The sequence below is a fragment of the Anomalospiza imberbis genome, chromosome 1 (genome assembly GCF_031753505.1).
Source record: "Anomalospiza imberbis isolate Cuckoo-Finch-1a 21T00152 chromosome 1, ASM3175350v1, whole genome shotgun sequence".
Classification (NCBI taxonomy): Eukaryota; Metazoa; Chordata; class Aves; order Passeriformes; family Viduidae; genus Anomalospiza; species Anomalospiza imberbis.
This window is the reverse complement of record NC_089681.1, coordinates 96,894,270-97,174,096: the sequence shown is the minus strand read 5'-3', so window position 1 is coordinate 97,174,096 and position 279,827 is coordinate 96,894,270. Positions and strand designations below refer to the sequence as shown.

At 39.4% G+C, this 279,827-nt stretch overlaps 2 protein-coding genes across 9 annotated transcripts; both read right to left on the bottom strand.

Moving 5' to 3' along the window:
* Window positions 1-81,785: 81,785 nt before the first annotated feature.
* LOC137480146 (solute carrier family 12 member 7-like) lies at window positions 81,786-147,899 on the bottom strand. 4 transcript variants are annotated; one of them, XM_068201142.1, is made up of 25 exons: window positions 147,659-147,899; window positions 135,033-135,127; window positions 132,837-132,959; window positions 131,070-131,216; window positions 130,281-130,335; window positions 127,968-128,098; window positions 125,615-125,856; window positions 123,672-123,883; window positions 118,181-118,279; window positions 117,352-117,519; window positions 115,860-115,958; window positions 115,127-115,184; window positions 111,774-111,948; window positions 109,817-109,935; window positions 109,043-109,141; window positions 107,057-107,176; window positions 105,306-105,410; window positions 104,263-104,431; window positions 101,470-101,665; window positions 96,916-97,085; window positions 96,634-96,765; window positions 94,396-94,503; window positions 86,581-86,762; window positions 83,189-83,322; window positions 81,786-82,752 (listed from the first exon to the last, which is right to left on the bottom strand). In XM_068201142.1, exons 1-25 carry the CDS (start codon window positions 147,768-147,770, stop codon window positions 82,661-82,663), a joined length of 3,342 nt encoding a protein of 1,113 aa, XP_068057243.1. In that variant the 5' UTR covers window positions 147,771-147,899; the 3' UTR covers window positions 81,786-82,660. The 4 variants fall into 4 exon arrangements, with proteins under 4 accessions (XP_068057243.1, XP_068057262.1, XP_068057253.1 ...); XM_068201161.1 differs by lacking the exon at window positions 118,181-118,279 and adding an exon at window positions 88,793-88,909; XM_068201152.1 differs by lacking the exon at window positions 118,181-118,279 and having other exon boundaries at window positions 147,659-147,897.
* On the bottom strand, window positions 135,032-255,997 carry NFX1 (nuclear transcription factor, X-box binding 1). Of its 5 annotated transcripts, XM_068201104.1 has the most exons (24): window positions 255,856-255,996; window positions 245,047-246,099; window positions 241,102-241,263; window positions 230,081-230,158; window positions 227,713-227,818; window positions 218,854-218,925; window positions 217,044-217,183; window positions 215,742-215,841; window positions 215,388-215,605; window positions 214,576-214,673; window positions 213,187-213,217; window positions 211,933-212,015; window positions 211,300-211,408; window positions 206,550-206,669; window positions 205,813-205,892; window positions 205,252-205,482; window positions 204,900-204,973; window positions 202,263-202,364; window positions 195,677-195,718; window positions 195,207-195,305; window positions 191,137-191,203; window positions 183,754-183,899; window positions 177,153-177,254; window positions 171,810-175,655 (listed from the first exon to the last, which is right to left on the bottom strand). In XM_068201104.1, the coding sequence occupies exons 1-24, from the start codon at window positions 255,878-255,880 to the stop codon at window positions 175,580-175,582; spliced, it is 3,414 nt and encodes a 1,137-aa protein (XP_068057205.1). In that variant the 5' UTR covers window positions 255,881-255,996; the 3' UTR covers window positions 171,810-175,579. The 5 variants fall into 5 exon arrangements, 3 of the variants coding, with proteins under 3 accessions (XP_068057205.1, XP_068057214.1, XP_068057224.1); XR_011002718.1 differs by lacking the exon at window positions 183,754-183,899 and having other exon boundaries at window positions 255,856-255,997; XM_068201113.1 differs by lacking the exons at window positions 171,810-175,655; window positions 177,153-177,254 and adding an exon at window positions 182,278-183,336.
* Window positions 255,998-279,827: the final 23,830 nt, after the last annotated feature.

Here is a 279,827-nt window from a genome sequence, read left to right as displayed (position 1 = left end):
CACAACTTGATTTTTAGTTAAGGAGAAATCCATCAGCTACTGAAGTGATTCTCTGTGAGTACTGCTAACAGCTTCCTCCAGACCCAACAAACCAATCAGCTGGCTAGTTTTGAATATTTACACCCTCTTAAACCACTTAAGAAAGCTGAACACGCCGCTGTGAAATCACATTTTTAAACTAACAAACCCCGGGAAAAACGCTCTTGCTTTTGGACAGGTAACTGGGAGCCTGCGTGGCCCGGCAAGGCCAGACTGGACCCTAACCTGCTTCAGCGCCTGCCGGGCCGGGCCGGGCCGGACCCCGCTTCGCCTGGCCAGGTCGGCCCACGGCGTGGCGTGGCGCGGCTCGGCTTTGCTGAGATTCTGCCGCCATCGAATTCCAATCACGGCCGGCGCGCCAGGCCGGCTCCGCTTGGCTTCGGGTGGAGCCGAGCCGGGCCCCGCTCCGGCCATGAGCTGCCGAGCCATCCCGCTGGCACAGCGAGAGATCATGCGGCTAAGAACAGAGGCAGTCTTGCAGCCCCGCGCAGAAAGCAGCGCCGCGGCTGGAATCGAACGCGGCAGGGACCGGAAAACAGCCATGCAGCCAGAGCAGCCACCGCCCTGCAGAGATCACATCACCATCCGAAGAAGTCCAAGCGAGATATTAACTCTTTTAGTGCAGAGATTAAACTAGTAGACATCAATCCTCTCCTGAGGCAGAGGACAGGAAAAAAGTGAAGGCACATGAGGAGAACAACACAGAGACACCAAAGTCAGTGAAGAAGAAAAAGCTGAAGTCCAGAGGGAGGAGAAAGAGATTCTTCAAACTTAAGAGCTGAAATTCTTTTGTAAGGCCGTTGTGATAGACTATGATGCATTAGAAAATATATGTAATTCATTAAAAGCATGGGGGGATGGAGCGTTCAAACTGTAGACATGAGCAAAGGCATCTGTGCTAAAGCAAGCAGATATTGAAGTAGCTGTGATCCAGTAAGAAGCTTGAGCAGAGATAAGTGATGAAGACCTTTGCCCCCAGGGAAGATGAGGTCTTCCTCAGATGAGATGAGACCTTCCTTCCTTCAAGGTCTTCACATCTCTGTTCCCAGAAATGAAGAAGATCTTAGAGATAGATGAAGAGAACCTTTGTTTTTGAACAACTCATCCTTAAAAGTGTACCACATTAGCCAAAGATTGATCCCTCAAAAACAATTGTGGAGAAAGCTGTAAGCTGAGGGGAGGGACTTTCACATGGTGAACAGATTTCCATCTCCAGGGCACCTGATTTGCTGTGATGTTGAAGACATGAGAAAATGGTTTCTTGTGGAGAAGTTTCCATGGCATGGCAAGAGAGTCTCTTCTCCCTAAATGAACTGAAGAAAGACTATTTTAGAGGTGGTAAACTGACTGAAAGTCCCAGGTTTTGTCTCTTTATGTTGTCAGCGGGAAAGAAAAGAGGAGTTGGGGGGGAGGAGAAGTGTTCTGAAGGTTTATTCTGATTCTTATAATTCTTCTTTTAGTTCTGTTAATAAAGCTCTCTTTATACCCTTTAAAGTTTTGAGACTGCTTTTGCCCTTCTTTCAATCCTCACTGCAGAAAATGAGTAAATAATTTTAGTTGATGCACTGGCATTTGACCAGCACTCAATCCACTACACTATTGAAATATTAAAAAAGTACAACTTTCTTTTTTTCCCAGGGGAGTTTTAAGTACCAGATACTTATACTGATACTCAGTGTCATAGTAATGATTGTGGCTTGCTTCCTTTTTCCTCATTGGATAGGGAAAACATTGCTAGTGTAGCAACATCTAATCTTTCTTTCACCAAACCTTCACGAGTGTTCTACTGTTTTCATTTCTGTCTGGGTGAATGCACCACTTGTCAGGAAATATAATTTCAGAGCTCTGTGTTTAGTCCAAGGCTAGGCTGCTTCTTCCATCAACAGAGAAAAAAAACCTCTTTGTGTGTCTTCTTCCTAATGTGGATGAACTCTTTTACTGACCATAAAAGGAAATGGAAAGATTGGTTGGGAGAAAGCATGCTAACTTACTGGTATATTCTAATCTTCAGTGAACCAGTAATGAGCTTTCAGAATTACAGCTAGGCAGACATGGACAGTCTTCAAACAACTCTGTTGATCTGTAGTTTAACAAAAAAAAAAAAAAAAAAAAAAAAAAAAAAAAAAAAAAAAAAAAAAAAAAAACCCCAAAACAGAGTAACTTTGTAAATTTATATTCCACATGTCAAAATTAGGTCTCTAAAGACTTGAGAGTAAAGATTTGTGGCTGTTGCAATCTTTCCATGTCTTTTCATTGTGCTAATGAGAGTTGCAGCATTGAATCCAGGAGGCAATAATGTAATGAAGCCACCTCCCACTTTATCTTAGCCATGCTGCAGATCAGCCCTTCCCTCCCTCCTCTGTAATGTATCCTTAAACTAATAGTCTCAGCGGCTTTGGTTGAACCTGCAGGGAACAACATTTTTTCAGCAACAACTTAAATATCTGCGGACCATGTTTGTTTATCTTTGAGTTAAAAAACTGAAAAGAAAGGTGGGAGAGCTGGGATCCATTTCTGGCTCTGCTGAAGGATAATCCTCCCTCTACACAAGAGTGGACAGTCTCCACAATTCAAGCTATGCAGGAACTGTGTATTGGGATGCATTCATGAAGAATAAGAAATTATTGTTTTCAATTTTCATTAGGACAGCTAGATACTTCCAGAATATTTACAGCTGCATATAATAAAGTAATGCTTTGCAATTTTATTTTGCTTTCCAAATTTAGTTATTAAAAGCCCTCAGACCACTAATGGAAATTACTAGACTCTTCTCCCAGTATTTCCTATGCCTTCCAAGATTGACCAAAAATTAAGTCATACAGTGGGGTGGTTGTGATAAGATAATTTTATGGTGGTCTTCCTGAGAGCTCTACTTTTGTTTTTAGAGGACTATATAGAAAAAAAAAAATATCCATCACTGGTTGCATTCTTGTGTTCTGTAAGTTTGTGTTACTTCATTATATAATTATGCATCTTTTTTCTCCGGTAAGAAATATAGCATCTTCAGTATTGAAGATTCTGGTAGGAAAATTGTGACCCCTGAAAATTCATAACAAAATGTTCTACTTTGGCCAATTTGAACCAAAGATTGAGCTTTTTATTTTGTTGAACTACATCAAAATGCTTTTTACACAACTATTTGTTCTGAAATGACCTGTCTTGCTTATGACACAGTCCCTCATGAGAAATGTGTCTCAATGCTCCATTAATTTCCAGGCTATTATTTGAAAGATAGAATTTCCCATCATGTGTCTCAATCTCTTTCTGATCAAATAGCCTGCTTTGTCATGGTAATTTCACAAGGCTGTGTGCCCCAGGGTAGATGTAGCACACTGTACAAGAATGATTTATAGCACAAACTGTGGTTACACATACTGTAGCTAATCCCATAGGCAAAGTACCACTACAGAGAAATATAGTTTAACCTTAAACTTACTTAAAATTAATTGTATTTTGATCACCAAAATTGAGATTTTTAAAATTTTTGTCCAACTTTGGCATAAAAACAAAGCCTGAAAGACTGTATTTCCCAGGAATTCTTCAGTATGACTTCATGTATTCCCTGCTTTTAAAGTGTAAAAAAAAGAACATATGCAGACTTAGGAATGATATTTGGAAGTGAGATGAGAAGCAAAAAAAAAATAGCAGTTGCCTTATATTACAGTCATGGCAACATTTTTCAGTGTTAGTGTAAGACCAAGTCATCCACATTCATAGAAAGGAGAGCTAGCTATTATTGCAGGTCATTACTAATTACCATATCACTATGCAAACATGGAACAGCTGAGAGCTATCATACAGCTTCCTCTTAAGCAATACACTGAAAAGTCTTTTACTTCCATTCTACTTACTCCTGGCCCAGACAAGCTGATTTAATTAGGTTCTTAATAACATTTAAGTTCAGAAATGGCAGACTTTAACTCATGCAGAATGCTAAAGTTTTATGTTTTGCTTTAAGCATAAACTCAAGATTTGACTCTAAATACTTAAGAGAAGTCAATATATATTGAGGGGAAAGTAGGTGATACATACAGGAATCATGAACCTATGGCTCTGTTTTTCCACAAATCATCCCCATCGATGGTTTGACCTATGTTGAATGACCTGTCTTGTGCCTACCCCTTGGACTGCCTTCCTGACCTTGTCTCTCCTTGGGACAGCGCAGATGTTCTTTTGGGGCTTTTTTTTTCCTTCAGTCTACCAACAAGGGGGAATAAGTTGTGAGGCCAAGAGTAGAAAGGTACAATAGAACATCAGAACACCATTCTTCATTTCTAATAAGGACTACTTAATGATAAAATATCAAGCACCACAGATCTTGGTCTGGGCTGGAGGGGAGTTATTGGGAGAATGTGATACCATGGATAAGATGTATATTTTTTTCTCTCATAAGGCCTTCAGCCAAAAAGCCCCAGGTTCACCTTCTTCACTGGCATGATTTCATTTTCTTCTGCTGAAGGAGTAGAGGTTTCTAGGATGTTTTTGCAATGTACTCTGGAAGTTATGGTATGATATTATTAGGTGACTGTAATTCTGCTTGACCTAAATACAAAACTTCTCACTTGTTCTCACCTGCTTTCCTCACCTGTTGAATACAGGGAATTCAGAGAATTTTTTTTAATAGGAAAAGAATCAGAAGCTCAAGTCACCTCACAGCTCTTCATGTCCACAGAAGAATATTTTTGAGGCCCAAAATATTATTTATCAGTCTTTCTATATCTACACTTTCTGTTTATTGAACAGAAGATGCAGTTCAACAGTTTGTGATTTAATCTTGTCTTCTGTTAGTAAGAGATTACTAAGGCTAAAATGTCCTATCTTTCCCCAAGTATATGAGGCCACATTTAGGTTGGCAAAAGTATACTTAGATGTTCAGTGAAGAGTCACATTTAGCACCACAGTTGGTCTAAAAAGCATTTTTTTTTGTTTATGTTCGTTAGGTTTTCTGACAGATTTCTAAAGGGCATTATTTCCCCCGAAGTATGTTCCAGTTTGGTAATCAGATTCAGTGTTTCTAGTGTTGGGAAAAAAATACATAGATCAGGAAATATAAATACTGTGCCCTCCCCATTACAGTTTCTGTGATGTCTTGAATATGGAGAAAACAAACTCTAAAAAATGTCAACCTCTCTAATGAGAAGCTCGTAAAGAGAGTCTTCCCATTAGGAAAAAAGCTTGAGATTAACCATAAGTGAAATTACCTGTGTTGCCTTACCCAGAGATGCAAACTTTGTCCAGGTCATAAGGTGGACATGGGGTCCTAAGCAGTTTATTACCACTTAACAGATTGGATTTCTTAGTCATGGTTGCAGTATGTTGGTATGCTCTTGCCCCACAGAAATACAAGACAACTTTGGCCTAAACCAGAAGCTAGTTAAGGTGTCACAGCCTGTGTTTGCCTCATTTTAGAGTACAGCCACACCAGCTACTGCCTCTTACCCAACTTGAGATAACCTATCATGTTCTGCCCATTTGATTTTTTTCTTGCTACTGCCTATATTGGCTGTAAACACAGCATCATTAAAATCATCATTATGTACTTTACTTAACATCCTAGCTAGTGTTTCACAGTGCTAGGTTTTTATTTTGCAGCATTTGTGTTTGCTGAGTCCTAGCAATGTGAGATAGTGAGGAAACCACATCAGCAGTCAGTTTGTGGTATAATGTTCTCTTACAGAGAGGAGTATGTATGTGCTGCTAGGGAAAAGTTGTATTAATTCTCACTTTCTAATATTATTTTTTACATTTTCTAGGATTTTATAGTGAATTTACAGCTTCTGTTGGTATATGAGTAGGAAATAGTATACAATTAGCAGTTAATTGTAATTCAAAACATGCTCAGTTTGCTGCTAGAAAGTCTGTTTTATGTTACTGCACAAATTACAGGATGTCAGTAACCTTTATGTTCTCAATTTGGATGGATATCCTTTTACTGAATAAGCCAGAAGAAACTCGTTAGAATTTACAAGCAGAAGAATAATCCTCTGAAAGGATGTTTTCTCCTTCTTTGCTGAGACATTTTTTTTAAGTAGAAGAGAAAACTTTTAAAGTTCTTCTTCTCTATTTATTTTTATAGATAAAAAAAGCCCATAGCATTTATCTTATGTAATTCAGGTATCTTCTGCTGTTCGTAGGCAAATGTTACCCTAGCTTTCTAATCAGCCAAGTGTGATATTTCAGTGTTAGAAGAGGAAGTTACAACTACAGGCATTGTATATTTTCATGTAATTTATTCCTATCTCATCCTCATTAAATGATCAACTTACAGCTCACAGTTATAGCACACTTGGAGTCCACTAAAGAGTGTCTTAAGTTCTTGGACATATATTTCCTCGTCCAGAAACTCTTGCAAGTATTCAGCATCTGTCACTACTCTCAAACATATTTAGTGTATGATGCTAAGCCCAGAGAAATCAATATTTACAAATATTCATAAAATTTTGAATATACTTGTAAAACTATTATGTACCAAAAAGTCATACCTGTATATGTTGGAATGAGAATATAAAGCAATATATTACAATTGTGGTTTTTTTTATTAAAAAAAACAGGGATTGAAATTTATTTTAATCAAATTTGCTCTATATATATCTTCAATGGTTCTGCAGCACATGGTGGAACCCAATTAATAGTGCTTACTTTTAAATGCAGGGGCTTAAGAGTGTACTGCTGTGGATTCATGAAAGATAAAGGTACTTATTTTCCTTTTCTTATTGACGTGTATTACATTATTCTATGACTAAACTACATTTTGAGCTCCCCATAGTGATATTGTTTGTTTGAACTTTGTCACTCAGGCTAAAATTTTTCCTTATTTCAGTAAATCAGTCTTTTGGTCTTTTCTCTAGCTAGACAGATTTCTGTTGTGAGGGAAAAATTTAAGAAAAATAAATAATTTTTTGTTTTTCTTTGCAGTTTCCTTCTATCAAACTTACATCAACTGTGTAAATTCAAAAATCTGCATATCCCTCTAGGCCTGTTTAATATGTGAGCTGATGGATAACCTGCAATGGTAAAAAAAATTATCAGTGCAATGCTTCTACTCTATATAAACATTTGCTACTGATCTTAATAGGTGTGTGTAAAGTGAAGTTCACTTTGGGCATGATAAAACCTGTTGGCAAAGACTACCATGGTGTGGGATATTCCTTTTACAGTGTGAGGGCTCTGAAAAGCAGTTATTTCTCTACAGATTAGTAAATACAGACACAATAAAGTGCAGAACAGAATAATTCTCAGCTGCCACTCCTGCTGCTGCAACTCATTATGCCTTGTATCTCCAAAGCTTTGTTATGAGCAATTATATCTTTTGAAGTAGGTAGCTAGAGAAACCATACTCCCTAAAGGTTCCGCAAAAGTTCACCTCCTGTCAAAAGTGAGCCACTGTGCCACCTTTATGATTAACTGGTACCTTACACCTACATTCTCACACCTACTGTAACACACTGCTCTTGAAAAGTGTATAGCGTCACTCATATCAACTCTTCTTCTAAGACATTGCTATTATGTATCATAATAAACCAAGACAAAATGCAAATAATTATGACACCCCAGAGCAGTATGTAAGTAAACATATTTCATGATTGCTTTTTTTACCAACTAGGTCCCTGCTAGAGTTTTCAGAAAGTCCAGTTATGTCATGCTGCAAGAATCTCAGCTTTTCCCACATGCTCAGGCTCACTGGTCCACCCCAGAGGTTAGTTATATCCATATATTACCAGAGAGGAATACAAGTTATTAGCCTATCCAGAGATCAACAAATATGAGTACAATTTTCAATAAGCAGTCAAGGTCCTAATTTGTAAAAGACATTATTTGAACAAGATCAAACTGATCTCAAGCAAATTTCTAAAAAATCAAAGCCTACCTGAAGTTACAGTGGGCTTTGGATCCTCTGGAAGGTAAAAGGCTGTGAGGCCTTATGGCAGCTGCAGCATGCCTTGTCTGTATTGTGTCTAGAGCAAAGGGAGCCTGCAGAGCTGTGAACCTACATCTTTTATTAATGTTCTACTTGCTAAGCTAGCTAAGCTATCCAGATGTAATGCCACCAGATTTTTCTGGGGAAAGGAACTTATATTAACCTTTTAGCAACATGACCCAAAATGCAATGTGACTACTTCCACTTCAGCAATGGTCCCCACAAGAGAGGAAAAGAAGGGAAGATAATTATTAAAAACAAGACCATATAATAGCTACTGCAAGATAAAAGTGGTACCGAGACAGTGATGTAAATAATCTTGATGTTTTCACCACAGCATCACTGAATGGCTAGTGTTCTGGGAAAAAGATCCAGTGGAGATTCTGCTTAATTTGGGGTTTGGTGCAGAAGAACCTGATGTCCGCACAAAAATCCCTCCTCGCTTCCTCAGTGGTGTTTCTGTGGCAAAAGGATTTGACGTCCAAGCCTTTTTGGAAGCTCAGAAGAAGTAGATGGACATTGAGAGGCCAAATCTACACGGTAAGGAGAAACATTTTGGCAAAAGGAGAAGCTTTAGCCATAAATAGTGTGGGAACTGAGAGGGTAGAGAAGAAGAGGCTTATGAAAGAAAATTCATGAAAAAGAGACATATTTAGGAGACATTGAGGAGCTCTTTGTGACAATGATGCTTCCTGATATGATTGAAGTACTGTTTAGATCTACTCAGCTATGGACTCTGATTTATGTGCTGAAGCTACCAGCTTGTGGCATTTTAAAACAAAACTGCATGTCGTCTGTGAGACCTACCCCACAATCAGAGACAGTCCTTGGTGTTGCAGAGGCTGCAGAATTAAATGTGTCCATTGTCTCATCCACTTCACCAGCAGTACATTAATATGTACTGACCATCACTGGTGATGTAAGTCAATAGACAATATTGGAACAAAACATATGAAACTCCATTTTCTTCATGCAGGAAAAGCCCTTCTTTATTCACATAACTCATTTTTATACAGTTTTACAGACCTTGTGTATGACTCCAATTGGTTAGTAGCTTTCTTGCCAATTACTCTATTGGTTCGTAAAAGGTATTTTACTTGTCCCATCAAATCTCTCTATTCTTAAATTGTTTGCATATTTTCTTTACTGATTCTCATGGGATAGATTTAATGTTTATGCAGGTGCTAGTTGTTTTTCACCTAGGAATAGATTGTTATGTTAACAAACTATTCATACTAGGACTGTTTTCACAAGGGAACTTGCAAAGTACTAGCTTTGCTTATAAGAAATGACAGGCCAGCATCGATCTACCAGAGCAGGCCTGATTTTATGAGGCCTTTCTTTTATAATTTTTCTACCTGACTGCAACAGAGAACATATGGAATTCAGCCAGGCCAGATGTGGGCCTACATTCCCTTTTACCCTTGGTGCATTCCTCTCACAGGACAATGTTCACAGCAGTTAATAAGATATTCACTTCCCATGACTAGAGGTGCCAGAGCTTGTGCATTAGCCCCTAACTAGAACCTAACAGTTTTGTGGTTCAAATATGCATTAAGGGTAGATGAGGCTCATATTTTAAGTACAACAAATTCCGTGTTCAAAATGGCACTATTTCAAGCACTCCGTCTTGAGTTTTATTAATTTAGATGCTTTTAATTCTTGTTTTGTGTATTTTGCTGTTGAGAAATGAATACAAGGTCTTCACCCTGAAGATATTTCTGCATTAAAATGACATTGTAAGTCCGCTGGTATATCATACATCCGAGAAGTCCCTTTTTGACATCATATTCCCGCAAGTTGTGGCACAGGATAGCCAGATGGCTCTTGAAGTCTTCTGTTTACTGAAGATGCTCAGTGAAGCAGGATCTCTCACACAGCCCATGTATTGTTGTATAAAAATGCACCAAGCAAGAAGTAAGGCTGGAATAAGAATTTAAAGTGATATGACAAAGCATTGTGAAAATTGTGCTCCCCCCCAGTCCCTCTCCTTTTATAGCAAGACCTGTGCACACATTTCAATATTTACAGCAAATCGATACATAAAATAGGTTTCTCAGCTCTCACTTTATTTCTCTTCTTAAAGAGAGGGAAGAGAGGGATCTGAGCTATTGGGTATGAGTGGATGGAAATGTATTTGATGAGAGGACTCTTAAATGGATAAGAAATTGGTTTGATGGATGTAGTAGTAGTAGTCAATGGCTCAGAGGGTAGTAGTCAATGGCTCAGAGTCCCGATGGACTCTGGGGTCCAGTGCACCTTCAGCAAATTTGCAGATGACACCAAGCTGGGTGGTACAGTTGACACACCTGAAGAACATGATGTCATCCAGGGGAACCTGGACAAACTCAAGAAGTGGTCCTATGGGAATCTCAAGGAGTTTAATAAAACCAAGTGCAAAATGCTGCCTCTGGCTCAGGCTGGGGGATGAACAGATTGGGAGCAGTCCTGCCAAGAAAGAACAGGGGATGAGTTGATGGATGAGAGTCTGGACAGGACCCAAGAATGAGTGCTTGCAGCCCAGAGAGCCAAATGTGTCTTTGGCTGCATCAAATCAAGCACAGCCAGCAGGCTGAGGAAGGTGATTCTGCCCCTCTGCTTTGTTCTATTGAGATCCCATCTGGAGGGCTGCATCCAGCTCTGGGGTTCCCAAGCCAGAAAGGACCTGTTAGAGCAAGTTGAAAGGAAGGTTACCAAGATGATCAGAGGGATGGAGCTTTTAGGAAGAAAAGAGAAAATGCTATGATGAAAAGCTAAGAGAGTTGGGATTATTCAACCTGAAGAAGAGAGGGCTTCAGAATGACCTAGTTGCTGCCTTCCCTTCAGTACCTGAAGGTAGTGACAAGAAGGCTGATGAGGGACTTTTTTATAAGAGCATGTAGTGATGGGATTTGGGAGAATGGCTTCAAACTGAAAGAGAATAGGTTTAGATTCAGTGTTAGGAAGAAATCCTTTACTGTGGTGTTGGTGAGGCACTGGAACAAGTTGCCCAGGGAAGTTGTGGATGCCCCATCCCTGGAAGAGTTCCAGGCCAGGTTAGATGGAGCTCTGAGCAACCTGCTGTGCTGCACTGAAAGTTGTCCCTGCCTGTCCAGGGCAGGAGAGTTGGAATTAGATAGTCTTTAAGGTTTCTTCCAATCCAAGGCATTCTATGATCCTGTTATGGTGGATGGAAACTAGGAAGGTAGAGAATTAGATGGGAAGGAAAACAGAGGAAAAATCCTTTGAGGGAAGGAGTCTGCATAGTGTAAGTAGACAGTCAGTAACCAAGGTGTAATTTCATTACTTGTTGTATTTGCTTTGGTTTAGGGCAAATTTGGGAGAAAATTTTAAAGGGTTTTTTTTAGAAAATAGATTCAAGTGGCTTTTTTCTTAATTGGTTTGGGAAAAGATTTTTCTGGAGAAAAGTGGGGAAATTTTGTTTATTTAATAGCCAAAATATTTTTTAGTATAAAAAATTAATATTGTTGAACAATAAAATCTTTCATTGCTCTAAAAGAGATGATAAGTTTAGAAAGTTTTCTTTGTAGGTTGTAGTCTGTCTTATTCAGTCTTTTATTAGTCTTTTTGGTGTTGTGGTTCAGCCTTGATTTGGTGGGCTACAGGTGTAATCTGTTGGTGCTTTTTTAAGTGTTTAATATAGAGTAGGTTTAAATAGTTCTAAGAAAAAGAGAAACTTTAGTTTAGGGAATTATTTTTGCTTTAGTTAGCTAAAAACTAATTATAAGCAATGGGGAGTTCTGTCTCATTTGTATTGTTGCAGATAACATAGTTTAGGAGTAGGAATGTGGAGGAGTTAGTGTAATTTTTGAAAATAAACTTTGTGCTTTTATTTTTTCCTCTTTTTTGCTCTTAGAATTAGTTTTAAGGGTGCAAAACATATTTTTGGGCTAAATAGATTAATGGGAATATAAGTATTATAAAGTTACTTTAGAACATTCTACTCTTTATTTTCATATTGTCAGCTTCCTACTAAAACTAATATATATTTAACTCTATAAACACATACATTATTTATATAGAGTATATACATTATTTATATATAGTATATAGCTATATATAGATAATGGTAATAACATTTAGTAAATAGTGACATTTATACATAATTTTTGCTTAATAATTAGATTTTTTGGAGTTGTTTGATATTGTGTTGCTTTATTTTTTGTATTATTTATTATGTGTAACTTGGTTTTTGAGTGAAGACTATTTTATGAATGGGTTTGTTGGTATTTGAGGCAGATTTAATTTAATTTTTTTAATAAACTTTTGACATTATTGGGTATTGGTATTATTGGGTTTTTGTTTTTGTCAATTGTATGTAGGGGTTTAGATTGGGTATGGCTTAATCAATTGGTGGAGCTTTGGGTGTTAACTAACTAACTAGGTGGCTTTTGTTAGATGGTGTTTTTAATCTTTGAAATTTTTTTACTTAATGCTTTTAAGGTGGTTTTTAATAGTTTCTTGGGTTTTTTTTTTTTTTTTTTTGCAGCTGGTGCACGGTAGGAGATATAGTACACCTACTTAATGTTATGTTCTTCAGACTACATTTAATAAGGTTGTTTTTGAAATGAGTCTCATTGTTTGACTTAATTTTTAAATTATTAATTATATTATTTTTATAATTTATTATACTATATTATATTATTTATTGTATTATTTAGTGTTATAATATACTGATTATTTTAGTATTATATATTATATATTATATATTATATATTATATATTATATTATTTATTATGTTATCGCATTTATTGTATTATAGTATTATTTTATTTATTATATTATTTTTATTAATTTATTATATTAAGCGTATTATGTTTTTAAAGGACTTGCTTTTTAAGGCTTAGGATGGTGTTATGGGCTGTACTGTGAAGTACAGGGTACATCTCTAGCTATCTAGTGGTAGTTTTTACTATTGTGAGCACGTAACATTTACTTTGGCATGTTTAGGGTAGTGTGATGTAGTTAATTTGCTAGGCTTCTTTAAATTTGGACTTTTGCTTTATATATTATAGGGGTTTTAATTGCTTGGCTTGCTTGATTGTAGCAGTTGTTTTACAATTATGGATAACTTGAGAAATATAGTTTATGGTTAAATTAGTTTTTTTGGTTTTGTGTCTATTTATAAGTGGCATTTGTACTTGGATGACTTTAGGCATTATGAGCTTATTTAGCTAGGAACAACTTTTTTTTGTGTCATTAATTTAAGTCTATCTTTGGCATTTCTATCTTTGTAGCTTGATTGATTTTCTTGTTGTTTTGGTGCTTTTTATTAATTTTATTTTTGGAAATATGGGTATTTATATGGTGGACTTTTACAGGTAGTTTCTTTACTTTGGTAGTGATACCTTTTTATTCTTTAGCAGCTTAAATTGGGGGTTTTTATGACGACAATTACCTTTTTCTACATTTTAAACTATTCTTGTAAAGCATTGGCTACAATTTATGAATTAGTGTAGAGGTGGAGCTTTGGCTACTTAGTTTTTTTGTAATGTTTGGGGCTAATTGAATTGCTTTGAGTGAGTTGGCTTGATTTACTTTTTCTTTTAGTAGCTTTTGTAACTTGTGTGGGGCTTTATATGGCTGGGTTTTACTTTCATTTTATTTTTCTAATGTGACAAGTACTACTAGTAAAAAGAGTGCAGTGTGGTTTTTTGTTGCCAGTTGGTTGTATGGTGGAGCTTTTTTAGCATGTGTTACTTGTTCTTTTTTGTTTATGAGAATAAATTTTTTACTTTTCGGTTAATTTGTAATTATTTTTAAAACCTTAGGGCAATTTACTTTTTTAATACATGTACACTGTGTGATGAGGGCAATTTACTTTCTTCATGTGGCATTGGTGGCATGGTGGATAGAGAGAATTTTTGTTTTGAATATTTACTCTAGTATTGGTAGTTGGGATGCTAGGAGGAGTTGTGCTTTAGTGTTGATTACTTCTGAGGCGGTTTGAACTGTTTTTTGGGTTGCTAATTTTTTTTTTTTTTTTTTTTTGTTGTAGTGTAGTTGGCTTTAGACTTTTTGTAATTTTGGCTCTAGAATTGGTGGTTGACTTTGAGTTTTGCTAGGCACTTTTTGTTAAAGGTTCTAGGATAGACTCTGGTTCTCGGCTGTAGAGTAGAGCATGTTTTTTATATTTGGTTTTGTTTTGACTGAGCTAAGGGCTATTGTATGAGCAGTCTTTACCTTAATTTGGGTAAAGGCTTGTTGTTGTTTAGGCCCCCACTGGAAAGTGGTGTTTTGTGGGTGATTATTAAATAGAGAGGGCTTATAATTTGGTCGTATTCAGGAATGTGTATTTTCAAAAAGCTTATGGTGCTTAGGAAAGCTTGTATTTCTTTTTTCTTGGTTGGTGGAGACATTGTCACTTTGCCACAACAATGTTGATGACATTGGTGGGAATTTGACGTTGTCTGTTTTGTCACTTTACTTTTAGGAATTGGATCTCTTGAGTAGGTCCTTCAACTTTGCTTTTTTTGATGGCAAAATTGGCTTTTAGGAGAATTCTGATTATTTTTTTCTGAAACACTTTTATTGCTGTGTTCTTCTATACAATGATGTTATTGATGTATTGTAGATGTTTTGGAGCTTTAAATTTTTCTAGTCAAGTTTGGATTAATTTATGGTAGTTGGTAGGATTGTGCTTCTAGCTCTGGGGCAGTTGATTCTAGGTGTATTCCATGCCTCTCGATGTGAAGGCATATCGAGGCTTCCATTTTGCTGCTAAGGGAATGGAGAAAAATGCATTGGCAATGTTAATAGTGGCATACTATGTTGTTGCTTTGGATTTTAGCTTGTGTTGGAGTTTTTATATGTTTGGTATAGTAGTGCTTTACTACTACTGTAGTTACTTTATTTAAGGCACAATAGTCTATAGTTAATCTCTATTCTCTTTTAGATTTGCATATAGGCTAAATGGGGTTTTTGAAGGGTGAGTAGATTTTGTTGACTATCTTTTGAGTCTCTAGCTCATGGATCATCTTATGGATGGAGATCACTGCATTTTGAGTTTTTTTGTATTGTTGGTGGGGCATTGTTGAAGTGGCAATTGGTATTTGTTGCTTTTCTACTTTTAGGAGTCTTATTGTAGATGGGATCTTTGATCGTTTAGGCAAGGTGTTTAATTGCTTTAACGTCTTTTGTCTTTATAGCTGTTATCTTAAATGTCATAGCTGTTATCTTAAATATCCATCTGAGTCTTTTTGCATCTTTGAAATATTTATTTTGGAGGAAGTCTATGCTTAAAATGCATGGGGCTTTTGGGCTAGTTACAATAGGGTGTTTCTTTTACTTATTTTTAGTCAGGCTCATATTAGCTTCTACTAAAGTAAAATCTTGTGATTTTCCTGTCACACTAGCAATAGAAATAGATTCTGCCCCCACTTGTTTTGATGGGATTAATGTGCATTACTCACTAGTGTCAACTAAGGCTTTATATTTTTGTGGTTTTGATGTGCTAGGCTAATGAATCTATACTGTCCAAAAACCATGTTTTTTTCTAGTCTCTACCTGGCTAGAGGCAGGACCCCTCTAAGCTTGGTTATCTTTTTTGGGGGGAGCATATGTTTTGGAGGTTCTTTCAAGGGGATTGGACATGTCGTCATCATTGTTATTCTTGGCAGTTCTATGGCCCATAGGAGTTGCTTCTTTTTTGGTGGAACTTCCTTTCTGAGTCTTGTTGTTTTCTAATTCAAGCACCCATTGTGTTAGAGCAGCAATAGAGTTCTATCTTATTTTTTCATGTTTTTTTTATAATTACACAGGAAGAACCACACCTCAGCTTGTGGGGTGTACCTTTTTTCTCCATCTTAGGGATGTTTGCATTTAGTACAAGAATTTTTGATTTGTATTGCCGAGATTTGGAGAAAGCCCTCTTTCATCTCTTCTTTGAGTTTTTTGCGATTATCTTCTAATTTTTGTAGACATGTTTTTATAGGTGTGATTTTTGCATGTGTTGGGCCATGCAAAGCATTTGCATATGTTTGGAGCTTCTTTGCCATATCAAGTACAGTCTCTTCCCTGTTATTTTGCTTTATTGTTAAAGCAGAGTGTATTCTTGTGGTCAAAGTTGTACCAAGTCTGGATTTAGAGTGTCCAGGTCATCTGGTACATGGTACAAGTCTGGATTTATAATGTCTACATCATCTGAGAAGACACTCTCTGCCATTGCCATTTCTCTCAAGCATTGAATCCCTTGTTCTATGGTCTTCTACTGGGTTTGTTGCATATAGAAATCTCTGTTCTACACTTCTCAGGACCTGTGCCCAGAGATTGTGAGGGCCAGCCCCCCTCCTAATTCTTTGGTCAATAATTAGATTATGTAACAGGGATCTCAAATGCCTTGCTTCAGTACTGTTTAGAATTGTAGCTTTTCTTGTAGCATTCTAAAGATGGACTAACTAACTATAGATTTATTAGGTCACCGAGTGCAATCTTTTCTTAGGCTATGAAGATTTTATAGGGAAAAGGACTTAATAGTGACATCTGATTTTGTGTCAGTTTTTGGCTTTGAGGGTTCTTCCCCCAGATCATCATTATTGTCTATTGATCAGTTTTGGTTGTGTGTTTTCCACCTCTCATGGCAGGAGCAAAAGCCATTGGTCGAGGCTCACTGTCCTGTTTAGCTATGGGCTTACGCTTACTGTTTGCTTTAGCTACAACTTGAGTATCTGGGGTGATGGCTGCAGCCTGAGTGATTGGGGTAGCTGTTGATTTATCTCCCTGCCCCCCTGCTTCTGTCTGCTGCCTGGAGTGGTTTCAGTTTGTTAATTACCACTGGACTAGCGGTGAGATGTTAGAAATCACAGCTATGGCCCAGCCTGGCCAGGTGTACTCCCTCTCCTGCCCGGTAGTCGATGAGGGGTGGGCAGACACCCCAGGGGAAGGGGCCCAGCCCCATGGCTGGGGCCGCCTAGCCTGGCCTGGTCAAGACAGGGGGATGGGATGTGTTACTTTTTTGTTGGTTGGAAGAGAAAGAGAGCTTTCCCAGGATTTTTCGTCTTTAACGTGTTTTTTCACAGAGCTGTGTACAGCTTCTCAGTGGTTTTACAGACTGTTAGTTACAAAGAAGCTTTTGTATCACTTCTGTAGATGTTTCTCATGTAAAACTATCACACTGCCCTACAGTATCTAGCAGTGTGTGATGAGTATAGGCCAGGGCCTAGCTTATTGAAATGATCTTTTTTTCTTTAGAGTCCTTATTACACTTTTCTTTTAGGTATTTCTCCACCTCAGCTGGGTTCTGTATTTGTTCACATGGAAAGTCTCAGGCTATAGGGTTAGAAAATTATTTTAAAGTTTGGCCCATATTTTTCCATTCTCTATACTACCTCGGATTTTTCATGCCTGGGTCTACTTTTGGCTCAGGCTCCTCAGACATCTCAGCCTTTATTCTAGACAAATTGCAGACTATATAAAGGAAGTTTACTGGATTAAATACTAGGGCCGTGGTATCTTCAACATTTAGGGGAAATCAGACATTTTCACCAAGTGACTTAACAGATTCAAAGGAGAAGAAGGAAAGGAAAGGCTGAAAAGCGTCATGTCCTGCTCCTCTTCTAACAAATTGGGTGCAATTACTAATAAACTCCTAAAACATGCTATTGGAACTAGGATGTAGGGTAGAATGAAGAAACCATCAACTATACTTATTTTGAACAGTCTCTTTGGTGCTGGAAAATCTGCTGCCCAGGCCCAGCCCAGTAGGCCACAGGTGCTAGCTGTTGGTGCTTTTCTGAGTGTTCAGTCTGGAGCAGGTTTAAACAGTTCTAAGAAAAAGAGAAACTACAGTCTAGGGAATTCCTCTGCCTCAGCTAGCTAAAACCTAACTAAAAGCAAAGGAGAGCTCTGTCTCACCGTCTGTATGTGCTGCAGACAACACAGTCTAAGAGCAGTAATGTGGAGGAGTGAGTGGAGTTTCTGAAAACAAACTCTGTGCTTCTTCTCGCCCTCCTTTTTGCTCTCAGAACCAGTCTTAAAGTTGCAACACATATTTTTGGGTGAAATAGACAAATGGGGATACAAGCATCATAAAGTCACTCCAGGACACTTGTCCTGTAGTCATTTTCAGTGTACAGAATTGTAAAATTGTAAATATTCTGTACAGTCTTCTACAGTCCCTGTAATGTCAATGAGAAGAATAGGTGCAATAGATACCGTTCTCTGTAAATTAAGTAGGTTGTGCTGGTTTTGCATTAATTGATTTGTGGTGAAGTGGTAAAAAGTCACCCACATAAGTGATTCTCTGTGAGGAGCAGCTAGCAGCTTCCTCCATGCCTGGAAAAACCAGTTGCTGACTGGCTCTGAGAATTAGCACACTGCTAAGCCGATTAGAAGAAAGCTGATAATGCCTCTATTATAACATATTTAAGAATGAAAAACTGCAGGAAGCTCTCTTGCTTTCTGCTCTCAAAAGTGGGGCAGGGGGGCCTGCTGGGCCCCCTTCCCAGAAGTGGCTGCTGGAGCCCCTTGTGGTGCAGCCACCAGGCCATGCTGCTGGGGGCCATCCCGACACTGCGAGCAACCATGCAGCTGGGATGGCAATGCACAGCCATGGTTGTCTCAGCAGGGCTCACAATGGACTTTATTTACTTAGCTGTTTTAACCAGCCATGCTGCAGACGGAAAGGCAAGAGCAGCAGCAGAAGTTTTTCTTTTTTTGCATCCTGCCTGAGGAGTGGAGCCAGCAGCCTTGCACAGCTTGTGCGGTGCTGGCGGAGACCACATGACCAAGAGAGAGAGAAGCACAGCGAGCAATTCCCTGATTGCGGAGCCTGGACAAGATTAACCTTTCAGTGCTGCAGAGCTCTATAAAAACTGTTTTATATATAAAAACTGATAGAACTTGAGAACAAATGAACCTATGAGCACCAATTCTCTCCCGAGTCAGAGAAAAGGAAAAAGTGAAGACATGTGAGGAGAAAATTTGACAGCACTAAAGTCAGTGTAAAAGAAGGAGGTAAAGGAGGAAGTGCTCTGAGCATCCGAGCTGAGGTTCTTCTGCAAGGTGTGGTGAGGACTACAGTAAAAGTTTCCCTGTGATTCATGAAGTGCATGGGGGGATGCAGCATTCACCCACAGCCCATGAGAAAAAGGCCCTCATGCTGGAGCATGTGGATGCTGAAAAGCTGCAATCAGGTGAGAGGCTTGAACAGAAAGAAAGAAAATCCTTGCTCTCAGAAGTAGAGGAAGAAGACCCTTGCTTTCATACTAGAACAGCTCATCCTTAAAAACTGTACCCCATAAGCTAAATGGCTGATGAAAAACAGTTCTGGGAAGACTGCAAGTTGTAGGAAGGACTTCACATTGCAAGCAGGTTCCAGGCGGTCTGTTAGGAATGAAAATTAAAACCATGTTAGAAGTTCACAGAGAACTGTTTCTTGTAGGAAAGACACCATGGCATAGCAAAAGAGACTCCTCTCCCTGAGTGAACTGAAGAAAGATTTTAGATGTGACAAACTGACTAAAAATGCTATGTTTGTTTCCCTGAGCTGTTGGTGGGAAAGAAAGAAGGGCGTGGGGGAGAGTGGGAGGGGGAAAGGTGTTCTAACAGTTTATTTTTAGTTCTCATTATCCTCTTTTAATTCTGTCAATAAATTTTCTTTATACCTTTTGAAGTTTGAAGCCTGTTTTGCCCTTAAAGTTTTTTTCTCCTAATCCTTATCTTACCCCATGAATTTTCTTTCCTGCTCCTCTGCTTAAGTATAGCAGAGGAAAATTAATAATTTTTTTTCATGGGTACACTGGTATTTGGCCAGCATCAACCCATCACAAAGGTTCAGGTCTAGAGTTGTTCCACAGCATTTACCTCTCCACGAACAATTTAGTGAATTCCAGACTTCTTACTGTTGGAGAATACTAGAAGAAGTATCAGAATAAGGTAGACCATATGCACTTCTGGACATTTAAGACTGTATTGAAACACTGATTCCAGAGATAGTGGTGTTGGATGAATTCAGTTATTGTTACCCTGTTTGGTTTACTATCACTGAGCCATTTCAATGAGAAAGCACTTTAATTCCCTCTCATTTTCCTTGAGGAAGAAAAGGAAGAAATTGCTTAACATGAGTTTGAGAATACTTTAGAGGTTTTCTCATTGTTGGTTTACTTATTCATATTCTCTGAGTCAGCAGAGAAAGTTAGTTGATTTACTATGATATGTATTGCTCTGGAAAGGGAAGAGATAAGGAGAAAAGTTATAGGTAAAATATGGAAGACGAGAAACCTGGAGGAAAAAGGGAGACAGAGGTGAGAGAGACCAAGGACTTCCATAGTGAAGTGATGCCTCTCCATTTTCATATTTCATTCATTTCCTAATCCAGTCCTTTTCTGTTTCTGTCTGGCTCTTTCAGGAAAATAGTTTTCTAGGCCTTCTTCACTGCTGATTAGATCTTTTAAAATAAGCATGGATAACTATAGAGTTATTAATTTTACCCACACTCACTGCTGTTTCCTCTGCATTGTCAGAGTTTTCAAGAGGTTCAGTTCACAAAAAAAAAAAAAAAAAAGGTGTATTTTCAGAAACACCAGTCACCCTTTTAATTTCTCAGCCAGATCCAAAAAGAAAAGCTTATCCCCATCATTTGACATTGGTAAAAATTTTACTGACCTCATAAGAAGGGATATTAGTGACTTCCTAACTGAAGAAAATAGTCACTTAACAGTCAGAAATTTTAAGTGAAAAATGACTATATTTCTGAATATGTTGATCCCCAAACTCTTTGAAAACTTCAAGTTTCTGAACATCTCAGTTCAGAAATGTTGAAGTGTTTCAATCTGATGCTTAATAATAAAAAAAACCCCACAATATTTTAGTATCACCTGTCTATAATGCCCTATCTAAATTTACTTGGGGTGTTGTGTCTTGTTTCTGTGGATTTTTCTCACTCATTTTTGTCTGTCTTGGCTGCTGCAAGCCCCTTGCTGGAACAGTTCAAGTCTCACTACTCTCTGTGAAATAAGTTTATTAGGTATCAATTCCTCATGATACATTGCTGTCCTGTCACTACCACAGGTTAGTTAGAACAGAGGAAATACATGTCATCCACTTCTAAAGGTGGAAGGAAATATAAATTGCTAAATGCAGTCTCTGAAGCACAGTATTGCCAAGACTTGAATTGAAACAATCTAGAGAAACCAATATATTTTAATATATGACAAAGTAGACAATGCTGAAATTTCATTTTTACTTCTCCTGAGAAAACTTGAGCAATTTCAGATGTCTTGATTTTCCCACTGAAAAGAATAGAATCTTTTTTTTTAATTCTGCCATTTCCTGTGAAAAATTTTGTTGATTTAAAATTTTCTGCTGGCTCTGGAAATGTTGTCTTTCTTCAATTCATTGTGGGCCTACTGAAGACTTTCCAAATCTTTCACACGGATAATTACATCAGCCTGTGTAATACCAGATCTAAGGAAGGATGAACAAAACAAAGTTTCCCCTACTAAATTATAAAATGGTTGATAATAAAGTCATTAGAAACCCTATAAAATATACAGATTCTATTGAAGATTGATTGATCCTATTTACAGCATGACCATTTGCTTTTTTGACTGAAGTTTCTAGTAAAAATTAATCCATGTTTATGTCAATAAATACATTATCTGTGTTACCATTTGTCCTGGGGTGACAGGACATTTTCATGCTTTGTATCCCAATCATGTATTCCTGTTCCCGTGCTCTCAGTTTGTTTTGTCTATAGTCGTGTCCCTCCCCCGGCTGCTTGCTCTGGCTTGCTGCTGCTAGCTTTAGGTCCGCTTCGCTTGCTCTGCTCTCTTGCTTCTTTTTTTTTTTTTTCCTTTGCTTGCCTTATTTTGCCATTTTTCTATTTTTGTTTTTCCCTTCCTTCCTTCCTCCCCTTCCCTGAAGACATCGGACCTGCTTCGGACCTTGATTCGGGAACGTCAAGGAACTCCTCCGGAGTCTGCATTACAGAGAAGCTCAGCACCCTCCTCAGCAGACTGCCCAAGCCGTTCAGCCTCTCTTGGACTGGTGAAAACGTTTGTTGTCATCTCGGGCTGCTTTTCTTGTGTTGGGGAGTGTTTTTTGTTCTTGCTTAATAAACAAGTTTTTTCCACTTTTCCTCCGAGGAAATTCCTCCCGAACCCGGTGGTAGGGAGGGGGGAGGAGTTGTGGAGGTTTGTTTCCTTTAAGGGGCTCCTTTGGAGATTTTCCCCTAATTTGTCCTAAACCAGGACACCATTTTAGACTAATTCTTAGGGATTAAGGAGACGTTTTTAGCCTCTTGCTCATTTGAGATGCAATACTTGGAGAACATACCTAGACATGGAAGGAACTGCTTGCTTGGTGAGAAATAGTCCATGAAACAAGGCTATCCTGACATAATTTCTTCATGACCTGAGTATTTACTACATTGCATATGAGTGAGATGTTTATTTTTTCTTGTTTATTTACAATTTATCTTGTTCAGTTTGCTCTTTAGGTGTCTCAAGCTCTTTGAAATAATTAAAAAATATAAGCAGTGGGTAGAAAAAACTCAAATCACAGGAAGTTTTGTTCTGGTTCAAATCAAGGCATGACTGGACTGTTGTGCCACTGTTAGCCAAAGGAGATTAGCACTTGACATGTTTATGGTGTGATATGTAGTGGAACCCAGATAAAATACTGAGGATAAAATATTATTTATATGGAGAGTAATACAATGGATGTACAAAACAAAAAATATTTACTCTGAGACCCTAACACAAATGGAAAGTATACAACAGTGTATAACATGTAGTGTTGATCAGATCAGATAGACCAGATAACTCTGTTAAACAGTATCAAGTGAAACCCTTTTTTAAAAGTGGCCAAGTTTTTCTCCAGTTAAAATATAAGCAGGGGCAAAGACAGAAAGAAGTATTCTTGAAATATAGTAACTATCAGGGATAACATGTAATGGTGTTTGTCCTCAGTGGACCAACCCACATTCTTGTTAAATATCCCCCCATTGACTAATTGTCAATGAAGCAGCTTTACCAACAGCTTGCATGCCAACTGTATAGAGAAAATGTGTCTGCTCTCTAAGTGAAACAACAGCCAAGAAATTTAGCATTTTGCCATCTACTGTCCTCATTGAATCTCTCAATGAAGGAGGAGCTCTGGTGACATATTTTTTGCCTCAGGAGGTAGGTACTAACACAACATGCAAGCAAATGTGTTGTGTTTGACTGTATAAATAACTTCCTAGTAATGTAGTGATGGAGATCTCCAAGATACCTTAGATAAAATGTTATTGGCCTATCTATCTATCTATCTATCTATCTATCTATCTATCTATGTTGTATCATGGGGAAAATGCCCCAGAAATTACAGGAGGTTAGTACAATGAAAAATATTTGGGAACTTCTATGCAACATCAGCTATGAGTTTCTGGGAGATAAGTGTTTTGCTTTGTGCTCCTATAAAAATGAGAACATAGCTTTTGTCGTCAGTTTTCATCAGTTAATGACTAATACATTTTACAGCTATCCTGGACAGCTGGCAGCTGTAAATTTTTGAGGTCAGACTTAAATAACTTTCTTCACATGATTTTTAATATTTCCTGAAATATGGGATCCATGTCTGGCCAAGCCAACTGGAGAATTTCAGGCTGGATTCTGTAATCTTTTTTTACAGAGAACAGTATTTAGCTGCACTTGACGCAATGAATTCAACACTGCATGATTTCCTAATATAAAGAACTACACACTGATGTCTCTATGTAATCTGAACTGTTCTGTGGAAGCAAAAGGAAAAATGTCGCCATTTTTTAATGAAGTAATTAATATGTGTCTCAGTAATGACAAGTTTGAATAATCATTGTACCTGCTTATTTAAAGTTATGAGTTTTAATAACCATATTGCCTCCCATTCTGCCAAACTTATGAACATTTAGGTCAGCTGGAAGTACTTGACCATGTAGTCAGTGCCCTCTCATCTTTGCTGACCTATGTCAATACCCAACAGACCAAAGCACAGGACACTGGCAGGGGTGACACTGCTTCATGCTGCAAAACTCAGACCTGAAATCACACAATTGAAGTGGAAGAGAATAAGTCAGCTCCTGTAAAGGTCTTCTCAGCAACCAATGCTACTGCCTCATTTAAAAGACAGATGTCTGCTAAGAAAGGCGGGAACTTTCCTGGAATGGAAAGATGACCCCCCATCCCTCCAAATTATTATTATTTCAAAATTATGTGGCTTCCAGGCAAAAATACAGGAAAAATTATAACAGGTCTTTACTAGACTATATATATATATATATATATATATATATATATAACAAGACAAACAACAATAACAACAGCAACAGCAAGTAAAAGAAAACCCAATAACAACCTTTTCCTGCCCATTTAGCAATTTCCTTTTTGGTGTAGTTACAAGAACTGTCAGGGGACACCATTGGCTCGCATTGAGGCAGAGAGACTGTAGTACCTCCCTGACAGCTTCAGGGGGTACTCCAATGCAGGAGCGGGACCTCGCTGGTGGTGATGATAGCTCAGATGAGGGAGATGGAAGAAGGGTCAACTTCCCCAGGCACCCACACAGACTGTGCTGGTCTCTCCCAGCACTGGCAGATGGTGAAGTCTGTGTCAGTGGAGTAGCTGGGACTTTCTTTTTCTCTTGCAATCAATGGGCATGCAAGCCCTCAGCAGGCAGAACTCTGTGTCGAAAATGGCTGCACAGGAGAGATCCAAAGTGAAGAAAAAACCACAAAACTGTCTCTGCTCCCGGGGAGGGGGGGGAGGGGGGGGGAAACATTGATGACCCCTCAGCTAAGAAATTGCCAAAACCACTTCACTTCTCCCTATCCCCCAGAATTCATTCCAACGGTTAGCCAAAGCACTCAGCCACATTTTCCATCTCTTAATTGCCCACCATTCATTCCCTCCTGGTCGTCAACTGTGCCTTCCTCACAACATCCTCCTTTTCAGGTAACAAATGGGAGAAAATCCACCAGAAAAGTAAAACCCACATCAGCTACTGAAACAGGGCTCACTAGTGCTTGGGTGAGCCAACTTACCCATATTCTCCAGAATAAAGCAACCCTGTTCTTGTGCAGATGTTGCTGGCAGGGGGACAGTCCAGGCACACATTTTGCATGTATTAATTGGGCTGTCTGACACACCAAATTCCTGGAAACAAATGTGCCTTAGCATATCCTACATCCTAGTGCCCACCAATGCCATCAAAGTGTGGGCTTCATTGCACCTAGCTGCAGAACATCCCCACCGTTCTCCTGCATGCAAGGTGCCTGCTATAAACAGGCCAAGAAAAGAGTCTCCATTTCTGGTGGCCCACATGCTTTAAAAAGTGGCTGACCTGACCTTCAAGGTGCCAGATTCTTTTGAAATCTAAGAGGTAACCTGGATTTTGTACTTTATCTCCATTCTATTTACAGTATAAGTTTGGATTCCCTTTTTCAGGATGGAAGCTAAAGTAAATATTTTCAACATACAGTATGCAACAGCATTATGGGGAAAATTATTAGAACTCACACTATTAATTGTGAGTTTGATAATTTTAAATTGTCTTTGTGTTAGGATATTGTCAAAGAAGTTACCACTGAAGTTACTGAGATAGGATTCATTCAACCAGTATGATAGTGTAAGATGCCAATGTTTTTATGCAGCTCTAGTTGTTGGGTTTTTTAATAGAAGTAAGTTGCAGGGACACTGATACTTATGGTAAATAATCTTATAGATCCATTCATTGACCAGGGTTGATCCTTTTTTCCTATCTTTCTTTTTTCCCCCAAGCTAATTCCTAGTGTGCTTTTTCAGAAGTTTGCATGGCAAAATTAGCTTTACTTTATAGCAGTGCTTGAAATAATCTATCACTCTGTAAACTGAGCATACTATAACCTAAATAAAGCTTTGCAAAAGTTTAGGCTGAGGTGGTAGCATCCTTCTCGAGGAAAAGATATTTATCTTTTCAAGTCCTTCCAAAAGTGTATTTTTCTGTTATTATGTTGGTGCAACTTTTCTCTCAGTAGAGCTTGTTCAAGAGTTGGAGGATGGACCTAATTATCAGCCTCAGTTGGAAATAAGAATGTCTTTTACAGATCTACAGCACTGCAAATTTATAGTCCTGGAGCAACCTCTATGTCTTTCTAAGGCACTTAGCATGCTGAACTTGCAGCTCCATGACTAGAAGGTCACACAAAAGTGAGGGCACTGACAAGGCAGTAAACACAGGTGATTGTAAACTCCCCAGATAGATGTCTAAGATAATTTGGTAAATGCTGTATTCTCAAATTAGATAGGGTATATATTGTTTAACTTCTGAGTATTCTCTACCACATCATTAAATTAAGACCATGTACTTTTTGAAACCATGTGATCCTTCTCTTTTATTCTAGCCTTTGAAAATGAGAATTAGAGACCCCTTAATGTGCAGACTGCATGGAGAACACACCCAACATCAATGTTTCTATGCTACTTGTATCTAATAGGTCCCCTCCTCTCTGAATTTTTTTTGAAGGAGTGTATGCAGCACTATGACATGATATACTCATTGCTATTATGAAAAAGTCAAATGGGTCTAAAGTAAAAAAATCTGACCTTACATATATTCTTTGGCAAAAATATTTTCTTGGATTTCTTCTGCTAAGTAATTTCTTTTTCTTAGAGATATTTCTCTGAATTTGTTCAAACCAAATTATTAGTGTATTATAACCTTTATGAATTTATTACTTTGACCTAGGCTCAGAAAGGTTCAGAGACCATTTTAAAGAGAAGGCTACAAAAAGAGAACCATCTGAAAGATGTTATGTTTTCACCTTGAAACAGCCAGAACTTTTGTTTGTTTGTTTTTTACTTTTGCTCATAACTTCCCCAACAATAAAAATCATTACCAACAGTAAGAATTCTTCCTCCTTTCTTTTCAGATTCAGATTTTGAGGATCAAACTCTATGTGGAAATGCTCCTGACACCCCTACAGCTGAGTGTTAAGAAATAATTTGGTTGGTTTTACTTTTAAAAATAAAAAATATCATCCCATCCAGCTGCTTTTATAGTTTAGATGAACAATAAATTTTTCCTCTCTGCTCTCATCATCTCTGGCGTTTGAATGCATCTTTCTAGACATAGTAGTCTAGATGATATGACTTGCTCAATCTTAGGGCTGTAAAATATACTTAGCTTGCCAAGGAGACTCAAGGAGCACACATGAAAAGGGTATATCTAACATGCACAGCTTTGAGCATGTAGGGTCCCAGTCTCATGCTTTAAGCAGACCTCTCTACTCTTCTGTTATAAATGAGTAATGTGATGGTTGTCTCCCACAATTAAGAGATAGATATTACGTGTATGTTAAGAGAAGTTTTGTAGATGTATAGTGATGCTATTGTAATATGTCCTCCCATAGTCCTCTTTCCCCTCCCCCTTGTAATAGCCTTGGTAGTCAGAGCATTTGGGGAGGGCTGGCTTGTTACTAGGAGGCACAGCATAACAACACCTGACCTCCAATCAAGATGTAAGAAAATAATCTCCACCAATGGACAGCAGAGAAGGAGTTGACTGACAAAACTTTGGGAGGAGCTAAGGCTATAAAAGGCAGCGCATCCATTTTCTAAACGAGCACATGGCTGCTGGTCCGGGAGACTCCCAGCACTGTATTTTTTCCTTATTCAGTCGTTTGTTATGTATTTTTGTTAAGGTTTAATAAGCCTTTTAAATTTTAAAAGTGGGTGTCATTTCTCACAAATGCGAGCTTGGTCTGGGTCTTGTCTCCGTGACCCTGGGAGATTTCGAGAGGGAGATGTTCCCCACTGAGTTTGGTGGCTCAACTGATTTCTCTTTGGGTTACTGGGGATTAGCAGGCTAACACCCTTAAGACAGCAAAAGACTGAATAACAAAAAAGAAGAGGGGGAAGATGAGTACCATCCTCATGATTGTTTTGGCCAGATTGATTGTCCGTAATCTGAGTGTACAAATGTCAGCTTCAGGCAAGTAGTACACAGGAACCGTCCTGGTCTGTTGGAGCTTCAGGATGTTGGACGTATAAGGCGGAATGTGTAGGGGAGGAAAGGCGGAACCCCGTGGCCAGTGGGACACATGTAGAGGAGAGACAGAGAAGCTGCAGGCATGATGGATGGAAGAGGAAAGCAGAGACCCCATGGCCGGTGGGACACATGTGATGGAGGGATATTAGCTTTAAAGGGACCCTAGAGCACCTGGAAATGCCAGATAGAAGGTCACCTGTCGGAACCCAGAATGTCCCTTGGACAATCTTGGATGTTCTGGGCCCAGGTCAGAAGCATTTGAGACCCTGGAATGCAGCCACAGACCGCTGTGGCTTTGAACTTGATCCATGGAACAATTAACCAACCTTGCACGAAGAACAAGAGATCACAAAAGTTTAGATATTATAGTGGAAGTAGTCACAAAGTGAAAGGAAGAATTTTTGAGTGCTGTACAGGGAGGTTTTAGGCCTTGTACAGAGGGGTCTGAGTTTTGTACATGGGGGTCAGAAGTTCTAAGATGGAGGGATTTGGGTGTGCCCTGTCCTCTTTCTTTCTTCTTCCTAAATCCATGTTCTTGGGGATGTTGGCATTCACAGATTGGTTTAGAGTAGAAAGTCACTATTCAATATAGGTGATGGGCATTGGGGAAAAACTATAAACATCTAACATGCAATGTATGATATAAAAGAAGGCACCAGCCCCCTGGGAGTCAGAGTGTGCCTTTGCCTGACTGCTGAACTGACGGCAGCAGTTCAGGGAGAAAATCTTTTAGATAATATACAATAAACTACCTTGAGACCGGACGACTGAAGACTACTGAGTCTTTCTTTGGAGGCATGGGTTGGAGGAGAGACTTTTCCACCTGTCTGGGTCACCCCAACCAGGGGGTGAGGCCCGACAGTCACCAGGTTTAGAGGGTATTGGAGTAACAGTGAGAATTGCCTATCAGTGGACACTGCACTTGTGTCAGGGCGAGGAGTCACAGCAGATTTTCCAATCCACCGGCACAAAGGGAGATCGGGAGCTGCTTCACGTGGAGTGGCAGCACACGCAGCACTCAACACGGCAGGCTTCTGGTGCGCACTCAGTGTGATAACTTCCAGAGCTTGCCAACCCAAGCTAAGAGAGGGTATCGCTGCTGCTAGCAGCAACTGGGGGATGCCAAGCATGAGGGTGTCCAGCACTGGCACAGCGGTGCGGGGTTTCCTAGGTGGGGGCACGAGCAGACAGGGTTTCAGGGGCAGGGGCCTGCAAACAAAGGGCTGTACAGGGTTTTCCGGCCAAGGGATGCAGAGAAAAAGGGAGGAAAGAGACCCATGGCTGGTGGGATACAAATGAAAGAGGGGTAGGAAAAAGTCATTGCCAGGGTCAGCAGTGGTGGGAACCACAAGTGGAGGCAGATTTGTGTAAACAGTGTTCAGTAATGCTAAGCACAGTACAGCTCCGACGCCGCAGGCTCGCTTGCCTGCGGCGACTCAGGGACACTGAGCAGTGGAGCCCAGCGGGGCTGACCCAGTAGGGTACCCAGTTCTGCAGAGCCAGCACCAGTGGCAGGGAAAACCGCCTCTTAGAGGGAGCCGCATGTATTGTAGGTTGTGCAGAGCCAGTGCCAGTGGTGGCAAAACTGCTGCTTGGAGAGTGCCGTGTATTTGGGGTTTTCCCACTTGCATGGGGTCGGTGCTGGCAGCAGGAAAGCCACTCAGAGAGAACCGTGAGCAGGGTTTTTGAAGTGAGGACAGCGGACAAAGAGGTTGTAAAGGGTTTCCCAAGCTGGAACCCCAAGCGGGGGCTAGTCTGTGTGAGTAACAGCCAGCAGGGACCCAGCATGGTGGCTCCCGGCACTTGCTAGCCCAGCAGAGGTGGCAGCAGTGCCAGGTGAGGTTCACCAGGTGCAGCACTGCCAAGAGTCAGGGACGGGCTTGATTTTGTGGGGTCTCAGAGGCTTTGAGCAGGAGCCCACATGTGTGATGGCTGGAGGGGACCCAGCACAGCAGGTCTCAGTGCCCCCTGACCCGGCGGGAGCAGTGACAGCAGTGGTGGAGCTGGGCAGGGTTCATGTGTGACACCGCTGAGGATCGAGGGCTGACTCAGTGTCAGGGTTTCCAGACTGGGGCACCAACGCCCAGCACTGTGGTCCCTGGCACCACTGGCTCTGCAGGAAGGTGGCAGCGACTTGGGGCGTGAGGCACGGTTGCGCACTATGTGACCAGTGATTGGTGCCTCTTGGCAGGGGCCCTGGCACCGTGGGCTCACCTGTGCGAGTCTGCCTGTGGCAACTTGGGGGTGCCAAGAGCAGTGGTGCCCAACAGGGCTGGCCCAAAGTGCCAAGCTGCAGAGATTTCTCTGCAGTGTCTGCTGGCACATGGAGCCATGGGGCCAGGGTGCTGGACCGTGGAGGCTTCTCAGCAATCTGCCAGTGTGGAGCTGCATGAGTGTGGGGGACCATGGGCGCTGCTCGGTAATTACGTGCACTAGTGTGCCGAGAAGAGAGACCAGGGCATGGAGGCTTCCCCTCAACCTGTTGGCAGAAAGACGCGCAAGCATAGTACTGCATGCAGCTGCTTCCACTGGTGTACTGAGGGTGCCAAAGTGCCAAGCCAAAGCAAGAGAGGAGCGGCAGAACCAACCCAGTGGTATAGGGCTGCCTGGACCATAAGCAGGTTGTTTATTTGCTTTTGTTTTCTGAGAAGAAGGTAAAGTTTCTTTCTTTCTCCCTTTTCCTTTTCTTTCTTTTTTCCCTCTTCTAGCTAATCAAGGCTCTCTGTTGGGAGAGCCTGTGGTTGGTCTACTGGGGATGCAGGTTCTGTCTTGAGAGCCTGTGGTTAGACTGATTAGGATAGGACTAGGAGCAAGTAGGAAGTCCCCAAGGAGAGAAAGAGGAAGTACTGAAATGTCAACAGGTATACCCCCCAATAATCCACTAAGAAAACATCTTAGTAGGGGTCATCTGGTAGAGATGTGACCCCAACACCAAAAGTATGCAATATTATGTAATAGAACAGACTAAGAAAGAGATTGAATATATGTACTAGCCATGGTGTGAGTCAAAAGAGTAGATGTATCAAGTTGTAACTACTCTACACACCACTCCACCCAAACAAAATTCTAAACTTGAGAAAAACACTAGGTTAGAGTGTGCTTTGTTTTCCTCCTCCCTTTTACCACCTCCTGCCTTCTTGTATCTTTCTCTGTGAATACTAATTTTCAATCAAGTGTGACACAAAACAGTTGTTTTGCACTCAAATTTAATACTAACAGATGCTACTTCTCTTTCAAGTTAAGAGAAGAGCTTGAGTGTCAAAAGCTTAGATACTTTTCCATGCATAACACAGATACCTTTTCCTCTTTCAGTCTGAGATGAAATCTTGATAAAAAATATTGTTTCAAAGTCACTGTCACCCCTGCAGATAGGCCTGGAGCTTTCCTTCCCATATCCCCAGGGCACTGTCAGCTACCTTCCACAGTAGTAGAGACCGCAAGTACCTGCCCTCAATTAAGAAGTAAAAAGCGCCCCTTGACAAAACACAGGCTTCTAGAGCAGTGGGGTAAGGCTGTTGTTAATTCCTACCCCAGCATCCCATGATAATGTAAGGGGTGAAAAATGCCAGGTGTGCTATGCACTGGCAGTGATCCTCAATAAATCCTTCTAATCCTCTCCTTCGTGTTGGTTAGGCTCCTGGGGAAGACAGGACAGCAAAAAGTGCCCAGTTTTGCCCTTGCAGAGTGAGAAGAAGGAAGCAAGAATCCAGCGTGGTCTCTCTATTATCTTTCCTTTAGGACATGCCTGTCTGTTCCTACCCCAAAGGCACAGAGGGTGCTCTTTAAACTGTGCCACAATGTCCAACCCATACTCCCCTCTCCTGTCCCCATCCCCATCCCCATCCCCATTCCCATCCCCATCCACATCCCCACTGTGTCATGGTCCAATGAGGAGAGACTCACAGGGTCATCAGGGCCAGGCGAGCTCTGGGAGAGTGCTGTGCACGTGTGTGCCAGTGTTCACGGCTCTGTGTGCACATGTGTTTTCTAGTGTGCCCAGATGTGAGCGTGCATGTCCTGCTTTGCACACTGTACATATGTCCTGGTGTGCACAGCACTGTTCACATGGATGTGCTGATGTATACATGTAATGTGTGCACTGCTGTTTACACGTGTGTTAAATTGCACGCTCTCAGGTGTGAGTGGGTCTGTGCACAGCTCTGTGCTTGTGAGTGTGCACAAGTTCTGCAGAGGTGAGCATGGCTCTGTGTGGGACATGTCTATATTAATGTGTATGACACTGCACACATTGGTGTGCACAGGCTGTATGTGCCAGCAGGTCTCATGCTTGTGAGCCCATGTGCATTGGTAGAGACTGTACATAGGCGAGTGTCTGTGAAGCACGTGTGGTGGTGTGGCAGGTTGGGTGTACACAAGTGTGTGCTGCTAGCAAGTACTGTAGTGCACAGGAGCTCTGTGCAGGTGAGCAGGTACCTGTGTGTATGTGCACTAGCTCTGCACAGGTCCCTGTGCGCACACACAGGTTGGGCACACCCAGGGACATGGCCCTGTGCATTCAGCTTCTGTCCAACCGGGGAAAACAGACATGCATGTATATATGTGTTTCTGTGTGTGTCACAACCTAGCTCTGCTGGCTGCAGTGGCCCCTAGCTCTCTGTGTACACTCTGTTCTTGTAGGGAGAGGAATTTGCCTCTATGTATAAGTTTCCTAAAAGGTTTATGTAAAGTTGTGTACAGTGATTTTCATCAAATGTAATAGTCTTTAAGTTTCCATTAAATCCCTGTGAACATTAAATCCCTATCTGCAATCACTGTGATCCACTGCTGTTCTAACCCACAGTTTCCCTGGAAAACTGCTGCCATCAAAACGGGATGCTAGGCCAAATGCTAAACCTCTCTGTGATTTTAATACTTCCTAGGCCGTGCAGTTCCCTTGTGTCAGCAGTGGTGGGTAACTACTTTAAGATTCAATTACCCTTTCAAGTAATGAAACATATAATGCAGTGCTATGTGCATTGCCTTCAATTTAACCCCTTAGTGAGGAGATCCCTTTCAGGTACTACTAACCACTGAATCAGCTGTGCAAACCACAAAGTGAGTGTGGACTCATGTCAACAGAATTAAAGGCCTGGTGAAAGAACCCAAAGAATAGACTATAACTCCAGACTGGATGAGAGATAACCAAAGAAGCTCAAAGATGTCTGAAAAGTAGAGTTGAGCTTCCACCAGCTAGCTCGAAGACTGTTTTAACTAACACTTTGGGTGGGGAGTTTGAACTGTATTAGTTATTGATGTAATTGTCCTGTTTTAATAAATGGGAATTACAAGCATCTGTTGAGGGGAAGTACACAAGGAACCATAAGAGGTATTGGGGTGGTTTCCTTAGGAACCAACAAGTAGAGTAAGACAAGAAATAGAGGGCAAGACTGGGTTGGCCCCTGTGTTCACCACTGAGAAGATTATAGCCCTGCTGCAGGCAGCAACCCCTTAGGCATGGTAAGGTGGGGGCAAGAAAGCCATACCAGACCTCTATCATTCCTCAAATGTCTTTTAATACAAGAGGGCCTATAGGGCAAGACCAAGTTGGCCTCTGTACTCACCACTAAGATACACCTGCTATGGGTAGCAACCCCATGCATACAGTAGATGGGGGTAAAAAAGCCATAGCAGACCTCTGTGATCCCATTTTGTCCATTCCAAATAAGTATATCTAAGGAAAACCTAATTTTTTTCTTCTGCTCCCACTGTCCTTGCCCACATCAACAGATGCTAGTATAATTCATTAATTTTTTTCCTTTTTTTTTTTTTTTGAAAAGTAAAAGTAGATTATTGGAATTGAAAATTAGTTAATTGTTCAAGCCAAATGACTTATGGAAAAAGGAAAAGGGGGGTTTGTTATAAATGAGTAATGTGATGACTGGCTCTCACAATTAAGAGATAGATATTACGTGTATGTTAAGAGAAGTTTTGTAGATGTATAGTGATGCTATTGTAATATGTCCTCCCATAGTCCTCTTTCCCCTCCCCCTTGTAATAGCCTTGGTAGTCAGAGCATTTGGGGAGGGCTGGCTTGTTACTAGGAGGCACAGCATAACAACACCTGACCTCCAATCAAGATGTAAGAAAATAATCTCCACCAATGGACAGCAGAGAAGGAGTTGACTGACAAAACTTTGGGAGGAGCTAAGGCTATAAAAGGCAGCGCATCCTTTTTCTAAACGAGCACATGGCTGCTGGTCCGGGAGACTCCCAGCACTGTATTTTTTCCTTATTCAGTCATTTGTTATGTATTTTTGTTAAGGTTTAATAATCCTTTTAAATTTTAAAAGTGAGCACCATTTCTCACATCTTCCAAGCAACACTAAAGCTGTGCTTTTGCTTGGTGAAATATTTGTCAGACTCAGATGATGCTTAATACACCAACTCTCAGATCCTTATAAGTATAGGAGGCTGAAGACTACAGCTATTCTGTATTCTACTTAAACAGGACCATTCAACCAGAACTCTCTGGTAGCAGCATGGCCTCTACCCCATGATCTGGGTCTACTATTTACATGGACTATCATCACATGAGCTGACATGTAGTGAATCATGTATTAGAAAATAAGTTATTTGAGGAGCCTATGAAAGGATCAAAAGCAATGCTGTTGGACCAGATGTTACACTATCATTTGGGTTAATCCGGGTTCAGATCCTGAGAAGTGTTTGAGGTCAGGGATGGTGGTATCGGGGAAACAGCTGTTCAGTCTCCAAAGCAGGAAAGTCATTACTTTCTAGAGACCCTTCCTATTCAGTGTTTAGAGAAAGACTAGTAGATCTTAGTGTTTTTTAAAATGGGATATAAATGTAATGAAAAAACTAGTAACTAGCAAGGGACAAAAGTAACATTATATTACTTTTGTGGAGCCTGCACAAATAATATAGCAATCCAAGTTCCTACACAGGTATCTGTCCTAATTTAAAAGACAGATATCTGCCAAGGAAGGTGGGAACCTTCTCAGAATGGCAAATATTATCTCCTCCCTCCAAATTATTGTAACTTTGAACTTATGGGGCTTTCCAGCAAAGTTATGAGAAAAGGAGTTCTTTACTAGAATATATATACACACACATATATGCATATATATATGTGTGTGCACGTGTACATCTATGAAAAACAAGACAGGCAAACAACAACAGCAACAACAACAACCAAAAACAAACAAAAAAAAAAAAACCCACCAAACCAAACCAACCAAAAAAAAAAAAAAAAAACCCCACCAAAAACAAACAAACAAACAAAAACCTGAAAAGCCTGGTAACAAACAGCCTTTTTCTGCCTGTCAAGCAATTTCCTCTTTGGTATAATTACAACCACAACCATCTCCCCCCCAAGCCAGGCAAAGACTGAACCACTCCCAGCTAAGAAACTGCCAAAACCATACCCCTTCCCCCCTCAGCAAACCAGTGTCCAACCCACACCCACCCTCCCTGGAAGCTTTTCAGTGGAATGCAAGGGTCATTGGATTGTTCTTTTGTATTTTAATTGCCCATCATTCATTCCCCACACCCCACCCTGCTTCAGCTTCAACTGCCCTTTCTTTGCAGAGGCCTCTTTTTCAGGTAATAAATGGGAGAAAGTTCACTGGGAAAACCAAACCCACAACAGTATATAAAAAAAATTCCAATATCCACTGGTGCTGGGCATTCACAGGTGCCATTCACAGCTATGTTTGCAGGAGTGAAATCATGAGCCTGTTGAAGTCAGTGTCCTACAGCAGGGCCAATGTTTTTATCAAAATATGTGGGGTTTTCTTGATTATTGCTAGAGCTCAGGAAAGGTGATGGTAAGGAATTATTATTTATTCAGTTCTGAAGTGTTTATTTGTGTTTTCAAATTATCTGTAAACATATTTGCTGTTTTCCTGAGGGGTTGGTGGTAGTGGTTTGATGTTTATCTGTATACAGGATTGCATACCTATGGCATTCAATTGCTCTTGCCACATCTTTTGTCTTTTTGTATGTGTCCAGTTTGTCAACATGCGGTTTCATCAACCTTCAAGGCTCAATGTCAAGTCATTGCTATTCAGATTTGTCATGTAACCTGAGTTACATGAGGTTACTTCGGTTTTGTTTTCTGATGAATGTTTAGATGTTCATGAACAAAGATGTGAACCCATACCAGTAGTCTTTCTTATAGAAGTATCTGCAGAAATAATAGCAATTCCCTAGGGCTGGTGAAATGAAAAAAAGCATTTGGATAAACCTTCAGTGATAAACTAAAATCGAGAATGTGGACATACATAGCCCAATGGGTAAAAAAATTCAAAATGTAACAATACATATACAAATGCTTTTTTGCGTTTTTGTCCATCTCTAAAAAATGACTGTGCTATTTAATTAAAGGATTTAGCAGGTAGTATAGGTATAGTAATTGTTATGAACAAAGTTTCCAGGTGTTCCCCAGAGAGGAGGGCAGGGCCTTCCTAGTTCCCATGGCAACACTGGAATGACTGCTGGCTACCGATATTGAAATGTTAATTAGTTAATTGCTCTGGTTGTTTTCTCTAAACTACCCAAAGGTAACTTGCCTTCCCCCCCCCCACCATACTGACATTCTGGGACTAATATGCAAATAAGAAAACCCCCTGGGATCATGGGAGCATTTTTTGGGGGTAAAGACTCCTAAATAAAAAACTAAACAGTAGAGGGGGGTAGACAAATGCCCTAGCCGAGGAAGAAGGAAACACAACCCGTGATCAAACTTTTGTCTGTCACCATAACCTGAAAACGACGAGACTGGGGTGGGCTGGGGCAAGTGAAGACGGAAGAGCAGAGAGCCCTGGTGCTGCTGCCAGGGAAGGAACGGGGACAGCTGCTGCTCTGGACTTCAGCAACAGACTCTGCACTCCTCACCCTTTGGCCACCGGTTGTGCCACAGGGTAGGAGGGACAGCTGCTACTCTGGACTTCAGTGACAGACCCTGCACACCTCCTTCCTTTCGGCCACCTGGAAGAGCTACAACAAAGGGGGCGAGCCCAGCTGATCTTTTTAATAAAAGAGCTGAACATTAATAAAGGCATAAGCCCTGTTCATTTCAGTTGGGGGCTCGTCTGGATAGCCACGCCTGAAGATGACCCCTGGACAGCTAGACCACCTGCTTCGAGGGACCCTCGGGAGTTGCTGGCTACCTCCGGACTCTAGGATCACATGCGGAGGAGCGTACCGCGTTTCACCTGAGACAAGCAATGCGGAGGGGCGTACCGTCCTGCGAAGGGGCCGGCCGGGAATGGGGGAAGTGAGTGGAAGGGAATGTCACCAGCAGGACAGGTGGCATGTCCCTGGCATGTACAGCGGGATGTCCTAGCAGGCAGGAGCAGCAAGTCCCGCCTGGCAGGCAGGACAGAACACCAGCGCAGGTGGGATGTCCCTGGCATGGACGGCGGGATGTCCTAGCAGGCAGGAGTGGCAAGTCCCGCAGGCAGGCAGGCAGGACAGAACACCAGGGCAGGTGGGATGTCCTTGGCAGGTAGAGCAGGATGCCCTAGCAGGCAGGAGCAACAAGTCCCGCCAGGCAGAGGGCATGTCCCCGGCAGGCAGGACTGGATAACAGGGCAGGTGGGATGTCCCTGGCAGGCAGGGCTGGAGGTCCCCGGCAGAGCAGGTAGAGGAATGTTCCTGGAAGGAAGGGCAGGATGTCCCCAGCAGAGCAGACATGAACCCCAGTAAGCAGAAAGGCAGGAGGGTAAGCAAGATAAGCCGAGTAGGAGAGTCAGGCAAGGGAGCTTTGCCGGAGTTCAAGTGTAAGGTTCGGCAGGACGTTTGACCATACCTCGGCAGGGAGACCAAGCTTCCCAAGCCTAGTAAGAAGGTTGGGCAGAAGACCAAGTAAGTTTTAGGCAAGACTTAGCTGGGGTCCAAGCATAAAAACTCCAGGAGGAAGTCCAGAACATAGACCAAAGAGCAAGATAACAAAAGACAATATATGTGAGTGTGACTAGTGATTGTCCTAGCCAAGAGACAATGCAAAGTGTCAAGAGGGTAGTACCAAGAGTGGGAGTTTAGTTATAAAGTTTGGTCAAGAGATTCAAAATACTATGTTGTGGGAAGGGACCAGATGAGCTTTAATTGCCTGTCTGTATATTCCATTTTAAATAGAGGCACCATTTAAAGTAAGAATTTGAGTTCCTAGTCAACACAGGGGCAGATAAATCCAGTATAAACAAGCTACCAGTAGGAGTCACCATTGGGAAGAAGGTCTGTGAGGTTCTAGGGGCAGAGGGAAGACCATTTAAGACATCTATAGTTGAGAATATAGAAATCACGGGGAATTCAAGACAATGTTTGGCAGACATTATCTATCTGCCAAATTTAGGAAGTAACCTCTTGAGAAGAGACTTGCAAGTTCAACTGGGGGTAGGGATCATCCCAAGAGATGGGAGGATGGTAGTCCAGGTCATGAGGCTGACCCAGAGAGGCATAGAGGAAATAGACCCCAAAGTATGGGCAGAAGAAAGTAAGTGTGGATACTTGAACATCACGCCAATAAAAATAGAAATGCAAAAAAATTCACCCCCTATCCAAGTCAAGCAATACCCAGTATCCCCTGAAGGCAGAAGAGGATTAGTCCCAGTGATCAAACGACTATTAGAGCAAGGTATTCCAGAATCATGCATGTCCCCCCATAACACCCCTATAATAGCTGTAAGAAAAGCAGAAGGGAAATACAGGCTAGTTCAAGATTTAAGGGAAGTAAACAAGAAAACTGTTACCAGACACCCTGTGGTATCCAACTCCTATACCCTTTTAAGCCAAATTCCAAGGGAGCATGCCTGGTTCACAGTTATAGATTTAAAAGATGCCTTCTGGGCATGCCTGCTGGCAGAAGAATGTCGTGACTGGTTTACATTTGAGTGGGAAGATCCTGACAGAAGGAGAAAGCAACAGCTAAGGTGGACACGCCTCCCACAGGGATTTACAGAATCCCCAAACCTCTTTGGGCAAGCACTAGAGGAACTATTAGGGCAGTTCATTCCTGAGGAAAACATTCAGATCTTACAGTACGTAGATGACTTATTAGTAACTGGGGAAGAGCGAGACTGGGTCAAAACCACCAGTGTTTGACTCCTAAACTTCCTGGGAGAAAACAGCCTAAAAGTATCCCAAGAAAAACTACAATTTGTAGAATCTGAAGTGACCTACCTAGGTCACACAATTGGAGAAAGGTATAAGAAACTTAAGTCCTGAGAGAATCTCAGGTATCCTGTCTATCCCAGCTCCCAAGACCAAGAGAGACGTAAGGAAGCTACTAGGCCTGTTTGGCTATTGTAAGCTGTGGTTAGATCAATACACCAAAAGCGTAAAGTTCCTTTATGATAAATTAGTAGATAGACTCTCAGCCTGTAAAGTGGACAGGAGAATGAGGAACAGCTACGAGGTTTGAAAGATAAACTATCCTCAGCACCTGTTCTAAGCCTGCCTGACCTTAAAGAGTTTAACCTGTTCATGAGCACAGAAGGGGGAATTGCATATGGGGTATTAACTCAGGAATGGGGAAGACATAAAAAGCCAATAGCCTACCTCTCAAAACTACTAGACCCAGTAGCCAGAGGATGGCCAACTTGCCTGCAAGTAATCGCAGCAGCAGCCATCCTGATAGAAGAAGCCCAAAAGTTGACCCTGCAAGGGAAAATTAAAGCCCACACCCCCCACGATCTCAAAATAGTACTAAGCCAAAAGGCTAAGCAGTGGTTGACTGACTCTAGAATATTGAGGTATGAGATCATCTTAATGAACACAAGTGACTTAGAGTTAGTCACCTCCAAATATCTAAGCCCTGCACAATTTCTTGCCGGAGGACTCCTGGCTGATCTAGAACATGATTGTTCTAAATCATAAATCTACAGACCAAAGTGAGATAGGATTTAGAAGATGTACCCTTGCCATACGGGAGATCCCTTTCTATAGATGGGTCCTCAAGAATAGTAGGAGGGAAAAGAGCCTCAGGATATGCTGTCATAGACGGGGAAACAATGAAAGTCACAGAAAAAGGGAAACTGCCCTCAAACTGTTCAGCCCAGCGTTGTGAAGTCTATGCTTTGAAAAGAGGATTAGATCTTTTAGAGGGAGACCAAGGAACTATTTACACAGACTCGCAATATGCGTTTGGGATCATCCATACCTTCAGAAAAAAATATGGGAGGAGCGTGGCTACCTAAACTCCAAAAGGAAGAACTTGGTACATAGGAAACTGATAAAACTAGTATTAGAATCCTTACAAAAGCCCACAGAGATAGCTGTGGTGTATATAAAGGGACATCAGAAAGGACACACCCATGAAGGAAAGGGAAACCGATTAGCAGATCAGATAGCTAAGGAAGCAGCCTTAGACACAAGAAATCCAGTAAAAGCTTTTTAAAATAGAAGTAGGACCAAGTAGAGAAAGAAAAGAAGAGTCAAGGTTCAGTGAAAGAGAATTTAAAATAATAAAGGAACTAGGAGAATGGTTAACTCCTGATGGGCATAAGTTCCTAAATAAAGCCCTAGCTTGAAGAGTGCTAGTAGAGCTACATGAATTGACCCACTGGGGAATCCAAGGTTTGTGCGACCACTTTTTATGGGAAAATTTATGTCTTGGAGTATATGATCTGGCAAAGACAGTCACAAGAGGGTGTGTGATTTGCCTGAAAACTGACCAAAAGGTAATGAGAAAAACAGCACATGGGGGAGGAAAATTTGCTTTGAGACCTTTCTAAAACATACAAGTAGATTTCACTGAAATGCCCTCTGTGCAGAGGTACAAACATTTACTAGTGATCGTAGATCATCTCACTCATTGGGTGGAGGCTTTCCCAACCAGAAAAGAGACCGCATAGGAAGTTGCAAAAATAATCTTATAATCTTAGAAAACATCATACCACGATACGGGCTAGTCAATAACATTGACTCAGACCGAGGTCCACATTTTGTCACTCAAACTTTACATCAAGTAACAAAATCCCTGGGGATAAGGTGGAGATTGCACACCCCATGGCATCCTCAAAGCTCTGGAAGAGTGGAGAGGATGAATAGGACTCTTAAAAATGTGTTAACTAAATTAATTGAAGAGACAAAGATGAATTGGCTCAGGTGTTTACCTCTCGCTCTCTTGCGCATCAGAACCAGACCTCGGTCCGACACAGGGGTCTCTCCCTATGAAATGATTGAAATGATGTTTGGGCTCCCTTTTTTTTTTTTTTTTTTTTAATTACCCCTTTCAGTACAGCAGATTATCTGGAAGGGGAGGCAGCAACTCAGAAATACTTAGAGGTCATAGGAAAATCCCTGGAAGGCCTCAGAAAGAAGGGGTACCTCCCCCAGACTTCCCCTCTGGACACCAATGCCCACAACATCAGTACCAGGGATTGGTTGTTGATAAAATCCTGGAACACCACCACTCCATTAACCCCCAAATTCTAAGGACCTTTCCAGGTACTACTCACCACACACACTGCGGTGCGAACCCAAGAAAAAGGCTGGACCCATGTCACCAGAGTCAAAGGACCACCAGGGCTACCCCCGGACAACGCCGGACCAGACCTAACAGTGCCACCCGCCTCCTCTTGCACATGGACAGCAATTAAGACACCAGAGGACTTAAAATTAACTTTAAAAAGACTTGCTAGAGACTGATATACAGTAAGGTGTTAAAAAGTGTTTCTGAGTTAAAGTGCCATAGAAAAGGTTTAAGTACTTTGTAATTGTTCAATAAGTGTCCTTAAGCCAAAGGAGATAACTGAAGAATTTTTTATTAGAATATTATTAAGTATTACTTAGTTTCTAAAGAATAGGAAAATTATCATCAGGCATAAGTAAAAGCATACAAATGCCAAAAGAAGTTAGCCCTCAAAAGCCAAAGACTGTAAGCTGATGCGGGCTTAAGCCCGATCAAACAAATAGAGGAGGGATTTGTTATGAACAAAGTTTCCAGGTGTTCCCCAGAGAGGCGGGCAGGGCCTTCTTAGTTCCCATGGCAACATTGGAATGACTGCTGGCTACCGATATTGAAATGTTAATTAGTTAATTGCTCTGTTTTTTTTCTAAACTACCCAAAGGTAACTTGCCTTCCTCCCCACCAAGGTGATCCAAGGAACACTCAAGCAATGAATACGTGATAAATATCTAAGATTGAGATAGCCGGAGCCATCAGAGAGATACATCTCAATGCCAGATTCCAGGAACTCAATCATGACGTACATCACTCCCCGGACATGGTTTTGTTCAGTTCATGTGGAGAAAAGAAGCCACATGAATATGTGGGACTCTGCCTCAGGCAGAATAAAATGTATAAATACTGTTCAGATGGGATGGTCGGTGGGAACATAGGAGACCCTATGCTGTGTCTCACCCAGCAGCGATACCCAGGCTTGGCACTGACCTTTTTGATTTGATTGCGGCTATCTTGGACTGAATCTCGGTTGTGAAATAAAAATTTACTTTTATTAAAAATTAAATTTGGCTCGATTAATTTTTACCTATAACATGAATGTAATATTGTTAGTGAATAATACCTAGCTTTTAAGAAAGTTCCCATTAAATTCAGTAGGATGTGGCTCAGACACATAAGAGGGGTCCTCAAAATAGGAGCAAGTGGGAAATAGAGTTCAGGAGGACCCTACACAAAGAAAATCTCAGCTCCCACAAGCACATGCCAGAATTTATATTTGGCCTCCAAGTCCCCTAAGGCACAGGCTGCCTATTTTTCAAGTCTCATGGAGTGCCTGATACCATAAGGGTCCCCTCTTATTTGCCTGTGGGATCTCTTGGAACAGGTATGAGTAATGACGATGTGAGAGCCTGACATGACCCTACTGAAATGAGAGCTTACTTTAGTGAAAGAGTGAAGTGACTAGCATGAGAAGAAATAGAGATAGACAGGAACAGACTGCTTTGCCTAGAATAAGCATATTAGAGAAGACTGTTAGAAGTACTTGTCCCAGTGGTATTATTGCTTGGCTTTGTAGCCTGGCCTTAATTTTAGTCCAATTGCTTAATTTTCTACATTCTCTATGAAAGCCAATTCCCTAACTGCAGTATGTCTTCTTTATATTTCTCTGTAATGTAGAGTCTGGCTGTTTAACTGCAGTAGACTTTATGACAAGGCTTTCCCCCCCTCTTTTTTGGCAGAATACCTAGACTTAATTTTAAAAGACACTCAAACATTTTAACACCCCTGAATGACTTACAGGAAAAACAGAGTGTTTACTAGCTCTGTTTTTAAAAATATGACAGTTTTTTTTATTAGGCAATTTTATTATTGTTATAAATAAGTAATTGTACTGGGAGAAGGGATAATCCTTATTTAATTAAATTCATCTATACTCCCAGGTTGGCAGCAACCACACATATGTGAGACTAATACCCACAGCCTGCCAGTATGCATGTGCAATTAAAAATTCACTCTACAGTAGCACTGGCAGTTTAGTGTTGCTTTTGGCATTTACAAATTCTTTTATTTTGTGACTTTTTTTTACCATACACATATGTTGGAGCAGATGTTGCTTATTTGTTGTTTATTCAAATCTGTAGGCTCTGGCAGCTAACTCCAGAAGTCATTGTTCTGTAATGAAGCTTTATTTGCTGTCCTGTATTAGGACCCAGCAAATGCATGATGGGCAGAGTTAGCTCTCAGCAGGAGCTACAGTTACTGTCCTTACTTATTGGTTGTTTATAAGCTAAAGCTCACAGTTAAGAAAGCTGGCTGGGCAGGATATGGGGCTAGATGCTATTCGCAGGGAAGAAATACTTGACTCCATTCACTGTATCTTTGCCCTGTTGAGGTGCAGGCTTGCATGTAAACTCAACTGTTGCAAAGGTTCTGCATTCATCACCTGAAAAATAGAGATGTTCTCCCCTTCTACACCCTCTCTGTCCTTGTTCTCCACCTTCCACGCCTGCTGCTCCTTCCTTTTTTCAATTACCCTTTGTAAAGTACTGAGTATAACTAAAAGATGTTTCAGTGTTGCTCACCCCATTAACTCCATGTGTGCCTGAAAATTCATTAACAGCAGCTCCTATCAGGGAGCCATAGGAAGTCCTTGTTGTGTAAGTATTGTAGTCACCCACACCCTCTTGTTCCTTGCTTACTTGCCTCTCAATCTGCTGGGTGGCCATGCACCAGAAAGGCATCAATTCCTGTACAGTGCTGACCCAAGGGGACACATTACTCCCAGGCACTCCAGTGCCAATAGAAACTCATTAGCTTGCTGGAAGAGCTCTTGGTAGCCCAAGAGGTAATCAATCATGCAAGTAACCGAATCCATTTGGCTCACTGTGACATGGTATCTTGTGATATATCTTGTCCCAACTAGTGGTGCTGGGGATCACATACAGTTTTTGCAGCAGCTGGGAATGTCCCAGCTTCCCCACATGCTGAGCTAAAACGTTGGCTCCTGTGACCTATCAAGCAGCAATTTTTTCAATTATCACACCTTCACTCTTCTTACTTGCCAGCTCCTCTGATGGTTTGGCACCATTGCAATACTTGCAGAATTCAATTGGTATTTATTTGAATTGACTGAGTAACAAGAATTTGAATTCTATTTATTAAGCATTATCCATTGTAAATTCTGCCTGTAGTTGAAGGAACAATGTCTTCAAAAGTACAAGAAAAAATAGTATGTATATTTCCTATGCTTTAAAGAATACAGGATTTTCCATGTGCTTTTGTCTAGTTTCAATATTAAGAAGTGAACAGCTGTTTCATATTTGCTGTAGTGCCAACATAACACTACTGATCTTCATGTATAACACAGTGACTTTTAGTGTTAAGTGTATATTAAAGAAAAGGGAAAGGCAAAGAGACAGACAACAGGAAGACTTGCTAAATCTGCAGTCAAAATTTGGGAGCCTTAACTTTAAAATGCTTTACAACTAATATTGTGTTGATACCACCTGACATTTATGTTAAATTTTGTCATTGGTTAATAAAAACAGTCTCCAAATATAAATTCTCCCTTCATAAAACATGATGAATAATAGATTCATAATACATAAATCCCTCTTTGCAGCACTTTTATCTCCTGCAGGTGGCCTGGCACAAAGGAGGCATACACCTTCTTTAGATGCTTTGTGTTGCCTCCACTTGTTTTATGATGCCACAGCCTGTATTTTTCCCTTTTATATCCATGAAGCATGTAAAGGTCTTCTTCTTCTTTTCTGTTTCTTATGTAATGTATCTGTAAATGGGACTAAGAGGAAGTTGCTGCATTTTAATACATTTTATGTACTGAATAAGTCTGGAGGGGAAGTCCTGTGGTCCCAGAAAGAAGCAGAGAGAAAAGAGGAAAGTTGTGAAATGAGGAGTCTTCAAACTTTCCTGTATTTTTTCCCCTCCAAGAACATCTTGAGTTGCCTGTTTTCCCCAGTTGCTGGAAAAACAATTTACTTTTGCAGCTCTTGGTAATACCGTGCTTGCTTCACTTTACTATGGACCTCCTTGATGTATCTCACTTCTATATGCCTAAGTCCAGCAATGGATATAAAATGGAAACTCAGGATGTGGTGATGTCACCTTCACCAGTATAGAAACTAGATGGGCAGCAAAGAAAGGAAGATTACTAGCTTTTTAAAATAGTTTCTGTAAGGTTATGCTGCCCAACAGTGGTGCAAGGATACTCTGTCTTCAGTCCTTGAGTATATCAGCATCCCAAGGCCTTTAGAAGGTTGTACAAATTTTAGTGAGAGCATTCCTTAAATGTTCCTTAAATTTATGTCATCTTGTTGCATATGTGTGTCATATTTTAGGTTCTACTTCAGCAGGCTGATTCATCCTCATGGAAAAGTATATACACACAGTGCATACTAAAGGCAGATGGCCCAGTGAAGCTTATAGAACCTGCTATTGTTTAAATCATAGGGGGAAAAAATCATAAAATATCTTAGGTATCCAAGAGGACAACCAAATACTTAAAAAAGGAGAGATTGGTTTAGATCAAGTGATAGCCTTTAACACAAGAAAACTTCTGAAATGAAATCTAGCTGTTTTGAAGTTGTACTGATTCCTTGAAAAGCCTTTTCTAATATTTCCATCTCTGCCTTTTTTTTTCCACACCCTCAACAGCACAGGAGTATCAGAGACTGTGCAGTCACGAACCTCTATGTTGCTATACTAATTGTTCCAGTTGACATCTGATCTTTTGAAACTTGCTGCAAAATTCAAAACCTGACCTCCACATTTAGCTCAGGCTTTGAGACAGCTTTTTGAGAACATACATACTTTTTCTGATGGCACCACATTGCTTTGAGAGAATTGGTTCACCTTACTGTTGAGGTGAAGAGGACCTCAGTGTTGGTGACACCTCTGAGAAGAGGACCTTGTTATCCTGAATGTATTTTTATGCTCTGGAAAACTCTACATAATTCCACTTCTATAGGTCTTGTACATACTTGTTGTAGTCTTCACCTACTTGTTAAAACTTAGCATTTTCCCTTGGGAAAATATCACTGGTAAGAGAGAGGCAACCTTACTAAGCTGGACAATCTTAAACTCCCTGAACAGAGTTTAATGGCTATTATCATTGAAATAGAGCTATTGTAATTGATTTTTGATCTCTAGAAAGTAATACCCAAAAATCAGTACCTGTTCTAGCTTTTCAATTGCTTTGGACACTGCTGACCAGAAGTAGCAGGATCTAGCAGAAATATACAGATTTGTTCTGATTCTGGCCAGGATAGGGCTAATTTTTTCAGCAGCCAGGAGGGACACAGTCAGGACCCTGGATTTATTTGGATACCACCTCAAGAAATGTGCAGAGGGCATGGAGAGGACTAAGGTTTCTCCAGCGTTGTTAGGGTGTGCAGGGTGTGCAGTTGGATGACAGCAAGATCCACAGTTCTGCATGGTGAGCAGTTGCATGTGAATCTTTTGCCCATTTTATACATTCTGTGTGCTGGTTTGAAGGTAAACTGGGGGAGGAATTAACTCGACACAAATGCCTTGTGAGAGATTTCAAGATGGAGTTACAATTTACTAGGAAAGTCACAATGAAGACAATAGTACAGAAACACTGGCTTAAACCAAAAAGTCAGAGTAACCCTGTTGGTCAGGGTGGTGGTAGCAGTCAAACTAAATGGTGGTTGCTGTCCTGTTGAAGTGATGGATGCGGTCTTGTCAAAAATGGTAGTCCTGTGGAAAGGCCAGGTCCTTCTCTGGCGGTCCAGTGGTGGTGGTGGAGAATTCTTGTCCTCTGAGTGTCCAGTGGTGGTGGTGGTGTCCAAGTCCCAGATTATACACAGGCAGGAATGTCTGGAACCTCCCACAGGACAGGGAATTTCACAATGGATGATGTAATTCCATGAGTCATTCTGGGGAGTCCTTGGTGGTCCATTAGCAGCGATGACCCCCTTCCCGCAAGTTGAGTGGTGCTGCTACTTCCCCAGAGAGAATTATCACAGTTGAGTCATGGTAAAGATAAAGAAACATTGCTCCACCGATCTTAACAGTTCATCAGAAAGTACTGTAGATGGTGGTACACCCCATATTGTAACCCAGGACACTCTACTATTAGTAGTATTGCTGTTGTTACTGATGGTTTTCTTATTTCATTTCTATTTCTAGCAAATTGTTCTTTATCTCAACCCATGATCTTTACCTTTCTGTGCCTCCAATTCTCCTCTCCATCCAGCCACAAGAGATCTGGGGGTAAATGAGTGAGTAGCATGTGGTCTGGGATGTTTCAGTGGGAACATGAAATTGGGGAATATTATTCCTAAACCACAATAGGATCTTTCACTCATTTTGTCAAATGAGTAAATGCTGCTGGAAGCGATCCTCCCTTTTTTGAGGTGATTTCAGTTGCAGAGAGACCTATGAGGCTCCCTGTGATCGCTTATTTTTTATTCATTATCTCTGTGCAGGTGCTACTGGAAGCAGTTGTGATGTAAAGTGATCTGCAGTGTAGGATTATGACATTCAGCTCTACCTCTCATTTTCATCAGACACAGATACAACCATCACACAACTCCCAAATGCAGTGGTACAAATTTGCATTAAAGACTGTTGGCTGAAGCTCAGTAGAAATAAGATGGAAGTGATACTGACTCTCAAGGCAAAGTAGGAGGAGAACCTAGCAAAGTTTGAGGCTGTTTCATTAACTGAGGGAAGATAAAAGACTATCAAAATTACTGCAGTTCAAGGTTTTGACTAAATTCCTCACTTCTCCCAACCTTCCAGACTGCAGAAACATGGTTTATTGACGCAGGGACCAAACATAAAAAGGTGAGCTGGACAGGAACAAACGCAGATCCAAACCAATATGGTTAATCCGACGTTCTCCCTTTATTGTTTACAGACAGTAGTTTTTATACACTTCTAGATAGTTTACAATCGTGAGCACACTCTTATTGGCAAGCAAACATTGTTTGTTCCTGTCTTAAGGTGGCTAAAGTTTCACACTGCAGACCTATACTAAATCACACCTAGATAGCTCAGTACTTTCTGTTATACCTTAACATAATTTCTGACTGCGCCACAAACTTATTCTTAACTGCGCCACAGGCTTCAAGACCTCGCCCAGGCCCACATCTGAGGCCTAGGCTGGGGTAGCTCAACCTTCACTTTAAACATATAAATCACGCACATCCAGATCATGACCCAGTTCTCTCAGAAATTGCCCTACAGTTTATCACATAGAACTGACTACAGTGTTCTCTCTTTTCCTTTCTAATTCAGAACATAGATTAGTCATTGTCTTGGTTTGAAAGACAGGTGCCTGCCAAGGAAGGAGGAAGCCTCCCTTGGAATGGAAAATATAACCCCCTACCCTCCAAATCATTATAACTTTGAAATTATGGGGCTTTCAGGCAAAGACATGGGAAAACTAATAACAGTTCTTTACTAGAATATATATATATATAAAACAAGGCAAACAAACAACAACAATGTCAGCAACAACAAACAAGAGACCTAGAAACCCTTTAATAGGCTTCTCTCGGCCACCCAGCCTTTCCCCCTTTTTATAGTAATGGCCACAGACGGAAGCGGCACTGTTGGCTCCCAGCCAGATAGGGCAGGTGTGATGATTCCCCTGTGGCTGCAGGGGGTGCTGTGGTTCAAGCTCACCCCCACTCCACTGGTTAATGCCAGTGCCGTGAAGGGAAGAGATAGAAAAGGGATTTCCTTTACAAATTCACAGGAAGCAGAAAGTCTCAGTGCATATCCGGGTTGTGAAATGGACCATTGCAGGAATTGTGGAACAGCAGGCTGGTACAGCAGGAGCAAGCACACCCCATGGAGGTGAGGCTGGTGCCAAGGAGAAAAGTGTGGAGGGAGCAATGTTGGGGCAGCGCTGCACTGGCCTTGGCAGGCATTGGTGAAACCCTGCAGAGTAGGGTAACTAAGGGAGTATACACTTTAAACCATTTAACAGTACCTGCAAATTTTCAGAATCCTGTCACTTTAAATAATTTTCTATTGTTACAATCTTCTAGTGACATTCAGTCACCCAAGCCTAAGGTATTGGCTTACCAATAAATGGGAAAGTCCCTGGGACCTTGTTACTTGGGGATGCAGGTACACCTGTATTTTCATGGACGTTGGCATCTGATGGGTGCCTGCTTAGTATATGCGTCCTGCTCTACAGCCTGCTTGGGATCACATCCAACAACTGATCTCCCTGACAGCCCCGCAGCAGATGTTGTGGAGCAGTAATGAGAACACCACTGTATGAAGATATGGGACCTGTGGAATGACAGTCTACCCCTACCTGTAACTTTACTCAGTTTCAAGAAGACAGACACTTTGGGAACAGGACTAAGCACATGCATTTGTACCTTTTAGTAGAAACAAAACAGCATAACCCATAATAGTTTGTAAGGTTTAACAGTCTGTGAATGAGTTAGGTGTTTGTTGTAGTTGTGAATAGTTTGCAGCATACCACCTTGCAAAGCTGTTCCTGATGGTTCCCAGACTCTGTCATCATGATTGTTCCACACATTGTGCTGTGTTCATCATCATGCAAGGGCCCTGCAGAGGATAACAAGCACTGCCTTTGTATTTAAAAACAAAAAGGAGGAACTGTAGTGGCTAACAGCTGGCCTGGAGACCTTACAGTTATAATTAATCCTAATTATAATTTTATAACTGAAATGCAACTAATTATATAACTACATCAGTTATATAAGTTGACTGGTCTGGGCAGTCAGGGAACAGGTCTAGGCAGTTAGGGACACAGGCAGACATTGGCCAGTTAGCTGGGTGGTAACAAATTTAGCCAATCAGAATTAACTGCACGTAGTTTCAAAGCTATTTAAAGAGAACAGCTCTTAATAAAATTTGGCTACTGCTTCATGCACATGGAGTGTTGTTTCGTAGCTTCAGTCTTGACTGCAATACCCAAGTGTTTTAGGCGCAGACTAGAGATGGCCCATGTGAGATCAAGGCTGGACAGAGCAGTCTGTCCTGGCCACTTTTGTGCACCAGCTATTTTTGAATGTACTTGTCACTTGCCTTGCTTTGGCAACCCAACAGTTTCCTTGCCTTGCCCTGCTGATCCTCCATTGCTTTTCATTCCCTTGCATAAGCATGCCCCACCCATGACCTGCTGACTTGCTTTACTCCAGGGACTTGCCCATTTTCTGTTGCTGCCTGGCCTAACCATTACTGGACATAATTTCTTATGCCCTGCCTTTCCTTTAATTTCTGTGACTTCTCTCACGAACCACTCCATTTGCTTTCCCTTCAAGGCTCCAGCCTTGCCAACCTCTCCCTTGACTCACCTACAATTGCCTGCACTTGCATTGCATTGCCTTACCTGCATGGAAGGCAAGACAAAGAGCAATAGGCAAGGCAAAGCAAAGTATGGAAACTGTTTGTAGGGCCAAGCAAGGCAGACATAGGCAAGGCAAACAAAACAAGGGTAGGCTAGGAAAACTAGGCACAGTACTGAAGGCAAGGCAAGGCCAGGTGACTCGGGGTGCCATTCCTTGGGAAGTTAAAAATACAGCAGCAATATTGATAAAGCAGATGTTAAGGTACCATAGGGAGGTATAGTCCTGCAAGACATTTCTGTCCTGGCCTCTTCTGTGTAGGAGCCATTGTTGGACATTGTCAGTAGTGGACGTGGTATGCAACTTTTGCTTGGTAACTTCTTGAAGGAGAATAGCAATGGTTTCTCATGGGAAGGAAAGCATGTGGCCCCAGTGTTTCATGTGCAGATAAGAGCCTGCATCATGCAGCTCAAGAGCAGCAGCATCTTTCTATCCTGGAATATTTGGTTTAGAAGCACTGACACAATCCCGGCAACCATGGACTTGGTATCCATCTTTGGAAGATAATCTCCCTCCTGAAAGATTCAATTTGGCATGTGCTTTCCACTTCTCAGAGGTAGCCTTCTTGAAATTCTGCCAGCACATTTCTTTTGAACAAAGTAAGCAGCTACGCTGAGTCTTGGTATGCAGCTGATCTAGTCCCCCAAGCAGGTAATGTCCAGTACCAGTGTTCTGACACCTTTGTATAAGATCAGTCCCTGCATGTTTTGTATTTTGGAGGAGGGGATGCCATTTCTTTTGAAACAGGCTTCTAGTTCCACTCTTTGGCAAAGAAAGGATGTTGTAGTTTGGGTTGGTTTAGTTACAAAAGCACATTTGGAGGAGCACTTTGGGTGGTCTCAGTGAATTTAAAGGCTTTTCCCAATAGGCAGTTCTCTGGGTTAGAGCTTTTTAACTGTCAGCGGGAATGCAGATGCCAAGCTGTGGAGTTTTTGTCCTTGTAGCTTTAGTGTGTGAGCCGTTCCTGGTGCCATTCCATTTGGATCCTGACTCTGTGAGACTGAAGGCTTAGAATGATACCTAGAGCTGAGAAGGAAAGTGTCGATAGCAGGGTGTGTGTTTGTAGTTTGATGGGTGCAGTTGAAATAGTAGGCAGCAAAGAGCTTTCTCCACTGACACTTTTGTAAGCTCTGTATTTGGCAGATGTTTTCAAGTTTGTTACTGGACTCTACAAGAGTGAAAAAGTTTCTTAGGGCAGAGGAGTTCGTGTTGCCCTTTGAGTGTGGTGCAAAGAAGAGTATCCACTTGGAAGGGGAAAATCAGCAAAATCTTTTTGTCCTGATACAGCTGATTAGAGAGCAGGGACGTTTCCGACTTGGCTGTGTCCTGGGGGTGGTTTCGAGCTGGATTTGGTGCGTATCCTTCTTTTGTGAGTCGACATTGCCATCGTGTGGTTCTTTTCGTGAGCGCTGACAGTGCCCAGGAGAAAGCCAAGCGCTTCTCTGGCCCAGCCCCATTCGTGTGGGAACAGTGTGGGTAAGAGGTTCACTGTGGATCCTGGCTCTTGGGCACTGACAGAATGTGACCCTGCAGGTAGCAGAGAAGGAAGAGGAATCATTTCATTGTTGGCTGTGCAGTTTGTAGCACGGTCTCTTCCCTTTAGAACCTTTTCTGGGGCATCAACTGCTCAACATGCAACTCGTACCCACTGAACTGCATCCAGCTCCCTAGATACACTTTCCCTCAAGGTCTATGTACCATCTTGCACTCTAACTCTCCCAGATCCCAAACCCCTTCAAAACATCCAGCAGCTGCTCACAAAGATAAAACCTACAACAAAAAGCTAGTGCTGGCTATAATAGTCCCATTGTAGATGAAACACTCTTATGTGTCACATGTTCCTTCTCAACTATATATATAGCATATGCAGATTCTCTCAAAGTGGCAGAGTCTATCATTACACCAAAGAGTTTCCAGCTGCAGTTCTTACAGAGAGATGTGCCAGGACAGAAGTCATTTACCTACCTAACCTCTTCTTTGTGCAATCTGATATTAGCAGCATAATAATTTTCACACATGTTCATTGTTGCTGTGTCCAAGCAGCTAGAGATCACACAGATGGAAATGTCAAGACAGAAAATGTTCTAAAAATACTCCCTTCTCTTAATAGCACATAACACATTGCTGCTTTGTATCTTCTTTCCCAGATAGAAAGAATAAACACTGCCATCACTTTTTTCACTCTCACATCTTTGATGCAAACATCCAGCAGATACTGTCATAGAAAAAGGTGCAAGTAGAAAAAGCCAGTGCAGGGCTGCACCTTCCGGCGTGCCCCAAACTCACCCATCCACTCTGTCCTTCTCTGTTGCATCTACCATTGAGTTCTCTGGATAGTGGAGCCCGAAGGTAGGGGCAATTGTTTCTGCGGAGGGGATGGAAAAGGATAAAGTAGTAGCAAAAGTAGCCCTCATTGGACTTTAATCCTTACAACTGCCAGTGTGAATTTGTTTCACTGGCCAGTGGAAGCCATGCTCTTTTACCGCCAGTACGCTGTGCCCACCAGCCCGCTGCTGTGAGGCTTTGTTCTCTGCCTCTCGCAAGCTCTTGCGCTTTTACTCTCCTAGAAGCAAATAGATGTCTGGCTTCTTGCTATGAACACTTTGCCGGTAGCATAGTGCTCTAGCGTGCTTCTTCTGCCATAAGATGCTTGGGCAACACACTTACCTTCTCAGTGCTACATAGCCCTGTATTCTGCATTTCTTGTCATCTGAATCATACCAGAAAGCTTTTCAGCTATGTCTTGCACAGAGAAAATGTGCCAGGACAACAAGCTTGCCAAGAGTGTACCCGCAAATCATATTGATACTTGTATTTGCATCACATTCAAGAGGCAGTCTTCTTTCCTATACAATGTGCAAACGGCTGTCAGACCATGCTACTCCCTCCACACTCCATCCCAGCTCTAAGTACCAGCACACACATTACAGTCTTGCAAGGACTGAAAATCCTAGAATAGATTACAGTGGATGCATGCAGCATCCACGCAGAAAAGCAGCAAAGCCATTGTCTGGCTTCACATCTGTGTAGATCACAGAAGGCAAAAATTGAAGCAGCAGAGCACTGGGCTTCTGTGCACAGTGCACCAAACTGAAAACCTTCAGCAAAACCTCATCCACAATCGTAGTAAGCAGAGAATACGTTTGCTGCTCGGAAAAGTAGCGCTCTACCCTTAGAATTCAACTCAAAATGTGATGACAAGCATTTTCCACCAAAAGCTGGAATAAAAATAGGTAGAAGCACAAGAAAGTCAAGAAAATTGTCCATGAACTTCCTCCAAACGAATGCTAATGTGAATTTGGTAGGCAGGTGGCTGGCAGCCACGCTTCTCTAACAATCAAGCCAGGTGCTTTGCAACTTCGTTCTTCACCTCTTCTTAACTGTCACATGTTCATTCTTCCAGAGGGAACTTGTCATCTACTTCTTGCGCAAAACACTGTGTTGACTACGAAGTGCTCTGGCACACAACTTCTGCTGAAAGACTCCAAGACCATGCACAACATTCTCAGCATTATGTATCCCTACAATCTGCCTCTCTTGAAATCGAAATCTAGATGGAAGGCATTTTGGCTGTGTCTCACAGAGAAAATGTGCCACAACAACACACTTGTTCAGAGCTTTCCCCTGGAACTTGTGGCAACTTGTATTTGCACCACATTCAAGCGGCAGTCCTCTTTCCTATACAATCTGCAAAGCATCATAAGATCATTGTGCTCTTTGCCCAGTCCTTCTCAGTTCAAAATAGGAGAGCACACATTACAGCCCCGCAAGGACAAAACATCCCGAGAGATGTCACAGTGCAGGTGTGCAGTATCAGATGCTGAAAAGCAGCAAAACTGAATGCATTCGCTGAGCTTCAGTCCTCTGCAGATCACAGAAAGCGAAGAATGAAGTGGCAGAGCAGAGGGTGTAAGAGGCCATCTGAAGCCCCCACATTTGCCTACCGATTGCCACAAGGAGAAACCCCTTCCCCCACTGCAGTTCCGGCTTGGAGAGAGCAGCAGTGCAGGTGCAGCTGCTGTACCGTTACGTTAGCTGTTCCGAACAAGGCCTGGCAAGGACTTGGCAAGGGGTTGGCAAGAACTTGGCAAGGAACCGGCAAGGACCTGGCATGCACCCAGCAAGGAACAGCCTACTGCATCTTTGCCCACTCTCCTCCTTTAAGCCGAATGAACTTTTGGGGTGACTCCCGTGGTCCTTCATTGAAGACCCCTCATCTGCCTTGTTACCACCATGACAGATGGACAAAGATTGAGAACCCTCCTCCCACGGACTGAGACTGAGACCCCTACTACAGGAAGGGGGGGGGAAAAAGGTGGTCTGAGCACTAATGACATGACCTGCTTCCCTTCAGTAATTTCAATGGACTTATTCTTCATTGTGTTCGCCTTGCTTTGATGGTTTCAGTGGACTCACCTGTTCCCCCACAGAAATCACAATGGACTCTCATTGTCCTGCATGTTCCCCCCTCTTTCCTCTGTGGACTATAACTGGACCCCTGAATTGACCAGAACTTTGAAGACTTCCCCAACACAACAAGACGGATCCCCATTGTCCGGACCACTGAGGATCTCGCCTGTGTTGGTAGCTATTCCCATCCCCCTCTTCTCTCTCTCTCTCTCTCTCTATCCTTTTATCTCCTTTCTGATCCCCACTATCGCATTTACTGTTTTGGCCCCTAATAAATGTGCATTTGTTATGATTCACTGATAGTCCCTTGTTGTTTGCCTTTTTGCACTTTTGGGGTCGGTGAAAAGAACCACCACGACACCCCGCAACAAGCGGATCGTGACAGAGGGCTTGCGTGAACAGTGTACCAAATTGCAGAAGTCCAGCATGTTCACAATCCGAGTCAGCTGAGAATATGCTTGCACCTGTGGGAAGTCATCCCAAAATGTGGAGATAAGCACATTCTTACACCTTCAGAGCTGCAGACTTTTGCAGAACACAAGGTGTTCTTAAAGTCGTCCTTCTCCAAAGAGCTTTGAAATAGCTCACAACACTCAGTGACCCTGTGAGCTGCACAAAACTGACTCTCAGTGAAGGCATTCCACTTTATGGCTTTTCAGTGTGTGTGCTGTATGATCTCAGGATCTTTTGTCACTGCGAGGCTCTAATGTGCATGCTGGTACTTCGGGCTGGGAAGGAGCGTGCAGAGAGCATGGCGATGTGACAGCACTTTGCAGGTTTTATAAGAAAGAAGATTCTCCTGGAATGTGGTGTACATACAAGTTGCCAGGGCAAGCTCCGGGCAAGTGGGTCTTTTCGTGGCACCATTTGTCCTTGCGAGATGGAGTCAAAAAGCTTTTCACTAAGATTCAGGCAACAAGAGATGCAGAATATGGGGCTACATAGTGCTGAAAAGGTAAGTGCATGGCCCGAGCGTCTTTTGGCATAAGCAGTGCACCAGAGCACTTTGCTGCTGCCACAGTGATCTGTGCCAGAAGCAGGCACCTATTCACCTCTAGGAGAATGAAGGGTAACAGCTTCCAAGAGGCAAAAATCCAAGCAGCATTCAGACTGCTAGAGGAGCATGGCTGCCACTCACCTGCTTGCCGAATTCACATCAGCAGTCGTATGGAAGAAGTTCACTCACATCTTTCTCGTGCTGCTGCCTATTCCTACCTATGTGCTATGTGCTATGTGGAAACTCTTGCATTTCCTTTTAGACTCCCAAATCCAGAGAACCCTATGATAGATGCAGCAGAGTAAGGTAATACAAAGTGCAAGCAGCTGCTGAAAGTCGGCACAGGAGTTGTGAGAGTGAAAAATGGGATGGCATGTGGAGCTGAGAAGGAGAGTGCAGCACCACAGTGTGTTCTGCACAATTTCAGGGCTGCTTCGAAAAGGGGTACTTCAAGAATGCCTTTTGTTTTTCCCCATAATACCTGCAAAATGTTGTCAGATTGTGGTGCTCTCTGCACAGTCTGTCTCAGTTCCAAGTACAACTGTGCTCATTAGAGCTTCACAAGGACTAAAGATCCCGAAAGATGTCACCATGGATGCATGCAGAATCCATGTGGAAAAATGGCAAAGCTGAGTGTCGTCACCTGGTTTCTATATTGTACAGATAACAGATGGCAAAAAATGAAGCAGCAGAGCCCTGGGCTTGTGTGCGCAGTGCACTGAACTGCAAACATTTAGCCAAAGCCCATCCATAATCAGTCAGCGGAAATGTAACTTGCTGCTTGGAAGAGTAACACGCTGCCCTTAGACTTTATCTCAAAACATGGACTTAAGCATTTTCCACTGAGAGCTGTAATAGGAATAGGTAAAAGCACAAGAAAGTTGTCCATGAATGGTAATGTGAATTTGGCAGGCAGGTGGCTGACAGCCACGCTCCTCCAGCAATCTGAATGCTGGGCTCACAAAGCTCTATGTTTCACAGCTTTGTTCTTTGCCTCTTGTAATCTGTTGAGCTTTCATTCTCGTGGAGGCACTTCGTCATCTACTTCTTGCGCAGAACACTGTGTCAGCTGCAAAGCGCTCCAGAGCACAGCTTCTGCTGAAAGACTCCTAGACCATGTACAAACATTCTCAGCATTATGTATCCCCACAATCTGCCTCTCTTGAAATCGAAATCTAGACAAAAAGCATGTCAATGACCTCTTGCCTGGAGAAAATGTACCACGACAACACACTTGTGCAGAGCTTTTCCCTGGAACTTGTGGCAACTTGTATTTGCACCACATTCAAGTGGCAGTCCTCTTTCCTATGCAATCTGCAAAGCATTGTAAGATCATTGTGCTCTCTGTCCAGTCCTTCTCAGTTCAAAATAGGAGAGCACACATTACAACCCCACAAGGACAAAACATCCCGAGAGATGTCACAGTGCAGGTGTGCAGTACCAGATGCTGAAAAGCAGCAAAACTGAATGCATTCGCTGAGCTTCAGTCCTCTGCAGATCACAGAAGGCGAAGAATGAAGTGGCAGAGCAGAGTGCTTGTGTGAACAGTGTACCAAATTGCAGAAGTCCAGCAACAGCACATTCACAATCCAAGTCAGCTGAGAATATGCTTGCACCTGTGGGAAGTCATCCCAAAATGTGGAGATAAGCACATTTTTACACCTTCAGAGCTGCAGACTTTTGTGGAACACAAGGTGTCCTTGAAATCGTTCTTCCTTTTTCTGTGGGAGCAGCTGTTGAATGCCGGCAAGGGAGTTGTGAGAGTGAAAAATGGGATGGCACATGTATTTGCAAAAGAGTACAGTGCTGCAGTGTCTTTATTGCAGTTTCAAGGCTCCTTGAAGGAATGGCATATCAAGAACTCCTTCTCTTTTGTCACATGCTGCTCTGTGATCTCCAGATGCAAGGGCTTTGTAACAGTGAAGGTAAAAGAAAATCCTTTTCTCCACATTTTGGGATGAAGTCCAATGGCAACGCTTTACTTTTCTGAGTAGTAAGCATATTCTCTGCTGACCCTGACTGTTGGCAAGCTTTTGCTGGAGCTTTGCAATTCCATACATTGTGTGGACCAGCCCAGTGCTCTGATGCTTCATGTTTTGCCTTTCGTCATCTGCACAGTATGGAAGCCAGGCAATGACTTTGCCGGTTTTCCACATGGATGCTGCACACACGCACTGTGACGGCTTTTGGGTCTTTTGTCCTTGCAAGGCTGTAACGTGCACACTGGTACTTTGAGCTGAGAAGAACCATGCAGAGAGTGCCATGGTCTGACAGCTGTTTGCATGTTATACAGGAAAGAGGACTTCCCCTTGACTGTGGTGCAAATACCACTATTGACAAGATTCAGGGGCACATTCTGCACAAGCTTTTTGTCCTGGTACTTTTCTCTGAGCAAGACGTAGCCGAAAAGCTTTTCCATATGATTCAGATGAGAAGAGGTGCAGAATATGGGACTATGCAATGCTGCAAAGGTAAGTGCATTCCCCAAGCATCTTTCGTCAGAAGCAGCCTGCTGGGGCACTTCACTACCAACAGAATGTTCATAGTGAGAAGCAGATGTCGATTCACCTTCAGGATAGTAAAAGTGTGACAGCTTACAAGAGGGGAAGAACTAAGCCACACAGCAGCAGGATGGTGGGTGCAGTGTACTGGCTGTAAACAAGTGTGGCTGGCACTAACCTGCTGAAAAAAATTCACTCTCTAGTCGTAAGGATTAAAGTTCAGTGAGAGCTACTTCTGCTGCTACTTTATACTTTTCCAGCCCCTCTGTGGAAATAATTGTGCCTACCATCCAGAGAACACAATGGTAGATGAAGCAGAGAAGGGAAGGACAGAGTGTACCGGTGAGTTTGACGTGGCTTACGTGGGGCATGTAGAAGGTGCAGCCCTGCACTGACTTTTACTTCTAGACTCTTTTTCTATGAGAATAGCTGCTGGACATTTCCAACGAAGATGTGAGAGTAAAAAAAGTGATGGCAGGTCTATCTGAGAAAAGATACAGAGCATTACGTGCAATTTAAAACCTGTTAAGAAGAGGAGGTACTTTAAGATCATCTGTCTTGACATTTCCATCTGAGTGATCTCTAGCTGCTTGGACACAGCAACAATGAACATGTGTGAAAATTATTATGCTGCTAATATCAGATTGCACAAAGAAGAGGTTAGGTAGGTAAATGACTTCTGTCCTGGCACATCTCTCTGTAAGAACTGCAGCTGGAAACTCTTTGGTGTAATGATAGACTCTGCCACTTTGAGAGCATGTGTTGATGCAATATATATATAGTTGAGAAGGAACATGTGAATCATTAGTGGGTTTTGTTAATTTACAGACTGCAAAGGGACTATAAAGGCCAGCACTGCCATTTGTTATAGGACTTTTTATTTGCGAGCAGCTGCTGGATGTTTTGAAGGGGTTTGGGATCTGGGAGAGTTAGAGTGCAAGATGGTACATAGACCTTGAGGGAAAGTGTATCTAGGGAGCTGGATGCAGTTCAGTGGGTACGAGTTGCATGTTGAGCAGTTGATGCCCCAGAAAAGGTTCTAAAGGGAAGAGACCGTGCTACAAACTGCACAGCCAACAATGAAATGATTCCTCTTCCTTCTCTGCTACCTGCAGGGTCACATTCTGTCAGTGCCCAAGAGCCAGGATCCACAGTGAACCTCTTACCCACACTGTTCCCACACGAATGGGGCTGGGCCAGAGAAGCGCTTGGCTTTCTCCTGGGCACTGTCAGCGCTCACGAAAAGAACCACACGATGGCAATGTCGACTCACAAAAGAAGGATACGCACCAAATCCAGCTCGAAACCACCCCCAGGACACAGCCAAGTCGGAAACGTCCCTGCTCTCTAATCAGCTGTATCAGGACAAAAAGATTTTGCTGATTTTCCCCTTCCAAGTGGATACTCTTCTTTGCACCACACTCAAAGGGCAACACGAACTCCTCTGCCCTAAGAAACTTTTTCACTCTTGTAGAGTCCAGTAACAAACTTGAAAACATCTGCCAAATACAGAGCTTACAAAAGTGTCAGTGGAGAAAGCTCTTTGCTGCCTACTATTTCAACTGCACCCATCAAACTACAAACACACACCCTGCTATCGACACTTTCCTTCTCAGCTCTAGGTATCATTCTAAGCCTTCAGTCTCACAGAGTCAGGATCCAAATGGAATGGCACCAGGAACGGCTCACACACTAAAGCTACAAGGACAAAAACTCCACAGCTTGGCATCTGCATTCCCGCTGACAGTTAAAAAGCTCTAACCCAGAGAACTGCCTATTGGGAAAAGCCTTTAAATTCACTGAGACCACCCAAAGTGCTCCTCCAAATGTGCTTTCTTTGCCAAAGAGTGGAACTAGAAGCCTGTTTCAAAAGAAATGGCATCCCCTCCTCCAAAATACAAAACATGCAGGGACTGATCTTATACAAAGGTGTCAGAACACTGGTACTGGACATTACATGCTTGGGGGACTAGATCAGCTGCATACCAAGACTCAGCGTAGCTGCTTACCTTGTTCAAAAGAAATGTGCTGGCAGAATTTCAAGAAGGCTACCTCTGAGAAGTGGAAAGCACATGCCAAATTGAATCTTTCAGGAGGGAGATTATCTTCCAAAGATGGATACCAAGTCCATGGTTGCCGGGATTGTGTCAGTGCTTCTAAACCAAATATTCCAGGATAGAAAGATGCTGCTGCTCTTGAGCTGCATGATGCAGGCTCTTATCTGCACATGAAACACTGGGGCCACATGCTTTCCTTCCCATGAGAAACCATTGCTATTCTCCTTCAAGAAGTTACCAAGCAAAAGTTGCATACCACGTCCACTACTGACAATGTCCAACAATGGCTCCTACACAGAAGAGGCCAGGACAGAAATGTCTTGCAGGACTATACCTCCCTATGGTACCTTAACATCTGCTTTATCAATATTGCTGCTGTATTTTTAACTTCCCAAGGAATGGCACCCCGAGTCACCTGGCCTTGCCTTGCCTTCAGTACTGTGCCTGGTTTTCCTAGCCTACCCTTGTTTTGTTTGCCTTGCCTATGTCTGCCTTGCCTGGTCCTCTGGAGGCTCTAAGTTCAGTTGAAGAGAAAACATGTTGGGGAAGATGAAATAGGAAAACCTTATAAATATGATTGCCTGGCAAAAGATTTGGAAAATACAGACATTGAAATGAGAACTAGATTTGAGATAACAAACCTTGATTACTGAATAACTAGAAAACAATAATATATCCAGATTGAAAGCAATGCCCCCTTCTGATTAAACAATGCCCTTTACCTACAGATAGGTCCAAAGGTCAAATGGAATGCTCTGTCTCACCCCCCAATGTATGGTTCATCCCACACCTGTAACCCTCCCCTGAAGTATCAGATATCTGTAACCCCACTGGCCCAAGTCCTGTTCCAGCCCACTTTGAAGCCCCTTGATAAGGTGTCCCCAAGGGACCAGACGCTCTCTTGGATCTTCCCCCTGGGACCTTCACCTGGAACCCTCACTCCCTCTCTCCCTCTCTCTCCCTCTCTCTCTGGGCCTGCCACGAGTTGCAGCTGGCAACTCCAAGCAGGGCCTTTCACCTTTTTAATAAACCACATCTTCTAAGACCTGACTTCAGAGATCTCTCATCCATACAAACTGTCCTGGAGTCCTGCGCTTCCTACAAGAACAGAATGAATTCTCTCAGGCTTTGGCCTGGGAAAGTTAGGAGAAAGAATTCAAACAATTATTATCTCTCTTTCTGTTCATGCTGTTTATAGATATGTTCTACCACAGTGTGCTATTCATAGTGCACCAATAGTGTGAAAGGTTTTTGCTTTGAGACCAATCATATTTTACCTTAGCGAGTCCCACTATAAAAGGGACGCGCTACTTTCATTAAACGTTCTTTAAGCCTTCTGAACCTTGGAGTCTTTTTGTCTGTCCCTGTTGTGGTTTGACACGGAAGTGAAGTTTCTCAGGAAGCTGGGATCAAACCAATCAGTGGTCAGGTTTTGGTTCACCTGTTCTCTTTAAAGGGAGGCAAAGTCTTCATATATCTCTTGAAAGCTACTTTTTCATGAGCAAAATAAACAATGAGGAAGCCTCTGCATTGGTGTATGCTTAGGTTGTGGCCATTCATGTTTGTGGAGGTTGATGGTAAAGTTTTGGCAGTGATACAGCTACATTAGCACTACTTGAAGTTGGGATATTAGCTCGAGGAAGAGAAGCCTGGACAAGTGTCCTGGTTTGACAAGGAAGTGAGTTTTCTCAAGAAGTTGGGGTCAAACCAATCAGTGGTCAGATTTGGGTATTGATGCCTGGAGTGACCACTGAAGGCATTGAAAACACCTCTGAGAACACAGGGGGTTAGAAACAGAGAACTCCCATGGGAACTTTCTCTCTTTGGTTCCGGTCAGTGAAGAGTTCAGACCTCCCCTGCCCAGCCACAGGCTGGGTGGGGGAGGGGAAGCCTAGTGGCCTGGGAAAGGTAGGCCAGGGTGTGAAGGGACTGGAACTAGGCAGGCCCCCTGCGGATGGAAGGTTGGAGAGAAACAGAGATGCCTTTGTTCCCCCCCACCGAGGGAGAAAGAGACAGAGAGCCTGCTGGCACCTGGAATTTGCCAGCAGAGGAGAAGTGGAGGGGGAAGGTGCCCAGCCATGGGAGTTGGAGTGCTGGGCAGAGATGTCAGCCATCTGGGGAGTCTGAGACTTTTAACCCTTTCCTGGGAAATGAAAGCTTTGTGAAATATTTCTCCTCCCTGATTTGAAAGAGAAGAGAGACAGTTTGGGACCTGAGATGTTCGAAGAAGAAATTCTGGGTGGGAGGAGATGATGGAGTGGCTTTTGGCTGGACTTTTCTTGTATAGCCATTGACTGAACCAATTTCTCCTGCAACAGAGACTGCACTTTTAGGGGGATGCAATGGTGAGCCAAGAGACCTGCTTCAGTGACTACCAGCACAGGAATGGAGTGAACAGAGAAAAGTTGAGGAGGGTGTGGTGATGCCCTCTGTCCTCAGGAAGAAGGAGATCTTTGTTCTTGAGATCTCTGGCCCCAGGGGAGGAAGAAAATGGGGGGGACTCTGGTCCCAAAAATGAGAAACTGAACTGTTGTTTCTTTTGGTCCGTGGCAAAGCATCCTTAAAGGAGCCCTATGAGCAGTCTGTCCATGCATGGTGGTGAGAGCATTGTGACATGGAAAGGAGAGTGTCACACAGGCAGATTTTCTCCAGGCATGGAGACATGGAAACACAAGAGGTGGCAATTGTGTTTCCTGGGTGTCTATGTTGCAAGAGACTCCTCTGTCCCTTGAGGAACTGAGTACTGATTATCTGAAGGGTGATGACTTGATTGAGGGTCCAAGTTGTGTCTCACTGTGGTTTGTTGGAGTTTGGGTGGGGGGAGGAGGAATGTTTTGGAGGGTTTTTCATTCTGGATTCAGTGTGTGTCTTTTATCATAGTAGTAGCTTAATAAAGTTCTTTCTCCTTTATTTCTAAGCTTGGGCCTGCTCTGCTCTGTTCCTGATCGCATCTCACAGCATTTATTTGGGGAAGGTGCATTTTCATGGGGGCACTGGCATTGCGCCAGCATCAAACCATGACAGTCCCTGACTCAACAGCGACATGACCCTACAAACAATTTCCATGCTTTGCTTTGTCTTTACTACCACTCTTTGCCTTGCCTTCCATACATGCAAGGCAATGCAAAGCAAGTGTAGACAGTTGTGGGCAAGTCAAGGAATCAGTTGGCAAGGCTAGAGCCATGACGGGAAAGCAAATGGAGTGATTGGTGGGAGAAAGCCCACAAGTTAGAGGCAAGGCTGGGCATAAGAAAGTAAGTCCAGTAATGGCTAAGCCAGGCAGAAACAGGAAGGGCTAGGCAAAACAAGGCCCTGGAGGAAAGCAATAGGCAGGTCAAGTGTGGACATGGGCATGCAAGTGAATGCAAGGCTTGGGAGGCTTAGCAGGGCAAGGAAACTGTTAGGTCGCCAAGGCAGGGCAAGGCAGATGAGAGGTAGACTGAAGGATTGCTGGTACTCAAAAGTGATGAAGACAAACTGCTCTGTCCAGCTTTGATCTCATGTGGGCAGTCTCTAATCTGCACCTAAAACTCTTGGGCTACCTGCTTTCCTTCTCACACAAATGAACTGTCCTTCTAGAACCAGAGCCCTGGGGTGAGATGTGAATTGCCTGTCTAAAATTCAAGCCATGCAAGGATTGGTGCCAGAACAAAGATGCCCAGAGAGATGAGTGTGGCAGTATGCATCCTCCCCTGGGCTGCCTCTCACATGCTCCTGAAACACTGCGGATACATGAGAGCTTTGAGAGTCGTAAGAGGAGCAACAGGGCAGGGCAAGGCCAGGAAATGTCACTAAAAAGGCATCTTGAATTCCAGGTGGGGGAGGGGTGACAAAGGTAATGCAAGGCGAGGAGGCTTCAAGGGCAACACAAGGCAATGCAAGTGCTCGAAGGAGAAGGAAAGGCTAGGCTGGACCTAGAGAAATGGGTAAGGAAGTAAAGGCAGGGGATGTATGAACAAGACAATGAAAGGCAGTGAAGACAAGGAGGCAGCGTGTGCATGTGTGTCTGTGGGGGGGGGGGGGGTGGATGGAGGGACATGTGCTGGGGTGTGCGAGGTACGTGTACATGTGTGTGCAAGGGTCGGGGGATGTGTATGCAGGCCTTGTGTGTGGGGTGCAGTGCCAGTGGGAGCTACCTCACCACCAAGAATGTGTGGAGGTAAAGGAGTAAGATGAATGTGTCTTTGCAAAGAGACCATATGAATCTACTTGCAGACAAGGCTAGTGTGAGAAATGATACTCACTTTCAAAAATTTAAAAGGTTTATTAAAACCTTATCAAAATACAAGACTGAATAAAGAAAATAATACAGCGCTGGGAGCCAAGGAATTAACCACCATGTGCTAATCTACAAAATGGATGCTTTGCCTTTTATACCTCTCAAAGTCTTGTCAATCAAATTCTTCTTCACTGTCCAGTGGTGGAAGTCACTTTCTTACATCTTGATTGGAAGTCAGGTGCTGCCATAGTAACAAGCCAACCCTTCCAAAGGCCCTGACTACTAAGGCTATCCCATGATAACAAAGCAAGGGAGAAGGAAAACATAATTATACATCTACAAAACTTCTCTTAACATATACATAATATTCTCCCCTTAATTGTGAGAGTCAACCATCGCATTACTCATCTATAACACTAGGAACTTATGGCTAATGAAGTAATAGAAGAAACTCTTAGTTCTAGAAATTGTTAGTAATCAATACAGACTGTTGCTCAGCCAAGGTTGTGTTGAATTCCTGAACCCAGAGCAAGAGAACTGAAACTTCATAGAATTAGGAAGAGTTTATTTTTCTTTCTTTTATATAACAAAAGGGGGAGTGCGTATTAGAGTGGGGCATAGAGTAGGGGATTTGAGAAGTCTGTACCCTCCGATTACCTCAGCCAATGGGGGAAGGAAGAGGGTGGTGCAGTAGGGAACTTAGGATATAAAGGGAGCTGCATCCCCCAACCACTTGAGAGACCCCATGCCACATGGCCTTTCCCTTTATTCAAACAAAGTTACAGCACTCCTCTGTTTCTTTTCGGGACATAAACCTCTGGCATCAGAGAGCAATTTTCCTAAGAAAATGGGCACTCATCCGGGATTCTTCCACCATCACATGGCAGTGAGGAGAGCTGAAGGCGCCCCTCACCCAGTTTTGGTGATCAGTTCCCTTCAGTGGCAGCTGGCACTGGGCAATTGGTTGAGTACCTGATAGTGCCCACTTGACACAGACGAGTAGTGGACTAGAGGGTCCATGAAGAGTCCACAGGGAAGGACCACTGAAAATGTCACCAATCAATGGGATTTTTGGGGAGTAAACCTGAGTGGACACTCATAGAGGGCAGCACAGGTAAAGCCAGCAACGGGTCCTGGCAAAAGGGATGATGATCCAGAAAGATCTATGAAGAATCTCTTGGCAGAATGTTGAGGCCATTCGCACATTCTCCCAGAGGTAATTAAGGACAATCCATGCCTGGGGGCAATAAGGGCAGTTGAGAAGGGGTCTTGGCAACAGGGGACAGATGTTTGTCTGTATGTTGGAAAAGGATTGGTTGAAGTGGGATGTGGAGGAATATGGTTAAGGCAGGTAGCAGCAGAAGGCATTTATCATCAAAATTTGCCAGCTGATCCAGCTACAGGTCCTTTGTATCCCCAGCTTCCAGGAAAGGGAAAACAAGGAAGCCGGACTTTTGAGGTGTTTCTTTATGATGGGAAGCGGCAGGACCAGGCATGGAAGTATAGGACTGCCAGCACGGGTTTGGGGCTTGTGGGGAGGTGTGGGACTGGGCTGGGGTAGTGGGGCAGCTGGGGCTTAGCATCATGCAGTGGCTGGCAGGGGCAGCAGTAGCCCCCAGGCCCCATGAGACTGCTGGACGTCCTGGCCCCCATGAGGCTGTAGGACACCCCAGCCACCTGTGGTGCCGCTGGATGTGCCCGCTGGGTGTGCCAGGGCGTTTGGACACTGTGGCAGGACGGGGACTGGCTCTAGTGTACGGTGTAAGGCAAAGAGGGTGAGCCCAAAGAGGAGGAGAAAAGAGTATGTGGGAAATGCAAATTATATGTGGTAGGATTAGGATTTTCTTTTATGGATTTTTTTTTGGGTCACTGGAGAAACAAATGATTTTGAGCTGTGCAAGAATGAGCACTCACAGGCAGTAGCAAGGGTGGGGGCTACAAGAAGGGGGCTAAAATAAAGCTCCTGGAGAAACTGGTTCAAAAACTAGAGCAAGTGTATGTAAGAAGGGATGAGGAAAAGGTGAAGGCAAAGGTGATGGCAGAGTCCTTACTGCCATGGAGGGATAAACTGTGGGGCCCAAGGGGTCCCCCAGGACAGAAAGGAAGGGATTGGCCACAAGGACGTGGCAGAAGTATTCCCCCTGAGTATGGGAGAGCCCACCTAAACAGAAGTTGGGAAGGAAACAGGGTACTATCTGCAGGGACACCTGGAAGCAAGATTATCCACAGAAACAACTGGATCCTCAGGAGGAGGAAGTCCAGTGATTAATGGAGATGGATTGATAGGGGTGGCAGGGCTTCCCATTATGCCAGGGATCCACTACACTGGAGCCCTTGATAACATTTATGGTGGGTTTGGACAGGGAGGAGGTGTTTCCTGATAGACACAGGGGCCTCTCAATCCACTTTGAATTTCATCCTGAAAAGGAAGAATTGTCAAGAAGTTCTTTAATTAATCAGGGGATAAGTGGAAAAATTGAGTGAATGTGTTTTATTCAACCACAATTAGTATGTGGGTGTTAGGTTTGAAATGCATGCATTTCTATTTGTTCCTAATTGAAATTATAATTCACTGGGAAGGGATTTGCTGGCTACATTGGGAATGCAAAATAACATTGTATTTTTTCAATCACTTTTTTGATACAGCAGCTAACCCTATTGTAACTTTCTGTCAAATGTCTGAGAAGGCCTATGGTCCAGTAAACCCACAAGTGTGGGCAGTCCTAGGGAAATATGGAAAATTAGCTATGGAGCCTCTCCAAACTACTTTGAAGCAAACAGGACAAGTGTGATACGTTTTCTCCTTGAGTCAGGTCTTATGAGCTCTCAGAGAACCTATCACACCTGAGATAGTCCATCGACCTCAAATGGCATAAAATTAACAGGATGGCTTCTGAGGTAGTGTTGGTAACAAAAAAGTTTTAATAAAAGGTAAAATAACAAAGCTCTTACAGAGAAAAACCCAAGCCAGGAGCACGAGGTTCTTGCTCCTGCTAAAAACACCCCACAATAGCAATTATTTCTTTTGTTTTCTTCTTTTTCTAGTGAATTACCTAGGCAAGACCTTTTGGCCTCTGTCCAATTGGCAGCCCTAGGTTTGAGGTGAAGTTCCAAAGGTCCTATGAGGTGTCTTTTTACCGAACTGAGGAGAGAAACTTCTGGGTTTTTTTCCTTTTTAAGGAGACAAAGGATAATTTGGCCTCTCTATCAACAGGGGGTACATTCATACACAAGTGGTGTCTAAAAAACAATACCCTCTTTCCAAGGCAGAGAAAGAAGGGGTTACAGCCTGTTACTGAGTCCCTGTTATAGGTTGGTCTTTTGGAGCCATGCACATCTGCCTAGAATACTCCTGTCCTGCCAGTTAAGAAACTACATGAATGGACACCAGAAGGAATGCAGAATTTTAAAGTGTTAGGGGAAAAAAAAGCAGATTAACTGAAGCTTGTGCCCTAGCCTTTCCCGACAGGAAAAAGAATTTGAATTCTATGTGAATGATAAACACAACCATACTAAAATAATTCTTGTATGGGAACCCAGGGTTACACAGCAGCCTGTTGCCTACTTTTCTAAGACGTTAGTATTCAGAGGCCTGGAGGCTGGCCTCATTGTCTGCAGAATTGTGCAGCCATGGCTTTAATGGTAGCCAAAGCCCAAAAACTGATGACAGGAGAATGTTTTATGAGACTTATGAAAGTCTCACATCAAATTAAAGCTTTTTAAACTGAAAAAGCCTCTAAGTGGATGTCCAGTGCTTGCTTATTACAGTCTAAAATTTGTTTAATGGAACAGAAAGATGTAGGATTGAGAAGTGGGGAAAGCTTTAACCCAGACTCCTGTTTGAACAGTCCTGGAGAGGGGGCCCAGGAAGAAACCCATGACTGCATTCAAGTGATAGATCTCCAGACCCGGACTAGGGAAAATTTACGAAACACTCCCTGGCCTAAGGGAGAAAATGTGTTCATTAATGTGCCTTCAAGGGTAGTAGAAGGGAAGCAAGTTACAGGAGACACTTTTATTAAGGGAAGGGAAATAGAAGAGAGTATGTTACTGCCCACATGGTCAGCTCAGACAGCGGAGCTGAATGTGCCTGTAAGAGCCTGTGAATTAACATTCGTACTGATTCTAAGCATGCACGTGGAGTGGTACATGTTTAGAAATCTGTGGGAGGAAAGAGGTTTATTAATGTGCAGGGGAAAAACATTAGTGCATGAGAGCTTAATTACTCTTCTCTTGGAGGTGGTGAATTTACCAAAAAGGGGGGCAAAGATGTACATTAGGGGACACCAGGCAGGGACCTTGGAGGAGGCAATAGGCAATCAACTGGTGGATGAAGAAACTCAGAAAGGAACACTTTTGCCAGAACTCTCGAAGACCCTCCCTTTTCTCCCAGTGACTCAATCACTGCCAGAGAAACTGTCTTTTCTGTGGTAGTCTGTTATTTTACAGTTTGTTCTTCTGTACTTGGTTTTAATATTCCTTGTTAGAAGTTTGTAGTGGTTCAGTCTCTCTATCCCATTTGGCTTCCCTAATGGTTCAGTCCTGAGTTGTTTACCACAGTTTTCCCTGACAAAAAGTATGTCAATCCACATGTCAATCCACATGTCAATCCACCTGTATACCTCCCGTGTTCCCTTGTCTCACCCCTGTCTGTCAAAGATAGCAAACTCCTTTGGTTCTGGAGAGTTCCCTGTCCCTCATTCTTCAGGGCAGAATTGGGTTGTAAGGTTTTCTCCCTCCCCATGTTGGCTTCTATTGGGGAGCCCTTACCCTGTACCCCTCCCCTAATGACTTCCTATTGGTCAAAGGTTGTGTCCTCCCCATGTTCCCCCCATCCCTATAAAGGTAGCCCCTTCAGGTTCAGATTGAGTTCACTTGCTCTGCCCTGACTTTGACATTAAATGTTTGGAGATTCAGACAAGTGTCCCTCCCTTATTCCTTTGCCTTGGTTTCCTTGTGCCCTGTGCCTCTGCTGTGCTACCCACGCCGCAGCAATCACCGCCACCCGCAACAGTCTCAGCAGATACTTGGGGGCAGCCACGCGTGTGTCTGCCCTGCAGCCACAAGCGGGACAGCGAGCCGGCAAACCTCCATTCCGTGGCCACCAAGAGCCAGGCGCATTTTCTACCAGAGGAGCTGTAGATAATTAAAAATAGCAGGGCAGAAGAAAAAAAGGGAATAATTGGTTTACAAGGGATGGCAAACAATGGAGACCAGAAGCTTTGGCCATACGAGTATTAGAACAACTCCACGAAGGGAGTCATTGGCGTTCTTGATGATTTGGCAGAAGCCTTCCTCAAGATGCATGTTGTCGTGTGTATTTTTAGTTTGGCAAAACGAGTTGTTGAATGTTGCTTGATTTGTGCTAAAGCAAATAACAGGGTTACAGAGAAAACTGCCAGGAGAGGGAGGCCTTGGGTTGTATGTCCCTTCCAAAGATGCCAAGTGGATTTTACTAAGGTGCCCCAAATGGGAAGGCTTAATATCTTCTGGTAATAGTGCATCAGCTAACAAGGTGGCCCAGAAGCATTCCCAACTGCTTCAGCAACTACAGCATCACTTATTAAGCTATTTTTGGAACAAATTATTCCAAGATACAGGATTGTAGAAGCAACAGACTCAGACAGGGGAACGCCTTTTACAGGAAAGATCCTTCAAGTGGTTATGGCTGCTTTAGGAAAACAATGGATCCTCCATACCCCATGGCAGCACCAGACCTTGTATCAGGTAGAAAAAAGAGGAAGAGCGAAATAAGGAAACACATTTTGAAGCTGGTAATAGCAACCAAGATGCCATAGGCAGGGCTTTTGCCATTGGCATTGGCAAGAATGAGGGCCAGACCCAGAAGAGAGAATCAGTTCTCTTCCTTTGAATTACTGTTTGAAATTCCTTACCCAGGTAATTCTCAACCTAGTAGGGTGTGGAGATAAGTGATGTATATTTAAAACAATGTGTGTCCAGGATACTGTCTCTTGTGAAATTCCTTCAACAGGAAGCTCAGCTGGCACAGCCCCTGCTTCTGGACTTAGCTGTTCATAACATCAAATCAGGGAATTTAGTCCTGCTTAAGAAGTGGAAAGAAGTACCCCTGGTAGTGAAGTGGCATGGACCTTTCCAAGTGTTACTGACCACAGAAACAGCTGTCAAGACAGCTGAACACAGGTGGACCCATCACGCTCCAGTCAAGTTTGGACAGCTCAGCTGGAACAGGATGGCAGGCTGTGCCTGACACTCTGCAGGAGTGGACTGGAGCAGCAGCCAGTGCGTTGACGTCATGGGAAGCCATGTGTGCCTACCCACACGGTGTCTGCTGAAATAGTCTGTATGGGCATCCCTCTTTTAGAATCTCCACTCACTGGGGGGCTACTACTTGCTGTCATTGTTTTCTTTATGTTAAGTGGTTTCTGTGCCTTCACCCACCATAGGTAGTGCGGAAGACAAGGTGAAAATTATACTAGGTCATTAGAATACACTATTCGAATATTTTCATTACTAATTCTACTTTTCTATTTTCAGCTAAGTTTAGGCCAGGAGTGGAAGAATCAATTTGCAGCCTTAAGAAAAGAAGTAGCCAAAGTTTCTAACCTTAGCTATTGTTGGGTCTGCAGAGGGCCAGAAGGATCTGAAGAGTGGCCATGGGTGACTAGGCCAGTTGAATGTAAACGGTGGGTCAATTCCCTAAGTGAGGTCCATAATAGGATGGGATTTGGGGACAAAGAAGGAAGTCCATTGCGACTTCATTCTTCTGAAACAGGCACTTATTGCCTAAATAGGACAGGGGGTGTCTACATAGGAAAAGCATTTGTGATTTGACTTTATCTTTGGGTTTAAACAACTGGGTCTGGACTCCCAATTACAGTTGTTCCAAACATCAAGCAAATGCAATCAAATGCCTGTGAAGCTCACTAATGGTAGCTGGCTGAGGCATTCCTACTATAATTACCAAAAAGATTTTGAAGGCTGTAAAGCACTGGGGAGGGACAAGGGGGTTTTTGACCACCTATTTTTAAGCTGTCCCTGAGAAAATTCCATAAGTAGAAAACACGTTGTTGGTGATTATCAGTGGAAATGGCAACACCAGAATGGAACTTAAGCCCTTTTTAGTGAGTTCTTCTCCAAATCCAACCAAACAGCTTGCAGACATTAATGTAGCTGGGAACCCTGCATAGGAGCTTGGAAATGCAAATACTGTGACTCTTAGGGTGGGGCAACTACTGTTGGAGGACTGCTAGGGCCAGGAAATGAGCTGTATATTTGTCATCAGTTGATGACAAAGGGTGGGAAGACCCCTTTGCTAAAGGAACATGGGCTTTGAAAAGACATCATTGGCTTTGTGGCCAACATGCTGATCGCAGGTTACCTCCAAACTGCTCAGGGATATTATATGAGGCATATTAGATTGTTGTTTCTTTTCCTACCACAAGTTCAGGGAAACCAGTTAAGAATCAAAATCTATGATGATTTAATTAGAGAAAAGAAATCAATTGATGCAGCCCTGGCAGGAGGGAGCATCCAAAAAATGGGGAAAGGTGAATGGCCACCAGAAAAAAATATACTGCACTATGGACCAGCTGCTTGTGTTGTATTGTGTTTTTATATCTTTGTAACAGCTCTGTAATGGTTTTCCCCTTCACCCCCCATTTTCTCCCAATGGTTCCACCCTGAGCTTTCCCACCCCTCCTCCAATGCCACCCCTCCCTGGTGCCTTGTCCATCACACAGCTCCTAATCCCACCCTCCCGAAATCTTCCACCTTGGGCATCAAGTGAGTGGACGACGGCCAGGGGTCCCTCCCTTAACCTTCCCCCATTGGTTTGTGTTTCTGTCTGTCGTCCCACCTCCTACTCCCCCGAATTCCCCCATTGGGTGGTGGGCATCCTTCCCCCTTGTCTCCGCCCTAGTACTTAAGGTGATTGCAAAAGCCTCGAGGCCACTTTCGGCCACCAGGACATGGAATTCAGAGCTTCCTGGAGCTTGCATTAAACCTGAGACTTTTCCCCCGGCCATAAGTTGACTCCCTCATTACCTCCTAGGACGCCACCTCTCCTCCACACAAGGCAGATAGTGAAGCGCTCGGTCTTAGCCACTCCCTGAATCTGCCACGAGAAACAGGGGAATGTCCCCCGCTGCTGACCGTGCCTCTGCCGGGAAGGCGAAACCAGGGGACTTCAGGGTGAGCACAGTGGCATGCTTGGAATCCTTATGAATTATTATGAAGTGCCAGAGAACACATTTATAATTTGAATGGGATATTTAGGTTACAAGCTGTCTTTAAAATAATAACCAACCAGCCAGCTACAGCTCTTTACCTTCTTGCCAACCAATCCACTCAAATGAGGAATGCAATATCTCAGCATTGGATGGCATAAGATTATCTATTAGCAGAAGAAGGAGGAGCTTGTGGGAAATTAAATCTTTCAAACTGCTGTTTGCAAAGAGATGGCGACAGAAAAGTAGTCAAATGTGGCAGCAGCTCTCTCGCCACAGAGAGCAGGCACAGACTTTCCCAGGCATTTTCCTGGGGAAGGCTGTGAGAAAATCAGAGAAAATAATGAAAAAAAATCTTATCACCACTTGTTGTACCTGCTGTTGTCCACATGTGGAATGTGTCATGGAGATTTGTTTACCAAAGGGTGATTTCTTAATTGGACACTGGATGGTGTTTGGATTGATTGACCAATTAGGTCAAAGCTGTATTGGACTGGCTGTAAGGGTTACTGAGTTTCTTACTTAGTATAATAGAGTATAAGATGATATAATAAAGCAATTGATCAGCCTTCTGCAATCATGGAGTCAATGCTAATTATTACCTGGCTGGGGGACTACAGCAACAGTCAAATGATAACAAAGGAAATCAAGTTAGCTCATGTACCAGTCCAAACATGGAAAGGATGGGAATGAGACATGTTGTCATGGCTATCTGACCATCTATGGGTTAAACGAATACTATTTCTTCTCTTCTGTGCTATAGCAACTCTAATCTTTTTACCATGCATGCCACCTTGCTGAGTGTAACTCTTTCAGAAGGTGATCAAGGGGACACAGGTAGTAGCCATGCCTACTGATGCAGAAATGACTACAAATGGACAGAAAATGATGTCACTGCAAATAATTGCAAAACTGAAGAAGACCCAGGAAGTAAAAACTTAAATCAATGGTAATTAATATCTGTAAGGACAATTAAGGAGAAAATAAGAAGAGTAGGGATTTAAAAAAATAAGATGAATGTGTCTTTACAAAGAGATGGCATGAATTTCCTTGTTCCTAGACAAGGTTAGGAACTTCTGGCTAGTGAACCAACAGAAGAAACTCTTAGTTCTGGAAACTGTTACTAATCAGCACAGACTGTTGCTCAGCCAAAGCTGTGTTAAATTTCTGAACACAGAGTGTTATAAATGAAAGCTCTGATTTAATAATTAAAGAAATTTATTAAATGGTCAAAGTATAAATTTGGAAAAAAAAAGAAAAAAAAAGAACCACGAGCGATTCCACTCTGAGCCAGGTGATCAGTGTTGGGGAGACTTAGGACGTGGCCTCTATTGCACCAAAGTCCCGGTGGGTCTTCGCGGGTCAGTTCTAAGGGGTCCATTTTTATACACTCTCTCAGGCTTTGGAAGGGGGTCTTCTTTAGCATATTATCCCATTTTCCCGGAACCGATAGAAAATTGCTGGAATCCTGTGAAAATTTCCAGGATAAGCTTCTAATGATGCTTATCAGAATGCCTCCTGCTGGGGTCTAGTCAGAGAAGAGAAATCCCTTGGAATAGACATTTCTGGAGGCAGTGTCTTCTTGGTGTTTAAATCTTTATCACTTAGTCTGGTGCTGCTGCTGCTGCTGCTGCTGTCTATCAAAAATGCCTCCAACTGGGGTCTTGTCAGACAAAAAATCCCATGGAATATACATCTCTGGCGACAGTGTCTTCCTGGCATTTGAATTTCTATCACTTAGCTTGCTTGTTGCCCGACACTGGTTTTAGTACACAAAATGCTGTGGGTTTTGATTTCATTTAGCATGAATTATTTTATAACATATATTACATATTACAATTCCTCCCCTTTTATATTAATTTATTAATTCATGCTTGTTATGACAAGTTTCACCTAGTTTGTTCATTGCATTTTCAAAATTCATTTCCAACATCTATAAAATCTAACAACTACATTTATTAAATAAACAATCTTTGATGCAATAGATTATTCTAATTTTCATCATTTTAAATTTCTATTACTACGTGTATCTTAGGATGTTAGTTTTATTACGAGGTAGCTTACGGTTTACAATGGCTCCTTCCTAAGCAAAATACTGGTAAAAGACTCCACTTGTTTTCGATGTCTGCTAAAACTCATCCTTGTAGCTATCCCATGGCAACTGTGTTTTGTATATTTCATAATGATCTCTAAGTTGACTCATCTGGCCTTCAAACCTAGATAAAGTTTTTGTGGCTCTACTTTTCCTATCTTCTTCTCCTAGCTTCATTATTCTAGACATCTTTTTTTTAACTGTAAATGTACCAGGTAAGGCAATAAGATCACTTTTTTCAGGATAATTCATAGAATTGTACACGCTGGAAGCTACTTAAAAATAGCTTATTTCACAAAACTGTCTGGAAAGCTCAGCTTGAAGTAGTTAACTCAGTTACTGTTCAATTTACAGGTACAGAAAATAAATGCACTCAGCCTTTTAACAGTAATAACTTACCATTGTTATGTTAGCTCAATTTAGGAAAATCTGGTCTCGCTTTGTGATTCTTCTGCCCTCATGTGAGATTCACTGAAGTAGCATTAGAAAAAGTAAGAATACATAATCAGGGACAAAGTTTGTATTACAGAAGTAAAACAAATTTCTGAGATGACAGCTGTTGGAACTAACAAATAAATTAGCCATACTGAAGCATATTCTTCATAAATAGAACACCTGAGTAAAAAGGCTACCTAGCAACTAAAAAGCATTCTTCTACTCGGTACACAAACATACAGATTCAACTTCTAAATCTTGGAAATTTCTTGAATACCAATGATACTCAAAATACATTTTCAATAGCAACATGACTTACCAAGGTGATAAATACTCTTCAAGTCTGCTACCATTTAAATCTTTGCCTAAACTTTAAGGAAGTGTCAAAAGCAAACAAACTACTAGAAAATTCAACACACAACCCATGCAAAATAAAGACTACAAATTAGGAAGCTGATTACACATATAAATAATGCAAAAGGTACTCTATGACATGGCTGAACAGATTTCCCTCTGTAATTTATGTTCAAAGCACAAACTATGCAGCTATCAAGTATTCAAAAAAGGTAAGTCCACCTTTTTTATAGGTCTGACACAATCACTTTCCTCAGCAAATAAAGCATTAAATAGCATAATGAGGCAGAAGTAATACTTACAATTGTGTAACATCTTCTAACACCACATCTGAAAATCCAGTTTCAAGGAAAATAAGGCCCACTTTAAAGTTCAGACATTTAGTTATTTTAATTTTACATTGCACTGTGAATTTTTCCATAGAATAAAAATATCAGATAATCACAACTGTCAGGAAAATTAATCCACAAACATCAGAGGTTTATGTCCAAAAAGGAGACAGATGAGTCCTTTTACTTTATTTGAATAAAAGGAGAGGCCATGGGGCATTCCCCTGAGGTCTCAAATTTTTGGAGGACGAAGCCTCCTTTTTATCCTAATTTCCCGGCCACATTTCCCTTCTCTCTTTTCCCATTGGCCGAGGTACTTGACAGGTACAGACTTCCTGAAATGTCTGATACCAAAGATTTTCCTCTAATGTATAACCCTCCCTTTTAATTTTTAATTCTCATGGAATTTAGGGTTTTTCCCCATTGTTTCTTTCATCTTTCAATGCCCAATTTCAATTATCATCAAACCTAAAGTTTATTTGTAAAAGCAAGTATCGTTTTCCATTCATCAATCAGTGTAATCCTTCCCATTGTTTCTTTTATCTCTCAGTGCTAGTTTTATCTACCAGCAGACCCACAGCTTGTTTGTAAAGACACATTCCTCATTCCTCTCACAACTAAACCATACAAAAATGTTCTAGGTAGTAAACTCAAATATCTCAAAGGCAGTTAATGACTTGAGCCAAAGCATAAAGTGGATGACCTTAACTGTTTCCATCAAAGGATACTGACAGAGTCATCAAATCCTAGAAATATTCCAACAATATTTTAATCATTCTTCATTACAGTATGACTGTCTGAACCTATGCATTTGTCCACAATCTCTGTAAACAAAACCAAGAGACTTTTTATAGAGTTTACACGTTTCTAGAACAAACCCCTTAACATTGTGATGGCAAAAAGTAACGGCCACAGTTACTGGTAAACAAAAAAACAAAAAAAAAAAAAGACACAAAAAGATAAATGTTAAGGAAGTTTCTTTGCACACTCTACTGCTTCTAGTACATAGACAAATTTCTTGGGCAATAATTTGAACATGACAGGAACACATACACTTCAGAGAGCACTTACTGTCACCAGTTTGTGGCTAATGATCACCTGGCCAAGTACCAGCGCTCAGCCCCAATCACGGTCAGACCCATCTTCCCGTGATGAGGAACCTCCCACCGAGTTTCGGCGCTGTTCGCACCACCCACAGGTATGCCCACTTGCTATACGAGTGAATGACATAAAGCCTAAATGAATTTTGTCAGAATTTGCTCATTTAAATTGTGAGATACAGCTATTTTGTTATAGAAATGAGAACAATTTTTGCTATTTTATGTCGCTGCAGGCCCCCAACTGGGTAATAATTAGCATTGACTCCATGATTGCAGAAGGCTGATCAATTGCTTTATTATATCATCTTATACTCTATTATACTATACTTAGTAAGAAACTCAGTAACCCTTACAGCCAGTCCAATACAGCTTTGACCTAATTGGTCAATCAATCCAAACACCATCCAGTGTCCAATTAAGAAATCACCCTTTGGTAAACAAATCTCCATGATACATTCCACAGCAGGTGCAACAAGTGGAGAAAATAATTGTTTCTCATTCTTTTCTCTGATCTTCTCACAGCCTTCCCCAGGAAAATGCCTGGGAAAGTCTGTGCCTGCTCTCTGTGGCGAGAGAGCTGCTGCCACAATTTTATTCTTTATAAGTAGTTGTTCTGGTTTGAAAGTAAAACCAGTGAAAGACTCCAAGTCAGAAATACAATTTATTAGGAAAAGGGAAAAGAAACAAAATACATGCAATAATACAAAAGAAGAACCAGTAACAGAGTCAGAATACAACTTGACACCCCTTTGGCTACCGTGTTGGTAGCAGTCCAAATTGGAGTGGCTGCATTCCTCCTGGAGTAGCTGATGTGGTTCTGTTGGAGCAGTGTTCCTGTAGAAGGGTATAGTCTTCCTCTGAAGGTCCAGTGGAAAACCCCAGCTGTTCCTCTTGGAAACCTGTGGAAAGACTGACTCTGATGTCCCCAATACCCAGATTATATCCAGTTAGGAATGCTTGGCTCCTCCCTCTGGGCAGAGCATCTCACATGGGATATTTTTTATCAGTCACGCAGTGACATTCAATAGCCTACTATCAGCAGATGTCTCCCCTGAGAGAGGATTGGTTGTGAAAGAGATAAGGAAAACTTCTCACTTAACAGAAGACAAATGCTGCACAGATGGCAATAGAATACATCTTGCTTCTCAATCTGGGACAGTAGTACTAAAGAATGAGTAACAATTTCATATTATGACTGCTATCAGTTGTGAGCTGTTTAATGGCTTTTTTTTTTTTAGTACTATTTGGCTAAAGATAAATTACAAAGCCAGCTGATTTATAAACCTTCACATACTGTTATATAGCTATTTATAAGACATGTATTATTTTGAATAACTTTTCTAACTACTATTACTTAGAGGTTTTTAAAATATATTAAAGTGACTCTTCCAGTTAAAGCCTGGACCCTGGCCAAGTCCTAGCCTTAACTAGTAGGGAAATATACCAATAAACCCAAGTGTTTTCTACACCAAAACTATACTCAAGTAATTTTGACTTGCCAAATTTAGACCTATAATAGCTAAACCTCCTTTTGAAGTGAACTTGGAAATCTTACCCAGGAATGGTTTTCCAAGCCCTCACTTTAAAAGGAAGCTTGCCAATTACTACAGACTCTAAGTAACAGTACAATATTAAAGAAATTGATAATGCATTGTTTTGAATCGCCATTCTATTTTTCATGTACTACTAATTGTATATATTATCTAATTTATTTTTACTTAGTATAAGTTTATTGGTTTTATTGTTTTGCTTTTATGTTGCCTTCATATTCATAACAAGAAACACATGTTATTAAAAAACAAAAAAAAAAACAGGGGGGAATATAGCTCCTCCAGAACTTTACACTGATATTGACACTAAAAATTTTGAAAGCAAATCAAATCAAATCAAATTTGGCCCTTTGCCCTCCTGAAACACCCTCAGAACCCCAAGAATTAGAGCCCCTGTGTTCTGTGAAATTGGATTTTTGTATTAATTTTAAATACACAGGAAGAAATAATTCTAAAGCTTGGATGTTTCTCCCTATCACCCTGTATATAAGAATCAAACCTTTTGGTGCATTTATACTTCTGGCAGCCTTTCTAAATCCAGTAATGCTCCCCCTGCTGCTGTCATTGGGAATGTTTTTAAAGATCAAGCCTGAGCCTTTAGTGGCCAAGGTTTTTAGCTAAAAGATTCTTTTTTTAAGATGGGTATGTGATGATTTTTGATAATAGTTGTATTAATCATGTTACCTTGCTTGTTTCAATGCATGCAGACATTAAATAATAAGACCATTAAAGGAGTGGTTTTGGTTGAAAAGAGGGAGTTATTGGGACACAGAAGACAGATGATGGACTTTGGACCTGGTTAGCATAAGAGATTTGATAATCACATTTCCTTGGCAAGAACAAACATCTTTGAAGATTGCAAGAAGATTAAATCAGACTCACTTTTTGGAAAAGAAAATGACATCAAGACTTCTGCAAGCAAGAGATGTTGTAAAATGTATAAGTTTGTTTATGTGATGATTAACCCAATCATTGTAGTAAAACATTACTAGTCTTCCTAAACTAGTACATAAACAATATAGTCCACAAGAAATTTGGATTCTTTTGACCATCTCAGTCTCTCCGTCTCTCTCATCATCCCTGATAGTATCCGTGATCTATGTTTACTGCCATAAGTTAATGGATTCTTACCTCACTTCTTGACATACTTAAAGGTTGCAGGAGACAGATTTACAGGTGAGAATAGGTGCAAAATTGTCCTACAGCTCTTTCTTGTGAGATCATTAGGAAATATAACAAACTATCACCAGAAATAAGGCCTCAATGGCATTTTGCCCTGACTAGTCTTGCATGTGACTATCCCACCTATCCACCGCTTTAAATCATAGTGTTTGATAACTCATAGCCCGTAATTCTTAATACTGTATGCCTGCAAGCAAATATCAAAAAAATTGAAACCGGCATGTGTCTATACATCCTCCTCTATCACAGCATGGGTGTTCCACAAGCACATATAAGAGTCTCAGAAGCCTATCTGCTGTCGGTTCTTCAAAGGCTTCCTGTCTAAGTTGATGTTTTGTACTTTCCAGCTTGACGGTTTGGTCTCTACCACTTCCACAAGCTTATCAAATGCCTTCTGGTATGCCCACAGAAACCTCTGGTCAGTCTTGCCTTGCATCTAATGGAACTCATAGAACTTTTGGTAGATCCCAGATGCTCTGAAAGCCTATCTCTAAACTAAACTTCTACTATGAAGTTGTAGAAGTTGTCTGTTGTCACATTGCAGCTGATCTGAAGCTGCCCTCTAAACTCAACCAACCTAGAAGAAAACAAGTCCCTGGATAAGGGGATAGGTTGGATTCAAACCCAAGCAAAGACCTCAGCCAACAGTGTTCTAGCTTAGATGCTGACACACCGCTAGCCAGAGAGCTGGGCAGAGAGAGGTCATCCAATAAACTATCTGAGCCCAGGAAATCCAAAGCTGCTATAAAAGGGGCAGACATATTAAACTCATTGCTGTTTGCTGATGACCTACCGGTGTTGTGTCGTGTGTCTGTCTCCAACCCACAACCCCATGTATCAGTTCTATAAATGCCTGCTGATGGCCCTGCACCACAGCCCATGGAGTGCCTTTTAATATGTCCCATGAAAAGCTTAGAGCCATATGGAGTGCAGTAGGGGCATCTGCTGATGTTTTTCTTCTCACTGGCCTGAGAATGTTTTTTAATTCAATTGATACACTGTGCAAATCTAGAACCTTCACATGCCTTCTGATCTGTCCACAGGACCTTCATGTGCCTTTCATTGTGCCTGAGAGCCTGTGGAGTGTCTGGTGTGCCCCCAAGGTACCTCTGAGTGCCTATGCATAAACCTATTCTTAAACCACAGCATACAGCTGCAGGCACACCCAGTGGTATATACGGGGACATTCTTGTGTGCAGCATGCTTTTCCAAGTGCCTTTTGAAGTATCCCAGCAGTGCTTTTGACTCATCAGGAGTTCACTGGGCCACCCTCTGTTCCTGTGTATCAAACCACAGGGACAGGTAATGGCTGCTTTCAGCTTTTGCTGTTTAGAGCTTTGTCTTACTTCACCTGAGTGTTACGATAAAAACACTGGCCTTGAGCCTAGCCAGGGACTTGGGCACTGCATCACTCTTGTTCTAGTCTGAGCAACAGACATCTTGATTGCATTACAAAGGAATAAAAAAAAAGAAAAAAAAATAAAATAGTGGTTTGTATGTTTAAACAGACCTATTCTTTTTAGAGCAGAACAATGTTCTGATACACTTTAGGTCTTAAACAACATTTACAAAACCAAAGACTGCCTAAAAAGGAGCAAAAGGTTTCTATTGAGCACCTAAACTAAACTACTCAACAATTTCAAATGAAAAACACTTAGGAGCTCGTTCAGTTCAGAAAAGCAGATTTTATTTCAAACAGCAGAATATACATACATTTTCAAAATATACAGATTTGAAAACAAGAGACTGCATTTCATTAACCACCTTGTTGTGGTTTATCAACTGTTGAATTATATTTGGAACCAGGTGGAGTTCCTGCACCATAGCCTTCATGTAAGTTGGATGCTCTCATGTTTCATTGTTGGTATAATAATGCAAAATAACGGTAACTGCCAGTACCTCATAGAAAAGAACTCACACAGCTTGTCTGTTTACTATCATCTGGAGGTTTCATCTACCTCAGTATTTTAAATACAGAAATTATATTTTTAACAGGTATGGCAAATAACAAACTTCTGGGAAACACTTAATGCACATCATAAACAAATTTGACTGGCTGTATACATCTCTGAAGGAAGGCTCCTGAACCACAACTAATTCCCAAAGAAGCAACATAGCAGCATTTTGGTAAGAAAAAAAGACAACCTTTTCTAAAACCCTTCCCTTTTATTTAGATGCAGAACAAATATTAAAATAATCAAAACTTGCTGACCTTTCTATATCTTTAAAAATATGATTGCTTTACCACTTTTTTTTTGTTTTACCACAGCTTAAGAAATGTCAGAATATGCTACATATAAATATCCTAAGCCATCCACCATTTATTAATTCACCATTTATTAATTTTCTACATAAATCTGCTTAAAATATTATTTAAATAGAACATCTTGCTAGGAAAAAAAGAACACATCATCAGAAGACTCAGCTTGCAGCTAATTTTCAATGCACTAGAAGACAAAGAAGCTGCTCAAATTATGGCAAAAACCCTTTGTTTTCTTATGGTGGGGGTGTGTTGTGTTTGAAAAACACATGCAAACAGATTAAGAATAAATGGTGATCACTTCACGTCCACTGCCTCGGACTAGGAGAACTCTATCTAGACCTTCTGTCAGAACTTCCAGAAATTCCATGTCTGAAATACCATTTGGTCAAGGAATTTATTCAGAAGAGGAAAAATACATCTAGTAATCTCTCAAAAAGTCTGACATGTAATGCAAAAATAGAGTTCAACAATTTAATCAAAGAGTTTTTCTGTGCCACCCTTTACTGTCCTGTTACCCGGTTATTCAAGTGGAAGTAAGGCCTAATTTGGGGGAAATTCCTAGTTTTGCCCTACTCACCTAAAAAAAGATAAGAATAGGAAATTTTAAAATTAGTTCAAAGTTAAGGAAACCACCCCCCAATCAAGATTTTTTATCTTTTATTTTTTAACTCTCTTTATGTAATTTTCTTATAGGCAGACTTATGCTTACCATACGTAGTAATGGTTATCCCAACAGGTAATGGCAGAATCACAAAAATGAAATTTTCAGTTTCAAGAAATATGTAATCAATACAGTAGAGGATACAGTTTTCATCCCCTTTTCTGTTTTTAGGAGGTCCAGGCATATTCAGGAGAACTAGCTGAGCATGTTGTGATTTATTAAGCACTACTCCATTGAGCTTCACAGCAGTGTGCATTCTTCTCACATTTGACTGATTCCTAGCATGCAAAGAAATATTTTTCAGCATTGTTATAACACTTACATAATTGAATCATACAATATTTATTTGAAATTATAAGTATGTAAAACAAGCTATTTTCATGGATACTAGTATTTGTACATATTAAAAAAAATAAAATGCAATACCTTTGACAAGAACATTTAATGCTGAAATTCAAGCAGTTCTAAGTAAATTGTCAAAACGCACAAATCTTCCAGTTTTCAATTATCTTTTACTAAGATGAATCAAAAACTTGATTTCAATAGATATTACAGGTCAGACAAGAACAACTAAGAATCTCATTTATTGACTTACATTAAAAAGTAACTGGATTTACACAAGAATTTCCAAACAATGAAATTCCAGGAATGCAATGGAAAGATCACAGTATTTATGTTGTACAGTAAAAGATTTTACTCATGCTTCTTTGGAAACTTTACAAAATTTACAAGCTGGTGAAGAAAATTCAGAAACACCATAGAATTTTGAAAAAATTGCTGACTTCTTATGTTGTAACAGTACGGCAGTAAGCAGTGAACTGAAATTGAGCTTATCCCTTTACATTATCAACATTACCTAATATTTTCCTTGTTTCATCTACAAAGATAATTGTTGTAGATCTGTGCACAAGAAGAAAAAACTGCTAGGATTTTTTAAATGTCCTTTTTTTACTATCTCTTTTGTATGGTTCAGTGGTTTTTCAGAACAAAAGAACAGTTTCCTTACAGTTCCTGAGAAACAGCTGTGTGTAGAGTTAGCTAAGGCTGGAAATGGGTCATATACTACAGTGTGACCAAAATATTCAAACTCTACCTTAGTCCATTTATCTAAAAGATCTGCTGCCTAAAAGTAGGGGTTGTTTTTGTTTTGGTTTGGTTTTCTTTTTTTAATAAATAGTTAAAAGGCATTTGGCCTGAAATTTAGTGGCTAGTGGAAACCAGCCCTATCAATTAAATTGATTCTTCATGCTCTGCCACCTCCCATCTTCCCCCTATAAGAAAATCATATTTCTAAAACTGAGTTTATTAGTCCCTCCTGGGAGACCTTCTATCATGGTGGCCACCTATCCTAAGAACCAACTGTACAAAAACTATATATGGAAAAAAGGAAAGCTTGAAGTTCCATTTTTTGGAAGCAGAATTGCATTTTGAGAAGACCAAAAAGAACTATGAAGAGAGGCAAGATTGTATAACTGAGATGCATAAATATTGAAACTAAAACATTGCCAAACCAAAAATAAAATGCAGGGTGTAACTTTGTGACAGAGTGGGCAAAAATTCAGCACTGAAATAAAGGCTGGTGGTGTACAAAATGTGAAGTGAGGCTAACATCACTTATCCTTCAAGCACCGGTAGAACTGAAATCACACATAGTAGCCAAAGTTAACATCCAAAATTTTTACAAGAAGCTCAATTTGTTAAGCAGATAAAATTAGGAAAATGCTGAACTCTGAAAAAAACCAGAGCAGTCAGGTGAGTTCCACTCAAGAGATGTAATATTCCAATTTTGTGTGCTGTCATACCCAATGTATGTCTGAACTTATGTTATTTCTATAAATGCATGGGTTGGTAGAAGGCAGGCAAGAACTGACTTTTGATGAAACATGAAAGTTCCCTTTGTGAACAAATATTCCTTATTGTCCAAGTAGTTATAGCACAATGGGAAGCTATTCTTCCAGACAAAAAAATATTCATTTTTTAATGTAATTAATTAGAACTCTCAGAGAAGTACTGTCAAGTTTTATATTCTTACAGAAACTATAAAACATGTTTTTTGACTTACCTTGAAAAGAAAGTTGATCATATTTAAGAGAACATTAACAAGTCACAATGACATTTTTTCAGTGACTAAATCACAGTATATTAAACAAGGAACAAAAGAATACATGCATTGCAAATTACAATTTAGAAGCATGCATACAATGTACAAGATCACAAGAACCAGAGAACCCAGCATTTGTTGTTTAGGTGAAGTGAAATTTAGACTTACAGATTTTCCCATTCTCTATGTGAAAGGGAAGCAAATGCATAGAAAAAAAAATTATGCCATCAGGGACATTTTAAAGTCAACAATATTAATATACTGTACAGGCACCCCAAGTCTGAACTGTAATTTCTACCCAACTCCACATAGTAGTCTTAAAATAATAATATCTGAAATCAGTGTTTTGCACAATTCTAAAGTAGTAATAAGAAATGTTTCAAATATATAGATTTAAAAAAACCCTAATGATTAGAGTATAATGCAACCTAGGACAATGCTTTAGAGCATGAGCACAATAATTTTTGGAATGTGCAGAAGGCAAGCTGTTTCTAAAGAGCTCAAAGCAAATCCAGGACTTAGGACTTTAAAGTACTAATTTGAAATATGCTTTCTAACTGCATTGCCTACAAGTCCTAGATTTAAAATGTGTTTCATTTAGATATTAAGATTTCCCTTGACATCAACAGTTTTGGTTTGGTCATGTGCAGAAAATAATTTAAGCTATGCTTCTAATTGCAGTCTTCCAGAACTAAGAAAAGATGTGAGTGCTTAAAATCACAACATGAGGAAACAAACAAGCTGATTTCTCTCTGTCATTGTTTTTGTGTCTACTACATTGGTTTGATGCAGGGAGTAGCTCTTGTCTAAGAAAAAGACATTAAGAAATATTTAAACAGGAAATACTTAATATAGCAATACATATATATTTGCACAAGTTTTATATTTCTTTAATTTACAGGATGAGGGTTGAATGTCCATTAAAACAAACACCCCACCCCCCTCTCTTCCCAACAAAAGACCCCCCCCCACATCCAAAATCACACACCTAAACTCAAAAACATAAGCTAAATGTCTTGAAAGACTATCTGCTTCTTTGGAACTCCCTCTAATACCAAACACAATAAAAATACAGGGACATATACACTGATTTTTCACCCACAGGAAAAAATAAATAGTTATCATTAAGCTTTTTAACACATATGCTTTCTGGTACAATCCAGAAGTTGAGTTAACAGCTTAAAGGCTGTCATATTTAAACTTCATTCACAACATTCTTGTGAATGTCTCCACAGTCATTCCACCCAAGTCTATGCTGTTTTTATAAGGATGCCATTTAAGTGCATGAAAAGCTCAATTTTTGTATTCAATTTCAAATAAAGCAGAATCTCTTAAAAAAACAGATAAAACAACAATCTAGAACACCCCCCCCCCCCCCCCCAGTTAAACTACACACAATGAAATAAAAAGCTCCAAATACCACATGCATACTTACGGCTTCATGTTGAAAATATCTTTAAAGCCAGACACATTGGTATCCTTGTTTTTATGCTTTTCCGCTACAAATTTTTCTTTAGTCCAGGTCATTTGCACTTTCTCTGGCACAGCAGCAGCCACACTTGCTTCAACTGCTGGAGCAGAGCGTGAGGCAGTGTTTTTATCATGGATCAGCTGAGCCTGGTCACAAAACAAATAATCACCCTAAAATTCAGCCAAAACCAGCATTTGTAAATTACATGTTATTACAGTTTTGAAAAGGAGGTTCACAGCAGTAGACCCAAAGAAGCTGAAGAAAAATGCACCTTTACTTTGTGTACAAATATGAGACTATTGTGACTTGAGCATGAAGTGAAATTGCTTGTAAAAATGTTCTTATTTGTTTATATTTGCAAGACTATATCTTACATGGAGCATTACTTTTGTAATGAACTAAAGTGAGGTTGAATTCCACCAGAGAGTACTTTATTAACATCAGGGTGTTTTGCCAATGAAAAATTTTCATTGTTCACAAGTTACATTATTTTCTCAGATACCGTTGTAAACATTGTCCATTTCGCAAGCCTTTAGCTGAACTACAACACGAATCTCTGATGCCAGTATGGGGCAGGCTGAATTGAAGTCTAGTTATAAATTTAGATTATTGAATTAGACTATTTATGCCTACAACAGCATATTACATAACAAATCCAACCAATCTAGCCATGAAGGGGTCTTCTCTTCCCTTTTAACAGTAGAAACTCTAATCAACTTCAAGAATAAAAAAGCACATATGCATGTGGGAAGAATATTCTGTTTTCTATTTTCCATTCTCCTTGCTTCTTTGGAGGAAAAGAAGATTAAATATTTAACACACTATTTACTTTCTTTCCCTTGTAATACTTTGTCCATAGGCTTCTCTATTTCCATCAAATACAACACAAATACAGTACCTTAGTCTCTAAAAATTGTAAGTGAATTGGTAATTGGGGGCAGGATTCTTTTTGTGCTTTGAAATTTTCTATTTTGGAGGTGGTATTTCTTTTATCCTGTTTGCTTTTTGTTTGAGATATTTAACAGGTCTGAAAGTTATTCAGAGACTTGTTAAATCATGAGTTGAAGCCCCTGTTCCATTTGGGAACCTCAACTATTCACATGTTAGACATAGTCATGGTCCCTCTACATACCTGGTAATTAAGAATTTCGTGCAGGTCAATAAAAAACATTAATAAAATCCAAGCAGATGAGAATTCTACTTTCGTTCTCAGAAAAGCAATTCCTCTAGTGGTTCACAAACTGAATTGCAGGTGGTTTTAAATGCTTTTGAGCTTCAGTATATTCCCTAAATTATTTCCTAGTCCCTGTCCTTCAGGATTCCCAAATTCTGGAGTTCAGTTGTGAGGTTCACATAAATATCTCTTAGTATGATGGTCTTCCTATATTCACAGATGATTAAATGATGAGTCAAGACCACAAATCAGAAGTTCCTGTGAATACAGTTCTATCACGAGAATCAAAAAAGCTAACAAATACATGCCAATATTGTAAATACAATGCAGCAGTATCCAATGAACTAAAATTTCATTGTAAGGAAATTTTGTATTTGTAAGATGAGTTCAGTACAACTATGCTTCAATGGAAGAAAATTTGCCATTTTTAGAAAGACAGTGAGACCAAGAGAAATTCTGGACCTAGAATACATGTTTATAAAAATGCAAACACAACAAAAGCACATTTTTGTTAGTGCTATTTTGATACTAAATTCAATTAATGAAACACAACATGTTGCTCTCTCACTCCATGACAAAAGGGAAATACAAAGGTATACAGCACTTCTACAAACTAGGCTACACATTTTACATATGAGCAACACTTCAAGTGAACACTAAACTCATTGATTACATCAGTCCATTTCCTTTCAATGTCAGCCCACAGAATACAGTAATGACATATATGGGTTAATAATGGCTTGCAAATAAAAATGGCTTGCGCTCCTTGAAAGACCTAGTATATCAATACAGTCTCTGAGAATCTTCAGTACTTCAATAGAGGAACTATAAAGGAAGTCAATGGTTTGTGAAAGCATGAAATATGTTTATTAATGTAACACCCTGCTTCTGGCTCTTAAGAAAACAGGCAGTTTCAGAAATGTGCAGTTCAGTTTGCAATAGTGGTACTTGAAGTGTTGCAATGGAAAATATGTCTAGTCATGGTCAGCACTGTCCAACTACCTCTTCCTCTTGATAATCATTAGTCAGCAGTGCCTGAGCATCTTGGACAATGGACAATGGACTAGAGTAGCTTTTTCTTCTAACTGAGCCTTGAGATTCATCTGTGATGCTCTGAATCTGGGACAAAAATGTTACCAATGACAAAAAAAAAAGTCTACAGAAAAAAGCAGATATCATATTATTCTTCATTTAAATGTATGAGATGTGGTATCAACTCATAAGGCTCTTCTTCACAGAATTCACAGAATGACTAGTTTGGAAGAGACCTTCAAGATCAATCGACCATGCCCTAACACCTTAACTAAACCATGGCATCAAGTGCCATATCCAGTCTTTTTTTAAACACATCCAGGGATGGTGACTCCACCACCTCTGTGGGCAGGCCATTCCAGAGCTTTATCACTCTTTCAGTGAAAAACTTTTTCCTAATATCCAACCTCTATTTCCCTTGATGCAGCTTGAGACTGTGTCCTCTCATTCTGTTAGTTGTTGCCTGGTGAAAGAGACCAACCCCCACCTGACTACAACCACCTTTCAGGAGGTTGTAGAGAGTGATAAGGTCACCTCTGAGTCTCCTTTTCTCCAGGCTAAACAACAACCCCAGCTCCCTCAGTTGTTCCTCAGAGGGCTACACAAGCCCTCCAAGCCCCTCCCCAACCTAGCTGCCCTTCTCTGGATGCGCTCAAGCATCTCAACGTCCTTCCTAAACTGAGGGGCCCAGAACTGGATACAGCACTCAAGGTGTGGCCTCATCAATGATGAGTACAGGGGAAGGATGACCTCCCTGATCCTGCTGGCCATACTATTCCCGATACAGGCCAGGATGCCATTGGCCTTCTTGGCCACCAGGGCACACTGCTGGCTCACGTTCAGCCAGCTGTCAACCAGTACCCCCAGGTCCCTTTCTGCCTAGGAACTGTCCAGCCACACCGCCCCCAACCTATAACGTTGCAGGGGGTTATTTGCAGGGGCCAAAATGCAGGTCTCGGCACTTGGATTTATTAAACTTCATCCTGTTAGACTCTGCCCATCCATTCAACCATTCCAAGTCTCTTTGCAGAGCCCTCCTACCTTCCAACAGATTGACGCACACTCCCAGTTTAGTGTCATCTGCAAATTTACTAATGAAAGACTCAATCCCCTCATCCATGTCATCAATAAAGATATTGAACAGAACTGGCCCCAGCACAGACCCCTGAGGGACAGCACTGGTGACTGGCCACCAGCTGGATGCAGCACCATTCACCACCACTCTCTGGGCCTGGCCATCCAGCCAGTTCCTAACCTATCAAACAGTGCTCCTGTCCAAGCCGTGGGCTGCCAGCTTTTCCAAGAGTATGCTGTGGGAGACATTGTCAAAGGCTTTGTTGAAGTCCAGGTACACACCGTCAACAGCCTTTCCTGCATCTACCAGGCAGGTCACTTGGTCATAAAAGGAGATCAGGTTGGTCAAACATGACCTACCCCTCCTAAACCCATGCTGGCTGGGTCTGATGCAAGTTCTGGCCATTCTGTACATTCTGTGCGATGACATTCAATATAAACAGTTCCATAACTTTACCGGGTACTGAGGTCAGGTTAACTGGCCTATAATTAACAGGATCCTCCTTCCCACCCTCTTTATGAATGGGTGTCACATTAGCTAGCTTCCAGTCATCTGGAACCTTGCCAGTGAGCCAGGACTGTTGGTAAATGATGAAGAGCAGCTTTGCAAGCTCATCTGCCAACTCCCTCATCACCCTGGGATGGATCCCATCTGGTCCCATGGATTTATGAATATCCAAGCGTCTCAGCAGTTTTCTGACTGCCTCCTCCTGGATAATGGGGGGACCATTTTTAAATGTTTAGTAGTTACTTATGAAGTCCCTTTACAGACATTTGTGAAAATTCTTCCATCTCTATGGGAAGCTCAAATATTCACTTGTTTTTGAGGGTCATATCCTTTCATATATGTATATATTCAGGTGAAATTTTTGACTCAATTACAATCAAAAGCATGAAAAAAATTAAAGCATGTGAGAAAGCTACTTTTCAACTGTAAAAACCTAAAAACCTAAAAACCTAATAATTCACAAACTATAATTGTGCTACTCACCCGCATGCACCCAAATTTCTGCCAGTCTTACCTAACAACACAACCCAAGAGACAATTTATTGGTGCAAAGTATTATTACCTTCTCACAGGTCCCATTATCACTGCTTTGCCCAAGAGTCCTTAGTGAGGATTAACCAGAGAAAGAAGCCAACAACCAGCAAAAATGAAAGCAAGAAAGGGAATGAGGCTCTACATTTTCTTTCCCCTTTGTAGCACTATTGACTAAGTCAAATAAATAAATGTTTACCAGTTACACCTAAGTTGCCTATGTTATACTTTGCAGGCATATATTATATTTATACCCAAATAGAAGCAAATTGATCAAGTTTTCCAAAAAAGTAAACAAAGATCTGGTGAATCCTCTATCCCCAGTTCTACTAGAAAACGCAGAGGCAAGATCAAATCAATTCTCTTTTTAAAAAGTGACAGGAGAAGGGAGGATGAGGGTGATTGCTCAGGGGTAAAAGCATGCTTATAACCAAAACAGCAAATAAACACTGTACAAAAGAAAAGTCTCCGCTTTGGGAAGGTCTAAGCCTCATTTGAAGGTATACATGCACAAAAGTGAGGTTAAAGTACTAATCTTGGTGGTAACAGGAAACCAAATTACACTCACCATTCAAAACTGAAATACCAGGTTATATTTGAATGCCTGGAGATAGATATTAAAAAGAAAAGCAATGCTAATTTGAACTAGCGATACTAATAAAATAAATGTTTTGGATGTCAGCAAAAAATTGAAAATAATGGCTCAGCTAATTTAAAAAAAATATGATCAGAGTAAGAATGGGCTGGGCATTCTGCATGCATATACTAATCTTGTAGCTCCAGAGGAAGTGAAGACATAAATAAACTGTTGTGGCTCAAATTTATTTTATTGATTCCTTGTTAAGTGGTTTGTTATGTTGTACCCCCATGTTCTCCCCGAGTTGGTTTACCCCAGGGTTTTACCCTCCCTCAAAGCTGTCCCTCGTGCCATTCCCCACCCCTTGTTCCAGCTCTTTCCCTGCCTGTCAAGGCAACCCAGCCCTTGATTCCCAAACCTTCTCTGCCACTTAAGCCTCGGGCCAATCCCTGTCTACAACACCCCTTTGGAATTCCCCTACTCCTCAAAGCCCCATTGGCCTATGTGCCCCATCCTCTCCACTCTCCTACCCCAATTGGCCCCAGACACGTGATGCAATCCCCTCACTCCTCCCCTGAGGATTCCCTATTGGTTAGCTGTTTGTGTATAACCCCTGACTTGTATCTGAACAAAACCCCTTGCACAATAGAGCTAGAAGCTTTTTGTCCTGCTCCTTCACCTGGAATAAAAACTGTTCCTTGTGGAACCTCAAGACAGAGAGCCTCCTCCTTTCTCCTCTGCCTGGTCCCTGTCGTGGCTTGTGTCTCGCACCTTAGAGCAAGTGGTTCTAAAGGTTCTGCCTCTGGTAAATCCCCATACTGAGGCACTTGTAGCATGGCGCCAGAGTTCTAAGAGTTAGCCCAGGTTCAGGCAGTCACTTCAATAAACCACATTTTCTTATGAAAATACAAAAGAACAAGGTAGATTTATATATCCTAATCAGAAACAATAGATGGAGATGACTTATTTTTGGATAAGGCAATTAGAGTACTAGTAGGTTCCCAGTACTAGAGGCTTCTGGAGTTATCAAGGGTTTTACTTCAGACCCTGAAATAAATTCAGTGGTTATTTTGAATGTCTCAGATTTTACCCTGCCTGATAAGAAGGAAGAAACTGATGTTATAATGGTGATGGCAAAGTTCAGATAAAAGTGAGTAATAAAGAAAAAAATTATATGGAGGGAATAGAAAGAAATAAAAACTTCCAAGCAAACAATACTCTGAAGTATAGTCCAGATGCCAACCAGCTCAGAGCTGAGAAGAAATTCTTCCATATCCTCTGCAATTTATGTGCTGTAGAATATGGAGCACTAGCTCCTACTAATCATGTGGAAGTTAAATCCTTCAAAATCTACAACAGATAAATTACTCAAACTCCACTGGAAAAATACTACTGTTCAGTAAAGAAACAATAAGACTGAATGAGTTATACAGAAAAATTTGGTTTTTTTACTGGAGGATATTAGGCAGGCTCAAATTGAAAGAAAACTAGCATGACATGAATAAGAAAGACGTTTTACAGCAATAAACTGTAACAATAGCAGGCATCTTTAGGAGCCTTAAAAAAGTCCTGTGAGGTGGAAAAATGAATAGAGGGAAGAGGAGAAATAAAAGGAAAAAACAGAAACTCTCCAAACTGCTTGGACTTGTATGATTAACACCAAAAAAGAAAAGCCACAAGGAAAAAAATCTAGCTGTTTTACTAATGAGCAATTAAACACAGTAGAGTTCTCTTGTTTGCTATGGGATGGAAATAATTTATGTGACGGCAAAGCCAGAGCATTCACTATCTTCTACATCATTAAAAAGTCTTGATAATACTGATAGAGTTAGCAGAATAGATGAGGGGGTAGAAGCACAAGCCAAAAGGAAAGGACTTATAAGTTACAAATATTCATAAAAATACAGCTGAATGAAGCTTGTTGCTCAATATGCAAAATAGTAAGGATAGGGGAGCAGCAAAACCAGCACTTCTATCTTGATATTATAGGATTATAGTTTGTTTGGCTAATTTTGGTTCCAAAAAAAAAAAAAAAAGAGTTGATTCATGAAACATTCAAACCAATACAGAAACAAAAGCACAGTCAGTATGATTTGAACAAATTTGTATTATATTGCGTAATATGGTGTATTTGTAAGTCATATGAGGAGTGGCTGAAGGAGGTAGGGTTTTCTAGCATGGAGAAAAGGAGGCTCAGGAAGGACTTTCTCACTCTATTCAACTACCTGGAAGACAGCTGTAGTGACGTGGGGGTTGGTCTCTTTTCCCCACTAATAAATGACAGGACAAGACGAAATGGCCTTAAGTAGTACCAGAGGATGTTTAGATTGAACATTAGGAAAAATTTCTTCATGGATAGGGTTATCAAGCATTTGAATGGGCTGTCCAGGGAGATGGCTGAAGTTGAGTCTCCAGAGGTATTTAAACAGCACGTAGATATGGCACTTAGGGACATGGTTTAGTGGTGGACTTGGCAGCATTAAGTTAGTGGTCAGACTTGACTTAAAGGTCTTTTTCAACGTAAATGATTCCATGATCCTAAGACCAAATCACAATAAAAGATAATCAGTCCAACTGCGTAATGATGAATCTTAGCTACTGATGTCAAGTTTGGAAAGGCGCTGAATTATTCCACACTGATGCTCAAATGTTTTGCTAATCAACACTTGCACTCAACAAAACCAGGAAAACTCTTAAAATCTATTTAAATAAAAAGTTATTTCTTTCCCCACATAACTTTAACCTTGTAAGTAAAACTGGTTGTAGAGAAACACAATGCAGTTATGAAAGATTTTGACTAGTTAGACACTGATTAGAAGCTACAGCTAGAAGATCGTTCTTTCAGATTTTTTATGGAACATCCTGTCAAGTCGAAGTTCCTACCTCCCTTTCTCTTTCATTCTTTGATAGCTGCATCTGTTTTAGCATCTGAGATCGCTGTTCCATCATAAGTGTCTTCTCATATGTGAACGCAGAAATATCATTTTCAAACTGCAAAATAAATTGGCATTAGAAACACCAAAAGAACTGTTTAGAAGAACAACATTTAGATCATGTATCTCTCACATCTGTATTCATTAGGTGGATGTATTTATGGCATTAGAGTAATCCTAAGCACATAATTGATTGACCACTTCCATCCTTATTCTTAAAACCTAATCTTTGAACAACAATTTCATACAGTGAACTATCCTACTGTAACAATGTTATTGTGATTTTATCTACATTTTAGGTACTTGGAACAGACTTTCCACTATTCTGTTCCAACTAGGTTGCAGAAGTGAGAGTCGAAAGCACTTATTTAAACTGGGTCTGCATTGGTGCTACCTGAGCATATGTGGACACTTGTTTCCTTAAAAACTATAACTGTTAGGCACAAATAACACTTTATCCTTTCATTAGTGAGAAATGTTCACAAACAAAACCATTTCTTGCCATAGCAAGAAATTCTGGCATATATTCTTGTACTGCCTGAAAACTAAAATGCAACATAAAAATCTATAGGAGTCACCTGTGTTGTCACTGACTTGTAACATATCTCTTATCCTCTGGAAGATTCTCAGAATTAAATATTACCCACAGAAGAAAAGAATAAATTGTATTTCTGTACTGGTTTAACCCCAGCCAGCAACCAAGACCCATGCAGACTCTAACTCACTCACAAGTGGATTTGGGAGAGAATCAGAAGGATAAAAACTAGAGAACTCATAGGTTAAGATAAAGACAGTTTAATAGGAAAAGCAAAAAATTGTACACACAAGCAAGCAAAACAAGGTATTAATTCACTGCTTCCCATGGGCAGGTCCCTATCATGCATAATGGTTACTTGAGAAGACGAACACCATCACTCCAACCATTCCCCCCTTCTTCCCTCTTCTCCTCAGCTTATATACTGAGCATGATGTCATATGGTCTGGAATATCCCTTTGGTCAGTTTGGGACATGTGTCCCAACTGTGTATCTTCCCAAACTCCCCCAACTTCCTTGCCAGTGCGGCAGTAAGAAAAGCAGAAAAGATCTTGATTCTGTGTAAGCCCTGCTTCACAATAACAACAATATCATGATATGCTCAGCACATATCCAAAACACAGCCCCATACCAGCTGCCACGAAGAAAATTAACTCTACCCCAGCTGAAACAAGCACAACTTTCTATACTGTCTTCTGCTCAAAATTCAGCCAAGGCTGAGCAATTTCATGGCACTCTGTGTTCTTTCAACTGTACGTGCCACAGCATTTGAGATTTTCATATTTAATACTCTAAGAAAAGAACAGTAAATTTTTTCACAAGTAATTTTTTTCCTAAGTAATTAAAACAATTCTTAAAATTGTTTTATGATTGATTAGTATGGTAAACCTTTTAATAAGTTCTGGTGATTCTAGAAACTTGTGGTGGTAGAAGTTTTCAACCAGTTTACTCATCTTCATCCCACTTCAGAATGAGTAAAAGTTTTGGTTGGGTTTTTTTTCCCCAATGAGTCTTACTTTGGACATTATGCTAGTCACCTTTCAGTGCTAGAAATTACATCCTTAGTTTCCAAAAAAAGTGGGCCTAGACAGAGTATAGCTTTTATCCTTTCTCCTAAAGAGTTAATGACCCATATTTAAAAAAGGAAAAAAAGTTACAAAACTCATTTTGTCACTACCTTGACTTGTGAAACTGTAGCTATACTGTCCTGCTTTCAGTACTGGCTGAGGCTGGTGATGCCAAGAACAACTCTAATTTGAGCCTAGGGATTCCTTATTCCAGAGAGGTATTCTTACAGCAGTTGGAGACATAGACAAGTCCATCCTGTCTCATACCATGTCATAGCTTATTAGATCAAGCACATTCAGCCTTCCATTTCACTGCTTGCTAAAAATTCAAGCTTTTCCTTCTGAATGAACAAGCTCTATGGACTAGTCGTCATAAATAAACTCTACTTGATAAACCCATTAAACTCACCACCACATACAGCAGCATTATAACATGGTAAGATAACGATGCTTAACTTCTTGTTCTTTGTGGCACTGCAATTTTTCAATTTCTCTATTTGGGCTAATATCCCTTTCTTTGAAAAAAGCTAAATCTGTTTTCCCAAGTTTAGTCCCAGTTGCACCTTAAAAATATGAAGTAACAAACCATTTCAACAACTTCCACTTGAGCATTTAGTCTAAGGTGGTATAAGAACATCTGAAGATCCTTCTTCATCTGAATGCTATTATCATCCATTTGAGCAACGGTGAAGATACGCATTTTACATTTTCTCCAAACCTACCAAAAAGATAGACAATAACAGTTTGCAACACTGTGATTGCTATTACCATGCATAATTTGAACAAGGTGAAGGAGTATTTAATTAGACATGCTTAAAACCATTTAGTGCTAGAAAATGAAATCCCAGCCATTTTCTGTTGTCCTTGCCTTGTGCTGTCGAAGGAGAAAAGGCAGCAACATCAGCATACCACCATCATGAACAATCCACCACACATCGATATTTCCTTCAGTAAAACGTTCTTGATTTGTTGGAAATAAGTCAATGTTTTTAGCCACCAAAAGTGCTTGTTGAGCTGCAGTCGTTTCTCGTACAGTATCTGTAAGGGAAAATAAGACATTTAATCAAGAACTCCTAGTTTTCATACAAAGATTTTGCTTTTGTTTGAAATTCAAAATATTAAACCCTCTCAGATTCTGCTGAGGCAAAAAAGGAATATCCCAGGTGTCTTGCCAAAAGAGGAATATCCTGGGTGTCTTGGCTCCAGCTGGGACAAGGTTAATTGTTGCAATAGCAAAGAGGGGTGCGGCTAGGACCCAGAGGTTACTCTACGCCACTTAATGCTGCTGAAAGCAGGAGGGAGTATCTTCCAAAGAGAATAGGTTCCTTCTGGTCCAATAAGCATAGTGCTGAGCTGGAGGGAGTGCTTGGGTGGTACCAGTTCCAAGAGAGGGAGATGTTGAGGTGACACAGCTGTGATCAGGTGGAGCTTCATGGTGAGCATTTTTGCATATGCATCATTCTCTCTTTTGTACACTTTTTGCTGTTAACATTGTTGCTGTTTCCAGTAAATTGTTCTTAACCTGTGATCTTTATCATTTACACCTCCAATTCTCCTCTCCAACCAGCCTCAGGGGAAAAGTGAGTGAGCAGCAGCATGATTTGGAGTGTGTCAGTGGGAACACTAAATTAAGGAGTACTACTCCTAAGCCACAACAATCTTTATTTGGTGTCTGAGGTGAGGCACAATGCGTTAAGATAACAACAGACTGGCCAGAGCAGGTCAGAAACAAATTTGATCTAGGCATTTTTTGGTTTAGGTATGGAGCCACTGGTTGCAATGTTGCTTGGTCTGTTCAAGTATAATCCTGTATATATTTCTGTATGTGCTCCTCATGATATTTTTCAGAGTAGGAAGAGAGATCAGGATTTCTTTGCTGATATACTGAGGGATGTCAGTTTATGACATCATAATGTCAAAGACGATGATCATAATGTCAAAGATGATGACTGACTGTTGCTGTCCTACTCTTACCTCGGGTACTGCCTTTGCATGTTTACTAATCATACACATTCTGTGGGGAGAACGGGGGAGGATAATTTTCCCCAGCTTTTCATCCCTTTTTCCTGGCCTTTTAAACCCCCTTCAGCCTGTTACATTCAGAGAATTATGAATTCCATTTGGATGTTAAGGAAATCATATTCTTGGTGCTAAGCCTACCAGGTCTCCTTAGTCTACACCATGTTTAGAGTGACAGACTTTTCTTAGGATGTTACTCAAAGATCTGTCCCAAGGGTGTATAGTCATGAGTAACATGGAAATAGGAGAAAATGGGCCAGCTTTTGAAGGATTATTCTGCTCCAGTGGTTTGGAACTTCACTCCTGAACTACAGGATCATGGTAAAGTAACAGAATACTTGACAGAAAAATGCTGCGGCAATTCCAGGGAGGTGTGAAGTTTTGCAACATGCTGGGCCTTGGCTACTATTTATTGGACACTCCCCAATACTAGACAGCAGTCTCAGGGGGAAGAAGAGGAAGGCAGACTGACAGGCACTGTGGCCACTCAAACTGCAGCTGAACCAGAGGAACAACTCGTGCCAGTAGCAGTCACCCCTATATAGAAAAAAGAAATCAAAGACAAAATCAGTTCACTTAGTGAAGGATGAAAAGGAAGGAGAGCCCTCACAACAGGAGGAACAGGCAGGGCCAGAGATAATCACCTAATCCCTATTTCCAGGTGAGCTGTGAGATATACAAAAAAAAATTTCAGCCATCAGTCGGTTGAGCCCCTAGTGACTTAGCTGCTCTGATGCTGGAATATTGCTGCCCGTGATATGAAACTATGCTTTGGCTGTTCGAGACTGCAGATAGATTTGAAAAGCTCAAGCAAGTTAGAGAGATGTCCCATGCCCTGCTAGTATATGGAACAGAGTCGCTGCTATAAGAAGCAAGGCTGCACTGGAAAAAGGTGAGTCTCCAGAACACTTGGAATACATTGATTACATCATCTTGTGGGGCAACGCAGCAGATGTTTTTGAGAAAGGGGAGAAGAAAACCCAAATCATCTTGGAGGCCGGTTTTGCCATAAGGCAAAGTAAGGTCAAGGGACCTGCCCAGGAAACTCAGATTTTAGGAATCAAATGGTAACATGGACATCATCAAATTGCCATGGATGTGGTCAACAAAACAGCAACTACATTTGCCTCACCAACCAGCAAAAAGGAAGCACAGGCTTTCCTAGGCAAGTGTGGGTTTTTGAAAGATGCATATTCCAGAACACAGTCAAATCATAAGTTCTCTTTATCATATGACTCGGAAGAAGAATGATTTTAAATGCAGTCGTGAACAACAAAAGGCTTTTGAACAAATGAAACAGAAGACTGTTCATGCAGTAGCCCTTGGCAAGTCAGGACAGGACAAGATGCGAAAAATATGCTCTATACTGCAGCTGGGGAGATTAGTTCTTCCTGGAGTTTCTGGCAAACAGTACCTGGGGAGACTCAACAATGATTCCTAGGGTTCAGGAATCTAGCATACAAAGGATCTGATGCCTGTTATACCCCTACTGAAAAAGGGCTACTGGCATTATAACTGGATGTTATAAAGGGGTTCAAGCATCTTCTGAAGTGATTAGCACCAAATCACAGCTCCTCCTGGTATACCGATGGCCATTGCTGGGCTGGATGTTCAAAGGGAAAATCCCTTCCACACATCATACCACTGATGTTATGTGGAGTAAATGGATCGTGCTGATCACACAGTGAGCTTGAACAGGAAACCCCAATTACACAGGCATCTTGGAAGTCATGACAAACTAGACCAAAATAGAAAATTTTGTACTAAAATTAGAGGAAAAGGTGATACATGCTGATATATAATCAGCTACCTGAAAAAGCGTTATGCTGTCTTTACTGATAGTTCCTGTCATATTCTAGGGTTACATGGAAAATGGAAGGCTGCTGTATGGATTCCTATGTGGTGAGTCACAGAAGCTATTGAGGGACAAGGTGAATCAAATCAGGTTGCAGAGCTGAATGGCATCCAGCTGGCTTTAAGTATCACTGAACAAAACAAATGGCCAACATTCTAGCTGTACACTGACTCATAGATGGTAGTAAATGCTCTTCTGGGGATGGCTAGAACTACTGAAAAAGACCTATTGGTAGCACAGAGGTAAAGCCACCTGGGCTGCTGAACTGTGGCAAGACATTGCTGCTTGGGTAGAGAAGTTGGCTGTAAAAGCATGCCATGTAGATGCACACATACCCAAAGGCAGGCTATTGAAGTACATTGCAACAATGGACAAGTGCATTAGGCAGCCAAGAATGAAGTCTCTCAGGTGGCAATACAGGCTAAATTATTTCTGGCTCAGTGGGCCAATGATACCTTAGGTCATTGGAAAAGAGATGCAACATAGCGATGGCCTTGCGATGGAGAAGTGGACATAACCATGGACAATGAGCAATGGACTATGACAGATGCACCAGTTTTGACCTCCTGATGCAGCTTGCAACCAGCCCTCCTGCTCTGGAAAACAATTAGAACCTGCAGTCATGGACTAAATGGACTCAAGAGACATCTTGAAGGAATGGATATCGACTGTGGAAATTATACTTGTTTGTGTGTATATATATATATATATATATATACATTCATATACATACATACATATATACATATATATATATATATATGTAAGTTGGAAGGTGTAGGATCTGGGCACAACATAAATGGTATAAAATATGGGGTGGATAATGTTTTACTTCTGGCCAGGACAGGGTTAATTTTTGCAACAGCCAAGAGGGAGCATGGCTAGGACCCAGAGGTTATTCTATACCACCTCAGGTCATTGCCAGGGGCAGGGGTAAGGCAGTCTCTTCCAAGGAGAAGGGGTTTCTTCTGGTAGAATAAGCATGGGCCCATTCAAAGAAGGAATGTGGAGTGGCACCAGTTCTGAGCTGGAAGGAGTGGTTGGGGGGGTATGGCTGTGGTTGGGTAAAGGTCGTGGTGGACGTTTTTGCATGAAAATCACTCTCTTTTGTATACTCTCTGTTAATAACACTGTTATTCTTACTGCTCATTTTCTTATCTCATTGCTGTTTCCAGTAAATTGTTCTTATCTCAATCTGTGATCTTTACCTTTTATGCCTCCAATTTTTCTCTCCAACCCAGCACAAGGGGGGTGGGGGAAGAAAAGAGGGGCAAGCAAGCAGCAGAGTGATTTGGAAAGTCTCACTGGGAGCACTAAATTGCAGAGCAGCATTCCTAAACCATGACACTGATTTTAGTGACCAACCTACTTAAAAGAAGAAAAAGCAAACCTGTGGTTGAAGAGGGCTGAGAAAGCTCACTCCAGATTAAATCAGATACAGATTCAATTGTTCACCAGATGTTCAGTAGAACATTTCATCCACACAGCAAATAAATTAGTCACACAGTTGAATTACAAATGCAAATGAGAAAGTCAATAAACACATACCAACAAAATTTTTCCATGAGAAATGATTTTCTGTCTGCTTCCATGACTGTGGCCATGCCATCAGGACCGTGTTGTGCTTCATCCCTCCTAGACCAGCTGACTGAATCAAATAGGATATTCCATCTCTGAAGTTAGGAGACACCACAATCTGGCAAAATCCTTTAGTCTTTTCTACACCCATTAAGGCCTTAACATTCTGCAATAGGAAAATTACACATAGGGAAATACAAACCATCAACACTGATAATTAACACCAGAAGGAGTAACAGCATTAAACAACAGCAAAACTTTATCAACAATGTATAATCAACATGAAGAAATCACTAATTCCAAAAGAGTGAACATGATTCTGTGAAAACTAGAGCCCAAATTGCTATCACCCCAAAAGACACCACACACAGTTTTTTCATTATTTTAATTATTCAGCCTTTTACTTCCAAAGAAGAATGATCAAAACATGAGTAAAAACACATAAAGATAAATGAAGTAACACTGCTTCAGGTAAAGTCAAAACCAGTGGATGACAAAGCAACATATGGTTGGAATGATCAGTCGTTTCTTTTGGAATTGGAAGAGTTTGGAAGTGTGATGCCAAATACTTTAGAAGAAGATGCTACGAAAGTTCCTTAAATACTTTTGACATTAAGAGGCTGATTATTTATCAGCTCCCAACATGGAAAAACCGATGTGCAGGAGAAAATTGGAAGCACTGTCCAAATAATGACAAGATAAACAGACCAGATTAAATATCCCACACCCCTTTAATTTCAGAATAGCTCTCCTCCATTTAAACACTGACAAACATGAAGACGCATAACCAGGTAATTTAAAAGAAGCATTAAAAGAACCAGTATCAAGCTTGACCAGGGAACACGAGCTTTGGCATTTATTATTTTCTGATTAAATAACTTTAAAATCCCCCATAATCATCAGTGACTTGTGAAGGAGATCAACATGTTTCAGAAGGAAGAACTAATACATAAATATTTTGAATTTTACAAAAAAACAAAATTTGTCAAAAATCATCAGGAACAGATCAAATCACAGAGTGCCAGGCACTGCCTCAGTGTGGCTTCACATCAGAAACTCCATTTAACAGAGAAAAAAGTCTTCAGAGAATTTGCTAGCAAAGATAACAAGTATGTCTGTACAAATAGTATCTGTGAGGGTTTATCAGTTTAAATACATGGGTTTTTTTTAAAGATAGAGAGAAGAAAATCTTTATTTCCTACAGGTCTTCTAGAAACACTTTCTAGTTTAATTTCTCCAGAACCAATGAGGCCTCCAGATGCCAAAACTTTTACAATTCATCTTCATTTCCATTTTAAAAGCAATAGTTTCCTAAATCTTAACATCAGGTCTGACTTTACAGAAAACCCAAGGATTAGGCCTCCCTTAAACTCATTCATTTCCCATCTCTCAAAAAACAGCTCAGTTAGGCTGTCTACAAATAACATTTCAAATTTTAGTGAAAGTTTCTGTTAAAGGGTTTTTTCTGTTTTATTTCATAGGCCCGATTTTGTATTCCTCATCTTGTTTTCTACTCATACACGCTGATAGCAACAGCTTAGTAATAACTACTTCCACAATATAGCATGGTTGGACTTTTCAACTGGTTTCAAGTTAATTGGTCTCTTAGAACCTTTTCATGTGATATCAAATAGGTAATCTATCTTTATACTTTGTTATTTTAAAAACCACTATGGATAAGCCTGAATAGCAAGAGGAAGAAAAAGGAAAACGGTGAGGAAATAGGCAGTTAGCTATGTTAGCTAGTCCATTCAAGATTTTAAATGCTCATCTATTTAAGAGATACCAGGTCTGAAAAAATCACAGAGGTTTTTACACAGCTTTGAAGGCTACTTGGATCAAAATAGTAGACATATCAACTGGTACTCCTTTGAGCAACACTGCAGAAATTAACCAATATGGAAGATATAATAGAAATAAAAACCTACTTTTGCACATTGCAATAAAGTAATAAAGAAACATGATACTTTCTCCAAATGTGTCCCCACTCTATAAAGATAGGAGTAGAAGAGTTTGCATAGGCAAGTAAATACAAGTATTATTATTAAAGAAATTGAATTGAAACTAAATTTTCTTGTGTTTGTAGGCATAGTTGGATGTAATTTTAAATTATATGACAACTTACTATTTTTTCCTACCTATCCTACTTTCTCTGGAGAGATGGTATAAATAGAAAAATAAAATAAAGGATCTCAAGAAGGATCCTGTTTACAGTTTTCCATCAAAGAGTACTCCTAATCCTAATTCTCATATGTATTTCTAGAAGGATGTAGAAAATCACATCATGAGGATGATATTATGCCAAAAATTTGCATTTGTTAGTTAAACATTAATTTTTTGTTAAATATATGCTGTTTTCTTTATAAGGTAATTTGTTAAAGCTTGGTGGGTTTTGGTGGGGTTTTTCTTGTTGTTTTGGGGTTTTTTTTTGGTGTGGGTTTTTTTGCTTTTTTAATTTTTTTTGAGGGGGGTGTTTAATTTGTTTTTTAATGTAATTTGATTGTAAGCCCAGGACTCTCAATATTAAAGAAAAAGCTAGGAAGTATCAGTATTGTCTCATCCTATTAGAAAATTTTATAGATCATTTTGCTACATACACCAATACATTCTTTTTATATAACCACTGATGGTGCTGAAAGCAAAAATAGATGTTTTATTCAATATTATACAACAGTCTGTTCTCATTTAATGTATGAGCTATCCAGATTCAACATTTAAATACTAATGTAAATTACATGTATTTGCCAGCTCTCTTTTACATACCTCTTCAGCTTTCTGAGTTTTGGTACATTTATCTAAGTAGATTCCCTGAAGCACAGAACCCACAATAGTCAGTCCTTTACCAGCCTTCAACTGAGAGGTAAAAGAAAGCAATCTAGGGTGTTTGACTAACTGCTCATTATCCAAGTTTAACAAGACCAAAAGTTGAGGTCTGCCAAACAAAGGGAAAAAAAGTTTAGTGCACACACATACATTCATCATGAAGAACGGGAAAATTAAAATTAATAATTAATAAAATGCAGATTAATTGCGTAATTCAATGGAAAACAGCCAACTTATAAGTAGGTAAGCCATAATGTGCAATAGCAACAACAGTTCAGGTACGGAATACATAAACCATCACAATGTCATTTTGAAAAGCTCTCTCAAAGACCAGTTTCACCAAGAAAATTATAAAATCACTCTTCCAATGTCATCTGGTGCAACCTGCTGCTTGAAATGACTAAATACTGAACAATGTTTACTGCTTTATTCAGTTGGATCTGGAAAACCTCTGGAAAGAGAACTCTGGGTCACCTCTTCAGTGCTTAATTATTTTATCACATTCTCTTATTCTCCTATCCTAATCTGCTGTAAGAAATCTGACTACATCTTCTTAGTAATCTTCTTTTAGGTTTTGCATGTTTATAAGTTAGTTATAACTTATTATAAATTATAATTCCACTTATGGAATTGCAGTGTTTCTTCGGTAGAGACTGTCAGATTCAAGGGTAACTGTTTCTTTGAATCTGAAAAATCCATAAATAATCAAATATTACAATTCTTCTGTACTTTTGAAAACCATGTCAACACTATATGGATTTAAGTTCAAGTTAGCTTGCCATATAGTTGATTAGATACTGACAAGTCACATTCCTTTTCAGTAAAATGGTAGAATTGCAATGACATCATTGCCGTGCCCAAGTTAAAACATTATTTTAAAGGTGAATCTCGCTTTTTTTTTTACTTCACTACTTTACCAGCAGTACTCCAATATATTTACATATTTCAAGAAATAAGTGACCCCAAAAAACATAGGGCTCTACCTCCAGTTCTTGGTGTGAGGAGGACCGTCTTCAACACGAAGCAAAGCATAGCGAGCTGCATTCAGAGACAGTCCTCGGATTCCATCGCCCCATTCTTTTTCCGCTCTTCAGGATACAAAAGAGATTCAATTAACATGGTCCCATTTATTTATACAAATCAAGTACTTTTTCTCATGTGGGGGATAATGGATGTAAAAAATGATCACTTTCTTTTTGCATGAATGCACAAAAAAACCTTGTCTTGTAGACTTAAATCAAGATTGAAGACTAACCAAGGTGAAGCAGTTCCACACCCCTTCAAGGTAATTTTTCCATATTTATAAATATTTACTATGGTCTAGTTTATTCATACTTCAGAAGCATTTTTGTAATGGTAAGAGCTACTTAAGTTGCTTTTTAGCACTAGAATGAATAAGTGAAGGATACTTAAAAGGAATTTTTTAAAGAAGGAAAATTAGTAAGTGAAACTTGACTTCACATCAACACCACCACTACAGCCTTCTCCACTTTCTTTCCTTCCCAGCTTCCCTCCCAGAAAGCCTAAACCTCCATCCATTCTCCTGACCATTTTCAGTCTCCCTACATTTTCCAGTCATTTTAATTCCAATATAGAATATTGGTGATTGAAAGTGGTCAGGAGAATGGATTCTATAATGGCAAGGGGTCCATCTCCCTTGCCCACCATCCCTCCCTCTGATTTTCACTCATGGATTTTCTCTGAACTTAGCTAGCTCTAGTAAAGCATCTCCCTCAACAAGGTAAATGTCCTGGTATGTGCCAACATTTGTAGAACTTATATATAAATTTGGAATTATGCATAATTTTATGTATGAACTGAGATATATATATACACACACACACACACACATGCATGAGAACTGTTACCATCTGATCTGAATTCCTCACTAAAATCAGGAAATTAATTTCCTTATCATTAGCCCAGTAAAAGGAGATGTTATAATCCACAAAAGCATCTAATCTGGAAATGGAGATATTAAAAGATGGAGAATCCACAGGGTGGAACAGTTTATACCAGCTGAACCACTTAAGAGCTGTTTATAATCACTGATCAAAACAGTGGCCTACCTTCAATTTCCTGCTCCAAGATATTACTATTTTCTTTCAGCATAGGGTATCTATCCTTAGAAAGGGACAGCATGCATCTTTACTGATCATAATACCTGTACTGTTTCTATATGTTGTTTAGTTAGGGTCTTTGCTGGTTTCATTTTCTGGAGTTTTTTTATGAACACAGCATGCACTTTAAGACTTGTAGTTGCTCAGCATGTCCGACAGGTATGACTATCTCTTGACAAATGCATACAGTGCAAAGTATGTTGCAATTTAAAGATTAATTCTAGAAAGTAATCAAGTCCACATACACAAAAATGTAGAGTTTGAGTTTCTGCACAAGGTAATAATAATTTACACTTTTGTAATAGCTGCTGCTTGATATTGAGAGGTAATGTTCCTGAAGTACCAAAAGTTTACACCATCATCTCTGCTCCAATGAGTTTCCCAGACTTATTGATTCTTATTTCTGTCAGTTCTTGCTGTTGAAAAGTATGTAACAGAGCTTCCAGAGAAACTGAAATTGGAAAACTTACAACCCTTAACAGAGATCAGATTTTACCTTGTTTCAAAGAATACTCTGAACTTTTTTACTTCAGTTCTATCTATTTTATACAAAAGAGTTTTTTGCTGAATTGTAAAGATATTAAATATAGAATAAATAAGATATATGGTCTTACCCTCTATATTCTATGTATTTGTATATACATCCTGCGATTAGCATGGCAATCAAAGCATAGTACCAAGAGCAAATGAACATCAAGGCAAGACATAAACTCATCCCCAGGAATGAAAGAGTCCTAAAAGAAACCATTTTTTTCCATTTTTTAAATAGGCATGCAAATGTTCTACAAAGTTAATTTCTTATTTAAGTTAACTTCCAGAAAGGCCTTTCTCCTGCAAAGGCTATTTTTTAGCTATTATAAAATAAAAAAAACCAACATTGTCCCAATTTTAGCTTATATGAAAAAATGCATTCAGAACCTTTGTGTGACATAAATAATGCATCTAAATTAGATATAACAATAGTTTTACTACATTTGTCAGTATTGAAACTTCAATACCTCCAAGTAAGCTCAGTTTCAAAACATATTATCACTTATTACTGTTGCTTTGAATTTAAGCTAAAAAATTCAAACAGTAAAAAACAACTTTGTTACTTCCAGCAAAAATAGTTGATTAGTTTAAATTCAATTTGACTCATCAATTCTATTCTTCACTTCTGTTGTGGTCTGTCTCTTGGCCAATAACACAAGTCAGTGACAGAAAACAATCTTCTAAAGGTTACAAAGAAGAATGAATGTAAGCTAAAAAATTACAAAAGCATTTCCAAACTTAAGTCTATATGCCTGGTTTGCCCATATTTATTAAATTTAGATGTAAATCATCTCAAAATGGACAGTTTTTTGTATATTTTTAGTCATATACAACCTCCCAAATTAGTTTTCACCCAATTTCCAAATTAGAGCTAACTTTGACTATATTGAGGGGGTGTCAATATAGTTAACTTTGGTTTGGTACCTTTAGTTTGGTACTTTAGTGCACTGAGTTCGATTTTAAACTAAGGGAATGCTTTCGACAAGTTCTGAGGACATCAGTCTTGTAGTTTGTATAAAAGAACAACAGCTGCTCTTTCATGCCTGAATTAATCTATGACTCTACTTTCACTCAGAATAGAAAATGCCATCCCAATTCCTGCTGAACATTCCAACAACTGCTTTGTCTAGAAGTAGTCATACAGTGAGTCAGTTGCCTCACTGATGTCTCTGAGAAAAATATAAAAATGAATTGTTGCCAAATGTATGTATTTGGAGGGTTAGGTGTCAAACTAGTATGTAACTACACAGCAGATTCAACAAGTTTTTTCAAAGCTAATACTGCAACATTTCATTTTCACTCAACTCCTTAAAAGGAAAAATCGTAAGTAATTCTTACATCCTAGAATCATGCCAGTTTATCTACTAAATGCTCTAGTATTTAAGGTCATTTCAGCAATAAAATTTCTCAACAGAATTATTTTAAATTATGTACTTTTCACATACAGTTAGAAATAAATCAAGAAGCTTAGTTTAAGATGTCTGAACTCTTAACCATTAAAAAAAGATTAAACAAAAAAACACACTTTCACCTTTTGTATTCTTGACCTTTACTGACTTTTTAAAGGGTTTACTTCAGTTATCAAATGCAATGTCCAAAGCATATTTTAAAACCAGTCATCACATCATCAATGAGCCAGCTGATGTATATAGAATGAGACTTCTTTCTGTAGAAGTTTTAGGTTTGTGTATTTTTTGCATAACCAAAATGAAAATCATCCTAACCTTCCTGAACACTTTTACCAGTTCTCCTTAAGTATATATACAAGGCAGATTTTATGGTTTTTCATCCTCTTTTCCCACAGAAGATCTCTTGGCTTTTAAGCAGAATACAATGTCATCCTGTAACCCCTTTCCAAACCATTTTTCTTAGCCACACATTTTCATGATCACTGTTATTACTATAGCGCTATTCTAAAAACATGAAAACAAGTGATGTTCTTATTGAGTGCATGAATCATAACTCATTTAAGTCAGAAAGGAGATTTTGTTTTATTATTGCAGTAAAATCAACAATTTAGGGCTGTATAGTTAGTTTTTAACTCTTCTGAATGAAGAAATATTCCCTACCAGTGGTAATACTTGAAACGAGGTCTCCAGTTGGGAGTTCTCAAAAGTGTCTGAACTGCACAAGCCAGATTTACAAACATATAACACATAAGGAAAAACCTGTTAAGAAACGAAGAGCATTTTCTAATGAGAAAGGTGCTAGACAGATGTGCATTAAAATATAAACACAATCCAAAAAAGGGAAGGAAGGTATACATTTTTCTGTATACTATGTCTGCAGTGACCAAGAGAACACAAGACACACATTAAGATTGCTTATAGAATATTAGGCCTCAAAATATAGTATTACCATAAAATAGAGCCTCAAACACATATTTTGGAGACAAACGTGGCAAATAACTGACAATCATGGTGTATCATTTTTGGCTGGGACAGAGTTAATTTTTTTTTTCTATAGAAGTTCAGATGGTATCATGTTCTGGACAAAGTAAAAAAAAATTCTCTTCATATTCTAAAAGACTGAATTTTGTTTGTCTCTGTTAGATGCCCTAAAATAGCAGTAATTATTATTTTAAAATCCATGTTTTTAAAAAGTTGAACATATTTTTATTAGCATTCCAGACCTCTGTCATGGAAAAGCGTCTTTGTGCCTAGAAATTAGTTCAGCCAAAATATTTTGTTGTTTCATATTATCTCCAGGATCAAACAGGAATATAATTTGATAGAAAACAAAGTCTAATATGTATTATTTATAAAAGAGAAATAATTACCTAGTTAATTTTTAAAGAGAATACTATTTAACTCAAGAACACAAAACACCACACTCATACTTACATTGAAAGAATTGGTGCTACACTGTCCAACGAGGCTATCAAAATTCCTATTTCACAAATACCAACAGTGAGGAGCAGAGCCCAAGTTGGTTCTCCATTTGCTTTTCCATGACCAAATATCTAGTTCAATTCAAGTTTACAGTAAGATTAGGGAAAGCTGTTCATTATACAGTAATAAATTATGGTGCAAATCATGAACTAACTTATTTAGTTCTAATTCAAACTAAAAGCAGTTATTAGTTACAAAGGAAAATGATGCAATCTATACTATGAAAAGCCAAAATTAAAATTGCAAACCACACATTTCCAATATGAAATATGCTTACTAAAGTAAGCAAACACTACATAACATTGAAGTCCTATGGCAGCTCTTATTGAAATATTCTTAAGAAAATTAAATACCATATGCATAACAGATTTATGCCTCGTAAAAAGCTAATATAGTTTAGGCCAGTACTTTTTGTAACATAGAAATTAGGTATCAATTCAGTACTAATCAACATAATAATGACCCTTTACGAGAAATTAGACAAGACTATGATCCTGCACAGAGCCCTACCAAAATAGATTTTGCATGTGGTAATTTCCTTTGTGGAGAATTCTATACAGCCATACTGGTGACAGATGGCAAAATGCCTGATGTTCCCATGGCATTTATTCTCCTCCATAATCCTCCATTCAATTAAAGAAATTAAGACCTCATTCATTCTCCATGCTGTCCTCATCTTTTAGCTTCCTGTCCTCCATCAATTTTCCTACTATTATATTTAAATCCCCTTTTTTCTACTCAAGTTTCAAGTAATTTGGGGTTTTTTTCTTAAGTATGTCACAGTCTTGCTTCTGTAATAATCTCCTTGCATTTCCTTGATTGTCCATGCAGTAGCCATCACTCCAAAACACCAACTGCATCCTCAAGTGTCAAATCCCTCTCTAAATATCCTGCTTCTCTTCAATTCCCTTTCTCTCACTTCCCGAACCACAAATCTTTCCTTTTGATTCTTCATTCCTTTCAAGTCTAACTCTCAGTATGTATAATTATAATGTCACCTTCTCTCTACCAAATTTTTGCTTCAGGCAAAAGTAAATTTTTCTTGTTTCTCTTTCTCTATACTACCCAGAACTTAAAACTTACTGCATTACAGCCCCTTTCCATTGACAAGTCAAACTCCACCACTACTCAGTCCCTCCACCTTAGCATACTTAGTGTATTTATTTCCTGTTACAGATAGTCTTGCAGGTCTTGAGGTAAGCTTTCAAACTCCAAACAGATCACAGCTTTGCTCTCCAGACACTATTATCTTTTGGAGTTTTATTTACTTATTTTTAACACAAGTGTAGTTGTCTAGGTTTTGTGGAAGCAGCCCAACAAGAATTCTCTCATCATCTTCTGTTTGCCAGCTCCCTTATTTTGAGAAAAATCTGATTTATTTCTTCTTAAAATTATGCACAGAGATGTTGGAACAAATCTTCATATTTGGAGTCATGGGAGAGAATTTTATTGTTACATCTTTACTAATTTAATTTACCTTACAAAAATGAATAAAAATTAGAATTTAATCTCTGTAATATGAGAAATGTTATGCACTTCCATAGTGAGATTAAATAACTCTGTTCACAAATGCAAGCAGTAAACACAGCCTAGAGTCTAGAAGTTCAGTTATGAGTTGCTTCTTAGTTCATTTATTTCCATTTATACAATACTATATTCTCAGTTTGGAACCACTAACTTTTATGTGTAAAATCAAATATAATTAAATTGCACTGCACAAAAATATTGAAGCTCAAACTTTGTCCTGCAATAGCCTGATCTGTTATTGCACACAAATAGAACTGAGCTCCAAACGTTTTCTTCACATTCTACAGGAACAGCAGAAATAATGCATCAATTTTTTTTTCAAAATAAAAGCTACATTGGCAATACTGTAACAACATGAACAACAACAAAAAAAAAATCTCACTTGAATAAATGGTACAATGCCATCTCTTGCAATGGCCTGCAATAGCCGGGGTGCACCAGTGAGACTCTGGAGACCAGCACCACATGTTGAAAAGAATGAACCAATCACAATAACCCACGGAGAAGGCCAGGCCAGTGTACCAACCACCAGATTTCCATTAACTGCTTCTCCAAACCTTAGGAAAGAACAGGGGAAACAAAAATAACTAAAACAAAACAAATAAGAATCAGTAAGCATTAAAATAACTTTTACCATAGCTTCAACACCCACATTTCAATCTTTCTGGACATCAGCACTTTTTAACAATAAACGCTGTGTTACAGTACGCACTATAGGACTTCCAACCAAGCAATCTCTCTTTATTGTGCTGTTTTAAAGAAGACATTATAATCACTTCACATTAAGTGCTGCCTCTAAGCAGATATGCAGCAATTATCAAATATCTTGGCAAACTTTTCAGAATTAAAACAATAGCAGGAGTAGGTACATTTGTATCTTACAGATACTTGTGAGAGCTAGGAACTAGTTTGCAGAAATCTGTTCCACTATATATTCAAGTATACCCTGGGGCACAAGCAGGCATTTCACGAAAAGTATTAGTCTTTCCTTTAAAAAGTGTGACATTGACATACAATAAGTAAATAGAGAAATTACTAGACACAACCATTTTGAGTTTTCCACATCTTCTGGCTGTTGTGCAACCTGATGCAATTTTTAATCTACTAGAGCAAATAAGTGGATAGAAGTCAGGAAGAGATGCTTTCGTTGCAGTCCTGAGTGTCCCATCCAATACTACCTCCACTTTTTTTTTTTAGATACCTAACTTTATGTTAATTTAGGCATGACTTGAATAAACTACAAAAAGGTTATTCCTCCCTCCCCCCTCCTTTGAACATGCAGTTTTGTTTTAAAAGCAAATATGGTTCTTAGAGTTCATCTTACTGTTGTTAGTAATCAGCCAAAATTAATTTTAAGGCTATCTCTACTGTAATACCACCATTATTTTTTCCTAATATGTTCCATTTTTTCCAAATAAAAGGAAAAGTCTACAGAAATAAAAGAGAAAAACTAAGGAAAATTAAATGCTTTTTGTCTTTTCAGACCTGCTTTTAAAATAGGGTCAAGAAACACAGCGATGAAGTGAATATAATATGCCAGTGTTCAAATTCTTATGCCCACGTTCGGATGCACAAATACATACTATTTTCAGCAGATGAAAAAAAAGAAAAGCTAAATCACACTCCTCAAAATTATAGGATAAAATCTATATTGTCCTTCTATAACAAGATTTCTATAACTGTATATTTATTCTTAGTTCAAATTCTAATGCCTATTTTTCAACTAAACACAGAATAGGAATAACTTCAAGAGACATAAGAAACAGAAAATTTGTACAACTTATTTTTCCCATTGCAGATACAACAATCATAATGAAAAAAGCCTCAGAACCCAGTTTTTAGACCAGACTGAAAATCCACACACTTTACTGTTCAGCTGAATTTCAGCCAAATAAGAAATGGCAGCAATGTAAATAAAAATTCATGGGCTCAGGTCCATCTTCTTAGCACCCCTCATTTAGTTACTTAAATACATTGATGAGGTCTCCTCTTAGCTGTCTCTTCTTAAGGCTGAACAGGCCCAGTTCCCTCAGCCTTTCCTCACAAGAGGGATGCTCCAATCCCTTTATCATCTTCATAGCCTTTCACTGGACCTCCAGAGGCTCCATGTCTCTCATGTACTGAGGAGCCCAGAAATGGACACAGCAGTCCAAATGTAGTCTCATCAGGGCTGAGTAGGGGGGCAGAATGATCTCCTTTGACCTGCTGGCAATGCTCTTCCTCCTAACACAAACTAGGATTATGCTGCAGTAAGGTAGAAAAATTATTAAAAGAAAGGCCTCATAAGATCAGGCCTGCTCTCCTGGAATTAGTGGCTGGCCTTGTCAAGCTAGCACTTTATAAATTCCTATGTGAAAGCAATCCTGGTGTGAGCAGTTTGTTAACATAACAACCTGGGTGAAAAACAACTAGCACCTGTATAAACTGTTTTTACACAGTTAGAAAAATGAAATCTCTCACAAGCAACTTTTCCTGCATATACACACCAGGGGTTTCAGTGACCAATCAATACAGGATAACAACTTGCCACTAACCAATACAGTAATTGGCAAGAAAGCAACTAACCAATTGGAATCACACACAAGGTCTGTAACACTATAAAAAGGAGTTATGTGAATAAAGAAATGGCTTTTTCCACCATGAAGAAAATGGAGTCTGCACAATTTAATCCCATAGTATTACACTGGTCTTCTTGGCCACAAGGGCATACCACTGGTCCAATACAGAACCCTGGGGGACACCACTAGTTACAGGTGTCCAACTAGACTATGCCACTGATCATAACCCTCTGGGATTTGCCAGTCAGCCACTTCTCAATCCACCTCACTGTCCACAGTTCTTGAGTTTGCCTATGAGGATGCTGTGAGAGAGTGTCAAAAGCCTTTCATGGATCCCCTGCTGCTTCTTGTATTAGTTTGATTACAATCCAGCTTTTAATTTATGGCTTTCCTTCTAGACTTATGAAATAAGCTGTCTCAGCATCAACTTCACCACCTTTTAAACAATACCCCAATGACACTATTTTATCACCATAAAAGCAAATGTGGCCCTCAGTAGAAAAAAGAACCAGACACCAGCAAGAAAACAATTGTAAAACCTGACAACAGTTTCATATTAATCAACTTCTCCTAATGGAGAAATTGATCAAAATCTGGAGATTCTCTTCATACTCGTGTCCATCACATTTATTCTCTTCATTCTTCATATTATGACTTAAATTCTTCAGGCAATTACATGGTTGAAAATAGACATGACTCCTGATGTACTTACTGAGATTTTAAAACAAAAAATAGTCATAAGTTTAGTGGAAATCATAGGCCTGATGGCACACTGCAGTCTTCTTACAAACTCCCCTTGTCATGTAAGTGTCAAATTTTAAAATTTGTTCCTCAAAAACCTACTACTTCTCCCAAAGTAATATCACCTTATCCTCATCCATTAGTTCTGCAAATATAAATTATGATTTTCTTCATCAAGAACATTTTATTAGGCTGGTTCAACTTCAAACATTTATCTTAAATTCTGTTTCTGCTTCTTGAAGGCATACAATCTAATAACCTGACCAGTTTTTGCAGCCATCTCAGTTTAACAGACACACTTTCCCTCCAGTTTTAAACTAAGCAAAATAAATATATACCACATAGATATTTCACAAAAGAGTCATTAATAAGTCCTATTAATATAACTTATGATTACATATACTCCATGTAATATTAGAAGTTGAATATTACTTACTTATCTCTTAATATTACTCCTTCTATACAGGCACCAAACAACACTATACAGGAGAGATCTGTTAATGAGACTGAAGGAAGATTGCTCTCTAAAAAATCACGCAGAGGAAACCCCACCTTTTTTCACCAAGGTATGAAATGAAAATGTCCATGACAATGAAGTATGTGTGTGTGTTTCCTGGCTGCTTTTTTGATTGGTTTTTTTTTTTAGCTCTTCCCTACTACGATTTTTTAGTTTATGTTCTTCATGATTGTATTTCACAATGACTTGTGAAGGATTGGAAGTAGCCAGCTCCTATAACATGCAATAGAACAGGCATTTTCTCATACAAATAAGCAAATACTTGTGTAGTGTAGGTTTTGGAGGACCGACAACTTCTATTACTGGTTGTTTGGTTTAAGATCTGGTTATACTGAGTATGACAACAATATGCCAACTGAAGCCTAATGCTAAAAACCTTCAGATCACTTGACTAAAACCATCAATTACATCTTGGAATTTGAAGCACTAGTAGAATATATATATATATATATTTGTTAATAAAATTTGACATATTTTAATAATGTTTATAAATAATACTGATATTTTAGACAAATATAAAGTATTTCTTTTCAGTTTAGATTTCATTCATTGTATACTCAGGAAACTCTAAAGATTTTCCAGTGAAAAATCTGTTATACCTACAGAATCTACAGAATGTAGACTAAGAAAAAGGTCACAGTATAAAGGATACAAATAAAAGATGTAGTTGAAATAGCCAAAATTGTACCAGTAGGAATAGATTTTTGAGCATCCTTTAGATCTCCAGATCTATTTGAACCTGCCATAATACCTTAAAAAGAGACAAAATTTATGTAATAAAAACAATCAATAATAACTCCATGATAATAACTAAGAGACTAAGAACATCTAATTTTAAGCCAAATTTAACTCAAATATTACAAATGGAGCAGGCTACAGAAGTATATTATAATCCCACACAGATCCTCAATTTATACTTTCATTTTATTCAGAAATCTGTGTTACTACCCACTTGAGTAAGCAAATCCTATAAAGGTCAGTAAAAAGACAGATTAAAAATAAATTTCAAGCATTACCTCAGAATCATTCTTGAAATGAAGAAATACAAGGAGTAGCAGTTTTTTTACTGGGGATGGATGTTATAAATTAATAGGGACTTAGCAATTTTAGCCAGTGTGACCTAATGCACTAACTTTCTACTAAACAGACCATCATAATAACAAGCAAATCTAAGCAAGCAAATGAATAAACTAACAAAACCTTAGAAGCAAAAAAGAAAGGAGCAGGCAAGAAAAAGAATGGTTAGAAAAATCACATGTATGCATGTGTGCGAATATAAAGAGAACAAAATTATTTTGTAGCACATACAGTGACAGGAAGGAAAGAAACCTATACAATAACTAATTCTGCCATCTCTCCTAGAATTTACCTGACCACTGGAAGCAAAAACATAGAAGCTAATGTCAAGATGTTCCAGTGCAAAAACATTGTCAAACTCCATAGAGTAAAACAGTAACCATGGATTCAGACATGATGAATGTTGGTAAGAGTCTGAAGTAAAGAAATGGGAGCAGTGGGGTTCAAACACTGAATACAAAGGGATGATTCCACTTCATAATAAACTAGCAAACAGTGCTGCAACTTCTTAGTGGAGTTCTGTTACTTGATATTACAATTACTTCAGCTGGGACTTTTGAAGAAAAACATGTCTGTTTTTTTCAGTCAAGCGTGAGCTGAGGAAAATGAAATACAACTAGTCTAGGCTTGACAAAAAAGTCTACACAGTTAATGTGGCAAAATATTGGACATGTAAACAAATCCCAGGCAGTTAACCAGGCAGCTTGGACAATGGAAGAATAATTTTAATATTAAACTGTTCTCTCAAGCCTTGGAAGATTAAAGTGTTACAAAGGCACCTTATTTTGATTAAACATTTAGTAACACATGAGAGTTCTGCTTTTTTTGCAGACATGGAAATGGCCCTTAAACAGATTTCTTCTTTAATTCCTGTAACCTCCAAAAGTCATCAGCCATGACCTATGTCTCCCTAGCACCAGAACGTTTTAGGTACATAACCTCAGACACAGAAACTTGCAACAGCATGAGTCACCTATAAGAATGGTGAAAATGAAAAAATTTCACATGAAAATATTTTTTCTAGATATAAGTACATATCCTCAGGCAATAAAAATTGTTGTGTCTACCTGTCACAGATGGAAAATAAATCCCTACAAGCATTGTGAAGTAGGTCATGATGTCTGTAAAAACATAAGGAAGTCCACCCATTTTTGATTCTTCTGATCCAGCAACTGATGGGTGATCTTTTTTCTCAACTATTGATCCTTTTTCTGAATAGACACTCCAGAGATTATCTATAAGGTGGGGGGAAAAACAAAATCAGTGTCACCTCACTGTTTCAGGATATCACCTAGTGAGAATGCAATAATCCTACGAATCAGATGCCTTTTTCTTACACAAAAATCATGACATTTCCCAGTATGATTAATACCAATTGTAATAGGTGGGCACTCCACTCCATGACAGTAGAAATGCAGTAGTGTGAGATGTGTCCTGCAAAATTTTCTCTTCGTTTAAAGCAAAATATAGTTATAGAATTAAATTATAACATATTTTTAGAATGTATACTTACATTGCACAGGCACACAGATGTACTGTTGTGAAAAAAATAAGGAAACTTATCTCCAGGTTCAAGGAATCTTAGTATATACTAATATTTCTTGTTCTTGTATTTTGAAGAGCAGTATGAAAAGAAATGCTACTTAACTGTAATTTGAGTTCTTTGAGACCTCCTGTACAGAATAATCCTGCATAGCAGTTCAGGATTCAGCTGTTAATGTTAAAAAAATTCCATATGGTGACAAAAGCAGGGTAACCAGACTCCAGATAAGCAAAAAATACCCCAGCAGAATATGGCTCAAATTCCCGAGCAAACTAAGCACATTTGTTTGAAGAGTGATAGGTCAAAGAGTAAATTTTGAGAACTTAAATTTGTGGAAAACACTGGTTGTGTACCTTGATAAGATTGTGAGAACAGACCACACTGATTTTTATTTGAAAATGAGGCAAGTTGTCCTATCATATGTGAGAAAACTAAGTAGGTACTCTTCTGGCCTGTCAAGAAGGCAAAGGATTTTACAGCAAGGAAATAAACAATTCCCATGGACTGCCAGGATGATCAAATAGCCGATTTTCAGACATCCTGAACTCTAGGGAATTTAAGTAACTGTATTCTAACCCTTTATAATAGCAAAAAGTAACCTTGAGCACAGTAGAAGCTGGACTTTGAACCATAAGTGGCCAAAGAGAGGGTACTCATACCCAGATTTTTAACAAAAATCTTACAATCATTAAGCATATATGGGAGTATGCATGAGAAGCAGAAGAGAAAGCAGAGCAAAGATTAAAAATAAGTATTATTTCCTAAGGTGTTGGGGAAGATGAAATGGGAAAGCCTTGTAAATATGATTGCCTGGCAAAGGACTTGGAAAATACAGAGACTGTGGGCAAGAATAAGATGAGAACGAGCTTTGAGATGTCAGACCTTGTTTGCTGAGCAACTGGAGAACAGTGGTGTAACCAATTGAAGGCAACACCCCTTTTGACCTACAGACAGATCCAAGGGCTAGATAGAATGTTCTGTCTCATCCCTCAAAAATGCATAGTTTATCCCACATTTGTAACCCTCCCCTGAAGCACCAGGTATCTGTAATCCCATTGGCCCAAGTCTTATTCCGCACCCACTCTGAAGCCCCCTGATAAGGTGTACCCGGAGGACCAGAGGCCCTCTTGGAATGCTCTCTTGGACCTTCTCTTGGAATCTCTTGGACCCTCTCATGGAACCCTCTCTTAGCATCCTCTCCCGCCCCTGCTACCTCTCTCTCACTATCTCTCCCTGCCCCCACTGCTTGGGGCCTGCTCAAAGCTGTGGCTGGCAGCTCCAAGCAGGGCCCCCACACCCATGCCCTTTGCAATAAGCCGTATATTCTAAGACCTGACTTCAGAGATCTCTCGTCTCTATCTGTCCTGACCGTCCAGGACACCAGCCTTCCTTACACTAAGGAATGCTATGTGTATTACTGCAATCAAATGAAGAGGAGTAACTGACTGATCTAGAGATAAGACTGAAGCCATAAGAAGAGTCAATAAAATAAGAGAATTTTAAATTTCAGGAATTTTAGCAGAGATTTGATGAGTGATGTAAAATAAGATGATCTCCAAATTAGCATCTATCTACCCCCTGTGAAACATAAGAAAATCCAAAAATCAGCTTAAATTGCCAAACAAAACCACTTAATTCTTAATAAGCACTCAACAGCTTGTGTCCTTTATTCAGCATGACACAGGAATGACAATGACCTGAGCTCTGCAACGCATGAAACTTAATTGTGGAACTGTGCATGCCAGCCCAAGTGGGTAAAATTGGCTTAGATACTTTGTTGAATAGAAATCACTTTCCCATTTCATAACATGTCACAGAGAGTTTTCCTATGCTTATTTTCCCATGATAATCCAAGTGGACTTGAAAGTTAGGTTGAGAAACAAGAATAATTTTCCAGAAAAGTCCAGACATTTGGCCCTTCTAGGACCATTCCTTGATTGCTAAGGCTCCCCTAGCAGCTAGCATTTAGGGTACATACACAAGAACAGGTACAATGTATCAGACCAACATGCTACTAACATCAGACAAATGTTGATAAAGGTAGTTGCAGAACTGTATAATTTCTGTTAGGTTTATAGGCCTATTTAGTCAGCCATCTGCAGAAGAATTTATTATTGTTAAGACAACACTCACAGAAAGGTATATGAGAGATGAATACTTACTCTATGTAAGTGTCCAATAAATGGTGTGAGGACTTAGCACACTTCCTGAGACACTCAGTGGCATCTGAATATTCCCAGTCACAGCTCAAGAAACTTTAATATGCAGAGCCTGCAGCTCCAAAGTCTTCACACAATGCAGAACATTCATCAAGTGGAAGAAAACTCTCCTTGAGAAATCTCTGCCACGAGAGCTCAAGCTTATGCTCGGTATCAGAATCTATGCTCACACTCAGCAAGTAAGACACCTAGTTTTAGCATTAGGTATAATTAGGTGTCGTGGTTTGACATGGAAGTGAATTTTTTTAAGAAGCTGGGTTAAACTAATCAGTGGTTAGGTTTGGATATTGGCACCTGGAGTGACCACTGAAGGTATGGACACGCCTCTGGGAACACAGAGAGTTAAAACTAAGAACTCCCAGGGGAACTGTCTCTTTGGTTCCGGTTAGAGTGCTGTGCAGACCTCCCCTGCTCAGCCTCGGGCTGTGTGGGGGAGGGGAAGCCTGGTCGAAGTGAGCTGAGAGAGATGAAGGACTGGAACTAAGCTAGCTCCTGTGGACTGAAGGGTGGAGAGAAGCAGAGATGCTTTTGTCCCCGTTTTACTAGAGGGAAGAGACAGAGAGTCTGGACAGCACTTGTAAATTTGCTGGCAGAAGAGAAGGAGAAGGAGGGGGGGAGGTGCCTAGCCTTGGCCTTGGGAACTGGCTTCTGGGCAGAGATTTTTGCCATCCGGGGAGTTTGAACTTTTAACCTTTTCCTGGGAAATGAAGGCTTTGTAAAATATTACTCTTGTTCAATTTGAAGTATAAGAGAGACAGTCTGGGATCTGAGATGTTGGAAGAAGAAATTTTTAGGTAAAAAGAGATGATGGAGTGGCTTGTGGCTGGACTTTTCTTGTTAGCCATAGACTGAACCAAATTCTCCTGCAACAGACACTGCATTTTAGGGGGATGCAGTGGTGGGCCAAGAGACCTGTTTCAGTGACTACCAACAGAGGAATGGAGAGAACAGAGAAAAGCTGAGGAGGGAACGGTGATGCCCTCTGTCTTCAGGAAGGAGACAATCTCTGTTCTTGAGACCCTTGGCTCCAGGGGAGGAAGAAAATAGGGGGACTGTAGTCCCAAAGTAAGAAGCTGAACTGTTGTCTCTTTTAGTCCGTGGCAAAGCATCCTTAAAAGAGCCCTATGAGCAGTCTGTCCATGCACGGTGGTGAGAGCACTGTGACATGGAAAGGAGAGTGTCACACTGGCAGATTTTCTCCAGGTGGTTGCCATGTGTGACATAGAAACACAAGGGTGGCAATTGTGTTTCCTGAGGGAGTCTGTGGTGCAAGAGAGACTTCTCTTTCATTTGAGAAACTGAGTATTGATTATCTGAAGGGTGGCAACTTGATCAAAAATCCCGGGTGGTGTCTCACTGTAGTTTTGTTTAGAAATCGAGTAAGAGGAGGAGTGTTTTAGAGGGTCTTCATCCTAGATTTAGTGTCTATGTTTTTTATAGTAGTAGTAATTTAATAAAGTTTTTTTTCTTTGTTATTAAGCTTAAGCCTGCTCTGCTGTGTTCCTGATCACATCTCACAACATTTAAGAAAGTACATTTTCATGGGGGCGCTGGCATTGCACCAGTGTCAAACCATAACACTAAGATAGTGAAACGCATTGTTATGGAGTAGTTCTTGTTTAGAGAAATGTTAATCAGTGAACAGAAGCAGAGTGCATATTTTCAAAAGCAGGAAAAGCAGTACTCAGCCTGAAATCTCCAAGAACACTGAAATACCTGAGGTTGATGTGAAGCAGTATTTATACCCAAGGAAAAATGGAAGGCCATTTCTTTCATTTAAGAGTGTTTCAGGGAGACACAGAAACTAAGGACTCATGAGTAGCATTTCTACAGGAACAGTCAACAGCAACAATAAGAGTTGATAGAGGCAATAAACATGGAAGTTATTTTTTATTTCTGACAAAACTTAGTAGTTATTCACAGTTTTTCTTGAGTTTTGAAAAACTGGGGAAGCCTCAACTCAGCTTTTGTATAAGAAAATTGTCAGAAGTATTCAAATTCCTTAAGGGAAACATAAATGAAGACAATCCACTTGGATCAGTCCATCTGTATTGCCCATGTTTTTAAAATATTCCTCACCCAAGGAATCTACACGAGACAGTGGATAAGAGGAAATCTCCTATGGATTTAAAAAAACAGTTCAAAGACAGACAACAACAGGTAAAAGTAAATGGAAATACAGCTTTGTAATACAGAAGAGCCACCAGTAAACTTCTACAAGAATGACCATCAGGATGTAACCAGTGCTATCCAGTATACTCAAACAGCCCAAAAATAGGAGCTAGCACCAAGATGAGAGCCTGCTGGCAATTCTCAGTTAATTCAAAGTTGCAGAAGGAAAAACAGCTGCAAGGAACTTAAAAAAAAAAAAAAAAAAAAAAAAAAAAAAAAAAAAAAAAAAAAAACCAAAAAAAAACACCATGATGAAATTCAGTAGAGGTAGGGAAAGAGCAGTGAATACTGGAAAGCGTGTCGCTTCTCACCCTGAGCTTTCAGCAGACTCCTGGTCTTTAGAGATCTTAGCATTATGTGAGAATAAATTAGCAAAATATACTTTAATACAGGATTGCTTGTTCACTGAAACATTAAATAGTGAATGGAACAAGAGAAAAAAATAGTACTCAGCCTGAAACCTCCAAAAAGTAAAAGAACAATTTAATTCTTACAAGGTAGCAAAAAATTATAACACACAGCTAACTTGTGAGCTGGGACAGGAAGTGCAAAATTATTCATGAAAATTGTAGATAAGCATATGGTAAATCATAAAACTCAGAGAACAAACTCTAAGCTACATTTCTTGTAGCAAGCAAATAATTTCATTTTTTGTTGAGAAAATTATTTTTTTAAAATCCACAAATTTAGATTCAGAGAAGTCTGTTTCATTTAGTACCTTTTAATGTATTTGTACACTTTATATGTGATATTTTAAACTGGAGTACTATGGCAGCAGTGACTGTCTAGTGTCCCTATGTAGCATATTTATATAAATCAAACTTTATTTTAAAGGAACACAAAGGAGAGGTATCAGAGTATCCATTTCATTCCCAGAAATACTATTTGTGTGTGTACAATACAAATTATTACACATTTAAGATGAATCCTATGACTTGATGCAATTTGAATTCCAAGCTGCCACAAGCATACAGATCTGTAAAGAGAAGAAAATCTATATACTTTGTAGACTACTTTTCTCTAATTCAATCACTAACTTGCACACATTGGACAATCCACAGAACTTCATTCTCATTGCACCACCTGTGAACTGGAAACAAGTTCTCCCTCAGGAGAGTTTTAAAATATATTAATGAGTAGATATTGAAATGTGTGTTTGGCATACACATTTTTTAAAAAAGCTGTGATGAGCACTTAATCACCTTTTTGATTGAACAATGGCTTTTGAAAGTGTACCTATAAAACTCCAATTACCCCCAAATTAAAGCACTTGATACTAAGATTCTAAAGCCAGATGAAAATTTTATAGGAAGAAGCATGCTCAAGGTAGCAATCTTTCACACAGACATGGGGAAAAGAAATAGTGACAGACTAGACCACTATATTACTGACCAGCCATTGGTCAAATTAAGAATGTCCAAAAACTTTTAAATCACTGTGATTTCCAACTTACCAGTTAGAACTCCACTCATTATTCCTGGAATTCCTTGAATTTCTGTTACATTATTGAGACTGAAGTAGTCATCACATGTAGCATTAAGCAAAGAACTATCACAGAACAGGCGCCACAAAGATGTAGTCTTTGTTTCATTATTGCTTTCAGTAAATTTGGCACAGACATCAAAGCTGCGTTTTGACAATGTACGGTTTCCAAGGAGACAGATACTATAAACAAGAAAAATAAAATCAGTGTTCCTTCAATACAAGGCTGTGAATTAAGCCTTTTTTTTTTGGCCACCAGACTTCTTCAGAAACCTGTTATTTACACTATCTACCTTAAGGCCTATACTACATCTACTAAAACAGTATATAGTTTCTACATCTAAAACTATCATCAATAGCCTTTAAAAGATGGATCAAATATTTCTGGTATTGGCAGCTATTTTGCCTTCTGATTTGTTCTTCAGAAAGTACAATCAATTTAAGCAGCTTGACTACTAAATAACAACAATTATGATGCATTCAGTCCTACAAGAAAGAAGAAAAATTAAGTAATACTTTATAAACTTAATTAAAAGATGAGTCTGATGAAGAAAATATAAAATTAAGATTAAGCAAGTAAACCATGCTCATCCTTTTCTAGCAACTAAAAACTTTAAATGATCCTCAAAAACATTACAATCCAAAAGCTGTTTTGTTTGGATTTTTTTAACGACCACCATCAGATCAGTCTTACCATTACATAAAATGGCACATGAGTTTCTCCTTTTGGGGCAGACTCTAAATGTAAACCATTATATTTAGTGGAAAATAAACTCTTTTTATATTTTTCTCCCCAATACAATAATATTACAGTAATAGCCACATATAAAGTTTCCAGGAAATTGGTAATGAGTCTGACCTATGCTACATATCCACATAAACTCTCTTTTACCTATACAGGTGACAAAAAGATATTACTATTTCCCCCTTGGAAGTTACTGTAAGAAATACAAGTTTTATTCAGAAATATGTCAACATTTTACATATTGCATGTAAAATAATGTTACAGAACAGTCCACAAGTACTGCTCTAATGGTCAATTTGAAATGTAATTACCAATGCTTCAAAGTAGTATTGAAGTTGTAACATATGCAACATAATTTGTAACATACATAACATCATTTGTAATTGAATCATACAGCCAAGGATAACTCTAGTTATGAAGTGCCATGCAAGATTGAAGTTATCAGCCTATTCTGATCATGTCTTAAGCAATATAATTTTGTTTCCTCTTTCAACAGAAAAATATGCACAAAAATGCAACTTATAAAACTGGGTAAAGTAAAATGCAACTAAAAAGTGGAGTAAAGTAGTAACTCCTATTCAGCTAAGAATTAAGCACATCAAGGACCTTGAGAAGCAATGTGTCATGCATAACAACAATACCATTTTATTTTATTAATGGGAAAGCCTTCACAAACACAAGTGAATTTAAACACTTCAATGTTTCAATTTTAAGTAGAGAGAAATGAAGGTTTCTAAAATTTATTCATAACACAGAAAGTTTAAAATTATGGCTCTTATTACTATGATTAATAGCTACAATGGTTTATTGATCTTTTTACTTTATTCTATAGGTTTTAGTTTTAATCTTTAAGTAAAGCAGTCACATTTACTGTCAGCAAAACCCACCTTCTTGCTCCTTGGGTGTGGATGAAATAACAGCCAAATTTTAAGCACCAAAGAACATTTTCTAGAGTTACCATATCTTATGAAAAATTAGAGAAATATTCAGATATGTAACTCAAAATAACAAATGACCACATCGGTATTTAAACTACAGAAACCTACCACTGAAACCAATGTGTTTGCATTTTGAAATTTAGCTTAAAACATGAAATGGTTACAGTAGCTATTCCCTCCCCACACTTTTTTTCTTTTAAATAACCCACACAACTCTGATATTGCACTTACGGAAAGTCAGGTGGGTCAAAAGCAGTCTTAATAACTCCAGCGTATATGGCAATGATGGAAAGAATCACACAGGCAAGGAAGACCAGTGCAAGTTTGTTGACATACTTTACTCCCACAAAAACTACTATGGCCATCAGAATGACAATACATGTTCCATAGACTCTCATATTGTTCAGCATAGCCTCTGTTTCTTCACCAACATCTGCCACTTTAAATATAGCAGCACTTGGAGAAATATAGGTCTGCAAGAGATACGGTGAACTATCATACATGTAATAATGAAAATTTTATTAAATCATTTGCTTGAACTATAAAATCTAACCTTCTATACCAGTTTTGCTTTCACAAATGAGTTTAGTGATATAATTTGGGCATCAAGAAACTGTAAAGATAAAGGAAGGAAAAGGGTGATGGTGAAGAAAAACAAGGTTTAAGAATAGGATACAACTTTTGCTCCAGCTTCTTATCTCCTGCTAAAGAGCTTCCATTCCTCAAATTCATGTGTCTGCCAAATGGGAAAAACCGCTAAGGAATGTGGGAGGGGAAGGAAGTAGCACACGTAAAAAGGAAAAAACCCAAACCATAAACAGGACTTCAACTGACTGAAACAAAATATGAAGAATCAAACAAAAGTATAATAAGCTAAAAATGTTTTCAGTACTACACACCCTATATAATACTTAATAAAACTTTAATCTAAAGTTGCAACAGCACAATTCAAGATCAGTGTGAAGAAGCTTAGTCATGTGCTAAACCAGACATTTCAAACTACTGCAATTTCAAACAAGATTCTCTTACAGATCTCTCTTTCTTAAATTTTGGTATGTTCTACCTGAAAGAAGATGGAAACTGTTTATAGCACTTATACCGATAAAATACACGTGAGAAGACAAATTGATCTGTAGTTCTGAGACCTTGGTGTACTACACTACACAACAATATCTATATTCCTTCTTCTAGCACCCCTAAAAACACTCTTCTCAGCTACCAGGGCTTGAGGCAACTCCAATCCTTCAAAAAAAACTGCTCAAATGACTATTTTTCAATAATATAATTTCTAAAGGCAGGGAGAAACTTTGAACAGGAGGCTACCATGATACATTCATAAGCAAAATCCAAGAAATAGATGTAGACAATTATTTACCAGAATTTTCTTAGATTAATTTAAGTTTAGCAAATTAGTATTTACTAGAATGCTGAAAGATATGAAAATTGTCACATCATCATGGAAGAAAAAGAAAGCTAACTAAAAAAATTATTACAGATAAAGTATATATTGTTAGAAAACTCTACATGGTGACATTGCAGAAGTTTCAGGACCCTACATGGTGACATTGCAGAAGTTTCAGGCTCTGTATGGAGGTAATCCAGAAGATTTTCTTGTGTATTTTGTTGCCCTGCTGTTCAAAGCCTTTGCCAGGGAAAACCACAGGCAGATGACTGTTTTCTGTTTCTCCAAATAATACATGCCCCAGTGAAGGAAAAAAAAAGTAATACTCATGCCTTGTGGCTATGTCAGGTGTCTATTCTGAGGTCTTTGACAGATATTCTGGGCAGCATTTTACTTCAAATTGTGTAGCTGGATCCCATACATTTTTATGAGCAACACAAACCCAGCACAACTCTCCCTCTAGGGAGAACAGTGCACCAAATTCAATCTACAATTCAAAATGTGCTCGTGTTACTACTATAGATCAGACAACAAGCCAGATCAGATCACACAAGCAAGCATTAGTGAATACTATCTCTAATTTAAATGTAAAAAAGCCTGGATTTGCTTACATGGATCATAGTAAGCAGCAAGAAAGAATTATGAAGTATCTCCTGTGCATATCTTCAGTTTCTGATATGATGACCAATTATTGGCCCCTCCTGGATGATGCAAAGCCATAGTAGCTGGGCCACTGCCACACAGACAGCCTTCCACAGCATCTTTGCAAATATATGAAAATTCAAAGCCAGTAGTTCGGAAATGAGAAAGTGTGATAGATTATTGCCTCATCAGAGATATGCCCTTCATGTTCTCCACAACTTTTCATTGGGCAGCAGCGAGTTATCCTGGCAATGCTTGACGACTATTATTTGAAAAGAGAAGATTTCTGCTTGGTTCCCACATTATGTAGAATAAATATACATCAAATAGCATTTAATTTATTTTTGTATTAGTGATAAGAATTTAACTTCCTCAAACAGTCACAAGTAGAGTAAGAATAAATATCAACATCCTGAAAATGTAGTAACAAAATATTAATAATCATCAAACTAGAATGCATTTTAGACCATTAAGAACATTCATCAGCAATATCCCAAAACAGCCCAAATACATTTAGTCTTAATAGAAACTAGTACTTACCAATAAAATTTCAATGGTACCAAGAATGTACATTGCTCCTGCAAAGGTTGTGCCCAAGTAGAAACAAAGTCCCACTGCTCCACCAAACTCTGGCCCTAAAGATCTTGAAATCATGTAGTAAGAGCCTCCAGCTGTGAATTTAAGAAAACAAAACAAAAACAAAAACAAACAAAAAAACTCCTCCAGGCCTCAGATTTAGGATGGCAGTAGAACAAAAATTTGAATCATTTAATCAACATAATCATGATAACTACTGCATGTGTCTCCACTGACATGCTCATGACAAGACTGTAATCAATGTCTGTACCATCTAGGTAGTTAGAATGCACATTTCAAGATTAATATTCCCATGTGCATTGTCTGTGGAACAGGAAGTGAAGACCAAAGCAAGAAGAGGAAAAATTCCACAAGCTAAACAGAAGTAAATTAGAAAAGCCTATACAGGTATAAATAGATGTGAATGAATTTTTAGTTTCTAATGTTAAGCTGTTCCCCATCAAACAATAAATTTCAAAAAAATTGCTTTATGAGACAAGAACAAAAGAGAATATTTTCTTCTGATTCTTTCTATTTTCTGTACACAAAACCATTGCCACTCTAACTACAGATCACAGTTTTTTATTACTGTTTAAAGGTGTTGGGTAGGGATTGCTTTTTCTTGTCTACTTATATACTATTCACTTTGACCCTGAGTTCTTTAATTCTTCTCGCTCTCATTTCCCATACATATGCATCATCTTTCTTTAAGTCATAAACTACACCACCACCACCCTATTTCCACCACACTATTTGCCTTTTAATAAGGCTCTAAATTTCAAGCTCATCTCTTTCTTATAGAATGTCAACCAACTCCCTCAAGGCAAACTCTTCTCTCTGGTTCCCTCTCCATCTACTCTTAAATTCATGTTTTTTTTCCTGCTTGTGGGAAGGAGACAGAGAAAAGATGTGTGTAATTTTAAATAACATACATCAATGTGCAGAGTCTGAAGCTGTTTTTCATAGACTTATTAAGATTGGAAAAGACCTCCAAGATCATTAAGTCCCAATCACTGACCTAACACTACCAGGTTCACCACTACACCCTGTCCCTAAGCATCACACCTCCTTGTTTTTTGAACACTTCCAAGGATGGTGATTCCACCATTTGCCTGGGCAGCCTGTTTGCAGACTTCAATGTTTTCAATATGAATGAATGAGAAACTAAGAAAGATATTATGATGCATCACCAATCCTTTTACTAAATATAATGCTCTTGCATATAAAGGCAAAAGCAAGGATCCTGCTGCTCAGGTCTCCTTCAATCCTAGGTTCATATCTGTGCTTTCTGCCTTCTCCATACATTCCAGGACAAGCATCATTTCTGTAAGAAACTGGCACCAACAACAAAAAAGTGGAAATTAAGACCTGTCTCATGTAAGAACTGCAGGTTTCAATGTCTGTGAGAGATGCTAAACAAAATCATTAAGATGAATATTAAAAATATGAGGGAGAATAGAGCAGAACATTTTAGTTACGTGCACACTGACTTGAATAACTCCATTTTATTATAAAACACAAGTATTTTAAACAAAATTGTCTATTGTTTCTTTATTTCATATATGGTACTGTATCCCTGAAATACAATTATAATACAATTATTCTACATCCTACACAAATTATAGCTTTTACTTTTGCCCAACAACTTCAGTTTAAGTTCATTAGCTAAATTGTTCAGAGTTCTTACCAATATCTGAATACCAGAACTATCAATTATTGTGCTGAGAAACTGAAAAGGGTAAGAGCCTCAAGAGCTAACTAATTTTGCAACTAAAAAAAAAATAATCCAATTACTTTATGAAGCCGAATCAATTTATCAATCAGTCCTGAACATTTAAGGAGATGGGCAGAACCTAGAATGTTTATACCAAAAAATATTTTTGCCATGAGACTAGTTACTATTCTTGAAGAAAACAAGATACCTAACTCCAGTGTTTAGCTGGAAGGTAGGAAAATTCAGGAGACAGAAAAGTAGTAGCCTTATTTGTAAAGAAATTTGCTTTGTATGAAGACTACTCTCCATTAATTCAATTTATAACGTCTTATCTTTGACTAAAACAGGATCAAATGACTGATGACAAAGATGTGCTGCAGACTGCAATTCCCAGAAGACCCAGTTAAAGACTGCAAATCACATTAAAAATTTATTTATAAAATCAATTAAAAGAAAAAAGGCATTTGACACAAAAGCATTATTTCTGATATTTGAGAATTATAAGAATTTCTTATCCCAGTATTATTTGAGAATTTGCCATGTAAGATAAAATTCTTCATTACCTGGAACTACACCATTTGTTGCTATAGCACTCATTGAAATTGCAGTTAGCATAGTCTGTGGAAAGATAAAAGAGAGGAAATTTAAAATACCAGAGTTTTGGAGGGGTTTTTTTGAAAGACTGGGCAAAACAGTAATCAAATTGAACTAGATTTTTTTCCCCCAATATGCTTAATTTGGGATATCTATGCAACTCAAGTACTCAACTTTTCAGCAGAAGATTCAGTTAACTTATACTTGACACAGTCTTTAAAAAAGAACTGGAAGAATACAGACCATTGCATATACTTAAAATAGTATGTTCATTATTCCAATTAAAAAGTAGTGAAAACTAATTGTAACATTATTATGACAATATCTAGTAGTGGTTTCATATTCTAAAAAAATACTTTATGGACGCAATGCGGTGGGGTTTGATTTGTAGTTTATTATTCAGTTTGTTCTGAAGTTGAAAAAAGCAGAACAGTTCATATCTCAACGTAAATAATGAAATATTTGCTAAAGGCTGATTTAATAAAACTCATATAATATTTCAAACAAAAGCTTACTTTGATCAACTCAAAAGAATGTCTATACAGGTTAGACTGACACGTGACACTCACTGCTTAAATATATAACCCATTTCATTACCCTCAATTCAACCATATTGGTTAAATATCAGTACAATTTTACCAATATGATTACATACAGTTATTTTTCCCCTGATACTCATATATTAGAAGGTATCAGCACTCTTCCAACAGAGGATTTGGACAAGAGTTTAAAAAATAAGTAAAATAAGGGTAACTTACACAAGCGCAACACATGAACACAATAATGAAAGACTCAAGAACTCCAGCTGTTCCCACAATCCATGTTAAACGCAAGAAAAGGATAACTCCCAAGATGTTTTGCAAACAGGGAAGATATACACCAATAAAAGTGCCCATTCGTGGACCCTGGAAACAAAGTGAGAACATCAATTCCCTCACACTAAAAAATTTACTTCCATAAACACTTTATTCCACAAACACTTATCACGAACACTCCATGAACAAATGCCAAGTGAAACTGAATGGTAGCTTCAGAGTGTCCAGCTTTGCAAATATTCACGTGCTATTTATGAAGAAAAGTTCCTGAAAAGAGAGAAAACTATTTGTGAGAACTCTCTTGTTCCACAGGAATTAGGATGAAACCTTGATAGGGATAGGATGGCCCTTTATCTGTTGATTATAACACTTTACAAACTTTTTCTGAAATACCAGTTACAGGCTAAAGTTACAGTTTAAGATAAATTATTGTCATAATCAAAATATCATTTATATTCTGCAAAACGTTGATCACAAATTGCCACACAGCTGGCAGAAAAAATTATATTCAATAGTAATTTCAATTTTAAAAAAAGACAGACAAGGTATTAAGACAGAGCATGAAGTAAAGCAGAGCTGACTACATTTTTTTTTTCAAAAATTTTAAAACCTGCCACAACATAGCATATGTGTACTTTTTATTTGCTAATGATCATCATAGGTCAAGACACACAAAAACATTCAGGCTTCATCACTAAAGTTTCAGTCTTCTACACTTATGAAGAGAAACCAGGCTTTGAAATACTGTAGTTAGAATCAACAGTTATACACAGTAGCTTTCCAGTTACACAAGATGGTCTTAAATCACAACTTGGGCTGTGAAAAATGGCAATCAATTTAAATAAATAAGCAAGCATTGATGTTTAGAAGTTATCAAAATTATTAAGAAAACACTAAATTTTCAAGTATTTATAAGAAACCATAGAATGACATTTAGACTATATTTTTTATTTTTAGCATCTTGGGCAATATCCATGTGCAGCATCAACACCACTGTCTCAATCACACCATTAAAAATGCTACTCTGACAGTCTACTACTTAACTATCACAATTTCAGAAATGAAATTAAGACACATACATAAAAATTGTGTTATCAGGCCACCACATGGAGCACAAACAAGATCAAGTGCAAGTGAGGACATGAAGTTAATTTGTTCATAGTCAGCTCCAGAGGGAGTAATAAGGTGCTGCATTGACAAAAACCTCTACACAGCAGCTGAAGAGACAACAGGGTACACACTAAGGAAAGTGTGCGAAGATCAGTGTTACTTTTCTCAGATCTGAAGTTTATCTTCAGATGAGATGAAACAAATATAGATCAAGCACAACTAGACAAACAGAAAGAAAACACACTCATAAACAAATGCAGGATAAGCAAAAAGTTAAACAAACAGTTGAACATTATCCCTGACCCTTGCCCACTATCCTGGTACCAACTTCCACTCAAAATCTCCCTTCCAGTCAAATGAACTGCTGTTCTAAGCTTATTTTCAAACGTATTTTCATCTGTCTTTTCTGCTCTGTGCTCATTTTCCTTTTTCTCATTCTCACGTACTTCTCCTCTTTTCTTCATAGCTCAGCTTCAGTTCTCAACATGGTATTATAAACCTCACTCCCATTTTTAGGTGTCCACATATTCTCTTTACAGGTTGAAAAATACATCTCTTATAGCTAGCTTTATCTCAATAAATTATTAGAATTTGAAGTACCTTGACTTCCTTTCGTTTGCTGTCTTCATCTGCTTCATGTTCCACCACTCCTTGAGTCAGATTAGTGTAGTTTGCTAGTTTATTCAGAAGAGATGACACCATGGGGTTACTATCCATTTCTTCCTGTTGGGTTTTGAAGAATACTGCATTTATTAAATAATTTTTTTAAAGTCAACACTTTATGATACTACTTCAAACAGATACTCAACAGGTCAGCCCTGATTCAGCCAAATAAAAAAATTAGCATGACAGAATACCAGTCACCTTTCAACCAACAAGAAAGTTCTATTATTTCTAGAAGTTTAACTCTACATGGCTATGTTGCACCATTTCTTTCATATTTTTACACTACCTTACAATATGCAGCTCTGATATGAGGAAAACCTAGATAAAGACCACTGTAATTTTAAAAGTCTATTTTTATTACAACAAAGTCTTTAGTGGATTGTACTGGTACGGTTGAGTCATTAGGGTGTTTTTCCAGCATCTTGCTTGTGTTTAGAAAGTGACTTGAAATGATTTCTCAAGCACTAAATTACTTAAGTACCTCTCTGAAGTCTAGTGCTGCAGGCTTACATATTTTATCTTACACCAGGCATACTACTTCCAAAGTGTTAACTTGTTGAAAATACCCATACATATGCATATCACATATGTTATAGCACCTGACACAGAAATCAGCCCATCTTTCTTTACTGCTACAAAACAAAAACATGCTAAAACAAATAATACAATCCAGAAGAATATACAACACAAGAATTCCAAGAAAAACAGATCCAAGAGATTTCAATTAAATACAAAAAATTGAATACTGGAAAGAAGACAAGAGATCAGGATGACAAACACAGACAAGAAGTAAAGTATCTCTGCCTGGAAGATTAGGTAATGATAATGGTCATAATAGTCAAACTTCTTTTTAACTGTTTATACAACTCTAACATCTGAAAACATAAGAAAAACAAGATTGTAGGAAACTTACTCTGAAACATACATATTATCAAAAAATTTCACAACACCAGCAGTGATGAAGTCACTAGAAGGCTTTCAATGCAATACAGTTAACAACAATATCTATAACTTGAGATACATGGTTTTATAAGAGCTGATTTAATGTAAGCCATGTTTCAAAATAACAGCCTCAAGACAAAAAGCAGCTATGGCCAAATTATCATCACTGAGGAATACAGCAACTAATTTGAACCACATAAAGTTTTTGAAATGGCTTTATGGAGTAGAGCTTGAAGGAGAAAAATTCAATGACAGGACTTTAATACCATCATTCCTGTAAAAAAATACTAAGGTATTGCATACATGACAAAAAGACAATTAATGATCAACATTACTTTGATCCTTAGCAAAATTTTCTCTAAAACAGTGAAGAATAGTAAATATACATTATTTGGGTCATACACAGGTGAGATGAAAGACCTTGTCCTCTGTGCAAAGATATTTGAAAGGAAGAAGAGAGAAATGTAAGAGAACAACAAGAAAACATTGAGAAGAATGCAACAGTAAGGTGGCTAAACGATGTTGGAAGCACCTTGTTTTTGTTAACAGCAAGCATCAGAGCAAGACTAGTTGATGCTGCTAGAGCAGAGCAACTAAGGTTTTTACTAGAAATACTACTTAATTGCAAAAGTGGCCCTTAAAAGTACTCAATTAATATACTTTTTTCAGTAATTTGATTGTAATAATTCAGTTGATTAAAAAGGTATGAAACATCCATTATGAAGTAGATGTTTACATTAGAAATTGCTATGGTGTGCTCTACACTGTAGTCGGACACTACAACTAAGTCATGGTTTGAAAGTTTATTTTATATCTTTGCTGCTTAACAAAAAGTCTGTAATTCCCCTGTTGAATACATTATTTTGCTAATCCTTTTAAAACTGAATACTGCTTTCTTTTAAAAAGATTTAACTTCCAGTAGTTTTCTCTAACAATGTCTAGATCCTAGCCCAAAAAATGTAAATGCACAAAGACTTATTTCATATCTTCACTTTAATGCACACCGATATTTACTGTTCTTGCCTATATACCATTCAAATCCACTGAAATGGAATGTTAGCAGGAACCAAACTATGAAAAAGTTATTAAACTTCATTTTCTCCCCCATTAAATTTTAAGACAGAAAGAAAAGAGGTGATTGCTCATCTCCATTAAAGGTAAAATATATTTTTGGAGTATTTAACTTACCTCAAAGAGAGCCATATTCTTTCCTTCATACATGTTTCCTCTGCCCAATTCTGCACAGTTAATAAATGGACTACTTTCCCTGGCAATCCCATCCCCTAGTGGAAAAGTAACACAATTAAAAACAAGAGGGGAAAAAAAAGATACATTATACTATAAAAGGAATAATCAGAAGTCTCTGGTTTAAGAATTGGATCTAAATAACACCGTAGGTTGCTACAAATCCAGTTTTTATCTCAGACATATGGATGTTAAAAATTTAAGGAAATTTAGTTTAACAGTCTAATCTTGGTATAGTGTTCCATCTCTTAACTATTTAACACACATACTGATTTCTCCCCTACCCTTTCTAGTTTCCCTAAAAACACCTGATAATTGCACTTCATATAAAGGTTTTGAGTATAGAATAAAATAACCCTCCAGCTAACCTTTTTTATTACTTTACTGACTCCTGCAAAAAATCTCCAGTAGTTGAGGCACGAATTTATGAAATACAATGCAAAAGGAATTACTTTGTAAAGGTTGTGGGGACCCTTCCATGACATGTTATATTTAACACATTCCTTATTGAAATATAAATTGCATTAACTTGTAGCTCTACTGACCTGCTCTGGCACACCTCTCAAAAAATACAGCATTACTTTCATTGCCTTTCAGCCCACAAACTACAAAAACTATTACATGCTGATACTGTCACAACACTGGCATTTCCAAATAATCTCAAATCCTTGCCTGAACCACTTTGCCTGTGTGACCTTTTGGCCTTATACTCCCAGATTAATAGCACCTACAGTCTCTTAACTACAGAATTAAAGAACAGTTGGAGAACAAGCTGTATTCTTTTCCTCTGTCTCCTCCCTCTGCTCCCTACATGAAATGCCAGAAGAAAACTCTGGCAAATGTGTACACTAGTCTCAACACAACATATTATCTGGGTTGTAAACCAGACAGAAATATATCTCAGTCCCTCAAAGATGAGGTACTATGGATTTCCCACCGATTTCCTACCACTCTCCACAGTATCACTATACTTATTGGTATCATGACATAGAAACCACATACTGTCATAAGAGACACAGAAGATAACAACTGTCCTAAATATTAGCGCTCTAAAATTAGTTCTTCAGTCCAGAGAAGAAATGGTGATGAATTCACACATCCAATATATCTCCTTCTATCCACATCCTCCAACTTTCATTTTTCTGTTTCTCTACAATTTATATTTGGTCTCCTGCTACTTCAAGTCCTACAGCCGGGTTAGGTGCCCCTCTTCTAACCAAGGTTAATGCAAGGCCAGCAGAAGGAACACTGTCAACACAAAAGAATCTCCCTCATGAACTAACACCTTGAGATGTTCACAGTATATGGAACGTGCTGGTTTCGCACAAGATTATCTGAGAAATTAGCATTTATGGGCTCCACTTTAATGGGCACCACTGTACTTAGAGAAAGGTTCAATTAGCTTTATCACCGACAACACAAAAGCAACTCTGCCTTCAAACAAATACATCCCGATTCCTCTTATCATTTTGCTAAAGCATATGAGCACTAGGATTTCTTGCTTAAGACACTGCATTTTCTTCGCAAGATTTTTGGAACATTGTTTTTCATTTAGTTCCACTCCTGAAATCACCTCATTATCTCTGCTGAAGTTTTTATAAGCCATTCATTAAAAGGTACATTCCCAAGTTAAAATAAAAATAAGGTTGCTTGATTTCAGTCTTGCCAAGACCACACTTCTATTGACTTACTCACCAACTGACATCTGGCACCTGTAATTATTAACTAAATATTAGTAGTCCTTTCAAGGTACTTCCAATCCCTTCAGCAAGTATTACTCTTCAAAAAGAGAGCTGGGACATTTCAGTTATTGTTTTGCATTCATACAGAGGATAATGTCACTGGAGTTACTGGAGTGGGTATCATTACACTAATCTAAACACCAAAAGGCTAGAAAAAAATGTTAATCAGTATTCATAATTCCGAAGTTAAAGAATATAGTTTTGGCTGACCAGTTCTGGACAGGCTTCAAACGGAAAAATGCAGAACTTAGGATCTGAAGAACACAAAACCTATTTCAGTGCTTACAACCAATATTCTGCCTATTTCAAAGCTTTCTAATGATAGTCTTCAAAATAGTCTGGTAGTGACAGACTGCAATAAAGTCCTGTTTCTCTAATACAGTTCTCTTTTTGTATTTGTGTATGTTTGGCACAGCAATTTGATAGGTAATGCTGATCATGTAAAATATTATTTTAGCTTCACTTGAAAGAGAATCAATGCTGAAAAGTTGACCACAAAAGCAAACTGACAAGTACTTTGTCATCTGCAGTTTGTTGACTTCTTCTGCAATTATCATGAAGTCATTAGAACCACAGAATTATAAAAACATTAAGGTTGGAAAAGAACCCTAAGATCAGGTCCAAACTTTTACTGAATACTACCACGCCAACTTAACATAGCACTAAGTGCAACATGCAGTCATTTCTTGAACACCCCCAAGGATGGTGGCTCTATCACTTCCCCAGGCAGTCCAATCCAATGTTTAACCACCTTTTCAATAAAAAAAATTCTTCATCATGTCCAACCTGAGCCTCTCCTGGTGCAGTTTGAGTCTATTTCCTCTAGCCATATTGCCAGTTGCCTGGGAGTAGAGGCCAACCCCTACCTTCCTACAACTCCTTCCAGGTAGTTATAGAGGGTGATAAGGTACCGCCAGATCTTCCTTTTCCTCAGGCTGAATGACACCAGCTCCCTCAGCCACTTGTCATCAGACTTATGCTCCAGACCTTTCACCAGTTTCATTGCCCTTCTCTGGACACGCTCAATATCTTTCTTGAAGACAGGGGCCCAAAACTGGACACAAAACTTGAGGTGTGGCCTTAACAGTGCCAAGTACAGAGCAACAATCACTTCCCTAATCCTGCTGGCCATGCTATTTTCAATAGAAGCCAGGATGCCATTGGCCTTCTTGTCCACCTGGGCACATCACTGGCTCATATTCAACCAGCTGTTGACCTGCACTCTGAGGTCCTATTTTGATGAGCCACTTTCAAGCCACTCTTCTCCCAGCCTGCAAAGTTGCATGGGGTTGTTGTGCATGAGCTGGTGCTTTGCCTTACTGAACTTCATACATGTACCACAGTGGCTAACCTCCAGTTGTTGTTTGTCTGGAACCTCCCCAGTTTATCAGGACTAACAATAATGATAGAGAACGGCTTGGCAAGTTCTTCTGCCAGCTCCCCCTGTACACTCTAGTGGGTTCCATCCAGCCCTATACACTTGTGAAGTGGCTCAATGGATCACTGACTACTTTTTCTAGATTACAGGGGGTCAGTTCTGCTCCCCATCTCTTTCTACCAGCTCCAAGGGCTGGTTACCGTGAGGATAACTGGTCTTTCTGTTGAAGACTGAGGCAAAAAAGGCACCTCAGACTTCCTCATCCTTTGTTACAATGTTACCCTTCGCATCCAAAAAAGGACAGATTTTCCTTAGTCCTCTTTTTTGTTAATATAGTCATAAAAACACCTATGAACACCTTTGAGTTTTCATCACTGCTGTCAACAAAATCACCTTTATTTTAATTTAAAAACACCACCTTTTGAAGTATGCTTACTTAAAATGTTTAGATATACAGTGAATCTTATTAACATGTAAGTCAAATTGACATGTATTATACCATTCAGTAGAAAGAACTAGTTTCAAAATCTCAAAACAAAGACAATATCTATGGTGAAATTAACCTAACAAACTATTTCAATCTTTAGCTCATCCTTTCTTCAAAAGAAGATTCAATAGAAAAGAAATTATTCATTAGAAAACCAGAACTAAATTAAGACAGGATTAACACTTTTCACAAATGCTGTAAATCTTGCTCCTCATGCATCAAATGGACAATAGAAAAAGCTATTTCAGTTACCTCTACTGAGGTAACATGGAACACAATAGGAATAAGTACTTCATTTCACTAGTAAGTCTTAAGCCGTCTATGGTTTATCTTAACCCTATCCCCTTGAATTCTATGAGGAAGCTTTAAGATAGTCAAATCACAGAATCATGTAGGTTGGAAAAGAGCCTTGAGCCTTACCACGCACTTAACACTGCCAAAATCACCACTAAACAATGTCCCTACGCACCACACCTATACATACTTTAAACACCACCAACGGTGACTCAGCCACTTCCTTGGGCAGCCCATTCCAGTGCTTGACAAGCAAATCACCTTTTCCTTAGGTCTCTTTGAAATTGTGTCTGTTTAAACACTTCTCAAGTGTGAGCTGAGTGAAACATAAAATAAAAATTAGAACTTCCAATGTAGTTTCAGACGTATCTTTAAGCTGCATTTCTTCTGAAATCCAGTTTCTGCAACTAAAGTGCTCCAAAAATCTCTACTTTCAGTTGTTTGATTTTTGAAAGTAACTCAGTTTATGAGGGTTTATAGGCAATAATCTTAAATCTAGACTAGTATTTGATTTTGGACCACAAAAAAGGCAAAATAGAATAACCAAAAAGAAAACCCTTCTTTGGGTTTGTTTATAGCATGTTTCAGCTGTTTTCTGACACACAAAAAAAATTTGCCTGTTGATGTCATACTCCATGTCACTCAACTTAAGTTATCAAAGCCTAAGTTTTAAAAATTATGTTTCTACCCTCATACCTACTTTAAAAACTATTATTACAATTTTTAATCTGATAAATAATGTCCATATAACCTAGCACAACTTTGTGCTTACTGCTGGACCAGTAGACAAACTAAAGCCATAACTGTTGTACCTTTCCTAAAAGCCTATGTTGTATTTGCTGTATTGATAGGACATGCAAAAAACCCTACTCTTGATTTCTATAGATACTCAAGCACTGTGATGAGTGGTTATATCTGCACGGAAATTAGCTGCAATGACATTTTCTTTCATAAATAAGACATACAGCTACAAGAAGAGAAGGTAAGAGATATGTCTCAAGATAATATTCAGTGTCTTGACACAGATCATCACAATGTGCACGCCTATACACACCAGTCCCCCAAATGCCAACGCAGTGTAACTCACACAAATTATCACAAACTATACCAGAGCTGTGCTGATCTTAAATTTTCTGATAATGTCATCAGATGATTTTTTATTAACATTTCCACACATCAAACAAAACTTAGATAAAATTTTTTGTGTGTCACAATTCAGTGCTGGTCACAGACACAAAAGGCAGTACGGTATCCAAATTCATATTCTTCAGAAGTTGCAGAGTAGTGATCCTCACAAACACCAAAAGGTAGATTACTTTTAAGGTATGTAAACAGTTAAAAATTTCTAAGCTGATCCAAACTGGCCCATTTTATACAGTGTAAACCGGAAGCCAACAGTATAGCTTAAACATGCAGACACTACCTTCGCCAATAAGGTGGCCCTCTTATCAAGGGGTTGGACTACATGAACTCCAGAAATCCCTTTAAACCGTAACAATTTTGCAATTCCCCTCTCACACTTACTACTCACCCCTCTGCATCCCCATATCATACTGTTCCTCACAGGAATTGAACTATTAAACATAAATGCACATGCTGTCACCAGAGACAATGAGCTTTGGAATGAGCAATTACTCAAATAGAAACAACTTCCTCAGCATTCATGACAATTCCACCTCTGCTTCCTTCCCCACACCTGATTCACAAGTGGTAGAGTATGAAAAATATATGTTATAGCTGTCTTGTTATAGAGAAAGTGTCAGAGAAAGGCTAGAGGTAGACAAGGAAATGATCATTTAAGTGATCCTAAACTTGCACTGTGATGCTTTTTCAAGATATTAGAACAAAAATATTTTACTATCTAATTTCCCATCTTTCTACAGGCTCAGGAATTTCATTTGATCATTAAGCTCTATAACTTTAAAAAAATCATATTGAAATTTAAGCAGTGCATCTCTTGATGTTTTCAGAACTGAAATAAGAAAAAAACCTATTAATTTATGTAAAGCTTAAGGGTTTTTTTAATACTGAAAAAATCTCAAATTGTTCCATATTTCTATTTAAATTTGGTTCTTTCAGACTTCTAGCTATAACATCCTAGTAACTGCTTCCAAATTTAACCACTCAAAGTATTTTTTCTCTGTGAAGGTAACTATACTTATTCAAATCATCTCAACCTCTCTTGAAAAATCGAAAATGTTCCTAAGCATTTTTCTAACTTTTAAATTATTTTGTGGAAACATTCTATACAGGTTTTAAGTTACACAAAACCAAAAAAAAAATCAAATTCTGAAAATCAAATACAGCGTTCTAACACCAGTCTCAGTCAATGCTATTTACAGAAGTATAATCATGACCTCTCTACTCCAAGGATCAGGCTAGCCCTCTTTACCACAGCATTAAACCAAGCTCATGATATTCTATTCCAGTCTGACCCCTAAATCCTTTCCAGATTCACTGCTTCCTCACTGTCCCAGACTATGTCTGCCGTCATTATTCATATCCAAGTAATGTTCCTGATGCTCCTATTTACTTTTGTATTCAAACATGTTTTGTCCAAAAAAGCAAGCACCTTTTTCTCCTGACATGATGTAAGAGTTTAACATCTATCTGAAAAATAAAAGTAGATAGCTTTCATGTGGCAAAAAAAAATACAGGTGTTGTTCAAAGGAGTGAGAATTATATAAACTTTTGAATAACATGACCTCAAATAAGGCAGCTCAGCTATGATAATGTATAACTGTTTTCCAAACAAGTACATGTGTTAAACTAGAAGAGCTTTGATTCCCACTAGAAAATGCTAATTTTATATGTTGTTATCTAAAGCAGAACTGCAGCTGGGGAATAACCCTTAACAGAAAAGTCGTAATTCTTCATAATTTGCAAAGGGCAACTCTTAATCACAGTCCATGTACCTTGAGGTAGGTTCTGATTAGCCATTTACAGGTGAAATGTAACACTTTTAAATAAAAACAATGGTAACATTTTCATTCAGATAGTATTTGGTCACATTAAGAACAAGCCACTGCAAACTGAGAATATGAAAATGAGATCCTGTTTGCACAAGAGACAACAAACATTTAATGTTAATGTAACAAAACTTTTAAAGGTAAAAATACATAAAGTTTAAAAGTCAATAAAACTGATGCATACGACCATCGCATCAAGAAAGCTGCCTGTGGCAAAACCTGTAATTCTATCTTCTCTATCATGCATATTTCCTTCCTGTAGGTTCAAGTTTTTGATTGGCAGGCAACTAAAGAAAAGTCATAGAAACTTATAAATTAAATGTTTTAACACTTCTAATCTAAATCCACACATTGGAGCACTCCTTAGAGCTCTAAAACATGGTCAAGTTTTTAAAAGCCACCTTGGAGTTCTAAAATACAGTCAAGTTTTTAAAAGCCACTATCTTGCTATAGTGCAAATTATGAAAAAGGCATCCATAAACTTGTTTGAACACATTTTGCCTCAATTTTTGTGCCACATTGGTTTAAGAATTCAGTGCAACCTAACTCAAAGTTTCATGATATTGGGTTCTTTTTAGTAATTTAATGTCTAAATATATTTACTACATCACAAATTTCTTGTAGTATTTTTATTAATGATTAGCACAATTTATATGTTATAGTGATATGCAGAACAAAGTGTATTTAAACCCCATGTAAATAAACCTCTTTATAATGGATAATATCATAATGGATGATTCTAAAGTTATATCCATCACCTATGTAACATTGCTAAATCTTAGATTTTCTTTACTTAGGCTACTCTTATAATCATGCACAGCTTACTTCTAATGAAAACACTGCAAAGGCTCTTTATAAATTCTTTAAAATATGGCTGGAAGTACAGGAACCTCCTATTTCAGTAAGAAAGATATTAGAACCACACCATTGTCTTGTAAAGATACTCACTTGGATTTGGCCCGTTTTCTTCATAATCTTGCTCACTCATTATTAAGGAAAATTAAGTCAGTCTCCTCTGATGATTTTTCAGGTATCAAGAACTGAAACAGGAAACTGACAGTTCCTTCCTCCCAGCTTAGTGTAAGACCTCAAATCCTGTTTCTTACTAGCAATGGATTAATCCTGAAACAAGTTATTAAGGCTTCAGGCAGCATGAGGCATGAACATGACACAAACTACATGACAGTCACAGAACTCTCTGAAGAGAATTAAGCTGAAGGATTTCTGTCAGCAATAAACACCCTGCTTAGTGATATGGGAAGGATGAAGTCACTGAAACATCCCATGTCTCCATTAAATAAGTACTTTAAAAGTTTTATTTCTATCAAATAAATTTCCTTTAAAATATATCCACTGAAACATCCCATGTCTCCATTAAATAAGTACTTTAAAAGTTTTATTTCTATCAAATAAATTTCCTTTAAAATATATCCACTAAAAAGATCAGAAGAGATTAGCAACAAGTAGTATAAACTTATTTCAAAGACCTATCTACTATTAAAAAAACCTTCTTTTACACACCAAGTACATATTAGCAGACTTTAAGCAACTCAGTTAGTTTTTAAACATTGATTTTATGTAGAAATAGTTGGGACTTATTCTACTTAAGATGTAGCTGATAAACACTTAAAATATAGTTCTAGTAATTTTGTAAGCTCTTTTTAAAAACAAATATTTTTAAATTATAAAGACTTTTTTTTAAGACTGGCAGCATAATTTGTTCATTCTCTTTCGAACTAAATATGTCATTGTTTTCTAGTTTATGTATCAATGTATTACACAATTTATACTAGCCTTAAAATCTAAAAAGTGTTTCAATTCTGTTAACTGGATGCCAGTGATAGAAACAGACTCGTTTCCGGGATCAAATCTTTGAATAACATCTAAAATCTACTTTTCTCTGATCATAACATCTATGCTGAGAGAATGGCCAGCTGTGGCTGTTAAGGTTGAAGGGTTGACTGAAAATACATTAGACTTCCCAGTAAGATTAATCTATCTTCCTCCATTGCACATATATATATACACACAAACACACATGTAACTATGTTTCCCTAGTTTTCCTGTGTTTTCCTGACTATTCCCTAGTTTCCCAATAAATAACATTTATTCCCAATAAATAACATTTTGCAGAAATTCACAGCATCCATGCTTCATTAGTTATATGATGGCTTCTTCATAGATGATCAGGTTTGTTATTGCTATTCCTTGTATTTGAGGGTCTTCAATTTTAAAAGATTTTGCAGGAGTTAGTTCTCACATTAGTTTCTAAATAAGAAACTGTTGTGGCAAGATAAATACTACAATGGGATGCTAAAAATACTAGCATTGCCTTGAAATACCTGATACATAGAGCTACTAAGGAACAAAAAGCTGATCAACTTTACAAAATTTTTACAGGTCTATCTAGACAGTCACTACAACTATGTGTGAAGAAAACAAACAGAACACCCAACACAAATCAAGCTCAAAATTTCTTATAAAACTTCATACCTTACTGTCTACAGACTCATATTTCCTTCTCCAACCATTTACTATCTCCTGACTACCCTTTCTTTGTAGTATATTATAAACACATTAAAAGACACAGGCACCTCTTCTTTCTGCTACTTTGTTAATATTTAAGTCAGCAGGCTACACTCTTAACCATGTTAACTTCAAGTATTCTGCCTCTTCTGAAGTACTACTGCGACTAGTGCTACAGTCCAGCCCCATAGGCAGTCACAAATGTCTTCCCCTCCTTTCATATACATCAAAGTATCATAGAGTCAGAAAATACAAAGATATGGAATTTCAGATTATTAAGAAGAAATGCAGATCATAGAGCAAGAACATCCCAGGTTACTCCTTTACCACACAGATGATTACCAGGTAAGAATGTGTGAAAGGGGATAAATGCACAAAATTGTGAACAAATTGCTAAGTGCCCTGCTAATAAGAATCAAAACTACTTTACTGTTGATGTAATGACTAGACAGCATAGCTGATTCCCTCAAAAAAATTAGCATTGAGTTTGATGGGACAGGTTTATCATGTTTTTGTGTGTTTGGTAGGTTGGGTTTTTTTTAAAAAACGGTACTAGTGCAGTCAAGGAAAAACTACTTGTTTTTTAAGACAGACAATTCAATCAAAACTGATAACATGCTGGATTTCTAAACAACTGGAACAAAATAACATGCTGAGCTATATAGGCTAAGGATAAGTCAAATGGGAAGTTCCCATTCTTCTCTTTTTTATGTTCATCTCTGCTTTCAGCTTTACCCACCTCTCACCTTGACACAACCCTAGCCATTCTCACTTTTTGCAGAACTCACCTCAACTCAAAAACATGGGAAGCATGATTTTTACTTCTGCAGTTTAGTTTACACACAGTTTAGCATGCTGAACCAGACCAGTGAAGCGTCTGATGGTCAAGCGCAGGAAAAAGGAAGCCAACCCAGACACAGAGGAGGATAGGGAAAGAAATCATTTACTTCTTAGCCTTTTTCTCAAGGCTGAAGTAGTGAGAAGGGCAAGGAGTCCTTCTCTGAGCAGCAGGCAAAAGTTTAACTACAGCAGCTTTTAGCAGCACTAACATTTCAGAGTTCTTTAGCTTTCAGAAGAATAACTCAAGAGCAATTATTTGATTATACAGCATTAACTTAACAATTCCATACAATACCCAAAGCAACAGTAAGTAGTACATCTTTCACATCCCAAAACTCTCTGTCAGAGGGTAGTATTTACTCTCTTCATGAAGTCAGAGCTCTTTGCCTATAATTTATATACAAATCAATGCCTTCCCTTTTCAGTGTTTTCCTCTGTACTTCCAAGTTTACAAACACACAGGAAGAGTCATACATAAATTCATCCACTTGACTGATACAGATCCATAACAGTATTTAAATATATCTTGCAACTGTAACTACTAGTCCCCAAAACACCACCTAATCACATCAAGATTTTTTTTACCTCTGGCCTTTAGTTGGAACACTATGAAAGTAGCAGTTCCACTGTTCTTCTCACCTTCCCAGGATTTAAAAATGTTCCAAGCCTTTCAGATACTTCATATATACATGCAATCTAACAAATCCTGTCTAACTATGCCTGAATATATATTCAGTATTTTGACATGACATCTGAGTAAACACCATACACCATGCCTCTCTGACTAGCTCTTCTACCAAAAGAAAATTTGACCAGATTAATGCTGTACTACTAGTCATCCATCCAGTACAAACAGATGCCACAAAAACAAACTGTTGTTTGTTGCTAGAAACAAACTGTTGTCACAGCTTATATTGTTTTGGTTTTTCTATTGCATTTAGTTTGGAAAAAGAAGAAACAGTTATTAGAACACCTAGTCATCATTTGAATTTACTAAGGGAAAGGCAACTATATGTATTATATATCTTTAATAGGTAAATAAGATTTAAGAGTAGAAAGCTTTGGAAGAAAATAACTGTCAGCTTGGTGTTTTACTGTATTAGCTTCCTAAAATAATGTAAATATATTAAGTGTGTCAAATATCTATTTTTATGTTTTTACATTCATATCCCACATCACACAGAATTAGCCTTATTTATCTGTCATCTGTACCAAAAAATAAGATGCCTTTTACAAACCCCCATCTATTCACCTGTTACCATCTAACAAAGTTAATCCCCCACCCAAACCTTTACAGAAGTATCGATTCAAATAAAAAAAAAAGTATCAGAGCAAAGATTGTCCAAAATAAAGTGCAAGATGCGAACTAGCTCTCGAAGTGCTAGCAGTGATTCACACACCATACTTGGTATTGCTGCTACAACACGCTTCGGAAAAAGGAAGTCTTAAGAGCCGCAAGAATTACTGCTTTCCCAGCAGTGCCTTGTCATGCAAGTGAAGAATCACTCATTTCCCCAGCAACGCTGGCAGAGAAATACTACTGCCCCTGCATAAGGGGCTGCTGTCCTGAGCAGACCCTCACTCATGATGCCCGAGCTCCACCTCCGGTTTGATTCTACTGCCCCAGGAGGCCTAGCAAGAAGCAAGGCTCCGAACGCGACGGCATCTCGTAGCAAACACCTACTTAACCCTAGAGGTTATATCTCATGCAAAAGCACATGGCTGGACAAACACTTGGAACAAGGCAGGTAAAGTTATGCTCTTCTCCACAGTCTGAATCTTGCCTCTTAGCCTTCTCTCTAGTGTGCTCCAACAGCAGTTAGCTTTTAAGACAGCCTAATGGTTGGATTTGATGATCTGATCTTCAAGGTCTCTTCCAACCTAAACAATTGATTCTACGTATTTTCCCCGTTTGTTAAACCGCCGTGGGCGGCGCTTCTTCCGCCCGCTCCCCGTCGCAGGCGGGAGGTAGACTGACCGCCCCACACCGCCCCAGGCAGGCGCCGCGCCCGACCGCGGGCTGCTCCGCTCCCCCGGTTGGAGCCGCCCATGAGTACTTCCTCCTTTCGGCCAGCGGCGCTGACTAATGGAAACAAAGAGAAACAAGCTCTCAGCCACCCCAGGCGCCGGACTTTCGCCCTTTCCCGAAGCGCACTTCTACACCTGGACAGGTAGCCCCGTTCCCATCGTTCGCTGCGGAGAGGCGATGCGGCCCCTCCACAGTATTCGGGGGCTCTCCGCCGGCCGACCGGCCCGCCACAGACCCGCTCCTCTGCATGCAAAGAGCCGACGCTCTCTTCACGCGTTGACCCCCGGCGCTTCCCCACTCTCACCAGCGCCCCGGTCCCTCTCGTCGCCTTCATCTTCCTCCTCTCGCAGCTGCCCATCCCGCTGCCGCTCCTCGCCCTGCGCCTCCACCGGCACCACGGTGAAGCTCGTCGGCATGCTGCAGACGGCCCCAGACCCGCTGGCTCCTCCTCTGAGGGCAGCGGGCAGGGTGAGCCGTCGCTGCCGCCTCCCTCACGTGAGAGCCATTTCCTCACGCAGCGGGGGGCGGTGGCCGGCACCGCGCCACTTCCCCCTCACCGCTGATGGCTCTGCGGCCGTAGCTCCGAAGGGAGGGGCACGGGCCCTGGAGCATCCACTCTGCCTCAAACCTTGGCTTACAGTTATCATTGCAGCGCTAAGACCACCAGGCTGCTGCCCACCAGACAGAAACTGCCTTCCAAACAAAACCAGAGCCAGGCTGTAGGACCTTAATCCTCCAGATCACTGAAGGGATCATAGTATTCAGAAGGCCCAAGCAGGAGATTTATGATCACCTCTTGGACAAGTGGAGCAAGTTCACTGTGTGCCTTTGGACTACCAGGACATAAAGATGGCTCCCAGAAATCTGCCCTCCTATGCAGCATCCATGGTTTGCAGTAGACAGAGGAAGATCCTGGGATTCAGGCCAGAGTCAGCATTTAAACTCTGACCAGCAGTGAAGCAGATTCAAAGAGTCAGTGGATGAGCAGTGTATCAAATTAAATATTAATGATGTAGCACTAGTGATGAGATATAGCTCTTGGTTACCTCCTACTTCCATCTCAAAGGAGGTTGTAACATCTCCACTCCAAAAGTAGAGAAAACAGATTTAGAAGCTCAGGGCATTTTTCTTGTCTCCTGTTCTTCTAGCAAAGTGCTAGAATAAATCAGAAAGACTATTCATGTCAGTCTATAACTGTCTTTTGGAAGAGGACTGGTGGTTTTGTGGCTCCCATACTTCATTGGGATGGAAGATGTATATATAACACTACCGTCTGTTCCACAGCATAAAGGCCTTCAGAGAAGGGGTAGGCAAAGTGATTCTGGCCATCAAAGGTGGCAGTGAGCTGGCAAATGTGGAGATGATTGGTGTGAAAAACAGAATTCACTGAAAAACAGAATTCACAATCCCTCCTCTTTGTTTTTCTTACTGTATTTGGCTTGAGCTACAACTTTTGCACTTCTGAACTTTTGGCATACTGATACTTCTCATAGATCTTAAATGCCTTGTTTTCATAATCTTTTTCTTTTCTCAATACCATAATTTTCTGCTTTCATCCTATGGTTCCCGACTTTGGATTGGTGGGTACTGTCATTTGCATGTTTTGGACTTCATAAGTGATTAATTGAATAAAGCATGGGATCAAACATGGAAGAAATATTAGACCTGTTATTCTGCATAGCACTACAAATCTGGCCCTCTTCCACCAGGATATTCCCAAAAAATCTTCTAACTATCCTTTATTCATTATAGATTCCCATTTTTGGACTGGCACATGGGCTATTTTCCTGATGTTTCTGGCTATATCCAAAACTGCATCCTCATTATCATCAATTTGTAGACAGCAATCAGATGTGTTAAACTTTATGCAAACCCCTCCCTATTCTGCTAACAAATAGTCTAGTGATAACTGATTTTGATACACTGCAACTCTGGTTTGCCTTTGCTGTTTGACTATTAATTCCATGGCCCCTGCTGTTTCATTAGATATTATTTCTACAACTGCTTGGAGTCTTATGATGTGATTCAATATATTAATTGGGGTTCGATATCTCCAACTCCCATCTTGTGCCCAGGTAGCTGGACCATATGTATGTATTATCTGTTCAGGTGGCCACTCTTCATTGCCCCACTTTTCGTATCCCCCAATTTCTCCAATTAGTTCTTTCTTATTTCTTTTTAAGGTATTGTACACCAGTATTCCCAGATCATCTCCATCTTGGCTTGGCAACAGGAAAAATCCTGGTTGTATAATTCCCAGAGTGCAACTTCTTTTCCATAGGGGAGGAAGTTCTGGATAAGCCCTTTTCCCACACACCCAAAATAAGCCATCAGGTGCTTTCCAGTATTCATTCCTTTGAATATTAATATTTTCCCAAAATTTAGATTGGGATCCCATAATAGGGATTTTTCCCAGGGTCATTGCACCAGAAAAGTTTAGTTTCCTTTTCATATTTACAATTCTTTTTCCTCTCCTGGGTGCAATATTGTATGGGTTTTTCAGGGATCCACCATGTGAAAGTTCCATTATAAACTTCATATATTTGACAAGAGGTCTGTCCTACCTCATCTGAAAATTCTCTTCCCATAGGCCAGAGGCACTCCTCTCCAATTATTTCTGAACTTAATATCCACCCCTCTAGCCGATTTTCCCCTTTCATTTTGGTTCTCTTCCATTTGAGATGTTCAGCTGGGCCTAGGCTACTATCCTTCCATGGCCATTCTTCAAACATTAAAGCTCCCCCACAAACCCAGCAGCTGGTAACATTTAGCTCCTTGCTGATCCTTTCTCCCAGGTCTACAAAGAAGTTTTCCCCTGACTTTGGTATTTCTATTTCATTTTCCAGTTGTTGTCTGAGTTTTGCATATAAACCCCCACGTGGAGTTGGCTTCGGAATGGTGGGTTGCTGTGCCTGTTTTCTTTGTTTGCTTATCATTATTCATTCCCATATTAAATCTTGTATCAAATCTCGTTCCTTTTTCCATTCTTGGGTTTGACTTGTGGAGACAGTCATTTGTCTCCACATGGGCACCTCTGTTTTGACCCTACAGTTTTGGTAACTTTATACATTTGGTCATTTTGTATGGAGGAACTCCTGAGAGGAATTATAGCAGTGGCTAATGAAGGTATGAAAGCTAAAGTTAGAACCTTGGGTTTTGCCATGGTATAGTGGTCTGTAGCATTTGTGGCAGGGATCATCTGGATTCTCAAAGGTGACATGACTAATGAGGAGTAACAGAAGCCCAGTATAATGTGTACCCCCACCTTCCATGCCTGATGGGTTTGCTGCCCAGCATGCAGATGTGAGTGGTGGCGAGTATAGTGGTTAATCTGGTCTTGCCTTCTGGTTTCCTTATCCCAAAATTACTTATGTCACCTGCTTTTCTTATACTGTGATTCTCTATAGTTCCTTAAATAGTCAGCCCTTATTAAGTTCACTCTCGGAATAGGGTTTTATTATCTCCCCATCATATGGAGTAGTTGCCTGCATTCAAAAGATAGTCTCTGTTTTTGATTTACTACAGCCTCCCACTCAGGTTCTAATAGCTCGTGAATATCAGGGATCATCCACTCAACTCCACAACAAAGTGTCAGAATTAATGCCTGCCCTCAATTAGTGTTGGAACTTTTCCCTTTATCTCAACAAATTTTGCAACACACTACCTGGGCAAGCTACAGCGCCAGAGCTGGCCACAGTTTTCACACTGACATTGTGCCCAACTTGAGTATCTCGTTGCAGGGTGCTTTAAGCAGGGTATGTGATCAGGAATAAATCTGGAAGGTTGTCGTGGTTTGATGCTGGTGCAATGCCAGTGCCCCCATGAAAATGCACCTTCCCAAATAAGTGCTGTGAGATGCGATCAGGAACAGAGCAGAGCAGGCCCAAGCTTAATAACAAAGGGAAAACAATTTATTAAACTACTACTACTATAAAAGTAGTAGTTTACTGGATTTACACACTAAATCCAGGACGAAAACCTTCCATAACATTCCTCCTCCTGTCACCCAATTCCAACAAACCACAGTGAGACACAGCTCAGACCCTCAATCAGGTTCCCACCCTTCAGATAATTTTATGTCTTCTTGTGTCTCTATCCTGCTGTTTCACATCCTCTCATAAGGATTTTGTATGTCCTTCTTAAATTTAACATGGTATTCTCTAATTGTCCTCTGGTGCTGTGGTTTGTGTCACAGTTATCACTTGGACAGGTTGGTCAGTGGATAGCCTTACATTGTTTTTAGTTACACAAAAGCCTTCTTTTTATATCTTATGTTTTACTAAGGTCTAAACACAATACATTCATCACACTATTATTTCAATAAGTGATACATAGATATTATATTCATTACACTACTATTTCTATGAGCAACACAGTGCATACTTAAGTTGATCGGTTATATTATATTAACAAGCAGCTAAAAAGAGTTATAATTGATACTATTTCTAAATACTTATAATCACTAACAACATGCATAAGCTAATACATAAATGTGAAAGCCAATATTATCTGGTCATTTTTCACAGCTGGGCAGCAAGAAAAGGACACGAAGAGATGCATGATAACATTTTGATATTTGGTAATGGGCTTCTCATTCAAATCATGGTGTCACTGCAGTAACAAGAATAGCGGCTGTAGGAAAAAAAGAGTTTCTTCATTCTCCCTCAGCCTTTTTCCAAGCCTAAAAAAGCAACTGGAATAGTTTCATTGCTAATGATAGCCGATCTCCAATATTAATGTTATCTGCAGAGGTAGGGATGTTTTGGGGCACTTTTAAAGTTCATTTTAACTGAAAACACAGAGCTCTGCACCATCAACATCTTTCTGTTTGGAAAGATAGGAATGCAGCAGGACAGCACCAATTCAAACAGAAATATCCAGATGGACCTATAGAAGTCATTTCACTTTTTAACAAAAATGGATTTTTATGAATATTCTACAATACGCCCCAAAAAGAAGCTAAAAACTGGAACACATGAAGATCTGTATAGGAAACTAGTTTATATATCAAGAATAGTAAAAGGATAAAATTAATGCTAATAATAAGGTTGTGATTTAAAACAAGACATCTGTCTAAGGAAGTTAATGATGTCACTAAGATACCAATACCTTAAAAACCTGTACTGTCTTTGATGTTATCAAGATATTAGAAGTAAATCACTAGAAAGAAAAAAATATATTTATTGTCACAGATAAATGTAAAATCAGAAATAGCAAAGTAGGAAAGAAGAATGCTTAACAGTCTATGTGAGTGAAAAAAATCACTAATATTACAAATTTTCACGTCATCAGGACTAATGCAGTTTAGGCATGTGAAACTGAAAATAAACTAGCCATTGAGTTCTTGGTCTCAGGAATGTTGCATTTTTAGAAACCTTGAAGTCTTTAGAAATCTTGAAAAATAGGGAAAATTCCAAGAGAGGAAATGACTGTCCTTGTCAATACTGCGTCATCAATACTTAAAAAGAAGAAAAAGAGTGGCTGAGGAAAGTTGAGCTAACTGGCTTAATGATAATTTTGTTTTGAGGAAAGATGATCATGATCTGTATATTCTGGGGGACAAGATAATGTGTCTGAACAGTTAAAGTGTTATAGTCCACATAAGAAATAGCCAAGGCATTTGATTTGGTACCATCGGAAAATTGGTTGAAAATTTCTATGGAATTAACTGCATATACTTCCCATGTATTTCAAAACTGCTTTCTGAAAGATCTCAAGCTGTTAGCAGAAGCAGAAAGAAAATAAAAAACAGGGAGCAAGGAAGATTAGGATTAGGATTTCCTCAGAGCTGTTTTTCATCAGCCATTTAGATTTTCTAGTAAAATCTGTGGGTCACAATGATTGCAGTAAGTAATGGCAGAAAATGTTTGTAATATGAATTGAAGAAATAAAGGCTTTATAATGTGGTCATAAATACTCCTGAGGTTCAGGACTACAGGAGGTGAAAATTCATCCTGGGATGCAGTAACTCCAAAAAGGATACAGTGTAACCCAAAATGAGTCTGACACCTTTCAGTCTGACCTTTGCCAGATCTTCCTGACTCCTCAGGAATTACTGTTTTTTACTGTGATGAAAATGCAAGCCAGCTGCATTGTGCTTTTTATTTCTTGTCTAACAAGTTTTTCAGAGTCCCATGCACCATGACAAGTGATACTGTTTTAAGACTTAGTTTGTTACCTACTTGTGCCTCCTCAATGAGAAAAGAGAGGCATCAAAACCTCCCATTACTGGATTCCTTACAGTCTGTTATTTCTGTCTTCTAGAACACAGTTCATCTTAACACATTGCAGTGGACTAACTTTGTGAGAGCTAGAGAATGTCAGTTGCCCAAGTGTTCATGCCTAGGGCATGCAGAGATGCTGTAGCGCCTTTTCATATCTATGGTGATTAAGACACACCTGAAACAAAGTATCAGATTGCATGTCTGTCTTACATTCAGAGCATGTGGAAATAGGAAATGAAAACCTGATGAAATCAGTCATTGCCAACCCAGTCAATTCAAGTAGTGATGCCACTTTTTTAGGCAGGTTGAACATGACCATAGTAGTATATTCACATTGTTTTATGAATATGGAATACTTAGCAGCAGCTCCAGAAACACTATAACCTCTCCATTATTAAAGAAATTGGTTCCGTCTTCCAGGATTAGAGCATGCTGTTAGACAAGCACGTCCTTCTCTGTCTTAGTGATATGTTCTCAAAGACCCTGAATACACTAATTGGCCAAAGTTGCACTGACCAGCCTCACCTGAGACACTTCTACCTTCACATTCTCTGTCCCTGGATCTAGGAACTCCCTTTAAATTTAGGCCAGGGCTTTCTGTCTCTGTGTGATCTATGGTATGGATGTATTTGCCTTAAGTTCCATCACAGCTCTGCTTCATCATGAGCTTTGTTATCCAGAGGCTGGCCTGCTTGTCTCACTTGGGCACTGTGGAACTAGTGAGTGGAGAATCTCCAGCTGTACTAGCTTTTGTTATTGTGGTTTGGCTCCTCTCCCAAAGGGAGCAGACAGGCCTGAGTGTTCCTTGATGTTCTTCTGAATGAGACTCTACCTTTGAAGTTCGCCCTTAGTTTAAGAGCCTACACTAAATGACCTCCAAAGGTTCTTCACACACTACTTCTTTCTGATTTTGTAAAAATGCAACCACTAGCCCACACCAACTAGGTGCAACAGAATTTACTTTTCAACAAAGAAGAAAAATAGAAGGAAACTAGAAAGCTTGGTAAAGTATCTGTTGCCTCCAGCCTCTACTTCTGCTCTGTCTTTTCTACATTTGCCTCACTGTGTCAATATGGTGTGGCACCATGAAGCCTAGCTCCTGTAGTTTGCCATGCAATATAGGAAACACTAATAGAATATTAATAAAAACAGGTTCTATCTTTCCTGGTGATAAAACAATTATAGTAATCTCTCGCTATGAAAAGGCTAAGCCTGTGTTATGGTGCTTGTAACAGCACTGCTGTCTTAGAACTCTGTGAGCACTAATTTCTGTTCATTCTTGTTGCATTGTTCAACATCACTTGCAGAATTAATTTTTCTATCCTTTCCCTCTCTGTCCACTTGACATACCATGTCACTTACAGTCCTGGGTTGATAAGGAAGTGAGTTTTCTTGGGAAGTTATAGTCAAACCAATCAGTGGTCAGATTTGAATGTTGACACCTGGTATGACCACTGAAAACATTGGACACGCCTCTGAGAACACAGGGGGTTAAAAGCAGAGAACGCCCAAGGGAACTCTCTCTTTGGTTCCGGTCAGAGAAGAGTTTATACCTCTCCTGCCCAGCCACAGGCTGGGCGGGGGAGGAGAAGCCATGCAGCCTGGGAGAGGTAGGCCAGGGTGCGAAGGGACCGGAACCGGGCCAGCCCCTGCAGGACAGAAGGGTGGAGAAAACCTGAGATGTTTTTGTCCCCCCCACAGAGGGAGAGAGAGAGACAGAGCCTGTGCCACCTGGAAATTTGATATCATGTGCCAGCAGTGTGCTGGCAGAGGAGAAAGATAAGTGGGAGGAAAGGTGCTCAGCCATGGGATTTGTGGGAGTTCTGGGCAGCCTGCTGCAAGATTTCAGTCATCCTGGAGCCTGAGACTTTTAACCCTTTCTTAGGCAAAGAAACCTTTGTGAAACCCTACTCCTCCTCAATTTGAAAGAGAAGAGAGACAGTCTGGTACCTGAGATGTCAGAAGAACATGAAAAAGAAATCCTAGGTGGGAGGAGATGATGGAGTGGCCTTTGGCTGGACTTTTCTTGTATAACCATTGACTGAACCAATTCTCCCCAACACAGAGACTGCATTTAGGGGGATGCAATGGCTTGAGCCAAGAGAGTGCAGGAGTGAGAGTGGCCTGTTTCAGTGAGGGATGTCATGTGCAGGAGTGAGAGTGAACAGAGAAAAGTTGAGAAGGGTGTGGTGGTGCCCTCTGTCTTTAGGGAAGAAAAAGATCTTTGTTCTCGAGACCCTTGGCCCCAGGGAAGGAGAAAAAGGGGGGGCACTGTTGGCCCAAAATGATAAACTGTTGTTATGTGGTACTTGGTGAAGCATCCATAAAGGAACCCTATGAGCAGTTTCGGACCATGAACAGTGGTGAGATCACTGTACATGGAAGGAGGATGTCATGATGGCAGACTTTCTCCAGGTGGTGGTATGTGTGACATGGAAACATCAGAGGTTTCAACTGTGTTTCCTGTGGAAGACTGGTGCAAGAAAGACTCCTCTCTCCCCTGATGGACTGAGAATTGATTATCTGAGGGGTGGTAACTTGATTGCGGTTCCAAGGTTTTGTCTCACTGTGTTTTGGTGGAAATTGGGTGGGGGGAGGAGAAATGTTTTGGAAGGTTTTCATTCTGAATTCTGTGTGTTCCTTTTATTATAGTTGTAGGTTAATAAAGTTTTTTCTTTATTTCTAAGCTCAAGCCTGCTCTGCTCTGTCTCACAGCACTCATTTGAGAAAAATATATTTGCATGGGCACACTGGCATTGTGCCAGCACCAACCCATGACACTTACTCCATGAGCTGAGAGGTTGTTGTGTGGAAAAGATGCCAAAACTGTGGAGATGCACCCTTAGAATATGCATACTTGTGCTCTCTGTGCCAGCTGGAGCAAATTTTATTAGTTACAGAAGCAAAAAAGTAAACCATTTTTACTGACTAAAAAAGACTGCAGTGCAAACCTCTCTACAGGCTGAAGTAGAAAAAAAATTTGCTTACATGAACATGACTTTGACATACACCTGTTCCTCTTCATCGTTTCTGAACCACTACTCTGACAGAGGGAAAACTGAGGGAGGGAAAACATAATGAAAGTATTTAAAACACCAGTATCTCTTTAAGTTGTTCTCTGACAAAATGAATGCCCTCTCCATCCCCCCAATGGCATCCGCTAGCATACACAGTTGAGCTGACTTGCAACATAAGTACTGTAAGTTAATCATTGCCAAGATTTAAATGAATTGTGAAACTAGTTTCATAAAGCCAAATAAGTGAGGAGAACATAGAATCATAATAAAAAATGTAAAGAGTTGCTTAAAGAACAATAGTTTGTCATATGAGTGGCAGGTAAAAACACTAAGATGATACAATTAATATTATTTTTGCTTTAACTGTGTTTTATTATTTTGCTGACATAGAGTACTTGGCAGAAAAACACCTGCATAATCCAATTACATTTCTTTTCTTCCAAAGGGAAAATATGCTCAACTCAATGCTAGGAGTCCCTCTGCCCGGTGAGAGCCCTCACCACTGAGCAGCAACACTGATATGCACTCCTTGGAAGAGTGAATTCTCTGCTGGACAGTATTATGTTTTCAGTAGAAAGGGTGGGGTGTAGTTTATTGAATACTCATTAAGGATGTTATTTTGGGACAAGGCAAATAGCATAGTTGAATCCCTTTAGGCAATAAATACTTAGAATCTTCCCAGGAGTACTCCAAATAGCATTTTATTATACTAAAACTAGGTGCTTCACCTTCTCTTTTTAATTAACTGACTGGTGACTGTTAAATTGCGTATTCTTTAATACGTCTGCTGAATGAGGACCTTCAGAGGACATGGGCAAAATTAGGACCTTCTTTGCTTTGTCTGAAGTGAAGTGAGTCTACACAAACAAGTTGATTCTGACCAATTATTTCTCAATAAAGAGAGCAAATATCTTTTATATGTATCAGGGAAGCTAGCCAACATAATGATCTTGCAAATCAATAGAAAACTGCTAATCTTTCTGTAAACTATAATAGCTACAGTTACAGCTTCAAATTTGAACATTGACTAAAATTATGATACACCTTGTCATGCTGAAATACTAACGAGCAAAACTTTATTCTCTTTGTAGGATGTTTTCAACTAAATAAGTGTAAAAACTCATATTTACTGTTTATTAAAAATCATAATTTTCACAATATTTGGGAAAACGTAATCTCTGTGGATTTTTTTTTAAATCATGCCTCAGTATCATGGCCTGGGGCTCCAGGGGTCCGTCTGGCTCTCCGGGCAGCTGCCGCAGTAGGTGTCCCGGATAGCGCTGTGCTGGTGAGGCACAACCTCTCTGTGTCCCTTGGGCAAGCTCCCAGCCACAAGCAATCTAAGCGAGCACTCTTGAGTGATTCCAGCTCTGTGAGTTCAGCTCTTAGTGATTCCAGCTCTGTGCTCGCAAAGGTGCCTCGGCAGACGCAGGGATTGAGAGAGGAGAAGTCTGTGTAGAGTTCCGCAGCGGTGTCTTTATTGGCAGCTCCTGCAAAGGGTTCCAGTGACAGCTCTTCCGCTGAACTGGGCAGAGATGGGGGTTTATGTAGGCTACTGGGGTGTTGGAAATTGTCCAATGGCCAGGGTTGAGGAGAATACAACCTATAGCCTTACAGAGAGATAACAAGGGTCCGAAGACGGAAGAGGGGCTGCTTTGGTCCACTCACCATGACTCTGCATTTCTTGTCATAGGAGGGTAACCACCAGGGAGGCCTTGCAGGGCCTCTGACTGCTACACCTCAGTGTCTCCATACTGTTGAATACTGTCACTCAGTGCAATATAGTTGGACAGTACCTCTCAGAATTGCCTGAGGAAGTAAAGCACACATAAAATAGCACCTTTCCAACTATGAACCAAGGGAAACTTTTCACCCAGGTTTGACGCAGAGAAGCAACTAGTGGGGAAATGGCATCTTTTGGTGACGACAAAACCTAGGAACAAGCGCCAGGCTTTATAAGATTGTTTTTTTAAATTTAACTGTTGTTCAGTGACACATACTACTGTGGTGGATCCCAGGAAAACAGGTTAGTTTGTGTCTGCTATATGGACTTTGATCATACTTATCTAGAGACTGTGTGCTGCAAGCTAACTGACTAAGAAATGCTGACTGATTTTAGAAAAACTGTCTACATCTGTACAACAACCTGTTCTCTCAGCTTTTCTTTAGAGATAAGCTCTTAACATCAGCCAGTTTTGCTTTATAGGAATAAAGCTGATGCTGTAATGCAAAAGAAAAGTCCTAATTTGAGTTGTAACATCCTTTAAAGCATTACACTTTGAGCTGTCTTCTAAATGGAAATTTGGGAAACTGTATGAGAAGGCTATGGGCTGAGAAAAGCCTTGTAACTCTTCATGAAATATGACCTGGTTTGGAGCCAAGAAAATGGCCCCAGTCAAGGAAATTATGCATAATTTTGAACTAGGATGTGCTAACTTTCAGCTCATCACTCTGCTACATAAAAGACATATATCTGGAGAGAAAAAATGTCTTAAGTCACTCCCACTCTAGACATTTTGTTGCCTGTAAGAATACATTTTTCCTTTAAATATTAAGGGCTTAAATATACAAAATTACTGTTACTGTAGACTTCATCACCTGATGTATATGTATATAATTTATAATGTATGAAGTGTGTAAAGTGTGTATAAACACAACATGATACATTAATCTAGTTATAATTCCTGTAGGATTTGAATAAAGAGACTGAAATACCTCTTTAGTCAGAGTTGATTGTTCATCTTGTCAAACCCAGGGAAACAGGCAAGCATATCAGAAAAAGGAGTCAGAAATTGCACAATTAGCTCAGAAACCACTGCAAGGTCCCTATTAAACACAAACGTCGTGCAGACATAGCCTCACAAGGGGATAAAAGAGCATAGGTGAAATAAACTGTCCACAAGAAAGATTACATAGATTTAGACTGAGAGGAATCAATTGTCATAATTATATAGCATGTATTTGGGCTTGCATGGACAGAAATGAGTGACTTTTTCTCTAGCTGAGAGAGTGGGAAACCTGGAAAAGCCAGGGAATGGATGCAGCATTGATTCAAGTGAGGGTAGGGAAGAAAGGGAGAAGGGTTGCCTTTCCTCTGGTATTCCTGAAATATGTAGATTCCATCTTTTTTTTTTTTTTTTTTTTTTTTTTTTTTTTTTTTTTTTGTGACACTACAACAGCAGTTGCAAAACCGCTGTCTACAGATTTTACACTTAAATTAGTGCAATATTAGCGGTAATAATAGAAGTCCAGAAGGTAGTTCCCCTAACCTTAAAAACATATAGGTATAGTACCAAGTCAGAACATGCAAAAGGACTATGCCTCAGTCTTAGAAGGCCACCAAGAAATCCCCAAGTGTCGTGGTTTGACAGGGAAGTGAATTTTCTTAGGAAGTTGGGGTCAAACCAATCAGTGGTCAGGTTTAGATACTGACACCTGGAGTGACCACTGAAGGCATTGGACATGCCTCTGAGAACACAGGGGGTTAAAAGCAGAGAACGCCCAAGGGAACTCTCTCTTTGGTTCCGGTCAGAGTGTAGTGTAGACCTCCCCTGCCCAGCCACCGGCTGGGTCGGGGAGGGGAAGCCATGCAGCCTGGGAGAGGTAGGCCCAGTGTGTGAAGGGACTGGAACCGGGTCAGCCCCTGCGGACGGAAGGGTGGAGAAGAACTGAGATACCTTTGTTCCCCCCACCCAGAGGGAGAAAGAGACAGAGAGCCTGAAGGTACCTGGAAGTTTGCCGGCAGAGGAGAAAGTGAAGCGGAGTGCGGGGGAGGAAGGTGCCCAGCCGTGGGAGTTGGAGTTCTGGGTAGCTGAGATTTCAGCTGTCCTGGGAGCCCGAGATTTTTAACCCCTTCTTGGACAGTGAAAGCTTTGCAAAATGCTACTCCTCCTCTATTTGAAAAAGAAGAGAGACAGTCTGGGACCTGAGATGTTAGAAGAAGAAATCCTAAGTGGGAGGAGATGATGGAGTGGCTTTTGGAGGGACTTTTCTTGTATAGCCATAGACTGAACCAATTGCTCCTGCAGCAGAGACTGCATTTTTAGGGGGATGCAATGGTTGGAGTCAAGAGAGTGACCTGTTGCAGTGATGAGGGTGTGGTGGTGCCCTCTGTCTCAAGGAAGAAGAAGATCTCAGTCCTTGAGACCCTTGGCCCCAGGGGAGGAGAAAATGGTGGGGGACTGTTGTCCTGAAAATAAGAAACTGAACTGTTGTTCTTTTGGTCCTTGGCAAAGCATCCTTAAAGGAGTCCTATGAGTAGTCTTGGTCCATGCATGCTGGTGAGAACATTGTGACATGGAAAGGAGGGTGTCACACAGGCAGATTTTCTCCAGGCAGTGCCATGTGTGACATGGAAACACAGGAGGTCGCAACTGCATTTCCTGGGGGGGGTCTATGGTGCGAGAGAGACTCCTCTCTCCCTTGATGGACTGAGTATTGATGATCTGAAGGGTGGTAACTTGATTGAGGGTCCAAGTTGTGTCTCACTGTGGTTTGCTGGAGTTTGGGTGGGGGGAGGAGGAATGTTTTGGAAAGTTTTCATTCTGGATTCAGTGTGTGTCTTTTATCATAGTAGTAGCTTAATAAAGTTCTTTCCTTTGTTTTTAAGCTTGAGCCTGCTCCGCTCTATTCCTGTTTGCATCTCACAGCACTCATTTGGGGAAGGTGTATTTTCATGGGGACACTGGCATTGCACCAGTGTCAAACCATGACACCAAGCTAGCTCTGCCCCATGCAAAGAGTGCCCCTGTGAGTCTGATCAAGAGACCCTGTGTACCCTGACCCAAGATGCCAGGATGATCATGGCAGTTCCCGGGGCAGCAAGATACAGGCCACATTGCACAATAAAATGGAAAAACAAAAGAAAAATGCCCACTATGGGAGAATGTATAGGTGGTGACCATGGGCATTTTGGTGCTGGCTAAGAAGTTTGCAAGTTTCCTAGCAGACTAGAAACTGTGGTAGAGAGGGGTGGAGGCAGGGCAGACAGCATCCTGCTGTGGTCCTGTTGCTAACTCCATTGAAAGACTATAATTTGGAACATAAATCCCACTTCTCTGCATACACTTTATATCACTACAAACATAGCACTTTCCTGTCTCTAATTTCTTTTGACATGAGTATGAAAGCACATGTCTTGTGTGCTGCTTTGACAGGGACAGACTTAACTTTATTCACAGTGTCTGGTATTGGACTATGTTTTAGATTTATGCTGAATACAGTGATGATAATAGAGATGTTTTTGTTATTGCTTAGCAGTGCTTACACAGAGCCAAGTCCTTTTCTGCTTTTTGTACTGACATGCTGGCAAGGAAGTTGGAAGTGCATGGGAAATTGGAAGGAGACATAGCCAGAACAGGTGACCCAAACTGACCAAAGGGATATTCCAGACCATATGACATACTGCTTATTATATAAAGTAGGGGAAGAAGGAGGAGAGGGGGATGTTTAGAGTGATGATGTTTGTATTTCCATAACTGTTATGCATGATAGGACCTTGCTTACATGGAGATGGCTGAACACCTGCCTGCCCTTGGGAAGCAGTGAATTAATTACTTGTTTTGTTTTGCTTGTGTACGTGGCTTTTGCTTTCCCTATTAAACTGTCTTTATGTCAACCCATGAGTTTTCTAGCTTTTACCTGTCCAGTTCTCTCCCTGATGCCACTGGCAGGGAAGTGAACGAGCGGCTGTGTGGGGCTTGGCTGCTGGCTGGGGTTAAGCCATGATGGTCCTTTTTGGCACCCAATGTGAGGCACAATGTCTTTAAGATAAAGACAGATTTGATTGGGATGTGCTAAATTTAATTTATAGCTATTAGTGCTGTTTAGCTGGTAATCAGCAGGCTCCTGTGCTTGCCATGGGGCTCCCTTCCATGACTGTATATTCGTCTAGTGCTCATTAGTGGTTGTTTTTTGCTTTTGCTGCTTGCTGTATTGCTGTACTGCTTATCATCTCCCCATATTGTACCTGGGAACATTTTGATAACAGCCTTGGTGATATACCTGGGCTGGCAGATGGCCAGGGTGTTGCTGCTGTTTCTGTGTTGCTGTACTGGACAGGTGGAATTCCAGTGTGAACTTCAGCTGAATAGACTATGACATGAATCAGTCTAGATGGAGCAGAGACCAACCTGCATCCTATGGAGGACCCTACACCTGAGTAGGTAAATGCCTGAAGAAGGCTGTACCCCATGAGATGCTGTGATTGGAGCAGGTTTGCTGACAAGGCCTTGTTACCTCATGGGGGGCCCTGCTGGAGCAGTTAGCGAAGAACAGGAACCTGTGCAAAGGTCACACACTAGAGAAGTTTGAGGACTGTATCCCATGGGTGTGGCCCCAGACTGGAGCAGGGGCAGCAGAGATTCCCTCACAGCCCATGATGAAGACCATGGTGAATCAGTTATCTCCTGCAGCCTATGCAGGACTGTGAGGTGGACTACACCAACAGTGGATTCTAGTGGGAACCCTTTGTTGTTAGCCAGGCTGCGGACAAGGGTAGGAGTTCATTGCAATGTTAAAAACACTATTACCTAGCCCAAAAGGACTAGGGATGGAGATTGTAAAGGATATACCTTTAAATGGTTGTAAACTATGATTTGAATTGTGTGGTACAGGAATTAGCCCAGCAGAAACCACCTGAGGCAATGGAGGAGAAGCCTTACGGGAAGCAGTGACTTGACCTGAGTTGGCTTTGGTGCCCAGTAACAAGCAGCAAGAAATAGAGCCCAAAGTAATGGACTAAATTAATTCAACAGACATTTTTAACATATTTTATCAACATTTTGCAGGGGTGGTCTATAGACTAAGGGAACAATATCTCTGTATTATATCAAAGAATGGGAAGGGGAAAGTGGTTAATGAGGTTGTATGGAATAGTGTGGGACTTAAGTATGATGGTACTAAAAAAGAGTTGGAAGTCCCACTTTTCTGCATACACTTTATGTCATCAAAAACATAGCACTTCTCTGCCTCTTGTTTCTTTTGACATGGGAATGAAGCACAGGTTTTGTTTAGGTTACAGATCTGTCCATAATATGTTTCACTTTTTATCTTTGATGTTTTCCATGCAAACATTTCAGTTCTCATGAAAAAATCACAGCCAGATAAACAGTTTGTTTTTTAACAGCCAGGGCCTTGTGCTTCTGCAAACATTCCCAGATACCAGTCTGCAGCTTGGGCAAATTACTTTCACATTCACATTAGTTGCAGAGTCGTGATAAGTACAGCTAGCAATACTTTATAGACAATTACTACCTGTAATACAAGTACAGCACAAAATTTTCCTGCCCTAAGTAACCTTCTGACATCCCAAACACTATGATAATTTTGATCATGTGAAAGGAGGAAGGAGGTCTTGGGAGATTTATGGTGACTGTTTGGCTGTTTACCCCAACATTTTTCCCCCCTATGATATAATATGCAGTGGGTCTTAAGGCAAGGAGGTATCAGTCAATATGACCTTCCTATGCACAGACCACCCCAGTTTGTGAGGCAGTTCTTTTGCACAAATTTACATGTGTACATCAGATCCATCACTTCTCTTAAGTCCTGTGAGACTCTCAGCAAAACAAAGGTTATTTGTTACCATTATTTAGCTCAATTAAAAAGTACCTCTTTGACTATGGTTAAAGTGGCAGATGAACTACAGTTCTGCATCCTATACTTCCAACTTCTTTTATAGTAATGATACTCAAGAGGAAAATCTGATCAAAACCACAACTCATTTACTCTGTAGGAGAGGTACTGATACAGTCTAAAACTCTTCTGCTTTCATATTGCTTAAATTAGTAGTGGAAGAATATGGAGGATGGTACATGTTGAGAGCTTCAAGATGAAGCTGAACATAATCACCAGTTTTGAACAGCTGGCATGAGTGGTTAAAACATCTCATATAATTCCAATAATGATACCTAAATGATAGCCTAAATGTACAAATCTGTATTCTTCTACATATTGCTTAGCTCTGAACACCTGGATGTGCTATTAACATTGCTGCATATCCTCCACAGATGCCTACTGCTCTACCTCCTCTGCTACATTTGGGTATAAAAGTAACAGTGAGCTTTTAAATACCCCCTCAGAAATAGTGTATGCTGTCAGTGGCCTCTCCTGGCAGACATATAGTCATTGTAAACTTGTTCACAATAGCTATAGTCCCCAGTTCTATAAGGTGAGCACAGTATCCAGGGTGTCCCTTCCAGGAACTCCTTTCCTAGAAGGACACACATCCACTGCCCAGCAGACTCAGAAAAGTAGTTTACACTTCTGGGACTTACAGTTGCCATAAACACTCTCTTTCAAGATGCAGATTTTTTAGCCTTAACTAATGAGCAGTCTTTGTTGTAACAACGTTATATGTTTTGCAGGGCCAAGAGTATTGGCAACACCAGCATTTTTATGACTTCTCCCTTGCCTGCTACTCTTCCATACCCAGTAACAACCATGGCCTTCATTTCTGCAAAAACCCCACTATTTTTTTGGCACCCTTGGGTTTTCAGCTGTAACAGTAGTCTCCAGACCTTGTGTCTGTAGACTGCAATCCAGAGCCTTGGTTTTCCACAGTAGTTATGCTGTGATAATTAGTAATTATGGTCTAACTATACAGTCTTTATTTCATTTTTAGTCTTCTTAGTCTTTTCATTTGAAACATCAAACAAAATCACAAGCTTCCAGCACAACTATTATTAGTCCTACAAGCTGTCATCTCCCCCACAGCTGTGTGTAAAGGATGCTTCCCCACAACCAACATTCTCAAAATGAAACTTGAAATTCAATTTATGGCCCTGGTTTATGTGGTGTTTTATGAGAAGCCCTTCAGGTCTCGTAAGGATTTCTGTAAAACATACAGCTCTCCTCATGTGACAGTCTGGCTTTTCAGCCTCAAGATGGCCCAGACCACTGCTGTAGCATATACTACATGGTTATTAGGGTTGTTACCCATGGCAGCAAAACTAACGAATTTCATAGGATTGCTAATTATGTGCAAATGTTTGTCCTCTCGTTCCAGTAATAAGAGTGAGGAATTTGTCCTGGGGTTTCCCTCCCTGTGTATTCAAACAATACTACTTGTCCTCTTTTCTGTTGCCCTGTAAATACCAGAAGTCCAGCCACAATTCTACTGCGCTGCACAGCAAATAGAAAGTCATTAGGACAATCCAAAACATGAGCAGTCTTTTGATTTTGTTAATTCTAGCATTGGGCTCTTTTACATTGAAAACTGCACAAGCTGTTGAGCAACCACCGTGCCTGGCCTTAGAACTTAAATCTCAATAGATTAAAATCACATGGGGTTTATCAATAGTAGTGAAAATAATAAGTTACTGTCTTTTGTAAGTGATGTTCTATAACCACAGGAATGTATGAATAATGCTTGGTGAAAGGAACAGTATCTCACAGAGATAACAGAGGATCCATTCTGTCATCTCTGGCTGCTCTCCAAGAATAGCATGGAATTTATATACACAGTGAGAGGACAAGTGATAATCAACCAGAATTCACTGGTCCCCCTAATACTCATTGGTCTTAAGGATAAACAAAATTTTCCCTCTAATTTTTTTTTTTCTGTTTCTTGATAGGTTGTAACTCCATGCTATTACTGACACACTGTCCACCTTAAAACCAGGAAGTCTTCTGGTGCTTGACTTAAGAAGCACTTTGTGCTTCTCCTGGGCTAATCTGTTAGAACTCAGAGCCCACTGTGAAATGAATTCTAAAATCCCCTAGATTGTTAGTGTATCATATTCCCATCCACTCCTCTGTGATTTAGCTTATACTTCAAAGCAGGCCAGACAGACTCTGGTTGAGTGTCCACCTCACATTTGGCAATGGAGGGAGGTTTCATCAATGGTGCCCCATCAAAGTGTAACAAACATCATGTAAAGAGTCTGGAGAAATATATCATCCCAATCTCTCCTCTATTCCATTGTCTACCATACAAAACCTCTTCACTTTTGGTGTAATTATGAACTTCAAGCATAACTCACCTATATTTCTCCATTCATCAAAGTCTTCAGTCATTAGCTCATGCTTCCCTTAATCTCCCATTCTTATTTCAAGCTATTTTGTCCCTCAGTGTGCCACCAGAATGTCTGCCCACACTTCCCAAATGCCTGGGCCAGCTTAATTTGTTTTTGAAATATATTGTTGGTTGCTGTCCTGGCTGCAATATGCTCAGGAATACTACTGACTATACATCCCTTTCCTCACTTTGTCCTGCTCTTTTCTCATCACTGTGAGACAATTTCCTCCCAGAAGCAGAGCAAAGCCTGATTTTCTGCCCTTTTAGCAGAAAATGCCAGAGCAACATTTTCTGCATTCCATGTCACTACCTTCTCTGAATACCTCATGAACTCCTGGGCTGCTGGAATGACAACACCTTTGTTCCTGAGAACATATGCTATCCCATCTGCTTTCTTACTCCCTTATCTCAGCTCAAACTGCTTTTTCCTGGCCATCTTATAATTTAGACCTATTCTGGGGAAGCCAAGCTCAACAATACCATGCATATGACTCCAAACCAATTTCATGTCATTCATCTACAGTGGCAGAGATGTATGCTGCCTTCCTTACTAATTTCTTATCTTCAAGCATCAAGAAATCAAGCAACCCCATACTCTCCCAGTGTTCTCCATCTTTTTTGCAATCTGTATGACAAAAAGACTGCTAGGTATAATAAAATCTTCCAGGAACTCTGGAATTAAAACCACCTGTCATGTTCTGAGTCCATGTCTTTTTCTCTCTCTTGTCCAATCTGTTTTCCTAAAACTACTCCTGTCACAGATTCATACAGGCCCATACTCCCACTCTGCACCTGCAGTGGCCAAACTTCCCACCTAGTAACAATCAGGGAGTTTAATACCTAGAGCCAGTAAAGAACATTCCTGACATTACTGGTGCACTGAATTTGAACTAAATATCCAAAGAGGAACCAGTAACTGATTAGAACCAGTGTGCTAAGAAGTAATTCCAAAACTGCATTCTTCAGCTGTGACATTAGCAGAAAAAAAGGGAAGTCTTAGCTCTAAATGTCCATAGTTGTAAAGTAGTTTTTATTGACAGTAATTTCTTTCACATAATTATATTTTCAATTTATAGACCTGGATAATGTTTTGAAAATATTTTACAGGGTAGCAGTTTTTAGTTTATATTCATGTGAAGAGGAAAACATCTATCTCTACACTAACTGCAAATCATTTTGCTTCTAAAAACAAGCCCTTTTTCTAACTTCTTGATATAGATGTTAAGATGTCCATTCCACAGAATAAACTGAACTTGCTTCAGTTAGCTTTTGATGACAGAAACTGTTTGGCCATTAAAAGTATGTCCTTATTAAGGAATTAAATATCAGCTAACACTTAAAGAATGCTTAATTAATCTCAGAATATGAAGAGCTCTCTCTTCAAGCCAAAGTGTTTCTAAATTATTTCAATTTTATACATTCTTTGATGCAAAAGAAATGTTATGAAGCACTAAAATAATTTTTTCATTCACTTAGAATGAATAAATGTTAACATTTGCTGCTCTTTTTGTAATCCCCAAAATTAATATTTGAATTTAACTATAACAGTCAGAATTTGCAAACACTGTAGCAACTGAAAAATTACAACCTTATCATAACTGAGTTACAACACTGCATACACAGATTATAAGATCCTAGGAAAACATGAAAACTTTATTTCCCTTCATTCACTCCTTTCTGTTCTACAAGAAGATATTTTACCCATAAATGTGTAAAAACCACTGAGTGGTAAACATTAGAAGAGTACAAAAGCTGTATCAGAATGAACAACTGCAAAAGATTATGACCTATCAAATTTGGCACAAAACAACCATCAAGGAGCTATTAGCATTGAACATTTCAATGTGACTGTACAATTACCTCTTGTATCAATTAATCAATCATGATCTTTTTGAAAAAGACAAAATGTAGCACAGATATTAGCATATTAATATAATTACTAATAATTTCTGGAGACTATATGCTGCATTCAAAAAGATGAATAAAAATACTAAGATGATAAAGAGAATCAACAGCCTGTTCAAAAAGGAACTCAAGGAGATCAAGACAACTCAGCAAAGACATGGAGAGAACTTTATTAATGTGTCTCTACACACATCTTTGACAGCTAACATTGTATGTAGAAAAAGAACTGCTAAAGCTCAGGGACAAAACTGAGTCAAAAGCATAGCTTCTTTAGGTCGGCCATGAATTGTAGGATCATACTGGTTGGCAGAGACTTCAGGGAGGTGATGTAGTCCAATTTCCTGCTCCAAGCATGTCCAGTTAAAGAAGGTTGTTCAGGATCTCATACAGTTGAGTTCTTAATGTCTTCACAGAATACAATTCTGTAACATATCTGACTAAACTCATCCTGTATTTTACCACCTTCCTCATGAAAGTGTGTATCAAGTCGTAATGTCTCCTGTTTCAACTTCTATTTTCTGTCATCATTTTACAGTACACTTTGGCTCTGTCTTATCTATACGTCCTGTTAGGTATGTGTGGACAGAAGTAAAGATTTCAGTATTCTCCTTTCTGAGGCTGAACAAATCCAGTGCCTTCAACCTCTCCAGTATGTCACGTCATGTACTCCTACCTCCTGACCAACTCGGTGGTCTTCTGCTTGAGTTGTTTCAGTCAAAGTCTTTCTTATAGTGTGGAGCCTGCAGCGAGACCCAGTATTACACAAGTAATCTCAAAAGTGCTGAATAGAGGAGAGCAATGGCTTCCTTCGACCTGCTGTGTTTGTGATGATAATCCAGGACAGAGTGCATGGCTGGTTTTGCCACAAGGGTGCACTGCTAACTCACAGTAAACTGACTGTCCACCAGGATCCCCAGGCACCCAGTTCTTTTTACATAAAGTTGCTATCAAGACAATGAGCTCCAGCCTGTACAATTGCATTAGGTTATTCCATTCTAGGTCCATGGCTTTGTATACATTTAGGCTGAAGATTAATAATAATTTCTCATGGCCAGGACTGGAAGAAACAGGAAAACCATGGACTAAAAAATTAACTTAATATGGGCTTTTATCAGTTCTTAATAAGTACATTACTCACTTAGTAAGTAATTGGGTACCAGCCGACAGCTAAGACATACACTCCTTAAATGCCTAATAATGTTATCAAAAATACACCTTATATAAAAATTATTTGATATTTCAATCCAATACCTGTTTAATCATTGCCTACTTCAATAGAATATAATGTAAATTGCAGAAGACTTTAATTGAAGCTGCTGAACTGTCCTTCCTAAGCAATCATGCTTAACTAGAAATTTTGGCACCTATTTATTTGATGCCAACATACTGAATTTAAACACCAATCTGAGTCAGTACTCACCACGAGTTACTGCACTGACTGAAGATTTTAATTAGTACTTCCTGAAACAGCATTTCTTTGTAAGAGGCATCTAACTTAATGTGATATCAGTAAATTCTAAAAATTCCTTGAATTGTTCATTAAAAAAAAGGTGAGCTATCTAGGTGCCTTGAATGGACAGAATGTACTTTCCTGACTGTCCTGTTTGTTAGGTGACTATCCAACATCCAACACAGTTTTCACCACAGCTTTTATATCCTAGAAATTAGATTTATAAGTAATGCTCCCATGTTAACTTACCCTACGTACACATTTTGAAAGACAGCCTTTTGACTAGCATATAAAAAGAGTTCTATTAGGATAGCTTCTTCTTTATGCTGATGCTTTTAGTTTTGTTTCTTACATCTCCTTACAAATCAAACCCTCTTGTTCTCTGACTAGAATACATTTTCTACACCTTAAATGTGAATGTAGTAAGATGATTGGATGCTGGAGTAAGCACATATTAGATCCATCAGAAAACCAAACCATTTACTAGGGGGCAGTTCCTGAACATTTCACAGAAAGCAATGTTGAGAAGGGCAAGCATAGCTGAGCTTGACACAACAGACCTATTTTGCTCCTATTCCTTTCACTGAAAATAACTCCAAAGAAGGCAGCAGTAGCTCATAATGGCACCTAAACTGGTAAAAGGGTTGTCTGAAATACCAGAAAGGTGATATGCCTTGATCTGTGCTCTTAAAAATATTCTTTCAGTGATAAAAATAACTTCCTGTTTTGAAAGAGACATGTATTTCCCATAGAAACTCTAAATTAGACATCTTGACTTGGAAACATAATAAAAACACTGTGCTTGAAACAGCATTATTATCAATGGATAATAACATAAGATTCCTAGGATCCTTCTGCGACCTTGCTCTCATAGGACAGTATCAACATGTCCATCTGCTCAAGACACTGCACTACTTTCTTCAAAAATCTTCAGATGACAAACACTAAGAAACCTGGTTTAAAGCTCAAGAGTGTCCAAAATACATCCTCTCTACATAAGCCCTTTCTAATGGTTCTAATATTCTTGGTTACAGTTAAGTAGTAAGTATCTAGACATAAAAATTTGCAACCATCTTAATAATTCAACATTTTAGTAAAGGATGAGAACAGCATTTGTTAAATATGAAGGTTTCTACTGGGAATTCAATATCTACCAAAGGCTAAAATACTTGAAACCCAATATCTGAACAATAGTATCTATCGAAACCTTTTCCAAACATGGAAAAGTGAACAGAAAGCAAAAGTGATTGTCTCTTCTGCTGCTATTTGCACACACTGACAAGGAAGATGCATTTGGTCTCCCTCTAGTCCATGACACACCAAACTGAAGAGCAGTGTTTTTCTCAGGCAAAATTTCCAGTTAACATGTTTTCCAATGCTTGTACACCTGCAACATGCCATCCTCATCCTTCAAAAATATCCTGAAAGTCCAAACTTAAAGGCAGTTGGAGTAGCAAGCTAAAAGGTTTTCATCTGTCTTTCAAGACTCTTCAATCTAAGATCACTTCCTGAATTTCTGTGAGCCATCTCGCACTTCAGCGGAAATATCAAGTCAGGCTTCTGCTGAAAATGCATGACCTGGGTTAAAAGTTTAGGGAGGAGCCAGTTCAAATTATTTAAAACTTCTGATTTTTCAGACTGCTTGCTTTTTGAGTCTTCCTGTCACTTACTGAACTGTGATAGCAGAGTTTTTACATCATCCCTCCACCCTTCATATATCATCCTGAATTTGTTATATCTAGTGCCCACAGAACATTAGTCCTCACTTCCCCTCCCATCACCTGCCTTACATTCACCATTACCACTTAATGGTGAAGAAACAACAATGAAAGGTCCGTAAGTTAAAATAATGTATTTTATTGTCAAGTAGCATTTAGGCTGACATAATAAAGGTTTTTCATATAACCAAAACGCACATTTCTATCCAGAATCATCTCTCTTGTAGATCTGAATTCCAAAAAGGCAGCATACTCTCCATTTTCTGGGGAGCCCTCTTTATTTGCTTTATTCTTCATACAGCACTCATTTAAAAATCACTTCAATTCCAAGAAACCACATACTTTATTGAAAAATTTGAGGAAAAGGAACTCCCCAAATGTCCATTTAAATCTTTACACTTGTTTCTCTGTGATGTCTCAGTCTTCCGACTGTTGAATACCTAGATGAAGTTTGCCAACAATTCAAAAACACTGAACTTTAAATTTAGATTTATTTTGGGTTTGTAAAGGAAGTAATTTTACATCAGTAACTTGACAAAATCAAGTTAAATATAAATCTTTCAACAAATGACACATGTTGTAGAAAAACTTTGCTTATTTTGAGGCAGATACTGTAAAAACTGCCACAGAAACAAGTGATCTTGAAGTTTACTTATGTATCTTATACAATTTTATGTTAAACCCAAATACTGAATATTCAGAACACTTTAAATATGTTAAGCTATACAGACAGGCAACAGCACAGCCCAAATGCCAAACTATCTGCCTATTTTAAACACAATTTTAAAAGCACTTCATGAAGTTGCATGAATTCCAACTGGTATCACATAACTTATTTCAAAAGATGCTTACTGAGAAGTACTTTCTTCAAATATATTTACAGGAGACAATATTATTCTTAGGGCTGTGGAAAACTGCTAGCATACTGAAGCTGAAGTCATAAGTTACAGTGATGTCACCATGATTTTTGCCACTGACTTCACTGATGCAAAGATTTCTTTAATCTACTTATTTTTCTATTAGATAAAAGGTGTAAACACCAGCTCAGATTTAAAAAATAGCTATTTGAAAAGTATTTTCACAAGGCACACGTGCAATATGAAGCTATCACATATATCAAAACTCCAGCCTTTATTACTATTCCATATTCCATATGAAAGTCACTGATACATTGCAGCAAAAGCAAAGCAAAACAGAGATAACAGCACCACTGTTAGCCTTTGCTAATTCCTTCTTAAGGCTAATTCCTTCTTAAGGCTAGGTAGCTGAGGGGAAAATCACTTTCACACGTAAACATACAGTATCATATTTTTAACCAAGTTACTCAAATGCATTTGAAAAAAAAGATTTGGTACTTGTGACTTTCTTCATTACTACAGGTATAGGTCTAATAGCCATGATTTAGAAATGTGGAACATACAGATCTATAAAAATGTTTTAACATTCACATAGTTAAGATGCAAGTGATAAGAAGTATGACTTCTCAGTATGAACAGATTTAGTAATAATTATTAATCTTAGCTTGAGAAATTGAGATTACTTCCATTTTCTTATTACAAGCAGTGGCAACTTGACTGCTGAAATGTGTCTCACCAAAGATGTTGAGTTTTTATGTTAATGTCATAATCTGATAAAAATTCCACTAAGCAGAGCTGAAAATAATGCTACGAAAACCTTTTAGGTTTTAAATTTCAAATCAGAGGCACAAATGTGATGGTTTTGGCTATATTCATGTGAAACTGTGAATAGTTAGTAGACTTCAGCTTTATTCTATTTATTATCAACTAAGCCACTTTGATTTTTTGTAATGTTAAGTCTACCTATAGTAAACCAACTGTGTGTGCTCCAGTATACATGCCTCTGACTCAGTTCACTGGACATGGTGTGCCAGCTCCTGTCTAGAACCCACCTCTGCAGCGTAACTATATACATTCTTCCTAGAGGTCTTACTAGCTTTAAGTCAGTGCTATATTAACATAGTTCTGAGTTTCAAAACCAGGAATAGCCTTTGTTTAGCCACATTGACTCAGCACTTGTCTGCAAGCACTGGTACAGATACAGTCCTCACACGGAAGGGACTGAAGAAACACATTCGTGGAAGTAACTTATTTCTTCAGCTAAACTTAGCAATACACTTTGTAGAATCAAACCATAATTTGCTTAAGATATTAAGGGCAATGTAAGACATAGTGATTTAATTTTCATTTCTGTTCACGAAGTATTAGACAAAAAAAGTAAAGCAAATTTAAATCACTAGATACAAATTAAAAGCTTGAACACTCTTGAAGGTACCTGTTTCACCTGAAATATTTCAAATGTTTAGTAACATTTAAGACTGCATTTTTTAAAAGGTGAAATAATAAACTCCTACAAAAATATACAATAATAGCAAGTATTTTATTTTCAAAATATTTGGGGGGGCAGATATGGTTTCTGAGTTTTCTACTTCTTGTTCTTCCATGTTTCTTGAGCTGTTCATTTGAAATGTAGCCATGGAATGCTTCATAGTTAAGGCTCAGGGTCATATGATAACTCTAAGTGAATCTAAGCATGAGCAAATGCCTTCCATTTTTTGGCAACAAATTTCACACTATAACATAGTGAGCCCTTTTATCATCAGCCTCTGATGCTGTATAGGGGACTCAACTCTAGTATTACACGTAGCAGCCACAAGGAACAGAAACAGAGTGCATCAGAGTTCCTAAAGCTATTAATACAAAAAAATTTCTCCTCAGGAGAACAGATATGACTCAAATTCAGAGCTGTACCACCTCTTCTGATCAGACCTACAATCTCCTCTCCTAGAGAGCTACTCACCTATCTTAAATCAAGATCTGGAAACAATTCACCATCATGAGACCACTCAGGTGTCTTTCAGTGTTTAAACTGTCATCCCATTTTGTTAATGGCATTTCTCATAAAACAAAGATCTTCCATTGTCAAATAGGTTAGGCTGATGGACTTATAAATTTTACAAGTATTATTCCAAATTCATAACATACTTAAACCAAACTTCACACATTCATCTTAAGCTTGCACAGTACAGGAAAAAAAATATAAACCACAATAAAACCATGCACAGAACAACAAAATAATATATGAAGTCTGATTTTGTTCAAGGTCTTGAATAAAAAAGTAGTAGTAGTATTAGTAATCTCATGTTGTGGGGTTGGTTTTGTTGTTGTTTAGTTTGGGTTTTTTACTTTGTTTTTGCTTTTTTTGCTTTTTAAACACATCAAATTTGTGATAAATTAGAGTAAGTTTTAATTCCTCACCTTCCCAAATACTGGTTCTTCAGATTCCAAAGCAAGTCTGTGTTCTTAATAGGCATTTATGTATATATTTATACTTAAATTTTGTATTTCTTTCCATGTAGTAGAGTAACTCAAATTCTCAAATTTACCACAATAACACAAAAGTGAATTAATAAAACATGAAAATACTTCAAGAATATCCCAACTAGGTTTTTTTCACAGATTATTTCTAGTCTATTTTAAGTTGTGTGAGATACGTCAAAATAAATATTTGAGATTTATTGTTGTTCTTAATATTCCAAAAATATATCTACTTACCACCAGTTCCCTTGCTTAAAAATCATCAATGAAAATCTACATTATTCTGACGGCACATTAGATACAAAACTGCACCAAACCCAGATTTAAAAACCCATACTAGTATTAGGTATTATGCACTTACATAAACTGTTGAAATGCTTAACTTTTTAAACAAGCATATCTAACTTTAGATGTTTAATTACGAATATGTTGAATAACCGATCATTTGACAGATAATAAAAAAGCACCTCACACAATAACTTTGTATTTTCACCTCTAAGCTTCTGTATCATAATCTATGTGATTCTGATTCATCTCAATGATTCTACATCAATCACTTCAGTCCTGGACATCAAAGTAGTCAATTACTGGCTCTTCCTTTAATGGTTTGGATAAACCACTGTTTCCACTGCTCCTGAAATTACAAGAATATTAGATATTACATACATGAAAAAAAAAAAAAAAGATACGGAGTAAACTGAATCATAAACTCACGCAATCTCTCAGTGTGCACATACACACTGCATTAGTCAATAGCATGTACTTTTAAACTAAGTTTTATTCAAAATACCTTAATGCTTCAGAAAGCCTTTGTTTACTGAATTTTGACAAAAACATAAGACTGATTAAATTAATGTACATCAACATGTGTCTGAATGCATAAAATTTCTTTAGTGGTTTTTACCAGAAAATGTAATTTACCAGTAATATTTGTTACAAAAATGATACTGTACTGAAGACTAAATGTTCAAAATGCCTTTTTAAAGGAAATAGCAAAATAAATACTATTGATGTGAGCTGATGACCAAACCCACTTGCTTTCTAAAGCAAGAGTAACAAAAAATATATGGTCATGGTCACAGCAAATCCAAACACTGTAAAGATTTTTCTCAGTAAGACAGCATAAGATCTTCCAAAAGATTTTGCAGAATTAAGAATTTCTAAAGAAACTTTACTTCTAGTAATAAAAAATAAATGGCTAAGACCCTTTATTTAATTTTGCTATATAACTCCATAGCATTAATCAGGGTCACTGAAGACAGCAATCCCACAGAAGTGGAAACGAACAGTAACTACCTATTAAAACTGACACTGAGTTACACCTTAAGCAATCCTTCTAGAAATATGTTTTGCTCTAGATGCTTAGCTTTGAAACTATTTAATTTTTTTCAGAACTGTCTAGATTGTATTCCAGCAGCACCCAACAGCAGTTACTGCAACATTAAGCAGTCCCTTTCTGCAAAAGATACTTGAACATTATTTCAGATGCTCATCTGCGAAAAATTTGGGAGAAAAACACTTCTGAAAGGTAAACCCAAACAAATAATAAGACACCCATTAAAAAAAAAGTCGTAACTATGAGATAACTACAAGTATTTGAAGCTGGTAGGTCATACAACATAAAGACTGTCCTTTTAAGACTATTCACCAAGATGCCTTATATATCCTATCGTCAGTAATTCTCACTATCTGACAAAAACTGTAGTTCACCTTTAATCAATTGTGTAGTCATATATACACAAGAAAAATACATTTAGTACCAGTTCAAATAAATTATTTTATGCCAGTAAGACATTACTCTTGGTTAAAGGTAAAAAAACCCAAGAATCCCAAACCTCCAAAACAGCACTCTCTTCCCGATTATCTAATATTTATTACAAAATAATTTTAAAATCTGATAATATTTGTCATACTACTACCCCTATACCACACAGCCAATCCTACGTTTTCTTATCACTTAATTTCAGGCTTACTTCTGTGGAAAGAACATCTTAATGCATGCTGCAAGCTCCAAAGCAGAAAAAAGGGAAAAAAGCAGAAACAGGGCATATGAAGTTGAAGCTCAGGAATATGTTCCTTGGGGAACTCAGCACAAAATTGAAGAATAAGGTTTTAAATTCAAATTCCTTACTTATCTGTTTGTTTGTAATAAAGAAGAGGAGGTGCAGGCCTGCTCTGCATTTCTTTATCTAGCACAGAAGTTAAGGTATTGCTTGGACAAGCAGATTTCCCTCTAAAAAAATAAAAGAAAGATTACTTAGTTCAGTAGGAAATCATACTCATTAAGAAGTTTGGAATGAGTAATATTTGTAAGTAGCAGTTTTGGTGTCAGAGTTCACATTTGTATTCTTAAATCATCTATTCAAATATTTAATTTTCCAGCCATGGAGACCAACAATGCAAAAAGTACATTTTCATTACCAAAAATCTATCCAGTATTCTAAATGTCTCTTCACTGCTACCTATAAAAGATGCAGAAGCAGCTTACTAGATTTGACCATTGGTACCCAGACTTCTTTTCTGCATGTGACGTCCACAACTCCACATAGTAGAAACTATGCAGTGCACTAAATGATCAACTGTTAAAATAGCAAAACTGGGATACTTATGTTCTAGGGCAACATATCTGTTCTTTCAAAGACATAAATCAGAAGGAACAACTTAATAGCTTAACTCAGCACCACAAGAACACAGTTCACTGAATCTTTACAACATACTATCTAAAATTTTGGAAGCACCTTCTCAAATGCTGGCAGTAAAATCATGTTAAACTCATTGATCACAGCACTCTGCTAAGAGGCACTCCCTCAAACAACACTGCCTCTTCCTTGTAAGCAGTTCCAGGTGAATCAGATCAGAAAAAAAACCACTATGCATTAGAGTGGAGAAATTAAAAAATCAGCTTCTTCTGTCCTCCATGCTAATTACAATCTATTATGTGATTGCCACCACACAATGAAGCATCACACTTGTGCCTGTCCCATCTGCAGTGTAAGGGTCACCCTATGGCTATGGTTACAGGGCAGTATGTTCTCCAGTATACAAGGACAATGTACTTTAGGCATGTATACTTATATATTTTAGGCTGTGAATCACACTCAAATTCAGCTGGCAATCTCTGACCAAAGGCTGCAATGGCTGGAGAAAGAGGAAGGATATATATATATTAAATAAAAAATCTGGAAACAAACAACTCCCAACACCCAGGGGAAAAAAAAAGTCCTAGAAAGATCATTCCAAAAAGGCATCTAACTAAAAAAACAAATCCAAATAATTACCAAACACACTGTTATCTCTAATAGGTTGTGGAGATATCTTAAAATTTCTTCTAAATTCATGAACCACTTTTCAAGAGTGAGTTTGTCTTATTTCACTTAGATGATATAACTGTAAGCCTGAAAGAGCTTCCACTGTTAGCATCTTTCCCATTCACAGTTTCTTCTTCATCTTATCTGGGGGCAGATAAGCTGAATAAATTAAAATTCTTAAACCTCATCAAGGTCAATTTTTTACCCTTCCTGCACTTTCTTCTAAACCCATGCTACTGACATTTTCAGACCAAACAACTTCTTGTACACTAAATTAAACTGCATTCCAGAAAGGTTTTTATTGGGTATTAGAAAAACAGTCTTTGCTCAGACAGTTGCCAAGCATTGGAACAGGCAGCCCAGGGAAGTGCTTGAGTCACCATCCCTGGAGGTATTGAAAAGATGTGTAGGTATCTTAAGGGACTTGGTTTAATGGTAGGTAGACTTGATAGTACCACTGGACACAATGATTTCAAGGATCTTTTCCCAACCTGCATAATTCTATGTCAAGCACTAAATAAGGATGTTTCCTCCTTATTTGCTTTATTCATGCATTTTTACATATACTCCTCCAAATAATGAGATTCTCTGTGTTGGGTAATTACATTAAATTCCTACTCAATGAATACCAACACATGCATCTTGCATCTTTCAAAATTATATACTGAATAGCAACAATGCTGCAAAGCAATGGGTTGCATATTTTTATAATTCCAGAAATGTGCATATGTTGAGTTCCATGCTTTGTCATGTACTTGATAATTCATACTTTTCCCCCATTTCCCTGAGCAGTTGAAATCTCACATCAGTACACAGATGAACACCAATTCTATTTCAGAGCTTACAAAAATTATGTATTTGTCTTATTTCCATTATCTTCATGTTTTTTTATTTAATAATGTCTTGTTTCTATCAGTCTGTATTTAAGGGCAAATTTTTGTGATATTGTGGCAACACAGATGAAAAACTCCACAACATTTTCAAGGTAAAGTCCACTAAAATACTAAGTGGTAATTCCTGAGCCCCTTTCAGTATTGTTTTAAGCTGAGCACTGACAGTCTATTCCAATGAACTAAAAGGTCTTAAAAACATAGGTGACCAATTAAAAAAGCATTCCCATCTCCCCAGTAGTCAACGTTTTCATTATCTGGAAAAAAAGTTACTTGTCACTGGCCATAATTTTTTCAAGGTTATATTACGTTTACATGTACACTCTAACAACAAGTATTTAACAGTCCTATCAGTTGAGAACAGCTGATTTTCCTCTCCCGTCTAAAATGGTAAAAACGTCCTTTTCTCCCTTAGCTCTAAGCCTGCCATATAAAGCTAAATGCTCACACTGCTATTTCAGTTAAAACTCAACTCTAGAGTTCTAAGTGGAAAAAGACAACAGTGGTAGATACAAGGGTATACTGTTGTCTTTCATGTTTATCAACTGTAATATGCAAAAACATGGAAAGCAGATTGCCTGGAGGTAATTAAACAAAAAAAGAAGAAAGGCTAGAAAGGCCTTCAACAATTAAAGTTGTCTGTCCTTACTCTAGAATATCAGACTATATCTCTCACTTGTATAGTAAAAAAGAAAATAAATGACAGCTCTGAAATGCTGGGAACAGAACACTTGGAAGAATAAATGTGGCAGTAATTTCTACTAATTGGCTAAAAAAAAAATCTTACTGAAAAAAGAGAATGTTCCTGCATTTCAAGAAAGTAAATCAGCAGTTCTGCTCTAAAGTTAAATGTTCCCAGGATGCAGAGAGTTAATATAGCAAACCTTTAAAAATCAGGAGGGATCAAAACCTTGTGAACAATCAGAGATGACCCTGGAACCAAATTGCTTTGGTCACATGAAGGCCTAGACATGTTTTAGCTTTGACAAAATTTAGCATCCCTTAAAAAAAAATCCCCAAAAAACCCCAACAACAACAAAAAACACACCAAAAACCCACAGGGGATTTAGACACAAAAATTTATAAACTTACACTCCAGCAAAATTAACACCACTTTCTGTATACATTGGTGGCACATTGATTGGTTAAAGAAAAAAAAAAAAAGAGATAAAAGAGATGAAACAGTCACTCACATTTAGCCCATGTCGAAAAACCCCAAACAACTGAATTCAACTAAACGGATGTACAATGGGAAAAAACTCTTTGATTAATTAATTACCAGAAATAAGAAAGAAAGCAGACCCTACCTAACCCATGGTTATCTATCATTAGTTGTGAAAGAACTGTTGATATGAAAACAAAAGGTTCTGCAAGTATTTTGGACATTTTGATAGGAAAGATGCTGTTCTTCATTTCATTAACTTATTCTCAAAGTAAGGAAAAGAAAAGCCAAGTGCCTGCCTCAAGCAACAAAGTTGAGATGACACATTTTTAACAGCAGTACAGGGAAAAGCATGAACATAAACTATCTGCTTATTTTAAGGCAGTGCTACTGTTGACAGGATGGCCTGTTGTATAAAACTGAAATGTGGAAATTGAGACTCAATTTGTCTTCTTCAAGACTTTAAGCTCAATTTTTGTAACTACAGGATGGATCAGCATTGAACTGTTTTGGTATGAACTACTACAAAACTCTTTGTCCACCAGTCTTCCAGACATATTCCATGTAGTCTTGCAAAAATGCACCAACATCCTTCAGACAGAGCAGATTTTGTGAAAAATGTCTCCAAAAACTGATAACAGTTGAGGTGGAATAATGAAGCAAATGGCTCTTTAACAATCTCCTGATTGTTTAAACTTCATATATTCTATGTCATAAGCTTTCCAGAAGCAACACATACAATTCTCAGGGCAAACAATGTCAACACTTAAGGAAAAAAACAGTAAGAAAAAGATGCAGCTTTCTTCTGAAGCAGGACTGGTGTTAAAACCACCTTGACTTGTGACCTTTTAGCAGTATTTGTACTTAAATGTACTGGGATGTGCAGTGTTTTCTTTCTGTGATGCAACTGTCATGATCTAATAAGGATGTTCCATGTGTTTAAAGGGGGTTTAATTTCTTTGGGTCTTTGATCCTGCTGATTTTGTATAGCCTACCTCTAGGTAACCATTTTCAAAACATTCTCAGACTGACCTTACTGAAAGGAAATAAAATTCTGGGTGACAAAACCCCACAGGACATGTCAATCAAACTATGACACCATGTGGCTTTCTCAGTGAGAACCATGTGGGATCTTGTCACCTTCTTGAAAAGTCCCCTTGTTCGTGAGGAAAAACTGAGCCTAATGTTCTTCCGGGAAGTAACAGGAAAATGATGGGTCTTACAGGGATGAATGCCCTCAAAACCACTTCTAGGATGTCTCAAGTCCATACAAGCTGGTTATACACTGGCTATTACATAAAAACAATCAGGCATCCCTTTAATGGGCTCTGAAATCCAGAATTATTTGGAGAAGGAGGAATTTTTTACTCATCTGATTAAAAATTTAAAAAAAACCACTGACAGGTACAGTGAAACACAAGTGTGTACTTCGAAAGGAAAGCTTTACCCTTCTCATCACAACAGTCTGGATATTACCTCTGAACCTTGTTCAGAAAGGATCTGGTATTGCAACTGTTCAAAAGATGGTGACTGCAGAGATGACCAACATGTAGGCAGAGAGAAAGGCACTTGCAAGGATCCACTACGGGTCTTACACTTCAAATGACACCCTGAACTGTAATTCAGATTAAGCTTAACAGTCAATACTGGGAATGATCTCTGTGGTTATATGGGCAATGCTGTACATGAGTGATTCTAATGCAGCTAATATGACCAACTTTTACAGATGGTGATGGAGGCAGAGGGCAAAGTTTGCCCCTAGATCTCCAAACAGGAAGAAGCCTGGTCAGAGGAAGCTTTCTTAGCACCAAGGAGACTTTCTCACCCTTCTAACAGACTTGTATATGGATGTTAATATTTGAATGACACAATGGTGGAGTTGGAAGAGAAGAAATTGTCTTTTTGCCTGAATGATTTTCATTTATTTATACATGAAAGAGCCCATGACAGAAATACAAAGGCATTGCTGAGACAGAATGAAACAAAACCATTTTGACTTTCTGGTGAATACTAGCTCTGGGAGTTGAAGAAGCCATTGTGAAATACTCAAAAAATATCATCCTAGAACATGAGCTATTACTCATGTGAGGCTACAATGTTCTTTATATCTTGAAGAAGTAGCAAATCAAAAGAAAATTAAAAGAAACTTTGGAATAATCCATTAAATTAAGAAATACTGCTATGCAGCTGAAGAATAGTCTCAGTAGACCACTCAAGTGTCTTTTGAGTGGCAGTAATGAAATAGAAGCATTTGCATTCTGTACAGTATGCTACTCCCTGAGAAACCCAAGAGAAGGAGCAAGTGTGCAAACTGTCTTAAAACCATATAGAGGAAGGCCTCCCATTCTCAAGTTGCAGAATATGCCTTTGCTTTTAAAGCACAATCATCTGCCCTGCTCCTTTTATCATCTTCACTAATTTCTCATCTGCCCCTTTATTTCTTTATTTTTTAATAAGCTTTTTCAAATATGAACTCTTTGCTCATCTTCCTTTACTCGAAACAAAAAGTACCTTACATTGTAAGATCAAAGTAATGTTCCGTCGCTCTTGGAAGAAATCAAGATTGTAGCTAAGCTACCAACTGATGAACAAGTTCAGGAATAGCTCATAGCACCCTAACAGCATGGAAGATGAGAAATTTCTTACAACTGCAGTCAATATCTACAGTTAAAAACAACTGGTTGTCAAATAATCACAATTTGACAGCACTAAACTAAATATGCTGCTGAGTAAGGAGCACAATCAGTGAAGCCCTGATATGAGAGGCCTTCCCATACTATGTCTGTAATGCAATCAGCTTGTTTTTTTCCTAGCTATATTCCCTTCATTTTCTTTTCTACTATGAACTGCCTTCTGTGAGTGTTCTCCAAAACATTTCATTCTTGCTACAAAATCTCTTTCATTTGCAGTAATTCCAGTTCCCTCTTTGTCCATTAACTAAAGATGGAGTCTACTCTGTGATAGGTTCATCTAGATGGAGAAATGTTACAATAACCAGATTTTTTCAAAGGTGGTGTAAATTTGATTTCTCAACCCAGCAATTAGTTTTCATAAAATTTTATTACATACATTATTATTGATACCTCTATTAAATCTAGCTGATGACTAAAAGTTACTGCCAAAATGAATGGAAAACAATCTTGCAAAATATTTTCTTAGCTTTTTTATTTCTAATGGTCTTCTCTGAAGATTTTCTTGAGTAAATGAGCCCATGAAACTATCAATTCAAAAACTGCTTTAAAAATTATTCTACTGGAAATTACTGCATTTTGCAAATTGCACTGTAAATAAACTCCACTGATAAGTGATAAAAACCCATCCAATTATTTAAACTATATTGTAAAGATTTGAAAGCAACAATGAATTACATACTTCACTGCAGTGATAACAACATTGCGCTTTGGTTCGTTGTCATAGCTCACACTTTCAATGCCATAAACCTGAGCTAATTCATGGATGATTCTGCGGTGATCTCTGTTCATTGGTGGGTAACAATGACTCTTCTTTGTATGCTTGCCCTGAATTCAACAGAAAAGGTTAAGAAAGAAGAAGAAAAAAAAAAAAGGTGAAGTTTTCCTTCAGGGGGAAGAAAACAATGAAAAAAGTGTTTCTATCTCTCACATTTTGCTGCTATGACAAAATTAATACCACAAATTGCTAAGACCTCTGTATTGACAGAAAACTCATCTGAAATTATTCATTTAATCCCCCAAAATTAAATTGTATGTTCTCTGTTGTTTCCATCACCTCAAAGTTTACACACGCCCACACAGGCGTATCTTTTAAGTTTGAAGAAATACAAATCCTGATTACAGTTATTCTACTTTGATCCCAAAAAACAACACAAAATTATTTTTATCAGAATTTATATTTTTTAAAATGATCTGCCAAATTCACATCAGATCAAATTTTATTTTGCAGACTGGCTTCATAATGCAAATATTGTAGATAGCTACAAAGATGTCAGATTTATCAATCACTTCCCTCTACCAAAGAAGCTATTTATCTGCAAGTTCCTCATGTAATGTCATCAGCAGATTCTTTATTAAATAAAACCCCAAAGTTCTATTTTTTATCCGTTAACAAAGACTGATAATGCTTCATTCAGCACTGAGTATTATATCAACAGTAAAAGAACAAACGAAAAAGCAAGGACCTATGAGCCCATGTCCTTAACGGGTTGGATCAATTTGTATCAACAAATGCATATAAGGATGAGTCACTCAGTGCTTCAGTCTGCTTTCACAGATTCAGGACACTGCTTCAGCTTTTGCCTTCATGATCACCAATGAAGTCTTCTAGGTCTCTGGGTCAACAGAAAGGATTCAAGGGGAAAACAAACTACCTGTCGTAGAATAAGTTTGAGTCAGGGACTTCTAGAGAAATCCCAACATCCGTAAGTTCCTAGGACTGCAGACAGTGCATTTAAGGTCACTGAGAGACCAGGATGATATCCCACTTCTCTATCACCTCTGAATGATTATAAGAATGGGAAAGGACCCCAATGACTAGGAAAGGTAATTGCTACAACTGTAACTATATAACTATAACTATACAAACAAACAAACAAACAGAAAGAACCCAAGAACTATCGGCTGGTCAGCTAAAATTCAAATCTGTTTTTAGGTAAATGGAGGAGAAAAATCCCTGGGAACAATCAGTGTGGATTTACAAAAGGTCAGCCACCAAAATTAATGTAAAAACCACCACATGTAATAGAACAAGTCACCAGGGGTACACTGCAGCTATCCTGAAAATAGAGGATTAATATCTGTCTCTTAGATTATGAAATTGCTAAGTTACAAAGAGTAACTGGACCAGAAACTGTGGTCAACCATTTCTGTAAGTCTTCAGGGTAATCACATGCTGACAGACATTATCTTTACTCTGCAATTAACAGTAATAAACCTCCCAGCTATTACAACACTTCCAGCATAGATACAATAATTTGAAGAACTCTGTAGATTCTGCACCTATTTATGATGACTAGTATGCTTGTTTTAAAAAAGTGGTGATAGTTCCATGCTCTGAAAAATATCACAATACTTGTCCCTATGAAGACAGAACTGGATATACATGTCCTCTGTCTTTTCTGCTTACATACATCAACCATGAAGACTCTGCTATGCTAGACAGAGTTCATACTGGTGAGTGTAGGGCAAGAGGTATTTATGAGACAAGCAAAGTCATATATGATAGACAGAGCTGAATCATATTAATGCTAAAACTTTTCAGTATCAAAATCCTTTTTATTATGCATTTATCCAGTTAAGCTGAAGTGGACATCTCCAAAGGTAAAATGAAAAAAAAAATTTAAAAGTAGAAGTAAAATGCATAAGCCTAAGTAACACTAATCAGTATGAAAGACATAGTACTGAATACAGGCAGAGCTACATGAAATGCTGGATAGATTAGCATGCAAAATACTTTTAATACAAGTAAAGTTATACATCTAGAAACAAAGAAAACAAGCCATATATTTAGTCAGAGAAACTTAGGAATCATAAAAAACAACCAACCAACCAGAGACTCCAGCATAAAGACTTGAGAAGAGGATTTGAGATCATGGCAGAAGAAAAACTAAATCCAGTCTCCCTGCATAATGCCACATTACCCATATTAATTCAATCTTTAGCTACATAAACCTATGGGTTGCAAGATAAAACATGATTCTCACAAGAGAGAAAATAAAGCCTCTAAGTCTTTCACAAAAATAAAAAGTTATGCAAGAAGAACTGGGTACAAGGGCAAGTTAACTTTACAGTGTACGGGAAATATTCCCTTTTACACTCTATATGCCACAATTTTGAAGGAAAAGAGAGTCAGAGCATGGCCTCCACACATGCTGTCACTTTAGCTTCAAAAAAGGCTAGGAGGACACAGGGAGCTACAGGCTGGTCATCCTCACCTCAATCCCTGGGAAATCTCCTCCCTTTTGAAACATAACTTGATTTCTGGGAGCTTTCCGGGAACTTCTCATACCTTTATGAAATTCCCTACAGCCTGATAGGTAGGATGGTACAGAACTGATCCTTGAGATATTTACTTGTCATGTGGCCCTAAATGGTTCATCCTAATCATGATAAAAGCTGGGTACACTGGGTCATTTGCCCCTTAGGCAGGCAGGGAAAAGACTGAGATGTGGTCTGTTTTTGTATTTTCCTTCTCTTCTGCAATGTAGATGCTACTTAACAGACACTATTTGTCTGCTTTGTAGGATCGTTATTTAACAAATAGCTGGTTTGACCTGAAAACTAAAGCACTGTAGATGCTCTTGAGTTCTCTGGTACTCTTGTTCTGGCATATTTGATGTCACTAATTGCAAATTCAAGACCTATGGTTGCCCCTTTTTAATATAATTACATATCTTGGTTTGGTATTAGTATAAGCATATATTTGGTATATGCAATTATATCTAGAATGATCTATGTGTATAGACTTGCATACATATGTGTGTATGATAAAGGTAACGTATAAAGGAATACGTAAAATAGGATAACCACAAGCAACACAACACTACATAAATTATTCTTAGGTAAAATAATATAGGTAACAAAAAACTATTCTATGCATCTACTTTCCAAGTGTCTGAGGTTGGAGGGACCTGAGTATAATTAGCAGAATCTGCGCCCCAGTGAACAAGAAATTGAGCACGGGGGCATGAGACGAATGAACTAGGAACTCCTGTTAATACTCAAGCACTAAATACACAGGAGACTCAAGCAGTGTCAGGCCACTTGAAATGAACATAAGTTGTAAGAGTAAGCAGAAATGAGACAACGAAGACCCATCTGGAATTACATCTGGCCAATTATGACAAGGACAGAAAGAAGGGCTTCAAACACATAAACAATAACAAAAGGAAAACTAAGGACAATGTGCACCTATTACCAAACAGAGGGGGGACCCTAGTAAGAGGACACAGAAAAGATGGAGTATGTGAATACCTTCTTTGCATCAGTCTTCACTGACAAGCCCTGAACAATCTCTGACTCAGGAGACCAGGGTAAAGGAAGTGTTTCTGTTGGTCAAGGACTGGGGTTAGAGAACACTTAGGCAAATTTGATATCCACAAGTCCAAGGGGCCTGGATGGAATGCATCCATGACTGCTGAGACACATCATAGTGGTGGATATCATAGTGAGGCTGCTTACGATCATCTTTGAAAGGTCATGGTAGTCAGGAGAGGTGCACAAAAACTGAAAGAAAGCAAACATCACCCCAGTCTTTCTCAAAGGGCAAGAAGGACTCTGAGGAATTACAGACCAGTCAGTCTGTCATGGCTTGACATGGCCAAATGCCAGGCACCCATGAAAAGCCACTCACTCACCCTCCCCTGCTACAGCTGGACAGAGGACAGAAAATTTAATGAAGGGCTCATGAGTTAAGGACCGTAAGAAAACACTCCAAGGGCAAAATAGGCTCAACTTAAGAGACAGAAAGTGAATTTATTACTAACAAAATCAGAGCAGAATAATGAGAAATAAAATAGGTGGTTTTAAAGGCCTTTTTCCCCAACCACTTCCTCCTTCCCACCAACAGCCTAAGAAGACAGGGAAGTGAGGGTTTTGGTCAATTCATCACCCAAGCTTTTCTTCCACCTAGCTCAGGGAGAGAAGTCATTCCCCTGTGAGACTACTGAGTCCCTTTCCACAGGAGACAGTTCTTCACGAACTTCTCCAGCACAGTTCCAATCTCACAAGCAGCTGTTCTCACAGAACTGCTGCAATGTAAACTCCTCCCATGGGCAAACACTCCTCCCAAAACTGAGGTCACTCTTTCACGGGCAAACAGTCCTCCAAGGACAGGCTGCTCCAGCTGGGAAGCAGGGGCCCCTTCTGTCCACCAGCTCTCGCAGATCATAGCCTCCTCTAGACATCCACCTGCTCTGGTGTGGGCACCTCCCATATGCGTTGCAGATGGATCTCTGCATCCCCCATGGAACTCCAGGGGCTGCAAACCTGCCTGCTTCATCATGGTAATCACCACAGCCTGTGGTTGTGACAGCCTGGTCAGAGAGCGAGAAAACGAGAAGTTTTCTCACAGCGGACTTGTGAGACTTTTAGGGAGTCGTAGAGAAACTATGATAGCCTGTTATTGTAAACAACCTGCAGGTGGTGTTTTTCTACTCTGATTTTCTGCTCTTCTCAAGGCTTGTTTGTGAGAAAAGTGTTTTTGTTAATTAGGCAATCAGGTAGAATGTGTTGAGTCAGTCTATAAAGAGGAGAGTTTTTCACATTAAAGTTGCGGTTGTGCAAACCAGCCTTCTTGGAGTCTGTGCCGTTTCTCAATAGCGACAACAGCCTGCAGAGGAATTGCAGCTCTGGCACCTGGAGCACATCCTGCTTGTCCTTCTCCACTGACCTTGGTGTCACCATGTTGTTTCCTGCACAAGCTTTCACCTCCTCCTCTTCACTAGCTGGAATTATAACCGTGCCACAACCTTTGTTTTGATTTCTTCTTAAATATGTTATTACAGTGGTAATTAGAAATTACCATGATTTCTAATTGGCCCAGCCTTGGCCAGTGGCATATCCATCTTCAAAGCCATCAGGGATTGGCTCTGCTGGACACGGTGGAAGTTTCTAGCAGCTTCTCACAGAAGCCACTCTGTGACCCCCACTCCACCACTACCAAAAACCAGGCCATACAAATGAACACACAGTCTCACATCAGTCTCTGGAGAGGTGATGGAAATGGTTCAACCTCAAGGTCATGGGATGACAACAAGGTGATCAGGATTAGTCAGTATGGATTCAGCAAAGGAAAATCATGCTTAACCAGTCTGACTGTACAATAAAAGAATTATCTATCCCCTAGATAGGTAAGGCGTGAGCACTGAATATTGCCTACCTGGACTTCAGGAAGATTTCTGACAATGTGTCCTCTGATACCTTCATAAGTTAACTCATGAAGTGCAACCTGGATGAGTGGACAGTGTGGTGTACCGAGAACTGGCTGAACAGCAGATCTCAGAGGATTGTGATCAGTGGCAGAAAGTTAAGTTGTAACTAGCAGTGCTCCCCAGTGGTCAGTACTGGCTCTAATATTGTTTTAACTTATTCATCAGTGACTTGGATGAAGGGGCAGATTCCTCCTCGGCAAGTTCACTGATGACCCAAAGCTGAGAGGAGTGGCTGACATCCCAAAGCATTGTGCAGCTCTTCAAAAGGATCTCAGCAGGCAGGAAGGATGGGCAGAGAGGAACCTTCTGATATTCTTTAAAGGCAAGTACAGAGACCTGCACTTGGGGAAGAACCTCATGCACCAGTATAGGCTGACCTGCTGGAAAGCAGATCTTCACACAAGGATCTGGAGGTGCTGGTAGGCAACAAGCTGTCATGAGAGAGCATTGTGCCCTTGTGGCACAAGGCCAATGACAGGGTACACTAGGAAGAGTGTGACCAGGAGGTCATGAGAGGTGATCCTGCTCCTATGCTCAGCCCTTGTGAGGCCTCACCTGGAATTCTGTGTCCAGTACTGGGCTCCTCAGCACAAGAGAGGAATAGAGCTCCTGGAGCAAGTCCAGCAGAGGGCTACAAAGATGACAGGAGACTGGACCATCTCACAAAGATAGACTGAGAGAGTTGGGCCTATTGTGCCTCAAGAAGAGATGACAAATAATATTTAATTTATTATTATTTCTTTTGTCAATAAGTATCTGAAGATAGAGTGTAAGGAGGATGGAGCCAGGCAGCTTAATAGCTGGCTGCTTAACAGTTGGCCACTTAATAGTGCCAACCAAGAGGAAAAGAGGCATTAGGGAGAAACTGATGCATAGGAAGTTCCACATGAACATAAGAAAGAATTTCTTTACTGTGTGGGTGACTGAGGACTGAAACAGATTGCCCAGAGAGATTGTGGAGTCTCTCTCACTGGAGATATTACAGAACTATCTGATTGCAAGCCCATGCAATGTGCTCTAGGATGACCCTGCTTGAGCTTGGAGCTTGGACTGGATGACACCACTGGGGCCCCTTTGATAACTAGACACAGACTGACTCATTTCAGTCTTTCATTCAAATGATAAAAGCAATCGGCAAGAACATTAGATAGATGGACGAGCACCAAGATTGTTTAAGAAACATCATCCATAATTTTTTGAAGGAATAAAGTTAAGTAACTGTCCTTAAGGCCTAGGGAGTTCAAAATTATGCTTTTTACAGAAGATTAGCTCCTTCTTGAGCTAAGGGCAACTGAGGATAGTATAGTTTACAGGGTCCTTTGAACCACATATACTGGGTCTTTCATGGAATAGCAGCAAGCTAACCTGACAGACCTGAAGGTGGTATCACTGAAAAACATATGATTGTATCTGTGGTATCAACCTCTCTAAGTATACAGGAGTCTCTCAAACACTGTGGCTGAATCCAGGTTTTCTTATAGAAGAAAGAGGACAACCTCATGCACTGGCAAATACAGGAAGGTATCCAAAAATCTATGAGCAAGTTCCACTACAGGGATCAGAAGTACCTAGGCTTTCCTTCTCAAAGTCTGAATGTTTAAACATCATTTTTGACAATATTTTATTAATGGAGATCCAAAAAATGATGATAATCCATTTATGCATTAAAGCCTAGCACTGCTTGAATCCTTAAGCAAGGTTTGGCACCTGAACTACTAGGTCTCCCAAAAATTTTGTTCTTTTTACAATAAACTGTGCATTATATTGGAGCCCAAAGAGATCTAGTGTCAACTTGTAACTATGAGTATTAAAAATGTTTAGTAATATCAAACTTGTATATGAATACTGACCTTATTCACAGCTTCCACAAGCATTCTCATTTCCTTCTCAACGTCACTGACAAATTTTATATCCTTCCTGCAAGAACAGCATTATAGGTTAACAAGGCAAGAGAATGCACAAAGATAAAATATCTTCATATTTTGTAATATTTTTCAACAAGAACAAAATGAAAAAAACAAGAACACAAATGACTCAAGCAGAAGTTTCATTCACATTAAAAGATTGTTAGTATGTCATCACTATTACAAAAATAATTATTTCCTCTTCATCAAGTGGAACCAAGAATAAAATTATATTATATGGTTCTACTGTCTGACAATACAATTCTACACTTTCAAATCAGTAATGTCGATTTTGAAGTTGCCATTTTGGTGTTTTTAAATTACTTGTATATATTTACTTAATTACAATATATGATGAGACACAAAAATGGGAATAGGATAAACAAAGTGAAGTTCTTTTCCAAGACAAAGTTCACTGATTTTGGTCTTCAGCTCCCCAAGCATAACAAATTATTAAGAATTCAAGAAGCAGCATAAGGCTACTTGCAAGCAAATAAAACATTCTTGATGTGAGATACATCAAGGATTTGTTTGAAGTATTTTTTGTAACTACTTTCTCACAGTATTTCAAGTCTTTCACTTAAGGGTGAACTTTGTGCTGTGTTCTTAAATAAGCAGGTAAACTAACTTCAAAAGTAAGGTAGCTCTTTGTTAGGCCACCATACCCATGGGGAAAAAAGGCTACACGAAGATTTCCTACCTCAAAGCTGGTTAATAGTAAATAATTCTTCAAAAACCAGACACTATTCCATACCAACACAGTACTACTTTATGAATGATGTCAGAATTTAACCAGTGAAGAAGTGCCTACCAAAGCAAGTACAACTATCTTTGGTAGATGACCTACCAAAGTTCTGGATGCTGAAGTCCATGTATCATCAAAAGACCACAAAAATGGTCTCAAACAAATGTGCAAAATGACAACACTGAATAGCTCAGCTACCAACATAATTCAATCAGATACAATGGACTTTGCCCATCACTAGTAAACAAAACAAGGTTTAGCAAGAATACATAGGTACTGCATGTAGCTATGAGAATTCCTTGGTCTTCAGTAGACAGAAGTTTAACACTGGGAGAATTGGAAAAAGGACCTGAACTGGGTAGAGTTAAAAAGAAAGGGACCTCCAGACACCTATGGTGTGAAATATAAAGTCAGCTCATGTGGTATAAGGCTTTGGAAAAAATACTACAGCAATAATTTAAAGTTAAAAAAACCCCAATCCCTCAAAAAACCAACCAAACTCAACAACAAAAAACCCAACCAAACCCACTAGGAACACCCACATTTCAAGGTGAAGTGATCATGGCAGGTAAAACACATGTATCAACAATCCACTGAGAGGGTCCACAATATATATAATATTTAAAAGTGTACTAAGAAACCAGCTAACACACTGGAGGATACATTAAAAAAAAAAAAAAGCCCTTTAGGAGCCTATAAAACCAGAAATTTTTATGGTCCATACACATGGGGTCTTGCACAGCCAGTGACAAAGAAAATTCTGTTCTGTGTAGCTGCAGGTGGCTAGATACTTCAGATGTTCTCTCTTTCTCCAGTAGTTTTGATTCAACAAATAGCAGCCTCAACATCATCAATGTCCAACTGGACATTGTCAATGTCCAATTGGACATTGACGCTTGTGTTGATCTATCCTCCAACTTCATGTCAACAGATCAACCTGAGCATTTGCTTACTCTCTGTTTGTATTTCTGGAGCTTCTTAGAAAGGTCAGAACTGAGATGTCCAGCCAGTGCATGCGTACCCCCTGATCTGTGCTTACTTGGTAGTCAACTCCATGCTACAAGATGGATTCCCCTCGGCAGCAGAATACCTCCTCAAGTAAAGTTATATGGTGGAGAGACTTCTTTTGACTCCTTATCAGATCTGGACAAATACATCAGCAAGATTAGCATTACCATGCTATTCTTGGTGTCCCCTTCTCCTGTCACTGTCCTACAAAGGAGTCATATTATCTTGGCATGCTTACACTCGCTTATCTTCTTCCTGTTACCTGGAGTTGTACTGCAATTTGGGAGCTTTAGGGTTCTGTAATTAAAGATTACACCTCAAAATCAGGAGTTCTTACAGTTTTCTCAAGTTTTCTTCATTTTTAGGTATACATTTCTTTCAGCTCTTGACAATGTATCAGCTACACAATTAATTGCCTGAAGGAGATAATATGGCATTCTAGTAATGACTTTGGCAGCTGCTACCTTCTTGAGGCAGTGACTCTGCACAGGGAGGCAGCTGTCATGTTTCTCAATCATTCTAAGATCCTGTATGTAACTTATGCTCTGTAGAAAGCCACAAGCCCTGAACTCCTGCATTACTGGAGTGATGCGCTCAAGCAAGAATAAACTAATCTGTCAGAAATCATCAGAATACTGAGCCACCTGAAAATTATACTGTAACAGACAGAATATCTGGATCCTGCCAACTTGATGGAAAACCAAATCTTTTGCTAGACTACTGAGACAAAAGATCATCAGGAGCAGTCAAGGAAGAAAATTCATAAAGATATAGATTCACAAATTGCAGATTGCTGCTCTTGTAAAGAGAGTAATGTTACTCTAAGTAGAAACTCATTTATCTTTAAAACTAGATAAATGAAATCCAGTAATTCAATGTACAAAGTAATTGACCTGAAGATTAAAAAAAACTTTTGCTTTAGCTATGACTCAGTAAGAATAGCCTTGGTGTATTAGTTTACTGTAAATTACCAGTGTAAAGAGGCTACAAAGTAAAGTCACAGAAAGAATGAGGACTGTGAAAGCATTAAGGCTACTTTTCAAGGTATCTGTTCGACCATCTGCAGTACAGTGCATGATCCTGGTCAGTTCTGTATGTGAAAGATGAATACTTGTACTATGGGTAGTGGCTGGCAGAAAGACGAGACAGAATTGTACTCTGAAAAACCACAGCAGACTACACACACAATGCAAAATTTTCACCTTCTTGTTGTACTGAAAGTGTGTGCTGTGTTTCCTTAAGAAGATGAAGCAAACCATATTCTACACACAACTAAGAGAACAATCCTTATAAAATAGCACTTTTAAATGCAAATACTAATAAAACAGTAGCCCCACAATGAAAATATTCAGCTGTTTTGCAGTAGGTTTGTCAGTTGGAAGTAAAGAAGACGTTTTGCTTAAATTCTGAATGGTTGCTTATGTAAAATTTTCACTTATTTCAAAATACCAGCAAATCAAATAAAGGATTTTCAAGTAGCAAACATCCTTACAAAACAATGAAATTTATGCAGCATTAGAACACTGGAGAAAGAAGAAAACATACTAAGCTGTTCTACAAAACTTAGACCTGGTAAAAACTAATGTCATGCCTACAAACACACACAAGAGTAAAAACTCTTAGATGACACATCATCTCAACATCTTTTAAAAAATGTGACTGATCTCTTCTTGTCATTCCAGATTACAAAGTATTTATTGGTGTGATGTTTTTGGTATTACTGCCTCATTTTAGGATGTTTCAGTCTAGCAACCTTCTATGCAGTCACATTGGCACAGGCTTTGCTCTGCATCCAACATTTTATTAATTCCATTTCTTTATTTTTAATATAAAAGCAGTAAGGCAAAAAAAATGAGACCTGGTAGAAAGAACAGTAGGCTATGAGAGCATATTTCATTATTTAGTCATCATTTTTGTCTTTGTTTTGAAATGTCTGCAAGGAGCACTGAGGTAGAAGTTTGTTCTGAGTAAAAGCAGTAGAGATGTGAGAAGTACAGGTACTGACTCATGGTGAGAATGGTGTAAAATAATGTTGCCATTTTAAATCTGGTCTGATTACAGAAAAAAGTAACCTGTCAGGCACTTTTTACTTTTCAGGTTCTCATTTGGGAGGTCTTGAGAAGTGCATATCAACTCCTTTGCCTCAACTGACATCTAATGCCAAGGCAGCTATTTTTAGAAGAGTAAATAGAACTGTTCCGCATTTCCCATCTTGCTCTCAACACTGTTGACTTATGACACCTGCCATCATTAAAACACATACCTTGCATCTTCTTTTAAAATGTCACTGTACTTTGGTCCAGAAGAACGGATATTAAAAGGATCAGAATTATCATCTATTTCAAGAGCTTCAGCAAGGCGCCTAAATTTGAAGGTAAGAGGAAAAAACCCCAAAATGTAACAAAAACATAAGCAAACAACAACAACAAAAAAACCAAACATATAAATCCACCCAACTATCCACACATGTCATCAAAGAATTAAGTTACAGGCTACTAATACAAATGAATAACTTGCAAAATATATGGTCTGTACATTTGAAACTACTCATTTAGAGCTAGAATATTCTAGCAAGATTTCTGATCATTCAATATAGATCTTTATAACAGGAACCTTCTCCACATTTATCTGTTCTCTAGGTCATGAAGAAAAAGATTTCTTCTCTACATAGCATTAACTTTCCAAACATAGACTACTTCTGTTAAAAAAAAAAAAAGCAAGTTAATTTCCCACCTGTTCCTCTGAATAGCTAAGCATTCTTCGTCACATTGCAACCTGAATTATGAAAGAAAACTGAAATTAGAATTACTGCTGCTAATCATACTTTTCAAGCTGTAGCTTGTTGGTGCCATATTATCACAGCCTAAAGAAATAACAACAGTGAGTGAGAATATTTTATCGTATTAGAACAGACAGAGCTAAAAATAAACAAACAAGCAATAATCAAAGATCTTTGAGCATCCAATCTCTTCTCTAGGTCTTGAACAGGAGCAGCAGTTACCAAGGTGGTATAGGAATTGAGGAAAAGTTTCTGAACTAGATGTTATATTGGGGAATTTTATCATTTGAGCAAAGAATGAAGTTGATAGGAGCATTGAGGGGATGCTCAGCAATAGAAGATGTCACTCCTATGAATCAGAAAAAATTATCAGTCAGGAAAAAGAGGAAAGTTAAGACATGTCTATGGAGGATTATGATGAACCATAAACATCAGTTATTTCAACTGAACCTCTAATTTCTAGTCTCAGCAGAGTTATGAATTTCAGTTTTCTGTCTCATCTTCGAAAGTATTACATAATTTTATTTTGAGGGGTTAAAATGTTGGAGGAGAATCAGGAGTTCCCCAAAACTTCAGCAGTAGTTACAAACTTCTTCCCCCAGACTTCATAAATTAATTAATTTTCTTGACAATAGTTCCTTACATAAAAAAAAAAACAAACACCAAACTACAGGGGGAAACTGGTTCAAACTGGTTTATTCAGTTACACGTATCACCTTTGGAAATAAACAGTTCCAGGATCCAGAACTTCTGATGGCTTTCTTGAAGGAGACAGAAGAAAACTAACATACTTGCACTCTTAAGATTAACCCAGTACTGTTTAAAGTAATTTACATGTAGAATTATTTTCTCCTCCACTAAAAGAGGAATGTAGCCAATTTAGAGAAGTTACTCTAGGTCTGATCAAATTTGTCAAGAAAAAAATCTCAAGCTTTAATAAGAAATCTAAGCTAAAGTATAAAATGTCTACAGACAGGACAGGAGAGTGAAACAAAGAAAATCCCTGCAGCTTGCAGAAAATACTCTGTTAATGTAAAAAAAAAAAAAAAAAAAAAAAAAAAAAAGGAGATTTGTACATTACCTTGAAAATACTGGAGTTTGACAATAAACTTAAACATTTCATACTAAATATTTTATCTACCACCATCTCTTTTTCCCCTGCCCCAGTATTTGGTAGACAAAAAGAGAGAAGGGAGAATACTTCCCCTGACACTCCTTGAGTTCTCTTAGCCTGGCAGGGGCAGGGCGGGGCTTTCCTCTGGAGAGCTGCGGGGTGATTAGAAGAGCACTGAGCAGGTGGGTTCCCAGTTCTCATTAGCCAAGCAGGCGCAGGATGGGGCATTCCCCCTGCGAGCTGTGGGGTGATTAAGAGGGCTCCAAGGAGTGTGGCAAACAGGAGTGGGCAAACAGGGGTGTGGCACGGCAGCTCACGCAGGCAGGGTTGCAGGTTTCCTCCTGCTAGCATGGCCTTTAGTTTGTTGTTTGTTATGTTTCTGTTGGTTGGTTTTGGGTTTTTTTGTTAGTAATGGATTTTAGACAATCAAAAACTGCAGTTAGTACAAGTGTATGTAACCAAACAGAACCCTCTAAAAAGGATGTGTCTGTCCAAACCCCTTCCTGTGTGGAGTGTTTGAGCTTATCAGTGGTACTACGGGGCATTGCAGAAGAAGCCTGCCTGTGGTGTGTACAGGTGAATGATCTCCTTTGTCTGGTGGCTGAGCTTAGGGAGGAAGTTAAAAGACTATGGAGTATTAGAGAAAGTGAAAGGGTGGTAGAGTTCTGCTGTTCCATCCTTGAGGGAGGCCCACCAGGAGTCAGAGGACTCCCATGACTCCCACTGTCACCTGGTGGATGAAGGGGAGTGGAAATGGGTCCCTACTCAGGGAGGTAACAGAAATTCCTCCTGACCCCCATCACCTGCCCAGGTGCCACTTCAGAACAGGTATGAGGCTCTGGATCTAGAGGGTCAGCCAGATGACATAGAAGATCATTATCTGCCCAGCAGGCCTCTCAATTACACTTCTTCTATGATCCATTCAGACAGATCACCACCTCTGACATAAAAAAAAAAAAAAAAAAACAAAAACAAAAAAAAGGGTAGTTGTAGTGGATGACTCCCTTCTGAGGGGAATAGAGGGTCCCATATGTCAACCAGACCCATCCCACAGGGAGGTCTGTTAGCTCCCTGGAGCCAGGTATGGGATATTACTGAGAGACTCCCTGGGCTGATTCAGCTCTCTGATTATTACCCACTTCTGACACCCCAGGTTGGCAGTGATGAGATTGAAATGAGGAGTGTCAGGGAAATTAAAAATGAACTTTAGGGCACTGGGTCAAATGGTTGATAGGGCAAGAGAACAGGTAGTGTTCTGCTCAGTCCCTTTGGTGGCAGTGAAAAACAGTGAAAGGAACAGGAGAGCCCACATTGTTAACAAGTGGCTCAAGGGCTGGTGTCATCAGCAGATTTTTGGGTTCTTTGATCATGGTGCAAACTTTTGTGGCACCTGGCCTGCTGGAACTGGATGGGCTCCATCTCTCTGTTAAGGGCAGAAGGATTTTAGCTCATGAACTGACAGACCTCAATGAGAGGACTTTAAACTAGGTTTGAAGGAGGAAGGGGATATAGCTGGGCTCTCTGGAAGCAGGCCCAAGGCTGGTACACCTGAGTTAGGGGTATAATCAGTAGCCCAGCTGATGTGCACGAATACTATTGCATGCAGCATGGGTAACAAACAAGAAGAGCTGGAAGCCATGGTGCAGCAGCAAAGCTATGATGTAGTCACCATCACAGAAACGTGGTGGGACAACTCACATAGCCAGAGTGCTGCACTGAATGGCTACAAGCTCTTTAGAAGAGACAGGAAAGGGAGAAGAGGTGAAGGTGTGGCCCTTTATATGAGGGAGGCTCTTGATCCCACGGGTATTGAAACTAATGACGATGAAGCTGAATGCCTATGGGTAAGAATTAAAGGGAAGGCTAGCAAGGCTGATATCCTACTGGGAGTCTGTTATCGCCCACCCAACATGGAAGAACAGGTGGAGAACTTATTCTATAAGCAGCTGGAGAATGTTTCAGGATTACCAGTCCTTGTTTTTGTAAGTGACTTCGACCTACCAGACATCTGCTGGGAACTTAATACAGCAGAAAAGAGGCAGTCCAGGAAGTTTTTAGAGTGCATAGAGGACAATTTTTTGTTGCAGTTGGTAAGCCCACCAGGGGAGGGACTATGTTACACCTGCTGTTTGCAAACAGAGATGGGCTGATGGGAGATGTGGTGGTTGAAGGCCATTTGGGGCACAGTGATCATGAAATTACAGAGTTCTTGGTATTTGGTGAAATCAGGAGGATTTCAATAAGACTTTTACACTGGGCTTCCAGAGGGCAGACTTTGGCCTATTTAGGAGACTCATTCAGAGAATACCTTGGGAAGCAACCCTTAAAAACAAAGGAGTTCAGGAAAGATGGGCGTGCATCAAAACAGATCGTGAAGGCACTGGAACAGATTGTTACAGGGTGCCAAAAGATGAGCTGACAAGGAAAATGTTCAGCCTGGATGGACAACAAGGTTTTGAAAGGACTTAGGAATAAAAACAGGATGTATCATCTTTGGAATGAAGGTCAGGTCTCTCAGGAAGGATTTAAGGGGGTTGCTAGGGCATGTAGGAAAAAAATTAGGGAGGCCAAAGCTCAGTTCAAACTTAATTTGGCAACTTTTGTAAAGGATAATAAAAAAGGTTTTTACCAATATACTAACGGCAAAAGGAAGGGTAAGACCAACCTTTGTTCTCTACTGGATGAGGGAGGGAACTTAGTAACTGCAGATGAGGAGAAGGTGGTAGTAACTTAATGCCTTCTTTACCTCAGTCTTCAGTGGGATGGTTTGTCCTTGGGACAACTGTACTTCTGGGCTGGTAGATGGTATTAGGGAGCAGAATAGCCCCCCTGTTATCCAGGAGGAGGCAGTCAGAACTGCTGAGATGCTTGGATATTCATAAATCCATGGGACCAGATGGGATCCATCCCAGGGTGATGAGGAAGCTGGCATATGAGCTTTCAATGCCGTTCTCCATCATTTACCAGCAGTCCTGGCTCACTGGTGAGGTTCCAGATGACTGGAAGTGGGCCAGTGTGACGCATTCACAAAAAGGGTGGGAAGGAGAATCCTGGTAATTATAGGCCAGTTAGCCCAACCTCAGTACCCGGTAAGGTGATGGAACTGTTTATATTGAGTGTCATCACACAGCACTTACAGGACAGCCAGGGTATCTATCAGACCTACCCAGCATGGGTTTAGGAGGGGTAGGTCGTGTTTGACTAACCTGGTCTCTTTTTATGACTAGGTCATCTATCTGGTGGATGCAGGAAAGGCTGTGGATGTTGGCTATTTGGACTTCAACAAGGCCTTTGACACTGTCTCCCACAGCATACTCCTGGAAAAGCTGGCAGCCCACAGCTTGGACAGGAGCACTGTTTGATAGGTTAGGAACTGGCTGGATGGCCAGGCCCAGAGAGTGGTGGTGAATGGTGCTGCATCCAGCTGGTGGCCAGTCACCAGTGCTGTCCCTCAGGGGTCTGTGCTGGGGCCAGTTCTGTTCAATATCTTTATTGATGACATGGATGAGGGGATTGAGTCTTTCATTAGTAAATTTGCAGATGACACTAAACTGGGAGTGTGCGTCAATCTGTTGGAAGGTAGGAGGGCTCTGCAAAGAGACTTGGAATGGTTGAATGGATGGGCAGAGTCTAACAGGATGAAGTTTAATAAATCCAAGTGCCAAGACCTGCATTTTGGCCCCTGCAAATAACCCCCTGCAACGTTATAGGCTGGGGGCGGTGTGGCTGGACAGTTCCTAGGCAGAAAGGGACCTGGGGGTACTGGTTGACAGCTGGCTGAACGTGAGCCAGCAGTGTGCCCTGGTGGCCAAGAAGGCCAATGGCATCCTGGCCTGTATCGGGAATAGTATGGCCAGCAGGATCAGGGAGGTCATCCTTCCCCTGTACTCATCATTGATGAGGCCACACCTTGAGTGCTGTATCCAGTTCTGGGCCCCTCAGTTTAGGAAGGACGTTGAGATGCTTGAGCGCATCCAGAGAAGGGCAGCTAGGTTGGGGAGGGGCTTGGAACACAAGCCCTCTGAGGAACAACTGAGGGAGCTGGGGTTGTTGTTTAGCCTGGAGAAAAGGAGACTCAGAGGTGACCTTATCACTCTCTACAACCTCCTGAAAGGTGGTTGTAGTCAGGTGGGGGTTGGTCTCTTTCTCCAGGCAGCAACTGACAGAATGAGAAGACACAGTCTTAAGCTGCGCCAACAGAAATATAGGTTGGATATTAGGAAAAAGTTTCTTATGGAGTGATAAAGTACTAGAATGGTCTGCCCACAGAGGTGGTGGAGTCACCATCCCTGGATGTGTTTAAAAAAAGACTAGATGTGGCACTCGGTGCCATGGTTTAATTGAGGTGTTAGGGCATGGGTTGGACTTGATGATCTTGAAGGTCTATTCCAACCTTGTGATTCTGTGATTCTGCAAATAAAGGCTACCTACCACAGTTTAGGTATGATATTAGGAAAGACTTGTACAAAGAAAAGCCATCTCTGGTAATTTCAACTATTGAAGGAAAGGGCAGTGCGTGTCCACACAGAAGAAAATGTGTTACTGACTACAACACAATAGCAAAAGTTCTTAAGTATGCTGGTGCTAGCTTTCAGTACAAGAAATCATGAAGCAACTATATGGGAAGTGTCACTATTTTGAACTTACACAATATAAAGGAACATTAGATTTTCACACACATAATAGACTGACTCTGAAATAAACAAATGCAATATAAAAAAAGAAGACATGGTAATAGAAATAAACTAAAATCAGAGATTAGGGACTTCAAAGGCAAAGACTTCATTAAGTCAAGTTTCTGACAGAAGGATGCTGGAGAAAGTTGACAACTTTATAAAGAAATTATACTAAAAATAAAGGGACAAGCTATTTCAATCCTGAGGAACATCAGAAAAACTTACGTCACAAAATTAAAATCAGGTTTGTGGTGCCAGCCACGATGACAACACCAAAGCACCAATCAAACTGAAATACAAACATGAAAAATTCTATAACAGGTAATACAAAAATAATGTAAATAGTAAGATGATGCCTAGGAGAAAATATGGCCTATCAATAATCCAGAAAGGAACACTGGATTGCTGAAACAGAAGATAAAGTCTATTGCCGTGTCTAGAAATCCGAAAAAAATACAGAACAACTACAATGAGTTGGCAGAATAGAAAAAAATCTCTGAAACCACAGTTGTATTGTTCCATACTTCATTATAACAACCAACCATATAATGACAGAGAACTCATTCTACAAGAAAGAAAAAACATGAACTACCACAGAACTGCAAAATACTCTTTAAACATATTGCTAAAGTAGAGTCGGGCTGATATTACAGCTGACATTTTTATCACCATATTAATATATTTTGCATGTCACCTATGCTTCAGGTACACACAGAGGCTTCAAATATGTTACTACATGTATCTCCTTACCTGGCCTGCTTCATTTCTTTTTTTGTAATAAGCCTACTGATTTCCACTGAATCCCCAAGCTGTAGATCTGTTAGCTTAGTTGCTATAGATATAGCAGCTATTCTGAAAAAGAGAGTGGTAGATTTCATTTAAGGCAACACATAAACTTCTGAAAAGGTACATAAGGGTACAGATTTAACCTCTAGGTGGAAGAAGTAAGACAAACTGATTGTTTTCTCATTAGATTACAAAATGGAACTCTAGTTCTACATCACCAAGTTGTAGGAGTCTAATCTAGTTACATAAATCAAGAGTCTACTCTCATATCCCTCAACTAGGAGTAACACTAACAAATGGACATGCTTCTTATGTAAAGTGAAATTATGCAAGGCAAATACTCTTTCTGCTCACTTGCTAGTTATACAAACTACAGCTGACCAAATAGCTTTAACTATCATTTTATCTGATTCTTCCTTAAGTGTGTGCAACTAAAATCTGTCAAGTGGATTTATGAAGTACTTAGAAATTTGCTTGGAAAATATGGTTAACATAATCCACAAGGCAAGGACAAAATGCCTGCCAAGATCATTACTATTTTCTTTATAAAGATTCTTCCTAATTCTTGTCAATAACAAGTCTTCCCAGTCTCCTTTGCTTGCAAAAATTTGTATAACTAAAATATACAGGAATTTTGATGGAAATATCCCACATAATTTTCAAACAAACTCCTAAAAATGAAACATTGCATCCTCTTGAACTAGCTTTTCTGTTACATGAAAATAAAAGGATATGTTTGTTTCTGTATGTTTCTCTTTATGTCTTTCATCACATTCAAAGAACCAACCACCTATAAGGAAGCAACAATCATACTACATAAAACAAAAAAATCACTTAGAGGCACTTCATATTAATCAGTCGATGCCAAAGTCTAGGTAATGGGACTTTAGATGCTATGACATCATAATTTGTGCCATATGTACAGTTATAGCAGGACAGGTATTTCCTGTTCCCTTGGACATTGTTTCACCAACATTCACTGACAAAGCCCAAAGCTGTTTCATCATTTCTCTAAAATTTTTGAGGAAACTTGGATACTCCCCTAATTTGCTGACCTTTACTTTGTTGCAGGGGTTTTTTTTAGTGATTTTTGTTATCATTGTTTTGGTTTGATGATAGGTAGGAAAAATGGCAAACTTATCTCCACAAAATTAGAATAATCAATCTTTCAGGAACATGAACTGCTAGAATTATCAAACTTAGCTGGCACATTAGTATCACAAGTCAAGAGGAATTTGTAAGCATATATTTTAACTGATACAAACACCTGGTTTAAACAGAAGTGTTTCCCTTCCTCTAGATTTGGGCTCTGATCAGAGAAATAAATGCATGTGTATTCACCGTACACATCCAAGAACTCTCAATGGCTTCTAAGAACCATTTTCCTTGCATGAGTATTTAGGCAGTGCCTGAGCTATAAAACAGCAGAGAAATAACAGCCTTCAAAAATCTGGACTTGTACGTTATCTTCTGAACTTAGCATTAATGACAAGCATTTGTCAATTTAAACTGGTATTTCAACATTGAGCCAGTCTTCTGATTTGTATTCAACCAAACTTCTGTACATGTATCTTGCATTCAACTTAGTATTGACTACAACTGTTCTTGATTGTTTCTAATTAGCACATTTTTCTCCTTGTTTTCATTAGGTAATATTAAGTACCTAAGCTGCACTATTTTCTGACAGAACTTGAATATGGACAGTGTTCAGCAGAAACCCCACAACACACCCTAAGCTGGGCTAGGATAAAAAAAAGGCCCTCAGATACCAGTTCTAAATAAAACCATCATTAAGAAACTTTCTTTGAAAGACAGGAAGAATCTCAGACTTTGGTTGCCTAACAAGTAGGATACAGAGCAGAACTCTGATCACAAACCAACTCTTTAGACTAATTTTTTTTACTCCCTTTCAATCACAGCCGGAGAGTAAGATATTTTAAATTATTATAATTACTGTTTTGCTATATTCATTTCAACAGTTCCAAAGCCCCACTTTTCTTCTTTCCCTTGTCCATTCCTTGCTCTCTCTCCTATGAGAGAGAAAATTAAGTTTAGACATAGGATCTGGAGGTTGTTGCAATAAATACAGTTGGGTAGGGCTCAGATTGCATATTAAAACCCAAGATTTAGATGCCAAAACTCTCCTGCCTAAATTTAGCTATTTCAGAATTACTTTAAATCACTCTTCAGCATACATCATCTCTACTGACTAGGTTCCATCATACATGATTGGAAACTTGGACAGCAAGTCACACATGGACTGCAATCACCTGCACTCAGGAGCATTAATCTGGACTTGACAAATTCGTCTGTACCTAATTGCTCTGTGTGGGTAGAACAGAGTTCCACATATGGAAGAGTCAAGCTTTGACATACCACCACAGTTAGACTGACAACAGTAAAAAAAATAAATTAGTTTGAATACAGTATAGCTGGTACAAAAGCTCAGGGAAATACCAAAACCCCCTGCAAAACTACCACGTGTCAAAGTACAAAAAAGTCAAAAAGCTTGTGAACTAAATATATTTAGTCAAGTCTGCAATTTAATCAAACTGCAAAGCAGTAGGTTCAGTAAGGAATTGAAAGAATTATCATACCTACCTTTGATATGTATTAGATGCTTCCGAGCATATCATACTCTCCTTTCTTCTTCCACATTCACACTGAAGATCAACCTGCCATACCACATAAGTGAGCAGCTTTTTAAAGTTTTGTCTTTTTACAGCCATGGAGGGGTATAAAGGATATAAACTTATTCATTTTAGAAGGCCCATTTTAGTGGAATAATAGCTAACTAAAAGTGATGAATTGTTTTGTTTTTAAAAAATCAGTATTTTAAGCTTACAGAAAAAATGTTATGCTATCAATATACAAACATGTCACAACTGTTACTGGCTGATAATTAAACCATATAATTCTCCTGTGACTTTGCAGTGAAATTTCTTTTTCTAACCTTTGCACAGCAGGATGTTGTCGGGCAGTGTGAAGAAGGATGACATGGAGCCATACACGGATGATTACAATATAGCCTTGGAATAATACATGGCTGTTTACACTCTTCATCTATAAGACATTCTCCTTTATGACAGATTCTTTTACATTTGTGCATTCCACATTTTAACATTTGATTGCAGCGAAGTCCACAGGAAATGTCAGTGAGATGACAAGGAATATTACTTCGCAGCTGAAAGGAAAGGAAGAAGACGACACTAACAGTAAAAATTATCAGTGGAAATCTCAAAGTGCTTTTACTGTTCACACCTTCATTGGCACTGTCCACATAAGAATCTTAATACTAAACGATCTTAGGTCAAAGAATGAGTTTTGTTTTATACTATAGTCCAATACAGCAGTTGGCTTGCATGCATATGGAATAAAAGATATACTTCTCCAATTTAATCACATTAAACGCCAACTCCAGTAACATATTCCATTTCAAAGACGACACAAAAATATAAGCCTACAGTCCTAAAATATTGTTTAGTATTCAAAAACATTAATTGTCCAGACTTACTTCATGCTTGCCCATACACCATTTCTGAGTGAGATATGTACAGGGGGGACATTTCTCCTCACTATGACATGAATGGTACACTGCAGTCACAGAAATATAAAAGTCGTAACAGTTTTATTAGCATACTTCAGTTGAATGCATTAAAGGAGACAGTAAAGACTATTAAGCACGAGAGTGCAAAACTACACAATTTATGGGAAGGATTATACATCATGAAAGAATAATGTAGTCTTTAAAAATATTGATGGCAAGTGTTCATGTGAATATTCTCTATACACTCTAAATAGCAGGTCATTTTCTAACTTGTGAGTAGAGTTATACTCTCAGGCAAAATTTGTCAGAAACTGTTTGACCCATGCTATTTATTTTGTGATCAGCCAATGAATTTCCAAGGAACATAGAAACTAACTGTTCCCTAGATTGTCCTACTGTTTCAATAGAGCACTTGATCTTTGGAATACAGCATATACTGTGTTGTGAATAATAAGGAAAAACGCCAGTGTTTTTACCAGTGAGAAGTACCATTAGTAGTATTCATTGCAAGTTTTTAGCTGGTAGGCTTGGATATATATTTTCAAATAGACCTATGTACACTTTTCTACATTTTGATTAAAAGAACCCCAAATTAAAAAAACAAACAAACAAACAAAAAAGCCACCACACAACAAAATCAACCAAAGAAAAACCAATAACAAAACCCAAAAAAACCCCAATCAAAGCTGAATGGCTTGACTTACCTGGATGATCACAGTCATGTGGCCGGGTGCATGTTTTTTTACACTCTGGTGGCTGAGTGCCACAGGGAACAGGGGGGTAAATCACAGATTCACCACAATAACAAGTTAACTCATCAAAACCTGAAAAAAAGTCAAATATATCCTAATGAGTACATCTATTTGCCATGTTTCCTCTATGAGAAATCTTTACGTAACATGAAAATGTTTTATTCCAGTTTCATTTTTTTAATATTAAGCATTAATATTTGAAATTAGTGAATTTATTAGCTTTTGTGGCTCCTACAAGAAAACTAGACTATGATGACTTGGTTAGGAATTATACTTTGCTTTTAGAGCAGTTCTTTCACATCAATATTTTGAACCAGAGTGAGCAAAAAGCTCATGTCAAGTTGAAAGCTTTGCTGCTCTACCTTTGATTTAAAAAGGGGAGGTATCTCTTAAATTCCTTTTTAGAAGGCCCATCATCAAATTTTTGTGTTCCAAACTTCCTGACATCACTTTTTCAGACCAATGTTTAGATTTTGTCATTTTGCCAAGCCCTGCATATAGTACTATAAAGATTCTAAAGAAAATTACCAAAAGACAACAAGTCTTCCTTATGGTATTTATTATTACATGGATCCTCATGAGCATCTTATGAACGTGCCCAAATACTTCAAACCCAGCTCTGTATGTTTTGGAAGTTCTCTGTCTCAGGCAGTACCCATTTTGTTTTGAGTGCATTTTTTTATCTTCTGTGTTCGGGAAACTAGTTTTAAAGTCCTGTAAGATCCAAATCTCAGTAATAAACAAAGTAATAGAAGTACTTACATACACCACCCCAGTGAAAACACTGCACAAAAATTAATACAACTCACTGCTTTTTTCGGACTATATAAAAACTGGCAAACTGACTGGAATGCAAACTACAGTTCTAACAGATAAATGCTTAGAAAAACAGAACACTACGAAAACATTTGACATCATACAGAAGGAGATCTGAGAACAAAAAAAGAGTGTGATTGGTCTATAAGCAAATAAAGAGGTAGTGGAAAACAAGAGAAAATGGTGGAGGAGGTTAAGAGAATAAAGGGGCAACACAAATACAAACCAACAATTCTAACCTGGCGAGGAGTGTGTTAAGGGAGCTTTGGAATTCAGCAAGTTCTCTAACTCTAACTCTGGAATCACACGATTCTTCCTTCCTAGTCTAGAAAGCAAAACCTGTTGGAACCCTAAACAACCAAGTGTTCCTATTGTCCCACTTCCATAGATATTGATGGCTGCTAGATCAATATGCAGGTCCAGCCTAGGGCAAGACTGAACACACATTCCAGAGAGACAAGACACACAATACATATATGGCAATAACATGACCAGATACACAGACTAACACAAAGCCAACCGAATTACAAGATTCAAGTAAAGAGGAATACCAATAGCTAAGTCCTCTTCCTTCTCTTCAGCTCATCAGGACTGAAGCTTATTAGTGAAGACACACACACACACACTTCACTCCAAATTCACATGCACACCACATTCATGAATCTGAAATACTAGCACAGGCTGTCTAATATCCATGCCTGTGCTAGTATTTCTGTGCTATCCATGCCTGAAAGGACAGATTCCTTTCCCAGGCAGTGGCTGAAACTAAGGGTATTTCCAGAGGCAGATCTCCTCCTACTAGCTATTCAATCCAGCTTTGTAGCAAGCTTGTTAGAAAACTGCACACAAACCTTCATCCTTTCATGTGCTGGCACCCAGATCAAGGGGTGCTTATAACATAGGATCCCATTCTCCAGCTGTTCATACACAGGATACATCAAATCTGGTCTCTCAGTTGCTAGCATAACAACTATGTGCTCCCATGATGTGCAGCCAAGCCTCCAGCTGCTGGCACTCAACAACTCTCACACATTGAACAGAGAATGAGATGACACTGGACATGAGGTGCACAGATCTCTACCAGGTAAGTAAATTGACCAACAGCTTCATTTGTGCAAATGGTGTCTCCATTTCACATGCTCATTCCGTTGTCCATGCATCCACCTTGATTCCTCCCAAATAATGTAACAAAATAATTTTTCCGCGTTAAAGTGACTTGAACCTGGCTGGATGCCCAGCACCCACCAAAGCTGCTCTATCACTCCCATCCACAGACAGAGGAAAGGTCCTTGAGATAAGGACCAGAAGTCACTCATCAAATACCATAATGGGCAAAACACAGACACCACTTGGGCATAATTGCTTCCTCTCCTCTCCTGCTGCAATTACATCTGTTCAATATTTTTTTTCCTTCTTAAATACATTATCACAGAGGTGTTACTGTTATTCGTTATCAGCTTGACCTTGGCCAGTGGTGAATCCATCCATCTTAGAACCAGCTGGCATTGACTCTGCTGGACATAGGGCAGCTTCTAGCAGCTTCGCACAGAAGCCAATTCTGTAGCCCCTTGCTTCCAAACCCTGGGTGCAAACCCAGTACAGCCACTGGCCCCTCAGCTACATCTGTACCCAAATCTGTTATTTTTGCTATTATTAGTGTGGTTATACCAGCATCACAACTACCAGAGTTCTGCTGGCCTTGAGAAATTCTACTCCCAAAAAGGTTCGCTATACCTCGTTCACCCAGTTACTTGTGAAGCTCAGATATCTCTCACCCTTTTTGGGTGAAACATATGTGAAATTTCCTCTCTGAAACTTCTTTCAGCTTTTCAATTATTTTTGTTCATAAATTTCTCAGGTCTGGTAATTTTTTATTATCTGTTCCATCAGTTAAATCTCAGGCCAGATCCTACTAATTTGCCCATGTATTCTGAAGTACAGCAGTTAGTAAAAAAACCCACAATTTTTGTCTAAAGGAGACTAAGTTACAATAAATTACAGCAAATAAGAAGGCTAGGGAGAACAAAATGTTATGGGTTAGAAAAAAGAAGTAGAAAGCAAAAGTAGAAAAGATTCAGAATGTCCATGAAAAGGAATGTCCTGTGGAAAGGAAGCATGGGAAAGAGTAGTGCTTTTTTGTCCCTTACTACAGGTCTTGAAACAACCTATAACACTATACGCTTCAAAGCTAAAATCTTCTTTAGTCTAGGAAAAGATTCAGAATGTCCATGAAAAGGAATGTCCTGTGGAAAGGAAGCATGGGAAAGAGTAGTGCTTTTTTGTCCCTTACTACAGGTCTTGAAACAACCTATAACACTATACGCTTCAAAGCTAAAATCTTCTTTAGTCTAGGAAGATGAAAGACTAGACACCAAGGTCTTTGGAAGACCTGAATGTTAGACAGCTACACTGGTTACTTGCTATTGATGAGAAATGATAAGTGAAGAATCTTATAATAAGATGTCCCTTAGTTGCACTAATCAGGATAATGGGGACAGAGTGCAGAGAGGTCTGATCCAAAGGGCAGAAATACAGTATCTGAAAACCTTTTTTTTTAATGCACTGTCTCTAATGCTGACATTATTTATTTTCCCCAGGAGATGCATTCCTGTCTTGAAGTAGACTGTGTATGCATAAAGAGACCCTGGCACAAGAAAGGGACCATGCTTATCAGCACTGAGGAAATTACACTGGAAAAGTAAAGTACTTGGGAAGCATGCAGAGGTGTAGATGCACTCTAGTACTGCACCTCGATGTCAGTTGTCACCATTCCTAGCAAAAGCAGTAGTGGAGATGAAAGCAGGGGCAAGAAATCCAAATTAATGATTAGGCAAATGACTTACAGCTGACCATACCATGGCATTTGATACCATGGCTGATATAAACCACCTCCAAAGTGATGGCTAGACAGGTGAATCAGAGTCAAGAGTGGCCTATGGAGTGCTGAGAAGGACTCACCATCAACTACAGGGTCAGAATCATATAGAATCATACAATGTATGCCTCTGTAATCTCAACAAGCAGCATCCAGAGAAAGCAGGTAAGAAATCTTTAAAGATACTGCTTAGTTGATTTACCTCTGGACAGATTCAAATGGAAAGTTTCAGGGACACAGAGGTTTAAGCCAAATTACCATAATAACCTGGTTCCTGAAGTACATAACTGCTTTTCCTGTATTCAGAAAAAATCAGCACGTAAGATTGAACTCTAGATTTTATCACATTCAACAGTGGAGCAATTTACAGTGGAGGCATCCCATTTAACAATGGAGGCAATCCTTAGGTCTCCTTTAATCTGAGAGTGAAATACAATCCTCAAAAATATTGCAGCAATGTGGATAAGTTTAACGACCTTAAATATTAAACTCATGGAATTCAGTGAAAAAGAACAACTGCTCAGAAAAATCCATGCATTCTGACTCAACTAGACCAGAAGTTACTAACAGGACCTCTGAGACATAAAGACTAATATTTTGCTTTGTCAAGAGAAATGTTTGGACACAGAAATATTTATTTTTCTAATGAGAGATGCAGTCAACACACACATCATATTCATAGGCTATTAAGACAGACTACAATGCTGTTTCAAGCACAGTGAGCTTCAGAGGCTCTAGCACCTTCTCTTTCCCAGGATGATTCCATGAAAAGTTTTTCTCCATAAAATGGAGGTCTTTGACTATGTCCATGTGCATATAATATAGGAGAGACACATGTACTACTGAAGCGAAGGCACCTCAAGCTGTAACCACTATCCTTGCAATCTATATCACCTGTCTTTCTCCTATTCACCAGTGTAAAATAGATCACATTAACAGCCCAGAGTTAGACAGAAATATTAATGTATTCCTAGAATAAATAACAATTAAGTATTTTTGCACATTACTCACTTGTTTGCCAACATGTTTGACAACTGCCGCGATGGCAGGGTTCTTCACATCTATGAAGCCCACAGTTGAGTTTACGACCACAAACCAAAGAGCACTTATGTTCTGTGTCCTAAGAGATGGCAAAAAAGAAAAAGCAGAATTGAACTATAAGCCCTATTGGTTATTTTTTTCTCTTTGAGGTTCAAATCTACTTCTAATAACAGGTTGACAAAACTGTATAGCGCAAAAAATAGCTAGGCCAAATCTATACAGTTTTTCCATCACTGTATGGATACACAGTTTTTAATGCAGATTCTATTAAGACATCTGTTACAGACACAGCTACAAGGTTTATGCTTCTTCTATTAAGTAATATGCTTTCCCTCTCCATTCTCCCTGGAATCACTGCATTAACAAAAAGCACCTTTACACTGATTTAACTGCATTTAGGCTGAAATGTGGTTTTACATTTATAATGATACCTATGAAAGGAAACTTGCAAAATAAACGCACACACACAAATTTTGTGAGCATAACCAACACAGCAAATAGAGAATAAAGATGCACAAAAATGCAAAGATACAAAAGAAAAAAACTGTTAACATAACAACTAAAATTAAACACACAATTTTATAAAACCACAGGTACACTTACCACACAGCAAACTTCATTACACTTGTGTCGTCCACATGATCTCTTCTTGTTGCATCGCTTGTCACACATGAATGTAATAGCAGCTATTAAAAAAAAAAAAGCCCCCAAATTCCTAACTTTTAGGTCTTTGCATATGCTGAGAATAAAACCCTCTGCAATCACAGTATTATGCTAATACTGTTGCAGGGCATGGTCTAAGAGAGACTAACACAGGGTAAGCCAGCAAGCAAACTTTTAAATTACTTGCTCTCCCTCACAATTATCCCCCATGTGGGCACTTGCCTTTCTTTAAAGAAACCCTTATTCAAAAGGATTTTGGAAAGCAGAATACATTAAGCTAGTTAATTTCCCCTTAACCTTCACAGCATAAACTCCATACAACACCAAGAAAACAGGATATTCTGATACACTGACGTACCATGAACATCCAATTTAAGACTGCTTAAATTGGTGGGGCAGTTAAAAGTCAGCTAAAAACAACTACTGCTATATGCTCAAGAAAATACTGCTAGCAAAGAACATCCTTATTACCATAAACAGCTAATAAAAAGGAATCACTGCTAGATTCCATAAGAGCATAGTCTTCATAGACAAAAAGTCAAATTAGAAAATATGCATATTACTCCCTTATGTATCTTGTAAACAAATACCTCAGTAGACAGGGGTCAATCAAGTAAAGATTTCACTGAGGGGAATTTTGAGATGTTACATCCAGAATACCAAGAAGCATCAAATGGAAACTCTCTGCCATGGTCAGATGCAAAGACCAGCTGCAATTTCACCACCATACAATGTGAAGTAGTATCAAAGCTTGTATTTCCCCAGAAACATAGGCATCAGAGCAAAACTATTACACTGAATCTAAGCTGTGCAAGTTGACCAAAAGTTATACAGGATGATGGGGGAGTAGGAGGGGGATAGCAACCTATTGAATACGGCAGGTGGTGTAAGAAACTGTTCAAAATAAAATAGATGTTGTCTGAAATCTCTGAGATCAAATGTGAACAAGTCTTTCCTTATGTAAAAGATTAAAGAAAACTAAAGATGTTTAACCTTTTCAAACCTTTTCCCAAACATAGCAGCGTGACCAGTACCATGAACAAGCAGCAGAAATCACCAACTTGGCATGGAAGCATGGATAAAAGATGCAGTACAGATCAGCTATTTGCCAACTTTGTCAATCAAACCCCAATTACTATAAGCTGTGATAATTTTTAAACAATTTTACATTATATATGTATCATTATCTTGTACCTTTATTTCTGAGAAGAGCACATGGGATTTCCTAGGAAACAAACAGCCATTAGATTAAAATAAACAAAACAGTTTAAGCATACTTATCTAGAAAACACTTGGTCACATGAAAGAAGCAGCATACTCAGTTTCCATATGTATAACACATCTGTATACAAAAGTGAAATAAAAACTGGAAAAAAAAATCCTCAAATCTTTTAACACAGTATTTTTTCCTTAAAGATTCAATACCAATTTTTAAAAAATGTAGTTTTGTATTCTCCACTTAATTCAGCAGAATTAAGTGTCACTGTAAACTTAGAGAATCAGGCTTGTCCCAAGAAACCAGAAATCTCTGTAATAGAAACCAGTAGAGCTCTCCCAGAGAATACTGATAGTAGTGCATAAATTTGTGCTTTGACCAACTGTCCCAAAAACGCAAGTCTGACGGAAGAAAGGAAGAAGCCTAATGTTATGATCTACAAAGTTATCCCTAAAGATCTCAACATAAAAATAAAATGTGATGGATGAAAATAATGTTGACATTTGAACCATTCACCACAATTTTATATTCTAAGCTGTCATTTCTGAGCATCACATTTTTCATAATTGATTTAAATTATTACTTAGTTAACTCTTTTTAAAGAAGTATCTTTCTGGCGTGTGAGAAACTTCATAAACTAAACTCAAAACCTCACTACATTATTTCAAGATTCAAAATGCAATCTAAAGCCTTCTACTCCATAACTAACTTCAGCAAACTTCTAGGAAAAAATGGTTCCAACCTCTAGCAAACACTCAGTCATTTCTATGCACCTACAGACTTATATATTCAGAAGCCACCACTAATTGCAGATGATATGCAATAGGTCAGAAAAGACAAAGCTTCTGTGATGGCAGCCAAAAATATCAAAGCTATGATTATAGAAAGTAGCATGGTTTAAAAATATAATAATTACTAAATAACAATAGCTGAGGACCTGCAGAATCACTATATAAATGTACAAAGAAAAGGAATCAGTAACAATGTGGTCTCTACTAAAACGTCTACAAGGAGACTACAAGCTATTACTGTCAGGTTTTAATTAGGCTGCCTTTCTTCTCTCAGTTTACTCTTGCAACACTACCAATTCCTTATGCTACAAAAATACTCCAGAAAATAGGATTTTACAGAATATTTACACTAATAGAACTCTGTTCAAACTCCGCCAAAATACTTTAAAACTTGCCTTTATAGTAAAAAGCATGTTACTGCCTCACAGTATAAACTAGATACCATCTATCAGCTAGTATACAACATAGGTTCTTGAAGCTCAGGAGCACAGTACGTCTTTATGCTTCTTCAGTTCCTTTTTCTTCACAGCTTTAAAAAGCAGCAAAGGTTACCTATTTCTGTGGTTACACACTCACCTTTTTTTTGAAGCCACACCTACAATAAATATTTGATGTGTGAGAACATGGTCTACAGTCTCCTTCGTGGCAAAGGCTTTCACATGTATGAATGAACTCTAGCAAAATGAAAATAGAAATAGTAAGAATTAAAATATCTATGACCCGTAATGTCATATTTATTAGGAGCATCACTGGTCAACAACACTAAGCTTATGCACAGCTGGGTTTTATTTCCTTATTTTAAAGCATTATTATGAACACACAGCCAGACTGCAGACTCTACAGTGGTTTTTAAACTCATTTTGATTAAAACTCAAAATAATTAATAAAATATTAATTTGTTGAAATTAAATATTTAAAGACCACTTTTTGTTTTCAAAACTACTGATATCAAAAGATATCAATATCAAGAACAAAGACTTCATCTGTGTACTTTTAACAAAGAAAAAAGCGTGTCCTGCTTCCAAAGCAAGGACTGAGGGAAGATAAAGGGACTAGGGGAGTAAATACATCTGGCTTAGGAATGCAACCACAGCCAAAACAAGACCAAAAAAATACTAAGCCAGGAGGAGAGTTTTACAGCAATTATAATATGCATGAGATTTCTGCAAATTGTGAAGCATATGTATGTAATTTAAGTATATAAGCAACGTCCTTGCAGAGAATCGGAATGCACGATTCTAGGTGAAGCTATCCCACCTGCAGCTGGTACCGCAATAAAGCATGCCTGCTTCTTAATGCTGCATTGGTGTTCAGGAGCTCTATTCACCTGATTTCTGGTGACACTATGAGACACTTTGAATACTCTGATAACAGAAATTTCTAATTACCATAGCTACCACAAGAAAGAGGTTTGCCACATGTTTTTCCACATGATGGGATAGGATCTGTGCAAATTTTACGCTCAACACATCCTAGTTCCAGTAACTTGCTGAGAGGAGTCTGACCACAGGGACAACGATACACAACTTGTGGAAGTCGTGGACAGAGCTGGCAAGGCTGAGGATGGCATACTTGCTTACAGTTGTGCCTCCCACAATTTAATTTTCTGGAAAAAAAATCAAAGAAACAAAATAGAAAACAAGAAAAAAATTAAAAGGGGAATTATCTAAGAGTATCACAATATGTCATTGTGAATAGAATGACCTTCATCTTTTTAAAAGTGTACGTCATAGTGAACTTACTTGCCACATATATTCTGACATGAGAAACTCCCAAAACCGTCAGAGAATTCTTCCTTTGATCCACACAATACTTCTTTAAAGTTGCTTCCACAATAACACACTGAAAGAAAGCAATATTCCACAGAAAACAATACAAGAGAATATCAGTGACAAAACACCTTCAGGAAATATAAAAAGGTAAAAAGTGAAAAATTGTTACAGTCAATTTTTAGAAGGATAAAGAAGTTGCTCCTCTTTTTATTTATTTCATCAATGAAAGATTTTTGTCCTACAAAAGTTGGAATTACAGCATTATTTGTTTTAATAAAGTGGTACTATGTGTACAAAAAGTTTATTTATTAAAGCAGCATACATAGCAAGTTAGTTATTACCTTAAAAATGAGAAAATTAACTTGCAATTTTCTGTATAAACTGTTCTATAAAGTTATTTATATACTGGCATACATACTCAGTCAATTTAATTTCCATTCAAGGTTTAGAAAATTTTAACAGAAATCATGAGAAGCTTATTGAATTGTACTGTCCTGTGGCACTGGAGTCCCTAGTGGGGAAAGGATAGGATGGATTCAATCTGCACAGGGACCCTCAGCCAATGTCATTCCACTCTAAATGCAGATGGTATCATTGGCCAGAGAGCTGGATGGGGCTAAGACCTCAAGGAATCACATGTGTAATTGGAGCTCCTATAAAAGGAGCTGGAGGAATAAACTCCAGGCTGTTTGTCACAAGAGCTCTGGAGTATTAGTCTCCGACCCACACCCCCCATTCACATTACACTTTCCTATACCTTCTTCTATTTTTCTTTCATTTACTGTCTAATTAATTCTTATAATTACAGTAAAAAAAATCAGTAAGATCACAGGATAATTCACATAAGAAAGGATTACTTAGTCCAAGCCCTTACCTAAAGCACAGTCATAAATGAGATCAGACCACATTACTCAAGTGTTTTATTCAGTTGGTCTTGAAAATCCCAAGAAAAGAGGTTTCCCTTAGAGTTAAGTTACAAAGAATTTAAGCTCATTGTCTCTTATTCCTCACACATGCATAACCCCATCTCTGTCTTCTTAAATTACTTATTAGCTACTGAAAGGCCACTACTCAGACCTCTCAAGATAAGGAAGTCCAGTATCACCAGCCTGTCCTAATAAGGCAAATGCTCCAACAACCTAATAATCATGGCAGGATTCCAGCAACAGATTTTGGCTGTAAAAACTGGCATTTGCCTCTTGGTACTGATCTTCTCCACCCTCTTGTTCTCATTGTATAGGGTGGATATCAGTAAAGCATTTCAGTACTTACCTTGCTGTACTGTTAACTGGCAAGGTGAACATTTTCCTGCGTGGCACACTTGAGAACAGCTGTGCTTTCCACAGTTTAGAGTATTTCCACATACATTAGAACAATGAATTTTTGTTGACTGGCCACAGCGAACTGAATGACTGTAGAGAAATGACATCATACCCTGTCAGCTACCTGACATCTATACAGTATTTAATAAAAAGGAAATACATTTTCAGTAAAATGCCAAAATCTTCAAAAGGCAGCATAATTTATTAATGAAAGCTTTTAGGAAATAACACCCCTAGTTTTACCCTTGCTTCCCCTCTTCCACCTCACTAAAGTAAAACACCTGTAACAGTAGTAAGTCTACAGAATTTTTCCTGAAGAAAATGGGGGAAAACAACCCAAGGTGACACTAAAATGTGAACTAATGCATGAACTCATGTATGCATTGTCAGACAATACAGACATCTTTCTGAAGACTTAAATAATCCTAAATCCATTGAACACAATGAAGATAGGGATATGGACCTTAACAGTGGGTCAGATGTCTATGAAAACAACTGAGTTTTTAATTAAATTGTAAAAAAAAGAAACAAAATCAGTTCTCTTATTTTTCCAACTCTGGATGGCTCATATAATTGGCTGTAAAATATGTACTTGAAATAGTAATTTTAAAACATCCTTAAGTTGGTAATGCCATGCCATACACCATGGATGCTTATATAGTACATATGAAAAGCTATTTTGAAGCAGGTTTTAAGTATCAAATGTACTATTACAAAATCAGCAATCTGGTGAAGTAATCTGACAAATGGGCAAAAATATAAAACAAAGTTGTTGCATCTATTAAACTTTTAAATGAAAGAAGTCAGAAAAACAACAACAAACAAACAAAACAAGACAACAACACAAAGAAAAGAAAACAACGCTAAACAATAAAAGGAGGTAATATTACTATGGAAGATAAAATTCAGTAATCTACAAGCAATCCCATTTTTCTGCTGAAGACAAAGTGCTTTAATCTACAAATACCGCCATAGAAATTGCAGTACCTTCTGGAAAATTAAGACTGTGTAGTATTAGATTCAAACTCTGAGCAATAATTGCAAAAAACTGAAAAATCTTTTTTACAGAGCAAGAATGTAACACTGAAATCAGTTTATGGTTTTTTTTGGGTTCTGTAAACAAGCTCAGGCAATTTATTACACAGAATCAGTTCTATGTAACTAGAAAAAGGGACTCTAAAGATTCAGGCCAACTGATTATTAGCAATCACACATAGTATAGGCAGTACCATATTGCCATTGGCAATGACACTATATGTACTGAATATGCAAGGAAAAGATAACTTTCAAGTCTAGAATACACTATAGACTTCTCTGTACACTTTCTAAGAAAAGCACATTATTTTTGAAATTAAGTAATTTAAGACCTCATTTCATTCAGACAGACAAAATGTGAACCTTTTTCTATTAAATTCTCAGTCTTCTAGCAAATAAAATGAATAAATACTAGTATGGGATTTCAAAATCAAATCAACTTACAGGCTGCTCGAACAATTCAGCTACATTTATCATGAATTGACATGTTTTTTTTGTTATTTTTACTTTCTTGAAAAATTAAAAGTAACTGCATTTTTTTCAAAATATAAAATTCTCCAAATCATTTTAACTACAAATTCAAGTTACAGCTCAGATTAAATTTTGTTCACTACATTTTCAATAAACTATAAGAAAGAAAAAAATTAGTATATAAAGTTTTAAACTGTTCTTTTTTTTTGTTTATAATAACTAAACTTTTGTTTGCATAGTAGAAGAATGCTTACCTTGTTTGTCCACATTCACATGTTTTTGTCACAAAGGCTGGGCATGAAGGGCACGGTCCTGGGTGGCACAGACTTAGAAATAAGTCAAAAAAGTGAAGTTAAGTTTAGCTTTATTACAATCCCAGAGACACAATCCACCATGACCCAAAGTCAGTGCATTATCAGAACATTATACAGGACTCCTACACTCAGTCCCGCAGGGTGTGAAAGCAGTCTTAACACAAGAAAAAAAATTTGATTATTATAATTGCATCAGTCTCAAAGACCACTAATGTTGAAGGAAACTGTATTCCTGCCGCTGTATCAACAGTACTACTAACAAATCAATTCTGCTACTGACACATTTAATATTTTGCATTTCACCAGCAAACATGCATCAACTCAACTGTTTTCATTACTGATAACACCCAAAACAATCATCTTATGTCCAAACCACTAACATATTTATTTCTTCTGTGATCTTAAACACGACAGAGATAAAAACTTCTCTAATAATTTCTTCTTTTGAGCTAATGGTTTTATCTTTGAACTCAGCACTTCTAGTGGCACCAGTAAGAGGTGCTGTTCCTCTTCCTGTATGGTAACACATGGGAGACACAGCAAGTCTGTCTCAGTTTTTTTCTTACTATCAAGTGCAATTTCCTGTGAGTGTCATCAATTCTAGTCCTCTACATATCAGATCTTACCTCCTACTTCAAGAAACACTAGATGTTCCCTATCTGCATGTAAGAACTTAGTTGGGTACAGACAAGCCCAGATTTGTGAAATTATACTTAACTATCTTGTCTGCACTCTTCCTTAGCCAGCTCACAGTTCCCTTAATTTGCAAGAATAGCAGCTCTCATTTGGAGCAATTATTACTGGCCAGGACTGATCAACACAGACATCCTAGCCAAAAGAAAAAACTCAGAAACATCAGAAAACCCCATAAACACAGACTATCCAGTTACATGGTAACTACTGAATTCCTCAAGGACAGTAACTATACAAGAACTAATTAGTACACCAGTTACTACAGTCATGCAATATAGTTGAGTCATGCCTCCAGCTTGTCAACAGTGGTCTGGCTTCCTTTCTTCCTCTACCATTCCTCCTAGTTGACAATAAGGCCTAATCTAACACTCAACCTATACCCGTTCTAACTGTAAAGCCAAGCAATTACACAATAAACCAATTCAAAACAATGAAAAAAATCCCCCATCACATAAAGCAAATCCAAAAAACAAACCACCAAAACCACCATAACCCTCCCTCTTTTGACAGGTCAGTTTTATTACATAGTGAAGAGTTGAAAAAGCACCAGAGCAGGCACAAGGAAACGGAGAAAAAAGAAAAACTAGATGAATACACAGTAAAGCAGGAAGAAAGCTAAACCACTGAATTAATTAAAACTGTATTGTGGAACTTGAGACAATGAGAATTAGATGCATTCTGCAACATACAAGAAAATCTATCTTACAAGAAAACCTCTTGTAAAAGGACTGCACCATATGTTGCACTGTCTTGACTTGAATTCTCACAGATCCATGTAGGATTCTAAAGGCTGGATGCCAACTTACAAACTTAGGAATCAGATTAAAGCAAATATAAATTCAAAAAACTATGATCTAGGTCCTAACTTGGAAAAGTGGGAATGCACATCATCTTCGGAAGTCTTGTTAAGTTTTTTACCTGGCGTATTATTTCTCTCAACACTCTCATATACAAGCAGTGCTAAGATTTCTTCCATAACCCCACTCCTGGCACACTTTCTGATGATACTGTATCACACAACAGCAATTTATATTGATCACAAATATTTTAAAGTTGTAAGTACCAGAAATAATAGATTGCAGTCTTATAGAAGGACTCCTTTTGTTAGAACAGTATCAGACAATTAATTTTCAGACATCTCAAAGTTTTGACAATATATGTTTCTGACCTCTTGTTAATAAGAATAGAAAAATTCTAGTAATGCAAAAACTAATGCTTTGAAATCAAACTTCTGACTTTTGAAATAAGTATTCTTTATGCATCCCTACAGATACCATGTCTCTGGTACAATTCAGTTTAGACAGAATCTACAGTATGAGTACAGTTCTAGGACATACTTGACCCATACAACAACAATTAAGATTGAAATTCAAATTTCATTCAGCACAGATACATGCATAGCAAGTGCAGAAAATGCTCCTTAGATGATAAAGATAGGTAATACCTTTAGAGATTTAGTCCTGGTTTAGGGGAGTAAGCAAAAAACTAAGTTAAATGACTTGACAAATTTGTAAACAACTCAAAAAGGCTGAAGTCTTCAGTATTAACTTCTGTTTGGTGAATGCAGAGGTTTTTTTAACTGAATCTTCATTATCTATCATTAGCATGGAGGATTATTTTGCAATTTACTGCTGCTGCTCTAGAGAACTGGCATACAGGAAAAGTTGTGAAGATAGATACACCTACACAGAGGAAAAATTAAACTTCCATTTGCCTGACAGTGAAAATATTAGATACTGTAACAGGACAAAAAAGGGACTTCAACTGCTGTAGAGAAGATTACAGCACCAAAGATCTATGAAGGAAGTCCAGCTAGTAAAATTTAAATCAATAAAAAGATGTGGGAAATGGATTTGTAGAGAGTTCTCAGAGCCTGACAGAAGGCCCACACAGTATGCATCTGTATGCAAACTCTGAGATAAGAAATGCTGACTTAGAAATGCCATGGAACAGGACACATATTGTTGAGAGATAAATGGAGCTAGAAAAAAAAAAATTTCAAAGGATGGCCTTGCAAATAAGACTAGATACTTTGGAGAAATAGAACTATGAAAGATGCCTTGTACTAGGACCCACGAGAGGTAGTTTTAGATGACTGGCTTTAAGGCATCTACAGCATGGTGTGACAAAAAGCTGACAGGCCAAGAAATGCTAATGTAATTAGGATACAGTTGGCTTCTGATTGTGATGGCGTGAATTATAACATCTGTATTGTCTCACCCTTCTCATGAGACTGAAAATGGCATAGAAGTTTTTAAAATGCCTCTCAGTTGCCCCATCTCTGGGTCAGAAAAAGGGTGTTGTCTGACAGAGAGAAAATTTCATTTATTGCCTTTGTAAGACCTTTTTCAAATGCTCTCAAGGCCTTGCATAGTTTCAGCTGGCAGGGAGAACTTCAGAGCCTTAAAAGAAGTTTTGCTTTGTTAAGAAGTTTATTATCAGGAACATTGTATTGAAGGTTAAGCTACATGTTTCTTTGATGTAGAACCTAACACTGTAAAATAAATTTCCGTGTTTTTAAACTAAAAATGTGAAGAGAACTTACCATGAGAAGTGTTATGCAGGCCACAGCACAACACTAGCAAAAGGTCTGCAAAGCATTCCCCTTTCAAACATCTGCTTACCTGTTCCTCAGCTCTGCCAAATCAGCTGCTTATATAAATGGTTACCATTTCAATAAATCTGAGTAAATATTAAATTTATTACTAAACCAGTTGATATGCTCAGGCCTGAGCAGCAGGCCTAAACCAGAGTTGATTTACCAGATGGATCCCAAGTACTGTGTGACTACTGACACCATCAGTATTATTTAGGTAAAAATAGATGACCAAGAGATTATACCCACTGTTTAACACCAAACCACCTGCTTTTTAAACTTTCACATAACCTTCTGAAATTATCTGCAGGAAATGTATCATTTTGAGAAGTTTTCCCAACTAACATGAACGGAGATTTGCTTGTAGGGTATTTTAGGGGAAAACCCTCTCAGCCAAGGCATGGGCTCTGGCTAAGCCCTGGTTCTGGCTGGTCAGCAAGTGTGCCATCAGATTCAGATGTTTCTGTGCCAAAAATATAATCAAGTCACTTTGACTTGCTGATTTGGGCCTGTAAAAGCTGGGACCCACTTTAGGGGCAAATCTGAAGACCTCAACTACAGGTGGACTCACCATGTAGTATTTTACTAATTGCTGGGAAGGGGTCTCCTGTTCCTCACTGTGAAATAGAGCTTCCCAGTGACTGCAGACTCTGGGTAACAGTAAAGTATTTAGGCAATTGATGATGCATCTACCTTTCTCAATCACTATCCTTTCTCTCGTATAGTAATGACTAGGTGCACTACCTTGCTTATTTTTGCTTGTTGCTACAGCCAAGCATGTAGTTTTATTGAATGTATAATTTTACTTTTGTATTACCTTAATAGTCATTGTAAAATAAGAAGACCATTCTTTCCATTGGTGTCTGTGTCCTTTAAATCGCCCCTGTCAAATTGGCAGTGTAAATTACCTTCACTTATTTTCACCAAAATGGGGTGTGGTGTTGAAAAGGAAAAACAAAACAGCTTTTAGAATATCTGCAAACAGAATCACAGCTCTGGTTCAAACCTTATTACCTTATGGGAACATGTGAGAGTCGGGGAAAATGGCACACAGCAAAATCCACAATCCAAAGAAATTAATGCTTGCAAGAAAAAGTTCTGAGATCATCTAAACTTAATCAAGAATCATGAAATAGATTCCTGCCCCAGATGGCAACATCTAACCTTGAGCACTCTCTTGAAGAAAATCTCTGCCCAGACATATATCATGATCCAGACTTATCATCTGCATTCAAATAATAGAGCCCTGCATCTCTTAACTCCACCACTGATACAGCAAGAGGGAACAAAGTTCCTACTTGCTTTTTGATACAGCAGATGATGGCTGCCTGTGTCCTCACAGACACTGAAGATTCCTGTATGGGAGAAAGAAGTGTCCAAAATATGATGAATGTCCAAAACTGATGAAAGTGCATTCCTCTCCAGTTCACTATCATAAGTTAGAGAGTGTCAGGAACATCCATTATCTTGATTTGCATGCCTACTGTTGCCTTACCTCCAGGACTGGGTAATCTCATCATGGTTTTTTATTCATGTGAAACATAAAACTGAATGATAACATTTTTAAATATGCTACAACTGGCCACAAATTTGGACTCAATTTTCACAGCTTTTATGCAGATCAGACATTTAGGAGACTAAGAATTTGTAGCACCCCAATGTCACAGTATTGTCACTACTCTTCAAAAGACTTCCCAGAAGAGAATGCCAAAGACTGAACCTCTGCTGTAGACTAGGACAGGAAAGAAGAGAAGAACATCTGCTTCCAAGCCCTACAGCAAAGTTTGTCAGGCAACAAAATGCAGTCAGGGAGTTCTCAAAGTGATTAAGAAGTCTACTTATTTCTAACTGGGCAAAAGATATGTCCATGAACATATGACTCTCCTGAGATGGAGGCCTGCAGCTGGTATCCAAGAGAATCAGTGTTCTGTTCAGGGTATCAGCTACCTCAAGTGTAGTCTGAAAGTTGAAAGTAAATTAAGAAAACAGCCATGACACTTAAATGAAACAAAATGTAAATCTGCATGTATAAATACATAATGCATAAATATAAATTAAATCTAATATCAAAAAGAAATCTAATTAACATTTTCATGTATGGGAATCAAGTATTAAAGAATTATTCTGACATTCAATAAAATGTTTAAATATATTTGAAACAGAACACATTAAATACAAAGTTCAGAGTTAAGTTCTAGTAAAGTTCCAAGCTTTAGCAAATCTTGGGAAAAGTGTCAGACGACAATCTATTTGTTGGAATGACTGAAGTTTCTGACCAAGAGCAGAAACAACTGCTTCTATCAAAACTTTCCAAAACCAGAAATATGAACAGATGTTAAGGACCAACTTCCATGGAAATTGAAGCTAGATACAATAGGAACAACATATAATTTGTGTTTCTGACAAGCAAACATATTTATACGTTGAAAATAATAATATAATGTTGTTAATCTTATCAGTGCAACTACACTACTAAAAAAAATGTAATGTACAAAATCCAAAATTGAAAACAGAGATGCCCTCCTTTAGTGGTTACGATTTGTTAATTTAAGATTTTCCTAATTTTAAAATTTCCCAACCAATGTGTTGATGAGTGTGGTGGACTTCAGTGCTGGCTAATTACCAGTGCACTCTTTTCCTGCTGTGAGATAGGATTAGGAGAAAGGTAAAGTAAGTTCAAAACCTCTAAAAGGGTATAAATGAAATTTTACTAAAAGTAACTAAAAGAAAAAAAAGTAGTAAGAATCAAAACAAACCCTTCAGAACACTTCTCCCACAACCTTTTCTTTCCCACTGATAATGTAAGAAACAAAACCTAAAATTTCTAGTTGGTTTACCACCTCTAAATTAGTCTTTCTTTAGTTCATTTAGGGAGAGAAGTCCCTCTTATTAAGGTTATGGGAGCTCCTTCACAAGAGGAAAAAAACAGTTCTCTTTTGGCTCTCAATTTTGACACGAGTAACAGCCGCCCAGAAAACCCTGTTATCGTGAAATCCTTCCCACTTCCACAAGCCTTCCCACAGCTTGTCGACGGGCCATGTTGACTTATGGGGTATTGTTTTAAAGATGAGTTGTTCAAAGGTAAAAATTCTTATTATTTATCTCTAAAATCATCTTCATCCCTGGGAACAGAGATCTTTTCTTCTGGCGATGCAGGATTACTCTTCTGTCTTTCTCTGTTCAAACTGCTCATGGGATTACAGCTACTTTAACATCTGTTTATTTTGGCATGGAGGTTTTTACTCGATATCTGTAATTTGAACACTTTCATCTCCCTATAGTTTCCTGTGTTATAAGGAAAAAGAGGTTCTTTTCCATAGCTTACAAGATTTCAGCCTCTAAGATCAAGGCATCTTCCCCTCCCTCCCATCTGGGACTTAACGTCTTCTTCACTGACCATGATATTTTCATGTTGTTCTTTTACACGCTTGCATCTTGTTCCGTTCTCTCACTGGAGGGAAGATTAAAGCATTGAAAGGGTTAACATCCCCCCTGGAGCCCGGTCGGGCTGGGTGCTACAGACGGCGGGAGTTCTAAATACGGAAGCAGCTCGCATCTAATCAGCCAGGCCAGAACTCAGCAGGAGCAGCACACCGGGGGTGGGGGGTGGCTTCTCCTCCCCCCTGCACGATGGTTGCGGGCAACTTCCACGGGACTAAAATCCCGGCTCCCAGGGCTGCTCCCGGGGCCCGTCGAGCTCGGCTAGGCTGGGTCGGCGGGGGGAGGGTGTAGTAGGCAGTCAGATGTTGGCAAGGCAGGCTCCATGCAGCCCCGCGGCACCCCCTCTCCCTGCCTGGGCCGCCTGCCCCGGGTGCAGGCGGCCCGGGGAATGGGGGCTCAACCCTGCGGCAGGGCCGGCCGGTCCGGCCCCGTGGCAGAGGCCGCCTAGAGCCGTGTTACCTCGCTCCTAGCCGGAAGGGAAAGAAAAAGTTGCCGGATTTCTTTCGTCTTTCACATGTGTCTTTCACAAAAGCTTGTCCAGCTTCTCATTGGTTCAACAGATTGTCAGTTACACAAAAAGCTTTTTCCTCACTTCCCTAAATTTTCCTCGCATTCTAAACCATGACACCTCCTTTGCCTCTCTTCACTGAATTATACGAAAATGTTAGCAAAACCAATCTGAGTTACATATACTGATTAAAACTTCCATGAGAGATTCTGGTTAAACTATCTGATGGTCTCAACAAATAAAAAAAAAAATACCCATGCCCTTTTATCCTCAACAGTTTGTGTTATGAACAAAGTTTCCAGGTGTTCCCCAGAGAGGCAGGCAGGGCCTTCCTAGTTCCCGTGGCAACACTGGAATGACTGCTGGCTACCGATATTGATATGTTAATTAGTTAATTGCTCTGTTTGTTTTCTCTAAACTACCCAAAGGTAACCTGCCTTCCCCCCCCACTACACTGACATTCTGGGACTAATATGCAAATTAAGAAAACCCCCTGGGATCATGGGAGCATTTTTTGGGGGTAAAGACACCCCTAAATAAAGAACTAAACACAGTAGAGGGGGATAGACAAATGCCCTAGCCGAGGAAGAGGGGAAACACAACCTGTGATCAACTTTTGTCTGTCACCATAACGACTAGACTGGGGTGGGCTGGGACAAGTGGAGACGGAAGAAACGGAGAGCCCTGGTGCTGTTGCCAGGGAAGAAGCAGGGACAGCTGTTCTGGACTTCAGCAACAGACTCTGCACTCCTCACCCTCTGGCCACTGGTTGTGCCACAGGGAAGAAAAAGGGACAGCTGCTGCTCTGGACTTCAGTGACATACCCTGCACGCCTCCTTTCCTTTCGGCCACCTGGAAGAGCTACAACAAAGGGGGTGAGCTCCCCTTGGGACCCCTGCCCAGGTGTCTTTTTAATAAAAGAGCTGAACATTAATAAAGGCATAGCCCTGTTCATTTCAGTGTGCAATCCAAATTTTAAAAAAGAAACAAAGGAAAGAAGTGGTCTTCCAGTTTAAACAAGTAACACTGATCTCAAATTAAGATATTCAAACACTTTTACATAAATAACAGCACTGGAAAAATCTGGTGGACCACTGCACATGTTCAGAGTTACTTTCAGACACTATTATTTCTTTTCTTCAATGAAAATTCTTGAAACCAAGTCAGATAGCTGGTTCGGTTCCTAAAACATGACAGAAATGCTGCTACAACTATTGTGAACATCCTGTTCATGCTCTCATATGAACTCACTTTAGACATACCAACACAAAAGGCTTTTCATTTCTTTCAGGCTTCAACTGAACTATTAACCTCTATAGGTTCTAAATCTCTAAGCATATCCTTGAGTCAAAAAATAAGCAAATACAGTCTTCAGAAATTTTCTCTAAATCTTTTCAGTGTTTATAAAATAAACATTTATATAATGTGTGTGTATATATATAGTTTTTAGATATGTATACATTTATATATGTGTTTTTATATATGTTTATATGTGTGTATATAATATATATGTTTTATATATGTTTATATAATAACGTTTCTATAATAAACATTTACTTACATGTTGCAAAGATGTGGACAGTCCAAACACTGCCTCTTCTTTCCACAAAGCTCCCCACAGCTATGTGGAATTTCATTTCTATTCCATTCAGGATTGTGCACCTTACCTAAACCATGTCAAAGACAAAAAGGTATTTATTGCTTTGAATACCAGACTGCATTTGTGAAAAATAGCATACCAAAGAGTAAAAGTGATACGTTAAATACTGGCACGTAGTCTTCTTTGACAAAAAAAAATTTACACAAATGTTTATGTTATTCTGTACTGATACCTACTCATCTTCTTTAAAAGAATATACCATTGGAATAGCAAGTTCCAGAATATTCTTTCCTTCTGTACTCTCAATCAGCAGACATGCAGGTAGCTGATACATTAAATGAAACTGATAAAATACATGAAAACTAAAAGCCCCCTGCAGTTGGTCAGGGTGCACAATAGCTAAGAAAACTGTAGGGTGAAACTCCCTTGCTGTCTCAATGCAGGAGGGAGGAAAAGAAAGGAACAAAGTAAAAAGATACCAACCGCAGAAAGTAAAATCTACTTGGTATGGTGATGGGGAATAGGTAATTAAATGAGTGGGCAAATATGAAAGTCACTTCTATAAAAAGAAGCAGGCTCTACATTAATCAAAATATTAAAGGTTGATGAATTTTGATGAATGAAGTCTTAAACAAAAAGTCTTAAACAAGCTTCAAGTATTCTGTATTTCAGATAAGCCCTAAACCTATTTTCATTAATCTGAGATATTATCATCAAATCTCATAGCTCTAAGTACATGACATGGTCATCAGGGTTAAGGTTAATTGCCATCATTAACACTCTCTTGGCTTTCTGGAAGCGAGGAATTAAATTAACATGAAGCAACTGAGCCAATGTTGCAAATTTAAGTTGTGATTATCAAAAGCAGCAGGAAAATGTATTTTTGGTGACACAGTCACATAATTTTAAATTTTTTAAATACACCTCTGTATATTTTACAGTATTAAGTTAGAAAAATATGAATAAACATTCCAGATAGCATTTATTCACCTGAGTTTCAATTAAACTAATTGAATACCCAGGAAAGTCACAAAAATCTGAAGCTTCAGAAGAAAAATAAGATAGGAATTTCCTCATGGGTGAAAGCATGGGAAAAAAAAATCACACTTAACCACACTCAGCACATAGTACTTTGTATCAAATACAAGATAGCTTTGCATAAGTGACTGATGATGTCCAAATTATATATCATTAACATAAAATTATCTGCAGAAGATTGAACTCTTATGTTACTACATGGTAGTCTGCAAGTAATAATTTTGCAGACAATTTAAGGTTCTTACTATAGATATCCTAAACCATGAAACATCTTTAGGCTAAGGAGAATTTCTTCCCTATTTAACAGAAGGATGTCCTGTCTTTTTAAAAAGTCTAATTTTCATTTGGTCTAATTTTCATTCATGGTCAGTTCATTCTGACTGCATTATTATCTCTAATACCTGAATTATTATCCCTATATTCATATGATTTCACACACTGTTGTACAAAAACTCTGCCTTAACTGCCATTTCACTGCTTCTAACTAATTCACTAACACATTTAGATAAAAAGATAAAGTTCTCTTATTTTAGCAAATCTTGCCTCTTTAGAGCAAGTTTACTGACACAGTTTCTGTCTCAACTTCATAACACTGTGTCTTCTAGAAAGTCAGGTGAAAGTTTCCAGTGACTGATTTAAGGAAAAGAAAGCTATGTGAAAACAATACAGATCACAGATCACAGAAGTATAGATTCCAAACAAAACTTATTCCCATCTATGCAATTAAGTAACATAATAAATGTCTCCTTTTTGTGTTATATTTATGGCTTGGTGAGTGCTGTACTCATGCCATTTACCTTTTTTATTAAACGCATATCTACACAGAGGTCTCAAAAGCCTGAATATTTTTTCCTATTTAAGCTCCATGTGTCCCTGAACAATATAAACCACAAAATTGCTGAATCAGTTTAAAGGTTTAGGTAGTTGTATCCTTGAATTGTGTATTATTTTGGTCTTGCCACAAAGACATAAATACGCAGGTTATTCCATTCCTTCTACAGAAGAAAAGCTCACAAAATACCAGCCAAAATCTATCACTACTCCATAAAAATCACTATTTCTACATAATGGTATGAAAATATTTACGACTTGGGACTTAGTATTTTCTTTTCATTTTCAAGTGGCATATGTATGATTCTCTGTGCAGCCACCTTCCAGTGTCAATAAATTTTTTTTTAAATTGAGTTTCAAGCATGTAAACAAATGAGCACCAATACTAAAATTTATATTAAGAAAAAGGAATCAAAACGACACAACTGTTTTTCTTTGCAAAAGCAAGTGAGAAACTCACCACAGAAACAAGTGTAAGTTTTAGGAACTTGCACAGAAGCATTCTGACAAGCTGGACATCTCCAACCGCTATTGCCATCTGTAGGTTAAAAAAATATATATAAAAAGGACTTGAAGTAAGTAAGAGACCTAATCTGCAAGCGTAAAATAAGTTATTCTGCTTTGCTTCTTAACACAGTTGCAAATAAATTATTTTTCCACTTACTCAGAAGCGGTGAGAAAACACATTAATAAGAATATATTTTATACAGTATTGACATCAACACAGCCATGGTATTTCATTTCAACAGGCTACAACTTTTTATTGAAGCAAAGCCAGATTTTAAACTCCCAATTTAACAATTTCTGTCTCTCTTAATCAATTCAGTGCTGGTAAATTAATAAACCTGTGATTTTAGAACTATTCTTCTCTATTAAGAAATCTGACCAAGATTCATGATAATTTCATTTTATGAAAGCAGAAGGGATTGCAAACAGGAAACTCTGCCAATGACAAGACAACTGCAGTGCAACGAGAGGCACACCTTGGTTCACCTTCAACTGGGTTGAACAACTTATGTTACCCATTATAATGTACAACGGAAATTATTTTCACAAATTGAAATTATTCAAATTACAGAGTGCCTTGAGAGTCTAGAAATGCAAACCTAATGCATGTCTGTTCTTTCCAATATTTCATGCCTATTCACATTCCTCTTTATCCCGGCTCATATTACTGTGCCACCAAGATTGCTGCAGAGATCTGTATGATTATAGGCTGAGCAGCTTTACAACAGTGGCACAAGGCATATACTCTCACATTCATGGTCAAGACCAATCTCCATTTCCTGACCAAGACTTTTTGTCTTTTGACTGCTAGAAACTGAAGGAACTCAGAAGAAGCAACTCAGAGAGAAGTGTAAGGAGGAAGGCAAAAACAATAGACAACTAAAAGACGTATTTTCTGACAAAACTGTAAGCACCTTATGTGGGTCCTCCTAAAGCCAGCATACTAAATACTACATGATTCCTTATGAGATTACAGTATAGTACAGTACATTATACTTAATTATGGCATTAACAATTTCTTTCATTCTTATTCTATGTTTTGTTTTCAAAAGCTGTGAAGGTAAGTCTATCCTGAAAGCTTCCGGAGGCTAGCAGAAGACCTCTACTATCAACAACTTCCCTGGAGCTAGATGCCTAGTCCTCTACCAGCAACAGTTTCTCCAGAGTATAGTGAAGGTCCCTAAAAAATAGGAGCCTACTAAAAACAGCCTTGCAAGATATATTTTCTTCTTCATGGTCACTGATTATCTTTGGTCAAAGCACATTAATGTATGTTCACCCACACGGGACATGCATGGTTGCCTTCCTCCCAAATCAGGAGTAATAAGTTTTGTTCCAGGATTCAGGTGCAATTACAGCAGTATAGAATGATGATAGGATGACTCCTGACATACACATTTGTAAGAAGTGGTCCTATAAGCACTCCTTACAAATCCTGATTACTAAAGAAAGTGTGAATGAGGATGATCCTACAGAAAGAACATTCCACTTTTCATTAATCTTCTCAAGAACAGAAGTGAAGTAGGCAGAACTGCATCCAAAGACACTGAAAGGACAGTTGTCTAAGCAGAATCAAGACATCTCATTCCCTTTTACTAGAGATTGTTTTAGTAACTGCTATCCTCTCCTTCTTTCTGGGATAAAAAGATTCCTTACTTGAAACTATTTATCAACATTTTTGTTAACTTCTATTCTGATCACTGAAATTCAGAAGTTTACAAGTGCTGTGTTAGAGGCCAGCAGTAGATTGATACAGATCTGGTACACTTGGAAGTGGAGCCCAAGGGCAGGACAGAAAGAGACAGCTGTAATACCTCAAGTTTCTCCCATCCGTACAGTCAAAACGAAGATATCAGTAAAACTATCTTCTCTACAAAGAAGGGACAAAATTACTTAAATGTTTGTTCTATCAATTTAACGGCACAAGTTAAATACCACTTCAACATCAGTTTTTAAAAGAAGTAGAAAAAGGAAAGGAGCAAGCGACAACAATTTCCCCGTAATAAACAAAGATCTTGTGTGCAATGCAGGTATTTTTGTCAGATTGACCTTAGCTATGCAATACCTTAAGGTCACATTCCCTCAAGACATAATTAAAAATGTTAGTAAAATGTTTGTTGCCTTACAGGAAAGAATCTTTCCATTCAGCAAAGTGATGCCCAGCAGAGCTCCTCCTGACCAGGATATCTCTAAGATACAATAAAAAATCCACTCTCTAGTTCTGAGTGCTGCTCACAGTCTACATTGTAGAAATAAAGACGGGGAAAATGTGTGTTAATGTCTTCACAAATGACTCGATCTGGAAGAATGGGTGTGGGGGTCATTACAAACCCAATAATACCAGAAATGGGTATTAACGTCTTCACAAATTACTTGATCTGAAAGGACCAATTAGGTTCTGGAAGAATACATGTGGAGGTCATTATAGACATCAAGCCGCCCAAGTTTGATGCAGAGAGCCAAGCACAGCTTGAATTTCTGAACTTTAGGGGGAAATGCACAGGCTTAATTAATAGACTTACGGAAATTAGCTTCTCCACCTAGGATCAGCTTACAACTAGTTTTAATGGTCATGCAATGTGTGATGGGGGAAGGGGCGAGTATACACATCCAAGGGGGAATATTTAGTAGGCAGTGTGGGAAGAAGTCTGTGCCTTCCTAGCACCTCAATCCAATAGGGAAAGGAAGAGGGCAACATGCAGCTGTGAGTTTAGGATAAAAGGAGGCTACATCCTACAAAAACTCAAGAGACCCCATGGGGAGCGGGGCCAAGAGGAGACCCAAGGCTGTGTTCAGGTGGTTGGCCTCCGGACCCCGGCTGGGGAGGATTTGCGGGATGCTCCCTGGCCTGAGGGAGAAAATGTGTTTACTGATGGGTCTTCAAGGGTGACAGAAGGGAAACTATTTACAGGATACTCTATGGTGCATGGAAAGCAATTAAAGCAAGGGGGGAGGTTACCGCCCACCTGGTCAGCTCAGACAGCGGGACTGTATGCCCTTGTGAGAGCCTGTAAATTATACCGGGACAAGACAGGGAATGTTTTTACTGATTCTGAGTATGCATATGGGATGGTAACATGGATTTGGGAAAATATGGGAAGAAAGAGGTTTTATTAACCTGCAGGGGAAAGACGTTAGCTCATGAGAGCTTAATCTCTCGCCTATTGGAGGTGGTGAACTTACAAAAAACAAAACAAAAAAAGTTCGCAATAATAATACACATCAAGGGGCACCAGGCAAGGTGCTCGGAGGAAGTAATAGGAAACCGACTGGCTGATGAAGAAGCTCGGAAAGCTGCATTGTTGCCAAAGATCTCGAAGATCCTCCCTTTGCTTCCAGCGACTGTCCCGCTGCCAGAGAAACTGTCTTTTCCACCAGAGGAACTTGAAATATTTACAAAGAGTGGGGCAGAGGAAAGAGGAGATAATTGGGTTACAAGGGATGGTAAGTAGCGGATACCAAAAGTTCTGGCCTTACAATTGTTAAAACAACTTCATGAAGGGAGTCATTGGGGCTCCCGGGGACAGGCAGAAGCCTTCCTCAAAATGTATGCTGCTGTGGGTCTTTGTACTCTAGCAAAGCGAGCTATTGAGGGTTGTTTGATTTGTGTTAAAACCAATAACAGTTACAAAGAAACTTGCAAGGGGAGGGAGGCCTTGGGCTGTACATTCCTTCCAGAAATGCCAGGTGGATTTGACTGAAATGCCCCGAGTGGCAAGATTTAAGTATCTTCTGGTAAAAGTATGTCAGTTAACAGGGTGGCCAGAAGCATTTCCAGCCATTTCAACAACTACAGGATCGGTTATTAAAGTGCTTTTGGAACAATTAAGTCCAAGATATGGGATTGTGGAAGCAATAGACTCAGATAAGGGAACTCATTTTACAGGAAAAATTCTTCAAGGACTTATGACTGCCTTAGGGATACAATGGAATCTCCATACTCCCTGACACCCCCAGAATTCCAGCCAGGTTGAAAGGATGAATGGAGAAATAAAGAAACACCTGCTGAAGCTGGTGATAGAAACTAAGATGCTGGGGGCATGGCTCTTGCCACTGGCTTGGGCAAGAATAAGGGTCAGACCCAGGGGAGATATTCAATTATCTCCCTTTGAATTGATTACTCTTTGGAATAAATTCCTTACCCTTGTAATTCTCAGCCTAGTGGTGGGGGGGAGGGGGGGGCGGGTACAGATAAGTGACGTGTATTTGAAACAATATGTGGCCAGGATTCTGTCTCTTGTGAAATCTCTTCGACAGGACAGGAAGCTCAGCTGGCACAGACCCTGACTTTGGACTTTGATGTTCACAACATCCAGCCAGGAGATTAAGTTCTAGTTAAGGAGTGGAAAGGAGCACCCCTGGTGGTGAAGTGGCGTGGAAGTTTCCAAGTGTTACTGACCACAGAAACAGCCGTCAAGAGAGCTGAACACGGGGGACCCATCACACTCGGGTCAAGGTCTCTGAGGCCCCGGAGATTTGGACATCTCAGCTGGAGGAGAAGGATGGGAAGCTAGGACTGACACTCCACAGGAGTGGACTGGAGCAACAGCCAGTGCGTCGACATTGGGGGAAGGCCTGTGTGCCTACCCACAGACTGCCTGCTGAAATAGTCTGTGTGGGCATCCCTCCTCTCGGACCTCCAGTCACTGGGGGCCAATCCTCGCTGTGGTTGTTTTCTTTATGTTAAACTGTTTCTGTGCCTTCTCTTGCCACAGGTGGTGCGGACTACAACGTGAAAGTGCAAATTAGGTTAGGAGATTACATTACACCGTTAGAATGTTTCTCTTAATAATCTCACCCTTATATTGTCAGTTGGGTTGGGACCAAAAGTGGGAAAATAATTTTTTTAACCTTGGGAGAAGTAGCAAAAACCTTTAACCTTAGCAATTGTTGGGTCTGCGGAGGGCCAGGGGGATCTGAAAGCTGGCCATGGGTGGCCAGCTCAGTCAAGCCTAAATGGTGGGTTAGCACCCTGAGTGACGTCCATTATGGAACAGGATTTTGGGATGAAGAAGGAAGTCCATGGCAGCTTCATTCTTCTGAAAAAGGCATTTATTTTCTAAATAGAACAGGAAGCATATATGTGGGGAATAGTGTTTGTGACTGGACTTTGTATTTGGGTTTAGACTGCTGGACCCTCAACTGCTCTCCTTATGATTGTTCCAGATATCAAGGCAGATGGAACCAAACGCGTTAAGCTCACTAATGGTAGCTGGGTAAGGTGTTCCTTCCATAATTACATGGGAAAGGTGGTGGTCCAAATATGGAAAGGATGGGAATGGCACGTGTTTTCATGGTTACCTGGTGGACTACGGATTAAACAAATGTTTTTTTTTTCCTCTTATGTGCTGTAGCAACTCTAATCATTTTACCATGCATGATCCCTTGCTCAGTACAACTTATTCAACATGTGATCAGAGGGATGCAGGTAATAGCCATGCCTACTTATCCAGAGATGGCTACAAAAGGACAGAAACTGATGTCACTGCAAATAGCTGCAAAACCAAAGAAAAGACCCAGGAGCAGGAAATTAAGTCAATGATAACTAAAGTTAGCAAAGACAATTATTAAAAAAAAAAAAAAAGAGGAGGGATTGAGATGAATAGCGGATTTGTCTTTACAAACCAGCTGTAGGTCTGCTGGTAGATAAAACTAGCACTGAGAGATAAAAGAAACAATGGGAAGGATTCCACTGATTGATGAAGGGGAAAAGATTTGCTTTTACTAATAAGCTTTAAGTTTGCTGATATATGAAATTAGACATTGAAAGATGAAAGATGAAAATGGGGAAAAACCCTAAATTCCATAAGATTTAAAAATTAAAAGGGAGGGTTATACATTAGAGGAAAATCTTCAGTATCAGATATTTCGGTAAGTCTGTACCTCTCAAGTACCTCAGCCAATGGGGAAAGAGAGAAGGGAAATGTGGCTGGGAAATTAGGATAAAAGAGGAGGCTGCGTCCTCCAAAAACTTGAGAGACCCCAGGGGAATGCTCCATGGTCTCTCCCTTTATTTGAATAAAGTAAAAGGACTCCCCTGTCTCCTTTATGGACATAAACCTCTGGTATTTGTGGATTAATTTTCCTGATATCCCCAAAGGATCCATACCTCCTTTTATCTTGTAACAGACACAAGTCACTATTGTTCTGGAAGATGAAACTATATGAAATCCCCATGAGAGATGTTATCTACTTCATCCAAATATTCGGGATTTCTCTGATCCAATTCTGTGATCACAAAAAATTTTAAGAAATTATGCGCACACACACACACACACTTTCAGCCTTCTACTATGAATCACAGAGGTTAAGAGCTGCTGCAAGGCCCTACAAGGAGGGCAATTTTCACTAAAACACCACTGGAGGATAGGATCTTTCAAATTTTTTTTTCTTCCTTATCCTTTCTCTTATGGAATTTTGTCCCATTTGTTGCTAAGAGAAAATAACAAACTAACACTTAAGAGAGACCAAAGAAATGGAAGGATGCAGCTGGCTGCTCTTTCATTTGAAGGGCTTTCTCTTGGGAAGGGCAGAGATACTTCCGAGATTTTGGCCTGGCTGGGGAATGGGGGGGGGGGGGGGGGGAGGGCAGTGGTGAGCGGCTTGGTTTAGCCTTGGCTTGGCACACTCCGGGGGAAGCTGAAAAATTAGACATGGAACCAATTCACATCGAAATTGAGAGACCAGAGGATCCCATAAGGATCAAACAATATCCCATCCCTTTAGAGGGAAGAAAGGGATTGAAACCAGTAATCGAGGATTTAATAAAGAGGGGCACATTAGAATCTTGCATGTCAAGACATAATACACCTATCTTGGCAGTTCAGAAACTGAATGGTAGTTACCGATTGGTGCAAGATTTAAGAGCAGTAAATCAAAGAATAAAAACCTTATTTCCCACAGTCTCTAATCCATATACTTTATTGAAAAATATCTCCCTGGAAGATATATGGTATATTGTGATTGACTTGAAGGACGCCTTCTGGACTTGCCCCCTAGCCGAGGGATTTCTTTGCCTTCCAATGGGAGGACCCGGACACACAAAGAAAACAACAATTAAGGTGGACTTCCCTCCCTCAAGGGTTTGTGGATTCACCTAATCTTTTTGGTCAAGCCCTTGCTTGAAAGATTGCTTAGAGAATTTGTGCCAATTCCTGGGACCAAACTGTTACAATATGTGGATGATTTATTGGTAGCTGGTTCTAACGAAGAGGAAGTACAAACGGGAACTATAGCTTTATTGAATTTCCTGGGAAAACAGGGATTGAAGGTTTCAAAGTCTAAATTACAATTCACGGAGCCCAAAGTAAAATATTTAGGGCACTGGTTAACAAAAGGGAAAAAGAAATTAGATCCAGACCGGGTGGCCGGGATAATTGCACTGCCTCCCCCAAAAACAAAAAGGCAAGTTAGGCAGTTGCTGGGACTTTTGGGTTATTGCAGGCAATGGATTGAAGGATACAGTGAAAAGGTAAGGTTTCTCTATGACAAACTTACCACAGATAGGCTCAAGTGGACCAAACAAGATGAAGAAGGCTTCAGGGAATTAAAGGAAACCCTCATGGCAGCCCCTGTATTGAGTCCCCCTGATGTAAAAAGGCCCTTTCAGCTTTTTGTAGATGTTAGCAACCATACTGCCCATGGAGTTCTAACCCAGGACTGGGCAGGGGCCAAGAAACCGGTTGGATACCTATCCAAGCTCCTGGATCCTGTCAGCAGGGGGTGGCCCACTTGCTTACAAGCAATTGTGGCCATGGCAATATTGGTAGAAGAAGCCAAAAAGGTAACGTTCGGGGCTTCATTGACCATCTACTCCCCCCACAATGTAAGAAGCATTTTACAGCAAAAAGCTGACAAGTGGCTGACAGACGCTAGGCTTCTGAAATATGAAGCCATTTTAATTAATTCCCACGACTTGGAGCTAAAAACCACCCCGGCACAAAACCCGGCCCAATTCCTATTTGGGGATGCTCCAGGAGACCTGTCCCATGATTGTGCTGAGATGGTAGAACTACAGAACAAAATAAGAACGGATTTAGAGGAAGAAGAGCTCGAGGAAGGGGAAAAATGGTTTGTGGATGGTTCTGCAAGGGTAGTAGAAGGCAAAAAAAAGTCGGGATGTGTGGTCATTGATGGGCAAACGGGAAGGGTGGTAGAGTCCGGACCCCTGAATGCAGTATACAGGGCAGTATACAGGGCATATGCAGTATACAGGGCATTGCTGGGACTTGAAGGGAAGAAGGGGACGATTTTCACTGATTCCAAATGCGCATTTGGGGTAGTGCATACCTTTGGGAAAATTTTGGAGGAAAGGGACTGCTAAACACCTGGGGAAAGGGGATCATTCATGAAGAAATAATTAAACATTAAAAGCTATCAGAGGGCCAAAGGCAGTTGCTGTAATCCATGTAAAAGGACACCTGGCCCGGACGCAGTTCTGCACTCGGTTAACAACTTAGCCGACAAAGAGGCAAAAAGTGCAGCTTTGTTAAAGGTAAGTATCCCGGAGGTTGAAAGAGAGGAAGCCCAGGAATTCCCCCCCCAACCCTCAAAAAAGGAGACAGAGGATTATCAAAAGATTGGGGGGCATCTGGAAGGAGATAAGTGGAAGTTGCCAGACGGGAGGGAATTGCTAGAAGTTCCACTATCCTCTCATTGGGAGGGACCCTATATTGTCCTTTTAACTACAGACAATGCTGTACACACCGCAGAGAAGGGGTGGACACACACATCAAGGGTGAAGAAAGTTGACCTTCAGGACCGAGCCCCGGAGTGGAAAATCATCTCCGCCCCTGGAGATTTGAAGATAACCTTGCGCTGGCCAAGTAAATGACCGAAAGTAACCCGGTCAAATGCTCTGTGCCAAATTATAACTGTTACCCCTTTGTACATTTCATTTGCGAATACTGTTATAAGGGGTGGGTTGTTCACTGTTAGGAATAAGACCTAGTGGGCTGTGTGCAAAGTGCTTTAAACAAGAACAAAGCCTGACTAGCCGTTTTCTGGTACTGGCCACCCGGCTGAGACGGATTCAATTGGATTCAATAATTTGGTTTTGTCTATATCAAAACAGATTGAGGGGGGAAATTACAAACAAAAGCTACAATCATTACTGTTGAGTGCCATAGGTTGAACAAGGTACCCTGCAGTGCAGATCCTGTTGAATTACACCAGTGGGGCATTTTTAAGCGAAAGTATGCAGCTCGGTCTTGGTACGAAACCACTGATGAAGATTCCTGCTGCCAAGAAGATGGTCTACCCCACCGCTGGAGGCACCCCAGTGGGCACAGGGAACGGCAGAGGAATCCTAGCAGTGGGAGTAATCCTGATGAGCCTGAGTCTAGCCACGTACCTCAGCAACCTTCCTAACCCTGAAACAGGGGAATCCGGTGACAGAAGGTCCAGTGCCCCTTACCCCATGGAACTGCAGTAAGGGTAAGCCTAATAAACCTTGTTTTAAAACAAATACTCAACAGAGGGCATACAAATTCAAGGAAAAATTAAAAATATACCTCGAAAATGGACAGTCAGCACATAAATTGCACCGAAGGAGCCCAGGGGAAATTTCCATCCCAGCCTACTTCAGGATTTTCATCTTCAGAGTGTGTCTACACCACTCAACTGAACTGAGCAGTGGCTGCAACTCAGGATTCAAAGGGCATAACACACTGGTTTAAGAGTTTCAAAAAGTGGTATAATACAAGGAATCTGAAACAGTTTAAGCTGATGACAAAGGCTGAAGCTTCCTGTTTTCTCTGAATTCCCTTTCATTGCATGGCATGAGGGATGGATTTCAGGAGTATTTAATCTGAGAAACAAACCAGAAAGTGGTTGAGTAAAAGCAGACAACTAATGCATGAAGTGTGTCTTCTACTTGACTGCTCAGCAAAGCACAGATAAGAGATGAGGTTGTAAAAATACAGCCACAGGTTTTTGCATCCTGATGCACTGATTTCATTGAATGATCTTATGCATCCAAATCTGGAAATTAGCTTTAGCTAGAACACTGGAAAGAATCGAGTTATGAGGATTATATAAGGCATACACAGAACTGTGGGAAAAATTGATTTAAAACTTGTTTACAGCTTACCGCTTATAGTGAACCATTTGCACCTTATGGCTAAATTTTGCCTTAAACAAGCTGTTTAAGCTTGTTTAACTAAAGGAGAAACTTTGAACTAAAGAAGCCACTGTTAAGGAATGGATACTACAGAGGAAGGGTAGCGGGGTTTTTTAATACCAATTTCTCTCCACCACAAGCCACTACCATGCAGCTGCAAAACCCTGAAATTGGAACATTTGTTCAGAAAATTCTTCCAGGCATGTACACTCAAGCCCCCTGTTTGACACTGCCAGGCTTCCAGAACCTTCCAGAAAGAAGACTGTGCATACCCAGAATTATTCCTGGAGGAGGTACTGGAGTGTTTACTAAAAGAATCAGGGTTATAAACCCAGTTTTTGATATGTATGCTTGCCCCCGTCTCTGATGGGCTCAGACTGCATATCACGACCACGGACCATGACCCTCCGCCATGTCACTGGAGCCATGGGTGGTGATAGATCTCTCTTTTCCTCCTTCCTGTTTTCCTCTCTTAGGGTGATCATACGCTTCAGAATGCCTACAGGACCCCTTCTCAAATCCATTAAGTCTTTTTCCACTTAATGTTTCAAAGCAGTTCTAATAAATTTTCTTGTATCAGTTATTTAGTGTTGTTTTGCTTTAATCCACCCCCAGGGATCCCTTTAACAACGAACTTGGTTGCCCTGCCTCACAGGTGGGTCACATTGTTATCTTAAACAATATTTCTAAATAGTTTGCACAACACAAGCAACACATGAATTTGGCTCACATTTTTTGATAATTTGAGATTAATATTCTCACATATATTTGAGATTATATCATATACATTATATATGCAATATGTATACATAATATAGAATGTATAGAATATATATATTTGAGAAAATACCAACCTTCAGCTTGTGAAGCTGGTGATCGTGCCCATTTCTTGATGCAATTCAGGTGGAATACATGGTAACAATTCTGACAGCTCCACACTGGGGCTACTATTCGGACCACCTCACAGCATACCATGCACTCATACTTCTCTGTGGTCAGCTGTTCAATCAATGACCCTGCAAATAAAATATATTACTTGTGCATAAAAGAGCAGCTAGCTGAGAAATAAAACTCAAATTAAATTCAAAGATTTCATTTAAATTATAGTGAAAATTATTTTGGCTCTGTGGCTATAAATAAGGCTTTATTCATGGAAGATTCCAGTTTGATACTTGCTATGCATTTTTCTTAGCTTCAGAGCAAGAAGAATGACTATAAGATCCTTATTAAAGTGGCAATGCCAATTCTGCTTTCACAAATAGCACTTGTTCTGATCTCATTAATTAATTAATGCCACTTTTAAGATTGGCAGAAGTTTGAGATTTTACTAATCACTTTCTATAGGAAATTCATCTTTGCATACACTTTAAACCAAAACAATGAATGCTCTTAAATACAGAAATCTCTGCCAAAATTACATCTAATTTCTTAAGCATTCCCAGGAGATGACACAACAAATATTAATAGCAAAGGACCTGGATTAGGGGAATAAGCCCTGTATAAAATGAGTGCTTTAGGAGTAGAATTACTGGGAATAACAGTCAAAATACAGGGTCTTTTAAGCCATATGAACAAATGTGAAAAAGTACTTTGAAAATAAAGCAAGAACCCCACATTAAAGTAAAAACACCCTGATGTGCAACCATAAGAAAGACACCACATAAAGCTTCATTTCTGTCAGATTACTTCCTTACCCATCAAGGTAAGACTACCAAATACACCTTAGAAATGTCCACAGGATTTTAAAATATATTAACTACAAGTGTACAGTGTAAAAATGTACCATTTTAAGATTATGCCAATACAAGTATCAGAGACTGAAATGTTATGGTTTATAGCTTAAACATTTTATGAAGGACTTTTGCTTATTATAGCATATTGTGTAACAAAAACTGCATGGAAGACCACTGCACCCTAAATGAGGTCTCTGGGCTGAGGCTCTCAACTGTGAGTTAAACTGCCTAAGGGACAGAGATAAAGCATCTGGGAAATGATGGATAAGACTGGAAGAGCACACATCCATGGCAGGGATGTCCAGAAGCTTTGGGGTAGAGTCTATAGCCCCAGGTTTATTTGATATCAGACTTGCACAGACCCTGACACCAAACCGAGGAGGAAGTTAGGAAGTTCTTTTGGATGTGTGACATAGCCTCTAGTCAGAGGCAGGGAATACCCATCCAACTGCTGTGTAGACTTGCCCAACTGCAAGGGCCCCCCACCCTGGGAAAGCCACATCTACCAGACATCCATGTGAGGGACAGCAGACGGGATGTCATGGCCCATCAAAGGCCCACTCCAAGGGGTCCCCAGACCCTGCACCAGAGAACACTGCACATGATGCAACATGATGCAACAGACCCACAGTCCTGCAGGTGACAATGTCAAACCTGCTCCCCTCAGGGGAGGCACCTGGGCGTTCCCACCTGGCCCATGATTAATCCATTGGCTTCTACACTTTTCAGAAGGAGACTGTCACCACCAAGAAGACCAGAGGGAGGGGAACAAGACATCACTGGAACCCATGGAGGGGTGATACCTTTCTATTTAATCTGTCTGTGTCACTTTCCCTGTTCCCTCTCCTCCTAGCCCCCTTTTTCTATTTCTTTCTTTCTTTTCTCTTTCTTTCTCTTTGCCTCTTTTACTATTAAATAAAATATATAATTTTTTTTTGGTATTAACATCTAACCTTGTTTGTGTTTTAATCTCATTTTTGCAAACATTCTAACCCAAGTACATTCGGCTTTATTCACAGAGAGTTCTCTTTGGTCCTCTGTGATTAGACTGCATCACAACAACAAGGAAAGTTCAAATTAATAATGAAGGAAATAAGAAAGGAAAATAATGGAAAAAAATTACTGTCAATTCAAAATGTGCTTGTACCACACCTGACTGCAAGCAAGCCCATGGCTTACAATTGTTAACATTGTTTGTCCTCCTCAATATGATTTTCAAATTTGCTTTCTAGCCCTCCTGTATCAAGACTCACAACATTTAGAATTAACAGTAATTTCTACTTGTTATCACATAATTATTATCTGCCGTAAAGGAAGATTCTCATATAAAACGTACTTCTTTTCTCCAGAAGACTAAAGCTCAGAAACTGTATGGTATACATAGTTAAAACCCCACAATCCTAGTTCCCTGAAAACAGTGGCAGACAGTGTTTCCAAAAGAGCTCCAAAATAAAGCATGCAAATGTGATGTTTTTCATTTAATAATAATGCTGGGAAAAAGACTAAGGTATCTTCAATTTTATGATTCAAACAGAACTCAGGAGCATAACTATTTAGGTTAGAGAGGATCGAGGAAGATCTTTATCCTCCTAAGAGAAGAAAGTTTCCAACTAGATGTATCTTATGCTTCCTGACTACACTATTACTTTCTCAATTGTGAAATAGGAGATGCTGAGAAGTAGTCTTCAAGATATTTGATATCACAGTTAAGATAATTGGAACAAGTCTACCCTATCATTCTGTGCAGCAGAAGGTAAGGTTCAGATGCTTTGTAAAAGACCAAATAAATATAATTCTTGGTGTTTCTCCTTATTGCTTCTTAACATTTAAGCCTCTTAACACTTAGTGCTTAAGCTTATACAAAACACTAAGAATAAGCTACCTAAGTTGTTGAAACAGAAACCAGTATCATAGCCCTGAAAAGACTGAGCTGATTTCCATTTAATGTTTTCAGTCACTAATGGTATGAGTCAGCATAAAATTCACTCAGATAGCCTAAAACTGTGGGTCTGGTTTACACTATCAACAGCACATGTTTCTATTCTCAAACTTTCAAAAATAATATCCAGATATAGCCTCTATTTCAAATTACCTTTTGAGGTGATGCCTAATGCTTTTTATCTTTTTTCTTCTATATATTCTCTGTATTCTTCACACACATATTTGGAGCTCTGTAGCCTATTATTGCATTCATAGCTAGTTTTCCCCAGTACTTTTCCCTGACCTGATAGGCAGAAAGACAAAATACATTCCAAGATCCCTATGCTATCTTGGTTCTCCTTAGAAACCAAGCTTGAAAAACAGCTCTTCGAGACACATTTTCATCAACAAGGTTCAGTCCAATCTGAAGGGGAGGATTTAGAAGGGTTTTGAACTGTGGGGGAAATAGCATCACCACTTACACTCCTAATTGGTGATTTTTGTCAATTATGCTAATTTACTAAACTTATAAAACCCTATGCACCTGGGTGGGGGGAGGCGGGAGGTTTGTGGACATTTTCCATATTTGCCCCTGAAGCCTTCAATAAAGACCAGCTTTTATAATTACCTCCTATACTAATATTATCTCGGAAGTATGTGTTGTTTCATTTATAGGTTCTTTAAGGCATAAAAAGCGCAGAAAAAAGCACATGAAATTCAGTTATGAGGAGAATACTGTTTCTCTGTCTGGCATTTTCCTACTTCTAAATAAAACATGAGAAGACCTATTCTGCCAAAGTCAGTATCAGCATTATCCTTCTCAAGTCGCATTAGTCAGAAACGCTCAGAATTTTAATCCCACAACATACACGTTTTAAAATGGTAGCTGGCTAAGTTATCGTTCGTAGTTTGGTAGCAAAAACAGAAAAAAATATAAACAAAATCTGTCCTTCTCTAGTAAACTTACAGAATATGTTCCCACTGAGATACCATGCATCTACATTTACTTCTACCCTCTGATCCCAATACCAATTTAATGTGAAATAATAAACTTCTTCAGCTACTCAAGGCAGGAACTGAAGACTGCTTTAATTGTTCAAGATCATATCTTTCATATGGGAGACCAGGACAGTCTCAAAAACTTACCTGTATGAGTTTCTTTGTTTTTTGGTACATCACTTTGCTTTTTCCAGTACTGGGTCCAGCTGAAATGAAGTGAAGGTACTTGATCCCCCTTTAGCAAGCACTTTCTTCCACTGAACCTGAGAGACTCAGACAACTGATGTCTGATTTCACTGGTCAAGTTTTCACCATTTTTGTGAGCAATGAGTTCTTTCTTCCTTTCATTTTTATCTTTTGAAGTATATGCAACAGAAGACTTCTTTCCTATTTTTGTATTTTTACTACGGTGAGAATCATGTCTTTTCTGACACTCCTTTTCTACTGGGGGTTTATTCCACACAGGCTTCTGGGGATATCTTTTGTTTACATAATTGTAGCCTTTTTGCTCATCCCCACTTCCAAAAGGTGCATCACAGAATGCCTTTCCAACAGATGATTCTGAAGAGTCAGACTGTGTCAAATCCAAAGACTGAAAATTTTCAAACAGCTCTGCTTTCTGTTTAGAGCTCACTCGTTTTTCACGGTCATGTACCTGCTGCTTTCCCTTTTCCCTGAAACCTCTCCCAGATACATGCATCAGATGTGTTTTCTTTGGCTTTGCCCCTCTGCTATCTGCATTAGGTACTTCCCTGTCACTCTCTGAGGAGAGAATATCACTGTATGCTCTAAGAGGTGCTCTTCTACCAGGTACTAGCGCAGCATCTGAAATTCCTGGACCTGCAGCAGCATCAGTAGTACTTTGCCTTGTCTTATTTCTAGCAAATGTGCCATCATTTCTTAATCTGTGCAATCTCTGGCTTTGCAAGCTGCAATTCTTCAAACTTTTACTGGTACCAAAATATTGGTGGAAGTCTTCAGAATTCCCATACTGACTTTCTAGATTACAAAAGCCATGATGCTTTGTGGAAAAGCTTTCATAATCTGTACCTCTTTCAGAATACAGACTAGGAATTGGTATATCACTTCTATTCTGATCACTGTTAGAGTCTTTCCTGTCTTTATTTACCCAGTTTATATCTGTAGGTTGTCCTTCTCCAGGAATGGAATCAGCAGCACCAGGACTGAAATTCAATGTACCTAAAAAATAAATAAATACAAATTCATAAAACTTAAACAGTACATACTTCTTTTCAACCAAATTACCATGCATGCAAAGGTCCAGAAGTTCCATCAATCCCACACTTGACAGAACAGCTGCAAACAAGTGTCCAGAAACTAGAACTGAATCATACAGTGCTTTGTAGAAGCCTTCTTGTCTTGTCATCTTTACAGGACTGTGATTACACAGAATTGAGAATATTAAAAAAAAAGATGAAAGAAAAGTTTTTGAAGCAGCACAAGACATGTAAGTGTGATAATCAGTGTTTAACATCTAAAGTTTTTCCTAACATGTTTACATAAATATAAGAACCTGAAAAAAAGTGGTCCTTTAAATGCAATGTCTACATCTGAGATCTGAATATTATACAAAACTTTGAACATAAATTAAAAGTAGCAGTAGTAAATACTTGCATCAACTCTGATTATACTGATCTAGAAACAGACATATTAAACGGCACAGGGCAGCTGTGCAAAATTATTTTTCTGAGGCCATCAACATGAACCATGCTTCTACTTCAGCGATCTTCTGTAATTTCATTATCTCTAGATAAAAGAAAGAGACATCCTATGTCACTCAATTTCCTGTAACATTGTGCCAGTAGTGTCTGCCTGCAACAGAAATTATTAAGAGATAATCAAATACTTAAGCCATGACTTAGGCCAAAAGACTCTCCAAAAGGCTAATGTAATCTAGGTTCCTGAACTACCTACTATTTTTCCAATAAAGACAGTGGAAATTAACATTTTGAAGAGAAGAATAAACCAGAACATTTCAAGGCATAAACATGTGCTTGTTTTTTCCCAGCAAATTTAATTTGCTTTCAAATTAAAAAAGGTTTTTTCAAAACCTCTAGGAATGGTCACAGCTGCAATGTGAAGTTGGCGGCCAGAGGAAAAAGTTGTAACATACGACTTTGTGGAAGTGAAGCTTTAACCTTAATAAAAATTAATATAAAATTACATTTCAAGATGTTTTAACCACATTGCTTAATTCATACTTTAGTTTTTAAAGAGCAGTTGAAATTATTTCAGGGATTTTTGTCTTTGCAAAAACTACATTATATATTATTTATATAATACATATAATTTAATATTATATATATTTACTATATCCATATATATTAACAATGTTACATTACAAGATAGTATTATGTTATTAATATAGTATATTATATATTATTATATTCCACCCTGTACAGTATTATATGTTATAAATAAATTAGATACAAATGCAAATACAAATAGTTTGGGGTTTTTCAAGCTGAAATACTAACCAGATTTTGAGACAATAGAATGAAAAAACAAGACAGAAGTCTGGTCTTCAAAACATCTCAAGACTGAATTAAGAATCAGTGAAAAAGCAAAATTAGCTCAGGCAGAAAAGAAGTAGAAACACAGAGGCTGATCTTTTTTTCCCAGTACCTAGTGCCAGCACATGTGGGAATAGTTCAAAGCTGTGACCCACCCAGAGGGAAAAGGAGGAGGGGCAGGGAGGTGTTCAGACTCGACATGAGGGGACATTTCTTTGCCAAGAGCATGGTCATGTTATGAATGAGGTCCCATATATCTAATGTAATATATCACAAACTTAAAATTTAGCAGCAGTTTTAATTGAGATAAAATAATACAATCAAGTATAATTCAGTAGTTACAAACTTAAAATTTAGCAGCAGTTTTAATTGAGATAAAATAATACAATCAAGTATAATTCAGTAGTTACAAAAAAATGTCAGTGGTTTGCATAAAGCATAAGCAAAAACCGATTGATCGGGGTATGTGGAGGCCTCCCACCCTGCCTCACATACGAAAGGCAAAAGGATCCAAACACAACTTATATACTGTGTGCTAATATATATTCATTAATAGTTCCCGTAAATCTCCTCCTATTTCCGATTCTTGAAATCTACGTCATTCTACTGCACAGCACATGCTCCCATTGTTGCTATGGGGTCTTCTGATCTCTTTGGGGGTCTTCTTGGAAGAAGGCTGAAGGTCTTCCTCACATGTCCTCTGAGTAACCTGGCAGGTGGTACATGCGCATTAAGCTTGGTGTTATATAAGTAAGCACTATGTTCTAATTAAACCTTATTTATTTCATAGATAAGACCACTATTTTAGACTCCCTGTCTGGAATGGTCCCAACTTTATTCATATTCAAGGTCGATCCTGCTCTGGGAGTTGTCTTAACTTCAGTTGGTGCCAATTTTGGTTTGGGAGTCAGTTCCTGACTTCTGCCAATTATGTGTTGGGAGTTTTTCCTCCTCAAGGCCATTTCTACTTTTGGATATTCTGTTTATTCCAACACTACATTCTATATCTGGTTTCTTACAAGAATCATCTGTAAGGGAACCCTCCTGCTCTTTAATACTGATCACATATACTTTTTCTTATTATTTTCCCAAATTATTGATATAATTACAATTTTATTAGCACGAATCACATCCATTTATCACAGTAAAAACCTGTAACAGGCTTTCCAGAAGGGTAGGTAATACCCCAGGTCTGCCAGTGTCCAAGAGGCAACTGGACAACACTGTCAATATGCTTCAACTTTTGGTCAGCCCTGAAGTGGTCAGGTCCAGATTCAAGGACCATTGTAGGTCCCTTCCAGTTGAACTATTCTATCATTAGGACTGCAGATCCTAGTAGGTACCAACATTAGGCTTATACATATGAAAGAATCTGGACTGAAAGCATCTTCCCTAGAAACATTCTATTCTTCTCAGCATATGTATCCTGTGCAAAGAATTGCAAATGTAAAGTTGTCCATTCTATTTTATACAGCTATGCTTACTTCCAGTTTTCCCAGTGTTAAGCCAGTTTCTTTCCTATCACTAATAAAGAGCAGTACATTTGTAAGCTATGCACTATAATGTTAATGGCAGTCACTCTGTATAGACTACTTAAGTTTCACACATTTTGATCTGAAAACAGAATGCAATCCTACAATTACATGCCAACTTTATTTGAAACAATCCATTTTATTAGCTGTTTTTTCTTTTGTTTACTCTAAAATTTAAAGTCTGATGGATTGCTAAAGTTTAATAAAAACAGATTTTGCAAAACCCCCCAGATTATGCTTGCCTCTAAAACGCATACTCTATTTTTAAACACCATTGTTTCTTTGGTTATGAGATATGGTATGTAAAACGAATGAAGGAATTACCATCAGATTGACCTTTGAGCATGACCTCCAAGAAGTCTAACCAGGATTTGAAATGCAACTATGGAAGCAATATTTTGAAAGTACTTTTCAAATAATCTATTAAGTCTGCAGAAAAAAATGAGAAACTGGGATTCAGATATTTAAAAACACCTCCAAAATATGAATAATTCATTGGAACTTTTTACATCAATAAGATTCCTATTCTTGCTGTCAGCTTCTACATAATGAAGAAAATTCCAGAGTGGTAAATTCTACTAAAACTGATTTCTGTCTGCCAAGACAAGAAACTGCAAAATAAATGTACAAGTGTAATAATAAGTAGCTAACACTGGCTGAAATTGTCTCTGACATGCTTACACATACATACACAAAAATTCATAGCAAAAGAGACATCCCAAAGCTAAAGTCCAGCCTGTATTTCTATAAAATAAACACAGAATATCATAGTGTACCTTTAGAAAAAACTTCTATATTGTCTCACCTCTATGCCTGAGAATATCATGGAACAGATCCTCCTAGGAGTTACGCTAAGGCACATGGATTAGGCACATGGAGGAAGGGAGGTGATCTGGGACAGCCAGCACAGCTTCACCAAGGACAAGTCCCACCCGACCAACATAGTGGCTTTCTATGATGGAGTGACTGCATAAGTGGACAAGGCAAGGGCTGCAGATAGTATTTATCTGGACTTATGTAAAGATTTTGATATGGTCTCTCCTGCTCTCTCAATCAGAGAGATGAGTGTACTATTAGGCAGTTAAAAATTGGCTGGAAAGTAACATCCAGAGAGTAGTGGCCAAGGGCTCAGAGTCCTGATGGACATCAGTGACAAGTGATGTCCCTCAGGAGTCTGTATTGCAACCACTGTTGTTTAATATCGTCATTAATTATATAGTCAAAGAGATACATTTTACCCTCAGCAAATTCACAGATGCCATCAAGCTGAGTGATGCAATTGACACAGCTTAAGAATGGAATGCCATCCTGAAGGACCTGGACAAGCTCAAGAAGTGGGCCCACAGGAATCTTCATGAGGTTAAACAAGACCAAGGGCAAAGTGCTGCATCTGGGTCAGGGCAACCCCCAGTATCAAGAATGGCTGGGGGATGAAGAAATCAAGAACAGCCCTGCTGAGAAGACTTGGTGAGTGAGAGGCAGACATGACCTGACAGCATGTGCTCACAGCCCAGAAGACCAACTGCACCCTGGGCCACATCAAAAGAAGTGTGGCCAGCAGGTCAAATAAGTTGATTCATCCCCTCTACTCTGCTTTGAGTACTCCACACCTGGAGTGCTGTATCTAGCTATGGGGTCCCCAGCACATGAAGGACAGCAACTTGTTGAATTGAAGCAAGTCTGGAGGAAGTCACCAAGATGGCTGGAAGGACGAAGCATATCTTCTGTGAGGAAAGGCTAAGAGAATTGGATTTGTTCAACCTGGAGAAGAGGCTCCAAGGTGACCTAACTGCAACTTTCCAGTACCTGAAGGGAGCCCACAAAAAAAATGGACAGAGACTTTTTACAAAGGCATGTAGGAACAGGACAAGGGGGTCTGGCTTCAAACAGGAAGAAGAGAGATTTAGGTTAGATATAAAGAAGAAAATCTTTACTGTGACAGTAGTAAGGCACTGGAACAAGTTGCCCAAAGCAGCGGTCGCATCCTTGGAAGTGTTCAAGGCCGCACTAGATGGGGCTCTAAATAAGCAGGTCTTGTGGAAGATGTCCCTGCCCATCACAGGGGGGTTGAAACTAAATGACTTTTAAGGTCCCTTCTAGCCCAAGCCAATCTATGATACTATGATTTTAACATCCCTAGGAGCTTTGGTTAGAATTAGAATGAAGCATATGAAAGCAATATGGCTTCATTCCTGTTCTACCATAGCATTAAACCCCTTCAAGCATTAACTGTTGACAGAGCCAGAACACCCTGGCAAAGAGGTAGTCCTTGTGAACTATCTTTCAGAAAAAATAATTTGATAAGGACACATTAAAAAATATGAGGCAAATTAATAAGTACTCATCTCATTTTAATAAGTACAAGTTCATCTTCAAAAACAGAGCTTATACTTGGAAACAGTACAGCCAACAGCTTAGGTACTTTTTATGAATACATGACATTTGAAGGTGCCACTTAATGACATTATGCCTAAGTTCTAATTTTAGAACAGTTTCACAGTTTCAGGAAGCTATATTCAATTCGATTTTTAAGAACCATTACATAATTTACTTTAATTAATATGAAGTTGATAATTAACAACAAGAGAGAAAAAATATATTGACAAAATTAATTTTAAAAAATATAACAGTCCACAGAACAGCCCCTTAGGCATCAGACTTAGTACTTCTTTATTCTTAAATAAATTCAGTTTTAATTCCTAGACAGGAAAAACTGATTTCTTTCTGAAGTTTCCTATCAGTATAAAACTGGAATGAAAGAAACAATACTGATTATTACCATTATTTCTAAATAGACTTCAGACATCTTTTGACTGCTTTTAATGAGATACCCATAAATTCATCCAAAAATAGTGTCCTGCACTCTGTGCAAAAACAGTTTCTTCAGTACTGCGTGTTTGGCTCCACAATGCAAAAAGGATATAAAAATATTAGGTGTCCAAAGGAGGACAACAAAGATGGTAAAAAGACTAAATTACATGAGCAGCTGAAAATACTAGCTTTGTTGAGCTTGGAGGAGACTGAGGAGTGACCTTATTGCTGCCTACAGTTTTCTCATGAGAGGAAGTGGAGAAGCAGCTGCTGATTTCTTCTCCCCAGCGATCAGTGATAGGAAGCAAAGGAAAATTTAAAGCTTGGCCACAGAGAGGTCAGACTGGAGAGTATCATGAAAAACTTCAGTTAAAGGGTGGTCAAGTATTGGAAAAAGCTTTCTAGGAAATTGGTCATAACACCAAGCTTTTTAGTATTCAAGAACTGTTTTAATAATGTGCTTAGATACCTCATTTAATTTTTAGGTTGTCCTGAGTGATATCAAGTATGACTCAATGACTCTTGTGAGTTCCTTTCCACTCAGAATATTCTATGAATAGATGTTCTATTTATATTCTGTCTCTCACCTACAAGACAAAGCTAATTGTTCAGGATGGATGCCTTCATTTTTAAAGCAATTCAAATAATCTATTCTTTCACCTAAAGACAGATGACAGTAGAATGTACACACAACAATCTGTTTGTGTCGACATTACATATATCCAGACAAGAGATGATTTATCTGCACACGAAGTGCAACTTACACAGAAGACACTCCCTGCAGCTCTTAAAATGCCTGTATTAAACAACAACCACCCAAAAAAAAAAAAAAAAAAGGAAAAAACCCCTTAAACAAACAAAAAACAAACAAACAAAAAATGAATGGTCCATTATGGAAATCTGAGGCTTTTCCCATAGCACTGGAAGCTTTACACCAACTACCAAGTTTACATTTTCTGTCTTCTCTGATCACTTTATACATTCACCTACAACATCTTATCATTTTCAAGATGACACATTTACAAAATGTTGAATTTCTTCCTAAACATGAGTTACATTGTTTCAGGCTTAACGACTCAAGCAGTGCAACCCATTTCCAGGCAAAACATCTGCATGCCCAAAACTCATTGTTTATTTCAACTGTATTAGCTCATGTCATAAAAGATATGCTCCCTTCCTACAACACTTGCCAGAAATTACTAGAAAATAACATGCAAAACCAGCCTAACCATAGAATTACAGTATGACTCATTTTGAGACTTCTATAGATCATCTAGTCCAAAAATCCTGCCCAAAAGGGGTCAGTTGACCATAACTGTGACCAGCTGGATTTTCAGTATCTCCAAGGACAGAGAGGCCATGACCTCTCTCCGCAAACCCTTCCAGTGTTATTACCATACTCACAGTAAGAAGGCTTTTCCTTGTGTTCAGCTGGAATTTTGTATGTTTTGTACCTGTGGCCCCTAGTCCTTTAATTTAATATCAGTAAGACGAATCTGGTTCCATATTCTTCAGTATTTTTACGCAGCCCTAATATCTGGGACTTCTTACAAGTAAACATATTCAGCTCTCTCTATCTCTCCTCATGTAAGGGATGCTCCAATTCCTTAATCATCTTCCTGGCCCTTTTACTGGACTCAGTCCAGTATGTACATGTCCTCCTTGTACACATGGAGCCCAGAACTGGACACAGTGCTCCAGAGGTGGCCTCATCTCACCTTTTCTGCAAAGCTATTTTCCAGCTAGCTAGTCTCTCTGTATATTGGTGCAGTGTGGTGTTATTGTCTTTTCTGATATTGTCATTGCATGTCCAATTCAGTGCATCCACACTTCAAATGGAACTTTAAAGTTTTAGCCAGGCCATTTCAAGATGACATGCGAGAGAATCTGAAAGTAGGATTTCATCATAAGTAGTTTCATCATCCTAACAAAAGGACCTACTACAGAATAGATTTTGTATATGGAAAACAAATACATTTTAAGTTTTCAGTTTCTTCTTCCCCCTTACAGTGGGCAATGTTTTATAGCAATTCCCTGATTATCTTCAGCTTAATGATGCATTTTACCACATAACACCCAGCTATCATTGTGATGGCAAAAAACCAAAACTACATTCAACAGCAATTACAGCAACTGATGAGGAAAAATCATTAACAGCTATTAAATACAATACATTTGTCCCTTCTAGGTGCACAGGGACTGAAACTAGAAAGATGCATCAATATGAATAATTATTATACAATTGCCTTGCTGCTTATATTTTTCCTCTTTGTCTTTTATAATAATTTCCTGGGTCTCAATAATTCTTCACTATTGACAAAATATGCTGGATTAGCAGCACATCTGTAGTGACCCAAAACTGTCACTCTTCAACCCTCTGTTCTACTCTGAGAGCAGAAACATCTTTCAATTTTAAGCTTTCAAAATCAGACACTTGCTCCACCCATGAAGTTGCAGTGCAAAACCCAGTTTCCATTCTAATACTGCACATGTACAACTCAAAACCTACCTATGAGATTTTTCTTGAGAGCATATAAAATGACCCAACTCCAGAACTTAATCCCAAGTAACAATATCTGTGTTGTTTTGCTATGTCTTATTATAAGACAAGTGTAGAAATGGCACCCCATCCAGACTTTACTGCTTTACAATAAAGCAATTTTAGCCCAGTATATCTAAGACTCTTTATTCCAATATATATATATATATAGTATACAAAAAGATTTCACAATTAGAGTTGACCCGTAGCCTGACAGCATAAAATATAAAGAGACAAGTAGAAATTTGTCTGCATCAGCTTTACTGAAGCTATGTCTCTGCTCTCTGTACCATGTCCCAGGCCATTCCACTTCTGACAAGGCAGTCAGTGGACCCATTCTCACACCACCAAAAAATGAACTCCTGTAACTTCTCCATCATGACAGCCAGGCTGCCAAGAACAGGGGATGCTATTAGGGACGTTGGCTGTAGATAATATTCACCTGAATTAACATCAGGATGCTGCAAAGATAGAGAATGATACTTTCTTCTTCACCCAAAACACAAAAGTCCAGGATTTCCCCTGACAGAAATCCAACAAATATGAACAATGAAATTAGTCAGCTCATCAATTGACCTCAATGTGACATTGATTAACGCAGAAGGTCTACTGGACTACAGTAAAATTAAGCAACATGATGAAAAAACTAAATGTCATTGACTACTCTCAGCAACAGGGTTGTTTCTAGATACTCGTGACAAAATTACATAAGAGTTCTTCTGTTGTTAAGTACCCGGAAGAGAGGACAAATATTTAAATGCAAGGCTGAAATATCTTTCTTGAAAGGTTTCCTCCCCACTCCACAGCAATCACAACCAATAAAACTAAAGTTAATCTGAACCTGCATCATACAAACACGCACGGCAAAACAAAAGAAGAACTGTTTTCTTGCATGCTGCACTCAATCCCGGTCCAGGCCGCGTACCTAAGATGCTCTCCATCCGTGAGGCCCTGCCTAGGTTCCTCAGAACAGGTAGCATCTGCTCTAAGCAGTAACCTCCTGTATGTCCAAGACTTCTACTCAAGATCCCTCTGAGACCCCTCAAAAACACACGGCTTTACAGCAGCTCGTGGGCCTGAGACGCTATCATTGTCACTGCTCTGTGCGGGCTGCCTGAAACCTGGGTTTCAAGGACATGGGTGGGCAGAGAACAAACAGGTTTTCCAGTAACTAAGCTCTTTATGTATTTTCTCTGGTGTTACCAGAGACGTTACATTCGTTTGTGCCATACCAGGAACAAGCACGTTCCTTCTCGGGCAAAGTTCTTCCTACCGGGCCCAGCGGCACAGGCAAATCCGTCCATTTTAGGCGCCACAAGCACCACCAAGTCCAGCCAGGCAGGGACGGGGCAGCAGCAACAGGTGGTGACGCAGCCCGCACCCTTCGACAAGCCAGCGTTCGATGGCGACCGCCCCGGCGCGACTTTCTACCCGCTAGTATCGCTGGGGAGTGATGACTGCTCCTGCCCTTCACTGCGCCCACTCAATCCTGCAGTCCCCCTCCTCAGTCCCCCTGCCCCAGAGCGGCAGGCACGCTCACCTGACCCGGGCCGCGCCTCCGCCATGCCAGCACCAGCCCCACTCCGCGGTCCAGCGTCCCAGCTGCTGCGCACGCGCACAGCTTGCGCACGCGCCACCGGCGGAGCCTCATCTCTGCGCACGCGGCCGCCCCGCAGTGGCGGGCGTGAGAGCAGAGCGAAGCCCGAGGCGGGGGGGGCGGAGCCGGGGGCGGGCTGAGCACAAGCCGGTGTCGGATTGCGTGGCGTTGGGGCTCTCGTGGTGCTGCGTCTCCAGTCCCCGGAAAGAGCTGCAAATCGGAAGCTTTGATACTGCAAAGGAACAGGAAGAAAGGAAGACAAACAGCAAAAAAGAAATGCTAGCTCTGGCAATAAGTTGACCTTTTGTTTGGCAATCGGCTTGTCTCCAGCATTTCAGAGCCCAGCTGAGCATGGCAAGAACGGGAGGGTGGGTACAGAACAGCTTGGCTCTCTGTCTCCATGTATAAAAGAGGTGCTTTCTCTAGGCACAGGACAGAAAGTAGCGATCTGTTATCAGGATATCTTGAAGGAGGTAGCAAAGACATAAAAAAAGTCCACACAAGGATTCCCGTACTACAGCTGGTGCTGCAGACAAATCTTAGGCTCCAGCTACGAACACTCCATAGAACTGCATGATTCGTCATACTGCGGGTTTCAGCACCAGTAACCATTTTATGATTCACACCTTCCTGCAGAGGTTTGCAGTGCCATGGTTACAGTACATCTACTGAACAGCTCAGAGGCCTTACAGAGCTGCTGATTTTTACAGAGACTGCAGAGAAAGTTCGTAGTTCTGTAACACCAGCAACTCTGAAGATCAACACCTCAGGAGTACTGCTGCACACAGCCTGTCTGCATTTTAACCTCCACACCCCACCCTTCTAGTGAAATTCTCCGTTCAAAGTTCCACTAGCTGCATAATGCTACTGTTCATTGTGGGCAAAGTTCATGGCTTAAAAGATCTTAAAGAACTTGCGGGTTATTGCAGAAACACTAGCTACTGAAATGCCTCCCAGATTCATGCCATTGCTGCAAAGGAAGCTTGCAAACCAGTATAGTAATGAAGACACTACATGATTTGCCATGTATTTTGAATGTATATGATGTGCTTTGCTGTATGTAAACATGATAATTGTCTAAAGCTGCAAAGAAAGGTATGTGTCAGTAACATCCTTTCAGAGATGGTGTGTGGTTTTCCTGCTGCTGTCAAGAAGCTTGCATCAGTCCTCTAGTTCCCATGGACTTCTCTGTCACTGCTGTAAAGATGTGACCATAATATTCATATAGAACTACTACAAAATTTCAACACTGCTTTTCATGAATACCACAACACTTCAGTAAGCATACTCTTTTTTTTTGTTATCACCAAGAAACCAGTCATTACCCAGAAAGCACTAAGGAAATTTTCCTGTATGTTCTGCTGCATAATTGCTAATGGTTAGGTCTGTACAGGTTTTACTTTGTTCCCCATTTTCCCTTTTTCTCTATACAGTTCTGCTTTTTATTCCCCTTTTCCTGTCTTAAATTTGCATTGTGTCAATTCCAGCCATTCCTGATAGCCTTACTTAAATGCCCAGCATTTCTCTACAGGCATCTGCTTTTATTTTCTTCTTTAGTTGGCCAAAATAGCCTTTTTATCTTTTCCTCATAATTTCTTCTTTTCACTTCAGGGATAGTGGAAAGATTCTCCCCACTGTATCATACACCCTCTCTTAAAACATGTCATTTTGTTTCTACTTTGTCATGCTTGAATATGTATCTACCTATCCTTTTGCCATTTTTCCACTAATTTTTCTCAGTGGCTGCTTCTTTTCATCTGAACAGTATGACTGTCAGGATGTAGCAGGGACAGACTGCTCCATGTAGAAGATAGAGCTGGGAGCTGAGAGTCAGCAAATTCAATACCTGAGCAAGAAGAGGCAGATTCACCAACAGTCCAGGCAACAGGCCAGGTTGCCATGCAAGCCTGAAGTGACGGGGCAGCTTAAGATAGAAGTCAAGACAGTGGATAAAAGTCAGTGAGGTTAGGCACAAGCATACCTGCAACATAGTTCAGGCAGAAAGAGAGCAGGTGTTTTAAAGGAGTGAGGGAAGGAACAAGGGGTATGCATTCTGAAGTTGGTATGAGCTCCTCCAGACAAACATCCAGGATGTTGGGGGTAGGGACATGGGAGAGATGTACTCAGGGGTCTTACAGTCATCTCTCCTATATGCAGCAGGGACAACAGTACAGCCTTGCCTTTCAAGGGAGAGGGGGAAATGAGGCAGGGAAGCAGAAGGAAGGGAAGCCCTAGCCTAGGTCTGTGTCAGCATGCATGCCAAGGAGGACAAATCTCTAATAGAAACACATTCACTTCTGAACAGTCATCATGGTATAGTCATTTCTAAAACCCTATTTTAATTGAGTCATTTAGTCATCAGCCTATAGTCATTTCTACAAACCAGCCCATGGTGGGGTCAGTGACTGCTCAGGAAGACAGCAAGGTTGCCATGATGTGGAGATTCTGATGAGGAAGATGAAATGGACTACAGCAAATAAACTACAAGTCTAGATGTTCAGCATGAGTCTCCTGCATACACACTGTACCCTTTTGTGTGAAGTATTTCCTGGAGTTCCTGATTTTTAAAGAAGCTGTTCCTAGGTATTTCCAAATGCCATTGGAGTTACAATCCCTGCAGCCAGGAGCAGTAGTTTAATGCAGTACTGTGTACACCTCCAGAAGGCAAGGGAGGAGTTATAAGGAGCTGCAGGCACAGTCAATTGCAGCACACTGTGATGCTCTCTCTCTTTTGTTCTTTCCTTCCTCACATAAAGCCCTTATGGACAAGTGAAAAAAAAAAAAAAAAGAAAAAAAAAAAAAAAAAAAAAGAAGAAAAAAAAAAAGTAATCCACCAACATGTCAATATGTGCTTTCATTTTAAAAAAATTCTTGTTGCTGGGGACAGCTTTCTAGAAGCATCCTTCCAAAAGCTAAGTTTGGGCATAACATTGAAAATAGAATCCAAACTTGTGACAGATAAAAAGTAAACCACACCATGAGACAGTCTAAAAGAATTTGAGGAATAGCTTGCATAAGGAATAAAATCTAATAATAAATCCCCTTTCAAACACTTCAGGCACTGGCTGTCTGCCCGACAGACTGCAGTACCAGGAAATTTGAAAGAAATGTAAAAGAGCATACAAATAAAATAACAGAAAATCTAAATTAATTTGTTACATCTGTGTTCACTACAGATGAACAGAATCTTACATCCAGAGATGGATGAGATTCCCAAGCCAGCTGTCCTTTTTTATGAGGGGACTCAGTAGGGGTTATGTCTTGAAAGATTCCATATGTAACATACAGGTTTATGGAATATATAGGCAAAATTAATAATAATAAATCACAAGGACCAGATAGTATATAAACATCAATTCTAAAAGAATTCGAGAGTGAACTACAAACTGTCCTGAAAAACCTCTAGTACAAAATTGATTTGGTAGCAGAAGGCAGGGCTGTATCTGCTACAGCTGACTCTTGAAAGCTGATTTTAAAAGAATGCTGTAAAAAATCTAGAAAAGTACAGTCCTGATGTCCATAGCAGGCAATTTAGTGGAAACTGTAAAGTAGATTAGAATTGGTGAGCATATTCATAAAGATGCTGTAATAGGGATGAGTCATAAGGGCTTTTGTAAAGGGAAGAACTGCCTCACAATCTCACAGTCCTACTGAAATACTTATTAGTCCCTCATGGCTAAGGGAGATAGATCCTGGAATACTGACCATGGATTTCTGGAGGGAATTTGGAGAGGTCAGTAATCAAAAGCTCTTAAAAGTTACAATGCCAAGAAATAAATAATTGCAGGTGTAAATAACTGAATGAAAGATAGCAAATAAGACAGTCAATAGTCCTTTTTCACAGGAAAAGGAAGTCATCAATAGAGTCCCACAAGGAAATGTTCTGGAACCTGATCTGTGCAACATATTTCTCAAGGTTCTGAAAATGGCACTGTCACAGTCTGCTGATAGTGCAGTGTTATTTAGGGAAATATAGGTAATGGCAGGCTGAGAAGAACTACAAGCAGAAGAATCTTTGAGTGCTGAGTATATATGCAAAAAATGAAATTTAGGGAAGCTCATTGTAAAGCAGGCATGTGGGAAGAAACCATCCCACCTTCACATTTAAAAGGAAGAGCCCTGAGCTGTTACAAGACAGGTAGTTGTATGAAAATGTCTTATCTCTGCTCAGTAGTGTGAAAAAAAAGCAAATCAAATTATTAAACTTTGCTAAGAAAGGAGTAAAGAATAAGTAGAGATAACACCAAGACAGTGTATAAATTGATAAATATTATACACAAACCTGGGTCCTCCTTCCCAGAGGACAATGGAATGGGGAAAGGACTTTGAGAGGTGACATAGAATTAAAGATAATTTAGAGTCCTGTCCAGGAAGCAGTGACAGAGAGTAAAATATAAAAATAAAAGAAGTTAAACTGCATTTAAATTACCAAAAAAGTTTGAAGCTGAAAACCATAATGGTAGGGTACTAGTAACATTGTACTATTAACAGAATGGCCAGTTTGGTTTGAGAAGTCTGAGTGTCAGTAAAAAGACAGTGGCCCAGATGGGAGTCTCCAACATGAATTTTCAGATGTTGAAATTCTGTAGCCACTTCTGATTTCTGAGGCACAAGCTGATCCTGCTTTTGCTCCTGGGGTCCTAAGTGCTGTGTTTTTCGTGCTTATGGAAGACAAGTTCTGAAGTCCCTACATAGCCCTTTTACCCAGACAAAAATAGGTGACCTGCAGCAAATGTTCCCTTCTACACACTGCTGAGAAACCAGACCAGTCCCACATGGCTCCAAATAGCTCTCACCTTGGTTTGAAGACTTCAGCAAGCAGCAGCCCTGCTGTCCAATGAGGAAGAAATAAGCAGGTTCCCCCACAGGCCTGAATAGGTGATGAAAGCTGTCTGGTTTGTGTTAAGAAAACTCCTCAGTCTTCCCATTTATGAAACTCTCTGGTAGTCACAATCCCAATGGCGGAGACCTTAACTCCTAGGACTGAAGCCCCTTTACATCAAGTGGCTCCAGTGAGCTGAAGGTGGCCCCACTTGATAGAACCCACGCACATGCAGTAAGACCTGGTTTCCTTCCAAGTTTGACCCCAGGTTTTCCATAACAGTCTCAGATGTTGAGTTCCAAAAAGCTATTTTTTCACAGCACAGTAACACAGAAATGTGTTATCCAAAAGGTCAGCATTTCACAGCCTCTTGTCTCAGGCTCCTGATTTGTGGCAGAAACTAGCTCCACAACTTGTAAAAGTTGTAAAGCCGGTATGTTTATTACAGCACTGGACATGTGGGGATCGTTCCCCCTAAAGGACATGCTTGCCCCTGAGAACTCCTGATCCTTTTTTTATTCCCCGTTACTATGGGGGGGTAGAGTTTCACAATATGTTATGTGATATGCATAGAGTTTCACAATAGGTTCATGCATATTCATTTTTCTGGTTTTGCATTACAACTTGCAATTAGTCCTTGTACAGAGAACTCTCTGGTCACTTTGTCTGTCTCTTGCAGACTCAGCTTTGGCTTTTTGTCTTGGTTTCAAAGTTCTAGGGGCTTCTCTTATCTCATCAGCTTGGAAATTTGCATTCTTTTTCCTCGGCTGAGACAGTTTTTACAAGTGCAGCAGAGCTACCACACTAAACAGCATATTTTACCTATGCTAGCCAGCTACTAATAATTCAAAGCAGCACAGTTCACCTAAATCCACATGAATTTCTGCCCTGTTAAATTTCTACTCTGTTTCTTTCCCCCCTTTCCTAGAAAATAAGTAAATTCTTTTACTTAATGCAAATCCCTACAATAAGTGTCACTTAATGCTTTACCATTTACATTTGATAAGGAGGTTAACACAGCCACTTGCTGTAGTATTCTCCAATTCCAAATTAGCAGTATAAAAGATAACCCTAAACTTACTCGAGCTAATATCAATAAAACTACAATGTGATGACACAACGTATTAAAGATCCCATTTGCAGTTGGTGACCATCCAAAGATTACATCCCACCAGTGACAATCTGCATTCTGTTTTATTCTTTGCAGAATTCTGGTTATTTCTTTTGCATTGTGATGGACAGTAATTAGGGTTTTCTCTCCACTTTTTTGGATTTTCTTCAAGATCTCTAATAGGTCTTGGTGTTCAATTGATTGTTTTACCAATGTGAGGTCCATTCCAATAGGAGTAGGTGATAGTCTATGATACATTGTGTAATTGGTTTTAATCAGCTGGTGGGATGTCACTGGGGCCAAACACAAAAAATCACACCCGATAATCTTGACAAAATTACAAATACAAAAATTAGAATGATTTCTACTAGGCAAAATAAAATCGTTGTTATCAATTTTTACAAGAGCACAAGCAGTTCTCAAGCATACACAACTTTTACCAGTATATACAAGCCCAGTTTTCTGATCTTGACTGGATGAATATCGAAGTGGCAAATACTTTGTTCAGTGTCAAGACACACATCTTGAGCATTAATAATATTGCTTTCACAAATGAATTCTAGTTGTTCCCTAGTAGCACAAGATTCTATATTTGCTGTTTGCCACTTTTCATTCACTTTTCGTGCCCATACCGATGGGTATGTTCCAATGTTAGAGCACCGTTTTTTCATTATTTAATCGTAGTGCGATGATGAGGTGGATAACAAAAACAGTGGCATTATGTATAGTAAGCACAAAGGCAGTGGCCACATTAGAAGCAGGATTATAAGTAAAATTTACCATAGTCCACCAGGATTGAAACTTTCTTTCAAAATCAATAGCATTATCCCAGACAATCTTTTGAATTTCAGCTGGAAAATCACCTTCACCCCCTTCTTATATGATCAAAGCTGCTGTTGCCTGCATCCATAACTGTGCTTGTATAAAACTGAAAGCTAAAGACACATTATCTTGAACTGTACTAAGTGCTTCTACTATTAACTTGTGGTCTTGGTCCTCGGTCTTCTCCCACTTTGGCAGTACTTTTGAAATCTGCCACTGGCTAGTTCCTAATGCCAATAATGATGACTGTAAGGGCTGTTTGTCCTGGCTTATAAGATAAGCATATATTCTATTTGCCATCTGTTGGAAGTGGGCAGCTTTCTTATCTCTTCCAAGAACAATGCCTCCCTCTGGGGACATATCTTCTGTTAAAGGGCCACTAAATGACTCACTGCATGACTGATGGGGTTGCATCATCCCATTGTGAGATGCTCCACCCAGAGGGAGGAGCCAAGCATTCCTACCTGCATAAAATCAGCATTTTTTGGGACAAGATCTCAGCCTCTTCACTGGATTCCCAAAGGAGCAGCTTCTTCTCTGCTGTATTCCCAGAGGAACACCAGGCCCATCTACTCTATCACCAGACCTTCAGAGAAAACTACACCCTTCTACAGGACCACCACTTCAGCAGCATATCATCTGCCACTCTAGGAGGAGCAGCCACCACTTAACTGGACTGTCACCAGCACCCTGACTCCTCAGGGTGTCAGGTTTCTGACTCTATAAGTAGTTTTGTTTGTACTAATTACATTTTTTTTATTATTGTTATTTAGCTTTTTTCCTAGTAAAGAACTGTTATTCCCATATCTTTGCCTGAGAGCCTTTTTATTTTGACATTGTAGTAATTTGGAGGGAGGGGGGTTTACCTTTTCCATTTCATGGGAGACTCTAGCCTTCCTTCACAGAATCCTGTCTTTTCAAACCAAGACACTGTTTCAATTTTGCTAGACCACCTGCTGCAGTGGACAGTTTGTTCATCAGTATTTCTGAATCAATTCCATTTAAAACTCCCAATCTTGTCCCTAATATCCCAGTTAGATTCCTTCTTATTCTGCTCCTGAGTTGTACTTGTCTTTGTAACCATGTTGTCCCGCCCTCAAAGGATGTCCTTAGGAAAGAGGAGCAGGCTGGTTGGATTTCTGAGTTGTTAATGTGCATTAGCAATTCAACAGGTTTGAGAGATGACTCTGGATTGACCAACAGTTGTTATTGACCCATATTCCTCACTACATATGGGCCTATTTCATATACTTTAGGTTCAAGTTTGGTTTGGGTCTGAGCTGCTTGAGTACTGCTGTGAGTTGTATGAGATCTTGCTGTTGTAAAAGGTATAGCATCTATTTTAAATTTAAATGAGAGCCTGATAGCATCATAAGCCCAAAGACAAGTCACTTCTACAGGCTTTATTAATGTGAAATTACACTAACAATCTGATTTACTTGGGCTATCACAAACCTTCTGGTGCCTGTATACAGGAGAGGCTGAAACACTAACTCGATTTGGTCTCTCATGAATGGTCCCATTGACCACCTGGCATCCTACCCTAATTTATTTTCCTCTGATCCCTTGAAGTGTCCACAGTTCCTGTTCCTGCCACTCCTGCTCCTCATATACCTGATTCCCGTGGATTACTACAGTGGATAGGTTTAAATCTTTTATCTCAGAAGGTTCTCCCATGGATCCAGTATACTGATTGAAAGCTTGGGACGAAGGCCATTCAGCATCGGTTTGGATACAGGTACTCTCTAATTCCAAGACTCCAATTATAATTATACACAAAATACTTCTGTAAATTCATTTATTATTATCATTAACCATTTATTTATTATCATTAACAATTCTGTAAATGATTGAACCCAGAGTTCAATCTGCATCTCAATTTGCAGCTAGCTGTTAGGTCATGTGGAGGTGGGGGAGAGTAGGCAGGAGACAGAGACCACTTACCCCGAAGTTCATGTGGCAACAGTAAGATTTTACTTCCCAAGCCCTCCCTTATATAGAGCATTTGAAAGACCCAGTCTGGATGCTGTCATTGGTGTGAACTCCATGCCCCTTCAGGTTCTGGCCAGTGAGATGCCTGCAGCTTTGGGAGATATGATTGGGCAAGACCCCTGTTGATCACAGTAACAGCTAGCAAACTGGACTACGTGGACCAGATGTATTCCTCAACAGTTTAGAAAGCAGCAAATGAGGTAGAAATGTGCATCCTCAGAGACAGCACATTGTGTTACCAGGAACTAAGCATAGATCACTGTTACAGTACTGGACAATTAATTTGGCTATAAATAAGAAATCCAGCTTGGTTCCATAAACAAGTCCCTGGCTTAGTGATGATAAATTTGAATACATACAGGGACTTCACCTAATCACGTTGCACCCTAAGCCGCAGATGTCTCACTGGTCGGGGAGGTAGGCAGTGTTAAAGTCGGACTAAGGAGCTATCCTGACCAAGAGATTCAAAATGTGCTATTTAAGGAGAGTGCAGACAATAAAACATGCTGTTGTTGCATGAAGACCTAGAGTATGTATCATCTCTGTCTCCGGCCACTGACTCCACATAACAGATCACCAGTCTGGAGGTATAAAGTATCAATTTAGTGTGGCATCCATAGGGAGGTAAGGAAAAGGAGATGTACATGGCATATTAGGAAGACATGGTGGCACATAGGACCAAAGGCCTTCATGTGAAAGGACTCCGGGCAGCTGACTTCTGTTATGATCCAGTTATTAAAATTATTAGAGACATGTCTCTGCTTGAATTAACGTGCAAATGAGACCATATGCTGAAGTCAGTAGCATCAATTTTATTTAACAGTGAATGTGAGGAGGGGGGAGAGAGTGAGAGAGAGAGACAGAAAGAAATAGGAGAAGAGTGGGGGAGAGAAAGAGAGTGACAGAGAAGACAGATTAAGTAGAAAATATCATCACCCCCTGGATCCCAGTGGTGTCCCCATTGATCCTCTTCTTCTGATCTTCTTGGTGATGAAGGTCCTGCAAAAGAGAGTTCAATGGATTAATATACCTTTGGGTCAGATGACTATGCCCAGCTACCTCCTCTGGGAGCAGAGGGCAAGGTTGACATTGTCTCTTGCAACAGAGTCTGCATCTGTTGCATTGGTTTGCATAGCAGGCACTCCTCTGGTGCAAAGCCTTAGGAATGAGTCTGCAGGACTCTTTCGGGGTCTAATGGTTTAGGAAACCTCCTCAGCTGCCTTTCATATGAATGTCCCATGTGGATGAGGTCTTCCCAGAGTGTGGGGGAGTTTACAACTGAGCCAGTTAGTGTAAGGGAGAATGGGTGTTTACTTTCTCTGACTAGAGACTATGCCACACACACAAAACTCTCCTTTCCACCTTGGCTGGTGTAGAGTGTATGCAAACCTGGCCTCAGGAAATGAATTTGTGGGCTATGGCCTCCCCACCCCAAACCCAGACAGAGCTGATTTTCAGGACAGCTGCTGGGTTTGGCTTTCTTTGTAGATACATTCTTCTCCCTCAGCCTTGTTACTTCTTCCTAGATCTGAGATTATTGGATATTAGTGTCACCTTTATGTTATCTCAAGTTTCCTTTAGGTGGCTTGACTCACAGTCCAAACTTTCAGTGAAGAAGAATATTCAGGGAGGGATGGACTTAGGTGTTGGTAGCTCCTTTATAGTTTTGCCATAATGGGCAAAAAATCCTTCATAACAATGTTTAAGCCATTAACCAAAACATTTCAGTCTGTCACTACTTCTGATTTGCTTGCAGCAGGCAGCCTATTTTTGGTGGAGAATTTAGCTGTAAACTATATCTTGCCTCAAAGTTTCTGAACATCCATAATTCTGCCTGGAAAACCTGGATGAGTAGTAGTACTGCTGAGATCCCCAATATGAACAAAAAGCATCTCCAATGTCCATGCAAAATACAACATATTGGGCTTACCGTGTATATTTTTCAGAACTATACTTCTAACCAGCACACAAGGCACTTGTTCCATTGCATTTGTAACATGTACAGCTGACATGTGGTGGATCTAGCAGAGTAGTGACTTCCCTGTGATTTCTAGTCAACTTTGCCTATTTTCTGTAATTTCAAGGGAAAGAATACAAAAGGATTCTACCAATGTTTTGTCACAGAATTTACTGCAATAGGAGTGAACTTTTTTCCCAAGAAAGATCTTAAAGTTTAATCATGAGGGATTTTAAATAGATCATTGTAACCAGTACTCTCTCCTTCCTTTATCATGTAAACCATGTAAAATAATTCACTGCATATAGTAAAACTGTACAGGAGGACCATGCCAGATAATTTACCACTTGGATGTTCTCCCAGTACTGAGAAGAGGCACTAAGAATGTTACTTCAGAAATTACACATTAAAAAATCTTTGTTGTCATGGTAACAGAATGAAGACCCAAAACCCCTCTCAGTGTTATTTTCATAATCAAAAGAAAGTGTACCTCTAAATTAGCAATGATGAGTGGCAACAGAGCTACTTTCCAATATCTGACAAATCAGAGAAAAAGAAAGTAAGATCTAAAAACAAGAGGTATTGCAGTACTGAAGAAATATGCACAGAACACTCAGAAAATGTGGTAAAGGAGGAGAAAGTTTGAGAAGGAAGATAAAAATATATCATTGGCACTCTGAACTAGATGTTGACTCACCCAGATTCCTACACAATGTCCATGAGACTATAGGAAACAGAAGCCTTTTGTGTCCTGTAGTACACTCACCTGAAAAAACTAGTATTCAGCTCTCTGAATACTATGCAGTGATAACCCAGTAGATGAGTTCAACTGGTGTGTCTGGATTTGTCATATACTAGAGCAAAAATCAAAAAAACAAGGTGAAAATTGAACAGAAAAGCAAAAATTAGAATATTCTTTGTCAAATTCTTTTACTGTCAATTTATGTAACAGAAACTCATAATTCTGCAGAATGTGTGTGTATGTGTGTGTGTGTGTGTGTACATAACTGTATAAAGTGGGGGGGGGGGGGGGGAGAGAAAGAGAGAGAAGTAAAATAAGAGAATGTTTATTTATACCAGATAGCCAAAGGTAAATGACTCCACTATGGCTAACTGCAAGTGATCATAGAGCTGGCAGCCCAGTTAAACAAGGTTTCTTAAGGGTCAACACTGAGGCTGATGCTGTTTCACATCATCACCAATGTCCTGGAAAAGGGGACAGAAGGGCCCTAGGACCTTGAGCAAGTTTGCATATGACACAAAACTGCACAGAGCACATGACATGCGAAGGCAGGCCTATGATTCACATTGACCTTGACAAGCAGAAGTAATGGTCCACTAGGGGGCTTATATACAGGGAGAGGCTGATCTAACTGGGTTTGTCCATCCAAGAGAAAAGAGGACAAAATCCGATTGCTGTTGTCAATTATCTAAGTTGTTTTATAGAGAAGAATGAGCCAAGCCATTCTCTGAGATGCTCAACAAGAAGCAACAGACTAAAACAGAAGCAACAGAAATTCTGACTGGAGAGGATAAAAGATTCTTCACTCTTAGAACAGTTGAGCAGGTTGGCCAGTGTCCTGTGTAAGCCAGAATGTTATTGTTTTCTGTCTCTAGCTGTGCTATGTCATCTGCCCAAAATTTTTACTGTCTCTTTAAGAGATTATGTCCAGAAATGGAACTGCAGTGGTATCTCAGTTTAGAGACAAATTTAGGAGAAAACTCTCTGGAATGAGTTGTCTTATCTAAAAGGGTTCCAAGAATCCCTTTCCACTAATATGAAAGGAATGAGAGGGAGGTGTCTTTACAAACAAACTGTAGGCCTGCGGGTAGATAAAGTCAGATACTGATAGGTGAAAGAAGCAATGGTAGGAACCATACCTTGCGTAGGAATTCCACTAATTTACATAGACCCTTACTCACCCAAAGCTGTGCTAAATTCCTGGATTTATAGAAAAAGAACAGAGACACAATGAAAAGATGGGGCGGGGGGGAGCAGGGGGAATGCACATTAGAAGGGGTCTCTATTATGCGATTCAGGAAGTCTGTACCTCTCAAGTACCTCAGCCAATTGGGAGAGAGGGAAATGTAGCCGGGAAATTAGGATAAAAAGGAGGCTGCATTCTCTAGCAATTTGAGAGACCCCATAGAAAATGCCCCATGGCCTCTGCCTTTATTCAAATAAAGCTACAGGACTCTTGTATCTCCTTTTTGAACATAAACTGCTGACATTGTGGATTAATTTTCCTGACAAATAGGAAATGAATACTAATGGAAGAAAGTGAAAAAACAGAAAACTGAACAGATTATTAACAAACAGAATACCCACAAGGCACAGTAAAAATAGTAAATTAAATGCTAGATATTAAACTTTCAGACCTTGCCCTCCCCACCCACCCAAACTTTGAGAAATTAAGCCCATTCCTCAGTTAAAATTTAAAGGAAATTTAATAAGAGACAATAGGGGACAAAAAAGGAACAGCTCTGGGTGCTTAGCCACAGCCACCACAGCCAGAGGCACACCAGTCAACACAGCAACACCCCTTATATACCATGGGTATTGCATCAGCCAAACACATGTTCATAAATGATCATACATATTCAATAATTTTAACATAGTTCCTCCTCTGTCCCTACCCTTCAGAGCATGTGCAGTCATCCTCCTTGTGGTTATCTGCTACTTTTCGATATATTCAACAGGCTTCTATTCTTTCATTAGTTAAATGTTAACATTACAACAACTCCCAACCAATATTAGCATCACAACACAACATTCAAATTGACAGATCTCTAAGTTCTTTTACAAAGGTCAACATTATGAAACACATAGTATTCACTCTAACAACTGCAAAAGTTGTTAGTTGTGTGTTTATCACACAAACAAAACCCCAAAACGTCAGGGAAAAAGTACTGACTCATGCCACGTGGTAGAAGATGGCGCCGGCTTCTCTCTCAGGAAAAGAAACCAAACAGAAGCTTCATGCTGTAGTTCAAGCAAACAGATAAAAATTTGATGACTCTCTGGCATTAATCTCCTCTCCACTGCAGATGAAGAAGGTGGACTAGAGCCTCTCAGCGTGTGTTCTCTCCTTGGCTTGGCTTTCCCAAGGTCTGGGACCAAAAATGGAGCGGGCCTGTCTCTCCCACTGATCCTGACCAGTCCCTCTCCAGCAGGTCCCATTTTCTCTGGTCTAAGACTAAACAAACTGTCCTGTTTACCTCTGTGATAGATGAGCAATGCGATGATTGACTCTCACAATTAACAGATAAAGATCATGTATATAGGTTAAGAAATGTTTTATAGATTTAAAGTCATGTCTTACTCCCTTACATTGTTATCAAGGGACAGCTGGGTTTGGGGCATTTGGGAGGGTTGGCTTGTCACTGGCAACATCTGACCTCCAATCAGGATTTGAGGAAGTAAACTCCACCACTAGACAGCGAAGAAGGAGTCAATGGACAGAACTTTGGGAGGTGCAAAGGGGTTAAAAGGCAAAACTTACATTGTGTGGGCGAGCACATGGTGGGAAAAATCCTTTTGCTCCCAGCGCCATAATATTTTCTATATTCAGTGTTCTGTTGTATTTTTATAAGATTTAATAAGCCTTTCTAAATTTATGAAAAGTAAGTAGATATTTCTCACACCTCGGAAAGTTGCCAAAGGATTGCTGCTGCAGCTACTCTGAGGTCAAGAAAGAAAGAAAAACTTCTTGCCTGGGTTAACAAAAACCAAGGTAGCCAAGCAACAAAAAAACCCAAAACAACCAACCCAGACCGCACCATACCCCCACCAAGACACCTGGTGAGTGAGGCTTTGAAAAACCCCGCCAACAAGCCCAAGGCTCACCTCTCCTCCAGACCCACCTTAAAGACACAGCAAGCATTTTTGGGCATAAAGCAGAGGATCACAGAATACACTATCATAAATCATCCCAAGACAAAAAGTCAGCAGGTGCCAGGGTCTTCTTAAGGTTGGGAGTACTTAGGCAGAAGCTCTATTGCCTTTCTCTTTCATTCTTATGGGGAAGCTGAGAAGGTTCAAGGCAGAAGCCTTTTTTGTTTCTCCTAGGGCTCCTGAAGAGGTTGCTTCAGGCACATCTGCGAGTAGCAACCGGGACACCTTTCTTTGGTGCCTGACAGCTCTGCTTCTCTCCCCTCCTCCCCTTTGGAATAGCAACCTGTGACAGCAGCACCAATACTGGCTGACTGCAGCAGGTGGCTGGAGGAGGCAGTGAGAAGCTGCACTGACCATACACACAGACACACAATGCCATAGTCAGCAAAAGGAAACTGGGGAGCTGGCTGTGAAAAACACCAATCACTTGGTTTTCAAAATTTTAAAAGTTTAATAATAATAAAATGGTTATAAAAATAGTAATACAATTAGAGTAATAAAAATTTAGAGTTAGGACAATTACAAGACAATAAAAAGCAAAGAATTACAGACGTCTGGATGCTCTCGGGCACTTAAGCCCTGATAAGCATCTTTTGTGAACAAAGGAATAACCTTTAAAAACTATAAACTGTTGCATATTCATACATACTTCATGGTTATGCATTCATTCTATTTAAAATAAGAAATTCTGTCTGGAATATGTCAACTTCTTCTTTTAATACCCATGGCATCTTCAAGTCTGAGCAAGGCCTGAAGAAATTAGCTTCTTCTGATAAGAAAACCATAAATTCCTCTTCTCTGGAAGATTTAGGTGTTCTGTGACTGTTATCTCAAAGCGAGTACCTCATTCTTTAAAAAAAAAACCCCACATACATAGTTTCTATTTTAACTACAAAACTACATTTACAATACCATTAAAATGTTAATACAGCACTTCTAATCAATATAACATAATACATATAGTATTCAATTTAATATTTACAAGAAGTCAATCATAAAATATGCATTTTTCACATGACACCATGGGGTCGGAAGCCCCAGGCAATGCCAGCCCAACCCATCTGCCACCAGAACCGCTTCATAGACTCCTACCTTCCCAATTTTTTTCCAGGGGAAAGTTGACCTGAGCAGGGATTGTCCACCATCTTTGTCTCTGAGATTGCATGGTTGTCTGCAGAGGGCACCATTTTGTGGGGAAGGGTTTGTCTGCCATTTCTGCCTTTGTCTCTCAGACCACAAGGTTGGTTTTGGAGGGTGCCATCTTGGGGGAGAGGCTTCTCTGCCATTTTGTTTCTCTTTGTTTCTCGGGTGTCCATGAGGTTCAGCAACTTTGTATCTAGTGACTATCACTTATTTTTGCCTGCTGCTGTTTCATTTTTTAGCAAACTTATTTTTTCACTTACATCTTCTTATATTCATCTCTTCTATTGGTGAAAAGGGAAGTAGTTAAAACTAAAAAGGGAGGTACCTCACTTTGGAGTGTATGCTCTTTAAATTGTATTCAAATAAGACAGCCAGAGAGATGGTAGGATCTACGCCCTTGAAGATGTGACATCCAGCCAACAAGACAATGTTGCCCCATCACCCTCCCCGGTTCGCCCCCTCCTCCTTTCCTTCCTTTATATGCCCAGGCAACGGACAATGCTTGAACTATGCAAAAAGCTGTAGCTCTGCAAAAATAAGTAGTTAGTTTGTAACAGGGTATGTGAATCAAAGCACTTTTTAGAAATCAGCAAATTTAGCTGAACAAGCTAACTGCAAAAAGCTAACCACTAGCTATTTGAGCAGACAATCTTAAAGAGCATGCACAGAAACAAAGGTGAAAAGTTCAAGCCCAAGGAAGACTTCTGAGCCTTCATCCAAAACAATCACCTAGAGGCTGACAGCCACGTCGTGCAGAAATGGTGCATGTAATAATGTAATTAGAAAATATGTTGCAATGTGAAGGTTAGGAAAGCATAATATGCACATTAAGTAAAAAAGTATAAAAGCTTGTACTTTGTGAAGAATGGATAAGTGAGTTTGTGGTGGAGCTATCCCCCTCACTCCTGGCATCAAATAAACAAATACCTGCTCTATAGGCCCTACACGATGGAGTACTGTTTTCTTGCCTAGTTTTTGGGCATCAGATGTAAAAATACCACCTGGACAGGACCTTGTGCAACATTATCTAGCTTGCAGTTAAATTCACTTTGAGCAGGTTAGACTATGGACATTCAGGGGTCCCTTGAAAGCTATTTCTTCCCTCTGGTGCAGTAATATTTAAAATATGAAAATTATAATATGCTTGTCTGCTAATGTCTAAATAAAATAGCTGCTTCTAGTCTGTCTTATATTAATTGCTTCCTTGCTGTTATTGCATCCCAGAGTACTATGGATAGGAAGCAAGAAAAAATGACACTTGTAATTTCATCCTGTGTGTTCTCTTTTTAGCAAAAAGACTGGGATTCCATGCTAGAGATGCAAAGTATTTCAGCGATCTTGTACATTAGACTGCCAACAGAGAATTGACAAGAATCTGAAATCAACAAGAGCTGCTAAAACAAGAGATTCCACTGAAATACCGCATAGAAGTTTTGCATAGGAAGTCACTCTGCATATGATTACAGTTAAGATAGGTGAACACCTTCATTACACCTGAATTACATCTTCATGAAGTAATATTAAAATAATAGAATCATAGAATCATTTAGGTTGAAAAAGACCTTTAAGATTGTACAGAGAATCCCTCTATGAAAAACCAGTCTCCATAAAGGAGACAGAGGAGTCCTGCAACTTTATTCAAATAAAGGGAGAGAGTCCACTGAGGCACACACCTGTGGAATTTTCTCTCTTGAGATTCAGAGGGTGCAGCCTCCTTTTATCCTAAACTCCTGTCTGCATGTTGCCCTCTTCCTTTCCCCATTGGCTGAGGTACTAGGATGGCACAGCCTTCCCAAAGTGCCTACCACATATTCCCGCGTTGAACCTGTTCAGAAACTCAAGCTTATGCAGACCCACCTGTCTCTTTCAGGAGACAAGCTGTCAGGCTCTGTAACAAGCCTGCTGCCCAAAGTCAGTAGAGACATTAAAACCCATTTCAAAGATGTTCAAACACATACCTTCACCTATCAAATTATTTGTAAATACATTAATATACATTTCCCTCTCAGGGTAGTAACATTCAACTTTTAACTTACCACGTTCAAGTTCCTCCATTAAACTGTATCTATAAGTGGCAGATCTACATGGCCTTTAAATACCTCCAGGCATAGTGACTCAAGCACTTCCCTGGCCATCCTGTTCCAATGCTTGACAACCCTTTTTTGGTGAACTAATACCTAATCTAACTGCACTAGATTTCTTTCATACTTACTGTAGTTAAAAAACTTTTCTGATATAAAGCTGAGAGTGCCAGAGACCATGATGTTGTCATGTTGACAAGCTGTGAAGATGGTTAGGCATCTTCATTTCCTCTTCAGTCTCTCTAATTTCACCTATCACCAATATTGCCTTCAGTTACTGGTGGTGAAATGATGACACTTTTGAATGCTATGAATGACCACCTGAGACTTTTTTTGTGCAGAAATTCTTTGGGAACATCAACACCTTTCTGTTCACCATTCATGAAAACCAGGATGGACATTTTATGTTGTCTCTATAAGGAACAGTAAAGAAATCATGTTTATGTGCTGCTGGCTATTTCAGTTCTGCTAAATAAATACAATAAGCCTGCATGCATAATGTCATTCTTTTTTAATGGCCCCGTTCAGTAATGAGGAGATTCATGGCTAAAGAAGAGGCTCATTTTCTGTTTTATCACCAACAAAAGAGACTAAAGTCTCTGTGACTTGGACTTCATGGCACACATATCTCAGCCCTGAATAAGTTGAATATAAGACTTTTTAAATTCCAGATTTATAACCCTCCTCTTTTAGGTCATGTTTGCCCTTTCTTATGCATCCTCATGCATCTTCTCTGAACTCTGAGGTGCTCATCACTTGAGATATAATAAAGCAGAATCTGGAATTCCATACCCTACAATCTCCTTCCTGGCCTAATCAAGTACAATTTTAACAATAACATATAATTTGCATTATTATTTCATACTCTATTAAAATTTTTGAAATTTTAAACTTTTAGTTTTTTGAAGGAAATGGTTTTAGTAACTAGTTTTTGTACAGTGTGTTAAAACAGTTTTAAAACATTTTGTTGTTGTCAAGGAATGGGAATGTGACATAAAGAAAAGGAAATACAAAATTTTCATAAATTTACTTGCCAAATTCTGCCTTGTATTCAGTCTCAAACATTAAAACTTAAGACCTTTTTTAGAATCAGTGTACATTAGGGAGTGTTTCAGCTGTGAAGAGCACAAAGCTAGTGATGACAAGACTAAGTGCATATGGGTAAGAATCATGGGGAAGGCAGACATCCTGATGGAAGTCTGTAACAGACTACCCAACCAGGACGAAGAGGCAGATGAAGTATTTTATAAAAGGCTTGCTGATGATTCATGATCCCTAGACCTTGTTCTTGCCAAACTTGCCAAGTGTCTGTTGGAAACTCAACACAGCACAGAGTAGGCTTTCTAGGAGTTCCTTGGATTGTGTAGAAGAGAACTTCCTGATACAGCTGGTAAGCAAGCCTGTCAGGGCCAGTGCACCTCTAGACCTGCTGTTTACAAACAGAGGGGCTCATGAGAAATGTGGTGGTTGTAGGCTTGGGCATGGTGGTTGTGTCTTGGGGACAGAGACCACAAAAATGAGATGAGTTTTCAATTCTTGGTGAAGTAATGAAGAGGGTAAGCAAAACCTCTACCTTGGAATTCCACCAGGCAGACTTTGGCCTGTTCAGGACACTGGTACAGAGAGCCACCTAGGAAACAATCAATAACAAAAAAGGGGTCTAGGGAGGCTGGGCACATTTTAAGAAGGAAATCTTATAGGAGAAGGAGCATGCTGTTCCTGTATGCCAAAAGAAGAGTTGGTGGGGAAAAAAAGGCCTGGCTGAACAGAATTTTTGCAGGAACTCAGGGAAAAAATGTTTATGACCTTTGAAAAAAAGGGCAGGCAACTCAGGAAGTGTACAAGGATGCCATTAGATGTAGAGAGGAAATTAGAAAGGAGAAATATCAGCTAGAATTCAATCTGGCCACTGCTGTGAAAGATAATAAAAAGGGTTTTTTACAAATACATCAAAAACAAAAAGAGAGCCAAGGAAGATCTCCATCCTTTATTGAACACGGGGGCAAACATTGTAACCAAGAATGACATAAAGGCTGAAGTATCTAAGGCCTTCTTTGCTTCAGTCTTTAACAGTAAGACCAGTTATCCTCAAGGCAACCAGCCCCCTGAGCTGGTAGACAGGAATGGGGAGCAGAACAGTATTGCATACAGGTAAAAGCTTATAAAAGAAAGGCCTTATAAAATCAGGCCTTGCTCAGCTGAATTAACAGCTAGCCTGTTAATTTCCCATGAGAAAGAACCATAAGAATGAAAATCAGTTTGCCTAACAATCTATTATTGTGAGAAAAACATGTTATACCTATGAATAATAGTCTATCCTATGAGAATCCACAAAGAAAATTGTAAACACTTGTGTAAAGAGAGAGTCTTAGCATGTACACACACAAGCACCTTCTAACCAATGAACTCAGTGGCAAGAAAGTTACTAACAATTAGAATTAAACATAATGGCTTGGAAAACTAGATAAAAATAGGTTGTAACATTAAAGGAGGACTTTTTGCCGCTGAAACTTGGAAGTGTCATGCCTGTCATTATTTTCCGGTATTGTTATAGAATAGCCACCCTGTAATCCAGAAGGAAGCAGTTAGTGACCAGCTGAACAACTTACACACTCATAAGTCTATGAGTTCAGATGGACTTCATGAGAGGGTACTGAGGGAGCTGGCAGAAAAGCTTGCCAAGCTGTTCTCTATCCTTTATAATCAGACCTGATTAACTAGGGAGGTCCCAGATGACTGGAGGCTGGGCAATGGCCCATCCACAAGAAGTGTTGGAAGGAAGATCCAAGGAACTACAGGCCTGACCTTGGTGTCCAGGAAGGATCATCTTCAGTGCAATCATGCAGCACATTCAGGACTGTTGGGATATTAGGGGACTCAAGACAGAAGATGGACTTTGGTCCTGGTTAACATAAGAGATTTGATAATAGGATGCCTTGGCAAAAGCAAATGGAACTTTGAAAATTAGACCTAGACTGCAAGAAGAATAAATCAGAAAGGTTTACTGGAAAAAGAAAATCCCATTAAACTCTGCAAGCAAGAGATGTTATATATGCATAAGTTTGTGTATGTGATTGTAACCTAATCATTGTAGTACACATTACTAGTCTCCCTAAAATAGTATATAAGCGTTTGTATCCCACAAATAAATTGGATTCTGATCACCAAATCAGCCTTCCCCGTCTCTCTCCATCACCGACACAGGACAACCAAGGGCTCAGGCCCAGCTAGCATGGATTTAGGAAAGGCAGGTCTTGCTTGACCAAACTTATCTCCTTTTATGACCAGATAGCCCACCTATCGGATGGGGGAAAAGGCTGTGGATGTGTCTACCTGGACTTCAGCAAAGCCTTTGATACTGTCTCCCAACAAATTTTCCTGCAGAAGCTGGCAGCCCATGACTTGGACAGGTGTAGTCTTTGCTGGGTTAAGAACCAGCTGGATGGCTGAGCCAAGATGGATGTGGTGAGTGGTGCTACATCCAGTTGGTGGGTGGTCACTGGAGACTGGAGGGGCTCCCTGAAGCTCAGTATTGGGCCCAGCCCTGTTTAATATCTTTATTGATGATCTGGATGAGGGAATCAAGTGCACTCTCAATTGTCCACTCATGGACAACACTAAGTTGTTGGGCAGAAGTGTATGATCTGCTGGAGAGTGGAAAGGCTCCACAGAGGGATTTGGACAGGCTGGATTGATGGGCCAAGGCTAACTGTATGAGGTTCAACAAGGCAAAGTACCAGGTCCAGCATTTGGGTCACAGCAACCCCACGGAACTCTACAGGCTGGGGGAAGAGTGGCTGGAAAGCTGCCTAGGGGAAAAGGATGTGGGGGTGTAAGTCAACAACTGGTTATAAATGCATTTATCAATGTGACCAGATGGCAAAGAAGGCCAACGGTATACTGACCTGTATTAGCAATAGTGTGACCAGAAGGACTAGGGAAGTGATCACCATCCTCTACTTGAACTGTTGAGGCTGTACCTTGTGTACTGTGTCCAGTTCTGAGCACCTAAATTGAAGAAAGACATTGAGGTGCTAGAGTGTGTCAGAGAAGAGCAATAAAGATGGTGAAGAGTTTGGAGCATGAGTCCACATGCTCCAGAGGAGCAGCTGAGGGAGCTGGGTTCTTTAGTGTGAAGAAAAGGCTTAGGGGGACCTTTATTGTGCTCTACAACTGCCTGAAAGGAGATTGTAGCAAGGTGGGGTCATGTGGCAGCAGCTCTCTGGCCACAGAGAGCAACACATAACTTTCCCAGGCCTTTCTGGGAAAGGCTGTGAGAAGACCAGAGAAAAGAATGAGAAACAATTCTTATCTTCACTTGCTGCACCTGTTGTTGTGAACATGTGGAATGTGTTATGGAGATTTGTTTACCAAAGGGTGATTTCTTAATTAGCCAATGATGATGGCATTTAGATTGGATCCAGGTGTACCATAACTGTCTATAAAAGCAATGGGTTTCTTAATAGTTATATATATATAAAATATATATAAAATAAAGAGATTGATCAGCCTTCTGTGAATCATGGAGTCAATACTAATTATTACCTGGCCAGGGGCCATTATGCCGACAATTGGTGACCATGCCGTGTGTTACATCGATCAACCCTCCATGGAGTCGCAAACAGGCGGGGACGCTGGGACCTTTGCCGGGACTCCGCTGGGACGCTGTCGGACCCTCGCTAGGACCTCGCGGCGCCCCGCGCAGCCCGCTCGTAACCGGACACCTTCTGTTTCCCCGGAAAGGTAACGTGACCTTTCGCCACATCTTCCTGGAGAAATCTGACCCTCGGGACCGCATTTTTGCCCTCACAGCCTAGGAGCTGGGGCGGGGAACAGATTTCCCAATTTAGCCCATATCTCGGGTGGGCTTGCGATTGGGAAGAAGTGCCTGCAAAAATGGGCATCCGACTTTCTATGCCAGAACATGTAACCCTTACAATGTGGGAACATATGATTCGTCATAAGGAACTTGCCGTGTCAGAAGACGCTCTCTACAGGCTTTTAAATTAGGCCAAAATTCATGGTTTCCCCGTGGATGTGCAAACCTCACTGGATCCGCGGGCCTGGGCCTCACTGGTTTCTGTCTGTGTGAGGAACACACTAGGGGAGCTGCAAGTGTGCCTCAACTGCTACCGATTTGGGGGATCCTTTACAGAGCAATAACGGGCTGGACCCCAAGGGAAAGCGAATCCACCTCGGTAGGTACGTCCCTATTGGACTTGGAGAAGTGCCTCCCTCTGTGCGGGTGGCACACAGCAGCTGGCGAGCCTTTGCCATGGTCGGCGCTGTTCCGATGGCTGGGGCTGGCGCTCCCTGTTCCACAAACCAGCTGGCCCTGAATGCCGACCCCGCCGCGGCAGGCCGGGGAACGATCCGTTTACGGACAGTCACCGCTGGTTCCCTCCCACCCCCACGGTGCGGGGGTAGAGAGGAAGGCCTCATCCACAGGGAACTCACAGCAGCTCTAGCCGGGCTTCCTGGCGCATGCGTACGAGGGATCGACGCCTTCAGCGGCTCCGCTTCCATAGTCAGCAATTACTCTGACCGGAGATGCGGTCCCTCCTGCCCCTTCGCTTTCACCAGCGCAAACGGGACAATCGCCTCCTCTTCCTCCCCATCGTGTGGCGTGTGGATTGGTCCCGCCGATGGGTTTCCTACCCCCTGCACCGCAGGTGGAGGCGGAGCCGCCTCCGCCGCCGACAAGGGATGCAGCTGGTTCCGTGCCAGTGGCCGGCCTCCCCGTGCTGGAGTTCACAACCAGCTCCTCTCCCTGCAGCCGGTTCATTGGCAGCGGCGCCCGCAGTTCCGGCCGGGGATGCCCCCTGCTGGCTCCGCCGCATCCAGCCGGCCCAGCTCCCAAGTGGGACGTGAGCTGTGTTGCTGAAGAAGTTCCCTAGCCCGCCTCGCCGCTCCCAGCTGGTCCACCCCCCGCTGCTTCCCTCAGGTTGCCAGGGTACACGGACAGGGACAGCAGCGAATACCAACAGCCTGTCCCTTTGCAGGGCACCGGTCCGACCATGCTGTGAAATCTGAAGATCAACATTCCCCTGGGACCTTCCCTGAGACGGGGCCCTTGCCTTGCTCTGTGGGGT

Bases quoted from the DNA above. Each gene is read 5' to 3' on its own strand.
- LOC137480146 (XM_068201161.1), bottom strand. From the start codon at position 147,770: ATGCCGACGAGCTTCACCGTGGTGCCGGTGGAGGCGCAGGGCGAGGAG. The intron at 101,666-104,262 runs GTATGTAAAAGA...TTCCTATTGCAG, and splicing joins AAACTCAGAAAGCTGAAGAG to AATGTTAAGGCCTTAATGGG. The intron at 97,086-101,469 runs GTATGTGTTTAT...TTTCCCTTACAG, and splicing joins CTCATGGAAAAATTTTGTTG to ATACTGTACGAGAAACGACT.
- NFX1 (XM_068201104.1), bottom strand. From the start codon at position 255,880: ATGGCGGAGGCGCGGCCCGGGTCAG. The intron at 217,184-218,853 runs GTAAGCATTCTT...ATTTCTCTACAG, and splicing joins TGTGAATGTGGACAAACAAG to TCATTCAGTTCGCTGTGGCC. The intron at 183,900-191,136 runs GTCAGTATTCAT...TGTTGAATTCAG, and splicing joins TTGTGGAAGCTGTGAATAAG to GGCAAGCATACAAAGAAGAG.